Here is a 288,358-nt window from a genome sequence, read left to right on the forward strand (position 1 = left end):
AATGAGAACAAATCTGTTCATTGTTCATTAAAAAGTATCAATGCGGTTTAAATATGGCTAGCTGTGGAACAAGCAATATTCAATTAGTTCAAATTTAATTTTTAAATTTCAATTAGTTTAGATTTATTGATGATAAATATAAACTTTTGCGCATTTAAAACACATTCAGTTTGTTTATGTGTGAGTGGCAAATATGCATCACATTAAGTTTATTAGTTTATATTAAAACTGTGTAATCCAAATTAATGGAAATTTTAAATGCAATTCAAATTCCTAAATCAAATTATTTATATTGAGTGAGTGATTTTATGCATACATGGTTCTGGAAGCTTCCAGCTAGATCAAGCAACTTCATTAAGCTGGAAAAAGCTATTCTTTGTATTTGTGTGCAATTGTACTATTTTACATGTTGGTGCTATGAAGAAAAACTGACTTGTCAAGTCACCTTTATTTACTGTATATAGCGCTATATACAGATTGTTTCAAAGCAGCTTTACATGGATAAACATAGGAAAATAATGATTCAGTGATTCAAACAGAATTCAATTTTGCTGTAAAGCAGCTCTAAAAGACAATAGTAAGTCATTATTCGGTTGAAATCAGTACAGTGTTGATTCATTTCAGTTCAATAGCTGTGTAAAGTTCAATAATGAATTGAGTTCAATTCATCTATAAAGCAGCTCTGGAGATGATGTCTTCATCCAGCTCTCATCCAATAGTGTCAGAGCATTCAAGTCAATAATACTGCAGAATATTAAGTGTCTGCCTTCGCCAAAGGGAGACAGTGGCAAGGAACGCACCTCCATTAGGTGACAAAAATAGAGGGAAAACAAACATGATGTGGTCTGCATCTCAAGTCAGATTGTGGATTGACATCATTCAGAATATGTCATCCAGCTCCTTCTGCTTGAAGATCGGGATACAGTTCATTATTTGCCAGCATGTGGTGGGAGGGAGTTGAATCTGGCCATAGGGTCTGTGTCGAGGACTTGTCTGGTTCTGGTGGTCTTCGCTGAGGATACGTGTCTCTAGGGCTCGTCTAGTGATCTTTAAAGTAAACCATTTGTGATTTGCTTAAAAAGAAAGGAAGACAATCTATTCCTGCTTGACAATTCCAAATTCTTCAAAGTCTTCATTGTAATTCCATGTGATTGTATCTTTTCAATCACAGTTTGAAACAAAACACCCCCATCCAATCACCAGCACGGGCTACTCGACATTCCCTGGCAGATTCCCACACGCTTGCATTTCCATATAGATGGAGCGCAACATTAAACTGCATTGTATTGTCCATTTATCCTATCACCGTTTGTTCCAGATATTCTTTTTTAATATTCTTCATCTTCCCCGCCCTTCCCTGGCACATCCACAATCGTCTTTTTATTATGTGTGTGATTGGTTTCATCTGCCCAAGTGAATGCGCTGTGCTGTAACCTCGGCTAAATGGTTATAGGGCACCGAGAACTCAAGGTTGCAGTGTGGAATAGCTCCATTGACCCTGAGACCGGATGGTCCGCTGTCAAGGCTGAGGTGGACAGAGAATCCCTTAAGCTCCGCTGCCAGGGAAATGAGAATTAAAATGCAAGGGAAACAGTCAGATAGTCTTTCCCGAGAGTCACGGAAGAGAAGGGCAAAGCCAACTCCACACTTGTATTGTACACATTTGCCGGTCTAGATTTGCATGGCACTGCCCAGGGGAACCTTTTATTGCTCAGAGGTTGCAGGATACTTAATAGAGATCTCAGTTGTGTTTTATTTATGTGTCAACTTTGCCTGTTGTGAGATTTCTCCAGAAATTCCTTTGGGGAAATCATTGCAATTGAGACAATCATTGACATGCTGTAAGTGTATTGAGCTAAAAAAAAAATTAATTTGGATTGGTCTAGTGAGAATTTGATGAGAAATGTGTGAGATCATATTGAGAACACTGACTTTTAATTGCAGACTTTGGGATCTTGCAAACATAGACACAGTTTGAGGTGTTTTTGCTCTTCAGATAGAAACAGGTTAAATTACTGTAAATAGTCAAGTCAAGTCAAGTCAAGTTTATTTGTATAGCGCTTTTCACAATACAGATTGCATCAAAGCAGCTTCACAGTATTAAATTAAAATAATACAACAAAGTTTGTTTCAAGAGGAATTTATTGATTGATAAAATTAAATTAAATATCCCCAAAATATCCCCAACTGAGCAAGCCAAAGGCAACAGTGGCAAGGAACCGAAAAACTCCATCAAGTGACCTAATGGCACAATAGTGGCAACCTAAATTATTGTAGGCTAAAACCAGGAAACGGGTTAGCATTTTAGCACTGAAGTCAATTGGTTTTTTGAATGGGTTTTTGGTTAAATGCTTGAAATAAGGTCTGGGGTGAACACAATCTCAATATATTTTCATGTTTTATTCTACGATATAAAATACATCAGTATTACCCTCTTGTTATTTTACTGTGCTTACTGTTCTTGTCTTGAAAAAGATGGTTGCTAATTGGGACTATATACAGAGGTTGTGCAAACTATTATAACTTGAGCTTTCACAGAAACTGTTTCTAAACAAAGACTGAAATAGTTGTCGGAAGCTTAGTGGTGACCTTCAAGTCATGTGACTGTGGTGTAGTTCATTCATAGCCTACGTTTAGCTTTTGACTTCTGCCGATTGTATTTACGCTTCAAAATTCATAAATGTTGTGTTCATCATTATCATGATGAACAAAACATGTAAGAATCATAAGCTTTCGTGAGTCACAGCCCTTACTTTCTGCAAAAGGGTTTTTGGCGAGGGAACCAGGCTGATGCTAACTTCAGGGTTGGCCTATAAACATGTCATATCTGCGCCACTCTATTTCTAATTTACTGTAACCCAATATTCAGGTTGATTCAGTCGTCAAATGATATTTTTGACTTCAGTCAGACCAGTTCGTTTAGATGTTACCATGCATATGAGTGTATTTATTTAACATCTGAGGTGACTTAAACGCTCTTAAAATAAAGGTTCTTTACTGGCATCTATGGTTCCATAAAGAACCTTAAAATTCAATTCCCATTCAAATCTGAAATGGGATTCCATATGTTCTGTGGAACACAAAAGACGATATTGAACAACATTGGTCCTAAAATTTAACTCCTTTGACTTTCATTGTATAGACAAAAACACTGAGATATTTCACACAATACCTTCTTTTGGTTTAGAAAGACATAAGGGTGAGTAAATGATTACAGAATTTTTATTTTGGGGTAGACGATCCCTTTAAGCAATAGTCTCCATTTGATCTCCAACTAATATAATTGCTGCATCTTAAAAATAAAGGTTCTTTATTGACATCTATGGCTAACATTTAACATTTATGGAACCTTTCTACTGCACCAAAGGTTCTCTGGATAAAGGTTCTTTAGATTATATATATATAAAAAAGTCTTTACACTAAGACAAATTTTTATATTTTAAGAACTGAAAGGTTCTTTATAACCAAAAATGGTTCTTCTATTGCATCGCTGCAAAACCCCCCTTTTGGAATCTTTATTTTTAAGGTGAAACATGGGATATCTTGTATGTGATTTTTCTTTCCTACGTGTGAAATCGGCAGCATTATTTTCCATGCAGAATCAAAATGCTGCACAACGGCTTTGATGGCGATCAGGCCAGTACATATTCAGCTGTCCCACCACTCTTTATATTTCTTCACTGACAGACAGTATACAGTATTTAAGACCAAAGTCAGTCAGCGTAGATGGATGGTGAAGAGAGAATGCTTCAGTGCGTGATACAGTATTGACAGGTCAGCCACGGCAGTCCTGCCAGATCCCTCTGCACCCTGGGGAACTCCGCTGTCTGTTTTGGGCCCCCTCCCCCTCTGCCGACAATCCCAACCCCCTTTCATGTGCTCTGGGGGAAGAAGAGCGGCACGCCATGGTACTTTCTGATGAGCCCGCACTCCTACCAGCGATGCGCGTGACAATGACATAGTCATAGTCATCTTGAAAATTGATAGAATACTAGATTAAAGTGCAACCAGAAAATTAACCGAGACACTATATTTTATCTGACCAATCATGTAATAATTGAAAAATAATGGAAGTTGAAGCTTGCAGCACTGGGAGAAAATTACATGGATGCATTCTGACTGCATGCATAAAGCTTTGCAGCGCTGAAGAGTAAATTGGAAATTAATTTCTGATGTTATCGCATTTCTCTCTTAAGGCTTGTTGTGTGGAAAATCTTGATTATCATTAAGTAAAGCAACATTGCTCTTGAAAAGAATGCATATTTAACTTCTTCGAAAATGTATTTTCTGTCAAATCGCATGCAGTTTTTTGATAACAGCTCATTAGGATACCAGAACTTAATGAGCTCCCACTGAGCTGAGATAGAATGCCTGTAGGCCCCTCTTAACATTTTCTAATACCCTTCCAGTCCTCGACCAATCCTCTTCCATGACCCTTTATAGCGGGATAAATGAGACGCTTGGTTGGGCAATGGAGACTACACTTATAGTCTGGCACACACTGCGCTCTCTCTCTCTCTCTCTCTCTCTCTCTCTCTCTCTTTCAATCCCTTTCTTTCTTTAGCGCTTTGGTGCCTGGCACTCGATAAGTGGAACCCCTATTTTGGGTGTTCTGTGAATGAGTTTCCATACATGGAAAAGCTCTGCAACAATCACAGTTTAAGATCTCTTTGAGAGGTTTCCATCCAGTCAACTGTCTTTTGCTGCCAATCGGAGAGCTCTTGACATGGTTAAGGTCATTGTCATTATCATGAGCTGTGTCTGTATTCCTGTGCATGCACTGAATTTGATAAACTGACTTCTCGACTCAGAGAATGCAGGTGTGTATTCCTGGAAATACTGCATCCGCCATGTTAGTATTGTTCTTTAGCCTTATGGTGCTTTGACCTGTGACGAATGAAAATAATTTACTAAGGCTTTGTTAAACAAGAGAACAAAAGTGTCCATTTTAAACAAGAGAACAAAAGTGTCCATTTTAGTTGAGAATATAAATTAATATAATCTCAGTACGTCGTCTCAAAATAGTTACTGTTTCATACAAATCCAGATATACTAATTTGACAGACTGCTTTTTGAATAAGCTATACTTTACTGCTCTTGAATAATAGGTAAGGTAAATATGCATATTCAGATATAGGGACGCATTATAACTTTAAATGATAACACAAAGAATTCTGGTCCAACTTACATGAAGTTGAACAGATGTAGCCTATCTGAGAGAATGAAAATTGAGTCTGACCAAAAAAATTACAACACTGAATTTGTTGGATAAAAGTGTGCAGCTCCGAATATGTGTTTTAGATTCTTCTGCAGCAGTATACTGTAAATTGAAGATTATTACGCCATGCTGTTGACTAAATGAGTTGAATATTGAAAGTGACAGCAGGAAGTTGTGGCTACTGATTTATTTTAATGCTGTGCATGCTGGACTAAGATTGCAGGCTTACTGTGATTTTATAGGGTTCAGTCAAGAGAACAAAGCCATGTTATTAGAAATTATAATTCATTTACCTGTCGTCGATGTTCACATTACAGCAGGTGTAGAGCAACCAGTCTCTGTCATTAATATATTCAATCATTTTCCACTCTCTGTTTCTACGGCAGCAGGGTGTGTTTCTCTGAAGAGAAATGCAGCGCGACGATCAATTTCTCTTCGTCAAAACACACCTTTTTGCTCAAAAATTGTGCAACATGGTGTGTTTTTGTGTTAATATTGCAATTTGTGTGTAAAAAAATGTAATAAACCCGCAAAAACACGATATATTTGCCCTTTCTTTTTCATGGCCATATATGGAGCTGAGATTGGCTGTTGACGCTTCAACCTCATTTTAACCCTTTAGTTGCTGAATTTTATTCGCTGGTAAAAATAATAATAATACAGATAAAGATGTTAATTAATGTACTTTAGATATTACGTTTCAAGGAATGTAATTTAAAATCCACAGCTGCTAAATGTTGCCTCATATTTCCGCTTTATATACAGTTTTAGGCAATAAAACTGCATACATTAGTTGTAGACTAAAAAAAATAGGTGTTAATGCCTTCAGCTAATGTAGCCTACATGCTGGTCGTGAAAGAGTGGTTATTTTCCTACTGGTGTTAAACTGAGGTGCCTTTAATAGAATATAGCTCGTTTAGAGGTGTATATTTGTTTTTTGTCGCTATATTTGGCTACTGTGTGCGTTTTGCATGGTAAATAAAGAAGCAAAAGTAAAGTGTATTTTGGCGTGGCATTCCTTGAGGGGGGTCCCAACCCGTCTAAAAATGTAGGCTATATACAACCCTTATTGCTTCAAGTATAGTGCATTGCAGATGATCAGTAGCTACAACATGTTTCTAAGGCTGTTATAGATCGAAAATAGCCTACACAAGTTTTTGGTTAAAAAATGCATGACACCTAAATGTGATTGTGGGACTTTGGCGTTGGATAGATAGATAGATAGATAGATAGATAGATAGATAGATAGATAGATTAAAAGTGGCTAGTGAGATTTTTTAACCAAAGCAAGCTTGTCAGTATTCATGCATATTTCCAGGTTCTTAATTACAGCAAGCAAACAGCGTTTAAACACACTACTGCTTTATATTCGGCACAGTTCTTGTCAACCCCCTCCTCGCGTGACGTCACGCGCCTGCCTTGGCTTATTATTGCATGAACTATTTTCTGTAGTAGCAGCAGCACTGAGCTTTTCCAGTGCCCGCCGCTTAACGTCAAGACAAATACGAGAGAGCGAGAGAGAGAGAGAGGGAAAGAGGAGGGGTGAGGGACAAATTAATCTTGGGCCACAGCGGTGGCAGAACGCGAGACAGTAAAGCGTTGCAGTGAAGATTTTATTTAGCTCGTTCGCCTCAAACGGGCGGAAGAGAGACGGAATGGATCTACCTGCCGTCGGGGAGCACGTCTTCGCGGTGGAGGGCATCGAAAAGAAGCGCCTACGGAAGGTAAAACTGCCGCGAACTGGAACTACCGTAAATGGTGCAGAGGATATATTTGTTGTTCCTGTGCAGTACCCAACACATTTTCATCGTTTTTCAGGGCAGAATCGAGTATCTGGTGAAGTGGCGAGGATGGTCAGCCAAGTAAGTGTTTAATTGGTTTATAGGCGTTATTTTTTTTAGACATATTAACAGAAAATGCCGCGCGATGTTGGTCTTGTTCGTCCGGTACCCCACATCGCTCGCGCGCTGGGCTGTTTAGTATGGATTCCATCACAAAATTTACGCGAGCGAATATCGTTCTGCCATCGTACTGACATTTTACTTTATATATGTAGTAAAATCGTATATTTATGGCTCGTATGTTTACATTTTCAGCAGGCTACAAATGTATTTTGTTCGCGCACTGATCTGCTCAACATGTTACGATAGCTAAATTTGATTGCAACATGCGTTGAATTTAACATGTGATTTATTACAATATCATATTTTCCCGTCAATGTTGCAGATATAACACATGGGAACCCGAGGAAAACATTCTGGATCCGCGCCTTCTTGTCGCTTTCCAAAACAGGTGAGATGGAGGACGAATAACTGAACTTGTGGTGATGCCCATATATGGTCACGGGAGGCGGGGCCAACTCCCTGCACTGTGTAGCTGAAGATTAATGGTAGCCCCATGGGTCAGGTCTGCCTGCTACAAAGACTCTCTTGATGCTTGCCTTTTATCCAGTTTTGGAAACACTCCATTGTTATTACCAGTGCAAGTCGTACAAAATGAACGTGCCATTGTATATTGACCAATCAAGATTGAATTTTCTTCCTGTCAGTTCCAGGGCAGTGGTTCTCAAAACAGGGGGCCATAACCCTCTGGGAGCCTTATTAAACTTGTCACTGCACGATGACTTATATTTATTTTTAATTAATAATTTAAATAACTGTATAAATGTGAATGCAAATTCTTGTTCCCTTAACAACTGTTGTTTTTTATTCAAGAACTCAGTTATAATAACTTTTGTGATCACTAAATTAATTGCACATTTTAATTTTAATATACAGACATTCCTAATTTTTGAGAACAGAGGACTTTTAATATAAGTCAAAAAGTTTGAGAAGCACTGTTCTTTGAAACAAGTTTGAGAAGAACTGTTCTTTGGAAGACAAATTTGAGAAGCACTGTTCTTTGGAACAAATTTGAGAAGCACTGTTCTTTGGAACAGCGCAACAACTTTTGTTTTGGAACAGCTTATGTCAAATTAATTCATACATACATACATTGCATATATGAAAAATACATCAGTAGCTGTGTTCTCACAAGTGGACACTCATGCCTATGATCTAATCTGCTGTGTCAAAGGGCTTGTGATGTTCACACACCCTTCTGAGTCCACTGTTCTGTTCTTAAGATAAAAGTAGAATGGGTATCAAAGCATTCCAGACACTAAAGGAAAAGAATTGTTAGGTTTAGATAGCAGTTTTCGCAAGAAATGTGGTGAGTTTCACTCTGGTTTAGCTGCGCTAGAAGTGTGAGAGTGTCGTGTTACCCGTTGTGCGCTTGTTTTGTGTTGTAACCTGGTGATCAAAGAGATTGTCTGTGGCTTGAGATCTGAATCTTGCGCTACTGTTGAGAAGAACACTCTTAAAAATAAAGGTTCCAAAAGTGGGTTTTAACAATAGAAGAACCATTTTTGGTTCCCCAAAGAACCTTTCAATTAACAGTTCTTAAAAGAACCACTTTTTTTCTTAGTGTGAAGAACATTTTAATAATCTCAAAAACCTTTACCACTATAAAGAAACTTTTGTGCATTGGAAAGCTTCCATTGATGTTAAAGATTCTTCGTGGAACCATCAATGCCAATAAAGAACCTTTATTTATAAGAGTGAAAAAGAATAATGGTTCTGTTTCACATAAACGGATGAATGAATGTTCCTTTAAGCATTTTAACATTGTAGCTTTAGTTTTTCTTATAAACCAACAGTTTTGAGAATGTTAAATATGTTGTGTTGAAAACTGTTTATATATATTTTTTGCGCTGTTTTCAGAGAAAGGCAGGAGCAAATGGTGGGATATCGAAAAAGAGGGCCTAAACCCAAACATCCCCTGGTCCAGGTACATCAGCTTTTACGTTGACAGCATGTGTTATTCCAAATGCAGTTTTTATCTTCCAGTCAGTGCATAAGTTGGTGATATTTTTGCAAAAGGTTATTCCTGTGCACAATCTGAATAAAAATTCCATTTCATTATGAATCAATAAAAGGCTCCTTTCTGTCTGCATGCATCTTAATGTACTGAGGTCCTATATGACTTCAATTAGCTTCAGCAGTTGATTTTACCGTTAAAATATTCATGAGAATGGCGTTTGCAAGCTCAAAACATAAATTCACATAATAAGACTGCCTACACTATTAAAATAAAGGTTCCAAAAGGGAATTATTCCTCTGTAATGAACCATTTTGGGTTCTCTAAAATAAGAACCTTTCAGTGAACAGTTCTTAAAAGAACCATTTTTTTCTTAGCTTGAAGAACATTTTAATAATCTGAAGAATTTTTTCCACTATAAAGAACTTTTTGTGGAATGGAAAGATTCCATGGTTCCAAAGGTTCCATCAATGCCAATCAAGAACCTTTATGAAAACCCCTAGAGTAAAGCTAAATGTGTTGTAATATAAATAACATATGATGAACTTCCAGTTCATTTGAGATGTCAATAAATATTCTCTCTTTGTCCCCAGCTTCCTGCGTTTGCTCGTAGATCAAGCATCCTGGGTGGTCTTCAGGACACATCGCTGGATGAGGAGAACCAGCCCAAAGTGGATACCCTCCAGATCCGCTCGCGGCCGCAGCACTACCAGCTGAACAGTAAAAAACACCATCAGTACCAGCCCAGCTGCAAGGAGATATCCTTAGAACAGCATTTGAGCGGGAAAAAGAAACACTTCTACCAGCTGAACAGCAAGAAACATCATCACTACCAGCCGGACCCCAAGATGTATGATACGCCACTCACGGGACCCAAAGAGGTCACGGGTCAAGACCCTTCCAACAAAGGCTGGAACCTCCCTCCAGCCTTGCAACAGAAGTGGATTCGGAACAAAGACACTGGCTGCCTGAGTAAAGTGAAAGATCTGTCTATCGAGCTCAAGGGTCTGCCGGATGATGCTAGCAGAGCGGGGCGGGCACTCAAAACCAGTGCCAAAGAGTTTGCCCTTCCTAATGGCATCAGCAGCAAGATGAAAATAATCAAGAACAAAAACAAAAACGGCCGAATTGTCATTGTAATGAGCAAATACATGGACAAAGGTGTGCATTCCTCCAAAGTAAAAAACAGGGATGTTTCTGACGTGGAAGCGCGACATAATGAGGAATCTACACTGATTAATACGGACAATCTGTCTGATGGGGAAACGGCAGATCAAGGAGAAGGCGGTGAGAATGGTTCTATTGAGAAAAATAGGAATCTTTCCTCAGCTAGCGAACGTGTTCCCGAAAAGCCCCTCGAAAATATTGAACTTCCAAAAGACAAGCCTACAGAGACTGAACCAAAAGTGACGGATATATGCGACCAGCCGAACTCCTCGCCCACGGCAGCAGAGAAAGCTGTCCCGTCGAACACTGACACCAGAACGAGTCCCCTTAAGAGGAAGCTGTCAGAACCCAGTGAGGACGTGAGGAACTGTAAGCAGTTCTTCTGCTACAGGAGCATCAGTGCACCAAACACAGTGCTTTCTTCCCCTCAGAGAGAACCCATAAACCTGCATTACAGAGGCAGTCACGTCGCCAGAACGTATAGTTATGACTTCAGCGACACCATTCCTGAAGAGCCTATTGATTTAAGCTGTGGTCCAACCAAAACGCTAAAACAGTTTCCTACCGGGGAGAAGACTTCAGAAAGCTCAGTGCAAGTGGAGAAAACAGACAGCCATTTGAAACCGTTTGTGGGTAACGTTATAATCACAGACATCACTACGAACTGCTTAACTGTGACCTTTAAGGAGTACGTGCAAGGAGAATGACAACAGTGCGTTGGGACTGTCATTTATTCATTAGATGATTCATTTCAGATGCACTGATCATAGCCATTCCTGAAGATATATTTACACATTTATTTAAACACATAATCCATATATAGAAACACCATATATATGTAGGGTTTGTTTGTTTAGATACCGGTTGTATGTTTTTTAATACATTAAATTGGGATTTCGCAGCTGTTGAAATAGAATTTAAAATCCCGTAACTGTGTAAAACTGTTTATAAAACTTTGGATAATGAATTTTTCTACCTGACAAAATGTCTGCCAATTGGAGTAAGCACACTGGTGGATTTGGAAGAATTCATTGAAGATTGATGTTAAATGCACTTACACCTTTCAATGTTCATGTCCATCGTGGACCACGTTTTTTCTTTCTTTCTTCCAATGTTGGGGATTTAAGATTTTTTTTCCAGATGTACATATAATTGAGATCTATACATTTTGAGTTGCTTGGAAAGGTGTCATCCTAATGTACATGAATGTACCTTAAAAAAAGTATTTTTGGATATTAGCGTAACTGATTTTGTTTCGCTGAAACATTTTACTTGACTGGATTTCCAGATGCTGTTGGCCTGTGAGGTCTAACCGTGCAATGCTAGAAAAAACAACAACTGGATTGTTTGATGTTCCCTATCCGTAAGACGTTTAAGCTGCACTTTATCATCTCCTGGATCTCTTTTGGTAATTAATTCAATAATAATAATAAATCCTTAATGCAGATCAATTCTGTAACAGCAGTGTAACTATGGCCAGAGATCATCAGAACATGCAAACTGTTACATATGACCAGAAAGTAAATGTACGATTGATGCTTACATTGGACAGTTTAATGCTAGATTTTGTATGTATTGGGATCAATTTACAGTCGATGCAATGAGATGTACAGTATGTAATGTCCAAGTTACACAATAATGCCATCAAGGTTCAGGCCATTTATATGCATAACGGCATGTTTTATGCACACACTGAAGAGTCCGTTTGAAAATGCTTCTCAAATCAATATTAAACTCTGTTCAATAATAAAAACGAATGATTTGTTTTATAATGTGTCAGTCTGTGTTCAGTTATTTTTTATAATGATTTTTATTAGGTCATATTGTCTAACTGACTGCATACATAGACTTAATAATCGGCAAATTTACATTTTTGCTATGCAATGCGTCCGAAATCGAATACTTCCCTATCCCTACTATAGTATAAGAAAAACTACGCCAACAGAGTAGTATGTCCGAATACATATTTGGAAAACAGAAGGCAAAAGAGAGTTTGGAGTGCGCATTCGATGGACACTTTATTATCCCATGAGGCCAAGGGAGAAGCTTTATGAATGACAGTGAAGTGACGCAACTGACGCTGGTAGGTCACGTGACAGTAACAACGTGGCAGATGTAGTAGCCTACGTCCAGATTACATTCATTCTACCCATAGAACGTACCAATAGGGACTTTTTTACCGTTTTAATGGTCCAGAAGTAAGCTCAAATTCAAATGTTGTTGGTTTCCTACTCAGTGTGGGATTTCAAGCGCAGCAAGAGGCTCTAATAAATTAGCATTTTTCTTCTTTTATGTTCACACTGTTTTATTTGGTGGAAAATTGTACAGGGTCTAATAAGATTTCCAGAGCTGTGATTAATGAAATTTTGCAGTGCTGCCTCCTAGGTGCAGTACCATGTTCATAAAGCACTTCAATGTCTGTATGACCTTATACACAATCACAGCAGCGCCATTGATATTTAACGGGAATGAATCACGTGAGGCTGTAAGTGAAATGCATATAGGCTACGTCTCTTCAGTGGGTTGTACTGATATTTAATGTGTTTTTGGGTTGTTCTGCTGACGAAACACTGCAAAAATAGGCTCCAAGAGAATTCAGTAGGCAAAAAACTCCAGCCAACACAAGCTGTGGAAAATTATAAGTGGGTTACCATTGAAAACACGGTAAGTGTAGTATCCCTCATTCTATTCTATTCTATTCTATTCTATTCTATTCTATTCTATTCTATTCTATTACTAGGCCTTGTCAACTGTTTCCGACAAACATCGAATGAGTTGCAAAATAAAATCTATGCTAAAAGCAACAAAATATACAAATTAAATGACAAACAAATGAAAATTATTTTCCTCCGAACCTCTCTCTTTGTTTGAGATTTAATTTATTAGGCTATAAAATAAAAAAATGTATTAAAAAATGTATAATATGATAATTAGATTAAAAATAATAATTATAATAAGGACTGTTTAAGATCTGTGGAATTAACCACAACGCAAGCAATTAACGCTTTAATTTAGCTATTCAGTTTCGTTGTTTATTTTTCGTGTTATATTTTACAGGATGAAATCCAGTTATTTCCCGTTGTTTGTATCTCTGTTTAAAGACGGTAAAAAAAAAAAAAAAGCTAATTTACCATTACATTTAATTTGACACATTGTCTCTCTTTTAGCCTGAATTTAGAAGAATTCTTGTCATTATTGTCATTATAACTAATAATAGAATATTTCTGTTTTTTCGATATTTTAAGAAGTCTTTTTAAAAAAAAATAGAATTGATAGTGGGAGTTCTTAGTCCTATTTAAATGCGTAGCCTAATACATATTATTATTATTAGGCTATTATTATTATTATTATTATTATTATTTAAGGATGTTTTTTTCCGATTAATTTGAATTCATCGAATCGAAACAAATAAAAAGAAAACATAGAGAAAACGGAAAACAATCTAATCTAATACATTTATTATCCGTTGCATCGAAAGAATCGGATTAAAATCGAATGAATCTTTAAAATCAATAAAAGATTAGTTGCCGTTTATCAGATCGCAGATCATTTCCACTTTAACAATTAGGCTTTAAATGTCACGTGTGTCAAATATAATTTAATATTTTTATTAAAAAATGGCTTAATAGTCAAACGACTGGCTTAAAATAAAACTAGTAAGTCTATTGTTTGTCCGAAACAGTCAAGTTTATTGTTTTAAAATAATTCTAATTATTTATTCAAATTATTTTATTACAAAGAAAGAAAGAAAGAAAGAAAGAAAGAAAGAAAGAAAGAAAGAAAGAAAGAAAGAAAGAAAGCTACACGTTTGTAATTTCCAAATTCGACTGAAGCCAAGCTTTATATCAGGCTATAGCCTATTATTGATTTGAAATCATTTTTAAAATCTTAAAATCGTTTAATAAGGCTGAGAGCCCTGTTTTTTGTTTTGTTTTGTTTTGTTTTTTTCATTGTTTTTACAATAGGCTATATCAAAATTAGGCTATCTGCCAGCAACCCGAATATATATGGACAAAGTGACCTAGGCTATTTATATTTTCTTGCCTGCAGATTCGGAGCGCGCGGGTAAAATATCGATACGCCGCAGTCCCGCAGCACGCTATATGGATTTATACTTGGCTAAAACTGTTATGCATTTACTTAGCTATTTTATTCTGTTTTTTTATTTCGTTATTTGTATTGTTTTTAAACGTTTTTTTCTACTGTTATTTGACAGGGGATGGCATGACATGGCGGGGAATATGAAGCACAGATTCGATTAGCCTTTTTGCGTTTCGTCCGTGTGCGTTTAAAATGAAGAACGAGCGTGCGCATGTGCAGATTTCAGTCCTATTAAATAAATAAAAAATATAGCCTAAATAAAACTCAACAATATAGACTCGCAGCACCTGTTGTTTTGACATCGCAAACAAGAAACCTGCCGTGTAGATGCCCTTTCTGTTAAATAAATATGCGTAAATATGCGACTAATAGGGGACTTGTCAAAAAAGCCCTGACTCCGGTTAGTCTAGACTAGTATACGAAATAAACACGACGTATTTGCTTTCAAAACAACACTCATAAATGACATTTTATCCGTGCTCGCCTCGTCCTGTAGTGAGCTCCACGATCACATGACTCCTCCTCCCCGAGCGGCAGCTCCACTCACACAGCAGAGCCGTCCTGCAGTGCCATGGTAACAGTTTAGAACGTGATGACGTCTCTTCGGATAGAGTATTATGGGCTGCCTATCGGGGATTATTCAGGCTGAGGCGAGAAAAATAGCTGCGAGGTTGAAGTAAACATGGAGCTCTCAGCCGTCGGGGAGCGGGTCTTCGCCGCCGAATCCATCATTAAACGGCGCATAAGGAGAGTAAGTGTCATTACCAGCCTGCTCGTCGGGGCTTCGGCTTTGTTATAGAGACGCCTGGTTATTTGTTTATGTCCGCCGAAGTGACATTTTAAACGCGATAGGTTAGCTTAGCAGCGTTAGCTTGCTAATCTGAATGTCCCTGTGCTTTTACCCGCAGGGCCGGATGGAGTATCTGGTCAAATGGAAAGGCTGGTCTCAAAAGTGAGTGGTAATGACACGTTAACGGCAGCTGTTGTAACGGAGGGAGCGGTTTCAGGCTCCCCGAGCTCGCTGAGCGTTAGCACGGCTGCAGCACGGACTGTGTAACGGGGCTCATGAGAACGTTAGCTGACAAGGCCAGTGATGGGAGACAGTCAAGATGCAAGCTTTATTGGCTGGTTAAAACGGTTCATATTGGGAAAATCACGGATAACATATGTTTATGTAACAATACGTTTATATACGAATCAAGAAATATTATGCATGCACAGTAAAAAATAATAATCTCATGAAGTGATAAAAAAAATGCACTGATTAGTAATAAATGTTTTAAAAAATGCACTTTGAATTGTTTTTGGTCGTTATGATTTGCGAATAATTAAACATTCAATTATTGGTGCAGATACAGCACCTGGGAACCAGAGGAGAATATTTTGGATGAGCGTCTTTTCGCTGCTTTTGAAGAAAGGTAATTAAATTTTCCCGTTGATTCTGTCATTCCAGTAGACAAATTAATTGTTTTGGATGTTTTACAATAGCATTTCTCTGATTTCTTTATTTTATTTTATTTCAGAGAGCGTGAAAGGGAGATGTATGGTCCAAAAAAGAGGGGACCCAAACCAGAAACATTTTTAATGAAGGTGAATTATTATTATTATCACCCAAAATTTTCTTTGACTTTCTTTGTTTTTTCTTGGCTTTCTGTTTAATGAAGTGTCTAACTTTTTAATGTTATTGCATTTTTTTAAATGTGCATACATTTTTTTTTTTTTACATTTGAACATTTTTATAGGCAAAAGCTAAAGAAAAAGGCAAAAACTACGAGTTCAGACGAGAGATGTCTAGAGGAATACAGGTGTCTTTCCCGGTAGCAGAACCGGTTGTGACTCCCAGAGCCCGTGAGGGACTGCGGACTGTTGTGCCAACGATTTTCCCACCGAGCACCGTCAACAGAGGCGAAAGTGTTCGTGTGCATCCACCAGACCCCGAGAGAGACCCACTGATGCCAGTTCACCACCCGCTGGATTTTGCCAGCTCACCAAAAAAGCGAGGACCAAAGCCAAAGTTGCGTCCAGCTGGTGGTTCATCCAATGAAGGCGTCAAAAGAAAGGCAGATGAACCGTTATCTTATCGGCCTTCCAAAACCGAGAGATCAGGAGAGACCTCTAACTGTGATGTCATCCGTTTAACCCAGAAGTTCCCAGCAGAATCCAGCCTCGTTCATAAGCAGATGGGAAGCAGGTCAAGTGATGTGAAATTTACACATGGCGGCACCATCTTAAAAGCTGGGCTTGGTGTTTTGGGACATCGACGGAAGGAAAGCTCAAGTGGTGCCATAAACCAACAACCCAAGATGAAGCATCCTCCCAAAAACAATGTATTTCGATCCACCGATCAAACCAGAGAGCAACTGTCTCTGAGTTTTGTAGATGAAACAGACCAGTCCTGGTTGCCTTGTTTGAAGAATATGGAGAAAGTTGTTGTTACCGACGTAACAAGTAACTCCTTGACTGTAACCATAAAAGAGAGTTCAACGGACAAAGGTTTCTTTAAAGAAAACAGATGATGTGATTTTAGTCTGTGTGTGTGTATGTCTGAAATATTGTAATCAAACTAGAAACGACCTACATTTCTATATCATTTGTAGTCTATAAATGTAAAGTCTTGAAATCATGTACATAATGCAACAACAAAAAAAAAAATATATATAGAGTCTATCTTTAGCCTACATTTCCATTCACGTTTTCTATGAAAATGAAGCTTATTTTTCTATTTCCCAGATTTTTATGTAACGTACACCAGTTGGTTTCTTCTTTTGGTTGCCTTCTTCAGCTTTATTATGAATGTAGGCATAGATGCTGTTAACACACATTAACGTTTCAACTTAATGCACCTTTTTAAGGGACGCATCGTTTAAGTCCCTCTTTTATGAACTTTGTATTATTTTCTGGTTAGATTTTGTATATATTTTAAGGTCCAAAAAGTAAAGCACACCATTTAAAAAGAGAGAAGGGAAATAAGCTATACATATAATTACGCCAATTTTAGGCCTAAATGTTTAAGGCACAAATAATTCAGGCTTTAGAATCGTATTTCGTTATTTTTCGTTTTTCTGTTGAATATATATAATTGATGTGTCTGTTCTGTGTCTTAATATTTCATTATAATGCTGTTTTTAGGCCCCGTCAGAATCGAAAGATTGTTTGATTGGTACAAATCATTTCTAAATTGCTCAAGTAAGTGGTTTAACTGGTGAAATTAAAAAATAAAATAAATTACAATTATATGATGTAAACTTGTTTAACGGGTTAGTTCAGCCTTTTTGCAGAGAGGACAATGTGTATCAGAGCTCAAAATTCGAAAATAAAAATGTAATTTAGCTGTGTCTAGGAGCCTTTTCCATTATTGATTTGAAACATTTTTCGCGCACAGTAAATCCGTGTAGACTGTTTTTATCTAGCTTTATATTAATTTAATTAATTAACACATAATGTTATAAAAACGGAAAGCTCTACGTCGGGGTTTTCATTACAGCCTATGTGCCTGTAAATAAAGACTAGGCCTACCTTATAAATAGTGAACTGATAAATGATAGCTTAAACAGCAGTCGGCCTATTTCGTCATGATTAGATCATATTTACCGAGAACCTCGTGCGCTTTTAACGACTTTTAAAAACATTAAACATTGTTTAAGTTATAAGTAAAAAAAAAACTAAAAAAAAACTGGCGACTGGTCAAAACTTATCATGTTCATTAGTCGTAAGCTCACATTATCTATTCTGAAACTCCGTTTCAGCCTTATTTCTATTATATTATAATTGATGTTATCTTAAACAATACAAATGTATTTGTTTTATTTTAGGAATTGTATTATTAAGAATAAAATGCCACCGCACTGCCACACGAGTGTCGCGTTAACAAAACATTTGTAACTTCTGGATTTATTGTAAAGATCTGAAGAAATTCTTTCTAAAATAGGCCTATAATGGATTAGTGCTCAATGTCAGGCAACAAACGACATTATTATTAGGCCTATATTTCCAATACTGTCACACACAAACAATCACAAACGCTAAAACGGATTTAATTAGCGAGATTATTTTAAATTTAAACGATAATAAACGCTTGTTGAGGAAATTCAGTCCACCAAAAGCCACAAGATGTCGCCATGAATGAGCTTGATCCAGCAATCCTCTCACTGATATTGTGATTTTTTGCGTCAGAATTAAATGTTCAAGAATAGCCTACACTGATATATAACAGTCACAGATGTTCAATGTGTCAAAAGTCGCCGTGTTTGTAGGCCTATATACTGTGTATTTTCATTGGTTTAATTTTGGACTGTCAGTGTTTTGTGTTTTATAGTTCAAATGTAAAAAAATAAATAAAACGCTTCTGAGGCATGAGGATTCCGCAGTCAATATAACACTGGAATGAATGTTAAAGTAGGCCTAACTCGAATGTTTTGAGTTTTTAAATGAACATTTGTAGGCTACTTGTTTTGTTTGGGGTTTTTTAAAGATTTTTTTATTTTATTTATTTTTTTACTGCAATGAATAACTTTTAAATTTGACAATATCTTTGCACTTTACGGCCCCTCCACCAATTGATTTTTCTTATCATCTTATGTATTGACAATCAGACATTTTAAGCGCAGCTTATTTTGCCGCTTCTATTGTCGAGAATTTCAATAATAAAATCACCGCTATATTCTCCCAAATCAGAATTTCAGAAGGGCAATAATATTAAGATTATATGTCGGTATTTAGTTTTTTCGACCACGTTTATAAGTTGTAGCCTACGTTATTTCATTCTTAGGCCTATGGGACCGCAGAGCGCAATTAATGTGCGCGCACTCGTTTGATACTCGTTTTCTTATTAGCTTTCAATACGAAATTCAAATTTTTTATATTATTAAAATAGTATTAATGTAAGCTGACCTTATAGATTATAAATCTATATTTATATTTGAATATATATATATATATATATATATATATATATATATATATTGTATACGTTGTTAATAGGGCCTTTATATTTTGAAATTGATGTTTTATGTACACAGTCTTTTGCATTATTTTATTTTGTAGGAAACTTAAAGTGTTACTCCACATACTCCACGTCCAACTCATTTACTCAGCTGATGACTAACCTAACTAACTAACTAACAGACAGAAATGACAGGGTCATCACCTTTGACATGGTGCTTTTGAAAGGTTCCCAAAATGTGTTCATGTATAACCTGTTTTAAATCCATGTTAACAGGCTCAAACACGTACCACTACTTTTGGTAAATAGGTTTTTATAAATGTATGGGACTTTTTTAAAATATATTTAGTAAGAACCTTTTGAGCTCTCCAAATATGTGAAATCTGTAAAAGAGACATTTGTGTTGAAGCGATTTATTTAATTAGCTATACTGATTAATTTCAACACATGGATAGAGAAAAGCATACAAAATAATGTGCATGTATGACATAAAGTAATAGAGTGTGTAAATTAAAGTGTGAATATCATTTATTTTATTATATTAGAATTAACACTGCACATACATTTTCAATTTAAAATGTAAAATTCTAAATATTAATACCTGAACATCCTTTCCACATATTTCTATCTTCTCAGAGCAGGATTTACAAATGACTATTAGGCCTATATCTGATAAAGAAATGTGAATTAAAAATTAGTTACATTCTTAAAAGAGGAGAATTAAATGTAAGGTCTGTTTGAAAGATGTACTGAATGTTACTTCATCAGTAGGCGGGTATTGTTGTCTCCAAGCAACAACCTGAAAGAAAAAAAAAGTGGCTTAATAAAATCCCTTAATTCAGTCAAAATGGAACAATATGGGAAATGTCTGCTGTTAATGAGGATTTCAGTTCTTTCTAGGGAAATGCTTAGTAATCTCACCTGACTAATGCAGCAGCAATAAGGCCTCCAGTAAGGGGTCCCACCCAGTAGATCCAGTGGTGAGTCCAATAGTTGGTCAGCACTGCAGGACCAAGCACTCTTGCAGGATTCAGACACGCACCAGAAACATCACCCCTGAAGCCCACAGAGGATGTTAATCTCCAGACCACACACAGGAAATGATGTATCACATAAACAATGTACTCACCCCGCGAGCACGTTAATAATGACTGTGCAGCCCACCAAAAATGGAACCAAAGGACTCTTGCTCTTGGCATTAACTGCACCCAGTAAGACCACCAAGGCAACTAGACACGTCATGGCAATCTCTCCAAACAATGCCTTCACGATATGGTCATCAGCCTTGAGAACCGTGAACGCCGCACCTTGAGCTTTTGCATATTTCTCATTTGAGGTCATTCCCTAAAAAGAAATCCAAATCCATTTAAGTGTGACTGGATAATTTAATGTTGCATGCAGGAATGGCTCAATGACACATGTATCTCACCTTGGCCATGACTGCACCGAGTAAACCTCCGCTAAGCTGAGAGATCAGGTACAGTGCCACCATTTTCAGCTCCATTCCACCACAGAAGTAGACGGCTACGGTGAATGATGGATTGAAATGAGAACCACTGTGTCAGGGGAAAAGATCATTGCATTATTCATCAATAAGCAGATGCTTTTTATCCAGAGCAAATCCCAGGACATGCTTCAGTACTGGCAGAAACCCCCTGGAGCAAACGGACCTGACTACATCAGTCAAGACACATCAACCCAAATGTGCAGGGTTTTCAAAGAGGGTCCCTGGTGGTACTGCAGTGGGTCCGTGGAATCATATTTATTATATATATATATATATGCAATGCTTTAATGTGTGTTTGTGTGTATATATATACACACACACACATTAAAGTATTACATTCGTAATTATAAATATATCAATTTTATATAATTTTTTTTTATATATACAGATATATATATACACATACTCACATTCAATTGCATATAAAATATAATTTTATTCAATATAATTCAATATAATTTAAATCTAAATACTTTAATGTATATAATATATACATATATATATATATACAATTACATATACAATATATATATATATAAAATATTGTATATGTAATTGTATGTGTGTGTGTGAATATATATATATATATATATTGTACACATTAAAGTATTACATTTCGTTAGCCTCATAGCATAATTGCCAAAGTCATTTTGTGTTTTTTCTTGTTTTCCAAAGACATTGAAATATGACTTAGGCAATTATGCTATGAGGCTATAAATAGGCTATAATATCAATTTAATATAAAAAAAAAGTATATATACACACACATATATATATATATATATATATATATATATATATATATATATATATATATATATATATATATACACACATACAATTACATATACAATATTATATAGGCATATATATATATATATATATATATATATATATATATTACATTTATTATTTATTGAAATTGGAACATACATTTAATAAAAATGTAAAATATATATAAAAATATTTTTATATATACAATTAATATAAAAAATATAATTAGTAAATTATGTATTTTTAATCATTTATATGTGTTTTGTAATAGATTGTTATATTAGTAATAGTAAAATATATTTGGAATGTTCTACATGAAGAGCATGGATGAAATGTTCATAGGCTAATGATTAGCTTTGTTTTAATCTAAATCCACTTAAGTCTATCCAACATACATCCACGAGTACAAAAATGCATTTCTTCTCACCTGATCTCTGCCATACATGCAATCAGTACCGCCACCGCGAGCCCATGAGCCAGCGCAGGCTGGAGTCTACCGGCATCCTCCACGTTTTCAATCACAGACACACATCCGATGAACACAAAGAAGGTGGTCCCCACCAGCTCAGCTACACACGGCTGAAAGACTCGCTCAAATAGGTTCTGCTCTCTCGCGGTTTGTGGTCCCACCTTATCCACCAGAGCTTTCTCCATGTTGTAAAGTTCCACTTTGTCTTCAGCCATTCTTTCCGAGGCACGTCTGTCTCTGAGAGTTGTGTCCTAATATCTTAGAGGCCGTCTACTCATCGTTTAAATGTGAGTGTCAGAAAGCTATAGCATTAAATTGCTCAATGAACTTGAGGGCAATTGATGATTGAAAAGACTAATAATAAATGTAAAATGCTGACCAGTGGTAAAGAAAATAATACTGAACGAGATTAAAATGTAACATGCTTCTGCACTCAGCTAATTTAGACGGACCTGGAACTATTTAAACGCCAGAAAGTTTAACCTGTGCTGCAGCATGTCCTGGTTACATGGATTACAATGGAAACTAGCTCAGGTTTAGATAATTACCTGACACAGTAACTTAATAACGGAACTGTATTTTCCCACCAAAAATAAAAATTAAAAGTTAAAGGTTAACCAAATAGAGTCAGTTACATTTACATTTGTAACTACTACTATTTTAGGTAAATAAATCCAAAGCTTACTCTGTAACAAAGAGTATAAACATAAACTAATAGATCATATTTCATTGTGGCAAGAATATATATATTGTGTGTATATATATATATATATATATATATATACACACACAATATATATATTCTTATATATATATATATATATATATATATATATATATATATATATATATATATATATATATATATATATTGTTTAGAACACAATTCGCTTGTTTATAAAATGTATATATATTTTTACATGAAAAACCCTGAAAAGGCTAAAGGCCACTCAGCAGCATAAAAGTCTAATCAGTGGTTCCACTAATTCCAGTGCACTGAAACATTTGCTCCCTAAAATGTCCCACAATGCACAATAAAAACCAGGGAGCATCGGTGATCACTATGGTTGCATCCGAAATCGCATACTTCTCTACTATAGTAGGCAAAAAACAGTATGTGACAAAAGAAGTAGGCAATGTCTGAATTCACAGTAGCCTACTCATAAAAGAGTAGGCAAAAAGTCCCCGGATGATCTACTACTTCCAGTGAGATTCTGAAGTGTGCATACGATGGACACTTTACTATCCCATGAGGCCACAGGAGAGGATTTATGAATGACAGTGAAGCGACGTATACCTGACGTTGGTGGGTCATGTGATAATGACAACATGGCGAATGTAGAACGGCATACTAGACACATTCATACTATATAGAACATACTTTTGTAGTCGGTTAGTAATGACTTACTAAGGATAAGTACATACTCAAGAGAGTATGCGATTTCGGACGCAGCGCCCGCGAGTGTTTAGCGTGTCATTTGGGACAGGGCCTCCAACAGACAGAAAAGTGAATCCATATCATATATTATCACATATATCATCATATCATATATTTTAAAGGCATCTTTTAAAGACATTTAAAAACATTTTCCCAAGAATCAACACAGACATTAGAAGTTGGGGTATTGACAAGAGAGAGTGCCTTTAGTTGGAGTGGATTTATTATTGCAGATATTTTCCTTAAATAAGCCTCATTAAGTGAATTATCAGATGTGCAACCCACATTTAATATTTTATTATTATGATACTTTGTTTCTGCGGCCTGAACAGAATACAGAACGAACTTTAAATAGCTGAAAGTGAATGTGGACCCCAAACAACAGAAAATAAAATGGCATGCATTGGACTATGAGATCTCATAGCATATCTCATTTATTTCCACATATAAACTTTTTTCTAAACCATGTCTAGATTTTATGCTCAATCTGCTCCATTGGTTTTAAAAAATGGCTCAACTTTTAAAGATTTAATATTGTGTTTTTAGTGCGTTTAAATTAAAATTTTAAATGTGACCATGTGCTACGTATATTTATGAGAACAACTGCAAATGTGAAACTTATTAGCTTTGTCAGCTATTCCGCTTTGGACTGAGGATGGCGCTATTACAGAGGAAAATAATGTGACTTCATTAATGCATGTCTTTAAAGGGCGTGAATAAGCCTATTATTTGCATTTTACAATTACACTTTTTTGTGCAATAAACAAATTCAAGTTATCATTAATCTTAGCCTATAACATGATTATCATTTGGTTATTTGAACCAGAGTTTTAACCATCCAGTTTAGTCAGACTCCTTCAGTCAAGAAGGTGTCATGTGTCACTGTGCTCCACAATAGGGAAGTGACCTGCACTTCCTATTTCCTCAGTGTTACTGCAGCCCACTGACTAAACCAGAAATTGAGAGGATGAGAAACGAAAGGAACACGCTTGACGCACGGTTTATAAATGAATACGAGCAGTAAATGACACAAACTCTCAACTTTCGGATCCAGTTGAGCGCGCGCAATGGGAGCGTCGCGCGAGCGGGCGTCAGTTTGAAATAAACAGCGACATAAAAGTTGTATATGTTGGTGGATGAAGAAGAATCAAGATGAAGAAGCAGTTCAACCGCATGAAACAGCTCGCCAACCAGACTGTTGGGAGGTTAGTGTGTTATATATGGATTATTTTGAACATTTCTACTCTGATTCGTGTTAAAATGCACACTAAAGTTGGGAGTGTCCCTGAATGTATGCGCGTGCACAGAGCAAAAGGAAGGTCTGATGTGGTCAAAGTTATAAACTACACATGCTGTTTGGTCATACATTTTATTTTTCATTGATTTGACAGTTTGACGTTATGTGTAGAAGTTTGGATTGTCTCACATGTACAGTATAGCCTACATTGCAGAACTGAGATTGAAACATTTTGGGCTTCTGTATTTTAGGGGCATATCTCTATTGGGACCATCAAACATCTATTTGACTGAAACAATACATGCAAATATATGAATTGTATAAATTAACTTCATTTCGGCGGTTCGATAATTCTGTATACCCCTGTAGCAGTTATTAAGGGACATTTTAGTAGGCTAATGTACCTACTATGAATTAGTAGGCTACTGTGATTTTGCTCATTCAGCAATTAGGGATGCACCATTATATTAAAAAACTTACAGATAATTATTTTCATTCTATGGACAATATATAAATACTAGGCTATTTTGTCGCTCGCTTTATTCCTTTTCTTTGTCAATTTCAAAATAATGTTATGCTTAAGTGAATTAAGGCATCACAGCATAATGTACAGTATAAAATATGGATTTAAAATGAGTAGATGATAAAAAAGTTAAGATTGAGAAGGTTCCTGTGGTACAGGTTGGGACCATTATTATAGGCATTCGCTCTTAAAGTCACCATGTAATCAAAATGACAGTTGTTTATTTATGGAATATAGCATTATTTATTATAAATGATTTATCCGTGCATGCCATTATTTATTTTTGAATTCATGTGCCCTCATAACCTTTAGTCAAAAATAACTTTTCCCTCCCTCCATCTCTCCTCTGATGATGTGTTTACTGGCGCGAGGGCGGGATCAACCTGTCACTCACACAAAATCAACCAATAGCAAACCATAAACATCCAATCAATTCACAATGGACAAAATCAAGCCCCACCCTACATTTGTTCTTGTTTGAGAAGCCGTGATATACTTCACAATAGGGAACTTCCATTTCATGCCGACTTTACATTAACTTAAAAAAAAAAAATCTAATATCAAAAAGTAGTTGGAAATGAGTGCTCTTAATCAAATTAAATATAATAAATGATCAGCTGATAACCATATTAGCCTTTCCACCGTTGTGCCAAACCGTTGTCTTTGCTTAACCGCTCCGTTCCGTGCCGATTCGGTCCAGCCAGTCCGGATATGGTTTCATTTTCCACTGTGGGACTGATAACGGAGCTCTTTCAAATGTAATACAAATGTGTCAGTCGTTGTCTTAGTACCACAAGAGTTTACTGACGATATGAGTTGTAAGTTTTGACCGCGCTATAGAGGACGATTAGATATTTATTTTAATTTTATTATTAATTTGTGTTTACATCGCTCAAATAGCGAGCTTGGCCAGGTATGGAGTAACTGGCAGCCAGGCAACAGGCAAGTGACCAATCCTGGGGTGCGACATCACTACATGCATTATACCAGCACTGTTCGCCAACCGTGCAGAGATTTCAGGGCCGAGCTCAAGTGGAAACGTAACTGGAACCGTTCTTAGAACTGTTCAGCCTGACGGTGGAAAAGCAGCTATTGATAACCAGTGCTTTATATATGTTGTGCATCCCTAGCAATAATAAATAATTAAATATAAGAGTTTTACATTTTCATGTTGAAAGTAGTTGCCAGGGCATTTTGATGTGGTTCCTAAGGGTTTCTGCTATGTGTTGCTACATGGTTACTTACTGTTGCTTGCCTTTTTACTGCATACAGAAGCATTCTGTTGATCTCGGCAGAAATCAAGAGACAAACTCACTCAAACTCCGAGAGGAACTTTGAGTTGGATTGACTGGTTTCCCTGCAGAGATGTTTCAAGGTCCTGTCAGAGAATGACCGAAGTTGCCTTCCCTTGCATATTTACTTGTTAGTTGTTAGTTCAAAATATCTTAGAGGCTTTTCATTATGTTCATATTGAGCTTTTTTTTTTTTGCGTAAACATTTACATATTGTTTTTGCCAAGACATTGTTTTTACAATGTCTTTATTTAGATTCACTCTTCATCTCAGAGTTAAACATCCCAGGCAGCTGGTAGATTCATCACTCGCTTGTCACAATCTATCAGAGCGTCTGATGCAGAATGCAGATCCGGCGTAATCCAGAGTCGGAGGTATAATAGTCGGGCCAGCTTTCATGGCGGCTTTCCAGGCCAGAGAGACGCCACGTTTCGATACAGTCGGTTAGGTTACGGCTCCAGTTAGTTTGGCCTCTGCTGCAAAGAATACACTGTCAGAGATTTTACAATGCTTGAAATGTATTGGAATTGCTCTGTTTTCTGTGATTTATATAAAGTTTCTGATATTTATTTGAACTCTGAGAACTTTTAGTCATTGTTATAGTAGGAGATATCCTGCGTCTTTAGTGAGACTTGAGCACAAACTGATTTGTACTGAAGTTTTAAACTGTGGTGCGTAACTTGCAAAATGCAAAAATCTAGTTGTAAAAATGTAATTGAAATGGCTTAAAAATACACAACTGCATCCTAAACATTGTACTCTGAAAAACAAAAACAAATGTTGGTGCAGAGCAGACAGCAAGGCTCTCTACTCATCAAAACGGTCCATTTAGATACAGGATACTTTTAAACATGCTGATGAACATTGAATTTCCTTCTTTTCCTGAAACCAAAAACAGATGTTCAATGAGCTGGTCGGATGAAAATCATGGCAAGAGTCACTCTGTCTAAAGCTTTATTATATGTCATTGAACAGTCGTTTAAAGCTTTCTGGTCTTTAATGTTCTCAAAACGTTATTTATACCATATTCATGGAAAAATCGAATCTAACGTTTTTTAAATGTTACTACTCGTTTTTCGCGTAAAACCGCTGTATTGCTCATGCATGCAAGGCCAGTAGTTGGCGAGGTCACTTTGTAAAGAAACACTTGACTGAACATGCATGCGCATGACGTCACCGTTTTCACAAATCCACGTTTTTGTAGTTTACACGGAGACGATAACGGTATCGTTTTCAAAAACGTGCACTTTGAAACCAGTTTTCAGGCCCCCAAAACGCTTTTGTTGTGTAAATGAACGGCCAAAACACATTAAAAGTTCGTGTAAATGACCCCCGAGAATATTTTTTGTCAGCTGGGAGTGTCTCCTCTGAGCGCTGGAGTTCTGGAGATTCTAGTGCAAGCGGTTTTTAGTTTTGTTGGGTGACCAAGTACCAACTAACAGAGATTTTAATCTTTTCAATTAAGCGTATTGCTTATTAAACCTCTTGTTTTGTTTGGCCAAAAGCTGCAACGGTCTGTTAGGGATAATGTAGAGCACCGTTTTGCAAGATTTCAGCTCCAGTGCAGTTGATCAGATGCTGTATTTACATTTAAGGTTTCAGATTCTGCTTCACTATGATCACAGAATAGAATACATTACTTATTATGATTCAGTTCGCCTTGTACGAATCAGATTAATTGGAGATATTTACGGACTTCCAAGATCCCAGACGTTTTGATGGGATAAAGCTTAGATCTTCATAGATCTTTATAATAATAGTGTCTAAAGATGTTAGTTGGGTGCCGGTCTGCTGTATTGTCAACTTTGAATGTGTGTGAAACGTTAGCCGGGGTATTTCTGGAGGTTGATACCCAACCCGATATGCATTGGCTGAACACAAGATCAATGCTAATTCAGTATTGATGGAAATCTAAAAATTCTCCCCCTCATAATGTGAGGTCATTCTCAGCCAGTGTAACGGGATCTTAGGGATTTTTTCTCTTGTTACATGACCAGTTTTGTGGCTTTTATCTAAGTTTTCTGTGCTGAATGTGGTTTGCTCTCTTTTAGAAATAAAATGGTGTCTGTGACATTTAAAATTGATCTATTGAACCAAAAAAATCACCATGGTGCCCTTGAGAAAAGGTCCTTATACCCTGATGGATCGCTTGTGTGTCAGTTGGTGCCATCACATGAAAGTTGTAGACATAAATAACAGTTGCGCTGGTTCTGTGGTGTTAAAGATTCTATGCTATAAAAAAGATTAATGTTTGTTTTTTTTACTCTAGTTCTGACTGATCTTCAATGCTGGCTCAGCAGTTTTAGCACATGGGGAAAAAACACTCAGCCTTACAGCCAGTTTCTGAAGCAATACTATCTGCTACTAGTTTTTGAAGGCTAGCCATATGTACACCTTATTAACAGACAATTATTAATATGAATAGTATTATAATTCAAGAAAGGAATCTAAAACAAAAACTTTTACTTGTTGAAATCAACTCAGCAACTTTAACTGAAATAAAATAAAATATTTAAAATATATATTTGATATTTCCCATCTTCATTTAGTTTAACTTGATTTACTAAAAAACTAAACTGAAGTAAAACATTTGTTCAAACTATAAATACATTATAAAAATGATAAAAACACACTACAAAATTATTAAAACTTTAACTGAAGTTAAAATGCAAAATATAAACATAAAATATAATTCAAAAGATCAACAAAAACTATATTACCTCAGTGAAAGTCAAATAAACTGATAATAATAAAATGCTTATTATTATTTAAATTAACTTGTGAGAAGCCAAAATGCAAAAATATGATCAAATAAACTGATAATAATAAAATGCTTATTATTATTTAAATTAACTTGTGAGAAGCCAAAATGCAAAAATATTATCTTATAATACAATAAGACATTATCTTTTTCTTTTTTTTTTTTTCTTGTAAAATAAAATTTGAGCAAATGTTTGAGCAAAAAACAAATTTTTGATGCGATGCTACTTTTCTTATTTTAAGGATGTTTAGATATTTTTTCCTGGAATTAAAGATTAAAGGCCTGTTCACCCCAAGACCGATAACTATAACAATATTCGCATCCACATCAGCAGACAATATTGTTCTGTTTTATTATTAGGGCGCACTGCAGTTTTGTCGTCTGCCGCTTTAAATGCCTTTCTTTAAAGCAGGATGGGTTCTGATTGGCTGTCAGTGTTTTTATTGTTCCTCAACTGGAGACAATCGTTCTGAAAGGGATTCCAATGATATAGTTTCTCTGTAGTTACAATTATAGTTGTGATCTCTGCTATTCTTTTAAAGGTGAACTAAGTAACTTTTTTTTACCTTAAAGCCACACCGTGGACTTTGTGACCTAAAGAGTTGACGCATACAAGTTATTTCAAATGATTCCTCAGGCCAATATACAGCGTTTGACACTATTAATGCTCCGAGCGGGGCTGCCCTCTTGAAATACCGCCTATGTAAGTTTGGAGAAGACGGACCGTCGTTGGCCAGGTCATGTGACCTGGAGAACGTATCGCTTTACGGCCATCACGTGACCATAGGCTCTGATATACTCATGGAGCAGACTTTTGCGACAGTGCTGCGGCGCTTGTGGCCTCTAGGGGCGCTAGACGTGAAAGTTACAGGTCTAGCGCCCCTAGCGCCCGCAAAAGTTCCGCGGTGTGGCTTTAACTGAACAGCTTCGGAGTCATTGGAATGGTTATATTACTTATTTTGGGTTGAATGGTGGTCGTTTCGCACCCCCCTGGTGCCCGTGAGCGGAAAATCCGCACTTGCAACTTTGAGCCGGCGGGCCGCCGGCCGCTGCATCAGGAAGTATCGCGTGATATCAGGTCTCGCGATGTAAACAATTGCTTTACGGCCAAAAGAAATCTGCTAAAATGCTGTCATTAGTGCGCTCCTTCACACTGTCCGAACCCGAATGAAGAAGACGTTTTAAAGAATGTCCCATCTGCTTTGATGTCGTTGATCTATAGCCTCTGGTGTCTGAGAATCACCAACGAGTTTTTACGACAGTGTTGTCAAATATCTATTCCGAAGCTGTGGGGGGAGCTCTAGAGAGAAACCTGCGAGAATACAGCGAAGAAATCCCGAAGCTACTGAGTGCTGCTTTAAATTTAGAATAATTTTTAGATCTATATCTCTATCGTTATCGTCCTTGGTGTGAACAAGCATTATCACTTTTTTTCAGTGTAAAGGGCATTTTCTTTTTTTAGCTGTGTTCAAAATAACACGCATCACTGTTACACATAACTTCCATATAAATAAATGGAAATGCTATCACAGATCATGCCATGTGAACGTTCAGATTGTACAATGTCAAACGTGGCATAATGTGTAATAGTTTTATGGTCTCTGGTCAAAGGGAGTTCCATGAAGCTCCGCCCTCTTCTGCTGTCAAGAGTGTGTGAACCCTCAGAAGCCCCGCCCCCTTTTACTGCTGTTGCCATAACAAACAATGTGGAATGCAGAAAGCAGGAAGTGGATTTTTTTTCTTTTTCTCGTGAAAGTGTGCCAAATCAACCGTTTGTTGACACAGTTGGAAAAATAAATGATTTTCCATTTAGAATATTGAACTGCAATGGGTGTTTCGGATAATTTGTGTTTTTGCATGTGGAGTGAAGGCCTCAAGGCTTATTCTTGTTTTGATTTTTTGGTTTGGCATCTTTTAATAGTGATACTGGCCTAACCTGCTTTCACAGTCAAGCTGAAGACCTTAAAAAAAGCATTGCTCGTTATGTAGTCTGTCCTTATAACCAAACACTTTTTCCTTTCTTTTGTCCACAGAGCAGAGAAGACAGAAGTACTGAGTGACGACCTGCTTATGGTGACTATTTTCTCCCTCCATGACTTTATCACAACCATGAAAGGCTGCATAAATCATCTAGCATTCCAGTGTGATTTGACCATTATTTGTATTTCATTATTTCATTTTATTAATATTTTAAATTAGCTTTTATTTTTACATTTTCAGCTTCCATTTGAATTCCAAATACATTTTTAGTAATGTTACGTGCATTTGCCACTATTTAGTTGCTGTTTTTTAAATGTCACTTTTTACGTTCAATTTATTTTAATAAAATTTTTAGTTTTAGTTGGTAATTCAGTCAGAAAACATTTTTAAATGTCACTTAATGTTTCGTCTAACATATATATTTTATTGTATTTCAGCTTTATTTCAAATAACAAAAAAGTTTTTAATAGTTTTTAATTAACGATAATAATCCTGGAAGCAACTACATTATTACTTTGGCCAAATGTAGACACTAAGCATTACTTTAGAAAGTAATAATTTGGGTATCATGTTTTATTTTACGGCTCTCTTGAATACCTGATTCTGATTGGTCAATCAAATATTGGCCGGTCAAATATTTTTGTATACTACTGTATATAATGGTGTTTATATAATTAACCATTGTCTCTAGCACATGTCATTTGATGTCTCTCATGTTACTCCTCAGACTTTTTTCTCACATATAATCTCAAATCAATATTTATGTATTGGTATTTTAATATTTATATCCATTTATTCGGTGAGTAGTTGTGTACTCAACCAGTCATTTATGGCAAAACAAATGCTTTTGGAGTGAAACAAGACTATATTTTGTGATATAGACCATCTGACTGTACATTATCCCTTACATATCTTCTGTATGTATTCATATGATATCAATATTGAACGTATATGAATGAATATTAAGACAGATATTGTGCTCTAGCATGACACATAGGGATTCCCGGGTGTGTGTCTTTTGCTTTCAGTAATAGAAATACTATCTGAGTTGAACTTTGATCCTTAACATTCATCATCTTCTTTCCCACAATCTCTCGTCCTTCACACCCCTCCCACTCCTTTTTTTTTCCTGGCATCTTGCAGATAGCAGAAAAGCAACTGACTCTCTGAGACTAATTGATCTTATTTAGGCATTTCTGACGTCACAAGGGCCATGTTTGCACGAGTATGCACGCAGCTACGGCTGTTATGAACAAAAAGTAGCCTGAAATAGCTTGAAAAGCACCAAGCGCTAGCAGCTTTGTGATAGCGTATGTAGACGCGGGGTCGTTATGATTTTAATTTCAATATACTGCATGACAGCCGTAATCTTCCAAAGCAAACACTCTAAAAACAAAACAAATCAGTCTAATCTGTCACTACCTCATTGTTGAAAAAGCCTCTCATGTTCAGACGTGTCTGTGCACAACTGAAAGGGAAATCATTGAGACTCGACGGACTCTCGCCAGAGCTTTAAATGCTGCTCCTTCACCTTCATTCATGCATTCCATGTCCAAGGGTCAAAGTTTAACTGCCTGGTTGCTCTGCGTCTTGCAGGAGGGAAAAGGAACATGATAATGGGCCATAAACTCCCTCTTGAAATGACTCAGACGGAGTGGTTTGGAATGTTTCCTGGGTTTTGAAGGTCTGCCAGATTAAAAGGCAGTGGTATTGGCAGACGGCCCTGTTAGAGCTGGTTTCCCTGGTCGTGGTTGGAGTTCTTGAGATCCAGTGTTGGGGAGTAACACTCTGTATTTTTCAGTTGCTGGTTTCAAAACAAAAATGAGCTGCTGTTTTCGACCAAAGTTAGAAGTGTAGCTTCACTAAACGCTGTTTTTATGACACATTGTATTGCATAAACAGCTCTACAACGGATAGTACTGAAGCAATAATCACACACTCACCTAAAATATATTTTCTCTCTTATATAGTATTGGAATGTCCCCTTTCATTTTAGTTTGGATGGTTCATGCAAATGAACTGGTCAAAAAAAGATTCATAGATTAATTCCATTACGTCTCTACTTTGCATTTTATGTCTTGTTTTGTAGCAAAATGTTTTAAAAGTCCCCTTTACACGTTTATATGTTTGTTTATGGGGTCTACTACTACTAGAATAAGTTTACATCATTTAATGTTCAAAAAACGTATTATTTTTCTTATAATTTACATTGTTGCAGCACCTGTTTTCACCCTTTGACTGAACGCTCTGTTTTAGTTTCGATTTCTTTAAAACCCTTTTATTTTTCTTAAAAAAAAATACAATTTCTGTATTGTTTCTTTATAATAAAAATCAAGTGCAGTCTGCTCTGATTGGTCAGCCAGCCCCAGTCTGTTGTGATTGGTCTGCCGCTTAGAGCGTGTGGGAAATGTAACACCCCTTACCATAACCTGCGAGTATCATCTTTGGAAGCTTCCTGAGGCGCTGTAAACACTATAACTACGCTAAATATGGCGTCAGTTTTGTCGTATGAGTCCGAGTCCGATAATGACAGTCAGGAAGAACGAGCTGATAAATCCAGAACCACCTTCGCAAGCACAACATTGTAATGTAAAAAAGCATAATGGGTTCTCTTTAAAATACTGTGTTTTTTAGTATGCAGTTTCACACTGCACTTTCCGTTTTTCTCAAACAGCGACCCCTAGAGTCGTTGTGAAGTACTTGTATTTAACGTTACTGTCGTATACCACTCACGCTGAGCCGTCTCTGCACTCTTCCGACCGCGCTTTCTTCGCTTTCTCCGTCGACCCTGCCATGATTCACGTCTGAAATGCGTGCTAGTGTCTTCCATAGAGGCTGCTTCATATGTTGTTGATGTATGTGACATCGTGCCGTAAAGCAAGTCGTGATCCTCGCGAGATCCTCAAACTTGCATTGCTGGTTTTGCCAGCGGCGTCCTCCCCCCCCTGCTTTGCTATCGGGATGATTCGCCCTACTACGAGTTCATTTACCATAAAAATTATTTCGAAGCTGTTATATTAAAGGAACCGTATGTAAGATTGTGGCCAAAACTGGTACTGCAATCACTTTCAAATTACTTTAGAGCGGTGTATCCCCTCCCCCTCCCCCCTGACTCAAGGTTGCCAGTTAGGCTGCAGGATCCAGCAGGAACGTAGGCTGCTACAAGGAGCTTCCAATGGCAAGTAACGAGTCCTACACAGTTTTTTTTTCGGACTTTGTCACGACGTATTTCGGATTCATAACGAGGTCTTTTAGGTTTCGTAACGTTAGACATTTTTTATCCGACACGTTTGTAGCTGCAGCTGTGGTAACTAGAGCAGAGCTGGCAACCCGGATGCAGAAACACTACTGACTTCGTGATTGGTAGATAGGTGGAGGGTGGAGCATCAGGCCAAAACACAACATGACAACATCAACATCAGTTGAGGGCTGCAACTTCACTTTTAAATGACAATATCCTGGCCGGACTACTGTTGTCAGTGATACAAGTATTTGAAATAAACATGATTTCTTAATGTCTAGTGACATATCAGGGCCATTTTATGATTAATTGAAATACATTTCTTACATACGGCTCCTTTAAGGTACAAATCTTGCATAGTGTGCCTTTAAATCTAAAGTGTCATCCATTATTGCAAAAAATAAGAGATCATTTATATCTGATTAAATATCATCTATTATGTATGTTAGTGATAGGCCTATACATTGTCCCCCCTTAAATTAGTAGGTTGCAGTGTATCCGACTACTCATTTAACCGAATAGCTTGACTGTAGTTTAAATTATGAGCAGCTTGACTAACGGCAGTTTCAAAGTCTTTGAGGTCTTGAGTCACTCTTAGTAAGTGTGTTTCGACCCCTGCTGGATGAGTTGCGGCCACAGGTCGGTGTGGCCTCGTCATCATTTCCTGTTTGTCTCGTTTGCTTTGCTTGGAACTGTGGGGCTCTGATCTGAACATCTGTACTGCAGCTCTTTTCCTCTTCGTTCTTCCTTTTTCCTCATTCCATTTACAAATCTGTATCTGAACACTGATAACTGGTTGATGGAAAATGAGTGGAATGTTACATTTAATATGCAATTTTTAGCAGGAACCATTTTTAAGGTGTGTGTGTGTGTATGCCAAGACTGTTTATTTGATCAAAAATACCGAACAAACTTTAATTTATTAAAATATTATTACAATTTACTATTAAATAATGGTTTTCCATTGTAATATATTAAAATATTATTTATTTCTGACTGTGATGGTAAAGCTGAATTTTCAGCATCATTACTCCAGTCTTCAGTGTCACATGATCCTTCAGAAATCCTTTTTAACATTTCTTATTATTACCGATTTTAAAAATGGCTATGCTGCTTAATATTTTAATATTTGTTGAAACAGATAATTTAATTAATTAAATTCTAAGTATTAAGTATTACTGACCCCCAAAGTTTTTACCTATGTATATGCGTGTGTGTGTGTGTGTATATATAACATGCCTTTTTTGTGACTTTTGCACAGTACTGTATATATTAAATTGAGACCATTTTTTTCGAACATATTAAGAATAGTTAATGCAATAGACATCATATTTTTTACAGCATTTATTTCTCTAGGTTGTTCTCATAAATATTCTATTGTTAATCGTTTTTAATTATTGTTAATTCAGAATGCATTCAATTAAATAGTTAAATTAAATGTTAGTTTATGCTAGCGTATAATAGTGTGTGATGAGGTAGAGATTAGCTAATGTTAACTTGTAGAACCTTATTGTAAAGTGTTACCAGATCGTTGTTGTTTTCCTTGTTCTGCACTGTTGCAAGTGGCCCTTACAAACTGACGTGATTGTGAAAACAGCTTTAATTCGTTGCCCATGTTTGCAGCATAATATGATTGGCATGATTCCTTTAGTGAATGAGACGCTAAAACAACACAGGCAGTGTGTGCAAAATAAACGGTGCGATGCTAGGTCTAAATGAAGGTTGCATATATCGGTTATTTTCTATGCAGAGAGACTTCTGAATCGGGTGTCTTTGTGGTGAGCTTTTATAGAAATGGGTCTGAGTCGCAAACAGAAGCAGCGTGACTGAAATGCTGAAAGGAGCAGTCATCTCACACGAAGGGTTTCAGTTCCACCCCGACTGTCTGAAGTTATTTAAGGGACCATCAGGCACACTTTGACGATTCGCCTCTTTATACACGTGAGAATGAGAGAAGAGAGAAAGTCTCTGCAAGAAAACCAGTTTGGCAGCTTTCTGTTCCCGAGAGAAGAGAAGAGAGATGTCTCTGCAAGAGGGAGGGGAAGTTGCTTTGATTAAAGATTGTGAGGGCACAAATAAAAAAGAAAGAAAGAATGATGTGCATGGATAAATCACTTATAATAAATACTGCAATTTCCATAAAAACAAACAAGAATTGTCCGGTTTGATTTTATGGTGAATTTAAAGGTGTTGGTTAAAATGTTTTTTTTTTCCAAATAGGTTTCCCCACAACTTCAATGGTTGGACAAACAGACTTATGCCATTGGTTGAGCTGACATTGCTGTATGGGGCTGATAGGGATGCTCAGATATTTTAATAGTGGCAGAGTTTTTAATTTTTTTAGGAAATTCAACGTACAATTGGCTGACTTATAGTTGTCTCTTATAGTTAAGATTTAAATAAACACATCACCTCTGCACACAGAGCTCAGGGTTTGAGGGAGAAAATAACCAGATCAGTTAGAGAGTAGGAGGTGTGAACTGAAAATACATTTGACAGAGTTTTTCTCATATTGAAAGATGTAGGTAAACAGCCAGCTGGTCTCTAAGCTCCTGCCATTTGTATGTGCTAAAGTGCACACTTTGCTGGCGCAGTGCAGACATTTTTTCTTGCCTGGTTCCTCATGTTCACTGTAACTTTAATTCTTTAACCATATTGTCCACTTTAAACGCTTTTCCAGTCCAGGCTCCGCTGTAGCCACTGTTTATGACTGCAGGTCAAAAACATAAACCGATGGCCAACTCAGTGAAGAAACAACTAGAAAGCACTGTTTTTCTGGAGATGACCATACTTTTCATAATAGATGCACAAAAGATTTTTGTTAAGTGCCCCTATTATGCTATTTTTAAAGTTTCTAATTGGTCTGCTACAATAGGTTTAAATGCTTTAAAGGTAAAAAAACACTTTGATTTGATTAGATTTTTGATTGCATTTTCCATTATATACATTGCGGCATCATCTCTTTTCTCACAGTGTCTGAAATGGTTTGATAAAGGATTTAGTCTCTCTAAACCCCTCTGTCCCAAGAGCCTACCCTGCTCTGATTGGTCAGATCTGTTGCACAGTCTGTTGTGATTGGTCTACTCTGCTCTGATTGGTCAGATCTGTTTCCCAGTCTGTTGTGATTGGTCTACTCTGCTCTGATTGGTCAGATGACGCAGTCTGTTGTGATTGGTCTACTCTGCTCTGATTGGTCAGATGGTCCAGTCTGTTGTGATTGGTCTACTCTGCTCTGATTGGTCAGATGACCCAGTCTGTTGTGATTGGTCTACTCTGCTCTGATTGGTCAGATGGTCCAGTCTGTTGTGATTGGTCTACTCTGCTCTGATTGGTCAGATGAACCCAGTCTGTTGTGATTGGTCTACTCTGCTCTGATTGGTCAGATGGTCCAGTCTGTTGTGATTGGTCTACTCTGCTCTGATTGGTCAGATGACCCAGTCTGTTGTGATTGGTCTCCTCTGCTCTGATTGGTCAGATCTGTTGTGATTGGTCTACTGCTTACAGCACGTGTTGGAAACGAAATGCTGATTACCATATCTGAATTTCAATTCAGGATCTTCCTCAGCACTTGATACATAGTGATATGAACAGTGACAATGGTTTCGTTTTTATTATATCAGTTTGAGTGCGGGTCCTCATCCTTTGGAAGTACAGCATAGTGGACTTGCTTTTGAAGAAATCAGCGTCTTCTCGACATGTCGACCACACAAACCAAACTCTTTCAGGCCTCAGCTACAACTACAGTGTTTGAGGGTCAAAGTAGGCATTGTTTGCGGGCACCCAATGAAGACCATATGGCTGGCATTATCTATTTTGTTAAGCAGAAACTGAAACTGGAATGACTGATGACTCATTTTCAGGTAGTTCAGATTCAGTTCTATCTTTTGGGAGAAAATAACTCCATTTATCGTGCAGTTTGATCTTTGAAACTTTGCAGACCTTTTACATTCACAAACAGCTACAGTATATTACACAACTACATGAAAGGTAATATCTGAAAAGCATAACAGGGCACTTAAAAATAATTAATACTTGTATTCAACAAGGGTGCATGAAATCAATTAAAAGTGACACTAAAGACATATATAATATTACTAAAGATTCCGTTCTTTCTATTAATCGAATCCTGAGGAAAATATTAAGCAGAACAACTGCTTTCAAAATTGATAATAGTCAGAAATGTTTCTTGAGCATCAAATCCTCATATTAGAATGATTTCTGAAGGATCATGTGAAGGCTGGAGTAATGATGCTGAAAATTCAGCTCTGACATCACCGCTTTGCCAGAATCACAGTCCAGATGAAATGACTGAACAGGCTTTTTGCACATTTATAAGAACAGGAAACTGAAGGGTGGTGGTGTACAAGACCCACAATACTTTGCAAAGACTCGAGTGGTAAGCATTACAGGAAATGCAGAACAGGTGTGCATGCAACTATGATAATGGAACATTGTTGAATGGAACTTTTGATGATGGAACTGGGAGCTACTGAAGTCCCAATACATTTTTAATTTGAATCAAATGTGTGCATTAATACAGATTGAGCGGCGCCTGGAAAATATGCGATTGGTCTCCCATAATGCACACAAGAAGATGACCATGTGTCTGCAGGGTAACATGGGCACAGATGCGGAGAAGAGACATGTAAGTAACAGCTGCTTTTATATTTTCAAATGCCTCCTTAGTACACACTTCTGAATTGTTTTGTTTTTTTCCTCTTAGAAAAAGCTTCCTCTTACGGCCCTTTCACAATCCATGGTGGATGGAGGGAATCAGCTCGGAGACGAGTCTTTTATTGGGTGAGTTTATGAATTCTTTGACTGACAAAACCATCCGCCTGATCTGTGATTCATACTCATAATGAGAAAACTTTGAATGTGGCCAAACATCCCTGAGTCATCTGTTTTTTCAGGCAGGCGGTTCATTTATGGTCATGATCTGTGAAAATACAGAGTGGAAGCATCAACAATATTTGTTATCCCAGTAAAATGCATAATAGTCTGGTGTAAAATGCTAAATTATTATTGTTCATGATGGAAAATGTGACCTCATGCTGCTTGACTATGATTGGTTCATCATACTGTTTTTAGCAAGAGTAAATTGTTTTTGAATTATGCTAGGTTTGTTTGATATTATTTTAAGGAATGTCTTACAACCAAGGTATTTTTCCCTGGGGGGGGGATGATATTTTTGTCCATATCGCCCAGCCCTATTATTTAGCATCGGTTAATCCAAGCAACCAGGCAGCGTGATGTTAAGCATGTTTGTCTCTACAGGAAGATGATGGAAGTCTGTGGAGAAGCTGAAAACAAACTAGCTTTTGAGCAGAGCCAACATGAAGTTCTGCTGGAGAGAGATATTCTAGACCCTCTCAACCAGCTAGCAGAGGTACGTAACGCCAAAGACCTGCAAATAACCTGATTTTTGAACAGGCAATGTAGGTTATATCTCTATTTTTGTGCTTGAAGGTGGATATTCCTAACATCCTGAAGCAGAGGAAACATTTAGCCAAGCTTGTGTTGGATTTTGATTCTGCGAAAGCCAGGTGTGTATATATACTACTGTTCAAAAGTTTGGGTTCAGTTTTTGTTTTGATTTGTTTTTTTTCCGGAAAGAAATGAACACTTTTATTCAGCATGGATGCATTAAATTTATCAAAAGTGACAGTAAAGACATGTATAATGGTATAAAATATTTCTATTTAAAAAAAATGCTGTTCTTTCATGTCATGAGTTATGAAAAATTGTAACACAAAATAATATTAAGCATTGATATTGATAATAGTGCTGTTGGGTTCTGGAAGTAATAAGGAAATAGATTTTGAACAATAACTTATAAACCTTTAAAAACAGCCTTACTGTGAGCTACGAGGTTGTTAGTCGATGGTATTTGCTTCTGTTGAAGCCGCCAGCACGCATTATTTCAACTTAGTTTTAATCGTGTTTAATGTTGAGCACCATGAGTTCATGGTGAAAAACTACATTACTCATGATGCTGTACAGAAAATTACACCAATCAAAGAGTCTTTTCATCAGATTTTCAAATATGTTTTTGCTTCAAATCAAAGTTTGTTGTGTTGTAAATCACCTTGTAGCTGATTGGCTTGGTTCATGGTTTATGTAAGGGTTAATGCCCGACGAGGTGTCCATTGTCAGGTATTAATGGACGTGCCTCCGCCGAAGTCCATTAATACCTGACAATGGACACCTCGAAGGGCATTAACCCGCTTATACCATGGTCACTTGCCAAATAACACATTTTTAAAACATTAGTTTATATTTTAATTAGTTTTACAATCGAAATCTAAAGTTTTTACAAATAATAACTTGGTTTCCCTGGTTACGCCTGACGGTTTATTTAGCAACCGGAGATATTTATAGTCCGCTCAGCTCGTAGAACCCTTCAGTTTACTGCCTGTTGCTATGGTTACTCACAGCTGATGTAGCCAGCGCATTTATTTATTAATTTCGAACGGTAAACAGTCAGTTTTACCAGAACTCCTTTACTAGGTGTCCTCTATCACTTTTTAATGGACACCCTGCAGCCAATCAGAATCGAGTATTCACCCAGACCATGGTATAAAACGCTTTAATGAAGACTTTTTAAAAATCAAAATGAATGGAAGAAATACTTCCGGAACCAACGCCACAGAAAAGGGGGATAGGCGCTAATGCAAACTTCTGCAAACAATGCCGGAACAAATGTCACTGTAGTAAAAAACAAATCTTGAGCATCACATATTAGAATGATTTTCTGAAGGATCATGTGACATTGAAGACTGGAGTAATGACGCCAAAAATACAGCTTTGATCACAGGAATAAATTACATTTTAAAATATATTAAATGTAAATTTTAAATTGTAATAATATTACTGTTTTTACTGTAGTTTTTATCAAATTAATGCAGCCTTGGTGAGCAAAAGACTCCTTTGAATAACATAAAAAAAAATCTTACCGACCCCAAACTTTTGAATGGTTGTGTAAATGAATGACACTATAACCACACCAGCCTCTGCTGATTATCTTCCGGTGCTTTGAGACATTTGATGAAATTGCAATGCAAATTGCTTGGAATAATAGAGAAGACACTTTAAACTCCTGTAATACAGGTATCACCAGGCCTCAAAGGCATTTCCATCAGCTGCAAATACTCAAGCAATGGCTGCCAAAATTGACACACTTAAGGAGGAGATGGATGAAGCTCAGAACAAAATGGAAATATGCAAGGTATGAGTCAGATTTTATTGAGGTTTCTGGGTGACCTTAGGTAGCACATTGAACCTAGTCTGATCTTGTTTTGTCTTTAGGATCAACTAGCAGCTGAAATGTACAACTTTTCCTCCAAGGAAGGAGAATATGCACGCTATTATGTGTTGGTAAGTCATTTCTATGAGCTTTACGGGGGCTTGAACCACACAAGAAAAATTATGTCTGATAAAGATCGAATTTATACAGGAATATTAAATTTAACTTGCAAATTTATCAGTAAGAAACTGGTCAAAGTTCAGTGGTATCAAATACTTTAGATTAAAAAAGACATCGAGAGGCGTTTCAAAGATGGCCGCCGACTGAAATGACTTGCCTGAAAGGGTTTTTTGTGTTATTCATAGATCTTCTTACTGTATGCTAGTAGTTAGCATGTCTAACCAGTGGAGTCTATTTAACTGTACAATATTTTACAGTATATACCCAGTTAGTAGATTAAAGGTAATTTAATCACAAACTTTTCTTCTCTCAAAACTAAAAAGGAAAAGTGAGGCTTGTTTTTGTCTTGACAGTTGTTAGAAGCTCAAGCTGAATACCACAGAAGAGCCTTGGCGTCCATCGAGAGCGTCCTGCCCACCATACAGTCACAGCAAGGTGTGATATTTACTCTTCACTTCCTGGACAGAGCATCGACTGGATAAATGTTTCATATGAATCACTCACAGCACTTATGAAATCATGGCCTTATTAAAGGGTTAGTTCACCCATAAATACAAATTCTGTCATTAATTATTCACCCTCATGTCGTTCCAAACGCGTAAGACTTTCGTTCATCTTCAGAACGCAAATTAAGATCTTTTTTAGTGAAAAATTTGAGAGATTTCTTTCTCTCCATTGACAGCCTACGCAACTACCGATTTCAAGCCTCAGAAAGGTTGTAAAGACATCATGGAATTAATCCATGTGACTCCAGTGGTTTAACCGTAATTTTATGAAGCGGCGTGAGTGCTTTGTTTGCACAAAAAAAACATAATTTACTACTTAATTTACAAAATATTAATCTCCAACGTGCGTTCACAAGAGCACCACCACGCATACGTGTTGTGTTGACACGAGAGCAGACGTGAACGTGCGTTGGGTGAACTAACCCTTTAATTACAATTAAACACAGAGTGTATTATGGAGTGATGTGTGTGCTGAAACAGAGTCAACATTTATCTGATCTCTATTATGTTCAAACTTTCACAACTTATAAACTAAAAGGGTGAATCTCACAAAATGTTTGCCTCATTAAAAATAACAAAATAACCTCATTAAAATAAAACATGCAGTAAAATATATATAAATAATGCTTAAAATGATGCATAATATATCATTATATTGTAAATTAATATTCATTTATTATATTGTCAATTTATTAGTATATATATTTTTCACATCACAGTAATTGAATAAAAGCTTGATTTTATTTATTTACAATATCAGTCATATTCACTCTAATATAGCCTATATTGTCTAAATAAAGTAAGCTTTTTTGCATTTGTGACATTTATTTTCATGACAATTCCCCCCAAATTCTTATTGTCATTTGTTTAGACATTTTACTTTTGATTTTATTTATTTTTTGTTGTCATTTTTCACAATGATTATTGTCATTACAGTATATATTCTCATAATGAAAAATAATCTGCTTTAACTGCACTGGCAGTACTTTCTTGAAATGCTGTGTATTTAATTTATAATTAGAATTATTCATATTTTTTTCACATTACAATAATGCGATTCAAATTCAGACAGACAGATAGATAGACAGACAGACAGATTTTCTTTTGATTTTGGGGTGAAATATGACCCAGACATGTTCTTGACTGGTTTTATGATATGCACCCAACGATCTGGCTAGTCATCAAGATATGAATCATTCTTTCTCTTTCAAAGCTTCCTGTTGGCCGGCACTGTAATGTATCCTGTTTCACTCGGCAAATCATCCTGTCTAACAGAATCAGTGTTACACACACACCTGGTGATGATTCTTAAATGTATCCTGCCATAACTCAAACTATTCTCACTTTGTCTCGTGATCTGGCATAGATAAATGGATAGAGAAGCCAGCGTTTGGCACAGCTCTGGAGGAACATCTGAAGCGCACTAGCAGAGAGATCGCTCTGCCCATAGAGGCCTGCGTCATGATGCTCCTGGAGACCGGCATGCAGGAAGAGGTATCTCACACTGTCAAACAACACATGGGAACCGACAGATCAGATGACATGACGGGGAAGTTGATGCACATTACTGCATACACAGTGGCAGAGACTGGTCATTTTCAGGGAAGGGCTTAATCTTTCTGCCTTTCAAATATTTTGCAAAGGGCACTTTATACAGAACCAGTTTTAAAAGGATGAATGACATTTATTTGACATGCAAAAAATAAAGTTGCACAGTATACAAATGAATGAGGGTTGCAAATTTAGAGAGAGAGAGAGATAGCAGTATATCCGTGTTACAGACGTCTACTTGTTCACTTCTCCTTCTTGGCCAAACCCAGACTAATAATAGCAGTGAAAGGAGACAATCGTTTCCCTGCGAAACCATCACTGACACATCCGAAAACTGTGTTTTCAGTCATTTTAACACACAAGCAAATCAGTTTATGTTTTACTGCTCGCTGCAAAGGTCTTGTGCGTTTACAACATTTGCTTTTGTGCCAGGGTTTGTTCCGTATCGCTGCTGGAGCCTCTAAACTGAAGAAGTTAAAGGCGGCACTGGACTGTTCCACTTCCCAACTGGAGGAGTTTTACTCTGACCCTCACGCTGTCGCTGGTACATGCCGTTTTTCATAAATTGAGTTGTTGAGGTACAGCTAGCTGCAGAGCTAAAATGTCATTTCTGCATTTAGAAGGACTTCCCAAAATTAAAACAAGACTTGATTTGTTTTGTTTTATTTTAAACCATGCTTGGTTGTGTAGCTGATTATAAAAACAGGATATTGGCACTGAGCTATTTTGAAAACTGAAACCTTTCATTTCTGTCACCAGTGTTAAGAGTACCACAACTAGAGCCATCTTTTTAACTCTTCACAAGTCATGTTCAAACACAATCGAGGGCTTGCAAATGCATTTTATGTTGGGTTTCTTTTCTCATGATTATTTAGGAGCCCTCAAATCTTACCTGAGGGAGCTGCCTGAACCTCTGATGACCTACCAGCTGTATGAAGAGTGGATTCAAGCCTCAAAGTAAAGCACATTCACATACACCAATGTCCATGACTTCAGACGAAAATTTGGGTTTTTAAGTCAATCTCTCCCAGTTTTTGAAATCCCATTCTTTGAATGCACCAATATTCCAAGTGTGGTGTCCACTAACCTAACAGAAGTCAACATTAAAGTTCAAGGATCATAAATAGGTGACATGATATAATCATTTATATTCGTACCTCAGAAAATGAGGTAGAGGGGGTGCGTCAATTAGGGTAGAGAGTGGACGTCAGCAGTCATAAGCTCATGTGTTTCGATTTGTCCTTTCAACTGGAAGACGATTGCTTAACAATCCATATCAGAAAGCCTTTGAGTTGCAAAGTGGAATGGAATTATCTTGGAAGTGTCTCGGTGCTTCAAAGATTGACATCAAAGTTTTTCAAAGGGTGTCAGGCTTGAAATATGCCCAAATGAATGTGCCCAGTTCTTGTGAAATTCAATTCTAACTCTAAATCCTAAATAAAACGTCTATGAAAAATTACACTCATGCTAATGTGATACTGATTAAACAGTATGGGAATTTTAGAGTATTAGAAATAATATTGATGAAGGTGTTTCAGATTTGAAACGTAGTTTTTATTGTGTATATTCTCTCTTGTTTTTCTCTCGTCTGCAGTATTTCTGACTCTGATAAGAGGCTTCAGGCGCTGTGGGTGGTGTGTGACATGTTACCAAAGCCCAACAAAAACAATTTTAGGTCTGCTTGTCACTACATCGAACTAACTTTTAGCATTGACCTTTAACAAACTATTATGATGGTAACATGCTAATCCATGTCTGTGAAGGTACCTGGTGAAGTTTCTTGCCAAGCTTGCTCTGGAAAGCGACGTCAACAAGATGACCGCGAGCAACATCTCCATCGTACTGGGCCCCAATTTGCTGTGGGCCAAAATGGAGGGGTGAGATTCGCACGCAATGCTTTGACAAATTGCATTGTTTATATACAATTGTTGGGATTAAATGACCTTTTTGATGCTTCTTGTGGAGCAGCTTGACATGTTACAGTTTTGTTCTTCTCCTTGAAGCCTCTCTGAAATGGCAGCCACTACTTCCGTCCATGTCGTGTCAATAATAGAACTGATGATCAACCATTCAAGCTGGTTCTTTCCAGAAGGTAAGACTACCATTGACTGTAGCTCTGCTCTAAACCTAGTGAGTGTCAAATTTTGTCTTAGCTATGGGGGCCTAGAAGTCAGAAAGGTTGAGGACTGCTAGAATTTTTATGCAGTTATTGAACTGACTTCAGCTGATTTTTATTTAGAATTTAAATTTGGTGAATGAAGTTTGTGTCAGTGATTGTTAATTTCATGTTTATTATTGTGAAGCTGCTCTGAAGCAATCTGTATTGTATAAAGAGCTAAATAAATAAAGGTGACCTAACTTGACTAGATAGGCAGGCGCCTTACAAGACAACATCTTAACTTGAGATCTAACCTCATAAGAAACGCACTTCAGACTTGACTAATGCTCACAGTTGTTTCCGATTTCTGCTGCATTCCATTTCTGGCTTTTCCAGCTCGGAAATTTCAAACCAGGAATTTCCTGCTTCCTACTTGAAACCTAAAGTGACACTTAAAGTTGGATTTCCAACTTTGAAATTTTCTAACCCGACTGTAAATTATTATGTAAATGATCATATACCTGTAAAACAAATTCAGCGAAGTAAAATTTTGCAGCAACGGTCTAATATGAGCATTGATCTCTCATGCATGATCTAGCATGTGTCTAAACTAATGACTTGATGAGTTCATAAATATTACATTTAATTAGAACTATTTTATCAATACTTTTCAAAACTGAATGAATAATAATCCGATAACCGATAATCAACCAATGCTTCACCACTTCATTCTCTTCATCTTGGATAGAATGAAGATCATGATTTTTGATGAGATTATTATTATTATTATAGTATTCATTCATATTTTGAATCAACTTTTAGTTTTATACATTTACATTTATGCATTTAGCAGATGCTTTTATCCAAAGCAATTTACAAAAGATGAAGAAAAGCAATTTGTAAAATAGCCAATATTTGTAATATACAGTACCAGGTTTATCAGATAATTTTTGATTAGTTTTTTTAATATTTAATATATCTTTAGTTTTGGCAATTTCAGAGTTTAAGTTGTTCATCTAATATTTTATTTTATGTCTGCTTCATTGTTTAAATTACCAAAAATGTTTTAATTTGTAGTTCCAGTTAGTTATAACAATGCATTATCCATAAAACCTTCAAGCAATACTTGCTTAAAAAATTGTCAAAACAAGGCAGCATATTTTCCCTGGCTAATTTCTGCCTAAAATGTCTAAAAATGTTGCCAAAATATACAGCTCACTAGGGTTTGGAACTGAGCTTGTCCTCTTTAGGAACTCCTTACTTTCACTCAGTCATGGCTGTTTATTCATAGCCTTTGCTCTTTTGCTCTTCAGATGTGGACTTCAACGTTTCAGGCATGTTTTCCATGCCTGGGTGCCCGGGTACCCCTGACTCCGAAGCCGGATCCATAGACAGGAGGCGCCCAGGCAGCCAGGGCTCGTTCGATTCTGACACTCCCCGCAAAGACAGGTACAAGTCTTACCCTCGCGTTTACAGACATGACTCCAGCCACACAGTAGTGTCCGCGTCATATGTAGTGGCCAGTGAGTCCGTCACAGTCCAAGCAGAGCTGGGGGCTGTTTAGACCTGTTCATTTCAAATGACACATGCAACTTTTTCTGTGTTTTTTTCCTCATTTTTTTGTTTTGCTTTGCTTTTCTTTTGTTTTAGTTTTTTTGTCAACCGTTGCTTATTTGTATGCTTTCTGAAATAAATAAAATGTATGCTTATAGCTATGTATAAACGCATTATTGATATATTTCATGATCATGAACTTGGTGCCAAAGTCAGAGGGAAAAAAAGTCAAGTTTTTGATGTGGTTTCCAAAACACTAATTCAGCATCTGTCGGAATAAAAGGTTATTATTTGTATTTCAGTTATTCCAATTCTAGTTATCCAGTGAGTGTATGAGCAGAAAGTGTTCAGACCCGCTCTTATAAGCTTGGTATGTTCAGAATTAGTCAAACAGCTCCTGTCTTGTCCCGCAGGCGATCATGCCAAAAAAATTCTGAGCTTGAAAATGTGAATGTTCTTGTGCTTCAGGTACAGGACAGTCCTTTCAGGGGAATGTCACAGCCTCTCTAAAAGAGATTTGACTGCTTCATTAATAAACTAAATTAATGTCAGTGTTATTTAAGGATTATTTATATACTAATATAGCACTTCATATTTTGAATTTAGCTTTTCTGTTTTACTTAGTTTAATTTTTAGTCATTTTGCTATGCACTACTTAGTTACATTTTTAGTCAATTTGCTATGCGCTTTTGTCATTTTTATTGTTTTGTTTATTAAATTTCAGCTTTATTTAAAAAAAAGTTAACAATAACAAAATTGATTAATGCTCCATTAATGAATGACTGCTTCATTTTTGCACTATGGTATAAATCTTAGCATGCAAAAAAAAATTAAGCTCGGTTTTGAAATTAAATTTCGTGGAAAAATACTTAAATGTGTCAAAGTTTGTGTCATTTACTAACGTAAATATACCTTATTCATACAGTTTTTGGTAACACTTTACAAAAAGCTTCATTAGTTAATGTATTTACTAACATGACCTAACAATGAGCAATACGTTTGTTACAGTATTTATTAATCTTTGTTAATGTTAGTTAATAAAAATGCATCTGTTCATTGTTTGTTAATGTTAGTTCACAGTGCATTAACTAATGTTAACAAATACAACCTTTGATTTTAATGACATATTAGTACATTTTGAAATTAATATTAACTAAAATTAATAAATGCTGAAGTATTGCTCATTCTTAGTTCATGTTAACTTAAGTAGTTAACTAATGAACCTTGTAAAGGGTTACACTTACCCTGTTTTTTATTTTATTTAAGGATACAACATTCCATTGCATAGTGTGTATTGTACTATATATTGGCTATTTTTGTTCTGTCAACAAAAGTAGTTCCACATGAAATCAACCATTGTGGGTCTCCGGGAAACACAAAGTAGTGGCGATCCTAAATGAATCCCCGTTTTTGAACTAATTGGTTGAGTGAATGATTCAAATGACCTACTCATAGTCCTACTTAAAAACTAAACTATGCAACTCATATGTATAATGAATTAATTTGATATACTTTTGAAAAATGAATATGTTGAAAATGCGCTAAATTCTAAAAACAATTTAAAATCTCAACCATTCCCAATATCTCTCTCTGGTTGCTGTCCCAGTGGTCAGGTGGTGGTCCTGTCCTTCTCCTCCTTCCCTTCTGTGGAGACTAATACCCCACTGTCCCTCTCTAGTGTGAGTGTTTCATACTGTCTCCCCTCTTCCCTGTAGCCCTGCTAACAAACAGCCGGAAATCATCCCTCGTAGAGCTGGCACAATATTTAAAAAGCAGCACTCCACTCCTAACTTCCAGCCCCCTCTCCCCCCCATTGACGCCGGGGGGGTTCCCGTGTTTGAGCCCTCCCCTCAGTCGCCCAGTGGCGGGGGTCTGGAGGCTGGGCAGGCGGGAGCTGTGGTGTCTCAGATGCAGCAGCCTTTAGTTCAGCAGAACCCTGCTGCGGAGAACAGGTAAGGATTGGTGCGACCGTAAAGTCCCTCTACCTCACCATGCCATCCGCTGCCAGATGTCAGGAGCCGCCCGCCAAAATCTGTGTGTTGTGTGCACATCGTTGTGTGCCGCTGACTTGATTATTGCTTCAAAACGCTGCTTTAAAATGAATTGAATTGCCATCAATTGGGTACAATCACAGAAGAAGGTTTGCAAACATTTCAAGATACCTGGGTTGGCAATAATCAAATGCCGTCATTTGTTTCTGTGTTCATGCACATTGACTCTTTGTGAAATTCTCATGTTTCTTTATTTGAAACGCTTTAAAAAATCTGAAAATGATCACTGTTACAGCTATAAACTATTAGTCTGGCTATCACCAGATCAAACTCAGTCTTTTAAGATTGAACATTGGTCTGGGGAGTCTGCTCTGTATTTTCTCCTGCACAAGAGGCGTGATCAACGGGCATAGTTCAAATGACTCTGTACTCAATTGGATAGTCCTTCAACCAATCAGACCAACGATCCAGGTGACGTACTTTGCTGAACGACGTGAAAACTCCTGGCAGGAAACTCGTCAACAAACGTGTTGGTTTGGAGCATTGATCAGCGGTTTGCAGAAGCATCAGTGGCATAGAGCGATTTTTGCAGGTTATGCAAAAAAACAACATGAAAGTTAGTGGTATTTACACCCACTCGAGCGATTTGTTTGCTAAAAAGAAGCCATTGAGCATCGTCGAGAGGTTAAAAGGAATTGGATTGGATTCAACCAACCAATAGCGTGCCAGGTGGATAAGCCAGTTTGTGATTTTTATTCTGCTTTCTAAAGACTGGTTGGAATTCATGTGATTAATCAGTTATTATTGGTTATAATTTATTATTGTTTCCCCCCCAATATTTTATCCATAATACTTTTAAAAGAAGAGTTTCCTCAACCTATATTGGAAGGATTCAAACAAACGACTCTCAAAATGCAAGTCAAGGATGATTCTTCAAACGATCATGCTGTCCTAGTATTTCATCCTGGTCAGGGCAAAAATCCTTCTAGTCTTTCTCTCCATATCTTTTCTGTAGAATATCCTCTGTTGCTCGAGTTTGTGTGTCCTGCCTTGTCTTTCTCAATGGCTTATTCTTTCTATTGTGGAAAAGATGCACTGCATGCAGAAAAAAACACTTTTAATTATGCTAACAGTTTTTCTTTATGGCATCAGTATTAACTTTTCCATGCAAGTCATTAACTCAACTTGGACCACTACATGTTAATTCCCTGCATGTTAACTGATCTGTAGTGTAATCCCATGATATGAGTTCCCTGCTTTTCTTCCCTCCCCAGTAACATGACCCGAGAACCTGCGACCACACCTCCAGCCTTGAGGAACGGACCGGGAGGTTCGAGTGGGATACCCGCTCAGCTGAATGTGGGGACCCCTACCTCAGGTCCCAAGGGCCCCAGTCCATTCATGGGGCGCAGAGGTGAGTCTTAATCGCCCTTATCCCAGATGGCAAACGTTTTGATCACGACGTGGCCTTCTTCAGCGCCCGAGGTCATGTTGTGAGCGAAACATTTCCCGTTTCTCAGTAAAGCTGTGGTTTTTATCTCACATTTGCTTTTTGTGTGGAAAGTAATTCAAATGAACTAAAATGCATGTTGTTATTGTTGACAAAATCTGTCATTTCTTTGTTTCAGGTACAAAGAAACAAGCTCCTGCACCTCCCAAACAGACCACGTCTGCCACACCTCAGAGCGTAAAGCCGGTTCCTAACCAGCCCACGCCAGGCCAGCCCTCTGTCCCGAGCATCGCACCCCGTCGCAACAACCAGACCCCCATCCAGGCCCCCAGTCACCCTCCTCCTCAACCTCCTCCCCAGCCTTCTCCCCAGAGCACTGAAGAACCAGACCCGTCCCCTCCCAGAACCCCCACCCCACCCGGTACACCGCCCCACGACAGCTCCCAGACCCCCCTCACTACCTACCCCTCCGGCTCCCTGCAGCGCCCCAGACCCACCCCTCGCACGCGCCCCAAACCCTCCGGCCCGCCACCACCCCAACCAGTGAGCGACGGGCCCAATGGTGTCTGTGTTTCTGGATCCAAGATCATTTCGGGTAAGAATAGGCACTTTTATTTGGCACTATATCAAATATCTGCTTTTGGATCTGTATTATTATTATTATTATTACTATTACTATTATTATTTGTGTTTTCTAAGGCATGGTTTATTATTGCTCATACTTGAAGTTAGTTAAACAAACGTATTAAGAGCATTAAACTTTGGAGTTTTCCACAGGCTGGCAAATAATAATAATAATAGTAAAAAATAATAATACTAAATAACAATGGAAATACTTAAATTATGTTATAAATAATATTAAATAATGTTTATAATTAAGAATTTGAATTCATTATATTTAAATATAAATATTTAATTTAGTTTTATTTATATTTTTATTTAGTTGTATTTATATTAAATATGACAAAAATGCTGTACATTGTATCGCTAATATAATTATAATAAATAATAATTGAAATAATAAAATACATTTATGAATAAAAATAATAAATTATTTTATTTTTTATTTATAAAATAATTATTTCATTTTATTTCTAGAAAACAAAAACACAGCAAATGACCAAAATATTGTACATCGTATAACTAATATAATTATAATAAATAGTAATGAAAATAAATAAAAATGATAAATAATTTTATAATTTCATTCTATATTATATATGTACCAGAGATAACTTTATCCTTTTCCTGAGGGCAAATGCACACGACTACAAAACAAAAAAATATTCGACATGTCCGTGCAAGTGTTATGGGAATGTCAAGCGCTCAATGGATGCCGCTTACTCACTTTATGACATCTCAATCAGCTACAACTAGAGTGTGTGTATAAAACCACAGGTGTCCAGTGTCTGTATATAATGTCCCGCATTAAAAGCTCATTATTGGGCAGGAAGCCCAACGCTAGCCCCTGCCAAACAGCTGCCCTGAGGGTTTCCCTCCATTAGGATCGTTTCACATGACGAAAGAACTTCGTCTTCAGACAACAGTGTCCATGCCAGGTCATTATAGACGAGAGCTGCAGGTTTTAAACAACCCCAGATCCAGAGTTAACAAGCTGTATTTTCACTAGTAGGTCCGAGTACAGAGTGTTCAACAGTACAAAACTTGAATACAGGCCAAAAAAAGTATTTGTTTTATGCGTTATATACTGTATAGTTGTGTCTAGTTTATATTTAATATTTACATTTAAATATGCAATGCAAAGGATGCGGAATTATTTGAATGTTCCATGTTAAATAGAAGTTAAACTCTATAGGCAGCATCCATGGCATGTAGAACATAATATACAAATATTAATAAAATAAAATATAAAACATTGGTAAAAACAAGTAAAAATCTTGCACTTAAAATGGAAGTTTCTAAAGTCAGTTATTAAAGATATTATAGATATAAACACGATTTCTGCTGATTGAGGAATGTCGGAATGATTTTCTGTGATGATCAACAGAATGTCAGATGTTGCTTATTGAGCTGAACTTGTGCTGACCAATAAGCATTCCTTTAATGTCATGTGATCGAATATTTTACATATGAATCTCAGATGATCTCTTCTTTTGTTCATCTTCCTGACACAGAACATTTCTGGAAATCAAACACAATTGTATCCAAAGAAATCAAAGCAGGGACAGGGAGAAAGAATCTTGAGTTCTGTTCCTTTAAAACGGAATGTTCCGTGACAGTCAGTGATCATCACTCGTCATGCCTTCAGCTCCTTTGTGATGTTTAATTATCCATCTATTTCAGCTCACAAATCTTTCTTTTTTGTGTTTAATAATGATATTTACTGAACCCTCTTTCAGTCACACACACACACACACACACACACACACACATCTCCATATCTGGATTTCACATTTATCCCTTATAACAACAGATGTCATCATTGGCCTCTCTGTAGGATGCGTCGTGTGTAATAATCTTAGTCGTAAGTTTGGGTCAGTGAAACCACATGCTGCGATAGATGAACCGTTTCCAGTGGTTGTGGAAATATCAGCAGCTGCCCAGAGTCTTTCACAGTTTGGCGTGAGGTTCAGGATCTCCTGGTTTATAAAGCATTGCTTCTGCTGCCACGTTCACGGCGGACGCTTCAGTGACATTCCCACCAGCGTGAATCATGCATCAGCACTGTTTAAAGAAATCACCACTTCTAGTGTTTAATGACACACTTTCTGATGGTTCATCGGCATCGGACCTTCATCCGAAAAGTCAACATGAAGTCAAAATGCAGCCTGTTTACTTTCCTAATACATGTTCCTGGTCTTAATTAGCACGTTGCACTACAGGTCAAAAGTTTGGATTTTTTCAAAAATAGAGTAAAAACAGCAATATTGTGAAATATTAGTACCATTTAAAATAACAGTTTTCTATTTTAATATACTTTAAAACAGGGTTTCTCAAACTCGGTCCTGGAGGGCCACTGTCCTGCACAGTTTAGCTCCAACCCTGATCAAACACACCTAGCTGTGAGTTTCTAGTGATCCTGAAGACATTGATTAGCTTGCTCAGCTGTGTTTGATCAGGGTTGGAGCTAAACTGTGCAGGACAGTGGCCCTCCAGGACCGAGTTGGAGAAACCCTGCTTTAAAATGTCATGGTAAAGCTGTATTTTCAGCATAATTACTCCTTCGGTGTCACATGATCCTTTAGAAGTCAGTCTAATATGATGATTTGATGCTTAAGAAACATATTATCGTCGGCGCCAATGGCCTCGTGGTCAGTGCGCCGACACATAACGCCTTTGCGCTCGGGCGTCCCGGCTCGTGGACCTTTCCCGATCCCATCCCCCGTCTCTCTCCCACCTCGTTTCCTGTATTCTCTCTACTGTCCTGTTACAATAAAAGGAAAATCACCTTAAAAAAAAAAAGAAAAAAGAAACATTATCAGTGTGTTATTACTGATTTATTTAACATTTATTTATTAACATAAAGAATGTTCATTCTTTTTTGCGAAAACAATGACGCTCTGTCCAAAATTTGAGGTACAATTTTTATACTTTTATTCAGCAGGGATGCACTAAATTACTCAAAAATGACAGTAAAGAAATGTACAATGTTACAAAATATTTCTATTTCAAATAAAGGCTGTTTATTGAACTTTCTCTTCATTAAAGAATCCTGACGAATGTATCACGGTTTCCACAAAAATATGAAGCAGCACAACTGTTTTCTATGGAAGCTTGTTTCTGCCACAGAATAAAATTTGCCATTTTTTATCTCACAATGAGCAACTCTTGAGCATCAAACCATCATATTATAATGATTTCTGAAGGATCATGTGACACTGAAGACTGGAGTAATGATGCTAAAAATTCAGCTTTGACATCACAGGAATAAATTATATTTTCAAAATATTAAAATAGTTACTGTAAATTTTAATAATATTTCACAATATTGCTGTTTTTACTGTATTTTAATTTGCATTCCATGTCGGAATGTCTGTTTTTGCTTTGGTCTGTGGGATCGTCCACACCCCAGGTTGCCAGATGGATGAAAACACAGCATAAAAACAAACTGGGTCAGAGATCGCAGACTCCACCCGACCTAAAAACTCTCGGCATCCATCTAAAAATCTCTATATACGGAGCGGATAAATCAACTCATCAACTTGCCTGCCTTCCATTGTTCGTTGTGCTTGGCGTGTCCTCAATCTGGCAACCCGCGTTGAATCTGAGGATATTGTGAATTTGCACTGCAGTACCCATTTCAACCGCTAGCTGGCAATATTACACTCTGCACCTTTATTTATTCCAAACTTTTGAAGTGTACAGTATATTTGCAACTTTACATAATCCACTTATTTTGACTGAAGTAAAATGAGTTGCAGACCCATTCATGTTGACTTTGAAAGGTCACTAGATTGCGATTGATTGTGTGTATGGAAGTTCACAGCCGTCTGAATGATGATTGGCTTCACTTTGCTGGTGGTTGGTCATCATCAGTGATTGACTGACCATGTTGTGACGTTGTTGCACTGTTACAGATGTGTGATCTTCTGCCTGTGAGGTGTGGTTTGAGTGACAGGCGATGGTAAGAACGCTGGGCGTATCCGTCGATGTTTTCTGAGCTCAGTCTGTGTGTCTGAACGCTTTCTGCACAGCGGCAGCCGTCCTGGTGGCTGTTTAACCCGACTAACAGCAAGTTAATGCATGACAACCTGCCTAACCAGTGTGCTTTCTGCAACTAAACATAAACCTCGGCTGCTTCTGCAGGGTGAATGTTAACTGTGCCATAGATACTGTTATTTAACATTATTTAAGTTTTTGTTGTTGTTTGGGGTCAGTTTTATTTATTTTTCTGCTGAAAGAAATACCTTTTATTCAGCAAGGACAAATTTAATTGATCAAAATTGACTAAACTCTTTGTGATGCAAGAATACAAAATATATATATTTTTCAATCAAATGCTTATAAATTCTTTTGAACCTTCTATTCATCAAAGAATCCTGAAAAAAATGTATTACGGTTTACACACACAAATATTGAATATAACTTTTCAACATTGATAATAAAAATAAATGTTTCTTGAGCAGCAAATCAGCATAGCAGAAGATTATGTGACACTGAAGACTGGAGTAATGATGCTGGAAATTCAGCTTTGATCACAGGAATAAATTATATTTTACAATATATTCAAATACAAATTTTAGATGGTAATAATATTTCAGTTTCTACAGTGTTTTTGTTAAAATAAATGCAGCCTTGGCGAGCATGAGACGTTAAAAATCTTACTGACCCCAAACTTTTGAACAGTAGTGGATATTTGATTATGTTTGGATATTAAAGATGTATAATATTAGTATTGTAGTTGGTTAAATATAAATGGGCTGTATCACAACTAAAAACATTATTTTCATAACGTTATCATTCAATAAAATAATATTAATATTGATGTTAGTGATTATAACATGCATTTTGACATCCAAAATACATTCAAGTGCTTCTTGTTCAATTATACATTCTTGGTTTCACAAATATTGCTTATTTTCCCTGAAGGGCAGGTTTTATGAAATTTAGTTTTGATGGAAAGATGATCAAATATTGTATTTAAAAAAACTTAAACTATGCATTATGATTGCACAGATGGAGATGGAGAGGAGAGATCTTTTACGGGACCAGGGCTGGATCTTGTCCCGGAGCTTGAGGAGAATGAATCCATGGAAAAACTCTCAGAGGATGAACACCAATCAGAAAACACCGCCCTGTGAGGTGGGCGGAGTCAAGTCTTCACACAGCCAATCGAAAGCTATGTTCGTAATGGAATACTAGCATACTGCACCGTATAATCCTACCGTTTTTTAAGGATGTGAACGTATCCAACATGAGACAAACATTGTCACATGACCTCTTTATATACCGGTTACCTCATGAATAAATAGTTAAGCATTCTTCAAGTAAAACATGTCTTAACTTTTGGAAGCGTGATCAAATAATGAGTCATAACACAGTTCTAGTCCAAACGACACTGGAAATGGAAGGTCAAGTTGATGCATTGCATTATGGGATACGGCACCCAGCACAGTGTGCATATATAGTAGGTCATCTGGGTATATTGTAAGCATACAGAAAGTATGCGAAGTACACATACTACATACAGTAAAAGTAGTATAGTAGTATGCTATTCCGAACATAGCCACTTTAACCTTTAGCCCCTGCAGAAACACTTACACAAAATACATGAAACAAAAACAGTCTAGAAGCTTCCTGGAGTCTCTCTGTCCTCACAATGCTGGCTCATTGTAACCGTAAGCCGGGAAGAAATCAGTACGCACATATTAACATGCTCTACGATCTTGATTTCACTCACAAATGGCATAAATCTGATTTGGGTTCAAATATCAAATATGAATGTATTTGAGTTTTGTGTAACAAGCGACATATATGTGCAAATCACTGAGTTTGTGTGGCTGATCTTCCACACTTCATGTTTATGTTGGTTATCATGGTGAATGTCATTTATTCACATTTATTTTGTTCCTTTTCTCTTTTAATACTTGTGTGAAACAAAAGAAATAGAAAATTTGGATTGAAATGAGGTTGACGTAATGAAAAATAATGATTATGCAGATACAATTCATTTGATACGTGTGATTTGTATTTTTAAGTATTTGTCCTGGGGTGCAATACTGACTGTATTATGGCATTATAGTCAGTTTTCTATTAGATTATTTGTGTTAAAAAAATAGTAATTGTGTTTCACAAGGTTTATTTTTTGTGGAGGATACCAATATCAATTTATCAGATTCATCTACCCCACAGTTTTTGATCCACTAAAATAAACCAATATTATGAAATAGTTCATTGTCAAAATGACCAAAGACGCTCTTTAAAAAAGATCCTGTGTCAGAGCTTTAGGGGTTTGTTTCATCATGTGGTGTGCAATGCACAAACAGCACTGACAACATTAATGTGAACGAGTGAATGAAAGGATTTATGGATCTGTCAAGCTCAGGAACCGTCAGCTAGAAAGCCAAAAGTCATTCATTCCTTTATGCATTTTATTTCTGTGGTTATGTTCTCTTTAATGTGCTTTCTTAATTGTACATATTGATTTTTTTTCTTTCTTTGTTTATCCCCCTTTTGTATATCTGTGTGCACATTTCCTGCCTCTGAATTCTTGTTCTTCACATTCTCCAGTGCCTCAGATGAACAAATGTTGTAAAAATTCTTTTTTTTTCCAACACAAACTTTTTTTCTGATGATATATCTAATAAAATGCTTGATTACAAGAAGCAAATTTGATCTCAAAAGTTGTTTTTTTAAACACTGTTTAATTTACAGAAACATCAAAGGACAAAATAGTTTTCATATTAGTTAAAGCTAGGGTACGCAATGTTTTTCATAAACACTTTTCACATCCTGATAGCAATCAATAATAGAAGTGGTCTAAATATTAAATGTAGATTAATGTACATCCAATCATTGTGCTTTGAGACATGAGGTAAATTAACGGCGTCTCTTGTGATGCTTTGCAGACTCTGCTCTGACCCAGACAGCAACATAGTGTTGGCCCAGATCCGGGCCACATCTGGTACATGTGGATCCCAGGTGTACCAGATGTGGGCCGGATCTGGGCGACACTATGGCGTGGCTTTGGAGACGCTTTTAAGGGAGGGGTGGGATCTCATGCTTTCAAAGCTAGCCTCTCAGAAATTGCCTTCCCTACCTTTAAACTGTCATTTAATGTCTTTATCAAACAAGTAAAAACTGACTGATAAATAAATAAGCATACCGGTCAATTAATTACATACTCAGTGAAGATTTACTTTAACACCAGTCACACTAAACAATCCATGATAAAGGACAAGTGACTATGCCCAGTAGGCGATGAGAAACACAGCCAGTGACATACAGACGATGAGGTTGGCGTTTACCAGGTGTTTCATACAGGGATCTTCCTCGAGGGAACACATCGGGGTCTCTGGAGGAGGAGACATGGGCTTCTCTTCTTTCTGCTTCTCCATTCCACAGATCCAGAGCAGAGCAGATTTGAGTTTAGAGGAACCCGCTTCACTGGACACAGACCTACAGGAGTCTGGGGAGAAACACGGCGCTCAGAATTACATGTAAACAGATTCAAACTAAACATTTCTTAAGTGCATGAATATACATGATGTATTAAGTGGATTTTATATTGCCTGCCAAATGCATTTAGAAACTTGCATTGCCCCAAAAAATGGTCCAACGCCATTTGTTTGCAGATGCCACTTTTGTGATTTCTATGTAATGCAATGACGTTCAAATATTAAGTGTAATGTCAATGTTTTTTGGAGTTAAAAGAATGACAAAAAGTAAAAAATTATGAGATAGAAAGTTAACTGAGACAAAAAGTTGAAATTATGACATAAAAGTCCAAATTATGACAATTATGAGATAAAGTTAAAATTATGACAAATTAGATTGTCGAAATTGACAAATTACTTTTTGTCATAATTTAGACTCTCTCAAACTTATGACTTAGTATGTCATAATTGTAACTTATCTCATAATTATAACTTATATTATGATTTAACGAGATTATGATCAGATATTAAGTGTGATGTCAATGTTTTTTGGTTTCATATGCTTATATTTCACATTCAAATTTTTCACATATCACTCAGATTTTTGTTATATCCTCCCCTCATTTAAACACTTTAAATATCAATGACTTTGTCTCCCTCTTCTGGATAACTGGACTATTAAAGTCAAAGAATTAAGAATAAATCAGGATAAACTTGACAATTTACAACACCTTGGCAAACCATTGCATGTATGTATTATGTATCCTAAAGCATACTGAGACTTATCTGTCCCTGTTTAATTAAAATCACAAAATAATGCATGTGAACTGGAAAAAGTACCTTCTTTCATTTGATAGGCATCATTTTCCATGTCTTTTGTGTTCTGTGTGGCGCCTTCGATCGTGTAGAGATCCGAAGCCACAACCTCTTCGCTTTCTTTCACAGGATCAAAGCGCGTGTACCACGTCAAACGACTGATCTGCAAAATAACAAGCCCTTTATACCGGACGTGTGTGTGTGTGTTCTCAAGGTTTATGAAAAGACATTTCTGAGTAAAAAAAAGTATGTTTTTTTGTGAAATTGCAAACTGTGTGTGTGTGTTTGTGTGTGTCTTTACCTGCTCTGGTTTGGGCTTCTCTGTAGCCAGACTAACACACACCACCACGATGAGTGTGAGGAGAGTGAGGATGATGGAGAAGTACAGGAAGTGAACATATTTGATGATGTCAGGCCTGGTGTCGCTCTCATAGCACAGCGGTGTAGGATAGACGAAATCCAGGATCATCCTTATACAGCCCACCAACATGCCCACTATCAGACCCCAGAACGCACCCTACACCAACGTCACAGGAGAAAAGAAATCAGTTCATGTGTTTATTATTTATTGATAATATATATTAATAAAATACCTCAGAAACTAATTAGGAATGCACTGTATATAAAGTGCTGTATGAGTGTGTGTGTGACCTTCTAAAGTTCATATACTAGACAGAAGAGTACATTATGGATTATCATAATTATGAGGTTAAAAGGTCAAAAATAACATAAGCAGAAATTATGAGACACTAAGTGAAAATTATGAGATAAAAATTTGACATGACATGCTGTCATAATTATAGGATAAAAAGTCATAATTATGAGATAAGTTGACATGACAAATAAAGCAGAAATTATGAGATAAAGAGTCTAAATTGTGACTGTCATAATTATGAGATTAAAAAGTTGACATTGTGACAATGTAATTATGAGAAGTTAATTATGAGATAAAAAGTTGACGACATGCTGTCATAATTATAAGATAAAAGCAGAAATTACGAGAGAGTCTAAATTGTGAGTCATAATTATGAGATTAAAAAGTCAACATTGTGACAGTGTTGTAATTATGAGATAAGATCGTTATGAGATAAAAAGTTAACGACATTCTGTCATAATTATAAGATAAAAGCAGAAATTATGAAATAAAGAGTCTAAATTGTGACATTGTTATAATTATGAGATTAAAAAGTTGACATTGACTGATTGATTATGAGATATACCGCCGGTTTAACAGACAAGGCTTAATATAGTTCCAGAATAAAATGCATGTTTGAGCTGTTTTAACTGAAAGAGACTTGCACTGACAAATCTTAAAATATGTCACTGCCATTGTTTTGTCTCAAGATTCACAGCAGTTTTATGTTGTTTTTTTTCTTCAAAAGGGACTTTTGTCCTATTTGAACTAAGGCCTAGTCCTGGCTTAATCTAAACCCTCTCTGTGAAACCAGGCCAAAAAGTCATAATTATGACAAAAAGTCAAAATGATGACAGTCGATTATGAGATGATGAAAATGAAAATTTAAATTATGAGACAAGTCAATTAAAAAAAATTATGTCAGACTTTTTGTCATTTCGCTTTTATAATTATGATTTAGTATGTCATAATTTTAATCATAATTATAACCGTTAACTATATTTATGATTTTCCAAAGCATATTACACATTACATTGTATAACTTCATAGTGTATAGTAGGTCATTTGAGACACAACTACCATCTATATGAGTGAGTCATTATATATTCATTCACTCAACCGACTGTTCAAACATTTATTAATTCAGGAACTCACTCCTGTCTGTTGCGCAGCACAACACTTCTGCTGTAGCTTTGCTTTTGAACTATTTTTGTTGGTGGAGCAAAAATAGACAAAGCAAACGGCAAAATATCTTTAATACCTTACACTATCAATCGTGTTGTTGGCCTTGATATCCACTGTGATTACTATGGCAAAATCTCAGCCAACAGTGCTTGTGATATTACTTTATTTAGAATTTAACCCATGATATGAGTGTGAATTTACATAAATTACTAATGAATACTTTTCAAAATCTGATGAAAACATAAAAAAAAAATAAAAAAAAAATAAAAAAAAATATCAATGCTTGATCGGTTTTGTACCTTCTCATTGGTCCGTTTCCAGAAGCATCCCGCAAGGAAGACGACCGTTATGGGGGGCTGCAGGTACATACTGATGGATTGGATGTAGATGAAGAGCTGCCCACCCTGACTGGCCTGAACTAGAGGAATCCACAGCACTGACACCACCACTAACACCAACACAAACACTCTGACATGGAAACACACACACATACACATCAGCTGAAACAGCTGACTTTACCAGAGAGCTAAATGTATTAAGAATTTGTAGAATGACAATACTAGATTAGTTTGCCAAAAGCAGAAGCTCGACCAAAAGATAATTTTACAGGTTAACAGCTTCTAACTATCCAATGGGCCACCAACATTATAAGACGTTAAAATTTGGTTTAAGTTAAGTTCTGTTCAATATCAATTTGACAAAGAATACAGACACAGCTGACATTGGTTTTAAGTGTTATTAACTCTTTTCCCGCCATTAACAGAAACTTCCGGCTTTCCGTGTTGCTTTTTTTATGAAACCTACCCACATTTAAGTGTTGATAAAAAAGATTTGCCTTGCCTTGCCTTAACTGATGTCAAACACAGACAGTCATGAGGTATATTAATCAAAACCAAACGTCTGCTAAATATCATAATGTTAACGTCCACACAACATTAAATTATAACATGAGTAGATGCTGATATTTCATTGGCGTCAAGCCAACGTTGGGTTTGGGCATCAACACAATTTTCATTTCCAAATAAAATTCAACATCTGTCCAATGCTGGATGTTGACGTCAAGCCAAACATTGGGTTTTGGCATCAGTTTTCAATTTCGACCAAATTTTAATGACTGTCTAATGAAAGTTGGAGTCTTTCTGACGGCCAATTACTTTTAAATACAAATAGGCTCTTTACAGGCTGAAGAAATTGATGAATTTGCCTTTAAAATCTAATGTGTGTATAACAGCCTGTTGATGTCACACCTCCCCACAATCATGAGCTCCCACTCGGAGGCAGTGCGGCGGATGTTTCTCCACAGGTCCATGGTGAAAATGGTGCTGGAACTGTTGAATATGGAGGTCAAAGAGGACATGAGAGCAGCCAACATCACAGCCATCATTAAACCCCTCAAACCTGGACAAACACACACAAGAAAATTAGTTAGCTTAGCCAGCAGATCTAGAAACTGAAATACAACCAACATACGTAAACAAATCAAAGAATCTCACTGATACCTGCGGGAAGGAGCTCCATCACCAGTTTGGCATAAGCAATGTCCGAGCAGCCCACAGGATTCCCACAAACCTGTTTGCACACATCTGGGTCTCCACAGCCCACCTCGTCTACAGTTCTCACACACGCACACACACACGATAATATGCATTTCAATACAACAAACTGTACATTTAGAGGCCTTAAACTTTGGTGTTTGTTTCAGTGGTGCACCTGGGTAAAGTATCCTGCTGATCATGCCTGGAATCACCATCATGAAGAAGGGCAGAACTTTGAGGTAAGCGGCGAGCAGAGATCCTCCTTTAGCATGCAGAATGTTCTTGGAAGCAAGTGAACGCTGCACTATCACCTGCACACAGGAACAACAACAAAATATAATCAACAACCTAAATATAAGCAATAATCAACAGAAGTAACAATCTATAAAAATAATCAACAGCAGCATTAATCATCAACAGCAATAATCATCAACAGCAGCAGCAGAGTTGTCATGATAAAAATATTATGTTTGGAAGGTATGTTGTTGCTAGGCAGTTGCTAAGATCTTATGGATGATAACAAGGTAGTTGCTAAAGAAGAGTTCTAAAGGGTTGTTCTAAACTAGATGGAAACTAGTTTAGAACAACCCCTGTTAAAAAAGAAGTATGCTTTATCTACATTTAAGAGTAATGTGCACATTCAATATGATTAAGTGCACTATATTTTCACAAGCTAGATAGAAAGAACTAGAACTTCTAGACAGATCAAGAACTTCAGTCTAGCAATCTAGAACTTCAACTCTAGCTGGATCTAGACCTTCTAATCTAAAGCAAGAACTTAGAGATAGATCAATATAAATATATAGAAGCCATTATGGGTAATGCGTCTTAAATAAGTTCAATCAACACTACTGGTCGCTCACCTGGTCAGAACACCAGTACCACATGGAGGGCATGGACATGCCCAGGATTACTCCCGGCCACGGCAGGTCAGAGGTCACAGGGTGACGGAATATGTGAAAGGCATCATCACGAGGGATTCCGCAGGTGGTGTTGGGCACTCGGATGGAGGGAATAGCTTGAGGATACTTGTCCAGGACAGCCTGAAATCCCCCAACCTCTGCAAAACCTGACATAAACATTTTTTTTTAAAAGTATATTATTATTGCATAAAAGCTTTAGAATTTCCGTGAACATTATTGTGGTAGTCACTCACTGAAGCCCATGAGGATCAAGGCTCCGACCACCATGATGACAGTCTGAACCGCATCGGTGTAGATCACTGCTGCCAGACCACCTGTGAACAATCAGTCAAGATATGGTTTAGAAGATTACAAGACTTCCTCATTTCTAGGATTAAAGGGCCGTTCACTACAAGATAGATAACCAGAACTAGTGATGGCCACTTTCAAGACACTGCTTCATGAACCTTCGAAACGTTTGCAAATCAATTGTTTAGATCCAGTGATTCAGAGCATGTTTCAAACTGCCAAAGCCACATGATTTCAGTATATAAGGCTTTGTTTAGTCGTAACTATTTCGAAACCTTTTGAGATGTAGATAGACAGAACTAGAACATCATTCTATGTAGTTAGAACTTGAACTCTAGGTATATATAGACCTTCTAAAGCGAGAAGTTAGAGATAGATACTATAATTTCTTAATAGATGGATTGATCTAGATACTAGAACATCAATATAGATAGATAGTCCATATACAGTAATATAGATAGGTTCAAGTTTTGAAATGTCGATCTCTGTGAACCCATGAACCAGTGTTCATAGTTTTTAAACATTTAATGACACATTTGTATAATAAAAACGAAAAGTTTTGATTTACCAAACCCTCCATAAACCAAACAAAACAAGTCCTACAATTGAATAAAATAGCATATTATACACTACAGACACTTCATATTCCATGGTATAAGACGATTTGAGACTATACTTTCAATAAAACATTTGCAATTGGTTTGTAAAAGGTGTTTTTATGCATGTTTGGGCTGAGTTTTCATCGCAATGCATATACGTTTCTGGGGTGTGTTTCCCAAAGTAAACTATGGTTGCAAATTCCTCGGTACCAACACAATTCAACAGAACTTGCGACCATAGTTGACTGGTGATGCTTTTGGGGAACGCACCCCTGATCGGCAGGCATCACCAGCGTGTGGCATTTCGAGCTTTTCGAAACAGTAAATCAGTTTGAGAAGAAACTGGTTCAACATTTGAAGTTTCGAAAAGCTTCGTTTCTCCAATCACTAACTATAAATAATCATTCTAATTCCATTAGAATAGAGATATCCAAACCATAACGATAACTACACGAGGGAACGATATCGTTGGTTTCACTTTCAGAACTGAGCGATAAAAACACTGACAGCCAATCAGAATCCAACTAATTTAAAGAGATTAAAAGGGTTAGTTCACCCCAAAACGAAAATCATCCCATAATGTACTCACCCTCAAGCCATCCTAGGTGTATAGGACTTCTTTTGAAGCCCAAAAAAGCACATCCATCCATCATAAAAGTAATCCATACGGCTCCAGGGGGTTAATAAAGGCCTTCTGAAGTGAAACGATGCGTTTGTATCAGAAAAATATCCATATTTATGATTTTAAAAAACTAAAATCACTGGCTTCCGGCAACGGCCGTACGCGAGTCGAGTTCTGGCATAAGAGTGACCTCTGACCTTTGAGAAGGCCTTTAATAACACCCTTTAAAGCGGTAGATGGCGTCTTTATGTTGTCGTGCTTTGGTGTGGGCGCTATAACACAGTTATGGTTCTTGGTGTGAACAGCCCTTGAGAGTAACAAAATATCTGACCTGCGATGGTGTACAGAGCCGTAATGCCGAGAAGCAGAACCACAGCGAGGTAGATGTTCCACTGCAGAGCCTGCTGGATGAACACAGCTCCTGCATACATGTCCACCTGCACACAGACACTCAAGGCTGATCTATTCAAAGCTGATTACCAAATCAGAGTCAAGTTTACTTATCATACTTACTGATATTTTGGTGAAGATGTAGATGAATAGATATAAGACACAAAGAAATAACTGTATTCTTATGCCACCAAATCTTTTCTGTAAATACTCAGGCATTGTTGTGACCTGAAAAGAAATGGAAAATAATCCTAATTTATATAATTTGTATTTAATTCACACTAAGTGCAAAAACAACTAGATAAAGACAGTTGCATATGTGTGTGTGTGTGTGTACTTCACATGGTACTTCAGTACAAAATTATGGGGTCAGTAAATAAAATGTTTAAAAGACATTATTCAGTAAGGCTGCATTCAATTGGTTGAAAGTGTCAATAAAGGCATTAACAATTTGTTACAAAAGATTTCTGTTTTAATTAAATTAATTTTCTTTTCATCAAAGAATCATCATAGTTTCCACAAAAAAATATGAAGCGGCACAGCTGTTTTTAACATTGATAATGATCTTAAGCATCAAATCATCATATAAGAATGATTTCTGAAGGATCATGTGACACTGAAGACTGGAGTAATGATGCTGAAAATTCAGCTTTGATCACAGGAATAAATTACATTTTAAAATGTATTCAAATAGAAAACAGTTATTTTAAATGGTAATAATATTTCACAATATTACTGTTTTTACGGTATTGTTGACCAAATAAATGCAGCCTTGGTGAGCAGAAGAGACTTCTTCAAAACATGAAAAAAATTGTACCGACCCCAAACGTTTTACGGTTTTAAATTGAAAAAACATCCAATCTGTTGCTTGAGATCTGTTTGCTACATTATCTGTTACCTAAATGTATGTAATACTGTATCAAATCTGTTGTTTACTCACCCTTGATGCAATATAGATGGGTAAAAACAGCCAGCCCAAGAGCAGCACCATCAGCATGCCCTGCAAATGAACATGAGACATTCACTTTTTCCACCTTTGCCTTTTCCCATAATGCATTCTATAATGTGGTATATTCAGCAAATCAATGTACTCTCTATCTCTTAAATTGTATAGTGTGTGCTCACGTTCCATTCATAAGCAGTGGCACCGATACCAGCTGCCGCCCCAGAGCCTGCGAGCCCAATGAAGTGCCCACTGCCCACATTACTGGCAAACAGAGAGGCGCCCACCTGCACATGATAGAAGATGGAGAAGATGTGAGCTGGAAATTACTTTTGATCTGTGAGGGGCCGTTTACACCACAACTAAACACAAAACTTTTTATGCGTTTTTTTTGGGCCGTTCATTTATACGACAATGGCGTTTTGAAAACCTAAAAGCCAAAAAACACAAACTTCTGAAAACGGGTTTCAAAGTACAAGTTTTTAAAAATGATGCAGTTATCGTCATCTTTTTATCTAACAAAAAAGTATTTTATAACATGAATCTCTCCAGATCCCCAGAAAAAAAATTAAGAAATTTAATTTTGTACATAGAAAGCTATAACAGAACTGTTCTGGGGACCTAATATTTGTCTCATTGTGACATTTTCATGACAATTTTAAGACATTACTAACTGACAAAGTCTTCTTATCATAATGCCAGGGTTATTATCATTAACTAACACTAAAACCATACAAATATTTTAAGCTAGTTGCCAATGCAACATTTCAAATTTTAGTTCAGTTTAAATTGAATTACTAAAATAATTAAAACTAAATAAACTAAAACAAATAAATAATTTATAAAAAAACTATTTAAAAACGAATACAAAATAACAAAAATACAATAATTTTACTAATATTTTATTTATTTAAGTGAAATATTTTTAAACAGAATATATACAAACACAATGATAAATATATTAAATGTAAATGATTCATATATTTTGTATTACAGTAATGAGAACTGATGGGAGAATCATGCCTAATTTTCATGAAAATAATATTCCTAAAAATAGGCTTAATTTTTTTATGCAAAATGTAATTGCTTGTTATTTTGTTGTTTTCTTTTGGAGACACCATCACTTTTTTAACTCACCGGCCACCAAGTCATGGTTTTTCCGGCAAGAAAATATCCATCCACTGTGCTCCTCTTGGTCTTCCACATGGACTGTTGGGTGAGCAAAGGTTATAAATATGCCATATACAAGATGTTAAGCCATAAATGTGATAAGTAACACATTTACTGGAGTAACATTTTGTCACTGAAATGATATAGTAGTGCATTTTGTCGTTTTAGAAAACTTACCCACAAGCCCACAGCCAGAACCAAGAGGAAGTAGATAACAAGCACCACTATATCTGTGGTGGCCAGGGTGGTCGGCGGAGATGTGACCTCAGCGGTGGGGGAAGGGGACACATTGGGATGCTCGGTGGCAGCCATGAGGTCAAAGGTCAAGGAGTTTCTCAGGTGGGTCACTTTTAAACAACAGATGGTGGATAATCTCCCTCACATACACACATTCAATGGAATGATGTCCAGACGTGACTTTATGTCTTTACTGATTATACATTCTGTATTCGCATGTTAATGCTTTTCTGTCATTTAATAAGATACTGGGTATGTTACAACAGAGGAATGTCAAATGTTTTCCTACAGAATATAAAACTGAAAAGTTAACTTTTTAACAATTTTTATGAACATTACAGTTCATAATATTGAAAAAGGAAAGATAAATGAGATTGCAGTTACCCATTCTAATCTAATCAATATCCAAGTATTCATACTAAATAACAACATATGTATATATTATACTGGATTTAGACAGTTTTACTCTAAATAGAAGAGTAAACATGCAAATGACAGCCGCCTGAATTAAACCTGAAAACATCTAGAAATACTGAAGCCTGATAATGCCATTGTAACACAACCGCCAATGACGTTCAAGTGCACAAAATAGGGGCTTGGCACTTATGAAGCCATCAGAGAATAACTGTAGCTGGACACCGCTTTTCAGCCTAGAAAAAAATGATAATAAAGCAGCGAATCTCTGCGCTTATGAAGTAGCAGAACTGAGGCTGAACTGTGCCGTTCAGGCGACCCGTCCGGCCGCTGCAGCGATGTGATTGTGAAGCAGTGGATCTCACCGTTTAAAGGGCCAGCAACCAGTCTGGGGTGGCACATAAATCTTAATTATTTTATCATAAAAAATAATTTGACTACACTGTCAGAAATAGGGATACAGTAGGAGTCCATTTCTGTCCCCCAAGGTACAGTCTACACTAACGTACCCCAAAGGGCTTATTATTGGACCTCAAGGTACATGCACCTTTTTAAGGGTCAAAAAGCATTAAAAAGTACATATATGTACCGTTTCTTTTAAAGGTTAAGGAACAATATTGTACCCTTGAGGGTACAGCCCCAGTGACAAGCCATTGTACCCCTAAAGGTACAATTATGTCAGCCTACTTATTTTCTAAGAGTGTATAATGTATTGGACTGTTTTAGTGCCTGCACAACTGAATAAAGTTAATTTGTACTTAATTGTAATTGAGATAGTAGTGAATTAGGAATCATGGAATACTGAGGGAATTTTATATTTTTTTATTATTACCCAACACCTCATATTCAAAAAAGTTAGTGAGTTTTACTGACATTTAGCATGACAACATCTCATCTTACCGAAGATAGCCAACTGAATAAGGACAACGCCCTTTTCTCAGCATCTGACAGAAGTGTCACAAGCTTTCAGTCACATCTTCTAAAATAAAAGTAGCATCAGAAAAAAAGAGAATTATGTTTGTTGTTGACTGCACACTATTCGACTTACTCAAAACGGTCTTGCAACCCAACAGTTGAGAAAGATTGACTCTATATTTACTATGTGCATAATCACTGTCTGATGTTCTGCTGAAACTCATTCGGCACTTGCACATTTCCGCACTCCAGGTGAAGTTGGAGTGTGCGTCTGAAAAGTCTCACGTTTTTTGTGGTCTTAAAGAGACAGTTCAGCGTTTTAAAAAATTCACTTTTTGTCAATAAAAAAAAGAGACAGAAAGGGTGACAGTTGTGATAGCCGAGGGGTGGCCAAGCTTAGACCAAGGGTGGCCACGGCAACCCCTGGCCACCCCCTAGCTCCGCCAGTGCCTGTAGTCAATCATTTTAGCCCTTAAAACTCATTTTTGATCACCAAAATTACATATTTAAACCTGTTTTTCCTCAAAAAAAATTCTTCACGCCTTAAAATAGCTTGAATGTGAAGCCCAATTTATACTTCTGCGTCGAACTTACGCCGTAGCTACGTCATAGGCTGTGTGTTGCCTATGACATACCTTGACGTGCACCTCTCCAAAAATGTAATAACGCGTCAATTCTATGCGAACCGCAAGCATGTGATTGGTCTGCTAGAACCCCTCCCTCGGGTTTCACATGCTCCCTCTGCACGTCAACACGGACAACAATGCAGAAGTATAAATGAAAACCAATGTGTAGCCTAAAGCGTAGAGGCTCCTGCGTAGGTATAAATAAACAACTCAGAAGTATAAATCAGCCTTAACTCTACACCCTTGCCTCATTTAGTATTCGCAGTTCTATGAATATGCAAATTAGGCCCGTCTCCACTCACTCACACCAGCTCAGAGATCCACTTTTTGAGGATCATACGTTGATGTGATTGATTACAAGGTAATTTGTGACATCAGAAACACCAGCGATTCCAAACCGCGGTTTTGAGACTGTCTTTGGTTCACTACAGTTTTAAGGAGAAAATACTCAGCAATGGTGTTGACTTATGAATTTTCACATAGCTTACCTTAAAGCATTTTAAAAACACCACGTAGACATATAAACAACATTAAAAGCTTGATTTTCACCACAGGGGGACTTTAATCACTGAAGTCAAATAACGCTTGTTCAAACGGCATATCAAGCCGCTGTATCTACAGTGACATGGAAGCAGTGAATCCCAGATTGCTAACACAGAATCAACTGCAGTTGCAGGGGCCTAAACCTAAACCACTGCAGCGACAATGAAGTAAATATGAGGATAACATAACATCAGATGTCCCTGCTGTTTCAGAAGTTTTACTTATCAGCCCTGCAATGACGAAAAAGCCTCGTGAACCTGGTTGAAACACTATGCCCAAAGAGAAGGGGCTGTGCTTATCCGTCCGCCGCAAGCACGTTCTAAGATGATAATAACATGAACACTTATGAAGTAGCAGAAATAAACAGCTGCTGACAAAACAGTACTTTTGGGCTTCCTACCATAAAACTAGCTTTCCTGCACTGACAGGATCCGAGAAGCTAGCGAAGAATCGTCAGATTATAGAATCTGTAGAGTGGGCTCGAACACCTATAGGGCATTCCATGTTCTGTGAACTGTAAGCCAAAGCCATCGCATCCACAATTCAATGGGATAGACTCTGCTTTTAAACCGACAAACCTTTAGTGCAACTCCAGCAGCAGGTTCACATAACCTGAGCTCTGAACAGTGTTGAGAGCACCTTAGGACCATAACCTTTTCTTGGTTTGAGAGGAACTCTACAGTGACCTCGGGCCAAAAAAACATGCAGGACTCGCTGACTGAAAGAGCACATTTTCACAAACACGCTTAACTCATGCGAGTGCAAGCGAAAGCACTGTCTTGAAAGAGAGCACTTTCAGCAATGCCGACTGGAGAGGCTCGAATGGAGAACATGTAAAGGCTTTCAGAACTAAAGCCAAATCCCAAAATGGGCTAGATGGGCAAGGAGGGTTTAGCTGACGTGAGAGACAGGCACAACAGAGCGGACAGTCTTGCTGTCGTCGTCATGAGTGGATGAGAGCAAAGTGGTAGCACAGTAATGCTGAGTTACCGGATCTGGTTTGACACCACGCCTGAATGACAGGAAAGCAACTGCAGTGTTGGTGCTTTATAAATCACATGACATCAACATAATGCCCAAATATCAATAAGGCGGCAATCATGCCAAGAGTAATTATAAATCGGGAGTGCTCCAGTGAAAGGTGGGCTCACATCAAAATAAAGCCCAGTTCCACTCCCTGGAGCAAGTAGCCTGGTTAAAACCAGACCATTCTCAGTAGTAACTGAGTTATGGTCTGGCAAAGCTTCATTAATAACTCATTTCCAAAGGGACGTTACCAACGGATGTCGCTCAAATGCCTTTGGGCGCAATTGGATAGACCTAAAACCAATCAGAGCGATCGTCATCGTGTAAAGCCATATGCTGCGTCCCAATTCGCCTAAATTACACTACGCCATAAAAGTATGTACTCTTTTTGTGAAGAAAAGATATTTACTTTTGAATGTGTAGCAAAAAAGTAGGCAAGCTTTGGGACATACTACTTCGTCATCTTTATCGGACGGATCTGTCGCGTGCATCCTGTCACGTAAACTGCCCAGTCAATCATCTTGTCACAGTTAAAATCCTCTATTAAATCTAATTTCATTTCCTACCGTTTCGGAGAGAAATGTAGTAGCACGTTCATCTGCCAGTGGGTCTTTCATGGAGACTGTCCTCATGTGTTTGCAATTTTAATATAATAATGCATTTAAAAGTTGAACGGACGCCGCTCAAATGCCTTTTGGGCGCAATTGGATAGACCTAAAACCAATCAGAGCGATCGTCATCGTGTAAAGCCCGCCTCAACGTTTCTGATTGGTGCCGCGATTTCGAGGTTTTAGAAATGGGCTTGAATGAGCTCTTTGCCAGACTACTTGCAGAGCAAATCTAAATTTGCTGGAAGTTGTCTGGGTTTTCCCAGGCTAAGGGGCAAGCACACAGTGGAACAATCATAGCACAAAGACAACTAGGGATCTCAGCTTAGATTGTGCAAATGAGTGACTGGAGCATTTTGCGCTTATACAAGCTGTTTGTATACAGGGCCTGAGGTGGTTGGAGGGGGCTGCGTATATCTGTAGTGAGCTCTGAACACGGCAGACCACTGCTCTGAGACGGGGACATCTTATATCGTGTGAATGAGCAAACCAATGGGATATTTTTTGCTTTATACAGGGCAGATTGTCGCTTCGAGGTGGGGGGCGGTGTACATGGACTCCTAAGGTTCACCGCAGGTCATAGTCATCATCATCTGACATGCTAAAAGAGAACAGGCCGTGGGCTCCATAACAGGGGCGGAGACTGTCCCTGGTGAAAATCACAAATAGTTCAGGTGGAAGCGAGGCACACGGATACTGACTTGGCGTGAGCTCGTCCCCTGACTGTCCTGTCTCAGCTGCTGCTGCGTCTTGCTCTGTGGCTCTTGGGTGGTGGAGGGCGGAAGCAGGAGGCCAGTTTATCATCAAAGATGATGATACAGAGATGAAGGATCCTGACACTCATCACTTCACAGTGAGGATAGCCATGTCCTTCCAAAGCTGAAAGAAAATGCCGGAACGCATGCAGGGGAGCAGCAATCCAGGTGCCGTCCACTGGTTGGAGTAAATCTCATTGGCAAGTAGTAATTGGCTTCTTAAATACAGAACAGCTGTCTGAAGGAGAGATATTGCCGCCTTAGGGAGCTTTCGCGTCCCTATTTCACACGCTTGTACGTCATTGGCCGTTGTGTTACAATGCTGTTATTCCAATGAGGCTTCAGTATTTCTAGGAGGAAGGTTTTCTCCCCATAGGGTCAGCTCTGACACAACGTTGAGACCGAATTGAAAGGGAATTGTATTGAGAAGTGTAAAGTTGCAAATAAAGTCTGCAAACTTGTTATGAAAGGTGTTTGCAAAAATATAATTTTAAAATGAAAGTTACAGCATTAGTAGTAACCCATTACTAATTATTCTGACTAACACTAATATCCATTAATGCTCATAAATATAAATATAAATATAATGAACCCTCACCAAAAATAATACAAACAAGCATACTAACAATCAAAAGTGCTTTTCAAAAGTTCAGCCTAAAGAATTGAACAAAGCTGAATCAAAGACTTCAAATACTTTTTCAAGGGGAGTACATTTACTTGTACACATATGGCCATTACTACATAAATACAAATAAATAAATGAACAAAACTAACCTGAATAACGGGTCAGAAACAGTCAGAGGTCTCAATCCTAGTCAAGGGTCCATTCAAACAGGAATTTACAGGGTCTCCAGTGAACGAACCCAGAGTTTCTCTCAGTACTGTACTCTCAGATGATCCCTCTCCGATCAAAGGGGGTCAAACTCCACTTGCCTTCATGTAACACTACACGCTGGTTAAAATGTAAGGGCGTTTTATTACCAAAACAGTAATGACAACAGAACGATGTTGCAACATCACTTATACAGAGTTACTTAGTAGAGGGAGGCACCAACATTTATTATACATGATACATTACAAAAGAAAGGAAAACAAACTCTGAAATAGCCATCATGTAATTTCTCAAATGAATAAACAATAGAAAAAAGTGCTGTACTGCCCTGTAAATGATCATAAGTTTGTATATTTCTTGCATTTATCACCACCAACCATTTATTCGCCTTCCATGGCACTTTAAAGACGAAGGGCCCTATCATACACCCGGAGCAATGCAGCGGAGAGCGTGACGCAAGTGTTTTTTGCTAGTTTCAGCCTGACGCAGTTATCATTTTCACATCCTGCGCCACGTTGTTTAAATAGCAAATGCATTTGCGCTCATTTGTGCGCCCATGGGCTGCTGGTCTGAAAACGAGGTGTGTTCTGGCGCATTGTTGGCGCGTTGCTATTTTGAGCCAACTGAAATAGACTGCGCCATTGACCAAACCAACTGAAACCTGGTCTAAAGTCAATGGCGCAGTATTTATTTTGTCATTTAAAGAGCGCGTTAGTAATGTGCGCCTATAGGCGGGTCCACAACGCGCGAACACTCTGCTTATTACACACACGCAGCAGCACACAAACATGCCAAATATTACAAATAAAAGGATTACAATGTAAAAGATGAATATTGTGTACATAAAGATATGGTGGAATCTGGCTTGTCCCGTAGATGGTCTGCTCACACGCTTTAACCTAGCGCACAAGCAGATCCGTTTGCACTCTGGAGACGCTCTTGCAAATTCCACCATGTAAATAGCAACCCGCCATGGCACGAGCGCAACTGGCTTTTATAGGGAATGGGAGATGAGCCTCTGATTGGTTTATTGCATGTTATGCCCAAAACACACCCATTACTCATTAAGGGGATAGGGACAACCCTTTTGGACCATGCGTCCCACGCGCCGACCATTTTTCCCATCGTTAAACTAGCAAAAGTGGATTCGGACACGCCCTAAGTGCACTTGCGCCCTGCACTTTAGACCATGCGCTTAGATCGTTAAAATAGGGCCCGAAGTCGATCAAACCTAAAATGATTCTTTGGGCCGTCCTATCCATGATGAGAGCATGAAAATTAGCTATTAACACTGTGAAACAAGCCCTAAAATAAAAATTCTAAGCATGTAGGAAACTTTACATTATTACAATAAATAACAGTAATAAATAAAAGCTATGAAATGTGCTTTGATCATATGGTAAAAATATTTTCCTCACATTTAGTTTCATTTCAACCATGATGCAATTAAAATGAATTCTCATGATAAATATTATATAGATATTTGTACATCTGGGAAACCAGTCAACACTTAGATGAAGGCTCAACCACGTGTGATATTTTCACAATTGTTTTTACAATCGGACAGTTTAATACAAATCAAGTCCAGTTTAATGTTTTCGAACATTCAGAATAGCACTTAAAAGAATGATACAAGAACAATATGATTCACTATGGTAATAAGGAATTAAAGCAGATATAAAGCAGCACAAAGGTTAATTTTTAATAAAAAGTTAATATTTAAAAATAGCAATTGCATATAGTGAAATCATAATCTAGCTCAGCATTGTTTCTGTAACTAGTAAAGCAATAGGCCTATATCAACTACAGTAACTGCCTCTCGTAAAATAAAATCTCTCAATCAATGCAGTTTTTGTTGTTGAAAGAAATCATCATCAATAATTCATAATATATTGCACTTAAACATTCTGCATACCAGGAATTACTTTTTATCAGTTAAGACATTAGTTTAACAAAATACCTGCTTTACAGTACAATGACCAAGAAACAACTCCGCACCAAGTTGTTTAAATACATTTAAGCAGAATTAAGACACATTGTTAAAGCACTTTTCTCCTAAACAACACTTTTATTAATATATCAAGTCAGTCAAATATGACGCTCACAGTCCTAATTAAACTTTACATTAAATATATCTCATCTAAATGCACTTATTAATGTTTACAAATCCACTGCAAAAAGTTTGGTGGCAATTCTTGCACCAACTTTTGGCTCGTCCATTTACAAGAGGCAAAAACGTCCTGGTGTTTGAGTACCAAGAACAATCAAACAGTCCATCCTGTAAATAACATCCTAGAGCAAATGTTTTTAAGCCATTTATGATCTTTCCCCTGCACTATTTGCTCTACAACAGAACTTTCCTGTCCGATCTGTGCCCGAGAGTTCACCTGTACAACTCACCAGGACTCATTATATTGTTACTGTACACGTGTCCTTGAATTACCGTAAGGCTATCACTAAATCAGACTGGACAGGTATAGGAGTGTATGTAAGTGAGCGTTTATGTACTGTAAGTCTGTGTTGCCTCATGTTGGGTGGTTTCGTCACCAGGCTACAGGAGAGGCTGTGCGAGGGCTCCTGGGGCTGCGCGGAGGGTTTTCTGTGGTCTGGATATCACTCAAAGCCCTCTAAAAACAACAACAACAAACATATTGAAATACACATATAATACCGATAAAATATAAACTCCTCATCCAGACTCATGGTACATAAGAAATATCGTAAAATCAAATCATTTTCACTACTAAGTCAAGATACTGCAGGCAAAAAGATTGTTTTGTCAAGCATTGGTCAATTTTGGAATTTTGGGCTATTTGGCTTTTCATAAAGTGTTGTTTCAGATTAGTGGAAATAAAACATTCAAAATACACTTTTAAGTGTCAATGTTTATAGCACTTTATTTGCATGTGTAGATTTTAATTAAAAGTACATATATCTTATCTCCAGAGCTGTGCCAGAAATTTCTATTTCAGTGCATATTGTACAGTGTCTTAATGTACATTGTAGATACACCAAACTTTACCGTTTTATTCCTATCTATTCTGAAGGATTTTACAGAGGGGTCTGTTCATATGTCATTTATCAGATTTTATGCAACATTTTTTTTATTATAAATTTTTTTCCCCCATTGAGTGTATTTTCTAATTTATGATAGAGTTACCCAAAAAGCCCACCGAAAAAAAAAACTTTAACTCTAATATGTCGGATTTTTTTGGAAATTTAGTGTTTATTTAAATAGATAATGCCTCATTTGCATATTTCAAAAATGTGTAATTAAATTTTTTTGTTGCATTTCTTAATCTCAGTCAACCGGGGAAGTATGGTGATATCTTTTAGTAACATTTTTACGCGATTCATCTTGGGTCTCTTTAATAAATATCAGTTGTTAAAATATTTGACAACAAAATTCATGCTTTTGTTTATTGTAAATATTGCAACTTATAATTCTTTGGTTTTTGACCGTGCATCAGTGGCATTCTTTGTGTTAGTCTTGTAAACAGACATTGTTAATGTTTGGTAAAACATTAGCGAGTACAGAATGTCTAAAAACAGCTCTCGAGTGAGCTCTGATGAGGGAAGGATGAGTGACCTATTTTTCCACCTGTCTGTGCTAAAAGCCTCAATGCATTTCTTTGCTAGCATTCACCTCATTTACTAGATTGACATGCAAATTGAAAGATAAATATCCATCAGGTTGTCTAATACAAAGCTTACCTCAAATTTGGCAATGAACTCAGCGAAGATACCAAAGAAACTCTCAGTGGCGGTGGTCTTTCCATCCTCCCCGAAGAATGAAGCGACTTTGCAGAACTCTTCCATCGCCAGCTGCTGCAGAGACTCCAGAGACTGCACTGCAGGGTGACTGTTTTCCAGAAATCCCTACATGCAAGTGGTTAAGGTGGTTTGTGATGAATTTGGCAAATAAAAAGCATATTCCATGGTCGAAATGTTCATATAATCTTGTCCTGCTTGGTATCTGACCTGGATCTGCTTGGAAAAGTTTTATACAAAGTGTCACTATTCCATTTTTGCAACTATAAGATATTCTAAAAGTGCATTCTCTATGCAGAAACATCTACTGATGCTACTAGACACATCTTCAGTGATGTTCCTGGAGTCATTGGGTGTTTAAACATCATACACCCTCATCCAGGCGACCCAGCTGTGGCTGATCAGACCCCAGCTTGTGTCCATTTGGCAAATCAAGCTACCCTGCCCCCATGGATCTCCTCTCTTGAGCCATTGCCATCTTGAGGCTTTCTCTGCCACTTCAGTGATATTGCAGATGGCTCTTCTCCTCCTCACTCCTTCAATGTCTAACAGACTGAAGGCTCTGGACAGGGATTGGGCTCCAAAGCCACTGCATCCTACCTCTATTGGGAGACACCTTGCTCTCCATCCGGCTTGTCGACACTCGCTGACCAGTCCCTCGTACTTGGCAAGCTTCCTCTCAAAGGCCTCTTCCAGGCGGTCTTCCCAAGGGACTGTAAGCTCCTACAGAACCACTTGGTTGGTGGACTCAGACAAGAGAACGACATCTGGTCTTAAGGTGGTTGTTGAGACCAGACCTTAAACTTGAGTTGCCGCTCAAACTCCACCAACAGCTGCCAGTCCCATGCAGTGGCCAGGACGCCTGCAGATGTTTTTGCAGCTGGTCTTGGCTGCTCTCCAGCTCTGACGAAGCTTGCTTGGAGGGGCGGGAGCGCTTGGCCTACTTGACTCCTGTAATAAATAGCTTCAGCGATGGCCTTCAACACCTGGTCATGCCTCCACCTATACCTTCCCTTTCCCAGTGCCTTTGAGCAGCAACTCATAATGTGCTCTAGGGTTCCACGCTTGGAGCACAGTGGGCATGCTGGTGACTCCACCTTGCCTCATATGTGAAGGTTTGATGGGCTGGGAAGGTACATCGTATTCCGCCTGGATGAGAAACTTGATCCGCCGTGGCTCTGCCTTCCACAGCTCCGCCCATGTCACCTTCCTCTCGATCGCGTTCTCCCATCGTGTCCAGGCACCCTGTTGCCACATTCCTACTGTCCTGCAGGTTCTCTCCTCCTCAACCACTGCTCTCACCTCCTTCTGGACTAGGCAGCGCTTTTCCTTCCCTTTGGGTCCAAAGGTCCATGTGGGGAGTTGAAAAGGAACCCAGTCCACCCCTGCTTCTTGTAACCACCCCCACCAGCCTTTTGTGGTGTAATTTTGCCACTGCTTGTCGAACAGCCTCCTCAGCCTTCTACTTCCGACCACCAGTCCTCACTTCAATTCCAGCCGTTGCCACCTTTGGATCACTTGAGTCTCTGTAAAGCAACACTTCCCTAGCTCTCGTTACCTTGAACTCCTCTTCCAAGGACTTTGGTGGAAACCTAGAGTTTCCACATGTCAGAGAGAAAACATGTTGCATCTAATAGATATATACTGTATAATAATGCTGCAGCTGTATTAATTGTAAATTTGTTCAAATTAAGGATTTTTTTTTAAATTTACATCAAAGTTGCATGTACAATACCATAAAATACCATAGTATTGTACAATTTACATTAACATTTATAACAATTCTATATACATTCACCTTCATAAATTGAATAATAACACACCCAATGTACATTATCATCATTTTGTGGATGTTGTATAAAAATCTAGCTAAATTCTAGTTGAAAAAGGTACATCATTATTTCCGACCAAAGTTTTATTTTGACGTCATAATTATGACTTCCCAACTGGTAAAAATTAACTTCCCATGTGGACTTGAATGCACCATAAGACCATATCTAGCCATTTTAGATATTTTAATGGAGGATACGCTCATAACAACAGCAAATCGATCCTCAGCGGCGGCTGGCATCTGCTGGCAGGCTAACCGAATGTCCTGGATTGTGGCATGTAGGTCGTCAAAGTCAGAGGTGATGTTTCTCTGATTCACTGTGGAGAACAAATCAATGGCAAATATTAAAGAGATCTGCAGCACCCTCTATGGAAACCAACATTAAATGGGAATGATGATCCATGTCTTAGACATAACTTGATGAGGAGCACCATGGATTTTGTAATCAGTGTTTGAATGAGTCTTTAGCCTTCATCCATGAAACATCACTAAAAAACCGAATGAATTCGGACTGCATAAGAGAAACGTCCTGAGGAACTAGACTCAAGCAGATGTTCACCTTTGGCTGCTTGTGGCACCGTCATAAGCTCCTTCCTAAAGTCCAGAACCTCTGGAAAGTGCTGGCACAATGATTTCACCAGGATATGAAGAAATGTTGACTTTCCATCCACTGTTTTGGTGGTACTGAGCTTTAAGCAGAAAAATTTACATTTTTAGTTATATAATGTTAAAATGAATGCTTTAAATAAACTTTTACGAATGAAACCTAATGATGAACCTCATGAATTCATCTGCAAAAGATGCATATACAGCGACAAGGCTTACTTCAGTGAGAAAATTTATCTTAAATCCAGTCGTTTTATTGGTCTTTGGTTGGCCGTTATTCAGATAATTCCCCATAGCCAGCACAAACTGGAAAAAAACAAACAAATAAGTTAATCTACATGTCATGATAAGAAGGTCATTTTTATCCAACAGTATTCAGTGTGTATTATGAACAGCCTGCCTTAAGAACATGTCAACAGTCTTTTATCTGTGAATGATTTTCTTTGTTTGATTGCGTGACCATGCATGTATGATCATGCATGCCTGGGGAGAAACTAAATGACAGAAGGAATTATACCTCCAGAATCTTGGCCAGTTTTTTGCTATTCTTGAGCTCCATTGAAGCTTGGAAAATACAGTCGTAGGCCCCTCTCATCTCCTCTGTTTTCTCTTGCAAGGTAGTCTTAAAATGCAGGCTTTTCAAGCGGGTCTTATACTCGGGCACCGAAAGCATCTGAATATATACAAAAGCACAAATTGTTAAAATTATACACACACAAAAAAAAATACAATAAAACATACTTTAACATATAATCATGGTATTTGGTGCAACAAAAAAATCGTAATGATAAATATCCTGCTAAAACAAAATAATCATCATTTATTTATCAAACTCTATCATTACACCTCTTATTCATCATGTACCTGTAGGACAAACTGATCAGGCTCGCTGAGTTTGTTTGGGTCATCACTGTACTGCTCGTACTTTCTGACCTCATCATCATCTGGTGCATACAGGAGTAGTTGTTTAATATGTGGGGACTCCAAGCGTTCGCTTGACATCGTCATCAGCACCTGGTGTAGCTCGCCCGGCGACAGCTTCAGATGGGCAATCAAGATTGCTATAAAAATGATAGAAGAGACGATAAAGTGTGCAAGGACCATGTGCTTGCATGCTAATGGCTAAAAGCTAAGATGCTCATCGTCTAACAGTTGGGATGGTAAGCGAAAAGAGCATGCTGTTATCAAGTCTAATTTAAAACCAAAAATACTGTGACGAAGCAAGACAAAAAAGGACACAGTCATATATAAGTATTTGGGGGAAGCACACATTAACATCATCTAAACATTTACAAGTAAACTCTGCAGTACATTACAGCCCGAAAAAGGAAAACGAGAAAAATTCCCTGACTTCAATCATTGTTTGTTACTCACAAGCATTGTAGGCTTTCTTACGGGAGAGAATCTCCACTACATCTTTCTTCTTGAAAGTCTCCACCTGAGGAGAGAACTCTGGAAGAGAGACTGAGACATGAATTGTACCGTGAGTGAAAAGAACTTATGAGGGTAAACACTGATTCAATTGGTAAAAAAGAATAGTCATGTCCTATAGTGCCTTCAAGTCCTCTCGGGGAGTTCCTACATATGAGCTTGTTAGTGAAATTGGTTGGAAATGATAGGAAAAAAGTTGTCACACAAGCCTGCCTCCTCATAGACTGGAGAAGAACTTTCTGGCAAGTTTTACCACCATTCTTCATACACAGTAAACAAAAAAATAATTTGTACAGCCAACATTTACAATTAAAACTTAATTATGACCAATCCCATTTCACACTGCAAGTCTGGGCGTGAAGACATTTACCACTGGCACCACAACATTGTGGTGGTGTTCATCTTTCTGGCATAACTTGAGATGCTCAAAAGATTAAAGGAATAATTTCCCCTGCATATTTCTTTATTGGGTTTCATATAAAATAAAATAAACAAAAAAACAAAAACAAATCAAAAGCCACTTTTCCATTGGCGGGCATGGATTAAAATGATTGGTAATCCTGCTGTGCCGAACCAAGCTCAAGTGGAAATACAACAAGAACCGTTCCTTACCGCTCTAAGAACCATTCGGCTCAGCGATGGAAAAGCGGCTAAATGTTTTATGGATTTATATTAAAGGTCAATGACAAACAGCTCATTGGCCCAGAAGTTCAATTTTCCATCATATAAGACCTTAGAATCTCCCTCTATGTCTTTTTGTCTTCCACAAGATGTGCTATAAAGAGATTTTCTCAAGGTCTCTCAAGGTGAGAGTTCCCCCTCCCCATTTTTTTCTTGCAACCCTTCAGTTCGAGCTAGATTCATGATATGTGCAAGCTATTGTTGTCTCAGTCAAGGAGGACTGTAACTCCTTAAAAGCTGCCGTAGGCATCTTAGTGTCCTCTTTTACTATGGCTCTTGTTGGCTGAACACTTGGTTTTCAAGGACAGCCAGTTCTGGGCAGAATAACAGGTGTTCCTCATTTTCTCACTTTAAATGATGGACTTTACTGTACTTTTAAGTATTAAAAGACACAGAAATATTCCATTATCTTTGTTAATTCAAAATGGAGTTCAGTACACTCTATAAACAACAAATGTTGCCTACTACCTATTCACCGCACTGTATCTTTCTCTTTTAAAGCAATTGGTGATTGCTGGTCAGAAGCTGGTCAGCAGCTTGTTTGCATCAGCTTGGAAATGAGTAATACATATAACTTTTCTCAAACTTTACTCACCAGGGCTCTTTTGTGTTCCAAAATGAAGCTCCAAGTCTAGGTATTTCACCATGTCACTCAGCTTGTCATAATCAGAGTCTTCTTCCAACTGCAGTGAGAAAACACATCTGTCCTTACACACTTCATTCTAATGGAATAAGACAAACACATGACAATGGACCTCATGAAATATTCCCCATTACTACAGACCTCAATATATGTCTCAAATGGTATACTACTTCCTTTCAAGGTCTCCTCCAAATATTAGAGATTTGTCAGTTGTGAGTGGTTTATGCTCTTTTACCGGTTTGAAACCGCAAATATAATAAACAACCACTTGAATCAGATATCCTTAAAGCTTACCAGAACTGCTACCAGAACTGATGTGGAACATTGTCTAAATTTATTGAGTCAAGAGTAAATGCTGTAAATCTCTAATAACAGCTATTTGAGACATAAGCAATTCTTAACCACACAAACACTCAGCTTTTCAGGCTGGTTTCAAGACAAACTACTTTACCTGTCCCCAAATGGTTCCCTCAGAATTTTCCACCTGTTCCCAGCGTAGCCTCTTTACACTCATATGACTGGAATCCGATATTTGCTGTGAGGCCTTTGGTAGAGGAGGAGGCACGCAAGGTGGGGGTAAAGGTGGTGGAGGAGGTGGCTCCACAGTGGACCCTTCAGTGCAGTGGTGAGTTTGAGATTGGGGCGTACTTGGTGGTTGTGTTTGGGACTGGGCTTCATGGTGGCTATGATGGTGGTGGTGATGACGATATTCGTGATACATGGGTTGAGGGCTCTGCCTGGCCTGTGCAATGGGGGGAATCTGAGGGGTTGAGCGATGCTGTTGCTGTTGCTGAATCTGTTGTTGCTGCTGAATTTGCTGTTGCTGAAGCTGTTGCTGCTGCTGAAGCTGTTGCTGTTGCTGAAGCTGTTGTTGCTGCTGAAGCTGTTGTTGCTGCTGAAGCTGTTGTTGCTGTTGAATCTGTTGTTGCTGCTGAATCTGCTGCTGCTGTTGAATCTGCTGCTGCTGAAGTTGTTGTTGCTGCTGCATCTGTTGCTGCTGAAGCTGCTGTGGCTGTTGCGGCTGTTGTGAAGGATGAGGTTGGAAGGTCGACAGAATCTGTTGGTTCTGGTGAGTTTGGTGGGGCTGGTGGATCTGGTGGTACTGAGGAGCCGACTGGATGGGCTGAACCTGGTGTATGTGTTCGATCTGGGGAATGTGGCGGCTTGGCGGAGGAGGCTGGGTGGGTGGGTAGGCTTGATGAGCTTGATTCATCTGTTGGATGTACTGTTGCTGAGTCTGCTGAGATGGTTGAATAGCTTGAGAAACGGCTTGAGCCATGTGTGCTCTGTGCATTTGTCTATCAGCCCTTTCCAATCTCTCAATTCGCTCCAAATTCTCCAAGCGTTCCATGCGCTGGATGTGCTCCAATCGGTCAAGTCTATCCATAGAGCTTGAGAGGTGGGCCTGATGACTCTGATGCATCTGATAAGCATGTTGTATTTGTTGATCTGAATGCAAGGGTTGGGGATGCATCTCATAGATATGTCTATCCGAGCGTTCTTTTCTTTCAATCCTATCAAGCCTATCCATAGAACTAGAGAGTTGAGTCTGAACAGTCTGGTGTGAGTGACGGTTTTGATGCACTTTGATAGACTGAGATTGGCGACTTGGTTTATTTTGATACATTGGATGCATCTGGTGATCCTGTTCCATCTGGTGGTGTTGATGAACCTGGTGAGCTGGATTAACCTGATGGTGTGTCTCGTACATTGCATGACTGGGGATGGATGACTGGTTTATTTCTGGAGAAAGCATAGGGGGCAGAGATTGGTGCATCTGCTGCTGAAATTGCTGAGGGTGGCCAGCTGTTGGTTGAACTGGAAGTGAGTGGTGCTCCTGAAGGACTTGGTGCTGAGTCATCTGCTCATCACGTGTGGGCAACACCTTGTGAATGGACTGTCGTTTTGGAGGTGGGTTAGCCCTTGGCGGAGGCGGAGGAGGTGGTCCAGGGTGGCGACGGATGGTCAGCTGTCGAGGTGTGTGGTCAGGGGTGAATCTAGCAGGTGTAGGCTGGTCGTTGAATTGGACAGGGGGAGGGGGAGGAGGAGTCAGAGGGTGTGGAGGAATGTGCTCAGAGCTGGAGGAGTAGGTGAGAGAGCTGGCATCATCGCTGCTACTATGCACTTCGCTTGGACTGCTTAACTCGGGAGGCATGTACTCTTCCTCCTCCTCTTCTTCCTCCTCCTCCTCCTCCTCCTCCTCTTCCTCTACCTCCTCTTCCTCATCCTGGAAAGTCATCTGGACAACATCCTGGTTTTATTTTTGAAGCAAAACATACAAATGGCATTTAAGATTAGCCACTGTACTTGTCAAGCCAATGAAGTATTGTCACAACAATAATAAGCAAATATCAAAGCAATTAACCATTCTAATATACAAACCTCTTCATAGTCATTCTCTGGTGACAGGAAGTCATCCACAGATAACTGCTGTCCTAGCTGTTCACTCAGAGCCTCCATGAACAGATCTGTGTCTGGGGTACGGGGTGGACGCGAGAAGGTATAGCGCTTTTTGCGAATGGGTGGACTAGGAGGGTAGTCGGGAGGAGAGGGTGGAGAGAGAGGTGGGCTGTCTAAACTGATGTAAGGGTTGGACTCAGCACTTGTTTGAGAGGGAAGACCTGGAGGGTAACAGGGGCACTGAGGACTGAGGGGAGGCTCCTGCATCCAAGAGTCAGGCTGTGGAGGAGGTGGTGGAGGAGGAGGTACAGGCTGCGCTGATGCAGATTTGCGGCTACCTGAGAGATGAAGATGAAAAACCAATGGTTAGGAAGATAAAATGTCTCTGACATTAGACTCAGCCTCAAATGAAATGTCCACCTATTACACAGAGAAATGACAAGGACATTCTAGAAAATCAGAAGCTACAATGCACAATGTACCTGAAGTGGCCCGAACAGATGGAGAGGAAGAGTGTGCCCTGACAGACTGTGAGGAAGCGTGCGGGAAGACATCCACGCTAACCAGAGAGTCAGGAGCAGGAGGAGCTCGAGTCTTCAGGGATTTGGATCTCTTCCCGGCATAGACATTCTCCAGCTCGGCATACACAGCTGACAGCTAGACAGAGCACAGGGACTGGGTTGTTAATATAAAGACAGTGCATTTGTGTAATTTCTCAACCGTTTCAGTGTTTGCAAACCTGTACAAATCAAAGAAGAGCGCTCACATTAGTCAGATTGTTGGGTGTCTCTGGTAAGGATGTTCCATCCCCTGATTGTCTCTCTCCAGGAGTTAGTCTCATAGGCGCCATTTCCACTGGCTCAGTGCAAATTCCTTGTGACGAAAGAAAACAGCCCATCAACTATTTTGGTTTGCTAAGAAAGCTGATGAGAAATTAATTTTGCTTTGTATTTCTTTAGGGCTGTCAAAGGTAAACGAAATGTTTAACAGCAATTTTTCAAACATACTTACCAATTTTCTTTTGTTAGACGGAAATCATGAGATTAAACCACTATTTTGACTATAGACAGTCCTAGTTTTTAACAGCAAGATAAATCATATTTGGGGGGCATTAGCATACAAAAGATTTTGAAAACCACTGTCCTATGCTATATGATGCAGTGTAATACAACATAGTGTTTGAAGACAGCCTACCCATGCCCAGGTGAGTGCCGATAACCAGATCATCTGAGCTACGTCCCCTCACACTGCTCCTGTAGGTGGTTCCAGTCACTTTCATAGAGCTGCTGCGACGGTGAGGCTCATGGGCTGGAGGTTCGGGATCTGCTGTTGGCACCATCAATAATAAGTACATGCATATATACAAATATTCTGTACAGACTGAAGAGGAATGACCAGAAAGTAGTGCTCACGTGTAACTTTATAGCCAAGGAAGCGGGAGATCTTGTTCTGGCAGTGTTCCTGCTCCTCATAGGTCAGCAACTGGTAAACGAACTGCCAGATCACCTGTTTTGCTGGAGTATCCAACACAGGGAAGACGTCCACAATCAAAGTGTCTACATTTCTGATGGCACGGAAGAAAAAGTGAATCAAATCAGGTTTCACACAAATGTTCTCAGAGAAGCAACGTAACATTTCCATCTGAGAATACATTTTCTTTCACTTAATATTATGGGCATGTCCTTCACCTGTGCTGGAAGAAGGCCTCTAGGGCCTTGCAAATGGTGTATCTCTCCTGAAGCGTGAGAAGGTGCTCGAGCTGCTGGCTGAAGGTGCGGCCCTGTACGCGGATACTGGGAGGCAGGATCTCAGCGACCCACTGTAGGGAGCTGAGCACAGGAGCACGGGAGCGGGGAGAAATCTCCACCTGCTCTGGTTCAGTCATGGTGAAGGCTGGCGGGCCATCTTCAACCACCAGGCTTGGCATTGCCCCACTCCCCTGCAGCATAGACACCACCTTCTCATGTGAACAGCTCCTGAGAAAATTAACAAATACACAACACACATACAGTGTTATCTTACAGGATTATAAACATGCAAAGAAGATTCAATGTGATCACAAAGGGTATTTATATATTAGTGGAACTTGACCAGATCTATTCTAACCAATAACCAATGTATCAAAGAGAACTGAATCATCAAGTACTGCGATGATACTGTGTTGTGCATTGCTGCCATGGCACTGCTAGGTGGATGCTAAGGAGTTCTGATTGTTAGTTATTGTGCTCCTATGGGGTTGGTAGAATGTTCTGGGTGTCACTAGGGGGTTGTAAATGGATACTAACTGGTCAACAGACCCCACCCACCCCATATTCTGGTCTCTATGGGACTATTTTGAGTTGTTTTTGTTTTTTTATCCACCAAGTCTGATGGCTTTGAGAAGTACCAACACACCTATTGAGTATATCAATTTATTTTCAAAATGATGTAGAAAGTTTAATACTTATGTTTAGGGGTTTGTTCAAATCTCTAACCCACCCTATGCATAAAAATAATAGTGATGCTTGCTTTAAACTCTATTGCAGTTCCACATTAGGATAAAAGCAATCTATTCCAATGCAACCCAACCACAAGCCTCACCTCATGTCCAACCCATTGAGAAACAGGATGCGATCTCCAGGTTTGAGACCCGCCTTCTCAGCAGGGCTGCCTGGAGAAGGAATGGCAACAGACCAAGCAGAAAGTAACTACTGACAGCAGATCATGTGTGCTCCAACTGAGATTAAGCTGTGTTCAAGATGCCCTTTGAAATGACGTGAGATCTATAAGTCAACACACTGCAGCTTGGGTGTTTGTCACATCCTGCTCAAGCATGGATGCCTCTTTTTGGCTTTTGAGTGCTGGTTGTGGGAAAAGTGTGAATCTAAAAGGATTTGTGCTAGATAAAAACAGAGCTCTACCACCTGTGCCCCTCTGAATCAGCCTATGGAGAGTCTGCTGTTGTGTCTTCTCGTTTCTCTTTCTCTCGTCTCCTGCTGTTCTTGCACACTGCCAGCTTCTGCCGCCTAACTTTTTAATGGCCGCCATGAGTCAGAAATGACAGAACTTCGGCATTCATGTCATCTGCTTCAGTAATATGTCTAATAATTGACTCCCCTTCACTTGTTTCATGTCCAAAATATTTTTTTTATATGACTAAAATAGACTTGTTTTGTTGTAGGATGTCAACTAAAATAAATGCACCACAAGACACAAGCCCTTCCCTTATAAAGACGAAAGTTCAACGTTTGAAAATAATACTCTGTGAATAATTTTGAAGAGCAACAATAATATTGCTGTCATACAACAATTGTAAAAATGAAGCTCTCTTTTTCATTTATAAAATCCAAGTAGTTTATATTTACATTTATTCATTTAGCAGACACATTAATCCAAAGTGACTTACAAATGAGAACAATAGAAGCAGTTAAACTAACAATAGGACAACAATATGCAAGTGCTATGACCCTTCCCAGTTTAATCTAACGCAGTACGTGTACTTTTAAATTAAATTTTTATATACATAGAGTAGAAGATAAAGTGTTAGTATTAATGGATCAAGTTTTGCCGTTTAGAGAAAAACAAAGGGCACATATATATATATATGATATATGATCTTACATACATACAGTACATACAGTATATATATATATATATATATATATATATATATATATATATATATATATATAAAAAACAGTGAAACCTTTAAATATTAAGGATTAATCAAATGTTTTAACATTGGCACAGGACACTTTACTTATAACCATAACCATTTTTGTTCATTTCATACCTGGTATTACAGAGTCAATCCAGACTGGAGCATGGCCACGCAGAGTAAACCCGAAACTCTGGTTCCCTTTGTACACTCGTACTGTCCTAATGAAACACAATGGGGAGAAGAAATAGAAAATATCTTTAAAAAACAAGATGCCTAAGTAGAATATCTTTATTATTTATATAATGCAGGCTGACATGTTTATTAAAATAATATGAGTTTTATATTTCTGGAAAATATTATATAGATATTACACACACACATATGTACACAGTGTCTATCTATCTATCTATCTATCTCTATATCTATCTCTATCTCTATCTATATATATGTTTTGTGTTTGTTCAGTCTTGAGCCACACAGAGAAAGCAAATGAATACGGATACAATCTGCTCATATGCCACATATATTATTCTGATTGTTGTTTTCTTTAAAGGTAGTGCTATTAATAGATATAGTCAAATAATCTCTTAGAATTTTTCCCACTACAGTCATATACTCAAGATTACTGTTGCATATAAAGAGCTCTTCTTCTACAGACTTCATTTGCTTTCCCTGTGTGGCTCAAGGAATCTCCATTATGTATATGCTGTCATTATGTAAATACGTAGCTAGCAATTCTCCAGTGAAACCACCCATTCAGTCTTACCCACGTTATTAAAGAGAAACTACACCTGCATTCCCTGCGACATATCATTAAGTGTGTATTGTACTAGTGACTGACAGGATTTCACATCCTCCCACCTTTTGCTATTTATGCATCAGACACAAAATTAAGAGATAATTAATTCATACTTACGAAATACACTTGTGTAGTAAAGTTTAAAGCATAATATTGGGGACGAATCTTAGTTATGTGTCATATTTACTCTCTCACACATACGCAGGTGTCAAATAATATGACTAAAAATAACATGAATTATAGCAGTGAAATATTGCAGTGACATAAAATCTCCAGCATTTACAGGCTACAACAGTTGTGAAAATTGGAAATCCAACAAGAAGGATTTTTCTTCCTTCCTTTTCAGAAGTTACTGTATCTCTCTCTCTCTCTCTCTCTCTCTCTCTCTCTCTCTCTCTCTCTCTCTCTCGGTCCATCCATCCATCCATCCATCATCCATCCATCTATCTATCTGTTCATCCATCATCCAATCCATCCATCCATCCATCCATCCATCCTTTCATATATCCATCCATCCATCCATCCATCCATCCATCCATCCATCCATCCATCCATCCATATATCCATCCATCCATCCATCCATCACTCAGCATTATATTTACATGAACCTAATAATGTAACAAATTACAACTATTTTCTAACAAAAACAAATAAAAAATAAAACAAATATAGCTAAATAAAATAAAATAAAAGCATGAAATAAAACTCATAAATAAAAATTAAAAAGCATAAAAGTAAAATAAATGTTAAAGGAAATCTAACTGATTTATTGGAATCTGAAACATTCCAAAAAACAAAAGCAAATGCCAATTAAAATTTCTACCACATCAACAATAAACCACAGAAGAAAAAGAAAAGTTTCTTTAATTCTTCCGAGAGTGACACTTTCACTGACCTGCGGGTAGAGAAGGAGCTGGAATGGCCTGCGATGAGAGAGGTGGTCTTGCGGAGGCCGCGGGCAGGAGGCATGCCCACATCCTCAGTTGAGGTCCGGGGCACAGAACTGGCTCTAGTGGACACAGACAGCAGTCGATCGGGGTGGTCTTCGCTCCGGCTGCGCCGTAGGCGGTTGTTCCTGTGCTCGCTGAAGCTTCGGCCCCTCAACCGACTGATCAAACTCTGAGAGACCATCTCATCAAAACGCTGCCTGTGCTTCTTAGGGATGAAGATCCTGACAAACATGACACACACACAACAGACGGAGTCACAGAGGAGAAACTGTTCAGGCTTGTGAACACTTCCATGCCTACTGAGACAGACACTGGATAGACAAACAGGCAAAGATGGAGGAGGAGGGACAGCTATGAGAAAGAGTCTGCTATAATTACACCAGATTATGGAGATGTTTGTGACCTGCTATGAAAAAAAAAGGAGGGCTCATGTGATGCAATGAAGCGTTTCATTTATTTATTTATTTTACTCTCCTGTGAAGAGGTGCAGGTAAAAATATCCTGTTTGATCAACTTCAAAAGCTAAGCAGGTAAGCAGGTGACTTCTGAAAGATGTCTGATGGGTATTTTGAAGTTCTGGGAGGATAAATAATTAAAGTGAAAAAGAAAGTGCTTTTTATCCCTCTATGATACAAGCCGTCTCTGAATGTTTAATTCTCACCATCCTTTAAAACCAAGTCATCCTCATTAGCTTCTACCAACCCTAGATACACAAAAATAAAGCTGTGCCTTGATAGATATACACATATGTATATATGCCTGGGTCATATTTTTCATCTCAAAATGAATAAAACTCAAAAAAGAAAAAATTGCAAAAAGAAAATTGCGCCTATACTATGGCTATTAACATTTTTGCTTTGTTTTTATTTTTTTATTCTCATTATTCTTAATGATTATTGTCATTTCATTCTCATTTTTGTTATTACCATTATTATCAGCAATAATCATTTTAATCAGTAATTGAATTTACTTTCTGCAATATATAATTTCTCTTTTTATCATTTATTAATTTAATTATTCCTCATTTGGGTGAAAAATATGATCTGTTAATATAGCAATTGTGAGTTTGACTTAATTATAACAATTCAACCACAAATAATACATATTTTGCGTGCTGCCTGTCAACATGTCATCAGCAATATATATATATATATATATGTGTGTGTGTGTTCCCATCATGCACTGAGGAATAATTCATATGGTTGCAATTTTCACTGTTTTACAGCTGTATCTACGCTGTTTTATCATTGCTTTTGTTGTTAGGTTTAGTTACTTGCTGTTTTGTGACATTTGGAGTTAATTTTCTACTCAAAAAGACACATTCATACTCAAAAATTATCCATTGAATGTTACCGTTATTGTGTATTGTGTACCAAGTATTAAGATCTCAGTGTTTGGATGGGTACCACATTACTTCTATTACACAGTCATGTTGACTACAAGACAATGATTTAATTACATACACTTTAAAAGCATGGCTTAATTCAGTGTTATATTGTTTGAGAATTTGTACTTTACACAGAATATTGCAAAGTAAACTTATTAAAGTAGATATTACTCAACAAACTTTAACTGGCCAAATTAAAGTTTCTTATTTTCTTTGTTAATTTTACTTAACTTAGTTAAGTAGATATTACATAATTCCATATATTTAATTGACTTAAAAAATATGCATGCGAAAACTTGCGAAAGGAAAATTTAGTATATTTTACTTATTGTTTTTTTCAGTGCACTAAATATGCATTACCCACTGGACTATTTTGACTAATCAGAAAGCCAAAGATATTGCATAAAACTGAACGAACCCATGCATCATCAAGGACACTATCACAATTCACAGCCCAGAACCAGCTTTAGTCTGGGTTAATCCTCCAGATGCACTCATCTCAAACACTGCTTCAAAACTAGTTTAGCTGCAGGACACAGATTCTACTTTGGGCAACAAGTGGAGAAACAACACCATACCAAAACTGTGTACAGTGAAAAAGTAAACATAAGGTCCTTAAAATAAAATAAAACTATGAAATTGATTAATATTATCATGAACAGCATAGACCAAACAATCAGTAAGATTTTAAGTAATAATTTTAGTCACCAAGTATGCATTAAATAGATCAAAAGTGACAGTAAAGACATTTATAATGTTACAATTTATAATGTTATTGTCAAGGATATGTTCATTTGGTCTGTTTCTGTAGTACTTCCAGTTAGTTTGTCCCTGTCGTTCATTGTTTTGAGTTGTTATCCTGTTATTTGGTTTACTGTGCACTGTTTCTAGATTTACCTTGTTTCTTGCCTGTGCTTGCCCTGTGTCTATACAGCCCTCAGGTTGTTCAGTTCTTTGTCTTGTGTTGTTTATGCTGCCACGTGTTTTCCTGTGATCTTTTTCGTTGTAGATTATCTTTTTTTGTAGTGATGGTGAAATTAAGCTTTGCAAAGCACCGAGGCTTTCCCCTCAACTGTATCGTAAAAATGGTTCGACATCTTGTGGTCAAAAGGTGGAAAAGGCTGCCTTTGCGTCCCAGGCTTTGCCTTCAGGAGATACACTTTACTTCAGTACATTTAATATGCATTGTGGATGACTGGATCTCCCCTTACAGTTGAGGAGCCTAAGGAAGACGCTCACTCCACACATGCTATGCTCATTCCAGCCATGACAGTCCATTGTTACTCCCACCCAGACTCCCTTTGCCGCCTCCTCTACCCAAGCAGGCCAGTCCTTCGGCCCCACCTCTGCCCGCTCCTCAATTGATGCTGCCTTGCAACTCGGATCCGCCTCGAGTCTTCCAGTCTCCAGCTCTGCCTTTGCAAGTGGATCTCCTTGGCTTTACCTTGGCCCGTCGACCATTTGGCTCCACCTAGGCTCCTCGTCCCCTTTGCTCGACCTGGAACCGTCGTCCTTACCGCTCCAATGAGCCACCTCGTCCCTCCGGCTCTGCCTTGGTCAATCACCGCTCTGCCTCCACCACAGATTTCACCTGCGCTTCGTCTCTCCACCCCTTTGGCTCCGTCAGGCTTCGCCTTGGTCGTACCGGCTCCGTCTCATTCCTCCAAGACCCTGGCTCCACCTCGGCAGCTCATCGCTACAGTTCCGGCTTGGCCTGCAGTGTCGTCTTGAGTCGCCATCTCCTCTGCTACGCCTGGGTCTCCAGATCTCCTGGCTCCATCACTGGTGGTTGTACCGCTGACCTGTCGAGGGCCTTCGTCTTGGTTATTATCTGGGTTCCCACCTGGCTCCTCCTGCTTTTATCTCCTCACTGGCTCCTTCAGCCATCATCGCCTCCCTGGCTTCTCCTCTGTCATGGGTTGTCCTATCTGCCAGTACTGCGTCCTCTTCCCAAGCCCTGCCCACCATCCTCTGTTGGACTGTTGTTTTGGTGACAGCGTGAAAACGCGCCTTCCCGGGGATTTGTAATGTCAGGGATAATGTTTAGTTTGTCTGTGTTTCTGTAGTACTTTGAGTTGATTTGTCTCTGTCGTTGTTCATTGTTTTCCAGTAAGTTGATCTGCACTGTTTCTAGATCAGTTTCCTTTGTCTGTGTTTATTAGTTACCATGGTTTTTGATTTCCTGGCAGTGTAAATATCAAATACTATTAAGGGATTTTAATAATAACAATAATGCACAGACCTCAACAATAAAGGATATTAGAAGAATTTTGTCTTCTGTAAAAGTTGATAAGCCTGTTTATTTATTCATTTGATTATTTTATTACTTGCATTTAGCATCATCTGATCAGAACAGATCTGCAACCTGTATTTGTAGAAACTGAATCGTTCCTTGTCCTGTATATAATCACAATAGTACTGAGGTGAAGATTAGATTATAAACTGCAATTGCCGCAATTGTAACTGCAATTGTACATATAAATAATAGCCTCATGTACATACATGCTTTCACTCTACATTACATTATCCCTGTTTGTATAAAGTTGTTGTCTTCCATATACAGATATGCTGTTCTTCTAGCCTCTGAAAGCTTCAGAGCCCAGCAATTGTGAGACATTACGTTCCAAGCAAAAACAAAACTAATACTAACTTAAAACTAATATTTTTTAAGATTCATGTCATTCATTCACACTTACAGTACCCAAGTACAATTGTGCAACAGAACTCTCTTCAGTGCATTCCTTCTTAAAAGTTTCCCCAAAAACTCTTAATGCAACTGAAATCCACATTTCTCTCAAAGTTAACTTTTATTTAGTTCAAGATGCCCTCAATTAGAAGGAGGTCACACTAAATCTAAAATTAAGCCAGAGTCAGAGAGGGGAGGGAACGCAGATCAAGGACACACTTTTCAAAATGAATGAAGGTGGGAATGAAGAACGTATTAAAGAGTCTCTATTATAAAAGACATCTATTAACAACACATGTGAACTCTAAACCCATTTCAAACTGTTTTAATTCCTCTTTGTATAGTTATAATCGACATAAAGCATGCCATGCACTTTACAAACTGATGAAAAAGCTTTAATATTTATTTTCTACTTGCTCTCTAGATCTATGAGTCGAATAATGCTTGAAATGGCATAACTGATTAAAGAGTAAATTAAAAAGAGTCTAGAAAATGAATCAAACCCCCCAACTTCTGAAACTAGTTTCTCTGAGCATGAGAAGGTTCTCCTTACCGAAAACGCCTGAGTCCCATCTCTCCTTCACATTACGTCTCAAAGAAACAATGAGATGTTCTTGATCTCAGTGCAGGATTCTTCATAGAGCTGAAATAATCATTCACTGCATAAAACAGGATAGTTGGAAAAGCCATTATGTCCAGTAGCCAGAGGAGGAGATGCTTATTAGCGCCAACTTGAGGAGCGATGACGTTGCATGTATGAAGAAGGAAACTTCAGTTCACGTCATCATCGAGTCAGCTTTGGCAAGATCGCCTACACTGCCATGCTGGGTTGCCTTTGGGAGTTTAACGTTAGAAAGGAGTCTACATCCAGAACTGTAGACCAGATGCCTTCAACTGCAGACGACAGGCAAAGTTGCAGCTGCTTCAAAGGTGAAGAGAGAGAATAGAATAAAAGAGTGCAGCAAGATCAGAGAGAGAGAGAGAGAGAGAGAGAGAGAGAGAGAGAGAGAGAGAGAGAATAGAATAAAAGAGTGCAGCAAGATCAGAGAGAGAGAGAGAGAGAGAGAGAGAGAGAGAGAGAGAGAGAGAATAGATACTCTGTCCCACTGGATATCTAAGGCAGGTCATCATGTAGGAGAGAGTTATTCAATCCGATCCACATAATGTATGAGTTAAGATCCTTGAAGTATCCAGGTTCCCAAGGACAAAAGCAGAAAACTCTTGAGTTTGCACAACCGACACCAACCAGATAAAAAGTCGTAGTTGAACGCAAAACACGAAGCCACAAAGAACTGATTTCTTTTAACATTTAAGGTAAGGTCCCAAAATCTAGTTAGCCGGATCTTCGTACCTCAGCTGTAGTTTAAATCAAGAAAGTTGTTATGTGGATTTTGTTCAAACTTCTGGTGCGTCACGGACCTAAGAGAGATTTATTACAAGAAGTAGGCTGCTTAAAAATAGGGAGGTTCCATGGGGAGAACTGGGCAAATTTTTGCAGGGACGGAGCGCAGCACACAAACTGGTCAGTGCTCGAGTCCACTGAAGGACAGTGAAAATGCAGTGATATCAGTGAGGAAAATTAGCTAAAAATGTCATGCTTTCACTAGTGTCTGAACTATCTGTTCATTCAATTGAAAGTCAAATGTGATCAATATTTAAAACAAACACCAACAATAATATTCTAATACCAAAACTTCTCATAAAGACATGCAGCAATATCCTATAAAAGAGTAACTTCCCTCTGAACAATGGAAAATGACAAGCAAACTGAAGCTTGTGCAAATACAAAAATGTTTCTTACTTTCTAAAAAAGGCTTTCATGGTTCCAGATAATGCAAGGAATGGCTTATCAAGAGTTTAATCAGAACAAGCTGACGAGAAGTGTGAATCCAGGTATCTGGAGCATGCTGTCCTTCTTCATAATTCACTCTTCATGAAGGTAAGAGCACTCCAAAAGAGTTTAAACTTAAAATCATAACATCTTTATATGATAAATACTTGATGAAACAGTATTTTATCTGGTAAACCTCACAGGGATAATTCCTCACTGGTAGCCAGAGGCGGCTGCTGTTAAAACTGCTCTGTTAGTGAAACTAAAAACCTTTCAGCTGTGAGACGAGTCAAATTCTCCTGACAAAAACCCTCATCAGCAAGTTATTACTGCAACAGAACCGACAAACCTAAGAGAAAGACACATTTCTTAGAGAGCATATTTATTTTCACAAAATATAATATTAAATCTAATTATAATAAATAAATGATAATAAACATCTCTATAATATCAAATAATGAATAATAAATCTAATAATAATAATAATAGATTGAATTATATAAAAATTAGGGAGGCACCGACTATTGGCCAATTATTGGTATCAGCCGATATTATTGTCACTATTGGCCATAGGCTAATTGTTTAAAAACAGCCGATGATCAGTCATATCCTGTCAATTAAAAAGAGTTGGAAAAACATGTCAGACTGCAATATGTCTCTTGTGTTGTGTTGAATTAAGGGCTTTTGAAGTTAACATGACAATGATGCATTGAAGCTTAACAGCGCCGTTAAAGCAGGATCTATTCGAATCTATGCAGTTCAAGCCAGGGTTGCCAGGTCCGCGGTATTTCCCTTAAACCAAACATTATTTGTAACACACTTCCTATCCAATAATCGCAAAGAGCTTTGACGCTCTTAAATGTGATGTGACCGATCGCTGTAGCGCCTCAGTTCAAGCGGCGGCGCGGAGCGCGAGTCTTTACTTCTATACACTTCAATACAATAGCACGGAAAACCATGCATGAACATCAGAAGGTATGCTGAAAGATACAGAACAACTTACCAATGTAGTCGCTCAATCAGTATTTCAAGCGTCCATGATGACAACATGGCAAATTTTACATGAATGTTACATAAAGCTGCTCTCTCACTATTTCACTGTACAACAAATTGTTCTGAAATATTTCAATCCACTTTGAAAGAATTATTGCAGCTTTTAAGTCATGGATCGGATCAGGTCAGATGACTCAGAAATCACCAGAAATGTAAAATATACAAAACTGAAGTATAAAACTAACAGGGAGACTCTGAAGCTGAGCATCAGAGGAGAGTGTTATTAAGGAGGTATCTTTTGTACAAGGACGTGGTAAAAAAAAACAGAAGATGCAAAGAAATACAACACTATCAATGGCTTTGATTGAAATACAACAAATAGCTTATAACCACTGCTGCTTATGTGAAAGTGGATTGATCCAAGTTTCCAAGTGCTATAAAGATGGTGTTACTCTCATTTTAATGAAAATTCTGAGAGAAATGATCTCTAATGAATGATTTTTTATCATAATCAGCACCTCCTCTATTATTAGATAGGAAAATACATTATGAGACATTATACAGAACTTTGAAAAATCCAAGAGGAACTAGAAGAGGTACAACATTCAGTTAACAATTTCTTAGCACCATTCATTTCCACTACAGGCGGGACAATTCAGATTCACAAAATAAAACAAAAGCATCGAGTTCATGGCTGTCCTGATGGTCTTGAAGCTCACATTACACAACTTTGGCTGGATTCTGCGGTTACAGAATGATTTCCAAAGTTTGCAACAAAACCCCCCGATAGCGGCCAAATCGGTGCTCTCTGCAGTCGCCGATGTTTGTTAAGTATGAGCAGGTCAGCAACGCGATCGGTGCCCGTCTCGAGGCACTGCGATATTTTCAAATCTTGTAGTGTGTGCAATGCAAGACAAGGTGGAACATATTCAGCCAATAAAATAAAATTCAGCATTGTCTACAATCCAAACACAAAGAGGAAACTTATAATGTAATGAGTTGGAATTGGTAAAAAAAAGAAAAAAGGAGGCGGGTCATATAACAGGGTTCATGAAAGCTCATAGGTACCTGATGCTGTCAATCAGTTGCTGATGCTCCTCGGTGAGCAGTATTTCTGGAAGTGTGGACGCCAGCCCTTCAACATCCCTCTCATTTGCATACTGCTTCAGCAAATCAAACAGCCTCTCTTTCACCTCAGGCTCCTCCCCTAAGATCTCCTCGACCTATACAAATTCAAAACAGACAATTTTACACACACACTTTTTATACTGGGGTTTGAAACGCTGTTGAAAACTTTTGGGGGTTCGAGTTACAGTTGAACCATTTTTACATGCCTTCAGGACTGACCTTCTTGTTGAACTCCAGAGCTTTGTGCTTGCGGTCATGCCTCACGATGTCTCCGCTCTGATAGGTCTCCTTCATGCTGCTGCTGGTGCGCTTCTGCCAGCGGTTAATACGGAGCACGCCGAGACGCAGCGTACGTCCCTGAGAGGCCTTGATCATGGCCGCCGCCGTCTCATGCTGTTTCACTGGAATCCCATTCACCTCCATCACATAGTCCCCCGCCCGCAGTCCACTCCGGCCCGCTGGAGAGTTGGGCGTGCAGTTCTCCACCAGCAGGGGACTGTCTCCCACTATGGTGAAGCCAAAACGACCATCAGGCCCTGGGGCAATGTCCAGCTGTGGTGGTTAGTTTTTGCAAAGGAAAAAGAAGAGAGGTCTGAATTCTCTTTTAGACAACAAGGTTTCCTTCATTCTATCTATCTATCTATCCATCCATCCATCCATCCATCCATCCATCCATCCATCCATCCATCCATCCATCCATCCATCCGTCCATCCATCCGTCTGTCTGTCTATCCGTCCGTCTATCCCTCCACTCATCCATCCATCCGTCCGTCCATCTGTCTATCTATCCGTCCATCTATCCATCCACTCATCCATCCATCCGTCTATCTATCCGTCCATCTATCCATCCATCCATCCATCGATCCATCCATCCATCCATCCATCCATCCATCCATCCATCCATCCATCCATCCATCCGTCCGTCTATCCCTCCACTCATCCATCCATCCATCCATCCATCCATCCATCCATCCATCCATCCGTCCGTCCATCCGTCTATCTATCCGTCCATCTATCCATCCATCCATCCATCCATCCATCCATCTGTCCGTCCGTCCATCTGTCCGTCCATCCGTCTATCTATCCATCCATCCATCCATCCGTCTGTCTATCCGTCCGTCTATCCCTCCACTCATCCATCCATCCGTCCATCTGTCCATCTATCCATCCATCCGTCCGTCTATTCCTCCACTCATCCATCCATCCATCCATCCGTCCATCCGTCCGTCCATCCCTCCACTCATCCATCCATCCATCCATCCATCCATCCATCCATCCATCCATCCGTCTATCCATCCATCTGTCCGTCCGTCCATCTGTCCGTCTATCCATCCTTCAATCTGTCCGCCCGTCCGTCCGTCCGTCCATCTGTCCGTCTATCCGTCCGTCCATCCGTCCATCCGTCCATCCGTCCATCCATCCATCCATCCATCCATCCATCCATCCATCCATCCATCCATCTGTATGTATGCCCGTCTATCCACCCATCTATTTGTCTATCTATCCGTCCGTCCGTCCATCCAGTTATTAACAGTAAAATATAACATCAATAACAAACAAACTGACCTGTTCAATTCTAGACACGACTCCGATGCTGGGCGGCACAGTCTTGAGGGTCTGAGCCAGAGCGACGAGAGCTTTGGTGCTGAGAGAGGAGACGTTCTGCCCATCGATCTCCAGAACCTGGTCACCTGGCTGCAGCCCGGCCATGTAAGCGCTGCTGCCCTCCACCACAGAGAGGATGTAACTGGGTCCATCTCCACCCAGCTTAAAGCCAAAGTCCTCTGGCCAACCCTGGTTATTTGCTGGAAGGCCCAGTTCTGGAAAAAAAGTCAATAAATTAATATATGAATGAAAGAATAATGAGCCCCTGAACAAAGGGGGGAGGGGGTGGTCCATATCAAAAGTAGGAATCAGTGCATCTCATCCTCATGGACCGCAGAAGATCTGCCTGTTCTTGTTGTGAGATGTTACTACACTCTTCCTCCAAGACACCTGCAAGTTCTCATATTCATGGATCAGCTGTCCTTTCTCTCTCCCTGTAACACCGTCTTACATTATGAACATTGCAGTTTATTGCTCTGTTCACATCTGCAGCAGGACTATGGCATATTCAGAGACACTGACAGGTGATCACATGGCAGATGATCAGAGACCCTGGGCATCTTTCTTCTGGTGTTTTTCAAAGTCAGTAAAGGTCTCTTTAGTGTCCTACATTGTAACCGAGTCTTCCGCCTGTTAACTGTTAGTGTCTGATGGACTGTTCCACTGGGGCATGAGCAATAATTGGTTTTTGCTTCATTGTACAAGCATGTAAAACATAATTCAAACCCTTTTAAATAAAGATCTGTAAAGCTCAAAATGACCTTTAAAATACATTATCTTGAAAAGGGGACGTAAACACACACACACACACACACACACACACACACACACACACACAATATACTCAACAATATATCTCAAGTAAAATCTAAAAATACAGAATTCTAACTTTAAAAATATTCACACCAAAAGACATCTGCCCAAAACCCATCCATCCAGATTTAAGTACATGAATAAAATAAAATGTTGGAAGACTGTCAAAATCCACACATCTATTCAAATCAGATATATATAGTTCATTTGATTTGTGTGACCTAATAACAGATGAAAAAAAAAGAAAGAAGGTCAAGCAATTACTTTACGCACCAATATTCAGTGGGAATTCTCTCAGCACGTTAGGGTTTGGGTCTGTGGAAGTGAAGAAACACATACATTTGTGTATATATGCATGCATGTATATGTATACATTATATATTACCATATTATATAAGGATCTACACTCTGGAGAATTTTTTTTACTATTTATTTATATATAAATATACATAATATAGTATATAGTGCATCTAAATTATTTAATAAAACATATGATCTTTAATATAATATCTAAAATACAAGAATATTTTTCTCAGGTAATGACTCAAAGGTAATGACTATGCAGTCACCGCCTTACAGAGCTCCATGTTTTGCTTTAGGAACTTACAGAAATCTTTGGAGGCACTGCGGGATCCCGATCGGCTTTGGCGAAGAGAGAAACGGCCCTTCTGGCTCTTCAAAAATCTTCTCATCATGGTTTCTGGGTCTTCTGAATGGTATTGAAGTCAAGCTCTACGAGGTCACCTCAGGTCAGGTCATCGCCCTCCTCAACAAGTCACTGCTCCATTTTTTACCAAAAAAACCTTCAGTGAAGGAACTGATCCAGCAGGTTTAGCCTCCATCGATGAAGAAATCAGTCCAGTGTAGATCAAGAGAGCGCTGTCAAGCTCTCTGCAGCCGTGGCTCTACATCTCCACTAAGTTGGTCCAGTCCTAACTCTCATGCAGAGCATCGAGCAGAAATCTGGGACAAGCTAGCTGGGTCTTTTAATGATTCTTTTGCAAGAAAAAGGTACAGTGAAGCCCCATTTTTCTATAAATACCTCCCTCTCCCTCTCTCTCTCTCTCTCAGTGTGATGCTGGTGGTTTGGGCCCTCTCTCAGGGCTGAGGAGGACTGACCCAGAAACTGCCTGTCAGAGCAGCAAAGGATGGCGCTCCGATTAGAGATCCTCAGAGATGCTGTGGTACAGTTAGATATAGTCTGGTACATTTAACTCCAATTCCCAGTCTAAGAATCTGATCCATTCTTCCAACTGTTCCTTATGCAGCACAAAAAACGGTCTCAGAACAGCAGGAATGGTTAACCTCCAACACTGCAGTGAGAGGTATGATTTAATATGATATTAATAGCATTTACAGCATGACGTCAGAAAGTAATGAGGAGATCTGTGGCACTCAGGGCTGGTAACCAGAAGGTTGCTGGTTTGACCTCAGCTAAGAAAAAGCAACAGCACATCACAATTGTGCCCTTAACCTCAGGTTGTAGGGAAGTAATTAAAGTGCAGTGAAGTACTTTGTTTACTTTCATGTAAATAAATATACTCCAATTGCCTTTGAATAAAAGGATGAATCTCCCAAAACATTTCTACAAAACAACAAATATTTAAAATAAAAAATAAAAAACAAAAAAACAATATAATATTACATATATATTAATATTACATATATACTGTATATATATATATATATATATATATATATATATATTACATATGTATATATATAAACAAAATTTATGCAAAACAAAAAATTCTTTAAAAATAAATCAAATAAACAAATATATAAAATTAACAAAACAAAAAATAAATAAAAGTAAAATAAAATGAACAAAACAAAAGCAAAGTAAATTCAAAACAAAAGAATTAAATATATAAATTTTAAACTAAAAATAATATATAAAACTAAAAACAAAACAAAAAGAAACAAAAAATAAAATTAATAAAACTAAAAAATAAATAACACAAAACTAAAAGCCAAGTAAAATACCTAAATATATACATTTTAAACAAAACAAAAATAGTTTAGAAAAAAAAGAAAAGAAACAAATCTATTAAATGTAAACAAAACTAAAATTAACAAAACTAAACTAAAATGAACAAGTCAAGTAAAATCAAGACAAATAAATATATACATTTTTAACAAAACAAAAAGAAACAAAAAATGTAATAAAAAACCTAAAAATAAATAAACAAAACTAAAATAAACAATACAAAAGCCAAGTAAAATCAAAACAAAATAACTAAATATATAAAACTTAAATAAAACAAATATATAAAACAAAAATAAATAAATTATAAAATGTAAACAAAAGAATAAATAAATAAATAAAACTAAAATAAACAAAACAAAAGTCAAGAAAAATCTAATCAACCAAATACATCAATTTTAAACAAAACTAAAATAATATATAAAACTAAAAGAAAAATAAATCTACAAGTTAATTAAATCAAAACAAAAAAACAAAAATTCTAAATGTAAACAAAACAAAACTAAATTAATTAAAACAAGTAAAATTAAAAATTAAATTAAAATATCGTATTACAACAACAAGAATGTACAAGATATTGTGCTTAAATTGTCAACAAAAAAAAAGATATATATTAACGTTTATATATATATCTGTATATATATATATATATATAAAATACCATCTTGTTTGTATGTTTTGATTGTGGGGTGAAATGTGACCTGAATATTTATAAACGTCCAGTGAGATCATTTAACAAAAGGAATACTTGCTGGCTTTAATGGAAAGATAACAGTAATATAATGTGTGTTAAAAGGCAAATGATGTTAAAAGATGACCCTTGATAACCCTATTTAATATCACGCTGAAACATGTCAAGCCAGAGGGCTTTTCAACGGATCAGTAGCAAGTCAGGTCAGGATTCAATTATAGCTGGAAATAAAAGACAGATGTCATAATATATGGGCATATGTGAAGGCCTGGAGGGGCAAAGCACTGCGCATGTGCAATGATGAGCTGATGGGAAGGAGGACAAGCAGAGTCAAGGTGACCAAAGCTTCATCATGCACCCGATCTGCCAGAATAAAGCGTCTACTGCTACATCTATCTATCGCTTAATGAAAGAACAGAGTGGATGTGAAAAATACACCAACCTCATGACGACAGAAGCCATGCGGGCTTGTAGACTGAAATATATCAATCAGTCAGTCACAAGTTCAATGTTTTGAGCTTTCTATTCATAAAAGGAACAATGTATCCACAAAAATATGATGCAGCACAACTGTTTTTATTTTGATCAAATAAATGCAGCATTGGTGAGCGGAAGAGATCTCTTTCAAAAACATATAAAAAATCTTACAGATGCAAACTTTTGAATGGTGGTGTACTAAGTTTGTAAACATTTAGTTCACAATATTGGGTATTAGGACTGGACAGATGTATGTTTATAGCCGAATTGCGTCATTTCTCTTCCACAAGCATCGTGAACGTCTTCCACTGGTCAAACAGATCCCATCCCAAACTCACGTCATTGCCAATGTGGCTGTGTCCGGCTGGTCAGACAGATAAAGTGATGTTTCGTAAGCATCACAGAGACAGTCTTTCCTCACAGTTCTCTCTGCATCTGATCTGACCTGGAAAAGAAGAAAGTATTTTAACATTGAATAATGACACACTTTGCGACAGCTGCCATTGGGCATTCCTTATTCTTGAGCCCCGCCCTCTGCTGAATTAAAAGAGGTAACTTTCCTCCGCCTGGCCTATAAGCAAGGACTAAAAAAAAGCAGTTCAATGTGAATTAAGATTGATTCTGGAATATTTTAAAAAATCTATTTAAAAATAATAATTAAAAAATATTAATAGGTGAATCGATTTTTCCCCAGCCCTAATGGACATCCATTTAGTCCATCAGTTTGTTTAAATAAGCAAAAAATTACAGTAATGCACTTATTATGAGCATTAACATTAAAATATACCTTCAGCCACTTATTATACAAATTATTAAACATGTTAACATTACCACTGTGTTTTAAAAAGAAAGAAAAAGAAGCTTACTAACCTTGACTGGCCAAAACCATATCCAATTTTTCCACTCCTGTCTGGATTATGAACTTTGAGATAGCAGAAAGGCACTGTCTCCATGTGCAGGTATTAAGTCAGAAAACCGAACGTTTATTGAAAACTCCTATTGAAAAAGAACATATTTAGACATATTTAGCTCTTTTCTGATTTTAAACACTCCAGAAAGCCTTGTCCCATAGGCATTTTATAATGTTTTTAATCAACCGGGGGATGAAATATTATGCCAGAGATGCTTTCAATAAAGCTTAACATGCTTCTTGTGCACAGAATATTCCTTTTAGGAGGCGACTGTGCAAATTGTGCATTATTAAACATGCAGAAATGAGAACTGATCAATGACTGAAAAAATACAGAGGTGCATAAAAATATATTTCATATTTTGTACTTTCACTCCCTGCCAGTTGTTGTATTGGTGGAAAGATGTTACAATACACATTCATGATGAGTAGATGATAGTCGTATATGATTACGTGCCATTCAGCAGGACAGAAATGTTGGTATGGCGGCATCACTGCAATGAAAGCTGTACAATAAATCTTGGGTTGTAATATCTGTTATCAAATGAATAGAACAGAAACATGGTTTTACAGTCCATTGAAAATGCCGTAGTTCATTAGTGGAACCAGCAGCTCGAAAGTGATCCGTTTAAAACCCGAACACAAAGTTTTTGAATCCATCAGGCCTTCCACATGCAGTGCAAAACATGTGGAATAAAGCCTCACAGAGAAAGGAAATGCAACACCACCGCTGTTAAAAGATACGAACTTAGACCACCACCACAGTCTGGATTTCCACTTCGTCAGGTGAAGCAATGACATACTGCTCCTCTTGCTCGATTGGCTCAATGTTCTCGGCCGTTACCATTGTAACTGTGGTGTGGGGCGCCTCCATGGCGCCCTCTGTTGTCGCGGTAAGGAGGGTGCCATCGCTAATGGCATTTGCAAGTGTCATTGCCACCTGTTCGGTCAAACTCTCTGGTGTGGCGATTGTGATGGTGTCTCCGCAGTCCGAGATGCCAGGCGTTTCGTCGGCGGCCACGTTACGCACGATGATCTGGTGTCCTCCGTGTGATTGGCTGACGATTTGCTGCACCACCTTCATGATGTGACTGTCCATCTGAAGTCAGACACATTGAGCAAAGTGGTTAACTCTATTTGGTTCATAAAGTCCTTTTTACCTTGCTAATATTTGCTTTAAGTTGACATTGACAAAAGTGAAAAATGACCTGCTGCTGACTGTCTTGAATTATTGCCAGTTCCTCCCCTTGAGCTCCTTCCTCACCTGGTGCCTGCAAAAACATCAGACAAAATCTGTATTTTTAACAAAATCATAGTGCTTATATTGCAACAACTAATCTCTCAATGGATAAGTTTTTAGATAAATACTTGGCCATCCATTTTATTGATTATAAAAATATTATTAAACATACACTACCGTTAGAAGGTTTGAGGCCAGTATGATTTAAAAAATAAATAATAATAATAATAATAATAATAGTTTATTCAGCAAGGACGCATTAAACTGAAGATTTATCAAAGGTGACAGTAATGTGACATAATTTCTATTTCAAATACATGCTGTTCTTTTGAAGTGTCTATTCATCAAAAGAATACTTAAAAATAAAAATATGAAGCAGCACAACTGTTTTCAACATTGATAATAATGATAATAACAATAATAATAATAATAAATGTTTCTTGAGCATCAACTCATCATATCAGAATTATTTATGAATGATCATGTGACACTGAAGACTGGAGTAATGATGCTGAAAATTCAGCTTTGCCATCACAGAAATAAATTATATTTTAAAACATATGTAAATAGAAAACAGTTGTTTTAAATTGAAATAATATTTCACAATATTACAGTTTTTTACTGTATTTTTGATCAAACAAATGTAGTCTTAGTGAGAATAAGAGACTTCTTTCAAAAACATTTTTTAAATCTTACAGACTCCAAACTTTTGTTGTGTACATAATGGTGAAAATCATATATATTGCCGGTATACACGTAATGACATGAAAATATACGAAAACTAATTCAAATTAAAACAAAAGACATCAAATTGGTTGGATTTTCATCAAAATCCCATGTCACATCGCACGCATACAGTAACACAAGTGACGCATTTACCCCTATGATGTATTCCTGAGTGTCGGCCACTACTGAGGAGAACTCCACCAGCACAGCATGAGGGTCGTCTGATACGATAGTGGTGGAGACGTTCTCAGCCGTCACCTCCTGCTCATCAGAGCTCCCTGCGTGTTCAGAGTCCTTCTGCTGCGTAGCGAAACAGCCTCCTGACCACACGCACACAAACATACAGTCATCACCAATGACAACTGTAAAGGGCCTTTCACACCAAGAATGATAACACTCTGTTTATTATAAGCACACGCTTTAGTTTTGTCATCTGGTGCTTTAAATGCTCTTTAAAGCAGGATGGGCTCTGATTGGCTGTCAATGTTTTGATCATTTATCAGCCGGAAAAAAATTGCTTTGATAGTGATTTTAACAATGTCGTTCCTCTGTGTCGTTATCGTTGAGGTGTGAACTAATTTTAAAACGATATCTTTAGTTATTATCCTTGGTGTGACTGTGAATGGGTCTTAATGATGTCTATAAATAGCTTAAACGACTCTCTCAAGTGTCCTCACGTTTTAGAGAAAAGTTCAAGCTTTTTTTCATCTCATCAGCCTCTGATAAGTCTTAAAGGCACAGTAAGTGATTTCTGACAAAAACTGTTGATATTTGTAATCGACCCAAACAAACACGCCCCTCCCTTCATTTCTCTGTCCCCAAAATGCTCGAACACACAATGCAAGAGTGGATGTCTCTCTATCATAGCTGTAGTGAAAAGGAAGAACAAAAAATGAACACACAGTACACAAGAGTAAATACAAGCAAGAGTTGGTTGTTTGTCACCAGCAGCTCTAGAAACAATGACTACGTTTACATGCAGCCAATAACCCGTTCAAAACCGGGATATTAGCAATAACCCGGTCGCGCACGGCCATGTAAACACCGGCAAAAACCCGGATATGCTCATATCCCGGTTTTTAAAAACCCGGATATTATCCCTGGGGTACCCCTTTTCTAACCCGAATATTTGGTCATGTAAACGCGTATCGGCATATCCCCATCAAAAGGAACATTGATTTGTGTTCTGCGCATGTTCTATTCGCAAGGAATCTTGGTATTTTGAGTAGAGACGGCGCATACAAAAACCCGCGTGCAGTATACCGGAAGTAAACAAGAAGTAGAGGTAAACATGGCGAGACGCAGCACAGCACCAGACTTTTGGAGCGAGGAGGAAATCGCAAACAAAGGCGATCGCTATCTGCCCCGAACTATTCATTACCCGCGTGCTGCTGCTGTTGTTGTTGCCTTTGGATACAGGAAGAATAATCGGAAATGACGCACATTGCGTCTTAACGTTGTCCGTACGTCCAGACGCTAACCGTGCGTCGCCGTTTACATCGGGATATTGCCAATTGATTACAAATTCCATTTATACAGGAGTAACTCTCTCTACTCACGCATGTAAACGGGTTATTCCGAATGTTTCAGAAACCCAAATAGTGACCTTAACCCGACCATAACCCGATATTTGACAGCATGTAAACGTAGTCACTGACACTCAAAACTGTCCTGTTACTAACATTACAAGAGCTAACATTACAACAGCAGCATATCTTGGTCCTGTGAAACATAGCAAAAACAATGTTACTCACGTATAGAGCAGAAACAACGCAACCTCTGCGTCTGTTTTCAGGCCTTCCTGCTTCAGTCTCTCCAGCGCTCGAAAGCTTTTCTAATATTAACGCGGGTCCTAAAGCTCTTGTCTGATCATAACCCTTCTTTGCCACTGATATTCCTCTGACCTTTTCTCTTTTGTAATGTCTCTCAGCCATCTCTCTTTCTACAGTCTTTCTTCAAATCTCCCTCTTGCTCACTCTCTCTCCTCCCCCATCATGAGTGGGCACGCCCCCTACTGCTGATTGGCTCATTCTCCTCCCCAATCATGAGTAGACATGCCCCCTACTGCTGATTGGCTCATTCTCCTCCCCCATCATGAGTGGGCACGCCTCCTACTGCTGATTGGCTCTCTCTCTCCTCCCCCATCATGAGTGGACACGCCCCCTACTGCTGATTGACTACAAATGTGTTGTGCTGCACGGTCCAATCCACTTTCAACAGCGTTTCTCAGAAATCACTTACTGCACCTTTAACAAAATACAAATATGTGGCTCAAAAGGGCTTGCAATCCATATCCATATCAGACATGTCATTTCAAGACATGAGTAAAAAAAAAAAAAAGGTTTAATTCAATACAAAATATCAATATAAACACTTATCCATATAGACAATCTGCCCCTAAGAAATATTTATAGATTTTGTAGCTTATATTTAGGACTTTTAATAGGCCAGAAAACATGTTATATTTACGCTGACCTTGTTTACTAGTTGTCGTCGAACATTCACTTCAGTATTGGTGTGTTTTAATTCATTTGAATGGTTAATTAATAACAATTTTACATATTTACAAACCTTTAGCTCGCAGGTGGCGGTTCAGCGTTCCATGCTCAGCAAAACCCCGCCCACATTTCGAGCACTTGAAGGGTTTTTCTCCCGTATGATGTCGGATGTGACGTACTAAAGCGCTTTTTTCCCGGAAGCCACGGGAGCAGTGCGTACACACGTAAGGCTTGTCGTCTGCATGAGTGCGATGGTGGACCTGCAGGGCATTCTGGAACACAACGGATACAAGTCGGCATGAAACCAAAGTTGTAATAGTCTTTTCTTCAGAACTTAATTTTGTCCAACAGGAATTTATTGGATGCTTGTTTTTTGCTATTTCTGTGATCTCATGTGAGTGACAGGTTGTCCTGCCACCGCGCCAAAAAATCATTCATAATAAATACTGCAATATTGCATATAAAAAAAAGAATGATCAATTAAAATTTTCATGATGACTGTACGGATGACACTAGCTATGTTTCCATCCACCACCTATTTTTATGTGCATTTTGGATATAGCATAAAAAACACTGGATGGAAATTCCAAGATTGAGGCAGATATATTTTTTTATCCGATAAGACATGAACATAAACTAAGATAGAAACACATTTACAGAATAAATCCCTCTCTATGCACAACAGAAATCTCATGTGACTTTGCCTCAACAGTGGATGTGATTGGATAACTGGACTTAGCAGCGACTAATTTCATTGCACAGCACCGATTGTTCGATCATTCTGAAACGTCTCAGCCAAAGTCTGTCATCAGAATTATTTGGTTTAATTCCCTCCCAGAAGCGTATCAAACACCAGAATTCGAACACAAAGTACAAAAATTTAATAATTTTATGATGTACTAAAAAAAGAGCCAAAGTTTCTTCCCCGATTGCAGCAACTTCCATTTTTATTACAGATATTTTGTGCCAATTTCCCAGGAAGTGACTTATTTTGTTCTGGAAACGCTGCTTTAATCGCAAATTTTTTATACGACATCCTAATTTTGCACAAGTTAAACTCTGGATGGAAACATATCTACTGTATAAACCCAAGGATTTTTTTTGCATATTGTTCTTCTGTGGTGTCTCACCTTGGTCTTGTAACTTTTGTCACAGAAGCTGCAATGGTACGGCCTATCGTCCGAATGAGCTCTCATGTGTTCCCGCACGTGTCCGATGGCTTTAAACTGTTTGCCGCACTCTCCGCATTTGTACCGCCGCTCGCTGACGTGCGTCTCCATGTGTTTCTTCAGCACGTAGCCTGTCAGAAACTCCTTCTGACATGTTAAGCACTTAAAAGGCTTATAACCTGTGGAGGGAAAAAATACACCTTTGAAAAAGTTTTCATAATTAGGTCCCACTTTATATTAAAGGGATAGTTCACCCAAAATTTAAAATTAGCCCATAATTTACTCACCCTCAAGCCATCCTAGGTGAATATAACTTTCTTCTTTCAGACGAATACAATCAGAGTTATATAAAAAAAAAAATGTCCTGGCTCTTACAAGCTTTATAATGGGAGTGAATGGCTGGAGAAAATTTGAAGCCCAAAAAAGTGCATCCATCCATCATTAAAGTAATCCATATGGCTCCGGGGGGTTAATTTGTGTTTGTGTAAGGAAAATACCCATATTTAAAATTGTATAAAATATAATCACTAGCTTCCGACAGACGGCCGTACGCATCGATTTACGGTGGAAGAGTGACCCCTGACCCAAGGCACAATGAATTAGCAAAAGCACTGGCCGCGAATTAGCCATTTTGAAGAGAAATGTCGGAGGATTTCTATATGATAGAAGAGGAGCTTCAGTTTGTTGCACAGCCCTATTTGTTTAAACCACGAGAGGCTTCTAAGCTTATGATACTCCTTGCTTGTTGCATGTAAGAGTTGGGTTACTCTTGTGGCGCAAGTCGACTTGCATAGTATCCGTACGGTCGTCTGGTGGAAGCTAGTTATTTTAGATTATAAAGTTATAAATATAGGTGTTTTTTCTCATGAAAACCCATGGCTTCGCTTTAGAAGGCCTTTATTAACCCCCCGGAGCCGTGTGGAGTATTTTTATCATGGATGGATGCACTTTTTTGGCTTCAGATTTTCTCCAGCCATTCACACCCATTATAAAGCATGGATTAGCCAGAACATTTTTTAATATAACTCCGGATGTATTCGTCTGAAAGAAGAATGTCATGTACACCTAGGATGGCTTGAGGGTGAGTAAATCATGGGGTAATATACATTTTTGGGTGAACTAACCCTTTAAGTGTCTTTAACTACTATGCACTAAGATTTAGATTAATCAATTGATATACCGGTAATGCACAAATTGTGCAGATACATGTTGTCCTCATATTTAATTTCTGTAATTACATCCATAATTATAATGTAGAGCCTTCCCTTACTTCTTAACCCACCCTTAAACCTAACCATGCCACCAACCATGTCCCTAACCTTACCTGTATCCCACCTCAATGGCAGTAAAAGTGTTTGGCAAAATAAAATGTAAACATAGTAGTTAAAGACACCAAATATAAAGTGTGACTCATACTTACATAATTAATACATTTAACATTTAATAAGTAGGTTTGTGGGAAATTTATAAAATGCTTTTAAATGGGGCCTACCAACATGCCCTTTGACATGGACCCTCAGGTAGGCCAATGTCTTGAACATGCGCTCACAGTGAGGACATTTGTATAATTTTGACTCAACAGGTTCTCCTTCCTTCACAGGTGAATCCTACCATGGATAAAAAGAGTTTGAAGTCTCATTTGTGTTGCTCTGCAATTTTATTGTAATAAAACGTGCCACCACGACCTTATTAACTCACCTGCGCGTCTTCGGACACGGTCTCCACACACTCTTCTGTCACCTGGATGTCAGTGAGTCTGGTCTCGGCCTCAGGAGACTGCAGGATGGCTTTAGGTGATCGGGCCTCTGCCTGCTCAGCTGCCTCTGTGGCTTCGGTCTCCAGCGCGATGCCAGAGTTGATGATGGCCTGGCAGATTAGATTGTCGGCTTCAACCACAGACGCAGTTTGAGGCTGAGACACCACCTGTTACGGACAGAGCAGAGAACGGCCTTAAAGGGATACTCCACTTTTTTTGGAAATAGGCTCATTTTACAACTCCCCCAGAGTTAAACAGTTGAGTTTTACCGTTTTCGAATCCATTCAGCCGATCTCCGGGTCTGGCGGTACCACTTTTAGCATAGCTTAGCATAGATCATTGAATCGGACAAGACCGTTAGCATCTCTCTCAAAAAAAATTACCAAAGAGTTTCGATATTTTTCCTATTTAAAACTTGACTCTTCTGTAGTTACATCGTGTACTAAGACCGACGGAAAATGAAAAGGCTTTTTCTAGGCTGATATGGCTAGGAACTATACTCTCATTCCTGCGTAATAATCAAGAAACTTTGCTGCCCTACCATGAGTCCAGCAGGCGTAATGATATGACGCAGCGCCTGAAAATAGTCCCCAGCTCGGTAACTTCCAACGTGACCGGGACTAAGTTTGTCTAACCTATTCGACCTATTTTCAGGCGCTGCGTCATATCATTACGCCTGCTGGACTCATGGTACATGAGATTTCAGCATCACATGATTCTTCCGAAATGCGTCCCATGATTCTTTGATGAATAGAAAGTTCAGAACAGCATTTATTTGAGAGCATTTTTTGTAACATAAAAAAATGTCTTTACTGTCACTTTTAATCTATTTAATGTTTCCTTGCTGAATAAAAGTCCTACTTTTTTACTGACCCACCCTTTTAAACACGTGAATCTCATTTTTTTAGGATAAATACAAACACTGTACTTTTTTTAGTGAGTTCCTTCTTTGAAAAATTATGTTTTTTCTTTGTTAAACCTATAAAGTATATAAAGGTATTTTGGGTTTTAGTTTAAAAACAAATCATTGTAATAATGTCCATTTTAATGATGTAACACTTTACAATAGGGTTAACTTTGTTAATATGCATTAAATACTGGTTAACATTAGTTAATGATTTAGGCATCATTAACAAACAATAATAATAAAAAAGATCTCAAGATAAATGCTAATTTATAAATATACTATTTGTTCTTTGATTATTTATATTTGCTCATAATACATTAATTTAAAATGCTAAACATGTGTATGTAGAAATTAACATTAACCTAGATTAAAAATGCGTTAAGTGTATTTCTTATTGTTAGTTTGTGAAATCTAACACATTAAGTAATGTTTTCAAATTGTATAATGTTTAGCTATTATAGTAAATTTTCCATGTAAAGAAAACTTAATTGTTGAAACTATGGATAATGAAATGTAAAAATATTAAATAATCAATGTAAAAAAAAATCAAAATTTACATCATATGAAACATTAAAATGATCAATATATGTTTAAAAATGGCAAGGGGAAAACCAACCAAGCAAACAGACAACCAAGCAAAATCTTTAACGTAGACCCTTGTCATATGCTTAAATATAAAACGTAAAATTGCAGCCCCCCAAACAAAATGTTTTTGTTTCAATTAGTGCAATTCAACATGCTGTTTTTGCATAACATACTATGTCTGTTAGTCTCAGACCTGTTGCACTTGTCCTAGCACCTCGATCTGGATGATCTCCTGGCCAGCTTCCACCACTCTCACAACAGGAATTTGCTCCTTCTCAGCTTCAGGATGTGACGGCTGAACTTCTAGAACGATACCCAACAGTGGCAGAATCAGAAAACCTCCCTTTTACAACAGTCGTCACATTAAAAACAAAACACTATTGAGACACGAACAAATCAGCAAAAAATGTTGGCCAACAAAAACCATGTCCTACGGATATTTTCAAACGACACCCTTCTATCACTGAAAAGGTCACTATGAAAAGCCATCGTGAGATACGAATTACCTTTCTGAACTCCATCTTTGCTGACGAGTATCTCTTTACACTGACTGTAGCGAATCTTCTCAGTGCAAGGCGTGAGAGACTTCAGGTGTCTGGTGAGAGCTCCGGACTCTCTGAACGCAAGTCCACACTGATTGCAGCGGTATGGACGCTCATCTGCAGAAGAAAATTACATCATGATTTGATTCCTCAAAAGGAAACCTATTATCCTTTACATTTTCAACTCTCTTTAGTGTGAAATGTCTCTGTTTGAGCATGAAAATCAGTATATATCAGTGTGTACCGTTTCTGAACTCCCTGAAACGCCTCTATTATAGTCGTGAGTTTTCTTCCATCACAGTGTCCCTCATTTTAAATAATTCCTGCCCAAGGCATATGCAAATTAAAGGGGTGGGGCCTGGTTGAGTTAGTAGGTAGTGTTGAAACTCGTGGTTATGATAAGGGGTGTGACATTTCCCAAACACACTAAAAGTGGTTGACCAATTACAACACACTGATCCAGCCTACCAATCAGAGCGCATTGTGCTTTTCAGAAGGAGGAGCTTCATAGAGACAGGAACTAAACATAGCGTTTCTGACAGACAGGGAAGAGAGGGTGCAGCAAAATTCAAGAATGAAAGCCTATTCTAGTAGACCACAAAAACAAAATCAAGACTTTGAAAAAGGGCGTAATATGGCCTCTTTAAACAGGCGCTATATAACTTTCACTACCTAGTATAGTCCTTGCCACTGTTGCCTTTGGCTTGCTCAGTTGGGGATATTTAATTTAATTTTATCAATCAATAAATTCCACTAGAAACAAACCTTGTTGTATTATTTTAATTTAATACTGTGAAGCTGCTTTGATACAATCTGTCTGTATTGTGAAAAGCGCTATACAAATATACTTGACTTGACTTGACTATAGATTTACCTGTGTGTCGACGCTTGTGTCGGATCAACGAACCCTTGGTCCTAAACGCAGTCTCACATATTTCACACTTAAAATCCTTCTGATCGGTGTGCGTGAACATGTGGGTTCTCAGAATATTTGTCTAAGGGACATAGAAATGGATACATTTTAAAACTGAAGTGAGTTTTAGTTGCATATTCACAAATATGACACATAGCAGTATTTAAATGCATAAAAATTGAACAAATACTGTACCGTTTTAAAGGTCTTATCACATATCTCACAGATGTATCGTCCCTCTGTGTTTAACTTCCAAACCACTTTTGCAGGACTGGGACTGTCATCCTCGCTTGCAGAGCATCTTCTCTTTTTTCCTCCAGCTGACGCCTTTTTATCCGTCTTGTCTAAAAGGACAAAGCAACTTCATTTAGTACCCAAACAAAGACAGATGGACTGGTAAATTACGTTAAATTCACCCCCAAATGATCCCATTGTAATCATACTGTATATAACTATGGAGAGCAGATGTCTTGTTTGGCTTTGGACGACCCTGTATTTAAGACAAATTCAAATAAGTTGGGACATCATGAAAAGGTCCTGTCCCATTAAAATTGGGCTTCTGGCCCCCCCATGACAATGATATTTTAATTACTTTAACAACAAAAAGTGCAGTACCTGCACTGGACGTTCCTGCTTCATCAGATGAAGAGTCATTTTCACTTATTTTCACCTCAATGGAAGCACCTTCATTAGGGACAACATTTGTCTGAGGGAGGAGACAGACAGATATTTCCCACAATGACCTCAAGGTACATTTTTACATTTACAGATGGTCGAGTCTTGGATTACTTTTCAAAATATAGGGTCAGTAAGATTTTTTTTTAAATGTTTTAGAAAGAAGTCTCTTCTGTTCACCAAGGCTGCATTTATTTGACCAAAAACAAAGTAAAAACTGGAATATTGTGAAACATTATTAACATTTAAAAGAACTGTTTTCTATTTAAATGTTTTTCAAATGTATTTAATGGCTAAGCTGAATTGTCTTCACATGATCCTTCAGAAATAATTTTTATATGATGATTAGATGCTCAAGAAACATTTCTGATTATGTTGAAAACAGTTGTGTTGCTTAAAGTGACCCCTATTATAATATTAGTATTTTAGGTTCATCGTGTTTAAGTTTACATGCATCCAAGGTGAAAAAAATAACAAATAAACTTTGATTTTCTCATAATATGAATTGCAGCGTCACCTCTTTTCTCACAGTGTCTGAAACAGTTCGATAAAGGATTCTGTCTCTCTAACCCTCTGTCCTGAGAGCTACTCTGCTCTGATAGGTCAGATCTGTTGCCCAGTCTGTTGTGATTGGTCTACTCTGCTCTGATAGGTCAGATCTGTTGCCCAGTCTGTTGTGATTGGTCTACTCTGCTCTGATAGGTCAGATCTGTTGCCCAGTCTGTTGTGATTGGTCTACTCTGCTCTGATAGGTCAGATCTGTTGCCCAGTCTGTTGTGATTGGTCTACTCTGCTCTGATAGGTCAGATCTGTTGCCCAGTCTGTTGTGATTGGTCTACTCTGCTCTGATAGGTCAGATCTGTTGCCCAGTCTGTTGTGATTGGTCTACTCTGCTCTGATAGGTCAGATCTGTTGCCCAGTCTGTTGTGATTGGTCTACTCTGCTCTGATTTGTCAGATGTGTTGCCCAGTCTGTTGTGATTGGTCTACTCTGCTCTGATTGGTCAGATCTGTTGCCCAGTCTGTTGTGATTGGTCTACTCTGCACTGGTTAAGGTAATATCTGAAAAAGCATAATAGGGGCACTTTAATATTTTTTTAAGATCCGTAATACATTTTTAAGGATTTTTTGAAGAATAGAAAATTTGAAAGAACAGCAGTTATTTGAAATATAAATCTTTGTAATATTATGTCTTTACTGTCACTTTGAACAAATATGTCTGCTGAAGAGTAAAAGTAGTCATTTCTTTCAAAAATAAAATCTAACTGATCCCAAACTTTGAACGTGTATGTGAATCAATGTGAATACAAACATTTATTTTAGGTGAAATGATTTTAAAGTAAAAGATAATAACATGGCATGTTTGGCTGTACAGTTTGCTTTGCATGCATTTAATGTACAGTACGTTGATGAATAAAAGTCACAAAGCTTCCCAGAAATTACTACTCATTTTGCTGGTTTATATGGTTAATCTCAGGGAGATTTTCCACAACAAGAAATATGTACAATAAAGTCACTCTGGATGTGAAAGTATCCGCTCAATAAGGAACGATAACAATAACACACAAACCTGATGGTCTTGCAGAGGACGCCTGCAGTTCCTGTTGAGTTTATGTTGGATGAAAGCATCCAGAGCAGAAAACTCCTCCAGACATCTGCCACATTTATGAATATCCTCATCTGACAGGGAACACAAACATACTGACCTAACTTCAATTTGACAGATCATGCACATTGTGAAATGATCTGTGCAAAAATGAAATAAACAATTATTTACTGATCTAAAATAAATCACATTTTCACACAGTCGTGGCATCATTTTTTGCATCTAAAAAAGTTATTAAAGGCAAAATAAATATATTAATAAGATAGCCTATACATTTAATAGTAAATAATTAAATATAATTTATTAATTGTGCATTTAGGACATAAACTGCTAGCAAGAAAGACAAAGCTATTTTATTCCATGAATATTTAAAATGTAATTTCCATCACAGAAAGCTATTCAACAAAATGCATAATTTAAGGTGCAACTGACTTTGTTGTGGAAATGGCCATTGTGTTTTTTTCTTTTTTTAATAAAAATCTACATGATCAAAAGTGTTTGTCAGTCTTTACTGATGCAGCAAGAACATGGATGAGCTGTTAGATCTTCTTCATCTAATACAGTACGATGCTAAGCAGCATTAGCAGCCTAAACATACTGCTCAAAAATAACATTGCAGCTAATGGAGACTTTGCTAGCGTGACTGAACGACCCAAAGTCAGGCCCACACATTTAATCGCGTTTTTACTATGTGATTGTGTCCCGTAACACTGGCTCTACCTTCGTCTCCAAGAGTGGTTTGGATGGTGATGATGTTGCTATGCTCCGTTTGGTCGGTAACTGTTGCTGCCGTATTATTATTTTCTTCAGTCATGTCGTTCCAGACCTCCGTCTCTGTCGCAACGCTTCAGCAAGGAAAACATGGCGGATTTACGACCTCGTAGTCATAACAACAAAAGGGCGGCGAGTTGAGTCAATGTAAATTCAAAATAAAGGCGCGCTCCGCTCACTCATATTCTCCAGTCAAAGCGGTTCTTTCGATAACCGGTCAAGGTTCAGCGATTGGCAACATTATAACATATCGCTGTTTATTAAGTATTTCATTTATAATATATATATACGTATGTTAATCGTAATTTCATGTGTCCAATCCCAGGCATTATAGTACATTTATTTTTGGACTTTTTCTGCCTTAAAGGGATAGTTCATAGTTTGTCATAATTCACTCACCCTCTTGTTGTTCTGTATGAATTTATTTCCTCTGTTGAAGTAAAAATATATTTTCAAGAATGTTGGTAACCTTAAACCAGACAGTTGACCCTGGCACCCATTGACTTCCATAGTAGTTTTCTTTTTCCTACTATGGAAGTCAATGGGTGTTGTCAACTGTCTGGTCACCAACATTCTTCAAAATATCTTCTTTTGTGTTCAACAGAGGAAAGAAACTCATACAGGTTTGGAACAACATGAGGGTGAGTAAATGATGACACATTTTTCATTTTTGGGTGAACTATCCCTTTAGTGACCCAAGTTACTATCAGCTAGCTTTCAGTTCTCTGTCTCGGGTCAATTGACAATACCTGACTCAAAAATAACAATTTGTTCACGTATAGGACATCGCCCACAAACAAAGTCATTTCATTACAATGTTCGGTCCAAACCCAAAAACACAACAGTAAATTTGTATAAGGCAAGGCAAGTTAAGTTTATTTATATAGAACATTTCATACACTATGGCAATTCAAAGTGCTTTACATAGAAAGGAATAAAAATAATCACAAAATATAGCCTATTAAGTAAATATTCTTATTGAACAGTAAATTGTCTTAAGGATTATGATTATCTATATTAAATATCTGTCACAAACCAGTGTCATATTTGTGGTTAAACTTGAGAACTTTGAAAATAGAAGTGAAATATTCGTTTCCTTCATACTTTAACATGATCACAGAGATAAGTAACACCGCAATGCTACAGCATATTTTCTTAAATGATTATCATACATGTTTACGCTGACTTTCATTCACAACTCTCAGACAGAGACATATTTTATAACTAGCCCTATATTCACTGTGGAATGTATAGTGTCTGCTGAACACTGGAAGCATAGGAACTATTCAATCTTAAATGTTGTTTAGATTTTGCATTAATAAGCAATGAAACAAAATACCTTTAACCATTTTTTATTCTACATTGTCAACCCCTCAAAACACAGAAATGAAACAATTTCAAGAAAATCATGTTGATGCAAATCATGTTGTAGTATTATAATGCAATATAAGTATTATAATGCAGTATTATAATGCAAAATAAGCTCAAAGACCAGCAGGTTTTCAGGTTTAATGCTTTTTTATGGAACTGTGGCGAGCAGGACGAGGCCGAGAGCCGTGGGAGAACGGAGCGAGGCCGGTGGCGTGATTGCTGATGAGCGACACCTGTGAGACGCACCGGTCTCGTAACTCTCACGGAGGAGCAGACACTTGACTTGACTTGACGAGGAGTGAAATGTTACAATTCACCCCATAGTCTGGGTTAGTTGTAACATACCCTGGGGTGAGATGTAATATTGTGAGATCCACCGGGGTGATATGTACCATAATGAATTGCAGTCAACACTGACTTTTCAATATAACTGATGTGTGTGTCTGTGTGAGTGTGTGTGTCACTCTCAGTCATAGTAACTGACCATAATAAATAGAAATTGAAGACTTGAACACTTGTGTTTGTGTAAGCAAGTTTGTTACTGTCAGTTATAGACAGTATTGGCCATAATAAAATTTTAATTGAATGTGTGTGTGTCTTCTTGTTACAACTAACCCAGAGTAATGTATTCATGAACTAGCTCACCTTACAGCTAACAGGCAAAACATTACTAACAACTTGCATGAAAAATATCTACACAGACACACAATAAACATCATTTAAAGGAGAACTTGGTAACTTTTTTAACTTAATAAAACTGTCTAGAAATCATTTGGATGGTTAAACAACCTGTTCTGGTGATATTGGTGACTTTCCCCGCTCCCCCCAGCGTTCCCAGGCGGAAAACCAACCTTGCAACTTGCGCACTGCCGTCCCGGCAAAGTGAAATTGGAAGTCTCGTGAGAAGCGAGAACTAGAACGAGAACGAGCGCGAAACACAAATTGCTTTACGGCAATTCGACATAAACACACACGCATGTATGATGTATTACCAGATTACCCACCTCGGTAGACATAGCTCCACGCGATACAGTTGGCTTGCTCCGATCAAAACAAACGCACATGAGCAGCGGTAGAGAGGGGGAGGAGGCCGCCGCAAGTGAGTTTTTTACGACTGTGTTGTGAAATATACGCCCCCCACAGCTGTAGGGGGAGCTCGTGGGGAAAACATGCGACAACAAAAGGGAAAATCAGCGAAGAAGTGACTAGAGTTCGCTAGAGTTACAGAGTTCTCCTTTAAATGTGATGAGTTTAACTATAAAGCAGAAATTCCCATAACAAAAAGAAAGTAAAAAAAAGTTACTTTCATACCTCAAAATTGGTTTTTCCACTCTAACATCTGCTGTGTTTGCCACAGGGCTCTACTTTATTACATGTGGAATAAGGACTAAATTGAGCATGTGCAAAGTGAATCAGGGTAACTAGTTCCTGATTGAACAGATTGGAATTGTTAAAACTGACCCGTGTTACAACCATCCCTGGTCTCCCCAAGTGTAATTACAGTACTTTTTTAGAGTACTACTTTTAATGTTATTACCACTACCAGCGAAGCCTTCGGGAAATAAGCAGGATCCCTGAGGTAGAAAAAAAAACACCTGTTACTGAGAGCACGACAGGTTTGAAAGTCACATTTTGGAATATACTCCCTGTTGGTCCGCTTGTCCGTTTCACCTAGTTAACAAGGCTTACAGCCTTTGGCTGTCCATTGAGTTGAATGATTCGTTCTACGTCAACCACCATTTGATTAAGTCTTTCTATGTGTTCGTTGACATTCTCTTCCAACCACTCTTCTAATGTGTCTGGGTAGAAGATAGCATCCATAACTTGCTGGAAAGTTATTAAAAAGGAATCCCATTCATTCATCAATCTGACAAGGAAGAAAAGCAAAATATTCAGGTTATTGTAAATATGTTTCCCTTTACACAGCATGAACAAGCTTTACTAGATCAACTCTTTGAACCAGAATTTTTAGTTTATGGTTTATAATAATCTCCTACACCTGATAGCAAACATACACTGTGACAAATACATTCATGAGTGTTGCATGACCTCTCCTGTTGTAATTACTGGAGAAGGATTAAACAAATTGATACAGACCGATTCATTAATGACCATCATTTGTGAACCGTTTCTGAGAACTTCAGTGAAAAAAAACATCTAAAAAAATCTTACTTTTTCAGTTCATCTTTGAAAAATGCAAGATTCCGAGGGTTTGCAAAGTTGCGTTTGCGATGATAAGAACTAAATGATCCCCTGAAATGGCTGCACAACACAAGACCAACAAAACAACCAAGTGAAAGAGAATTATTATTAGCTTATGCGCTGAGTGAATGTCATTTGAGCTCATATTTTTCTGATCACTCACTAGCTTTTCATGATCTTTATGACTGAACTCTCAAGGCTGTCGCTGATCTTCTTCACCATTTCATAAACATCTGAGCCAGGAAAGGATACACCCTTACTGCAGAAAATTCAAGAACAGATCTGTTACAAACAGTGTGTGTGTGTGTGTGTGTGTGTGTGTGTGTGTGTGTGTGTGTGTGTGTGTGTGTGTGTGTGTGTGTGTGTGTGTGTGGTGTGTGTGTGTGTGTGTGTGTGAACATTTTCATACCACTCATTTTTGCTCAGCTGAATTTCACAGCCAAGAATACGTTGTACTTCACTCTGTGCCTTGGCATCAAATGAACCTAACGCACACAAAACACATGACAGCATGATACCGTTGCAATACCTCACGTATGATTTTATTCCCATACTTAACCATTCCTGAAATAAAATGTGTTGGTCAGCATAATCCATATATACACCATATATCCATATACATGGATTTCATAAATACTCACCATATTTTAGTGTCTGAAGACAGACAGCCAGAGAAGGGATGGCCACCGGGAGAAGCTCACACAACACAGTGTGATGCTCATACCTTAAACACACATTTTCAGTTTTTCATTAACCATAGTAATAATCTACTGTTGTTGATACGCAATGCTTATTTACAACAGTGGTTCCCGAACTGGGGTACGTAAACAAAATGCAGTGTTTTGCCGTTCATTTAATTCTACACCACCTTAAAACAACATTAAAACCGAGCATGCATTTCTGAAAGGCAAAATGCCGTAAAAGGTCAAATACATGAGATCCAATCAAATTACCTTATCTTTTGTGATCAAAACTGACTGCATCCACACAAGCAGCGTGCATTTGATAGGTTGCGTGCAGTCTATTATTAAATTAGCATATTTACATACCTTTGTAAAAGTGAAGATTAAACACTTTCTAGCACGGAGAACAAATATAGACACATTCCTAAAACTTTTCTACCTTTTACAGTTTGCGTTATTGCACGTTTAATGGCACAAAATATTTGAAGAAACAATCGAGTTACACTGCAAGCGTACCTCTGCCAGCCAGTCAGCGCAATGCCTTGGAATCTCACAGACTTGTACTGCGGCATGGATGTAATCACTTTCTGCCACTGTAGGTGGTTTTTTAAATGGTGATTGATTGGAGTCCATATCTGGTCAATTCCAGAGGCTCCTTTAAAAGCACTAGCAAACCACACGCCCTGAAATCCAGCCTCCTCATACTTAGAGATATAGTTACCTATAAACAATAAGTAAATATTGTTTGAGAAAATGTTTGAGAATTTTTTTGACAAATTTCAAAAGTTTTGGGTGGGAAAGATTATTCATTGTTTCATAAAGAAGGTGAATCGTTTCAAATGTGAATTTTTAACGTTTTTATAAAAGACTACAAAGAGAATTTTTTCTTCTTCTGAATAATATGCATAGATGAATCATTGACAATAAGGAATATGTTTTAAGCGAATAAATTGGGGCAATATTTTCATGTTGACTTGAGATGGCCTCACCAATCTCCTCCACGTTCAAGTTTTCGGTGTACTCCCATATCATTGGCGATGCAAGATCTTGCAAACCTGACTCTAAAAATCAGAACCAAAAATATTACACAATAATTTGGATACATTGAATTTATCAAAATTGACACCTGCAATTTAAACGAATAATGAATTTAAAGGCTTGCATTAAACCTTTGATAGATTTGGAGCTGAGCTTCCTAAACATGTCATCCCACAAGATCAGCTTGATTCCTCGCTTCAGTTTGGTCATACATTTCCCCACTGCGGTCACATGATTGAGGAACAGCCTTCCCATGTCTCCATTGTTGGCCTCCAACCAGCGCTTTGAATCTTCGCTTTCGCCCAGGCCACGCACCTAAATGTATTATATCAAAAGTGGACAGCGCTGGGGGTTATGCATTACAAGTAACATGAGTTTAGGGTTACACTTTATTTTAAGGTGTCATTGTTACAGTGTAATTATATATTTAAGTACTGAGTAATATTAAGCAAACTACATGTACTTACTACAGGGTTAGGGTAGGATTAGGATTTGGTTGAGGGTTAGTTACATGTAATTATGCATAATTTACTGTTAATTACTACGGTAATTACATGTTACATATGTAACAAGGACATGTAATTAATAATACTTGTAATCAGATTACTTTTTTCATGTAAAAAATAGTAAAGCAATGCATTACTTTTAAATTTACAAGAAAATATCTGAAATACTTTTTCAAATATGCTCAATTACACAATTATACTTTATGCATTTAATCTCACTTTATTAACCAATTTGCGAAAAATACGGTTTTCGGGAAACAGTCGTGACTAGCAAGTTGATTTCTTCAACAATGCATCGATCGCACTATGGTAGTTATGCTAAGCAGCGAGTTACGTCGTTGTATGGGAAACGCAGTTCAGAATGGCAGAACATTTCTGAACATTTCAGGTTTAAATACACAGGCGAACAAGCTAAACAAGATAACAAGGGGGCGTGGTTAAACAGCCCAGCTCAGCCCAACCCAACCCAACCCAGATGAGAAAAAGTAATAAAGCTTTAGGGAGTAACAATGCATTACTTTTAAAAGTAACTTCCCCAACACTGACAGTGGATAAAAATCATTCACTCAAAAATGAAAACAATCTCATCATGCCTTTCAGTTATTTTTCTTTCTTTCATGAAACGACCGTTTTTTTAACTGATCCATAAAGAATCCACCGACCTCGTCAGCTCCAATGTGGAACCACCGTGCTTCCCGGTGCTTCTTCATAACTTGAGTTAACATGTCCTGAACAAGTTCCATGCTTTCTGGGGCCAGAGGGTTTAGGCTATTGGGAAATGTTTCCACTTCTCTCAATTTGAAATACTTCTTGTGTTTTAACACAAACTGAAATGTGAACAGAAAGACCGGTTAAGTGTAAGCAGGAGTGTTAGGCATGCTAATAAAGTCAAGTAAAATCACAATGCATCTACGGCATTTGAATGATTTTTGCCTCCAAACATATACAAAATGTAAAGGTGCCTTTAGCGCTTTACTGAAGTATATGTAGTGAGCACATGTTTGAGACACATATAGTTTTATGATAATTAGCTTCTTCTGTACTTGCCTCCATGTGTCCGAACACCTGCACAAGAGGAATTAGTTCAAGCTCGTGCTGTTTGGCAAGTGACTTTATTTCCTCTATATCTTCCGGACTTTACCGTAAAAAAATAAAGACAAACAAGTGGGGAAAATACGTGTAAATAGAGATTAAGAGAAAGCAATTAAGAGAAAGAGGAACAAATCATGAGATTATGATCACTGAATATATTATAACAACAGTTCACCCAAAAATGTTATGGAAAAGTGCTGCATACAGTAGCTATTCTTCAGGATACCTAATTTTGCATTCCACAAAAAATAGCCGCACACAGCTTTGGAATGAAATGAGAGTGAATAAATAATGGAATTTCAATTTTTGAGTCAAATTAAGTCAAGTTCAGCTCATCAGAAGCTCAGAATCAGTAACACACCTGTACGCAAAGCTTGATTTGAGAATTGCGAGCTCCCCCTCATAGGGAAACATATCCTCATATTCCAGCAATATCCCATTAGCACCCAGAGATGCCAGTAGAGGGAATATCTGTTAAAGAACACGAAGGGAAACTTTAAAAAGGACACTGTTCATACACACACGTTTGAAACACATTCCAGTTTGCATACATTGATTCCCACCTCTTTGAGGTATGTGACTTTGGGTGCTGCACCTTTCAGATCCAAGTGTACAATCTTTAGTGGATCTGTCTGTGTATTGTCAGAAACATCTGGCTCAAACTCCTCTTGGTTTGATTGGATCGTGTTTTTTCCCACTGGCTGAACCACTGGGCCGTCTGTATGTTCGTTTTTCTCAGGATCTTCCTGATTTTCATCCAAATTCAGCTGCTGGTCAGCCCAGAATTTACTAACTTGTATGGTTTGGTGTGTCTTTCCACTTGTGCCTTTGCTTGAGCTATAAATAGAGGGTAAATAAACTGCAATTACGAGCTTGTTTGAGACAACGAAGCCTGGTTTGAAAGATGCAAGGATGCACGTGTGTACATGGAGACCTTTGAGACCTACAATCCTCACCTTTGGCTAAAGATACATTTCCAAATGGTAACAATCACCAACCCGCTGATGATTAACCTCAGTAACTTTTGACTGATCATGTTAGTGTCTCTGCAGGTGGATGGGATAAACCATAAAATGTAAGGCAGGCTTTAAACTCAGGTGACCTTTAAAATACAAAATTTGCATTGGAAATCACAACACATAATGGCAAGCTAAAACGTTTTACCTGTTAGTGTTTATAATATCAATGGAAAAATACTCCTCTTCTAAATACGTATTTATTATTAAATATATGTATTTATAGTAATAATCATAATCATCATCATCATCATCATAAAACACTTTGAAAGCACTTTACAAATGCAAATTAGCAAATGGTCTGGTTTAAAAAAATGAAAATACACCAATAAGCAACGTAGATCAAAAATACAGTATGCATTTTATTTATTTTCCCACAATTCTGACTTACAGGAGAAATGTTTTCCTTACATAGAGGCTTTATAAATGGATGCATCTTGCTATTACTCTAGAAATATCGAAACGTCTACTTACTTTGTAAAAGATCATCAATTCTATAGGGAAAATAAATCCTTTTTGAAGCAGGAAAGCAGACATACATTTACTTCCGTAAGTAGTTTCTTGTGCTGCAAGTGCATTTGTGCTCTTGACATATAGACAATTTCAACCCTTGCTCAACCTGTTTAAGTTTAACCACGTGACGTTCTCACGGCAGCTTGTTTGCATCGGCAATTTATGATAACAGATGGTTGGTTGGCAAACTCACTTGACCAGAAGCGAACACCTGACAGTGAAAGTAAGAGTGCGCGTCACATCGACACTTTACGACGTGTGTTATTCCGATAGGCGATCGTAATATGTCTTATACATGCGCATATAAATAATACCAGTTACTACAGTACAACATACATTTTGTACAGTACGTCACAGTACAACATACATGACTTACCGCTGTTCAAAAAAACAAACAAACAAAACAAACAAGTTGACAGTTACATTACGTCAAGAACGTACAACATCGGAGCCCTGCTATATTAGGCTACATGATATACAATACAATACAATAATGGTTGTATACTCCAGCTAAAGCATTATCTAAATATTATTTTTAAGACAAAAACTATCTAAATATATACAAATATTTTTTGCCAGTTAGCCTATATTTTAGAAAGTCCGAATCTGAGAGCACTAGTGAAATTTGTATTTTGCATTGTTTTAATGTAGCTAGTATTACATGCTTATAAATTGCATAATCAGCATTAAGATAAATAGTTTAATCTCAATGCTTTTAGAAAAAACAATAAGATGTTTGCCTTAAATGAAAATAATATGTCAAATGCAAAAACGTTGAATGAATACACCAGTGTGACATATGACAAAGGCTATAAGACCTTATGTAGCCCCGCCCCTTTTCAGCGCTGCGCTTCCGGTCTGTATTTTCACAGCGATTCTGCGTGTTTATTAATGAACGGCTCGTTTTAAAATATTCCCGGTCGACTGACATTTGTTAAGTCATCTGCTTTAAACATCACAGTCCTCATGATAACTTTCGTTAACTTTACATTACGTAAATCCACTTCGAAAGCTAATTACTCCTGGACAGCAATGCCATAGAAATATATAGAGCGACCGCAAAAACGGAAGTTAAAAGACAATATTCTAAAGATGGCTGCGCCCTCGTTTCTCTGGCGCCTAAGGTCTACTACAGTTGACCTGTAGTCATATCAGCTGGTTTCTTTTAAGTCCCGCCCTTATCCTCTTACTGTTTGCTTTGATTGGGCAGAGCCTCTATTAAGCGGTCTACGATTGGAAAGTTTAGAAGTCATTCTCAGAGCCCTACCAACCACAGCACAGGCATACGGGTCGCAGTAAAAAACAATGTCGTCGCATTTCAGCGGTGTGCTTCAGCTCACGGATTTGGATGATTTTATCACTCCGTCTCAGGTTGAATTGTTGTTTCTGTCCGTAACATTAAAAGCAGACACATTTATGTTAATTTAAAGCATTTACATTTAATCAGCTTAATATGTTGGGCAAAAAAATGGTCCGCTGATCAAAAGATAAATGGATGTAACATTGTATACAGATAACGATACCGTTTCTAAGAGTGACACATGTTTCTGACAGGTCTTGTTTTTAGTCTTGTAAATACGGTAAATGCTTATTATCAATAACATTTGCTTAGTTCGAGCTCCTAAGGTTGGGCACACATTATTTGCTTTGTCAGATACAGAAAGGGACTGTCTAAAACATAATGATCTGCCAGACTGCCAACTACTGTATATCAAATTAATGTACAGTGGTCCTAAAAAATTTTTGTACACTTCAGGCACACTTAAATGTCACTGCATTAGATAAATATATCCAACCAAGTGTTTTATTTGTAAGAAAAACAGTGCAAACATAACTTTAAAACAAAACAGATGACAAACACAAGTTTGTTGGATATTATATTCTATTCAAAATGTATTTTGACAGTTTGTCATGCACTGAAATTTACTGCTACACCATTTAATACAAAATTATTGCCGATAACACTTGGTTTGATATTTTGACATATCATATATTTGTCATCTAAAGCAGTAGCAGTTGTACATTTTTAACTATGACCTAAGTGTCTAAAAATTTGGGGTCAGGAATGAGTTTGAAATGACTCTCTTCTGCTCACCAAGGCTGCATTTAGTTGATCAAAAATATAGTAAAAACCATAATATTGTAAAATATATTATTACAATTTAAAATGACTGTGTTTTCTATTTGATTATATTTTAAAATGTACTTTATTCCCGTTTTGTCATTATCAATGTTGAAAACAGTTGTGCTGCTTAATATTTTATGTGTAAACCATGATTCTTTTTTTCAGAATTCTTTGAATAGAAAGTTGAAAAGAAAAGCATTTATTTTTTACATACATTATAAATATCTTTACTGACACGTTTGGTCAATTTTATGCACCCTTGCTGATTAAAAGTAAATTAATTTCTTAAAACATTTAAACGGTAATGTATACCAGGATATAATTTCACCACTGTTAATTTGCCCAATTTATCAGGAATGTGTAAAGCCTGTAAAGGTGGAAAAGAAACAAGGCAGATCTGTGGCTAAAATCCAGATAGAAGATGATGGCAGTTATTTTCAGGTCCATCAGGTGAGTACAAATTATGCGACTTTTATTTTGAGCCATTATTGTGGTGTTGTGTCTTGTTTCATTTGATAGCAAAAAGCAAAGAATGTTTTTGAATTTGCAACCTTAGATAGATATGTTGAATATTCTTATTTCCCAGGATGGTCAAAAGGAAAAGTTGGAGAAAGCGAAGATTACGCTGAACGACTGTCTCGCTTGCAGTGGCTGCATCACGTCTGCGGAAAGCGTCCTTATCACCCAACAGAGTCATGAGGAACTGTTCCGTGTGCTACGTCATAATAAAGTGTGCAGTACTTTACAGTCATCAAACTGCATTTAACTTTTTGCTCCAAATGAATAGTTCACCTAAAAACACGTTTGTGTCTCTGAGCAGCAGGTTAGCAGTAGCGAGCAGAAGGTGGTGGTGGTGTCTGTATCGCCTCAGTCAAGAGCCTCTCTAGCTGCACACTACGGTCTCAAAAGCAGTGAGGTGGCCCACAGACTCACCAGATTCCTGAAAAATTTGGGTGAGTTGGAGTCCGCAATTCATCTGATCAGTCAAAGACATCCTCCTATGGAAGCTTATTTCCGCCATGAAATTAAAAATACACTTAAAAAAGGTAATAGCGACTTTTTTCTTCAAATAATTTTTTTCTGGAGAATTGTATAAACTCAGAATGGCGAGACAAAATTTGCAAATACCATTTTTATTTTTTAGTCCGTGGCAGGAAAAAAAAGAATTGCAAGTTTAGAATTTCGAAGGAAAAAGAATTATGAGATGAAAACTCCGAATTAGGAAGGGAAAAATCAGAATTGCGAATTGTAAACTAAGAATTACAAGGAAAAATGTCAAAATTACGAGATGTAAACTCGGAATTACAAGAAAAAAATTCAGAATTATAATATGTAAACTTAGAATTACAAGGAAAAATGTCAGAATTATGAGATGTTGACTCAGATCTCCAAGAAAAAAATCTCAGAAATACAAGATGTAAACTCGGAATTACAAGAAAAATGTCAGAAATATGAATGTAAACTTAGAATTACAAGGAAAAGTCAGACTCAGAATAATGAGATGTTGACTCAGATTTACAAGAAAAAATCGCAGAATTACGAGATGTAAACTCAGAATTAGGAAGGAAAAAAGTCCGAATTATGAGATGAAAACTCGGAATTACAAGAAAAATTTAAGAAATCTGAAATGTCAACTTAGAATTACAAGAAAAAGTCCGAATTATGAGATGTTGACTCGGAATTACAAGAAAAATTTCAGAAATATGATATGTAAACTTAGAATTACAAGGAAAAAGTCAGAATTATGAGATGTTGACTCAGATTTACAAGAAAAAATCTCAGAATTACGAGATGTAAACTCAGAATTACAAGGAAAAAAGTCATAATTGCGAGATGTAAACTCAGAATTAGGAGATAAAGTCAAAAGAGTGAGATGTAAACTCAGAATTAGGAGTTTATAACTTACATTTGTGAGCTATTTTCGGAATTGTGACAAATTACTAAATGGCTTTCCGTATGCTCCTCTGTGTATTGAGATCATGAAAGTGCTCTTTCACACTGATCTTTCAGGTGTCCATCATGTGTTTGAGACCGGCTTCAGTCGCTCTTTCAGCCTGTTAGAAAGCCAGAAGGAGTTTCTGGAGCGATTCAGTCGGAAGGAAGTGGACAAGAAGGCCCTACCGATGCTGGCGTCTGCCTGTCCAGGTAGTCTTTTCTCAATCTGTATTTTTATTTTCTGAAATATTCATGGTGGTGTGCCTTATTATGGGTCCAACATGGATTTATTCTCTGTATTTCATCCAGGGTGGATTTGCTATGCTGAGAAGACTCATGGTGAATTCGTCCTCCCGTACATCAGCACAACGCGCTCGCCCCAGCAGATCATGGGTTCTCTAGTCAAGGACTATTTTGCCTCTCAGGAGGTACTAAACAATTAATTTCTGTTCACAGAAGGAGGAACTGCACACAATGCTTTGTGCCAAATACAAAGTCCCTCATTTAAAAACCTGTATTGTTTCATTGTAGTTGAACTATATTGTACATTATTTTCTTATGTAAAGTGAATATAAACTTTGCTTTGGTCTCTGCACATGTAAAGCCTTTTGTTTTGCAGCTTTCACAAGAGTCCGTACCACAGAAAAGGCTAATCTATGGAACACACACACAACTATTGAACACATACCTTTATTTACATTGGGTATTAACATAAGTAGTAATGAGAACAGGCGCGCTCAACTCCCAAACCGTTTATGGGTGCGAGTTATAAAGAAGTTATCAAATAAAGATGAAAAAACGCACTCTCTAGTTCATAAATATATGAGATATAACTAGAGAGTGCGGTTTTTCATCTTTATTTATTAACATAAGTAAACATAGTAAATAAAATGACAGGCAGCCTTTAAATATTTCTCAGTTAAGTTAACAGTGAGTCATATATATATATGTCTCACCTATTTTAATCAAGGTGAAAAGGCATTTAATCTCCATCATTTGCTTTGATAGGGTATTTTACCACAGAAGATCTACCATGTGACTGTGATGCCCTGCTATGATAAGAAACTAGAGGCTTCCAGACCAGACTTTTACCTTAACGAGTTTGAGACCAGAGAGGTGGACTGTGTTATCACTTCAGGTGAGTGAATCTAACAACATTAAAAGATGAACAGGTGTACAACAACGAGGCTCAGGCCCTCATCTCGTATGCGTTTGGTTCACAGGAGAAGTTCTGAAGATGTTGGAGGAGGAGAATGTGTCCTTGAGAGATGTGGAGTTGGCTCCTTTAGACACGATGTGAGTTCTTCATGTTTGCCAAACCAATAGTATTAATACATAATAGGAATTGTGTCATGCATGAATGTGTGTTTTTAGGTTCAGTAACGTCTGTGGGGAGGAGCTGCTGCGTCACGCAGGAAGTGGATCTGGAGGATATCTTCATCACATCTACAAACATGCCGCAAAACAGCTGTTTGGGGTTGAAGTAGATGAACTCACTTACAAGACAGTGAAGTATGTCTGAACACAGCAATACTGTTACAAAGATCCCAGAACTGGGTTATATGTACACTACCGGTCAAAAGGTTGGGGGTCAGTCTTTTTTTGTTGTTGTTAAAGAAATTAATACTTTAATTAATAAAGGATGCATTAAATTTGATCAAAAGTGTTACAAAAGATTTTAAAATTAAAATAAATGTTGTCCTTTTAAACTATGAATCTCTTTAAAAATGTATCGGTTTCCACAAAAGTATTAAGCAGCAAAAGATTTTAACATTGAATATTAAGAAATGTTTCTTGATCAAATCATCATATTAGAATGATTTCTGAAGGATCATGTGACACTGAAGACTGGAGTAATGATGCTGAAAATACAGCTTTGATCACAGGAATAAATGACATTTTAAAATATATTCAAATAGAAAAAAGTTCTTTCAAATTGTAATAATATTTCACAATTATTTTTTTTATCAAATACAGCAGAAGAGACTTCTTTCAAAAACATAACAAAATGTTACCAACCCAAACTTTTGAATGGTAGTGTATACACTTTATTGATATTTTAATAAATATTACCTAAATAATGAATATTCATTTTAAGGTTGAGATAGTTTGGAATTAATAAATGTTAAATGGTTCCATTAGGGTTTTCCGCAGACCAGGAAAACCTAGAAATATGAGAGAATTTTTAAAAGTGTGATTTTTTTCAGGTCTGGAAAAGTCCAAATTATTAATAATAATAACCTTAGATCATGGTAATATCATGGACTTTTCTATAGCCAGTAGTTACACCCAGTTCTTTTAAAAGTTCTAATTTGACTAGAAATTAATATAAAGAAATCACCCAGTAATTTCTAATTTACTGATTACAAATTTAATCTAATTTCTGTATAAAATGATTTTAAAAAATAACTATTTAAAACTATTTTATAACTGGAAATTGGTCAGAAATTGGAGTTACCATTTAATATCATGGTATTATTTGAAGTGCACTGGAGCACAGTGTAAATATCTTTGTATATGAATATGATAATCATTCAGTTCCATGGTATGTATCAAAGTGCCTAACAAGATACCCTGATACCTTTACCATGGTATTACCACAGCACTGTTTTGTTAAGGAATAATATGCTTGTCGCATTTGATTTATTTATGAAGACTGTTCTGAACAAGTGTTTGTTCTTCAAATAAAACTTCCAAAAGTTGTGAATCGTGGTAGTGCCTCAGTACTTTTTTCGTAAGGTACATTTTATTTGTCTCTCTTTTTGTTCAAACAGAAACAAGGACTTCCAGGAAGTCACTCTGGAGAAGGATGGTCAAGTTCTGCTGCGTTTTGCTGCCGCCTACGGCTTCAGGAACATTCAGAACCTGGTGCAGAAGCTGAAAAGAGGGAAGTCACCGTACCACTTTGTAGAAGTGATGGCATGTCCGTCAGGTAGGAGATTACGCCACTAGTTCTGTTCTCTTGAATAATCTCTGTTCTAAACTTGCATAACCTGTTAGGGCCCTATCATAACACCAGGCAAGTGTTTTTTCAAAGTATCTTTATTTGTCTCCCCAAGGAGAAATTTGTTTTGGATGTGAAGAGATTGCTACAAAACGATTAAAACAGAGACAAAACACAGATACAGGGTTAAAACAGTTAAAAGACAAAAAGTACATAAAACATTAAGGCTACTGTGCAAATTGCAAATCACCATTTTCTAAAGTCTGCTTGTGCAAAAGTAATATCATATCATGTCCATACATAATTTTTTTTTGCCAGTTTCAGCCTGACGCAGTTATCATTTTCACGTCCTGCTCCACGTTGTTTAAATGGCAAATGCATTTGCGCCCATGGGTGTGTTCAGGCGCATTGTTGGCGCGTTGCTATTTTGAGGCAACTGAAATATATTTTTTTGTTAAAGAGCGCGTTAGTAATGTGCGCCTGTAGGCGGGTCCACAATGCACGTACACTCTGCTTATTACACACACAGAGAGACGCAGCAGCACACAAAAATTTAATAAAAGGATTACAATGTAAAAGATTATTATTGTGTACATAAAGATATGGAGGAATCCGGCTTGTCCCGTAGATGGTCTGCTCACACGCTTTAACTTCGCGCGCGAGCAGATCCGTTTGCACTATGGAGAAGCGGTCGGTCTTTCCGCTTGCAAATTCCGCCATGTAAATAGCGAATCCGCCATGGCGCGAGCACAACTGGCTTTTATAGGGAAAGGGAGAAGAGCCTCTGATTGGTTTATTGCACGTTACGCCCAAAACACACCCATTACTCATTAAGAGAATAGGGACAACCCTTTTAGACCATGCGCCGGGTGCGCCGAACATTTTTCCCGTCGTTAAACTAGCAAAAGTGGATTCGGAAACGCCCTAAATGGACTTGAGCTTTAGATCGTTAAAATAGGGCCCTTAATGTTAGTCAGTGTTGTTTAGTAGCGTTTTAAAATAAGGTCTGATTCACAAACGCGTTTAATTGAACTCCACAGGGTGTCTTAACGGCGGCGGTCAGCTCAAACCTTCATCAGATCAATCCAACAAAGAGTTGCTGCAGCAGGTGGAGGAGTCTTACAACGGTGAACGTACCGCAGTGCCAGAGGAGGACTCGCGAGTGGCTGAACTCTATCAGCGCTGGGTGGAGAGCGTGGGAGAGGAGAAAGCCCGACAGTTGCTGCACACGCAGTATCACGCCGTAGAGAAAAACAACAGTGGCCTCACTATAAAGTGGTGAGGAGCGGCCCAGACACTGAGCAACCAACTACATTGTTAGTGCTTTTCCTTTCTGTGTGCGTTAAGGCAATATCTAACACACAGTAGACACTACACCAGCTATACGTGTTATTACGTTTGAATGGACAGATGAAGTAATATTTCCTGCAAATATGCGTCTATCAGATATCTGCTGAAGAACTTTGAGTTCAGATTACATGTCAAACCGGCCTTTATGTATTTTACACTTGTCCATGAATGTTGCCTTGTTTTATTTTCTCTCATTTATCCATGAATTTGTTTGTTTTTTGAAAGCGTTGAATGCTTCTGTGAATTCATTGTTACTATGCACTGAAAACAGTCCTTTTTGAGAATACATTTTGATTCATGATGACAATAAAAATGATAACGTTGCCCTGTATATAATCAGTCCATGAATGTAATTATATTTATTGAGGAAATAAACTATACATATATTTTACTCAATAAATTTGTGTGCATTTGTGATTTTTTTATATTTATTTTTTATCAGGCATTTTGATTCAGGGCATTTTCATTTATCCTTTTTTTTTTCTCTCTCCAAAATGCAACAACAACAAACATTTGTATTAAAATTGGTCCTGCACAGTACATTATTTTCATTTGTGTAACATGGTATTTAAAACGGGATTATAAACCTTGAATTATGGTATAATTTTATTAAAATTTTATACCATGATGAAGTTGATCCAGGACTGTTTGGTGTTAAAATATTGCAACATAATTAGCATTTTACATTAGTACTTAATATTGTTTCACACAAAGCAGGTAATAAACTGCATCATTAAGAAAATCTGTGTGGCTGCGTTTCAAAAAAACAAAACAGCGGTGTACATTTATATTAAAACTTTATTCAGTTTGAATGATTATAATTAAATCTTCTCTTTGTTACTTCTGATGACTAGTGCAAGATTGGCTGAAATGAGACGAAAAGCTAAAAACAAGTATGCAGTGTTCAATATTTTCTACATTCAAAATCATTCAGAAACATCAAAATAAATGCAGTTCAATCAAATGCAATTTTCTTATGGACATTAAAACGCATCAAATTAAATTTAGCTGGAAACACCTCGCTTTGTCAACATCTCAAAAATAATTCTTTTTGATTTACAAAAAAACATTGCACATTAAGACGAAACATTCTGAAAATAAAACTATAATTTAACCACACAACATTGGTTCAGACATGGCCTGGATCCTTCCAAAAATAAAACTTACGCAAGTTTACGTAAATAAAAGCTTGGCCTACAGCACAGACCTAGTACATTTGGATTTTTTTGAAATGCAAATCGACGGCATTAATGTATTTTTTAACAACATTATCTGTTTTTGTTTGATCTATTTCTTGTAACAATGATTTAAATACATTGTTTTGCAGGTTAACATTCCTGTGTATTGCTCATTGAAGATGATACGCTGCCCAAAAATTGTGCTTTTGATATAAATTAAGCATGTGTAAAAAAAAAGCAAGAGTTTATGCATGTGCCTCATGTCCTGCTATTGTTAGTGAAACGATGAGCGTAGTGGCGATGACCATCGCAAAGACAAGCCTAAACACTCAGTTCTTCGGGACTCTAAAGCTGTCCTTCTCCTTACGGATACTTTTCATGGCTTCAATCGGGTCACTGGTCCCAGCATGCTCCTGTACCGACTTCTCTCTGAAGTGCAAACACAAAGATGTGAAAAAAAAAAAAAAAAATCTTAACATTTTCCAATGTCTGATTTGTTAACATTAGTTATTAATGCATTAAGCAACATATTTGTACAGGATTTATTAACCTTTGTTAATATTAGCTAAAAAAACAGAGTCCATGTTCATTTTAGTTCACAGTGCATAAACTAATGTTAATAGACAACTCTTTATATAAATGTATTAGTAAATGTTGAGATTATCATTAACAAAGACTAATAAATGCTGTAAAATTAATTGTTAGTTCATGTTAACTAATGTAGTTTACTAATGAAAACTTATTTAATACGAAATTACATTTTAAATAATGTCCTTAAGCATTTTAACATAGATTTAAAAACAATACTTTTTATAATTCAATTTTTTATAATAAAAAATACTTTTTTCTATTTTATTTCTATTATTATTATTATTTTATTTTTTCTCTTAATGTTTTTAAATAAGTTCAAACCAATGCTTAAATTTTAAAGTTAACTCGTATGTCCAGATAATGTGAAATGCCCCCCAAAAAAGTGAAGTTCAAGACAGTCTATATATGTTGTACAGTACTGTGCAAAAGTCTTAAGGACGTTAGTATTTTCATCCCAAAAAAATGGTTTTAAGTGAGTTACTTCTATCTTTTGCTGTAGATATAAATAACTGTATATTTAGTGTATATTTGGGAATGATTTGACATACCTCACTCTCATGAAGGGGTTAAATGTGAACTCATCAGCCACCGTAGAAGGAATGGTCGGCTCTCCGTTATCGTATTTTTCCTAATCAATGTAAGACAAGGTTATTCAAACACATGTACTATGATAGTATTTGCAACACAAGTAAATGAATGTTAGAGAAGAGTTAAACACCTTAGCCCATGCCAACTTTGTCCGGACGGCCTCGTTTTTTGGTTCGACGTGCCGTGCAAATTTCAGATTATTGATCGTGTACTCGTGCCCACAGTACACGCGCTGAAACCAGAGGAAATTGTGAGTTTTAGAACATGCGACTTATATGAAAATGATGTCATTAATGACTCACCCTCATGTCATTCCAAGCCCGTAAGACCTCCGTTCATCTTCGGAAAACAGTTTAAAATATTTTAGATTTAGTCCGAGAGCTTTCTGTCCCTCCATTGAAAATGTACGGTATACTGTCCATGTCCAGAAAGGCAATAAAGACATCATCAAAGTAGTCCATGTGACATCAGTGGGTTAGTTAGAATTTTTTGAAGCATCGAAAATACTTTTTGGTCCAAAAATAACAAAAACTACGACTTTATTCAGCATTGTATTCTCTTCCGGGTCTGTTGTCAATCCGCGTTCACGACTCTGCAGTGACGCCTGATGTAAGACGCGTTATCTGGTGCGCCCGAGTCTGAGGGAGACGCACGCTGTAAACAAAACAATCTTCGCAAACATGTCTAAGGATTTCGACACAGAGGAAGACTTGCATTTTTTTCGTCAGTGTTTTTTTTGCAGTTTCAGCGTCTTACGTCAGCAGCGTCACTGCGGAGTCGTGAACGCGGATTGACAACAGACCCGAGAATAGAGAATACAATGCTGAATAAAGTTGTAGTTTTTGTTATTTTTGGACCAAAATGTATTCGATGCTTCAAAAAAATTCTAACTAACCCACTGATGTCACATGGACTACTTTGATGATGTCGTTAATACCTTTCTGGACATGGACAGTATACCGTACATACATTTTCAATGGAGGGACAGAAAGCTCTCGGACTAAATCTAAAATATTTTAAACTGTGTTCCGAAGATGAACGGAGGTCTTACGGGCTTGTAACGACATGAGGGTGAGTCATTAATGACATAATTTTCATTTTTGGGTGAACTAACCCTTTAAAGGGTAACTCTCGCCAAAATGCAACCTAGGGTCTTTTTGTTAATCTCCCCGAATCAAACATTCGTGTAAAAGCATAATTAGAATGGAAACGCCACTTTTAAGATTGACCGTATTTTCGTTTTCGGCCTTTTGAATGGGAGTGCTTGGGGCACGACTATGATAGCATCAAAAATCGCTATTTTTAAAACACTAAGAAGGCTCGACACAACATGAAACTTTGCTCGAAGTATCACCAGGGGGTCTACACATGAACTCGAGCGTTGAGAACATTGTTTGTGTACACAGAGTTAACTAAAAAGAAAGGTTTTAAAAAGAAATACTTCAAGCAAAGTTTCATTCACTCCCATTCAAAAGGCAATTTGACCGAAAACAAAAATGCGGTCAATCTTAAAAGTGGCGTTTCCATTCTAATTATGCTATTAAACGAAAGTTTGCCTCGGGGAGATTAACAAAAAGACCCTAGGTTGCATTTTGGCGAGAGTTACCCTTTACTTAAAACGTGTTTTTGTTTTGTTTTGTTTTTACAGTAAGAGTTTAACAGCATTTATTGCTTTAAAATTAAATGTTCAGTGATATTTTACAGCACAAAGACAGAGATTTGAGTTTAGAGTTTAGGGGAATTGTTACCGTCTCTGGAGGAAGACGGCCTAAAACCTCGATCAGGGCTTTGTACATCTCATCAGCGGTACCCTCAAAAAACTTCCCGCAGCCGGCCACGAACAGAGTATCTCCTATTCAGAATGTGAAAGTAATAAGAAAAGAAAAAAACTGCTTGTCAATACAGCTCTACAAAGTGTGCATATGTCAGACTGGCAGAATAGTTTTTGTAGTCTCTGCTCAAGTTTTTTTTTAAATTGTTAAATCGTTAAAGAATTATTATTTACTAAGTGTACACTACCGTTCAAAAGTTTGGGGTCAGTATGAATTATTTTTATTTTTAAAGAAATTAATATTTTTATCCATCATGGATACATTAATTTGATAAAAAGTGACAGTAAAGACATTTTTAATGTTACAAAAAGTATACATGCTGATCTTTTGCACTTTCTATTAATCAAAGAACAACATTCTTAGGACGTCAATCAATCAGAAGTGTTTCTTGAGCATCAAATCATCGTATTAGAATGATTTCTGAAGGATCATGTGACACTGAAGACAGGAGTAATGATGCTGAAAATTCAGCTTTGATCACAGGAATACATTACATTCTAAAATATATTAAAGTAGAAAACAGTTATTTTAGATTGTAATAATATTTCACAATATTACTGTATTTTTTATCAATTAAATGCAGCATTGGTGAGCAAAACAGACTTCTTTCAAAAACTTTTTTTTAAAAAAAGTCTTACTGAACCCAAACTTTTGAACGGTAGTGTATGAAAATGTGTCTTACCCGTAAACACAGCTGGTGGTTCGGTGCTGTTTTCTTTTGTTACAAAATAGCAGATGTGGCCGGTGGTGTGACACGGCGTAAACAAACACTTTACATTCAGAGAGCCCACCTGGAACGATCAAACAGTCTGAAATGTGTCCAGCGGTATGAAGCGCATGGTCCTGATTGGCTAAGCTGCTTTCAAAGCCAATCTGTGCCATTCAAAAGTTTGGGGTCAATAAGATTTATTAATATTTTGTAAGAAATCTCTTCTGCTCACTAAGGCTGCATTTACTTAATCAAAAACAGTAATATTGTGAAATATTATTACAATTTAAAATAACCGTTTTCTATGTTTATCTGTTTTAAATTGTATATTCCTGTGATGTCAAAGCTGAATTTTCAACATCATGTCACATGATCCTTCAGTAATCATTCTAATATGATGATTTGATGCTCAAGAAACATTTATTACCATTATCAATGTTGAAAACAGTTGTGCTGATTAATCATTTTTTGAAAACCTTTTTTACAGGATTCTTTGAGATCTTTAATGTCACTTTTGATCAATTTATCACATAAAACGATTAAATTCTGTAAAAAATAAATAAATCTTACTGACCCCAAACGTTAGAACAGTAGTATATATTATATAAACCAGACTTACTTTGAAAGTGTTGTAGTGTGTGACTTTCTGAGTTAAAGCTCCCACTCGGTCATCTCCTCCGTACACTGTCAGTCCCGGCATGAGCTTCACCAGCTTCTCATTTCCTCCAGCGTGATCCCTGGAAGTTATGAAACATCACCTCTAATTCCACAATCAAACTGTCATATTAGTGTGCATGGGCTGCATACATACCACAGAATGATTGGAGTTTATTACAGGTCTGACTTACCAGTGATGATGTGTGGTCAGGACAGTTTTGAGCTTCACGCCATGCTTTTTGACCGCATCTACAACCTGAGACAGATGACAATTATGAATCCATGCGATGCAGAATGTGTAATATAAACAATGAGATATTCTTACTTTCTGGGGCTCTACTGGATCGACGATGGCTGCCTCCTTGGTGTCTTCATCGATGAGGAGGTACATGTAGTTGTCGGTGAGCGCAGGAAGCAGTTCGACCTTCATATCTGACTGTTCCACCAGAGATGATTTCCTAAGAACGGAGTGAAACCAGGCTGTAGGAACTTCAAAACAGAGATTCGGGATCAGGAAATGTTCTCGCTTGTAGAACATACATGTATATTCATAATTTAAAAACGTGAAAAAAAAAGTACCATGGCTACATAACATAGTTGTTACCAAAATACCAGTTACTACAATTTGAGATAATGTAGAATACATTTTACATCATTTCTACCTGAGAAATTTGGTCATTTATGCTCATAAGTTCCTGGTAGTCGACCTTGTCTAAGTTTCTGCGGAACTGGTTAGGCTCATTATCCACGTAACAGAAGTGCTTCACCAGCTTGACTACAGTAAACTGGTTCGACCTGTTTTTCCAATGTTAAAATGCAATTAATCCAAATGACAAAAAAAAAAAAAAAAAACATAATTCTGAAACTTCTCATTCAGTTTGAAGGAGTTCCTACATTCTTATATTATGATTATACAGTTATGGTAACAATTACTACAGTAACTGTAGTATTTCGGTGGAAACTACAGTTAATTGTATTGGTAGTAATATTGTGAAACATTATTGCAATTTGAAATTCTATTTGAGCTGAATTTTCAGCAACATTACTCCAGTCTTCAGTGTCACATGATCATTCAGAAATCAGTCTAATATGATGATTTGATGATCAATAAACATTTATTATTATTATCATCAACGCTTTTTTTCATGGCTCTTCGATTAATAGAAAGTTCAAAAGAACAGCATTTATTTAAAACAGAAATTAAGTTTATTTACTGTCATTTTTGATCAATTTAAGTTTGAGACCTTACCATTATAAAAATGTAGGTAATTAAACACTTCTCTATAATTTATGGAAAATGCGTATATATTGTGAGAAAATTGTTTAATGTTTTGATGCTGGTTTAGTCATTTTCTCCCAATTGCTTCTAATGCAATACTGTAAAATATAATGCAAGGCGTATTATATAATTGCAATACGGGTCAGTTAACACCAAAGTGCGAATTAAGAAATCTTTGATAAATGGTTTTACAACTTTTAATTGCACAACGCAGAACAAACATAAAGCACGAAGTGTTTACACTTACGTCACTCCACACGCACGACATGGAAAGTGTTGCATTTTGCCTTTTACATGAACACTAATCAAGAATGCGTTATATCTATTCATGCCACATGTCATGCTCGATGACATACGTCAACAGCCAAGATGATGTAACTCCGCACTGTTTAGGGAACACTTCTTTTACTAGATCAAAACACTGACTGCCATTACACCAACGGTTCTGTGACAGCACTGACATATGGATGCATATGCATTTCGATAAATAAGGCATTCTTTCTGCTCATGCGCGAAGGAAGATCCTCGTGTAAACATACCGAGTTTATGCGCGACAACAGCTCCGAGAGCACCGAGAGTGCAGGCACTCGCCGCCAGTGTCCTGAACCGCATATCAGGACTTCAGCTGTCTGATATTACAGCCAGCACAGGGAGGAGGAAGTAGAAGGTCTGGTTTAAAGTGCAAAACAGCCCACTTTTTAACTTTGACCCCTCGATTAACCAATCCAATACGAGGGAGTGTCGCGCGCTCAGTAAATCCACGCTGTTTTAGAGGTTATTTACGAATCCTACTATAGTGAAGGCTTGGCCGTTTAATCAGGACTCATGTCACATGACCTAATTAATATTCAAAAACAGCCATAACAATACAATACAATACAATACAACGTACTTAAGTAAGCCTCTATATAAAAAGATAAAACAATTAGAAAATAAAAACATTTAAATTAGAACAAAAGACAAAATTTTTATATTTTATTTACAAATATTATGAGGGATGGAACATCAAACAGTGACACTTTTAATGCAATTAATTCAAATATATATTAATAATATCCATAAATATAAATCCATAATCCATAAATCCATATCCGTTTTGTTGATGCAAACAATAGAAATGCAAAAAAGTTTATGCAAGCAATAGAAAACAATACAAAAATAGCTAAAGACTTGGGAATGTCACTCGAGCTTTTGTCATTGGATGGCCAAACTAGGAGCGTCAGCAAAACCTAATTAATATTCAATAACGCAGCTTTCGCCATTGGACAGATTTCAAGAACTCTTTCTCAGACTCAATTAATATTCATAAGGTAAGCCTTTGCCGTAGTAGGATTATTGATATCGCTTTTCGGGCTTCGTGATTGTGATGGACTTCTTCAAGGCAAATAATGTTTCTTGGACTTAACTCCAGACAATCGTATCGGTTTCTTGATTGTTCTATTTGCACTAGATGTAAGTTACATATTTCGTAATGTACTACTAACGCGTCTCATCGCCCTCCGTTATCAAGCGACCAAAGGTCATTTTATTTCCGGCTGCAGGACAAAATGAGCACGAGGAATATTGTTCGCTTTTGGGAATGGGGAAAGAAAATAATATGCGTCGGGAGAAACTATGCAGATCACGCCATCGAACTCAAAAATGCAATTCCCAGCGAGCCTGTGCTCTTCCTGAAGCCACCGTCTGCTTACATTAGGGAAGGGTCTCCTATTCTGGTCCCCTTCTACACCAGCAATCTCCACCATGAAGTTGAGCTCGGGGTGGTCATTGGTAAAGGAGGAACTGCTATTCCTCAGTCTTCAGCCATGGACCATGTGGCTGGATATGTGTTATGCCTGGACATGACAGCTCGAGACATTCAGGACGAATGCAAGTCCAAAGGTCTTCCATGGACCCTGGCCAAAGCTTTCAACACCTCATGCCCCATTAGTGACTTCATCCCCAAGGAGAAGATCCCAGACCCTGGGAGCATCAATCTGTGGTTGAAGGTGAACGATATCCTGAAACAGAGTGGAAGCACATCCCAGATGATCTTTTCCATCCCATTTCTCATAAACTACATCAGTGAGATCATCTCTTTGGAAGAAGGCGATCTCATTCTCACTGGGACCCCTAAAGGAGTGTCAAGCGTCCAGGAACATGATGAACTTCAAGCTGGGATTGATGGCATTGTGACTATGACATTTAAAGTTGATAGAAAAAGTTGATTTGATCATCGAGAATTAACATTCTTGAGTCGCAAATTGCTGCAAAGCACAAGCATTTTGATTTGTTTTAAATGTGAATACAGTGTCTGACAATGACACATTCTCTGAATGGGAAACGTTGTATAATGTTTAATCTTTTCTAAATAAAAAAGATCTGACTGTATACATCATATTTTGTGGTCATCTCATGCTATTTTCATTCTGCAAAATGACCTGTGGCTGATTTGCTTTCTCACTTTCAAGACCCCTGGCCTTTGGAAGTTACAATGTGTACTATTTAACGGGACAACATGTACTTTAATCAGAGAAGCTTTGTTTTTCAAATTGACTAATTATTGCATACTGTAGATCAGTTACATCAATAAACATGAAAAACAGCAGCTCAACCACACATGTAGGAAAATCTATTCTCAAATGTCACCTTTCAGTAGCCATTTAAGTTGATGCTGACACCAGAAAATTGATATGGTGCATAGTTACACACACACACACACACACACACACACACACACACACACACACACACACACACACACTGCTACAAAGACTGTAAATTTGTCTTTATAGGTTCAAAGTATCAAGTTCTATATTCATTCCCATAAACAATTTATTTACTAATCCTGTTTTTTAAAGATGTTTAAGGGGGATTTTAAACATCTCCTGGGCTTTTCATCAATATGTAACAACAGAAGCAGGTTAAACATCAAACAAGTTTAATGATTGAAATCTTTTCTAGTGAGCACATAAGCAGTGATATACAGAAACAGCAGGACGTTTCCAAAAGTTGATCTTATGGCATTGTTCTAAACATGTAAATTATTTAAAGTGGTAAACATTTTAAAGCTGATCTCCACATGACCAAGTGAGTCTGCAGAAATGATCATGTCAGTATTTAGGATCCTTGTTATCAAGTCACCAAGAAATACACATTAAAAGTAACTATTGATCTATAACAGGCAAACTTAAGATAAAATGTGCACTAGCATTCAAAAGTTAGAACTCGAGTCAGTATACGGTTATTATTATTATTATTATGAAATAAAGAACTTACTTTTAAATAAAGAATGTTAATGATTTCTGAAAGATTATGTGACGCTGAAGACTGGAGTAATAGATTACACTTTAACATATTTAAATAGAAAACAGTTCTTTTAAATTATAATGATCAAATAAATACAGCATTGGTGAGCAGAAGAGAATTTTATTTTAAAAAAATGTAAAAAATCTTAATGACCCCTAAACTTTTGAACGGTAGTGTATATTGTGCAGAGTACAAAAGATTTGATCTGGCATAGTTGTGCGTATTGATTGATTGGTAGTAGCAGTTATTGGGAGAAAGCTTCTTCATGTTTCCCATGAGGCTGTTTTACACATCATCACTCTGAACGTTCCTCTGTGGGCTTTTCATCAGAGTGTTTCATTCACCATCCACACGGTAAACACATCCAAGCTTCTCCATATGCTCTTACTGAAACATCCTTCCATGCCTATCCAACCATCTGGCTCTACTGCTGCTCATTCTTGACTGTGGAAGAAACAACTGTATTAATAAAAGACATACTGTACATAGATAGAAGCAGCTTACTTGAAGAAATACAGCATATTAGTATGTATTGAGATCATTTTAACCATTAGTTTACAAATTCAGATCACATTCACACATTACAAATTCTATCACAGTGGCACATTAGATATTTTATTTTAGAATTATTATGGCACATTATTTAATAATAATATACATCTAAATACAGTCAACATTTGAAGTGGATCAAAACCTTTCATCAAAGTTATAGATGAATTTTGAACGATACCCGTTCTTGTCTTAGGACAACTTTGATGAACTTTTTTTGATCCACTTCAAATGTTGACTACTGTATAATAATACAGCCTACTTGTATTGTTTGTTGTAAAAGTGTATACCTTTAGGAATGAACTTCAGAGAGCTGCTGAATATTCAGAAGCGCGAGAGGCCGCGCTTGGGTCCGTCGTCCACAAACTCGTGGCCAAGACCATTTCCACACTTACCACATTTAACCTGTAAAAGATGTCACATGATTCATTGTTCACATTCTTCAGATAAGAGATTCAAGGCCTGTTCACACCAAGAAGGATATCTATAAAGATAACTATATTAGCATTCACACTAATGCACGATATCATTCTTTTTATTATAAGCGCGCTCTGCAGTTTTGTCGTCTACCCCTTTAAATGCTCCAGGATGGATTCTGATTGGCTGTCAATGTTTTTATCGTTCATCAGCTGGGAAAAAAATTGTTCTGAAAGTGATTTCAACGATATTGTTTCTCTGTGTCGTTATCATTACAGTTGTGTTGTGGACTCTGCTATTCTTCTATATTTAGAACTACATTTTTATCATTATCTTCATAGTTATCATTCTTGGTGTGTGAACGGGCCTTAAAGGGAAAGTTCGCGCAAAAATGAAAATTCTGTCATCAATTAGTACGTTTACAATCACAATGTCTCCAACTACAATTAGTAGTCACCCTCAAGTACGGTTGAGCTTCTGTTTACCATATTTGTGTGCTCTATATACGTCCACTGATCAATGTTTATATGTGAATAAAAGCCTAAATTAAATCTGTTCATTATAAAGCAATTGTGTCTTGTAAGAACTCTTGAGAAGAGCTTTGGGTGAATAGTCTTTCAATGGAGGGGCAATTTTTATAAAATTGTATAAAAATATCTTCTTTTGAGTTTCGAAGACGAACAAAAGTCTTAGGGGTTTGGAATGATATGAGGCTTAGTAAATTATTTTAAAAAAATCATTTTTGGGTGAACTATCCCTTTAACAACTTTATGCTGCCTTCACATGCTATCAGAAAGCTCCTACTTCCCACTTCTGATGTCGTGATTACGAGCTTGTCGCATTCAAGTGATTTGTTGTCGGAAAGAACAGGAATCTTGTAGGACACCAGGTTTATTCTTGCCTATTTATTGGGACATTCTTATTAAAGCCAAAAGGATATTTAGCGTCCCATTCAATGACAACCATATAAACACTCACCGTGCTCATCTATAGTCATCTTGCTGACGATTCTGGAATTTAGGTCAAATACAGCCTATTTGAGCTGTGTATAAAACATACAATATGCTTCAAATGATTACTCAAGATGTAAATACACACGACTTTAAAAGCCCCCTGAAATCAAAATTTTTGTTTTTTTAGCTCTTAGGATGATTATGTTAGCCTTAATGTTATAAATAAGCTGGTGTGTTCAAAAGCAATGACAGAATTCGCATTTAGGAGATATAAGCACTTAAAGGGATACTCCACTTTTTGGTACCATTGACTTCTATAGTATATATTTTTTCCTACTATGGAAGTCAATGGTACCAGAAACTGTCTGGTTACTGACATTCTTCTAAATATCTTCCTTTCTGTTCAGCAGAAGAAAGAAATTCATACAGGTTTGAAACAACATGAGGGTGAGTATATGATGACAGAATTTTCATTTTAAAGTGGAGTATCCCTTTAAGATATTAACTAAGGGTTATAAGAGATATCTCTCACTTCTGCTAAAATGGATCACGGATTTTTATGACATCACCGAGGACTTCAGCTTCTCATCACATCTTCTGTCCAATCAAATGCCACAGGCACGTCTGAAAGCGAGTAACTTTATAAAACTGGATTCAGTTCGATTTGGTGAACTGGTTCGACCGTTTCACAAAAAAAGAACCGGTTCAAAAGAACGATTTGTTCACGAACTGTAAATAGCTAGAATTAATTCGCACCTCTAACGTTACTATTGAATCCAACGTATCAGCGCTCGGAATCGTTTCCATGGTGCTGTCAAGTACGAATAAACGCTATTGGCTATTTGAAAAGGGGGAGGAGCCATTCAAATATGTCCCACCTTAGCTTCCTGTTTCAGTGGAAATTACGTCAACGCATCATACAAAGCTGTGCGTTTAAAGGCACTTCAGTGGGCCTTTATGGCTCGCCCAACTCGGGAACTTGGGTATCAAAATTATCCCCAAACTTCCCAGAGTTGTAAATACAACTTGAGCTTTTAACTAGGAAACACCTATTCCCATAGCACGTAAAGGCAGCATTAAATGCTCAATGAAATCGTGATGCACTGCAGGAGTTCTTCTACAGACTGGAAACCACTTTAACTTTTACCTTGTAAGCGCCCCGTCTCTCCAAATGTTTTGACACACTGTTTTCATGGATGGTTTCTGTGAAGGCTGGCCAGGGTGATGAATGCTCATATTTGGATCTGCTGGAGAACAGCTCATATCCACATTCAGCACAAACATACATGCCTGCAGGATAAAAAAAACACACACGCAAGCGGTTGGAATAAGATTCAGATGATCTTCCTTAATAACCCACTATAAAGTTACTGACCCACTATTCACTAATAAGACTATTCAAAAACATTGTCTTGTAGTAAAAAAAAGATACACTGATGAACCAAAACATTATGAGCAGTCACGGGTGAAGCGAATATCGTTGATCATCTCCTAACAAGGACACATATTAAGATCTGGGTAGATTACATAGAAAGCAAACAATCAGTTCTTGTAATCAACATGTTGGATGCAGGAGAAATGGGCAGGAATAAAGATCTGAGCGACTTTGACACGGGCAAAATTGTTCTGGCAAGGCGACTGGGTGAGGATGAGTGCACGTCTCATCAGTGCACGAGGGCATTGGGGAATGAACGCTGTCCCGTCTGGTCTGAGCCAACAGAAGGTGTACAGTGGCACACAACATTTTAATGATGGTCATGGGAGGAATGTGTCACAACACACCGTACATCACACTCTGCTGCGTATGGGGCTGCGTAGACACTGACCAATCAGAGAGATGATGACCCCTGTCCACCGGCGAAAGTGCCTATATGTGTCTGCAAGTGTCTGAACTGGACCTGGACCTTAAAGCAGTGGAAGAAGTTCGCCTGGTCCGACGAGTCCTGTTTTCTTTTACATCATGTGGATGGTCTCAATAAATCCAGTTTAGTCTGGTACGTGTGCAGCATTTACCTGGGGAAGTGATGCATTGTGGGATGACGACGGTGGAGGGAGTGTGACGCTCTGGACAATGTTCTGCTGGGAAACCCTGAGTCCGGCCATTCATGTGGACGTAAATTTGACACGTGTCATATACCTAAACATTGTAGCAGACCAGGTACACCCCATCATAACACTGGTGTTCCCTGGTGGACGTGGCTCTTTCAGCAGGATAATGCACAATGCCACACTGCACACATTGTTCAGGAATGGTTTGAGGAACATGATGAAGAGTTCAAGGTGTTGCCCTGGCCTCCAAATTCCCCAGATCCCAGTCCAATTGCACATCTGTGAGATGTGCTGGACCAACAAGTTTGATCCACAGCGACTCAACATTGCAATCTACAGGACTTAAATGATCTGGTGCTAACGCCTTGGTGCCAGAGACCACAGCACCCCTTTAGGGCTCTTGTAGAGCCCACCTCGGCTGGGTCGGTGCTGTTTTGGCAGCCCGCAGTGGGCCAACAGCATATTAGGCAGGTGTTCATAATGTTTTTGCTTATCAGTGTATTGCTCACTTCTAGTTCATGTTAGCTAATACATTAATTAATGTTAAAAATTTGACTTTAATGTAAAGTGTTACCGATTAAACTGATCACTGAGACTTAAAGATGAAGAAAAGCAACTTGCATAAACATAAATTAACCTTTAATGTTACATTTTTATTGATGCTTGACAATTTTAAATGTAAAAATAAACTTGTCAAAAATAGTCGAGAACCAAGCATACAAGCACCATGTATGATAACTTTAAAACAAGACATTCCCATAGTTTTACTAATCACATAACACAAGTTACATATGCGCTTACATAAGTTGCCTTGTTTACACATGTTATACAGTAGCTACATCGGGGTCAACTTACCAGTCTCAAAATGATCTTTATAAAACTCCCCTCCGGAGAACGAACAGAAAGACATGACTACGCAGACTGTGGTGAAGTTAAAACGAAGGACGGTAACTTGTGTATCAACTGGTGCTTTGGTTCAGTGTTAAATGGAAGAAGCGTGTCTGTACCACGTGATCACACAATCGCGACTGCACACTTGTGTCAAACAATCACATGGTGGCAGAATTATTTATTTATTTATTTTTTATATCACAAATGAGCCACGATATTATTGCAAAATAATAGTTTCTCAACCATAAGAACCAACTACTACACAATAGACATCAGCTATAGTCTAGACCACATACATAACAAAACCACACAAACATCTATTCTGTGTAACATAACTACACAAATTACATCCTACTTAAACTTATTAAACCTATTTTAGGTGATTTTGTAAATATAGACGAGTAATTGCTGAGATTTTTTTTTATGAGTAAGAACATAGATATCATGAGTAAGAATGCCAGATTTAATGGGAAGCCTTAAAATTACTTTATAAAACCCTTTTTTTTTTTCTTTTTTTTTTTACATATTGTAATTGACTTTGTTGTAGTTTTATAATTGAGAACTTTATGTATTAATGTCTCAATGCATTTTTTTGAATTAAAAATATATATTGTACAGTAGTAGAACGACGACATCTATTGGTAGAAAATAATATTTACGTGTATAACCTTTCACCTTCAACCTGGCAGTTAATAAATTAAACGAGGAGAAAAAAAAGGCAATTTCATACAGATTAATAGCATTAGTTTCATGTTTTTAAATAGAAATTATAAAAAAATGTTTAAAAGTTATTTCCATTCAGTTTATTAATCGTAGCCGATCGTAGCTCGGTGACCTTTCTCGCCATGTTTTGTGAACCGCGCATGCGCACTGAGAGACGGGAGCTTGAGGTCGATTAAAGGGTTTTTGAAATTTCCATTTCAATTAATGGTCGAAAATGCCGGAGGATCACGACAAAGATGTGTATCCACAGCCTCCCCGCCAGACTCCTGTGGTGGATAAACAAACTACCCTGCCGAATCCAGCTTTAATACTGTCTAAGCTCTTCTACTACTCGGTGGATGTGCCAGTGACCAAATTCAGAGGTGACGTGCATTTGAGACTGTTTACATCTTCTTATTCATCCAGTTTCACATATAGTAGCCTTTGTAGTGTGAAAAGCACATTCTGGACATACATTTGTGTATGTTATGGTGAACGTATCTATCTATCTATCTATCTATCTATCTATCTATCTATCTATCTATCTATCTATCTATCTATCTATCTATCTATCTATCTATCTATCTATCTATCTAGTTTAGGGTCCAATTCTCATTAACTAGTTTCTTATTAGCATGCATATTACTAGGATATTGGCTGTTTTTAGTACTTAAAGCACATATTAATGGTTTATTCTGCAGGAACATATTCTACATCTCTTAATCCAACCCAATAAATTACCTAAATTTAGCAACTACCTTACTAACTATTTATAAGCAGGAGTTTATTGAGGCAATAGTCGTAGTTAATAGTGAGAATTGTAATTTAATCTAAAGTGTGACAAAAAAAAAATTGTCGCAAATTATGAATATTATAAAACAGTATTGCAACTATTTTAAACATATAAAAAATAGATATATATTTTTTAACAAATTAAATGCCGAAAAGCACTTATTCTGTGTTATCCTGAAGTTCAAACAATAGAGTATGGTGCTGGCAACACCAATACCATGGGTTCGCTTCCCAGCAATATTAACATGCATGCATGCATGAAGGAAGGAATAATAATGTATTCCTTTAATTCAGTTTATACAAAGCAGTGCAGAATGTAAATATCCTCACTGCGTAGCTTAAAAACGTACATTAAAAAAAAAAGTTGGTTTTTATAATAGCAATGCAATGCATTTTGGTTTCGTTTCAGTTTTGTTTATTGTCATTTCAGTCAAATACAAGTATATATTAGAATATTCTGCAGTGCAAAACTGTATGGAGAAAAAGATTAAAATATCTCTAGTCATCGTTAACAAAACTGTAACAATCAATATCAGAACAATATATTCAAACAAAGGATATGGATTTTGTTACTACCGTAATCACATTTTAGGGCGTTTTCACACTTGGCAGGTTTGGTTGGATTAAAACAAACTCTGGTGCGATTGCTCCTGTTAGTGCGGTTCATTTGAATAAGTGTGACCGCTGCCATCTGAACCCTGGTGCGCACCAAACAAGCGGATCGAGACCCCTGAAAAGATGGGTCCCGCTCTGTTTCCAAACGAACTCTGAACATAACTGAACAACTGAAATATGAACAACACAGACCAAAGACATCGAACCAAAAACAGTAAACGCGTCACAAAATATGACCCTAAAAAGGACCGAATGCACAAGAATACCTGTTTTTTCTCGTCATAGTCGTGATGTTGCCCATTACAGTTCAGTACAGGCATCAGAACAGAAGCAGATCTTCATTTGTGTGTGTGACAAAGGGATTCCTGCCACAGTTTTGACTCCTTTACACACACAGCATTGTTTAGGATGTTCGGTAAGTTGCGTCATGAAATATACGCAATATAAGCCGACCAATCAGGTTGTGAACATATCCCTATGCCTTTAGGTTCAGTGTTAAAATGCCAATGTGAACGCTAAGCGGACCAGGACTACATTTTTTTTTTTTTTTTTGGTCCGAACCAAGCGAACCGAACTACAAGTGTGAACACACCCTAAAATCTACTTTGCTTGTAATTCTTGATCCTTACTTTATTGCCCTCCTGGTTTTTTTTGTTTGTTCTACCAGGTATTATCGAAGGCATCCAGGGCGATAAGAAGTCCCACTACTACCATCAGAAGTTTCGCCGTGTTCCTGAGCTGACTGAATGCCAGGAAGGAGATTATCTGTGCTATTATGAGGCCGAGATGCAGTGGAGGAGAGACTAGTATGTTCATCAAAGTAGCATTGTTCATATATCTCTATTTTTGCACACAATCGTTATCTTTTTCTTTGAATTTTGTCTGCAGTAAGGTGGATCAGGAGATCGTGAAGGTGATCCAGGAGCGTCTTCGGGCCTGCCAGCAGCGCGAGGGTCCCAGTTACAGACAGAACTGTAACACAGAACTGAAGCAGTTTGATCAAGTGTCCAAGGCCTTTCAGTTACGCTGTGAGTATTCTGTCAGGTTGTAATGTCTTATGCGCAATTAGCAGTGGTCAATACATAACACAATGGGACAAGTCCAGTTGTAATAGGTGTTGTCTAAAAACTACTTTTCAGTTGACAATGAAACCAAAGCTATGTTTATATGAATGTACCGGAATTAGTATTCCAGCTGTTAACTTCATTATTTCTTCTAGACGGGGACCTCGGCGCGTACGCCAGCGGACGAAAGTGCTTGATGAAACAGAAGGAGAGGATGATGGCAGAGACACAGAAGGCCTAAACCTCCTGTCCTTCAGCTTTTCTATGTCCGTCTCTCTCTTACCTGTGTATCAAAGTGTAAAATAAAGTTTATTGGAAAGTGACTTCTGAGTAGCTGTTATTTAATAGAATCCTGCCAGTGTCAGAGTTACTTTATAGATTACTATATCATGTACTGTATGTATCGGTGCTTATATGCCATTTGCTGGATAGAGTCGGTGTGAAACGGAGGTTGAAATAGTCAGTGTTGGGGAGGGGATAACACTAATGCGAGTTACATAATCAGATTACTTTTTTAAAGTAGCCAGTAAAGTAAGACATTACTTTAAATTTACAACAAAATATCTTAATTACTTTAAGTAAGCAAGTAAGTAAGATACTGTTTTCCCATGTATTGACTGACAGTGCTTGTGTGAACTCATCTCATTTACTTATCTCTCGCACAAAAACACATTCAGTATTCCTCAAAATGAAGAAAAACAGTGAAATGCAAACACAAACCTGCAATAATTAAATATACACAAATATACTTTGTATTTAATCTCACTTTATTAGCCAATGTCTAATGCCAATTGTCCAATTGCTGCTGACCTTCGATGGTCCAATTCAACCATACTAATAACCCAAATTACTTTAAATAAACAGCACAGTTGTGTTAATTTTATTACTGAAGTAAGTGTATTAAAACTCCAGCATCCTAGTCTTCTTTAATCCAGAATGGCAGCACAGCTGAAAGGTTTGTTTGAACTGCTTTACTGTACAGGCATGAATTAATATTTCCTTCAGCCTGAGGCTTATTCATATCACATTTAGTTTGATAGGGTCTTTACATTTGGCAAAATATAACTTTAAAAAAAATAATTAAAAAAAAAACAAGCAAGCCCAGGTGAGGCTAAGTAACGGAGCACATTACTTTCCATAACAAGTAACTAACCCAATTAGTTTTTTAGAGAGTAGTGCAAATTGCAATATTGTATTCAATTACTTTTAAAAGTTACTTTCCCTAACACTGGCAATAGTCGTCTTTTCTTTATTAATAATAATAATAATAATTATATATTAATAATAAAAATAATGCGCACAAATAAATCACTTATAAATACTGTAATAATTAAAATAAGAAATTTGATTTTATGGCGATTTCAAAATCTGTCAATACACTTATCTATAAAGATATATATAACAGATCAAATGTTGGCATTAAAAAGGTTTGGGGGGGGGGGGGGGGGGGGGACGTTTTCGAAAGAAATGTAATACTTCTATTCAACAAGGCTGCATTAAATTGATCAACAGTGACTCGAGGGGCAATTGAAAATTGAATGTCCTTCAAGATGGCATCCTTTGATCGGTTTACAGTGTAGTCCTAAATTCTGTGACCCTAGTAGGCGCTGTAGTGAGAGTAGAGTTAGCTCAATACAGCTCCTTCTAGGGTCACAGGCTGGACAACAGAGCGAGTAAACAAGCATCAATGAGTATTGATAAACACCCTATATGGCAACAGCATGACCTAGTGCACAGCACTGATTTATGCCAACTAGTATAAAATTAGTTTTGCATATCAAGGACTATTATATTCTAGGAATTTAATGAATTTAGCTTAATGAAAATATTTCCCCAGTGTTTGTAGTAATTAAAAGTCAAAAGGCAAAGTTGCTTTGTGTCATTAGACAGTAGGGCGCTTAAAGCCCCTTTAGCCATTAAGATCACAATATAGCATGCATATTTAATTTTAAACTAGGGATGCATGATATATCAGCCAACATACGTCAGACGCTATTTGTTAATTTTTAATGTTATTGGTCCGATAAGAAAACTGGCAGATATATTAAAGCCAGGCTATATAATCAGGCTCTCAAATTATATAAAAACTTGCATTTAGATTTATCGACCAATATATCAGGTATCGGCTTTCAATTATAAAGAATTATCGGTCAATTTTCATATGGGTGTATCCCTATTTTAAACCACCTAAATATATTACCTGAGCAATGTAACTTGCCCATTTTGTTGGGAGCTTTTGGTATGCAGATCAGATACAATCCAGCAACTTTGTTACTGCTATTACACAACTTTAATGTCAAACAGAACACAGACTCAAAAGATGTTTACTTTCTGGACTTTTATTTCAATCCATTGTACAAAATTTAGGAGGGTGCCGGAATAGCTCCCTGAGTCCTCTGAACAGAGACCCTGGTGTGAGTCTTGGCCAGATGATCAGTGAATTCCTGAAACAAAGGAGATACTTTAGTTTCAAACGACAATGCATTTGTGAAAAAGAATAACGTCTGGAAGTGCGTGCATTACCTGGTAAGGAGACTTGGCAAACACGGTTTCCTTCCAGAGATCAGGGGTCAGGTAGCTGTAAGTCTTCGAGATCGCATCGAAGGTGGCCTTGGCTGCAATGAAAGACAGCAGTTTTTAACACTGATACACCCAAGCATGGACCATTGTATCCTGAAACGGTTTTCAAAACAAGCCCCTCACCAAAGTTGCCCAGAGTGGCGGTGCAGCCCCTGGCAGATGTGTAGCAGTCATCGATACCAGCCATCATCAGCAGTTTCTTGGGCACGGGAGCAGACACAATGCCGGTACCACGGGGAGCGGGAATGAGACGCACCAGGACTGAACCACAGCGACCGGTCACCTAACCAAACACATTCAGTCAATAAACATGCTCCAATTCAAACCAAGCCAAATAAAACCCAACAACCTTTGAAGTCTCACCTTGCACGGCACTGTATGTGGTTTTCCGATCTTGTTACCCCAGTATCCTCTTCTGACGGGAATGATGGACAGTTTGGCCAGGATGATGGCTCCACGGATAGCTGTGGCTACCTCTTTGGAGCACTTCACTCCTAGACCAACGTGGCCATTGTAGTCACCAATAGCGACAAAGGCCTAAAGATTGAGAATCATGAGCGATTATGAACCAGCTGTAAGAAGTGAAGAACCAGATGAACATTGAACACTCCGGCAGAAGGAAGTCACCTTAAACCTGGTGCGCTGACCAGCCCTGGTCTGTTTCTGGACAGGCATGATCTTCAGAACTTCATCTTTCAGTGCTGAGCCCAGGAAGAAGTCAATGATCTCAGACTCCTACAGAAGAGAAGAGTATCAAGTTTAGCAAAAAGCTAAGCATTTTTATGTCACTTAATGAAGGTCTTTATAACTTAAGTCATGAAACTAAAGCAGCAACATCTCTTTTCTTCCATACTGTGATGTACATCAGAGTATATAATGGATTGAAAAACACATGGTGGGATTGGTTCTACACAATTGCTTGTAATTAAATATTTGTAAAGAAATCTCAGTCCCTCCATTGAAAGTCTGTTCACCCAAAACATTCAAAATCTCTTCATTTGTGTTTCAAAGATGAACAGAAGTGATACGGATTTGAACAATTTTCATTGTTGGGTAAACTCTAGTTATGATATTGATTAAACTTTACATGCTTATTTAAAAATAAAATAAAAAGGAACGCATGTGTAGATGAATTGTTCACTTCAAGATCCATAACACGACTTTTGAAAATAAGTTTCACTTTCATGTCAATTTTAGTACCTTGATTGGCAGAGAATACAGATAGATTTCCTCCAGGGTCTTGATCTTCATATCCTTCACCAGACGACCAAGTTTGGTCACAGGAACCCACTATATGAAACAAATTATTATTCATAAGAATATAGAAACGGAAGCTACAGATAGGCTATACAACACTGACATATACTGGCATGAGAAATACAGACCATGTGGTACAGCTTAAATAAACAACCGAAAAGTACAGGAAGCATGCATTCAAAAATACCTTTAGCAAAACATTTATACATGCCAATTCATAACAGTCAAGGGAGTAGCAGTAAGGCCATGCTTTACCTCTTTATCCTCAGATTTGCCTCCCCGGGCACCGCGGCCTCTTCCACGGCCTCTGCCGCGACCACGACCGCGACCCCGGCCGCCAGCGCCGAAACCTCCGCGAAAACCTCCTCTACCACCGGCGTCGTCCGCCATTTGCTAAAAACAATAAAAAATAACATCTCCATTATAAAAGTGACGCTTAAAGCCACACCGTGGACTTTGTGACCTAAAGAGTTGACGCATACAAGTTATTTTAAATGATTCCTCAGGCCAATATACAGCGTTTGACACTATTAATGCTCCGAGCGGGGCTGCCCTCTTGAAATACCGCCTATGTAAGTTTGGAGAAGACGGACCGTCGTTGGCCAGGTCATGTGACCTGGAGAACGTATCGCTTTACGGCCATCACGTGACCATAGGCTCTGATATACTCATGGAGCAGACTTTTGCGACAGTGCTGCGGCGCTTGTGGCCTCTAGGGGCGCTAGACGTGAAAGTTACAGGTCTAGCGCCCCTAGCGCCCGCAAAAGTTCCGCGGTGTGGCTTTAATGTGAGAGACACATGTCAAGCATAAATGCACATGCATTACAATCAACTTGTTTGCAAATATATGAGCCATTATAGCCATAGTCAATAATTGTGTAATTAACAGGAATGATGAGGAATCATATAATACAAGAACGCATATTAAGACTAAATGACTATCTACACCAGTTCTCCGCCATTTTGAGACCGTCTAATATTAACTGCTCTAAAATAATATTTCTGTTCAATTCATAAGACTCATTTTGGTATCGCATTGTAAGCAAACCGTACAGATATATTTTATATACAAATGTAAAGTTTTTATTTTACGATTGCGGAGATAAAAGCAGATTCTGTTAAGCAGCGACGTGCACCCGTATCTACTTACGTGATGTGTATTCAGGAAGAAGAAGGCCGCACGAGAGTTCGAGGAGGATTTATTCAAGTGGAGTCCTCGCGAGATTTCATGTTGGCCACTTGCAGTTGAGAGATCTGTCAAGAGATGGTCGCTCGAGCAAATAGCATAGGCTAGGTACAAGTAATGCCCATAAAGATTATGAGAAAGAAATATGTTCTGAATTAGATTGTAAATTGTTGGTAAAAGTAAGCAGAAAATTAAATCCTGATTTGTGCAAAACGTATTGTGCCAATGTTTATCTCCAGAATTCTCCACTTCAGTGGCTATATATAACTTTTCAGTTTCATTCTCATCTATATTCTGAAAGTTTTGGGGTTTGTTTGCCAGGTTTTATAGCCTATATCATTTTATTCATAAACACATGGTGAAAATGTATTTTTGTATGGCTGTTGACAGTATTTTCTAATTTACTGAGTGATAAAAAGAGAGCCTACACCCACTGTAAAAACCTTTAACTTCAATGTCAACCAAATAAAACATGAATTTTGAGCCTAGTGCATATTTAATTAGACATTGCCTCATTTGCAAATTTAAACAACATTCCAGAAAACTTGTTATATAAATGTTTTTATTATTTAAATGTTTACTCAATTCACATGGTGTCTTGCTGTAAATGTAGTCACTAGTATACATTAATACAGTTTACAGTGTAATTGACATAGGAAGAGGGCTCACATTAAATGCAAAACATGAAGAAAGTCATCAAAACTTCACAATTCTGGGTCTCCGCAACCACTTTCCCTAAAATAGCTTGCAGGTTTGCAGGAAGCTGCAGGTTTTAGATCAGGATCAGCAGGACATTAGGCATTTGTTTTCTTTTACTCATCAAGATTTTGGTAAACATCTTCACTATGGTTTATATTTTGAAGACCTTTAGACTGTGGGGAAGATTGAAAATAAATGTTAGGCTATAACAAGATGTTTTGGTACAGTAATATGACAGTCTTAAAACTCCACAAGGAGAGTGTTAGCTACAAATGAATATTAATTTGCTTAAAAATATGCATGTGTGTTGTAAAAGAATAGCCTGAAGTGAAAACCTTGTCTTGGGAAACTTCGTAGCGCGCCTGAAATTTGTCACCACTTAAGTTCCTCTTGCACAGTTCTTGCACCACTCCACTGAAAATCACTTGTCTAGCAGAGTCCTCCTGAAAACATCCACACTTTTGACAATAACATACTGTACGCTACCGTTCAAAAGTTTGGGGTTGGTAAGATTTCTTTTTTTATGGTTTCCACAAAAATATGACAATTTTTTATAATGGTAAGGTCTCAAACATATATATTTTTAAAGAAATGACTAGTTTTATTCAGCTTGGGCGCATTAAATTGATCAAAAATGACAGTAAAGAAACTTCATTTCTGTTTTTAATAAATGCTGTTCTTTTGAACTTTCTATTAATCGAAGAGCCCTGAAAAAAAAGCATTGGTGATGATAATAATAAATGTTTCTTGAGCATCAGATCATCATATTAGAATAATTTCTGAAGGATCATGTGACACTAAAGACCGGATTGGTTTCGAATTAGCAAATGTAGCTGCCGAGTAAACAGACTTAAAAGGGACTTTGGTTTTTACTCTATTTGATCAAATAAATGCAGCCTTGGTGAGCATAAGAGACTTCTTTCAAAAGCATTAAAAAATTATTCCCGCCCCCAAAATTTTAAGTTGTACTGTATGTTTCGCTATTGTGTATAAATAGGGTCAAACAATACCTTTTTATTAGTTTTACTCCATCTTCTTTTAAAAACTGAGTCGAATTGTCCAGTCTATCGATTAAAAAACAAACATTTTTTAATTATTTAAATTGCATTATGAAAAAGTACTTTGAGAATGTAGTAAAATTCTGAGCATTAAAATGCTTGTTTAACAGCATTATAACTGCATTACTTTCTGTAACTTTAAAAGTGCACCTTAATGCAGATGAGGATGCCCAGGACGAGAAGGCTGTAGACACTCAGCAGGACAAGCAGTGTCAAAAGCAGTGTTTGAGGGACGTTTAAGCCCCTCTCTGGACACAAAACAAGAATGATATGTGTAACACAATAGAAGGGTCTAATGGGGTCGTGCTGAATCTTCTGCTAGTGCTTACCTGACACTTTCAAAGTGGTTCCCTGTCCGATTGCCTGCCCCCGACTTTGAGTCACTATCAGCAGAGCCGCTGCACAGTAATACACCCCACAGTCTGCTTTTGACAAAGAGCTGATTTCCAGATCATGTTGCTCCAGTTGGTACTTCTGAGGCTGGTTTGACAAATCAATCTGGTAGTGAAAGTCTTTCCGGAACACATACCAAGAGATTTGAGGTGTGAGTTGACAGGATACATTGACAGAGCAGGGAATAGAGACAGACTGTTGCTCTTTTTTTCTCATGAGCATCGTTGGCTGTTGGACATCTACCACACATCCTCTGACTGTAAAAATTCAGAATATTGTTTTATTAAATTGAATACATTTAATTGCTGATAGTTCATATTATTAATATTTCATAGCCCAACTAATCAAGTATTTTTTTTATTTTTTTTTATGTATTCTAAGTATACACTCTTAAAAGGTTAGGCTATTTATCGGCATCAATGGTTCACCTTTAACATCCATGGGAACTTGCATTGCACTAAAGGTACTTTAGAGTGGAGAAAATTCCTTTACTAAAATGTTCTTCACACTAAGAAAAAAAAAATGTGTTCTTTAAAAAAAAAAAAGAAGAAGCATTTTAAAAACCCAAAATTGAATCGCGGCTTCTATGGCATCACTGTGGAAAACCCCTTTCGGAACGTTTCTTTAAGAGTGTACGTATATCATTGATAAATTCAATCTCTGCTCACCTAATCTCAAAACAAGAATTGCGATGGTGAAGAGGAAACCAAAGTTCATGTTGATGTCACAGTTGTTTGTGGCTCCTGTATCTCTCTGATTGTCTTTCAATTTGTTAGTCATCCGAACAAAGGTCTCACGCTTAACTGAGAAATAAAACCAGAACTGACTTGTAGAAATGAGAAGTAACAGACCCATCCCCTCGGTTCTTCCTTCCTTGTGTAAGACTTTGTCACCACATCTTATAGTGACATGTGAGTAATTGTCACGTTCTGTTGTGTTCGAACTTTTACCCCCGGTTTCACCGACTAGGCTAAGTCTAGTCCCGGACTAAAATGCATGTTTGAGCTATTTCAACCAAAGCGACTTACCTATCTTATAATATGTCACTGCCATTGTTTTGTCTCAAGATGCACCAGTAATGTTTTTTTTCTAAGGCACGTTTGAACTAAATTCTAAGCCCTGTCTGCATGTGAAATGGGGTATTAGGCCTATAATATGCCTAGTTCAGACTACACGACTTTAAAAGTCAGCAGATCGCTGTGCTGTTCTACGGAGACCCTGTCTGGAAAAGTCTAAAGGGTGGTGGAAAAAATATGTGGATGGGAGGAACAAATATTTTTCAAAGCTTTTGCGTTCTCTTGCAAAGATATTTGCGTTCTCTAGCCTATATGCAAAACCTGTTGTGAGTTCACACAAACACTTCCTATTTAATGGCAATGTTTCATATGTTTTCAATTTGGACTGAAAGTAATAAGGTCAGAGTAAACGACTAAAGTGATGCATTACATTATAAATTTGCACATTAATATTTAAGTAATGCACGGTACTTTTCATTTAAATTAATTTGCTAAAATTCTCTCTCTTCTCCATTACATCATTTACACTATAGCGCTCTCATGTGTGCACAGGAACAAAGAAAAAAGTAACATTAAACTCCAAAAAAGAGAAAGTTGTTCATAGGTAATTTAACCTGTAATATTAAGAGATCTTTTGTATGGCATTCAGCTATAGGGTTAGGAAATATTTTATGCTCAGAATAGAATTTATTAGTGTTTTTAAAAGAAAAGGAAGGTTTATATATGCTGTGTTGTTGAATGCATTACTGCTCTATCTATCTATCTATCTATCTATCTATCTATCTATCTATCTATCTATCTATCTATCTATCTATCTATCTATCTATCTATCTATCTATCTATCTATCTATCTATCTATCTATCTATCTATCTATCTATCTATCTATCTATCTATCTATCTATCTATCTATCTATCTATCTATCTATCTATCTATCTATCTATCTACAGCACAGAACAAAATCATACACAAAAAATCAGAAATCTTTTTTCACAAAAAACCCCCAGAAATGAAATGACAGAAATGTTCTTGCATGTCAGAAAGATATCCCAAATATTATGATTGATAATAATAATAATAATACAGTTTTTCTCAGTCGCTTTGGTGCATTTCTCAGATCAGAAATGAAATTCTCAAAACTACTTGTTCAACCTCCACAGCAAGTCATTTGTGCACATCATAAAAGCAGTTTCTCATTCTTTTGAACAAGTTGCGATTGCTTTGGTGCATTCATGCAACTGATTATGTACAATTGTCTGCGGTTTCCTACATTATCAGTTGCTAATGCCATGTTGCTCAAAATGTATTAAATAGTTCTCTGTGCAATAGTCTTACCCCTCAAAACATCTAGTCATTAGTTCATCGTATAAGTCATTAAATGCAAAATGGTTGATCTAGTTGTCATAGACTGTCAAGCATATACACATTTCTATTAGACTTTTTGTAAATGTGCCATGAATTGATGAATTGTGCAGGCGAATCTTGACTTTCACCAATGAAGAGAATGTAGATCAACCAATTAGAAACCAGTTCTCTGAAATAGCTCAAAGTTGCATCTCAGGGACCTTCAATTGGCAAGAATATATACAGTGCTGCATGCAAAAGCAAAGTTCTGACTAAGGGGTCTTTCTTGTGTTTGCCTTTCTAATGTTGTATTTTCGCCTTTGTGCCCCTATTTCTTTTTCTTTTCTATATCACAATAATATTGTACATTTTGTAATGTTTTGTTTTTTTGTCAGACCACTAGTAAAGTTGTAACTGTGAATCCTATCCAGTCTCTTTCAATCAATAACTCACGTACAGTAGTGTGTACATTTGTACTTTTACATCAGGTAATACTAACAGAGTGCAGTGTTATATTGACAACATGACTAAGCATTTTGACTGTCTTATCCGTACACAATGACACAAGGACTTGTCATTCTGATGGCAATGACATGTTCATTGACACAGACATTTACTTTAGAGAGATTAACTAAAGATTTTGAGCAAGAGACTGGCTTTTGCAGGTAATCCATGGTGTTTTGCTATTTACGAATTGTTTTGAGAAATGCACTTTCTGTTTTGCAAATGTCGAGGATGATTCGAGAAATGTACCAAAGCGACAGAGGAAAAATGTAATTTATGGAAGGGAGCCTGGGGCGTGGTTAGGGTTTTAGACTCGTGGAGTTCGCGGCTGCATGAACTACTACTCCCAGCATTCATTGCGATTTCGCTGTGGCCACGTCACGTCCACCGGCCACGTCGCCCCTCATTCGCCATATTTCGTGGAGGAATGCTCTTCTGGAGATCGGCACTCAGCCGGTTCGCAATTACTTCACTCACCCTGAGCTCTCTTTAACGCCACTAAAACCAGCCAGAGAGGTAAAATCACCATGAATATCTTTAGGCTGACTGGAGATCTGTCTCATCTAGCTGCCATCATCATCCTGCTACTCAAGATATGGAAGACCAGGTCCTGCGCAGGTGAGCTAAACTCACACGAAATATACTTTTCTCATTCATTTCAGACTTAAAACGCGTGTTTAGCAAAGATAGGAAAGACTTTAAACTGGGTTGAGCTGCCCGGAAAAGTCTTTATGATTTAATATTAAAGCATGAAGCATAAAATGAAGTAATTTGTGTAGCATGCAAGCTAGTGGTTTAGCTTAACTTGAAAGCAACTGGTCTAGAGTTTTTTGTTGAATTAAAATGCAATTTGGGTTTGAATGGGCAGATCTGTATGTATACAACATGTTGTGACGCAAATGTTTGCATATATATATTTGAAGGTACAGGCTAACAGTTACATGACAGCCTTGATCTCAGTAAAGTGGCTAAATTAGCTGAATTTAAGGCCTACTTACTAACTAACTAACTGCTGTTTAATATTAGATTTCCTGGTTTATATATATATTCACACATACCGTTTTACCACGTAGAGGACAAATTGCATCTTCATATCTTGAATTGTGAGAATCAATTAAGTGCTTTTTATATAGTTGAAGTCATACATCTTAATTCACACCATTTTTTTATTTATATAAATACCATTTATAACCATACATCCATTTATTTGCCTTACATTCCTGAAGTGCATTGCATTCCTTGCCTTGACGTGGCAGTGCATATGGTTTTGTGTGGGCTTTGCAAGGATGGGTCACCTGGGTAGTCTATATGGTCTTCTTTCTTTTGGTCCCTAGATGCAACCCTTTTGAAGTGTTTATGAGCTCAGTATTCAGTAAATACCGCTGTTGTGTGTTCTTATTTGTTTTTAAGTGGTTGTCTGAGTGTAAGTGTTTTAATCCCCAGGTATCTCTGGGAAGAGCCAGATACTCTTCGCCTTGGTGTTCACCACACGATACCTGGATCTCCTGACATCCTTCATTTCTCTTTACAACTCTTGCATGAAGGTAAATGCATAGAGTGAACCTTTACATGCACACATCAATACATTCGCCAATCTTAAATTGCCACATCCAAGTAACCAGTTGAGTGTGTTTATATGTGCACTGTTAATCAGTTGTGTGCTTCTGTTCTGTTGAAACAGATCATCTACGTTGGCTGTGCCTATGCCACTGTCTACCTGATCTATGCAAAATTCAGGGCGACCTATGATGGAAACCATGACACTTTCAGAGTGGAGTTTCTAGTGGTTCCAGTGGGAGGTCTCGCCTTTCTGGTCAACCACGACTTCTCTCCGTTGGAGGTGATTATTAGACTCTTCACTGCACATTTGCAGATAATGAACCAATCATTATCATGCAATCACAATAATGAATACAAAAATAAGACTAGTCTTGTTATAGACTACTTGTCTTACTTGAAATATAATAAATATTGAAATAAAAGCTAATTATAAACAGATTAAAGGTGCATTGTGTAATATTTAGGATGATCTGTTGACAGAAATGCAATATCATATACATTTTCAGTGGTGAATAAAGACCTTTTTTGTAAATAAAACTTACCTGTGCTCAAAATATCTTCATGACAGATTCTGTGGACCTTTTCCATCTACCTGGAGTCGGTGGCCATCCTGCCTCAGCTCTTTATGATTAGCAAGACGGGCGAGGCGGAGACCATCACTACCCACTATCTGTTCTGTCTGGGGGTCTATCGCGCCCTCTACCTCTTCAACTGGATCTGGAGGTTCTACTTCGAGGGCTTCTTTGACATGATTGCCATCGTGGCTGGGGTCGTCCAGACTATTCTCTATTGTGACTTCTTCTACCTTTACGTCACAAAAGGTCAGTTTGTATGCACTCTCACCTATGTTGGGGTTGTGAAATGACATTATGCTTGGGTGGACATTAAAGTCAGGATAATATCAACTTTTTATAAACACATGTATAGGGCACTAGGGTTAGGATTAGATTAGTTGCCTGTAATTATGCATAATTTATAGTTATTACATAACTACATGTGTCATGTAACAAGGACACTGTAAAATAACCCTCTATTGACAGATAATTAATTCATGCATGCATTAATTACAGTTTAAGCACTTGTTTGGCTTTTATCTGTAGATTTTGGCTTGTTTTAGGATGAAAAGCCCTTTTTTATGCTTTATTTTTTTGAATCTTTTGTCTTCGCCACAGTGCTGAAAGGGAAGAAGCTGAGTCTACCAGCCTAAGTGCCAAAGAACAGAGAGCTGTGTCTCCGTCAGACTTATAGAGGGGCACAAGCCAATGATAACACCGCAAGATGCCCAAGACAAAGAACACATAACGCCAGTTCAATCACTGATTTATTTCTCTGCGCCTGGACACCAACCATCCCCTTACAGAAACGAGGACGTTTTCTTCGGTCTTTAGCATCTTGCGATACCTTTTTTTTATTGCTATTAAAAAGAAAAAGAAGAAAAAACTTTTCTATATGCAAGGTGTATTGAAATATTGAATATTGAACAGTGCATTGTACACACTAAATGCGTCATTGTAAATTTGTCCATGATTGGAAAATGGTTCCCAGAGTGTCAAATAAGTTCTTTCCTGATTTAAGAGGGACAATGAAATGTGTGTCCCAACAATTCAAGTTATTGTATCCCATTCTTTTTTTTTTTCTTCTTCTCCCCCACAGTGTAAATGTGGTAAAATCACACTTTACTTAAATGAGAGGTTTAGCCACCACTGAAAATTGAGGTTTCATCTTTTCACATAAATGCCTTATTCGTCTTTCGGTTTATGTACATAAGCATTTGTGCTGATGGCCCCAATAGCAACGAGTCAACTGTAAATAATATGTTTCATATTTCATTCGGCACAATTCTCCTTGTGTGACCCCATATCGTTTTATTTAGGATGTCAACATTTATCAATGATATGTGATGTTAAAGCAAGGTTGTTTAAATATTCAGTTATTTCCTGCAAACATCAGCTTGTTGAAATGCAGTAATTTATGGTAAGACCATTAAATCTAGTGGTGTGGATACTGTCAAAGCACATATTGGAGTGAATATAAGTTTTGTAACTTAGTATTTTTTGTTTCTTTGTTCAACATCCCCATTGTTTTCCCCTCTCTCATCATTCCTCTAGAGTTTACAGTTGTTTTTTTTTCTAGTTTTTACATGTCTCCAATAAATATTTTAAGGGACACGATTTTGTGTGTTATTACTTGGTGGTTTTTAAAGTCAGTTGTCTAATTTCTGTTGACAATTTTACTTGGTATATTCCACTGTTTTACAGTTATTATAAGATGCAGAATAGAATAGAAATGTTTTGCAATACAAAAATTAAACCATATCAGTGTTGATGGTGCTTATGACAAATTTTTCTAAATTTTTATACACAATTTTGTTTTCGCTAGCTCAATTTAAATGGTCCTGTGGTGTGATACATTTTTTAAAAGTTATGTTCCATGTAATTTCTCAATAATCATGCATGCAGATTTAATTATAAAAGAATGAGCAAAAGAAAGAGTAACATATAACATCACATCACAGTTTTGGCACATGTATTCAAATTAAATGCATGAATAAAATGCTTAATTGGGGAATTTTATTTTGAATATATATGCCAAAACTGTGATGCAATGTATTTCTTTTGGTCATTCTTTTATAATAACTACCGTATGCATGCAGTATTTTAGTTATTTATTTCACATTGGTAACTGAACACTAGTTCTATATGGATATGTGAGTGTACAGCAGTGAAAACCAATGAATAATTAGTGATCCATTGATCCCTTAGTGAACAAGCATTCAAATATTTACCACTGATTTTCTCAACAGTGCATATCTAATCATCAGCTCCTGACGAACACATTAATTATTACTTGAATTAAAACTCAGTGGGTCATTTAAAGTCTTTTTTTTATTTTAAACACATTAAAATATACAAATGCACGTTATTTATATTGTAAATGATTGTTTTTATTTTAAAATTATTTATATGAATTTTTTATTTTTTATGATTCAATTACTCACGAACCCCAGTCTGGGAAACCCTGACGCAATGTAATATTCAAAGCACTTCATGGTGTAACAAATAATGGAATACATTTTCTCTCTCTTTATATATTTTTATGTCAATATGGTACGGATTATCCTACTCAAATCAATGTGATTAACGAGTAAGGTAAAAAGTGATAAAAAATGTAATCAAAAAGTAGTCAGAATACATCAAATGATTAGAGATTACATTACTTTACAACCATTTTTGTCATGTAATTTGAAATTAGTAACCGACCTTCTTACTAGTATACTCACTCTAAAAATGCCGGGTTGTTTCAACCCATGCTTGTGTCAAATATGGACAAACTTAAACAAATAAAAATAATAATCAAAACATTTAAATAAGTTTTGTTAAAAATGTAAACCAACGGTTGGGTTTGTCCATATTTGACCCAAACATGGATTAAAAAGCAACCCAGCATTTTTTTTTCTGATCGCGACTATTTACCGTTTTTAAATGTATTTATTAATTTAATGTATTTATTAAAAATATTTAATATTAACACCTTTTTACAGTTTATGATTAAGACACTGTAATTCGCACTCTGCAATCTTGTCAAGAACCCTCTAATTATGGAAATGATCGTGCTCAATTATGATAAACTGATTAATTCCGCTGTGGAAATGTTGTGATTTTAAAAACTAACGGCAGGTATAATGTAATGGGACAGGGTTTATTACGATATATGGAGCGTGACGTCACCGCGCGACTGTCTAGTCAACAACTGAACTCGACTGTTGTCGGTCGACCGCGGGAAAATATTCCACGTAATACATCGGCCGGTTAGTTCCAGGGAGGGAGGGACTCCGGACTTACGTGGGATCCTTGTGGCAGTGTGTCGGAGAATATAACGGGAATATATATATATCCGCATTTGTTCTCAAAATATCTCAGGGCACGTTGGTTGGAATAGCGGCGGTTTAAATCTAGGACATTCAAAGAAGAGGAAGGAAAATGGAGTTGGATGACGGAGTTGTGTACCAGGACGACCCGGGGACATCGGCGATCATGTCGGAGAGAGTCTCGGGCCTCGCCAACTCCATCTACCGCGAATTCGAGAGGCTTATTCGCAAATACGACGAGGACGTGGTGAAAGAGCTGATGCCGCTGGTCGTGGCGGTGCTGGAGAACCTCGACACCGTGTTCGCCGAGAACCAGGAGCACGAAGTGGAGCTGGAGCTCCTGAAGGAGGACAACGAGCAGCTGATCACACAGTACGAGCGCGAGAAAGCGCTGAGGAAACACGCAGAGGAGGTGAGTGAGTGAGTGAGTGAAGGAGATCCATCAGTTGACATCAGCAGGGAAAGCTTGGCATCTTTGTTTTGTTGCAGCATCACAGCAGCTGCACGTGCACGAACGGCTTTGTCATCTCATCATGCCTTGTTTACTAGGCAGTGCCCTTCGACGATGAGTCAGTCTCGGGCCTCAAGAAATCAATCAATAAAAAGCATTATCATCTATGCATGTTTGTTTAAACAGTCATCACCGTGTCCTTGTCCTGGCTGATGGGGAGAACTTAATGTACGAGCTTAGATGGCACCACAATGTTGTTTTTGCACGCTTATTAATTAAGGCCAGAGATGGAAAACAACATGACATCTATGCATAAAACAAACAACATGCAATCTGCTTGTTTGCTTACCATGCAAACTACAGAGATGCTTGCCTCAGTGCCATATGGGAGAGACTGGGGCAAGTTGTCACAATGGCTTGCTGTAACTGTAAGGGTTTTTAAATCACATTTATGCATTTACTTAGCAGACACTTTTACTCAAAGCGACTTACAAAATAGGAACGAAAAGCAATTTGTCAAAGAGACAATATTTGTAATACACAATACCAGGTTTTTTAGACAAATATAATAGATTAGGACAAGCTTTGAGTCAAAAGTCCAATTTCTTTCTTTAGAAATGTTCAAAATATGTCAAGTTAGGCAAGTTGTCATGTGTTGCAAAGGTTATAGGCCTACTTTATTTGTCTAATTTAGCTAATAAGCCTATATTATGTTATTTAATTACGGTTTTCACTGTGACAACTTACCCCATGTATGTAGTGTGACAGCATGTCAGGTGTTTTTCCTTCTTTTTTCTGGGCAATAATGGTTGGGATGTTTAATGGCTTTTGTTTTGTAACCAAAACTTTAACCCCCGGTGTCACAGACAAGCTAGCCTAAGCTAGTCTCAGACTAAAATGCATGTTTGAGCCGTTTCAACTGATGCAACTTGTACTTAAAAATCTTAAAATATGTCACTTGTTTCATTCAAGATGCACCAGTAATGTTTTTAAGGCACGTTTATAAAAGCTACTTAAAGTCTAAATTCTAATCCTGGCTTAATCTAATCTAATATATATATTTTTTTATAATATAATATATTTCAAAATATAATCTTAGCTACCCTGGCAAATATTCACGATGAGTCAAAAGTTTGCCAGCTATTCCAATTTAAGTCTCCCATATGTTTCTGGATTTTGATGCAACAGTCTGTCGACATGCATGGAAAGTATTTTTAAAGTCTTTTCCCACATTAAACCTTGCATGTGTCATTCGTGTTAAATTATGTAATGATATGAACCTTTCATAGTTGATTACATGAGTAAATTCTTTGATGTGACTCTAATCTGTTTTGGAAATAAGATTACACTGCATTGTACAGTTCTCAACGTGTGTAAGCCTGACTTTGGACAGATTAAGGCTGCTCAATGGCTTCATGTGTTCCTGAGACAGTGACAGTTAACTGGGATTATGAGCAATATGCCGGGGCACATTCTCCAACCAAAACACAAATGAGCCATGATGAGCTCCATTAATCCCTGTGTGAACTGATACGGGATCTAGGTTACATCCTATTATGACAGACTGGTTTCACTTCCAGAAGAGTGACATACGGTTGTTGTGATCAATATTCAGTGGTGAACATTGATCTTTTACTCGCCTTTCATCTCACAGAAATACCAGAGAAACTGTTTAGGTTTTTCATTTTCATACTGTTTGATATTTTCTTACTGAAAAATAGTAGGCATGTGTTGTACCACTGTGCTGTCTTAATCCAGTGTGCTGATTAAGTATTATTTATACACTGTTATGCTGAATTAGCCTTAGATTTTCTGTTTTCATTAGAATTATTTTGTTTTAGTAATTCAAAAAAAAAAATTCTATTTGATTTTAATTTCAGTTTGAATTATTTTAGTATTTCAACTTACACTTAATTTTCATTGACATTTTTCTAGTTTTTATCTAATATTTATATTTTAGTTAATTTCAGCTTTTATTTCGATTAGCGAAAATATTTGAGTTTTAATTACTGATAACAACAGTGTCAATCATGCCTGCAAATTCAATATGAGACCAACATTTAAACTATACGTACTCTCACGGTTTCACAGACAAGGCTTATGCTAGTCCCGGACTAAAATGCATATTTGAGCTGGTTTAACTGAAGCAACTTGCATTGACAATGCACTCAAATATGTCAGTGCCATTGTTTTGTCTCAAGTTTTATCCAAGGTACGTTTATAAAAGCTACTTAAATGTCCTAATTGAACTAAGGCCTAATTCTGGCTTAATCTAAGCCCTGTCTGTGAAACCGGGCCACTATATACTAGTACACTACTCGGATGAGCCAAAACATTATGATATGAACACCTGCCTAATATGTTGTTGGTCCTCCGTATGCTGCCAAAATAGCGCTGACTGTAGGTCGCAAAGTCCAGCTTGGTCCAGGACATTTTACAGATGTTTAATTGAATTGGCCTTCAAAGATTTGAAGGCCGGGGCAACACCTTGAACTCTTCATCATGTGCATTATCCTGCTGAAAGAGCCACTTCCACCAGGGAACACCAGTGTCATGAAGGGGTGTACCTGGTCTGCTACAATGTTTAGGTATATGACACGTGTCAAATTTACGTACACATGAATGGCCGGACTCAGGGTTTCCCAGCAGAACATTGTCCAGAGCGTCACACTCCCTCCATTGTCGTCGTCCCACAATGCATCACTTCCCCAGGTAAACGCTGCACACGTACCAGACTAAACTGGATTTATTGAGACCATCCACATGATGTAAAAGAAAACAGGACTCGTCGGATCAGGCGAACTTCTTCCACTGCTTTAAGGTCCAGGTCCAGTTCAGACACTTGCAGACACTTTCGCCGGTGGACAGGGGTCATCATCTCTCTGATTGGTCAGTGTCTACGCAGCCCCATACGCAGCAGAGTGTGATGTACTGTGTGTTGTGACACATTCCTCCCATGACCATCATTAAAATGTTGTGTGCCACTGTACACCTTCTGTTGGCTCAGACCAGACGGGACAGCGTTCACTGCCCTCGTGCACTGATGAGTCTTGGGCGTCTAACACCCTGTCACTGGTTTGAGGTTCGTCCCTCGTCGAACTCTGCTGATAAACCCTCATCACTGCTGACCGAGAACAACACACAAGCCTCTCCGTTTCAGAGATACTCTGAGCCAATCGCCTCGCCAGAACAATTTGGCCCGTGTCAAAGTCACTCAGATCTTTATTCCTGCCCATTTCTCCTGCATCAAACATGTTGATTACGAGAACTGATTGTTTGCTCTCTATCTAATCTACCCAGATCTTAATATGTGTGCTTGTTAGGAGATGATCAACGATATTCGCTTCACCCGTGACTGCTCATGTTTTGGCTCATCATCAGTGTATATTTTGTATTTGTTAATTAGTTTTTTTCCATGGCAGATGCTGATATTTTTGATCTCTAGAGAGCATAATGTCTCATATAATGCATATTTATCATATATTGATTTGAGATGACATGGCCCCTTGTTTCTCAGAATATTTACTCAGAAAACAGAACCTGTAATTTATCATGTCTGTTTAGTGTATGTTTTATCTTAAACTGCCTTAACTTTACATGTTTGTGCGAGTGCTGTGCCGCACTGGAAATGATTGGGAATTGAATGAGACTTGAACCATATGTTTGTTGATCTCCGTGCTCGGGGGGGATGGAGTGCTGAATGAGTTTTGTGTGCCAGTGTGACGGGAACCTAAAGTGACACTGAAACAGCTCCTCTTTATCAGATGCTCACACTGCACCAGGCTCTCCAGGAGACCCCTGTACTCCAGACATGTTCTGTAGGAGAGAGATTATAATTAGGGAAAATATTAGAGATATTACTTCCAGGTCAAGGACCCTTTGCTGTGACCATGCTGAAAAACTCTTGCTGCTGGATTCAAACTTCATAGTCAAATACAAATAGTATTACAATTTCTATATCAAATAAATGCTGTTCTTTCTATTAATCAAAGAATACTGAAAAAAAAACATCACAGTCTCCTACGTTTTAGTGAATTTGGTGAGTAAATATTGTGAAAAGCACATTTTTGTACATTCGGCAGTGTTGTTAATTTGCTGTCATTAAATCATTTATCGGCATTCTTTCATTGACTGTGCTTTCTAGATATCAGCAGCATTGACTATTGAGAAAAGCTTCAGTCACATCGGTCAACCAGTTATCGACATTTCACATCATAGATTTGGTTACATATGTATTTGTACAAACAAATTGGATATACTTGATTAAATTAAATCCTTGGAAAACTTTTCTGCCTTTCAGTCTTGATAGATTTGACATTTTAAACTTGTTCCTTAGCCTGTAAAAAGGCATAAAGATCTGTACAAACACTATTCATCTATTCTTCTACTTAGTAGAAATCATTAATGTTTTTTTTTCCTGCTTGAAGTTTTGTAGCTTTTAGTCTAAGGGTACAATCAATATGCTAGCTAACTGAAGTTTATTTTAGCAGATATATGCATATTTAATAAGACCAAAAATATTGATGATTCATGAAAATGTACAAGAATGAAAATGTCCCCTTACTTTAAATTAAAAATACCACCTAGCGTTGACTAGCAAGAGCAAGTAGCAAATCATGGTCTATTCATGATGTAGGAATTAAATCCTGTAATGCCTGTTGGCTATTCCAAAAATAAATGTATTATGCAATGTTTAATTTTTTCTTTTGTGTTTTCTGTGAGCAGAGGTTCATTGAATTGGAAGATTCCCAGGAGCAAGAGAAGAAGGACTTGCAGAACCATCTGGAAAGCCTGGGATCACATTCCCGTCAGCTGGAGCTGAAGATCAAGAACTATGCTGACCAGAGTAAGAATCACCTGCTTTTGTTTCCTGTTCTCGTTTGCTCTTACACTTCCATGATCTGACAATATTTAGAACCTTCATACATACGTCTTCTAGATGTTTAATGTCCATGTATCTGCTCAAAAAGTCCTTCTGTTTTAAAGTCTAACTTCGCTGCTTTGAATTCTTGCAGCTGGGAACAATACAAGTCGACACCATAATAACTAAAAATTTGCTTAGAAGTATATCCTACTAAAGCAAGGTGATATTTGTCTCTGGTTAAGCGTATCCATAGCAGACTGGTGGGAGTGGCTTTGGATGGCAACATGCCTAATGCATTGTGGGTGTTGAAGTTTTCCTACCTAATTGGCAAAAGGAAAGACAACAGCCTTTTTTCACTGTTTTCTCTAGTCAGGTAGCACTGATTTAAAAAATTGTTTCACCTTTCTACTTTATAGGCCGACATGTTATATAGAACGCCCATTTTGCCTTGGCCGAAATAATCCTTTAATATCACGGTCACACATGGTCCATATAATAGAGTAGCGTCCCATCATTCAATTTGCTCTCTCTTCTCAACCCATTCTACTGATCCCATTAATGGATCAGTGATAATGTAAAGTGGCCCATTTGCACAGGAAAGAGTTGAAATTTTCTTTGGCTTCAATATATAGCTGTTTGATTCCTCATGGACTGTGAGTCATTAATGTGAAAAGATTTGAAATCTGAATTGAAATCGTAAGAGCAAATATTTGCACCACTAGTAGTCTGGCTTTGTGTAAGAGACGGGGTTCGTACAAGGTGCTTAAAGTGCTTTAAATACTTGAATTTGACTTTTTGAAATTTAAGTCCTGGAAAACATCCATATTTTTTGAAGAGGTACTTAAAAGGTGATTCAATTATTTAAATACGATATATATGTGAGATTAATTTCATTGAAAAAAATGGATTGTCAATGGATTTATCTCTATGAAGTGAAACGTCAGAGATCTGACATCTGTAATTTGAGTACAAACAAACAAATAAAATAAATAAAAATAATAAAGATATTGTTTGATAAGTGCTGATTGTAGTCCTTGAAATCCAAAAAAGGAGTGCTTGAAAAGTCCTTAAAAAGTCCAGGAATCTGTATGAAGCTTGAAGAGAGTTTAGTCTGGTTTTGGTCTTATTAAGTGCAGTGTTTTCTGTGGCCCTGAATGCCATTAAGTCAAGTCAAGTCAAGTTTATTTGTATAGCGCTTTTCACAATACAGATTGTATCAAAGCAGCTTCACAGTATTAAATTAAAATAATACAACAAAGTTTTTTTTTTCAAGAGGAATTTATTGATTGATAAAATTAAATTAAATATCCCCAAAATATCCCCATTACTCATGTATTGTTGTTCAAAAACATCTGTAAAAAAAATAAAAGGAGACGCTAAAACAGGGTCAGTTCAGACCGAGTGTGTGCTAGAATTGGCCTGTGCTCCACAAGATGCCCGTGGGTGATAATGAAATTAGTCAAGCACCAATACATGCTAATCATGGATGTCTGCTGTTTTAATCTGGCACTAATGAATTAATTCTGGCATTAATTAATAGTGAATTGCCAGCAAACCCTTGTCTGAGATTTGAACTGGATATCAGTTCTACTTGAAATCACTGTGCTGAAATTAAGTATGTAGTTGACAGTGAATTACTGTAGGCGGGATGGATTGGGCAGTTCTGCTGCAGGCTCAGATTTAAACCTGACGGCTAAAAGTGGATTATGTCTTTGTGTCACCTCTTAAATCAGGCCTGTTTTATATCCTGTGTGAATATCCTCTACAGAACTGCAAGTGTTTTTTTATAGGCCTCACTCGGCCTATATAAAATCTGGTTTCAGGCTAGTTTAAAGGTGCAATAGGTGATCAGGGAAATGCTAACTTTAGCCTGCTAGCATTGAAAGCATACGATCCCACCCTCCCTGCAAATCGTGTCCAAAACCACGCCTCCTCCGAAACACATGAACGCGCACAGACCACAAGAGAGACGACCAGAGACAACGTTATTGGATTACATCATGTGTCATTCACTGGCATGAAAACTTAGTACAGTGAGCGGAGAAAGAGAAGCACTTGCTTGCATATATAAGTATGTGATTGTGAAATGACTCCAGTTCAGAAGGTGACCTGTTGACATTAAGGAAAGAATGCACTGTATTTCGGCTTTATTCATATGCGATTTCAGGACAACACAATCGAATCTCACTGAATTTTCTGCATAGGGCAAAGTCTGCGGTACATAGAACTGTACAGTTAAACCTGAAATGTACTTGCCACTTGTTGTCAGTTCAGAAGGAAAGTTAGGTTGTTTGCATGCCATTCTCGCTCTGTCTGCACAGCGTACATGAACGTGCTGATGGTGTATGATGTCTGTGTGAACAGTGGTGTACTAACACACATTGACTGATAGATTCACCAGGGGCTCTACACATGAACTCGAGCATTGACAACATTGTTTGTGTACACAAAGTTTACTAAAATGAAAGGTTTTGTATGACTCAGTGTTTCTGGTGGCTGGAATTTTGTCAGTCAAAAGTAGTCGATCTCCTAATGCAAAGTAACATGAGGAGAGTAAAGATGGAAAGATTTATGTTCTCAATGCTCGAGTTCATGTGTAGAGCCCCTGGTGATACTTAGAGCAAAGTTTCATGTTGTGTCGAGCCTTCTTAGTGTTTTAAAAATAGCGGTTTTTGATGCTATCACTGTAGTGCCCCAAGCACTCCCATTCAAAAGGCAATTTGACCGAAAACGAAAATACGGTCAATCTTAAAAGTGGCGTTTCCATTCTAATTATGCTTTTACACGAATGTTTGATTCGGGGAGATTAACAAAAAGACCCTAGGTTGCAATTTCAGACCTGCCAACCTGTATGCATTTTGCGTAGCGGATACGCATTTTGACTTCAAAGTACGCTGGTACGATTTGTCACTCTAAACTAGAGGTCGACCGATATGGGTTTTTTCAGGCCGATGCCGATGCCGATCTTTTGAAATCCGGGTCGGCCGATGGCCGATTAATGCTGCCAATTTATTTTGGCCGATTATGTGCTTGTTTTTAACCTCTATTTGAAAGATAAAATATAACACAAATAATTACTTAAGATAGACAAGATTTTTATTGAACACTTGACCAATCTGCACTTGTTGTGACCTTGAGATATGTTTGGTAATTGTACCTGAATGAATTAAATTAATTTGCTACATTTCAGATTAATATATTTGTTTTCCTTAAAATTGTAATTAACAGTAACTTAAACACTTTGCAGTTTGAATGATGTCTTGTAAACAAAATGACGGAGTATGTTTTTATGTTTCCACTGTTCGATCGCATCCGCGCCTCACACACACACACACACACACACACACACACACACAAATATAAGTAAACACTTTGCGACTTTAAACACACGCGACTTTTCGATCGCGCCCGCGCCCCTCTCTCCCTCTCCCGAGTCTCCCTCTCCCTCTCTCTCTTCCACACACACACACACCATACTCCAGCATTGCAATCTTTACATCGCAGCCTGCTTCAGAGCTAAGGCGGGGCTACAGATTAGGTGTCCCCAAAGAACCCGCGTATCTAACAGTAGTTCCGCATTACATGAATTCATTTGCACGCGAGTTTTATTTATTTTTATACCATGTATTCTCCGTGTAAATGTATACACCGAACCATGACGCCCGTACCGTTTCGGTTCAATACGAATACATGTTCCACCCCTAGTCTACAGTGAAATACAGTCACACATTACACTGTTTGGCCAGCATTTTAACCGTGTTTAATCCAGCTACTAGCTAACAGTATGCTAAAGTTAACTGCTGACTAGCGTCACGTTTCTAACGTCCGTTTTCAGAGCATCCAAGAGAAGCACAGAAATACGCATTGATATTCGGTCTGGTAAATAACGGTCGTTAAGGCACCAGTGCCGTATTAGCACCGGGTCTGTCTGTAGCTACCCAACCCTAGCGACGACGCTAGCAAAGCAAAGCCAGTCCTTCACTAACCTATGGTCACTTTTTTATTACTTATTTCTCTGCATTGAGTGACAACCCTCTCAAATATAAGACACACAAAACAGAACAAATAAAAGTATCAGATTCTCTGTCTGTAATTGCAAAATTCTTGCTTACTTATTGTTGTGACATGATAGCAACCCTTCTGCTGTGCTAATGCAACCTCAACTACGCTATCAATATCCACCGAACGTCATGTCGCCTATTCATATTTTTTCTCGAAGTTGGCAGTAACATATCAAAAGGTTTTAATTAAATATAAAGGAGTTTTCTCCAAGGAACTTAGCTCCTTCCTTAGGCACTGGATGAGGTCTGCTCACTCTGCTGGAGAATGACTCTAGGCTCAGCATGCGTCCACAACAACAACACAAGGCTGCCCACAGATGCGCCCGCCTAATAATCGGCTTGATATACTGGATATTGGCCGATGCCGATTATGTAAAAAAATGCAAAAAATCGGCCGATTAATCGTCCGACCGATTAATCGGTCGACCCCTACTCTAAACTACGCAAAAACCTGGTAACGCCTCTGTGCACAGTGCACGCGCTGTCCTCAAATCAAGCTACAGCAAAAGAAGAAAAGTTCGACCAATCATAGCGCTGGGTTCATTCCCCAAATAGCAAGCGGGGATGATTGACAGATGCGTAAGGCCTGTCATTAAAAAGAGACTGAAAATCGACACCAATAAAGATTCCCGCTCGATCCCCCTTCCACTCCCGCGGCCGCCGACCGCCGTCTGACTGATGTCATAAGCGAGGACAGTACAGTTCTCCCGTCGTCGATACGCAAAAAAAAATTGCAAGGTTGGTAGGTCTGCAATTTGGCAAGAGTTGCCCTTTAACATTGTGATTGCTATCAGGATATGAGGAGACTTTCAACCAGCATTACAAAAGAATTCTGTTGAGAATCACCTATTGTACCTTTAAAGTGCCAAGCTCTCTCACATGGTTTTACAGTAAAACGGTGAGCGGCGGGTCGTCTTTGGTCATTTGGGACATTTTAACCTGTGTTATGATGAAGACTGGAATAAATTACCCTCGTTTCTCTGTCCTCATTTAGGTCTAGGCTCTTCTTCAGAGCTTCTATGTGGAATGTAACGTGTTTATATAAGACACTGCAAACGTTGCATGTTTGCATGCAAAGAGATGACAAGCCTAAATATTCTCTTTCAAAGTGTTTTAAAAGCAGTTGATTGTAAAAAAGAAAGAGACTTGTAAGTACTTGTGAACTGAACTACAACTCTAAAATCTTTGCAAAGCACTCTTGTACTGCTGAACTAATCATGCTTCATTTAATCTATCTTTCTCAGTAAGTCGATTAGAGGAGCGAGAGGCTGAGCTCAAGCGAGAGTATAATTCCCTTCACCTGCGGCACACAGAGGTAAGAAAGAGAGCAAATGCAACACCATGTCAATGACATTGGCCATGTACATAGTGAAACTGAGAGTGACAACCGCATTTTAATGTCGGCATGACACGGAAGTTGTGATCCCCTTTTGGTATTTATAAAAAATAATGATGTGCACAGATAAATCATTTATAATAAATACTGCAATATTCCATTAAAAAAACAAGAACTTTAATGCACTCAATTTAAATTAAAATATACTGTTCAAAAGTTTGGGGTTAGTAATTTTTTCTTAAAAAAAAATAGAAAATCAATCATTTTCTTTTAACAATTGTGACCCTGGACCACATAACCAGTCACATGTCGCACATAGTCTATTAAGTAAAGATCATGTTCCATGAAGATATGTTTGTAAATTTCCTACCGTGTATATATATATATATAAAACATTTATTTTTGTGATATATCCAGATTTTCACATAGTTGTATCTCGGCCAAATTTTGTCCAATCCTAACAAACCATACATCAATGGAAAGCTTATTTATTCAGCTCATTATTATTTATTCAGATTACAAAAAAATGTACCCTTGTGACTGGTTTTGTGGTCCAGTGTCACAATTTATAATGTTACAGAAGATTTCTGTTCCAAATATATGCTGTTCTTTTGAACTTCATATTCATCAAAGGATCCTGAAAAGAAAATGTATCAAGGTTTCCACAAAAATATTAAGCAGCACAACTTTTGTCTCATATTTATATCATATGATATAGTTAAGCAATATCACACGAATAACGAGCGCAATTTCACACGTGTGCTGTTTTTGTCTCGAATAGCGCGAGTGCGAACGTGATATTGATTTTATACAACAGTTCAATAAATAAAAAGTTAATATTGTGTTATATTTTAGACACATTTTTGTCTGTTTTTGCTCAATTTTGCCAACAAAAATATTACCTCTAAAGCCAGAGCAGAACTGTGTGTCTCCAATCAACATGGTGTTTCGTGTCTGATTGAACCCGCATTTTGAGGGAATCAATCAGGTGAACCTATGATTCGGTGGCCTGTTCATAAAGGCTATGTCCCAATTCAAAGGCTGCATCCTTCGAAGGACTCAGACTTCAAAGCTCACGCCTTCGAAGGCTACAAAGGTCAGACTGAGTGTTGTTAAATGGGACGGTCTAGCCTACAGAGGACTGTTCTTGTCGCCTAGCAACTGTGACGACTGCCGTTGACAGCTAAAAACAAAAACAGGGTTCGCAACCTGTCTAAATATGTTCACCTTGGTCCATTTAGGTACATAATAAAGAGTATGAATAATATAAAATTGCATCTTGGTAAGATATGCCAACATTTGAATATCATTAGATACATTAGATTATTCGAGTAAGTTGAAAGCCAATACTTACATTTAAAAGTGTAATCTGGTCATTTCTCCCCCAAAAAATCCTGTCATCACCGGCGAGCAATTCATTCTGGGGTTGACAAAGCTGTGAAGGATCCATCTGTTGTATCCTTCATTTAGTGGGAAATAGGGCTGTCAACGAATATTCTAAATTCGAATATATATTCGAATAGTTTTAAAAAACAGAAATTCGAACGTGAAAATAAATATTCGAATGTGAATTTCGAATATGGAAAAACACGCCTGCGGAAGCAGAGGCGCGCGGCTGTCTGCGAGTGGGCGCGCGCGCTGCCTGAGGGACAGGTCACACGAGTCGCACTGTCTAGCGTCACTGCTGAAAGTTGACAGTGCACTAAAAGACAATGGAATAAATTGCAGTCAGTTTTTCCTTTTTTAATACAAGCATCAATAATGTAAGTAGCCTTTTTCTTTTTTAATAGCACTTTATTTTTGATGAACCTCAGGGTAAAAGTTCTTTGTTGTCACATTTCTCGGAATTGTGTGCCTCATTTTATTTAACGTTAAACAGAAAAGTTCCATGTTTACCACAGCTCGCTCGGAGCTTTCAATGTCGGTTCTATACTGTAAAACTTCAATTAATGTTAATACATTTGTTTCAATCACTGAATGAAGCCTGCTATATTTGGGACAAGAGTCGCGACCTTAAATTGCTTGCACAAAACTCTTGATCAGCACTCAACATGTGCTTATTGTTGTTCATTTAAACCGTTATGCGCAGAGAGAGCGTGAGCGCGAGGGAGATAGAGAGAGAGAGAGAGAGAGAGTGCCTGCGAGTGAGCGAGAGTGAGGTCTGCGGTCTTGGCCATTAGTTTATTTACTTGGTTTTGTGTTGGTAATACATTGTCAAATATGTTTAAACTTAAATTAACTACCTATACAAGTAGTTATGTATGTCTCTTTGTATTAATTTGTCCTGTTATTGACGTAATGCAGGATGCGTAATGCGCATTGACAAAATGCGCAACCAGATGTTCGAATAGTTCGAATATTCGTGTGGTTTTTAGAGGGAATATTCGAACGTCATTTTTGAGCAATTTTGACAGCCCTAGTGGGAAATGAAGGACGCATTTTGACGGCGCATTTGATGGAGCCTTCGAATTGGTACAGCCTTCGTCGGGCCACTGTGACGCAATTGGCGTTCAAAAATGGCCTTGAAAGGATGCAGACTCTGAATTGGGACACAGCAAAAGAGCCATTTATTGAATTCCTGAATGAATCAGCTGTTTGAATGAATCAAATGAATGAATGACTCAATGACTTACTCATTTAGTTTCTTATTTAGAGCATCATTTCATTAAAAATATTTTATATATCCATATTAATAAAAAACTCATTAAAGGTATAGTTCACCCAAAAATGAAAATTCTGTCATCATTTACTCACCCTCATAACCTCATGGCAGTTGTAGCCCTAAAAGGTTATGTGTTGTAGTAAATTCTATGTAAAAAACAATAAAGTATTATTTAACACAATAAAGACTTTAAATTATCTTTTGGGGGTCATTTTGGACCGCTTAAATCTTACCAACCCATACAAAAACTGAATTGATCATTTTGGAGATAATTTACTACCACATTCAAAGCTCTAGTGTCTACCTGCAGCTCTTCATTTAATCCCCATGATTTTTGTTCATTGTTCTTCAGATGATCCACAACTACATGGAACATGTGGAACGGATCAGGCTGCAGCAGACGGGAGGAGAGGCCTCTGACATGGGGACACTGGGCCGAGTTCGGTAAGACGGACATGATCCCCATATCTGTGCTAGAAAGAAATGTCATGTAGTTGACTGAGAACTGGCAAACCCATTCAGAAGCAGATTGAAATCAAATTAGAACAATGGCTAATTGCATTACACATTTATCTGAAAATATGATGCAGGTTTGCTTATATCAGGATTTTTTATCCTCTTTTTCCCCCTTTTTGAACAGGAAAGAGCGGCCCCTGTCCTTGGGAATTTTTCCCATGTCTGGCGGGACCGCTTCACTGACGCCTGATGTCCAGGGCAAAGCCGAGACTCCTGGGCTGGAAGGCTGGAGGTTCAACAATCTCAGTCACCAGCGCTCTAACGCCAGCCTCAAGGTACAATAACGGCCCACATCATTTTCTACTGACACTCTAAGGGCCCTTTCACACCTACCTTGTTTGGTCCGGATTTTCGAATCAAAACTACAGGTGTGAAACCTCCCCCGGACCACGGTCCGGACCAAACAGACGAAATTTGGTCAGACGAAAAGAGGTAGTCTCGGTCCGGATCAAACTGACCAAAGATTTGGTTCGTTTCTAGTGTGAAAGCATTTTCTGTATGGTTCAGACTTTCAGACCATTTACAGGAAGTTCCGGTGGTTCCAGCGAAGCCTAATCAACCGAAGAAGAATATTTATGTGCAGATCTGTCAGTCCTGCCCACAGCGTTTCTTCCAGCTGATACACACACACACACACACATTTGTCCTGCGTCTGCCGGCGACGATAAAATGTTCGCACAACTAATACGTTCATTTGGCGAATAAGAACTAGCCTCGCACGTCTGTTTACAAACCAATCAATATCAAGATGCAGCCCACATAGATGATGATGACAGGACGCAAGTAAAGTTCTTAAGTGCGCTCACATAATTGCAATGAGAAACCAAACCAAAACTAACTGAATTTATACAATGTATCAAAACATGACCTTTGGTTCGGACCTTGGTGCGGACTTTCAGGTGTGAAAACGCCCTAAGACAAATGTCGAGGGAATTTACATCAAGCCACGACAAGCATTTCGAATTGTTTACTAGAGCCATTTTTCTTCACGTGAACTGATGCTTCGACATCCACGTTCACCTCCATGAAACATGGCAAGATTAAGAATTCGAAGCTCTCTTGAATGAATCGCTGCTTTAAATGTTCCCATGCTCAATAATCTTATGTCAGAGTTGTGTTGCCCACAGCACATACACAAACACATGTGAGCACTATTGTGTTTTGTGTTGTGTCAGTGTTGCAAACAAATATAAGATGCCACGTCCCAATTTTCTTGTCCAAGCAGTTGGAGGCGGAGGACTCTCCAAAGAACAGGGAGGGTAAGGATGTTCTGGAAGCTTGGGATTCGCTGGCAAACGACTGCAAGGTAGCAAGGCTCCGTGCCGGCGGACAGTGTGTAGTGCAAATCACTGTTGTCCTTTTAATAGTCGGAAAGTTTATTCACAGAACCATGTCTGGTTATTTAGCTGTATGCAACTAGAAAGATGTAAAAAATTCTAGATGAATAATAAATGCTTATTAAAAAGAGCATGTTAAAATGATTGATAAGTTATCAATAATCTAGGTCTAGGATATAGTTGCATACAGCTAACGCATGCTGTTGTTTTCGATTTCACCGCATGCCATTTCAGATTTAACTCTTCATTCACACTGTTCTTACATTGTGTTTTTTAATCATAATAGTAGCTGATAGTATCGCTTGTCTTTAGTTTTTTTTTTAACACATATTGTAACTATTATTTAGTTTTAACCTGTGTTGGGGAATGTTACTTTTAAAAGAAATGCATTACTTTTGCATTATTTTTTAAAACATAAAAAATTTAGCAGTAAAAGTTGTCAATTTTAATAGGTTACATTCATTTTACAGTGTAATTTATTTGTTGCTTCCTTTACATTACTTTTAAAGTCACCGTGAACTGGAAGTTACTTCAATATTGTGACGTGTTTTCTGAGGGAAACAGAATATTGAATGAGAGGGTCAACTTTAACATGCTATACCCCCAACACTTGGCTTTAATGTAGTTTTTCTTTTCTATAAATCACGTCATTAATTTCAGTTGTGTTGCATTCACAGCAATAAAATACTTACTTCATCATTCATTGATTTGCTTTGTTGTTTGGGGTGTGTTGTGTAAATGGTAAATATCTGCGTGTTGCAATGTGTTTTTGTAATAGTTTTTTTTTTGTAGAGATTGACCGATAATTGGTTTAGGTGATTAAAATCATATTTTTTTCAGTTATCAGTTCTTTAAAGGGATACTTCACCGTTTTTTCATATTAAACTATGTTATTCCCTTAACTAAGACGAGTTGATACATACCTCTATCGTCTCAGTGCGTGCACTAAATCCCTCTGTCTTGCGGCGAAACTTTGTTAGCCCAGTTCATTTAATATGGGCCAAGCAGAGAAGCTACCAAACACCTCCACGTTTTCCCTATTTAAATACAGTTACTCGCGAAGTGTAACTCGACCTAGGACGGTGACACAAAACAAAACGTTGCGCTTTTCTAAGCGTGTAAAATGGATAACTATTTTGTATGGCGGAATACCATAGCAAGTGCTTGTAAGCACTTCGACTTGGCGCAGTAATATCTTCACTAGAGGGAGCGGGGACCGGTGAGAGGATTTTTCACGAGTGAAGATATTACTGCGCCAAGTCGAAGTGCTTACAAGCACTTGCTATGGTATTCCGCCATACAAAATAGTTATCCATTTTACACGCTTAGAAAAGCGCAACGTTTTGTTTTGTGTCACCGTCCTAGGTCGAGTTACACTTCGCGAGTAACTGTATTTAAATAGGGAAAACGTGGAGGTGTTTGGTATCTTCTCTGCTTGGCCCATATTAAATGAACTGGGCTAACAAAGTTTCGCCGCAAGACAGAGGGATTTAGTGCACGCACTGAGACGATAGAGGTATGTATCAACTCGTCTTAGTTAAGGGAATAACATAGTTTAATATGAAAAAACGGTGAAGTATCCCTTTAACATTGGTGGTAATTCACAGATAAATCACTTATTTCATGAATTGTTTGGATAAAATTATAATCTTGTATACACATTTTTTAAATGTGTATCCTTAAGGGTCCTTAAACACTGAGTGTGAAATTTTCGCACGTAAAAAAATAAATACGACCTCATGTTTTGTCAATCACGCTTGCACACTGCCTCCGAAACTTTTGTTCGTTATAAAAACTATTCGGATCGGGTTAAATTTTCTGCAATTTATGCAACAATAATGCTTTATTATTGTGTCAAAAAGCAGAAATTAAACAATATTTCAAGCATGTGTATAATGGCATAATATTATTATATATACTTTTTAAATATATTTTTTAATAATTGTACTTTTTTTATTATTGTGTCAAAAAGCAGAAACTAAACAATATTTGAAATTGGTTCTGGATATCAGAAAAAATAATCTCTATCGATCAATCTCAATTTTGTTGATTTTTTTTGGTGTTCTAAGCACAGTTCTCTGTTGTTGTGTTATCTGTGTATCTTCATGTAAGCTTTCTTACAGTAGCATCAGTGAGCTGTCAAGTGTTTCTCTTGTTTTTACAATCTTATTCTATTTTCATACCTTTGTTCTGTATCCTGAACTGACACTGATTTATCTAGTTATTATTTGACACCAATTTCAGAATCCCCCTTTCAAATAAGTTTGATGATGTTTAGCAGTCCCAGCAGTTATGAATATTATTCATTATATTTTTTTCATTGTGTCTGTCCTGTGTTTGCTCTGCTCGTTGGTGTCACCTCAGGTTGTTAAATGTGCTGGGATAAAGTGATATCCCTACCCCTCTATGCTTTCATGTTGTTCATGCTCTCCTCTGTCCTTGAGCTGTGACCTCTGACCTTGTCGTAATGATCATTGTGCGTTGAATGATTTCAGGATGAGCTGTCTGACCTCAGCCAGGGGGGCTCAAAGTCTGTCACTCCCATGTCCACCACGGCCTCCGACCTGGCCCTGGACTCCCATCGAGAGGATGGAGATGGATTCTGGAAGAACACAGATGTTCAGGCTGTTCCCGGGACCAGGAGCGTCTCTGCAGGTTAGACACTCTTTTACTGGGGATGGAAAGCATCAGTACAAGCTTAAATAACTCTAAAATAGCAGAATGTTATGCAAAAGTTTGGGGTTGGGAAGACTTTTTGTTTTAGAAGATGTTCTTCTGCTCACCAAGGCTGCATTTATTTGATCAAATGTACAGTAAAAACAGTAATAATGTGAGATGTACCATTTCAAATAACTGTTTTCTATGTTAATCTGTTTTAAAATGTAATTTATTCCTGTGATGCAAAGCAGAATTTTCAGCATTATTACTCCAGTCTTCAGTGTCACATGATCCTCCAGAAATCATTCTAATATGATGATTTGGTGCTTAAGAAACATTTATTATTGTGTCTATTTACACTAAGTGCAACAGCCCGCCTTGTTGACAGAGGCTATTTACACTAACTCCGCCCACTGACGTTTGGTTGGGACAGACAAAAAAAAAAAGGTGCCTGGCAGAAAGTTTTGACACAAATCGACCCGTTTTCGAATCCATCTTTTGCCGAACTCGCTCTTCTCCCTTTTCCCATCACATATCACGATGGAAAGGCATTTATTTTCAATAAAAATTACGAAAATATTCGAAAATTGGTAATGAAATGTCTAACGTGTGTTTAATAATAAAGTGTTTATCGGTTAGGGTTAGGGGTAGGTGTAGGGACGGCTTTATTGTCCCAATAAGCCAGCATCCATTTAATAATTTTGACTGTTATTATTGCATACAGGCTCATGTACAACAACACTGAGGTGCAAATAGTATCTGCCACTATTTATAAGTAAAATTGCTTTTTTCACTTTGAGTAAATATAATCTAAATTGCTATTTAAACTTAGTGTAAATAGCAGCTATCATTATTTGTACTCTGTGTAAATAGCATCTTAAACTCTAGCAACCATGTAATATGATACAAGCATGCTTACATATTGCAGATCACATGTTAAATGCATTGAGTCCCCAGAGCAAATATGTAATTATTCATTCTGATTATTCAGGTCTGGCTGATAATGAGGAGAAGTCAGATGTTCAGGCCATTATTGAGTCCACCCCAGAGCTGGACATGGACCTCGGATATAAAGGTGCAAGGTAACCAACCAGAATCAAACACTGTGTCTGAAACAACCTTTGAATGTGTCAGTGATGCCCAAAAAATGCTGTTTAGGTAGGCAGTGTACTAGGTTTTAAAAGAGATGACCAGTGTTGGAGTAACGCATTGCATTACGTAATCGCATAGCTCTAGAGGTAAGGAAATATTCTAAAGTAATATTGTACATGTGTTTTTAAAAGAAAAGGAAGCTGTATGTTATATAGGTTGTGTTGTTGAACGCATTACTGCTTTAAACACTTGCGAAAAATAACTTCTCAGTAAAAAAAACACATGCAAAGCCTGGAAGAGAGCGAGCCCCAGCCAGGTCAGATAAAGAAACTCAAAAGTAACGTAATGCATTCCACAAAAAGTACCTAAGTACTTTTTAAAGGGAGTTACGCAATATTGTAATGCATTACATTTAAAAGTAACTTTTCTAACAATGGAGATTATACCTTAAAACCTCAGTTCAATAGGATTCTCTAAACTGAGCTGAGTAACTGCTGTGTTGTTACCCTCTCAGAATAAATCCAATGCTGGCATATATTTGAATGATGTAACATGCCTGTTGCTGATGTGTTGAAGTACCCCGACCCAAGGGATAGAGAACATGGCATTTGACCGGAATACGGACTCTCTCTTTGAAGAAGTGTCATCAGCAGGCACAGGTTTGATTGGAGACGTGGATGAAGGAGCAGATCTGTTAGGTGGGTTTATTGCTGTTCATTTTCAGATATTATGAAGAGTATTACACAAACATATGACATTTTTACCTGTGCTTGATTTTTATAAACATTAAATGTGTGTCATTTTCCATCATTATGAGATGAGCTCTGAGATATAGTGGCACAGTCCCATGATGCTCTGTTCTGCATGTTGAACTGACCCAGATTTCTCTCTCCATGCCCTGTTGTCCTGCTCTTCCCTCTAACCGCAGTGGAGTACTCCGGTGTGTATGACATCCTTGCTTCTTTATGTCAGAGAATCAGCATCCTCTGTTTCACTTAGCATCTTTCTTAGCATCTTAATCTTCCATTCTTACTTCTTCATACTTTCCACTTTAACTAAATCATACAACAAATAAATAGTGCCAGCCATATGGTTTTGGACTAAAGCAGCAACATGATATGAAAATGTTTACCTACTGTCCTTATTTTTAACTAGATGTAGCACATAATATAGTTCTAGTGTTATTCCCAAGGCCACACAGAATCTGCCGACGTTTTCACATTTTCTGCAGTAATTATTATAGAAATCTGCAAAGTTCTGCGTATTGACATGTGATTAGAGTCTGTTAAACATATTGCCTTCAGAAGCTGCCTGCTAAGGCCAGCTGAACTGATAGCAAGCGGCCACTAGCTGCCAGAACCCAGTGTCACTGGGAGACCACTTACAAGGAGGCCTGGTGAGGCCTACTACCTGAAAACCAGAGGGATGGCTACCTAGTGCCCGTATTTGGGAATTCGCCTTTAGGGAGGCCTAGTGAGGCTTACTACCTGGCAGCCAGTACAGCTAGCTGTGCAGTTGCCCAACTTTGGGACTTTGCCTTCAGAGAGGCCTGATGAGGCCTACTACCTGCCTTCAGGGAGGCCTGGAGAGGCCTACTACCTGATAGCTAGCATCCGTGGGAACTCGCCTTCAGGGAGGCCTGGAGAGGCCTACTACCTGCCTTCAGAGAGGCCTGATGAGGCCTACTACCTGCCTTCAGGGAGGCCTGGAGAGGCCTACTACCTGATAGCTAGCATCCGTGGGAACTCGCCTTCAGGGAGGCCTGATGAGGCCTACTACCTGCCTTCAGGGAGGCCTGGAGAGGCCTACTACCTGATAGCTAGCATCCATGGGAACTCGCCTTCAGGGAGGCCTGGAGAGGCCTACTACCTGCCTTCAAGGGGGCCTGGAGAGGCCTACTACCCGATAGCAAGCTAAAACTGGTTATTGCTATGAACCCTGATTCCGGGTGTCAGTCCCAGGGCGGCTTGCTAAGGCCTGCCAGTCTTGGGGCTCAGTCTTGGAGCGGCCTGTTAAAGCTGGTCGTCTGAAAGTTTTCTTTAGGTAAGAAACGGACTGCCATGGCCGTAAGGTTGGGGTCCGAGCTACATGGTGGCCTGATAAGGCCAACCGCCTGACAGTGGTCAATCCTATTCGGCTGATCATAATCGGGGTTAGCCTCCAGAGAGGCCCACTGAAGCCAATTGTCTGATTGGCCAACGAATTAACAGTCGAGCACCCCATGATGGGGCTCAGGGTCAGGGAGGCCTTGCTAAGGTCAAGACCATAAACACCACTGTTTGTATACCCCGTCACTCAAGACTCACTTAGAAGATTGAGAGGCCTACTAGGCCTGAAGAAAGTCAGTGCTGTCAGCCAAAATCATACTGCCGGGGACTCGCCATCAGTGAGGCCTGGTTGGGCCTACTACCTGATAGCCAATTAATTCTTCTACACACATATACCGTTGGGAACCATACTACACCAACACAAATATTGACGCCACCCACTGGAGGCCTAATAAGGCTAGCTACCTGGTCGCAGCTATAATGTATGTCCCACAACGTTAGGACGTTGATTCTATGATGAATAAAAAAGTAAAAAAACAGCATTTATTTTAAAATAGAAATATTTTGTAACATTATTAATGTCTTTAATGCCGATTAATGCCAAATTGATTTTGATCAATTTAATGTGTCCTTGCTGAATAAAGTATTAATTTCTTTCAAAAAAAATCGTACAAACCCCCGACTTTTGAATGGTAGTGTATTATATTTATTTTAAATGGTATAAATTAAATATTTTTTACCAGAAAATATTGATCATCTTTATGAGTCAAGAACAGTTTTCAACCACATACTTAAATGAAATAATGTGCATTACATGTTTTAATGATTTAATCTTCCAGTTTAGTCATAAAGGCATTGGAACTTAGAAATCTTGAGCATCCCCAAAATAATTTTTAAAGCTCAAAAAAACAAAAAACCCCCCACAATTTTGATACCCCCAAAATTACTTTAATTGCCCAAGTTTTTGTTAAACCCCACACTACAATCTTTGTTCGTCACTGTCTTGTTGGACAAACCAGCCGTAATATTAAATAATCTTGGCATGGATTCAGTGTGGGCCTGGATAAATAGCTCATCTAAATGTGGTTGAATAGTCGTGCTGATCTGTCAGTGGACTCTCCACTCTTTCCAGCATCTCTCTTGGTTTTTCTGTGACCTGTTAACTCTCACCTCACAGCTGTCCATTCCTGTTTCACTCTCCATGTGTCTGTCTCTCTGTCGAAACACATGCAGTGCATGCGCTTTCACATCCGAGTCTTTCCGGTAAGACCATTCATATGGCCTGTCCAACCTAAAAACACAGGGCACATAAAACTCATCTCAAACGTTTAGAATTTTTGAACAGTGTGTTTATTATTGGATCATTGCAGTTGTCATCCATTTGCCTTGGTTTTGCTCTAATCATTTTGTGCTGTATTTTGCAGGCATGAGTCGTGAGGTGGAGAATCTTATTCAGGAAAATGTGCAATTGCTGGAGACAAAGTGAGTCAATTTTTAGTTGCTTTTTACAGTTTATTTGCTGTTTTATGTGGCTTTGTTGTTGACACCATAGTGTTTGTGTGCACAGAAATGCATTGAACGTGGTGAAGAATGATTTGATCGCTCGTGTGGACGAGCTGTCCTGTGAGAGAGAGGTTCTTCAAGGGGAGATGGATGCGGTTTTGCAGGCCAAAACCAAACTAGAAGAGAAAAACAAGGAGCTGGAGGAGGAACTCAAAAAGTGAGTCATTTTTGTGTCCAAATAAAAAGCCAAAGGGGGGCATTTATATGCAGTTTTCAGGGTCTAGTTATCATGCAGTAGTAGAATAAATCAAACATGGCATATTCAGGTTAGCAGCCACAGGTAATGTTTATCACATTAATGTGCGACTTTTTCACAACATGCTACTTGGACTATGTAATTACATGTTTAATTAGACTGTACAATTGCACTGAAAATTAGGGACTCATAAGAATATTTTATAACAGAGTGAAAGCGGAGACAGAGGTGGCCAAACAGAACAATAATAAAGACGAAGATGAGGTGAGTGGTATTATTACAAGAATTATACACCACCGTTCACAAGTTTTGGGTCAGTGACATTTTTATTTTGCAAAGAAATGAATTTCTTCATCAGCAAGGATGCGTTACAATGATCAAAAGGGACAGTAAAGACATTCATAATGTTACAAAAGATTTCCATTTCAAATAAATGCTGTTAAATGAGCGTAAGAGAGTTCTTTCAAAAACATTAATAAATGCTTACTGACCCCAAACTTTTGAACAGTTGTGTATATTTCAGGTCTTCTGAAGCCATATGATAGTTTTGTGTAAATTATAACTTGTCACATAAATTGTTGCTCTTGCTCTCCAATGCATAATATTCATTCTACATTTTAGCTTACTTGTTCCATTGCTAGTTTAGTTTGGCATGTTATATTATTATATTTAAAACAATAAATGACAGCTAAAACATGTTAAAATAATAATATCTAGGCCCATATGTGTGTGTAATTTTTTTGTGTAATTTTCCTCTTTCATTGGGTTTCCACAGAGCGATGTGCCCACAGCTCAGAGGAGAAGGTTCACACGGGTGGAGATGGCTCGAGTCCTGATGGAGCGAAATCAGTACAAGGAGAGACTGATGGAGCTGCAGGAGGCCGTCAGGTGGACAGAAATGATCCGGTAAGCATTTCACTGTAACACAGTACTGTAAAGAAAGGGTATTTTTTCTTTAAAGTGCCCCTATTATGCTTTTTTTAAATATTACCTTACAAATAGTGTGTAATATAGATGTTTGTGAATGTAAAAGGTCTGCAAAGATTCAAAGATCAAAGTGCACAACAAGTGAAGTTATTGGGCCCTATCTTGCACCCAGCGCAATTGACTTTGTACACCGACGCATGTATCATTCCTATTTTGCACAACGGACTTTTCCCTCCACAGACGCACGTCGGTAAATTTGGAAATTAACTTGCGCTCCCAGGGGCGGTTCAGTGCAAAGAAGAGGCGTGTTCCGGCGCAAATGTTCCCTGGTGCTATTTTGCAGGTTTAGAAAACAATTCCGCCACTGACCAGGAAAAACCTAGTCTAAAGTCAGTGGTGCATGTTATTCAGATGCTATTTTAAGGGCGCATGCTTGGCCATAACCAATGTAGCGTGTGCACAACGCGCATGCACTTTGCTTATCTCATCTACACACAGACGCAGCAGTTCTCATTTTTAGAAAACCATACATTATTACAAGGAACAATATTAACACACGAGGGAAATCATTGTTGTGTCCTTGAAGATGTGAAAAAATAGGCATAAATCTAGCTTAAACATTTACCCACATTTTTATACGCCTGTTTAACCGAAGCTGATTTTTGTGGGTTTCTCCCATCCCCATACAATGTCACTTCTCTGTGTTTTACGGCCCTGACGAGAACGTTGGTCTCCTCGGCTGTGAACCGCTCCTGGCGTGCGCCTGGCAAATCCGCCGTTATAATAGCAAACCACCATGGAACAAGCGTGCCTGCTCTTAAAGGGAATGTGAGATGTCGCTCTGATTGGTTTATTTCACGTTACGCCCAAACCACACCTATGAATAATGAAGCTACTTCAGACCAACCCATTTTAGATTTGCGTCGGGGGCAAGAGTCATTTATCCCGCCGGTATAATAGCAACAGCGCCCAAGACCCGCCCACAAAGTTACTTGCATTTCGCGCTTGATACTTGCGTTTCAGACCGTTAAAATAGGGCCCAATGTCTCTTAAACAAAAGAACCGATTCTGAACTGCCTGAAACGAATTGTCAGTAATTCCAGTCTTACCTGCCCAAACCTACGTAGGTTTGTAACAAATCAGAGCAGAGTAGACCAATCACAACTGACTGGGTCATCTGACCAATCAGAGCAAAGTAGACCAATCGCAACAGACTGGGCAACAGATGTGACCAATAAGAGCAGAGTAGACCAATCACAACAGACTGGACAACAGATCTGACCAATCAGAGCAGAGTAGGCCAATCACAGTAGACTGGGTCATCTGACCAATTAGAGCAGAGTTGACCAATCACAACAGACTCGGCCATCTGACCAATCAGAGCAAAGTAGATCAATCACAACAGACTGGGCAACAGATCTGACCAATCAGAGCAGAGTAGGCCAATCACAACAGACTCGGGCATCTGACCAATCAGAGCAAAGTAGATCACTCACAACAGACTGGGCAACAGACCAGTCTGAATCCTTTATCAAACTGTTTCCGACACTGTGAGAAAAGAGGTGATGCTGCAATGTATATTATGAGAAAATTAAAGTGTTTTTTGACCTTGTTGTCACAGGCCTCCACGACAAAATTAGAAATATAAAAAAATGTATAATAGGGGGAACTTTATTGTCCAAAATGAAACATGAAAGCTCTTTTCCTGTCCTTTTTAATAATTTTTTTGTTTTGTCCAAAATTATAATAAATTTGTTAGCACAGCAGCCAAGCAAATGATATGCTACTTATGATGCTACTGTTTTGTTGTCTGTTTGTAAACGGTTTGTTTATTTCTGATGTCTTTAGTGTCTGACAAGACCATCTTTTTTACGCTCAGCTTGAGCTCTGTTCTCATACTAATTGTCCAAGAAAGTAGGCCAGTTTTTCTGGTTAATGAGCAAAAACCCCACACCGCCACATGGAGACACGTCTGGTTGCTCACGGCTCTCCTACAGTGATGTCTTGTTTTTCCACAGAGCTTCAAGGGAAAACTCTGAAGTTGCAGAGAAGAAGAGGTCAAGCATCAGGCAATTGTAAGACCTTTTATCTTAACGGCTCCTGAAAATTCATCCACATGCATGCTAATCATAAAGATCACAAATGTGAGTTCGACGTGTTCACATCCATCTCTCCATGTTCTGTTCCAGCTTCAGTCGCCTTTTCAGTTCCTCCAGTTCCTCCAGTTCCTCAACATCCAGCAACACAGCGAGAGGTTTACCATCCAACGTCAAGTACAACCCACCCAGCATCATGAAAAAGAGCAACACCTTCTCCCAGTTCCCCAGAGAAAAGTCCAAAGCATTCGACTTCCTTAAAGAAGAGTAACTTATACCTTGTCAAACATATAAAAAATGTTATGGCTGTTGAGAACCATTTAGATCTATAAACCTCATATGAAGATGTTCCTGTCTGGCATGACCCAGCACATCAAACTCAATTCATCATGCTCTGATCCTCTCCTCCCTTGTTGTTGTTTCTCTGTTTTTCTCATAAGGGTGGACTCAAGTGGTTCTCTGTCCCGCCAGGAGCAGAAGCGGGCTCAGTACCAGCATGTGAGAGCCCACATGCAGAAAGAGGATGGCAGGGTGATCGCACATGGCTGGAGTCTCCCGGGCAAATGCAAGGCAAGAGTTATACGTCTTGATAGTATATTGTCACAAAAAAGCAGTGACTATTTTAGTTTATTTTTTATTTTTTTTATTTTAATTACATATTTTCTACTTATATTTTTTGTAAAATATCTATTATTGTACTGTTATCTTGTTCTTAAAGGGGATTCATAATTTTGTTTATGGGGTCTACTAGATTGGAATACATACATCATTTAATGTTCAAAAAAAAATGTTTTCTTATAATTTACATTTGTCTTATTTATAATTGCAGCACCTAGAGTTGTCAAAAAGTACTGACATTTAAAATCAGAGGTGTTTAAGAATCCGTTCAACAGCGCTCAAAATGCTAGAGGGAAATGCTGTTGAACGGATTCTTAAACACCTCTGATTGGCCATTATGTTGACGCGCTCAACATATATGTCTGTGATTGGCTACAATGATCAACAATGACATCTTTGACGCTCTTCACCGAGTGCTTGCACAGATATACACGGGAGCGTTTAAAATCCCGGATTCGCTGATAGACGCCGCTTTCAAACGCTCCCGTGTGTATCTGTGTTAGCGCTCCGCGTAGTACGACATGTTTTTTTAAGCGATGATCATTGTAGCCAATCACAGACGTATTAGGGGTGTAACGACGATACATACACGTATTCGTATTGAACCGTTCGGTACGAGGCTTTCGGTTCCAAAATTTGCCGACCAAAATTTCGTTATTTCAAATGTAGGCGCGTTGCGCGTGGCAAGCGCACTCATAATGTAAGAGACGCCGGCGCGACCACAACATTGCCCAACATCAAATGGCAAACGTAATGCAAGCGGAACGAAACTGCTCGTTATTGTGTGGTTGAAGGACCGTTTATGAGTTTGGACCAGTACAGCGCGAGCCGATCATGATCATGCGACACTGTTATTACACAGCGCTAAGAGATCCAGTAAAGAAAGCATTTGAATTCGCCACTGAAGTAATAACATCACTGCGAGATCTAGTGAGAAACATTCACATTTCTCCGTTATTAACGGATCAAACAGCACGTGGAAACCTGGAAGAAACATTGTGCCATGAATGAACTATCCAGTGTCCACAGATCAGCAACATTCACCATGGATTTACTGTAGTAACACTAACTGCAACCATAGAAGTTTGGCAGGAATAGTAGGCTATAATGCCTTCAAGTAACATTTCGTCGGTTTTATTTTGACATTATGATTACAATTGCTGCCCTCAAATGTTAATCTGAACTAAAATAAACCTTTGTTTATAACTACTACAATATTACATTTCGTTTTTTCCAAGGAGCTGTTTTGTTTTATATGCTCCTAAGAAGAGTCAATTATAGCTCCAGAACTGCTCAAAGTAAAAAAAATATCATACTTTATGATGTTAGTTTTAATAAAAAAAAAAATAAAGGACATTTCTCTGGCATTTCTTTCTTTTTGCTGTATTAATGTACCGAACCGAACCGTGACACAAGTGTATCGTATCGAACCGAACCATGAATTTTGTGAACCGTTACACCCCTAAGACCAATGGCCAATGAGAGACGCATATGTTGAGCGCATCAACACAGTGGCCAATCAGAGACATATATGTTGAGCGCGTCAACACAATGGCCAATCAGAGACATATGTTGAGTCCGTCAACACAATGGCCAATCACAGACATATATGTTGAGTGTCTCAACACAGTGGCCAATCAGAGGTGTTTAAGAATCCGTTCAACAGCGCTCAAAATGCTAGAGGGAAATGCTGGTATCAACACATTGTTAAAATTTCAGTACTAACCTGGTACCCAAGTCTGTACTTTTGACAACTCTTGCAGCACCTGTTTTCACCCTCTGTCTGAACGATCTGTTTTAGCTTTGTTTTCTAACCCTCCTTCTGAAATGCGCAGTCTGCAATGATTGGTCAGCCATCCCCAGTCTGTTGTGATTGGTCTACCGCTTAGAGCGTGTGTCAGAAATGTAACCTACAAGTATCCCCTCCGGGAATCTGAGGATTATTTAAATTAGGAATATTGTAACATCTATTTTCCCTGAAGAAAACTCAAAACTAACAAGATATTTTTATGTATTTTTTGTTTTATCACGGTTCGCATGGTCATTAAAAACCTGGAGAAGCCATGCAATTTTAAAATTGCAATTTCCAGGCCTCGAAAAGTTTTGGACAAATAAATAAACCCAGAAAGTTTGGGAAAAGTCATAGAAATTTGTTTCACTGTATAGTGAATATCTAAATATCTGTATAGTGAAATATATGTTTAATTTCTGCACGGTATTGAGGGGTATAGATATCAGTTATAGGGGTATCAGTCATTTAAAAACAGCACACTGCGATACGAGACTTTCGCTCGCGTTTTGAGACAGCTGTCAAAATTGTTGGACAGAATTTGACAGAAAGGCCTATGTTGCATCGTCACAAAAGTTTATCATTTGCAGATCTTTTTAAGTATTTTTAAACTGTTTGGTACTTGCGTATTCTCTGAATGCACGCACATAAAGCAGCCTCGCAAACAGCTCACGAGTACCAGATTTCTTCATGGCTTATTGCATTTAAATGGCCAAATACACACAAAAGTTATGTCAAAATGCCCACCTTGGCAAGTATCATCATGAACACAATCAGGTTAGTCTTAAGTGAACGTAAACAGTTGAGAAAGAAAACGTGTGTATCAGTATATCGGATCCATGCATTAGGTCTTAAAGTGACATCAGCCTAATAAACCTGCTGCCGTCTGTCATTTAATGTTAATCAAGCAACAAAAGAAAAAGAAATTCACTCACTGATCTTGACTGAATAACATTTGTAGCATTTAATTTGAAGGATAAATCTGTTTTTAATTTACAGTGAATTTACTTTCTTTTTTTTTTTCTTTTTTTTTGTTCAGTGTCTGTATTATTCCTGTACCTGAATATTACTGTTAGACGTACCTGAAGCCTACCTTTAATTTGTTTCTTTATTCTGTTGTATTTATTTGTGCTACTGCTTTTATTTTTAAATTTTTTTACTGACTTAGTAGGGGTGCAACGGATCACAGTTGATCCGTGATCCGTAGGGATCAGGCCCCACGATTCGGCACGCATATGATTCGCGGATTAACTGCTAAATTTAATCATCATAGAGTGAAAGTTTATAATTTGGACATGTTTTGTCTTGCCAATTTACACATTCAAACAATTTTAAATGCGGAAGAAGAGGTGAAAGTCGGGACTCGCGCGTTATGTGTGCACACAGCCACATGCACCCGAAGCGCGCGCAGAGAGAGAGAGAGAGAGAGAGAGAGAGGGGTGCGTTTCAGACAGCGCTCAAACACCGAATTGATTCCTCTTTTGCGTTTCCTTGCACTTGAACGGACACACAAACCCACATTATGTCTGAATATCTGTCTCTTGTTTATGTCATAAGTGAATTATAATATAAGTCATGATTATTTGCTTCAAAAGTCATGGAAATTTATAGGAAAACATGTAACAGGGTTCCTGTTTTATATGATTTATTTAAACTTTTTTTATGCTATGTTTTATTTCGTTTTTATCTTGCTCTTAAGTACTATTTAAAAGCACTGCAACATTTGATTTTATTAATTCCATATTTTTCCACATTTCTACATCTATAATTGTGCTGCTATCCTTTTTTGTATAGGTTGCCAATGGTGGCCATGCAGAGAACAAAATGAACCTACCTGTTCCTGTGTGTCTCAAGCCCCTGGAGCAGAAAGATGCTTCTATGAAGGTGAGGACTAGAAGGAAGGTTAATTTAGTGAGGAAAGATGAAGTATGAATGGATTGAAAATTACCTGAAATATGAAAATAATAAAAATCAGACCATACTGCTTTTTCAGTCTTCCTGTGCAAATTTCTCATTCCATTTTGCTTCAGTAGTTTTGTCTTTTGAGGGAAATATAAGTGCACCTACATGTATGCAGACTTATTCGGGTTCACCAGACCTTACTCTGCTGATATGAACTCCTGCTGTCAGCCTCTAATAGATCTATTTTTCTGATTGCCCCTGTGTAGCTCTTGTGTGCAGCTGGAGTGAACCTCTCAGGTGGACGGTCATGTGAGGGAGGCTCTGGCGTTTCTGGTGAAGAGTCTATGGTGGAAGCTGACGCCTCCAAACAGAGGAAAGGCTCTCAGAGCAGCCTAGATCAGCTGGAGCAGGAACCTAAAGTAAAATATTTCAATTAACTTTTAAAGGGGCCTTATCATGGAAAACATGGGCTTGTTTGAAGTGAAAGAGCTTGATGTAGAAATTAGACAAAGCTTGTTCAGAAATCATCATGGTCACGGCATCAAAAGTATGAGCTCATTAGCATAAGGCCGTTCACTTTTACATAACATGTTTGGTATCTAGACTCTTGGTGAGGGTATTGTTACTTATATTTGAAATGCGAAGAGGCTAGCCAATCATGATAAACATCATTTATATATATGCCTTATTTAGCCCCGCCCCTTTTCAGCATTGCGCTCGTTGTGTTCTGTCTTCTGGTTTGTATTTCCACAGCATGAAAGTAAGATCTTACGGATTTATGAATGAACCGCTCGTTTAAAAATCTTCCCAGTCTACTGGCATTTGTTATGACATCCGCTTCAAACATCACAATGCTCATGATAACTTTCGTTTACTCTACAATAAGTAAATCTACTTCACCATATAATTGCTCTTCGACAGCGATGCCCTAGAAATATACAGGGCTACTGCAAAAACGGAAGTTCAAAGACAAAATTCTAAAGATTTCTCTGGTGCATAAGGTCTATAGAAGCCCTATACATAGAAAGGCAGAGTGGCACAAACCTATAAATCAGAGATTTCATTCTTAAAACAATATAAAATATCTGCCAGTGGGGTAAGAAAAATAAACATGATTTAAAGGGATAGAAAGCTTATTGTGCTTAGCCCATTGGCAGACATTTTTGCCGGTTTTAAGCGTAAAGTCACTTTTATATTTTTCAGAAAACACTCATTTAGCTTTTTAAGTCATTTTTTCTTGATTTAAGGATGTTTAAATGTTTGTACTTGAAAACAAGACAAAATACAGGGGGGTAAATATGTTTTTGCAGTATAATATATTTACAGTATTAGTTCTCAATGCAGTGCTATTCCGTGTGTTGACAGGAGCAGGAACGGGAGCAGGCGGTGCATGTGGAGATGTCCAGTCGTGTTTGGATCTGTACGAGCACTCACTCCTCCACAAAGGTGATGGTCATAGATGTGACGCGGCCCGACGACCTGCTGGACAGCTTCTACGTCTGCAACTCATGTGTGCTGTGTATCGCCAGTGTGCCAGGTCAGAATTGTACATAACGCATCATTATTTGTACACATCATCTTTTGTACACCTTTGTTGTCATGTTTCTTTCAATCATAGGCATAAATAGTTTATCATTATATCTTGATAAACAAATACAAAATGTAAATGGTATCGTTGTACTAGGGCTGCGTGATTTGGCCAACAAATTATATTGTTATTTAAGACATCTAGGAGATGTTCTAGGAGAACACACACTGATACGAGTAGAAATAGGTACTTTTTAAGCGTGACTTCTTTACAGGAAACCAACTCAGACCCTTTTCAGTATTCAAACTTAAAAAGAGTGCATTGAGTTTGTACCTTTACTTTGAAATTGTGCTCAAAACTCATTTTAGTCTACAAAACACTAATTATTGAGCTATAAATCTGTGCATGTCTAGTTTTGTTTCTTGGAATTCTGCAGATAATTGAATTAATAATTCAATAATTGTCAGATGAAAAAGGGAGTGGAGAAATAATTCACATAATTCACACAATTAAATGGCAATTAACAGTGTCATTTTAAATATGAATAAAAAGCAATAATGTTGTTTTTGTAATATGATTTCCAGGAGTCTTGGAGACAGACTATCCCGCAGGGGAGGAGATTCCTCAGGATTTGGAGGCGGGACCAGACGTTTTATTGGCCAGTAGCAGCTCTCAGGGCAGTGAGGGTGTGTTGAGTGACGTGTCAGCGGTGGGCTGCAGTGTTGAAGAGTCCAGCACAGGATCTCAGACGGGCAGCACAGGAGTCAACGAACAGTCAGCAGAACAGAGTCCTGCCAGAGGAAGTGGTAGGAACCGTTTGTAGCTCAGTGCAGAATTCATGTCATTTTGGCAACTTTAATAGAACCATTAGTTCAGACTCTAAATTTTTTTTTTTTTTTTTTTTTTTTTTTAAGCTTAAAAGGAAAGTCCTGGCTTACCTGGCACTTGGAAGTAGTGATTTTTAAAATACGACTTCATGAAACTTCGAAACATTTATAAATCTTTTGTTTCGAATCAGTGGTTCGGAGCTTGTTTCAGATTTGCCAAGTCACATGATTTCAGCAAACAAGGCTTCATACCGTTTGGAACCTTGGTTTCGAAACATTTAAGAATTCAGAAGGTTTGTGGCGGAGATTTCGTGAACCCATGAACAAGTTTCTAACGGTTAACTGATCTCGGGTCAGTTTTGTAATGTAGGTTAATTTATTATTAATTTAATGAATTTCAATACTTATGTGTTTATAATACAAAAAGGTTCATTATATTTATTGCTTCTACACAAAACAAGCACTACAAATAATATAAGAACGCAAATCTTACTGAAACTTCATATTTAATGATATTTAATTATTTGTAGATTACATTTATTAGATGACACTTTCATGAAACGTGCAACTAGAGGTGTTTGGGCTGAATTTTTGATGCATGTACAATGTCCGTTGCATTGTCTAGCCAACCTGTGGTGTTTCGAGCTCTTCAAAACAGCGACTCATTTTGTCAAACAGTTTGTCAGAGTTTCGAAAAGCTTTGTATCTCCCATCACTACTTGTAAGTCTCTCTGTTGTAGATCTCTCCAGAGCTCCCAGTGAAGACGCGGTCCCTGCAGCAGAGGAGGCCACGGAGGCCACTGAGGAAGACCAGGAGAGCCCAGGACAGGACACCAGTCAGCCAGGAATCTACACAGAGCATGTGTTTACAGACCCACTCGGAACAGAGTCTTCTGGGGCGTCAGCAGGCAATGATAACCAAAGGTGAGTCAGACCCAGTGTCTTATCGTTGTTGATTTACATCCAGATTTGGATGGGAACTCATCCTTGGTTGGCTTCCTCTCCAGGGAGTCAGATCAAGACAGGGAAGATGCGGTCTCAGCAGGTGGAAAAGTGGATCAGGCAAAAGAAGAGACCCAGCGGATGAGCAGCGCATTGCCCACCATGTGGCTGGGGGCTCAGAATGGCTGGTGAGATGCAAGCAACACAAAAAAACATCATCTGGCCTCAAGCACCATATACATTTCCATTATGGCAAGCAACAGACTTTATTAAACACCAACATAATAAAGATTTTAAACACTCAATACTGAAAATGTTCAAAAAATGTCAGAAGTTTAAATATGTAGAGAGAAATAATTTTAAATAAATAGGCTAGGCAAAATTTTTTTATATAGGAGTTTATATAAGTATGAGTTTGTATATGAGTATATACACTACTGTTCAAAAGTTTGGGGTCAGTAAGTTTGTTTATTTTAAAGAAATTAATACTTTATTCAGCAACGACTCACTAAATTGATCGAAAGTGACAGTAATGATCTTTATAATGTTACAAATAAATGTAAAAAAAAAAATGCTGTTTGTTTGAACTTTTTGTTAATCAAAGAATCCTGAAACAAAATATGAATACATGAAGTAGCACAATTTTTTCAACATTGATAATAATAAGTAATGTTAAATGTTACTTGAGCAAATAGAAAACAATTACTTAAAATTTTAATAATATTTCACAATATTACGGTTACTGTATTTTTGATCAAATAAATGCAGCCTATTTCAAAACATTAAAAAAATGGATCCATGGTCATGACATGGATTTTTTATGAGAGTGTTTAGAAAACATTATCCATATAAAACCCTCATTTACACACTAAGCATTATGAAATCATTTACTTACGGTTTGTGATGCAGCTGCTGTCAAATCCAATACAGTCGGCTGCTTTATCTTTCAACAAAAGGTTCTTTGCAAACTCTCCATTTCTCGCTGACAAAACAAAATTCTCCAAACAAACATACAATCCTTCAACGTGATCCAGAATGGCATTAAAATAAACCATCTACTTGTTCCTGATGCTGTGTGTAAACCTTTTGAAGTCTGTACAGAGACGCAAATCAGCTGTTTAAACTGGATGCGTCAAAACGAACGTTCCTTAATTTTGCTGCCATACTTCTTTGGATCTCACTTTTACAATCCGCATCTGTACTATTTTTGTCCACTTGAAATTTGTGAAAAATTATACTTTAAATGTTTTGTCAGCTGAACAATCAACACTTAAGTACTCAAAAGTATGACACTGCCTGCCTTGTTTTCATTCATGCCAAACCAGTGTTGTGTCTCCTTTGACTAAGATCTACAGTATAGCAACTGCACTGCACTGAAAAAAATATTTAGAGAGCTGTTTAATGTACACTCTATCAGATCATCATCGATTTGTTATATTGCACCATTGAAAAACAATCTGACAAATTTGCAAATGTCTTTCATGTAGTTTATACGTGCACTCATCAGTCGCTCGATGGAGGAAGTGTCTTCATGCTGTCAAGCTGAAGGATTCCATCTTGAACATAGTGTAAGTGGAAAGTAAACTTACAAATTCAGAAAGGTAATATAACAACTTTTGGAATATTGTTTATTTTATATTTGAGTGGAATTCCAATGTAAGCAGCCTGATGAAAAAAAAAAAAAGCAATTTGCTTTTTAGCTCTACTTTAATTGCACTTTTATGCAATCTTGAGCTGCGATCAAAAGAAAACACTGAGTGCTAATGATATTTTATATTGTTTCTCGACATAGACATGTGAAAGGCCGTGTTTTGGTGGCTCTGGCTGATGGTACACTGGCCGTCTTCCACAGAGGTCTTGGTAAGACACTGTCAGTTTGCTAATAATTCAGAAAGTTATCTTAACTTTGACATTTACTTGTAAAAACAAAACAAAAAACAAAACATCTTGCTTCTACTTTTACAGACAGCCAGTGGGATTTGACCAACTACCACCTCTTGGACCTCGGCCGGCCACATCACTCAATCCGCTGCATGACCGTTGTGCATGATAAAGTGTGGTGCGGCTACAAGAACAAGATCTATGTCATTCAGCCCAAAGCAATGAAAATAGAGGTTCAGGATTATGTCTTTACTCTATTAGCTTTTGCATTTTTGAAAAATGTGTTGCATGCTTATTAGTATTTGTTAAATCCATTTTGCCAGCGGTGAAGTTCTCCTTTAACTTGCTTAAGCAGGATGTTTTTACAATAAGTTGTGATGCATTTCTCATTGGACATTTATGAAACAGAAGTCTTTTGATGCCCACCCGCGTAAGGAGAGTCAGGTGCGTCAGCTGGCCTGGGTGGGTGATGGGATTTGGGTGTCCATCCGGCTAGACTCCACCCTCCGCCTCTTCCACGCTCACACCTTCCAGCATCTCCAGGATGTGGACATTGAGCCTTATGTCAGCAAAATGTTAGGTGAGAATACTGTGAAAATTCATGGTCACCTTTTATTATTCTGCTTAATATTGTGAAATATATTACAATTTAAAATTCTCTATTGTAATATATAGTAAACTGTCATTTATTCCTGTGATCAAAGCTGTATTTTCAGCATCATTACTCCAGTCTTCAGTGTCACATGATCCTTCAGAAATCATTCTAATATGATGATTTGATGCTCAAAAACATTTCTGATTATTATCAATGTTGAAATAAACTGCTTCATGTTTTTGTGGAAACTGTGATACATTTAGTTTTTCAGGATTTTTTGATGAATAGAAAGTTCAAAAGTATTTATTTGTGAAATATTGTGTTAACATTTAAATGTCTTTAGTGTCCCTTTTGATCAATTCAGTATCCTTGCAGTGCATCATGTAGCTTTTGGGCCTCTAGTGGTTAAACAAAACTGAATGCATTTTGCAGAAGAACATTGTTTTGGTTGTGCTTCGGCTCTGCCTGACTGTGTGGATGAATATGGTTATTTCTCATAACTAAAAAAAAGATTATCCTGCTGCTCATCATAAAACATTCACTACTAGGCTTAAGAGATATAACCAGAGATTAGATGGAAAGATCTCAAGCTGACTAGCTGAAGACGTTACTGTAGCTTTACCCATTAGACCCTGTCCTTTGAAAATAAATTCCAGCGCAGCGCTACAACCATACTGAAATGACCCTTCACAACAGCTTTACAATGAACTCTGTTAAAGAGCTACATATGGCAATTTATGGTCAATAAAATACCTCACTCACCTGTTGAGTAATAAAAACACTATCTCTACGTTGCTTTTACAAATTTTTACAACGAATGAATATCAACTTATTGTTTATTGAACTGTTGTATTACATTTGCAATTGTGCTGATATTCGGGAAAACGGCATTTTTCCTCGTGTGATATTGCTTAACTATATGATATAAAAAACAATCTCCTTAAATTTATATCTTGAATTTTGCGAGCATTTAATTCATTTTGTGGGCATTTCCTACCCTGCACAATGCTATTTCATGTCAACTCCTGACTCCTGAGGGTTACAGTTATCGAAACCAGATTCGCCTGACAGCGAAGACCTGTTGTCTCTTTAAAAAAATCTGTCTGTCTGACTGACCCAAAACTTTTGAATGGGATTGTGCATCTGAAAAACACATGAAAAGACAAGATTTGAGCTCTTTTATAATATGCTTTGGAATAAATACACAATAATCGGACTTCCACTTGTCTTTAACAGGAACAGGGAAACTGGGCTTCTCTTTTGTGAGGATTACGGCTCTAATGGTTTCCTGTAACCGGCTGTGGGTGGGAACAGGAAATGGTGTCATTATCTCCATCCCGTTATCAGACTGTAAGCCAACATCACAGCACACATAAACATATGTACATCAGTATTTGATGTGGAAGGCAGCTTTAGTTTCAGTCTCTTTGGCCACTTCTCTCTGTTCTCTCTCGTCTCTGTAGCTGTAGGTCAGTGTGGATATCTAGGTCAGAGGGGTGAGTGGGAAACACATTGTTGACAGCTGATTAATTCTGAAACAAAGCTGTCTTGCTTGGCTTGTTTGCTTTTATGCTCAGCTGTGTTCAATATTTCATAATCAAGTTCTTTGTTCTTAGTTCCTCTTAGATCGTCCTCTCTCTCCAACCAACTTCATCTTTCTGAGCTTATCAACAGTGAATCTGCATCTATAGTCCAGTCATTTTAAGCCAAAATGGGGGTCAACCTTGAACAAATTGCAACAGAAGCAAACTCAACTGATTTTATATCCTCAATATGTCCTGAGTAAGGAAAAAAAAAAACCCAGAAGAATCCCATTAGGGGAAAGTTTCGAAAAAGACCCAAATACAGCCTATTCATTCTTTTTCTTACGTGAATAGGGTGAAAATGTTTACCTTTAGATATCACCGTGAAAATTACTGAGTTGATTACTTACATCAAGACAAACAAAAAATGTATTACAAGTTTTTTTTTATTGTTTGTTAACATGGACAAACGGTGCATAAACTAATTATGTATGTGCTAATTTGCATAAAAACCACAACAGATCTAAACATGGGGTATAGCCAGGTGAAAATGTCTTGTTGAATCTTGTTGACACATAACAGTAAAATACTTTAGGGCCCTATTTTAACGATCTGAAACGCAAGTATCAAGCGCGAAACGCAAGTAACTTTGTGGGCGGGTCTTGGGCGCTGTTGCTATTATACCGACGGGATAAATGGCTCTTGCGCCCGACGCAAATCTAAAATGGGTTGGTCTGAAGTAGCTTCATTATTCATAGGTGTGGTTTGGGCGTAACGTAAGCAATCAGAGCGTCATCTCACATTCCCTTTAAGAGCAGGCGCGCTTGTTCTATAGCGGATTCCTATTATAACGGCGGATTTGCCAGACACACGCCAGGAGCGGTTCACAGCCGAGGAGACCGACGTTCTCGTCAGGGCCGTAAAACACAGAGAAGTGACATTGGGGATGGAGAAACACACCCAAATTAACTTCGGTTAAACAGGCGTATGATAATTGGGGTAAATGTGTAAGCTAGATGTATGCTTTTATAATAAACTATCTATCTATATATCTATGGTAATAATAAACTATCTATCTATATATCTATGGTAATAATGTATGATTTGCAAAAATGAAAACTGCTGCTGTAGAGAGAATCAAAGTGTATGCGCGTTGTGCACACGCTACATTGATTATGGCCAAGCATGCGCCCTTAAAATAGCAAATGAATAACATGCACAACGCGCCACAGACTTTAAACTAGATTTTTTCGGTCAGTGGCGGAATTGTTTTCTAAACCTGCAAAATAGCACCAGGGAACGTTTGCGCCGGAACACGCCTCCTCTTTGCGCTGAACCGCCCCGGGGAGCACAAGTGTATTTCTTAGTTAACCGACGTGCGTCTGTGGAGGGAAAAGTCTGCTGTGCGCGGGTGCAAAATAGGAATGATACATGCGTCGCTGTACAAAGTCAATTGCGCTGGGTGCAAGATAGGGCCCTTAATGTTAAGCTCTGAATGGAACCCATTTAGGCTACCCATGAGCATTAATACATAGAGGCAGGAAGAAGTACTTTAAACCAGCCTTTATTCATTATTATTGCAGAGATGGGGTTTGGGGCTGGGTCCGTGGGACTGTTTCTGGGGATTCACTTTTTATTTTACCTACCTTTTGTCTTCTGCATTCCCCTTACCATTGTCTCCTGTTCGTCCCTCAGACTCGTCCCCCCAGAAACAGTCCCACGGTCCCAGCCTGTTTGTCCATGTTAACGAACAATACAAAAAAAACTTGTAATACATTTTTTGTTTGTCTTGATGTAAGTAATCAACTCAGTAATTTTCATGGTGATATCTAAAGGTTAAAATGTTTACCCTATTCACGTGAGATTAAGAATGAATACGCGTATGAATAGGCTATATTCGGGTCTTTTTCGAAACTTTCCCCTAATGGGATTCTTCTGGGCTTTTTTCCCCTTACTCAGGATATATTGAGGATACAAAAATCAGTTGAGTTCGCTTCTGTTGCAATTTGTTCAACCTTTTTTCATAAAATGACTGGACTACTAGTCGAAATTTGCTTTTAATGCTTTAATATTATTGGCTGTATCCCAGTAATTTCGCAACGAAAGGCTGTGCTTTGAATTTGACAGGCATCTTCTCTGCAAGATACTAACTGCTAACATTAGATGCTTTAGACACTTGTGTTTACACACTTTTCCCCTAGCAGCTAATAAGACGGTGGGAGCGATCGCCTGTCGTCCAGGTGGGGCGGTGCGAGTGTACGGTGATGACACCGTGGTCGGTGCTGTGACTGGCTCGTACGTACCGTACTGCTCCATGGCACACGCTCAGCTCTGCTTCCATGGCCACAGAGACGCTGTTAAATTCTTTGCTACAGTTCCAGGTATAACATCATAACATTAGCCACCTTATATTGAAACACGGAAGCAAGCTATTTTCTGTGAATGTGCAAGACTTCCTATTCATTATACATCTATAGGGAAATAACTAGAAGAATACATTAAATGGTAGATGGCAATTTACAAATGCTCTTACATTCAAAATAAGATGGATATGGACCGCTGTGAAGCCTCATGTTTGAAGAAGTCAACTCCAGTCAATTAAGTGCCTGATTATTGAAAGTTTCATGATAACATCATGATAAGATTAATATTACGACAGTAACATTAAGGAGGACCGTTTTGGGAGCATGTTGAGGATATGTGGCTCAATCTCACAAATAAAATGACCATGTTTTAGCTCAAAATAAAAAGAAGAATATTACAATAATGTATTATGAATAATAATATCGTAATAACAACATATTACAATAATACATGCATAAATAAATAAACAAAAACAGATTTTGAAATGGTCAACCCTATATAACATAAATCAATACTTTTATATTAAAATGGTATATTAACAGTAAATGTAGCACAATAAATACTAAATACTACTATGATGTAAAGTGTATATGTATGTATATTTTTGCAATGTAAATAAATATATTGTATATTGTACTGTATATTGTAGGGCTGGGCGATAAAACGGTATCGGTATTTACCGACGGTATACCATTGTCGGTAACATATACAATTTTTCCAATATAGTGCTCGATATTTTCATTAAGAATTATGTTTGCTAAATATACATATAAAATCAGATAGAAGACGGGGTAACACTTCATTTTGATGGTCCCTTTTTAACATTCTGTTACTATAAGTAACTTTGCAACTACATCAGTAGACTGTCAGCTTAATATATGTGGACTCTTTATTGTGATGGTCCTCCAATAGACATTCTACTGACTAACATGTACTTTGCAAATACATGTCAACTTATTCTAACCCGAACCCTACCAGTCTACTAATACTCTATAGAGTTAGTAGAGATTTAGGTGCAACGTTACTTATTGTCAACAGAACGTGTTAAAGGTACCATCAAAATAAAGTGAAACCTTAAATGGTGAAAAATATGCTGTATGTGCAAAATAAATTTGGTTATGCATTTTACTAGATGAAAGAACGTTTTCAGCATATTGTTTTAAATCTGTGATGATATATATATATATATATATATATATATAATGACTGGTGGAGTGCAAATGTGTTAATGCTATGTTTCAGGTCAGGTTATTGTGCCAGGAGCTGAAGGCACGCCTGACAACTCAGACTCTTCAGCCCCAGACGGCAAGAGCATGCTTATCATGAGCGGAGGAGAGGGATACATCGACTTCAGAATCGGTAAGAGCTTCAGTACCAGTGTCTCCAGGAAATGTGCACATTCTGCTCTGCTGACATTATAAAAGCATCTCTTTTTTTGTTCTCTCAGGTGATGAGGATGGTGGTTTGGGACGAGATGAAGATGAAGAATCAGCCGAACCTACGTTGAAACTGCAGTCGGCTCCTGCCAAGCCGGAGCGCAGTTATGTTATAGTCTGGCAGGTTGCGCAGTGAGTGACTGATGAATCACTGCTTCGGGTTAAACGGAGAACTCTAGATCAAACCCACACGGACATACTTTTCTTCTTATTGATACGGATATTGTCATTATTAATAATAATAGTGTTGTTCTTAATCCCTACATCACAATGAGTTATTTAATATTTTTTGCTTAGATGTTTATTTAATTTTATTGTTTTATATAAATCTGGCATTGACAGAAGAGATCAGTGTTGAAATGAAGGAACAAAACGACAACTTTAAGTCCGTCCACAACTATATTGCAACTATATGAAAATCCTGTGCTAAAAGTCTTAAAGGTTTACATGTAACTTTAGGGAACTATTATAATGTTAGCTGCTTGAGATGATTTTTGTAGTTTTTTTTATGTTGTTCACAGAATTGATCAGAGGTTTCTCTGTGCACTATGGCAGTGGTAGCATTGTGTAGTTCATGTATATAGAAACTCAGAGAGCTATTTTTGCTATATGTCCGCCGTAGATCTCGTGAGCGGTGTGTCTCGGCACCTTACAGCATGGTGTGCGTGTCTGTATGTGTGTATTTCTCGCTTGCATGAGTCCTGTATCATTCCTATACGGAGCCCCGGAGCTCTAGAAATTCGGGCTTCTTTCACGCTAGAGCTTGCTGACACTTTAAAGACAGTACCGAACAAACATAATCTCCGGAAAGAGCAACATATGGAAGAGCTGCATGATTCAAATTGAAAAAAATAAATAAATAATTATTTCAAATAGAGATCACAATTCTCAGATGATTCTGAACAGACAACTGAACAAAATAATATCTAATTTATTAGAGGTTCTGACAAAATGTTAAATGCTACAGTCTATATACATTTTTTTTATTCGAAATCTTTTTTTTTTTTTATCGGTTTGAACGAATGATTCAATGACTCACTTAAATACTTCTTGTTTCATTACGGAATGAATCAGTGTTTTTGATCAAATCTCTTGAATGAATGATTCGATGGCAAATACGTATTTTTAACAGTCACTTGTCGCCACCTACTGGTGTAACGATGTAATTGATACAATCATTATTTGAAGCGCCACATTACTTTTTAAAAGGTGATTTGCTCTGTTTTTTTATTGCTACCGTAGACATCAGTGTTTATATCCAGATTCCAAACTATAAACTTTTATCCCAGTACTTCTGTAATAATTTGAATTATTGTAAGACAGAAACAACCATACTGTGTGGTTGAAAAGGCAGCACTTATGCAGATTTGAATGTTTCGGTGTGCTTTTGGTTTAATAGCCAGGCGAATCATTGTCATTTAGGAATAAAGCTGCGTTCACACTGCCAATTTCATTTCAATGGAGAGCTTTCAATTTCCGTCGTCACGAGTGACAGTGACCGTTGGCGACAGAATCGTGTGGGTGTTTGAGTCGAGATTGCAATCTCTTAACGATTAATTGTGCAGCTCTAATACGCGGTAGTGTTTATTGCAGTAGAGATTGTTTACCCTTTTACCAAAGGATGAAACGTAGAACAAATAACACGTACAGTAACTAAACAGCCTAATTTTCAAATATTTTGCATTGCCAAGGCTTTTTGATGTTCTGTGACTCTCTTGAATGGACAAACAACGGACAAAATAATGTTAATAAAAAATTGACAGGGATTGTATAATAAATGATTTGTATTTCTTGTGTTGGATTTAGTTTTGTTTGCTTCAGCACTAAGCATACCAGATAATTAATATGGGTTTTGTCTGTATTGTATGTCCCAGGCCTCGTTTCGAGTGTGTTATATTTTCTAATTCTGAGTTTTGCGCTCCTTTTGTATCTGCTCTGTTCGACACTTTTATTGTACCTTGATGTCTGTTGAAACAAATGCAACAGGATATTTGACTTTTTATGTGTAAATGGGGAAATGGCTAGGTTTTGGGCTTTTTGTTTCTTTTAAATTCTGACACATAAAGGGAATCTTTATATCCTCATCAACACCATTCCAAGTATTTATTTTTCATAATGAACTTTGTGGTTCAGAATGTAACTTTTTACATGTTTGTGAACAAGGACGTTATTGTTTTGCTTTACGTCAGACACAGATGTTGTCATGTTGAACGAACTGACTAATAATTTTGACAGTATTAGACGGCGTATGACGTATAACCTCCATGGATCGTTCGGAAATCAACATGATTATTGTACTGAGCTATGCATGTTTTTTTTAAAGTATACTGCAGTTTGTTTGTTCATGTTCGTTTATCGCCACCTTTTTGGGTGGTTGTGTGTATATGTGTGAGTGTGTGGAGATGATTGAGAAATATTACTGCATTTGGTTGTGGATGAGTGTGTGTGTGTGTGTGTGTGTAGTCGCTGTATCCCTTAACTCTTACTGGACTTGCTGTGTGTGCCACGGCTTGTCATCACTGTTTTTCTTGTCAAAAGTTTGCTAAAACTGCATCATAGCCTTATTTTTAAATTCTATTAAACTCGATTTCATGGGGAATTCACTTTCTGTCTTGGTTTTATTCACTAATGTGTTCATATGTTATAAAATAGTCAAACCTCTCCGGTTACTCCCGTAACCTTGGTTCCCTGAAATGAGGGAACGAGTCATTGTGTTTACTAACCCCCTTCCTCCAAATACTACTAAAGCCTTATTAAATCATGCCAGTAACACTGGCCAATGGCGTTCAAGCGTACAAGATAGGGGTGAGCTTCCCTGCCATATATAAGGCAGTGCTGAATGTCTTTCATTCAGAATCTTGACTGAAGCAACCTGATATTGCAAGATCCTGAGCTAGGTAATAAAGCAGTTTATGCAATACCCCCTCATCTCAGGGAACCGAGGTTACGGGAATAACTGGAGACGTTCCCTTTCGATTTTGTTTCTCAACATTGCATTTGCTAATACTATGGGGAATGTGTAAAATCATGCTGTGTTAACTATAAAGATGTCACATTCACCCCAGGGGCGGGGCGGAGTTAGCACAGGCCAAGACCGTACATGTGAAGCAAGTGACAACACATCTAAGTTATAAAACCGCACAAAAGTATTGGGTGACAACCAGCCTGCCGCCATGCAGATGTTCTGAATAGATATGCCATTGTTCCAAGCTCACAACGAAGCCATTCCCTTGGTGGAGTGGACTCGTACTCTTATAGGACATTCCACGTTTTAGAGCCATAAGCCAGGGTGATCGCATAGACAATCCAGTGGGACAGTCTTTGCTTAGACACAGGCAGGCCTTTTGTGCGTCCGCCAAAGCAGACAAATAGCTACTTTGTGCTCTTAGAGCCTGAACTGTCTAGAGCGCTCGATATAACATGTAACGCGGGGCACAGCAAGGGTGTATTAAGCTGTCCTGTCCTGGCCGGTTCCTTTGGAAAGTTGATAGTGCTATGATCTGCGCTTTAAGCGGGGTCGAAAGCACTTTCAGTACATAACTTTTCCTAGGTTTTAAAGTCACTCTGCAATCACCTGGCCCAAATTCAATACACGAGTTGTCAATTGATATCGCTTGTAGATCCCCAACTTGCTTAACAAAGGCCAACGCAAGCAGTAACTGCCTTGAGAGAGAGCTCATGCAAGTTCGCTGATTGCAATGGCTTGAACGGCGATCCCATAAGAGCTTCCAGCACAAGTGCCAAGTCCCAAGTGCGCAGGGTGGAAGGGCGAGGGGGTTCAGCCTTCTAGCTCCATTTAAGAATCGCATCACTTGATCATTTCTGCTGTTACAGCGGAAGGAGCCCTGGCCTCTTGAGATATAGTGTTCAGCACTCACTGAGAAAGCGCGTCTGTCGCTGGCGAGCTCCGTCGAGCGTCCAGACATGAAGATTCCAGAACTCCGAGTTGGGGTGCCATATCGTTCTCTGTGCTTGAGAGAGGAGGTCTCTCCTCAGCGGGATTGTCTACGGAGGGGCTCCCAGCATATCCACCAGTTCTGGGAACCATGGCTGGTTGGGCCATTTCGGCACCACTAACAGAACTGATTCCCTCTTCTTTCTAATTTCGAAAAGCATGCAAGGCAGAAGAAGTTTTACTGGAGGAAAGGCGTACTTGTGCATTTTCGGCCAGCTGTGTGTGAGTGCATCCACACCCAGGGAGACTGCGTTAGTGAATAAAACAGTGGGCAGTGAGCGTTCACTGTGGATGAGAAGAGATCCACCTCTGCCATGCCGAATACACTCCAAATCATATTGACAGTTAGAGGTGTAATCTCCACTCTCCGTGGATCACCCCGCCTCTCTATAGCATGTCCGTATCGCAATTCAGATGTCCGGGGACATGTGCTGGCTGAATAGAGAGGAGATGTTGATTTGACCACAGAAAGAGGTCTCTCAGTATAGCCACAGGAGGGGCCGCAAACTCACACCTCCCTGGGTGGTTTATAAATGCTACCACTGTTGTGTTGTCTGTCCTGAAGAGAACATGACGGTGAAGAATGTCTGGGAGAAAGCACTCGATGAAGAGCACGAAGCTCTAGGCAGCTGATGTGCCACGACTTCTCTACTTCTGACCATTTCCTGAAGGCTGGTCTGCCATTGCATATGGCTTCCCAGACCATGCCCAACTCATCCGTCGTAACCGTCTTTTTCCTGATCACCTGTCCAATAGGGAAGCTAAGCTCTGAAGATGAGTGAGAAGTCTGAGGCCCCGTCCACACTACTGCGTTTTCGTTTAGAAACGGAGAATTAAAACGAATACGATCTCCGTCCACACCAGCGTTTTAGCTGCGTATTAGAATTGATCTCCGTCCACACTAAAACGCCCTCCGGAGATTCAAAACGAAAAACGGGTCGGCAGTGTTTCTAAACTTCTCCGTTTTGGGTCTCCGTTTTTGCCGTTTTAGTGTGGACGGGAGGTGCAAACGTAGCAAAAGGTCTCCGTTTTTAAACGAAAACGCAGTAGTGTGGACGGGGCCTGAGCCTGTCGCTGAGCAGTGCTCTCTCTGATTGGGCTAAAACCAGCCAGTCGTCCATATAGTTCAAGATGTGCATTCCACTCTGCTTCAGAGGGCAGAGAGACACATTATACATTTTGTGAACGTATTCATGGCCAATGATAACCCGAAAGGAAGGACCTTGAATTGATATTCTATCCCCTCGATTGCAAATCTCAGGAAGCTCCTGTGACGAGGGGCTACCTGAATGTGAAAATAAACATCCTTTAAATCCACAGAGAGAAACCAATCTCCCGGCCTGATAATGAGAGAGGATTTACCTCAGCATTCATTTTGAACAGGCGCTTTGATAGCGTGCAATTCAATGGTCTCAAATCCAAGATTGGGTGGAGTCTGCCATCTTTCTTTCTGACTGAGTACTTTATCTCAGTAAGAGTGAGCCACAGGTGACGATCTAACACCACCAGATTTCCCATGTTGCTGCCGATCGACCGAGCCGTCACTTTTGTTGCTCTGAGGACCAGATTCGTGGCACACTAGAGCTCTTTAAAATCTTCTGGGTCCGGCCCACCCTCATCCACAGACTTGAGCAGCTTGGCCTGATAGACCTGGAGGATTGCCATCATATGCAGTGGTGAAGCTGCTTGGCCCTCCGTGGAGAATGCCTTGCCAGTAAAGTTTGTGGTGGCGCAGCAAGGTTTAGAAGTGAGATATGCGTTTTCTCACTCTCCATCTCGTCGCTGCTGCAGGGCAGAGATGGGTTCTTCTATTGGGGATTGTCTTCATACTGGACTCGAATGTGCACTCGAGTCATGAACGACCCTTTCCCAGACTTTGATATCTCACTGTGCACCTCTGGGAAAAGGGAGAGGGCCTCCTCACGTTGTCATTTTGGCCACGGTTCGACTGGAGGAACCACTTGTCCAGGCAGCTCCTGGCTGGCTTGGCAGGAGGTGCCCACTCCAAACCGAGCTCATCAAACGCCTTGGACAGAACGCGTAGGAGTTTGACATCTTCACTATGATGGAGGTCCCCTACGTTGCTGACGTGGGGCGCGGTATAATCCTGCGGGCTGTTGGATCACTCATCCCACTCAGTGCCCACCATATCTTGTGGGTCGGGGCGGAGATCAGCAGTTATGAAGTGCACTGGAAGGGAGCCTGCAGCGGGGGGTGGGGGGCGTGGTGTGAGGCGCGTGGGCATCGAGCAGGCGCAAGCTCATCACCTGACCCTGACAGGACCACATCAGAAGCTTGCGGCACCTTCCTCCTCTGCTTGCAAGAGGAAGAGCGCGGCAGGGCTTGTTGGGTTAGTTCATCACCTTGGATGATGTTCACACGGAGCCTGAAGGCGGGAGCACACCGGACGAGTGTACACACACTCGTCCGGACATGTTTTCTATGAGTGTACACACACCGGCAGCGCCATTCGGCGTCTGTCCGCGGCGCCCAGCCACGGCTCAGGACAACAGAGCGCCATTTACATAGTTTTATAATCAATTTACATTATATTTGTCTCAAATCGTCGTTAATGTACACATTAGTTTTACATTTTACATTTACAGAAATCAGCTGCGTGGATGAAAAGATGAAAGGTGAGATTCTCAATTAATTCAGTTAACATACGCCCTGAAGTAAAGTGTTCAGACTGCCGACCTATATCTGAAGCATATCTGTGCATATCTCCACAGTGGGAGCAGTCAGACTACCCAAGCGCTGGCTCTCTGTTGGCACGACCCAGGCAGAAGGCACAAGTCTCGTGGCCATCAGAAGGTCCTATTAGCTCTGTGCGGGGAGAGCCAATCGTGAGAGGTCATCCTTATTGAAGGCTCACCGGAAAACAGCAGGGGATGAGAAGGTGTTGTCCGCTGCAGAGTGTAGATCATGGTGTGTAAGTCTTGATTGCTAATAGGCTTCTTGCAGTAGGTTGACTGAAGGAAAAGATTTTGAATGAATGATGTTCAGAGTCGCCTTTTATGGCGGGGAAGCCCGCTCAAATTTTGCACGCTTGAACGCCATTGGTCAGTGTTACTGGCGTAATTCAATGAGGCTTCAGTAGTATTTGTAGGAAGGGGTTTCTTTTTGAACCAATCCAAATGAGTCTTTCCTGTTATGCAGTATATTCATTTTATATCCCCAATTTGTCTTAATGGGGAAAATATTAAATTCAAACTTTTGAAAATCAGTTAATTTTCTAGTTGGTTTCCTAACTGGAACTCAACTTTTAAAATGACAACTGGCAGTTTATTTAAAAAATATTCCATGTTAAAAGATTTATTGTAAACCAAACATGTATTATCAGAATTAACAATATTAATATTGTTTAAATTGGTAATCATTTAATAGACTTTCCTTTATTATCAGTGTACACTGAGATCCTTTTCATATGACAATAATAATAAAATAAACAAATTATCAATTTAATATTTCAAGCATAAAATACATTTCCTTTACCTTTTAAATGGACAAAACGATAAATTACCATTTTAAATTATTATTTTAAATTGAAAATAAATAGACATTTATAACGGAATATTTAAGTGAATTACATTTTATTTCCATCCTGTCATTATATCAATATATATATTTTTCTGTTAATATTGTTATATCCCTTTAACTGACAAAAGATGACATCATCCGCCAGGAAGTGACATCATTTTGGAGGAAAATCAACAGAACGCACACCTGTAAGTATTGGCAATTAATCTGATTTGTTTTGTGGTATTAGGTGGTTTGTCTCAATCTAAAACATCAGTCCTGTTTGACATAATTACAAAAATCCTTTTTAATAATATCGACAGCTGAAAGAAAAAGAAAAAAGAAAAAAAAAAAGAAACATCTGTTAACATCCTCATGTAAGCTCTCAATATTGTCGAGATTATGCCGTTCAAAGTAATTTATAGACTATAGATTCCTTTCGATGTTTGATATTAATTACATTTATTTACTTTATATCATGGTTAACTTTGGTAGTGTGTTTATGTCGCCACTTCAGGTCCAAATTAAAAAAGGGATCTTTAAAACGAATAGAGTTGAGAACCGCGTTCGCCAGCAGGTGGCAGCACTGCACTGTTCCCGCAGGCCCATAGCAACACGATGGATATTACACATGCTGCTGATGAGTGTGTGTGTGTGTGTGTATGTGTGTGTGTGTGTGTGTGTGTGTGTGTGTGTGAGAGAGAGAGAGAAACAGAGCTACAGCACTTACATAAGAGAGCCAGCTGCTCTCATAAGCTGTGTGTGTGTTTGTTTGTGTTTGCTCACCTACCCGTTCACATACTTTGAGGACATAGTGGAATCCTACACCTCCATATTTTTTTGCTATTGTAAATTTAGCTGTTCATGTCGCTTGCAAAAAACATAAAAATACAATTTTGAACACCATGTACCATAGTAATGTCATGTTTTTTTTTTTTGCTCTTTGGAAGACCATGGTGTGCCATATTCCATATTTGACACAGTATGTATATGGTAATCATTCAGGCCCTTGCTTTTACCATCCATACCATGTTAGGTAACAAACTGTGATAAATTGTGTCTTCAGGTCTTTCAGCAACTACACTGTTATTTAACCTCTTTGAAATGCTTAAGCTCAAGGTTGGAAAGTACGAAGTGTGTGCGTGAGTATTCCAATCTTGTAATGTGATTTAGACTGTGCCGTTACAGAGCGTGCTAAAAACATTCTCTAACGTGTAGGACACAGGTCGAAGGGCAGCGGCAACATGGCCGGCGTCCAGGCAAATGTCAGGGTTTCCCTGCGGCTGAATCAGGAATTATGAATCACAGGAGCTGGGCAAGACGAGACTGTGTGAATGCGACAAACTGTTCATGCGAGGTTTAGTATCACGAGGGTTACATGGGGTGACGTCCTTCCCCTGGCCGTTCTCTCTAAACATAGAAGCACTGCGACTGACCATGTGCTTGTGTGATGTATATTTTGGTGAGGTGTTAGTGTGTCTGGCCAGTATTGTGAGGGAGAAGAGTGTGAAAGGTTTGTTCATTTCATTGGTATCTCTATATTTACACACACACACACACACACACACACACACACACACACACACACACACACACACACACATAAAAGAGCTCAAGTGTCTGGCAGTGCTTTGTTTATCATCGGTTGCACGGCTGTCCATTTGTTGCCCATTACAGCTTTTGGTTTTTCTCATTATTATTTTTTAATTTTAACTTCATTTAAAGGCACCACCTCAAAACAACATCAATTTTAGTTTTTTTTCCCATTTAAATACCAGCTGTTTCTTTAGGAGGTTACTTAAAACCACATTGTCACATTGCTCTTAAATGTCATTCACCCTTCTGCATATTGAAAATAGGCATGTTGTGTTTGCTTTATACAACTCGTGAGAACAGATCTGGCATTGACGTCAAATCTGGTGTGCTTATGTTTGAATATGCACATGTGGAAATGACATTCGAGAGCTACTGCATTAATAGTGAATAATGGTTTCATTTGGGGTCTTTTCATCACATTAAGCTTTTGTAAGACTCTAAAAGACTTGAAATATAGTGCACGAGGACTGCTTTTTATACTTGATAGCCCCTGGTCACCAGGCATGTGCACAGATAGACCCCAAGTAGGCCTATCTGATATTTTGCCCTTTAAACCACTATTAAAACATCTCAATACAGCCAGCCTAACTTAAGCAATAGCCCTCCATTAAGCTTAACAACAAGCAAGCTAGTCTGGTGTTAACTTAGCGTCATGCAAGGTCTGAAATGCCACCAAAATGAATACAAATGCCCCAAATATCAAGATATGATTTGCCCTTGTATAAGTACTTTCTGTTTATAACATATTATATTACTACTACTGTTGAATGCTTGAATCTGATTGGTTGACGAACGTTCTAATGTGTGCAACTGTTGTCAGGGAAACGCAAGGCTAAAGTAGTTCCGGGCGGTTCTTGACCACATTACAGTTCAATGTCACTTCGCCAAATGATTTCAGTTATTTTAAACAGCAAAAGAACCAAAACCAACAACGACACTGACCCAGCAAATAAATATAGTAAACAATAGGATAAAAATGGCAACTTATTTCCATGTTTTTCCCACAAAATTACGTTTTATTATGTACGGAAAAGCATACTCTTTTTCTCCCGATCTCTCTCCCATTCAAACACATACAGTACAGACACACACTCGCACAGAAACGTGTTGTCAGTGCTGTTCTAATGAATTTATCCCTAAAATAGTTTAACAACTTGACGGCTACATGACATTTCTCACTAGCGAGGTAATAAACGGTGCTGTTCTTGAAGCAGATAAATGTACAGTTTCGCTAGTAGTAGAGACTCTGCAGTCGAACACTGTTGAGAGACGCACAGACTGACTCAGGTAATTCACTTACGATTAATCTCTCTCTCTCTCTCTCTCTCTCTCTCTCTCTCTCTCTCTCTCTCTCTCTCTCTCTCTCGCTCGCTCTAAAATGACGTTTTGGTATTAGCAACAGAGACTTGGGATTAAATATGTAAGAAATTAGTCCTACACATAAGAGTGTTTTAAAGGACAAAAACCTGACAAATGTCTTGAAATACATCATCTGAACAATGTTTTGAGGTTTGTTAACCGTAGTATAAGTGGCGTCGCATCGTGGCCGCATTACCACCTCGGGTGTGCATTATTTTTCAATAATTTAACTGCCCGGAGTCAATTATTCATTACATATAGTTAAACAATATCACATGAGCAAGAGTGCTTTTTTTGTCGAAAATCAGCACGATTGCAAAATGTGATATTCATTTAAATTTATTCAACAGTTCAATAAACAATAAGATGATTAAATTAATTGACACAACATTGTCAATTTGGACTGTTTTTGCTCTATTTTACCAACAAAAATACAAAGCAGAAAAGTTGCGTCTCCCAGCAACAAAGCGGATGTTTCGTTCTTGAATGATTCACCGTTTTTGAATGAATCGGGTGAGTCAATGATTCAATGACCCATTCATAAAGTCTGTAGACACTTGCTTCTTTCATGAATGAATCAGCCAGTTTGAACGAATCGGTTGAATGAATGATTCTATGATTCACTTATTACGAATTGCCGTCAACTACTGAAGGTTTTAGTTTCATATAATAGTATCATTTAATTTTTTCCAATATTGCATATTTCAGTAACACTTTACAACAAGGTTCCATTAGTTAATGTTAGGTAATGCATTAACTAACAATGAACAATACATTTATTACAGTATTTATTGATCTTTGTTTGTTAATTAACAAAAATACAACTGTTCATTGTTAGTTCACGTTAGCTCAGGTCCATTAAATAATGTGAACAGATGCATCTTTTGATTTTAAATGCTGAAATTAACGTTAACTAACATTAATAAATGCTTTAGAAGTATTTTTCATTGATAGTTCATGTTAAAGGCAGGGTAGGTAGGATTTTTCAAAAAAAAAAAAAACATTCCAAATTTGTTTAAACTGTCTTTATATACCAATACATAATTAAAATGTAAGTACTCTGAAAAAGAGAGTATAAAAATCGAGTGTCTGTAGACCTCTCACGACTGTTGTAAACACAGCTAATTATTTCCATTCACTCCACCCCCTCCCTTCTGAGCTCCTTCCAAAGCCACGCCCCCAAAACACATGAACGCGCGATGCCAAACGCTCAGGCTCAGCTGGAAGTCGCATTTATTTACTTACTTATTTATTTACCTGAGACAAGTGGAGAGGAAGGAGCGCAGTGCATGCAGTGACATCATGTCAGAATCACATGTAATAAAATACCTAACTTTATCACTATAAATATAAACAAATAAGATGGCTTTTAGTACTCACTATCAAGCTAGCATATCGATACTGGTAAAGTTTAAAATATATTTTGTTTGATTCGGTAACAAACTATATTTAGGCTATAAGGCTATATTGTATTATTTTAATTTAATACTGTGAAGCTGCTTTGATACAATCTGTATTGTGAAAAGCGCTATACAAATATACTTGACTTGACTTGACTATAGGTAACGAGCTATATTTATAAGGCAAAGCTAAAAACAGGTTGCATTGATACACGTTTTTCCATTACCATCAGTTACACTGTGATGAAGGTGAATTTCGTGTAAGATTCATAACATATACGGTGTTTTGCATGTAAGAGTTTCCATGATGAAAACATTGTTGACTCTGATGAGGACTAACGTTACACTCCGGTGGCAAGTACCGCATCGTCGGTTCGAGGACAGGTCCGGGGTCGGGGGCGAAGCAGAGGAGGTCGTTCAAGAGTGCGGGCAACCAGGGTCCGAGGAAGTAGTTTTTGCCATGTTTGCCTTCGCTGACTGCATATGCAGGTGCTTTGAATTTTGAATGCTCTTTCTCTGCCATAATTTTACTCTTCGTACTAGGTTCCGCGCCTCTCTTGCACTCTTCAAATCAAACGGGTGCGCGCGCATATGGGCAGATCTTGTAGCAACAGGGGTGGTAGCCATGGTTGCGAGAGAGAGTGACAGTCGCCCAAACCAATCAATTGTTTCGTCCCGGATGGAAATAATGAGCTGTGTTTATTGCAGATTAAAAGGTCTACAGTCACTCGATTTTTATACTCTCTTTTTCAGAGCACTTATATTTTAATTATGTATTGGTATATAAAGACAGTTTAAACAAATTTGAAAAAAAGTTTTTTTATAAAAATCCTACCTACCCTACCTTTAACTAATATTGTTAACCAATCTTAACAAATGGAACGTTATTGTAAAGTGTTACCCATATTATCAAAAAAAATGTTATATTAAAAAGTTAATCTCTTAACATTATTTAGGCAATCGTAATTGCAGTGTATTGCAGTATGATGAATAGTAAGATGGATTTTGTTGATACTGATTTCATTCAATTGGTATCAAAACCCTTATAGTGTATAGAGTTAAAAAGTGTAATTAATTAAAAATGATCTGTACATGGCATCAGTAATGATGCTGAGAATTCAGCATTGCATCACAGGAATAAATTACATTTGACAATATATTTAAATAGAAAGCCATTATTTTAACAACATTTCACAATATTACTGTTTTTACTGTATTTTGTATCAAATAAATGCAGCCTTGGTGAGCATGAGAGACATTTAAAGGATCTTAGCACCTTCAACCTTCTGAACTCTAGCATTTTCTTGAATGAAAGATAACAGCTTGGACATTCTTCAAAACATTTCCTTTAATGTTCCACAAACTCGTACGGGTTCAGAATGACGTGAGCTATTCCTTTAACACAACAGGGTATAAACCGGTTTCTGTGGGTGGTTTCAGTGGGTTGCTAATGAAGTAAAAGTGAGTTTGTCGTCAGTTTGTTATCCCTCTCATTACTGCCCATCCGTTGACCTATCATCCCTGTGATGTGTCTGTAATTTATCAAGTTCTCTGAAGGCTGTAATGATTCAGGCTTTTTAATATCCCTGCACTGCAGTCCTCCAAATTTAGAGGTAGAAAGAGAGAGTGTGTGTGTGTGTGTACTCAGCATGTTTTTTTTCGCTCGGCTCACAAAGTCGCCCCTAAATTTATCCTGACAGTCTCTGGGGAAATGCCTGGAGAACAGTGCTTATTACCACAAAGGGGCTTGCAGAGCACAAAACTAGAGCAAGAGCAGCCGAGGCATTTCTCTAGAACAAAACCTGTCACGGGACGCTAAAGTTTGAGCAGCTCCGCTCCGTGGTTTTGACGGGTCAAAAGTAGAGAATAGTTCCTTAAGAGAAGTATGACAACTAAGATAACAATATAGGAAGGTAGTTTGATGTTGCTATTGCTAAGGATTTCTGAGTAAACTTTAGGGCATTGCTTGGTGGATTCTTAGTGACCCAAGTCTCTATGAAATTCTGGTGTCTAGATATGGCTCGGGTTGGTTCTGGAATGTCAGTTTATGGGATTGTTTTTGGAAAGTGCAACTTGCAAGGTACAGAATGTGCTCCTTAGAGTAAAACGTGTCAAAACATGCATTAGACTCTAAAACCATTCACATGTTCCTAACGTCCTCAATAAACCTCTAGTATTTTACCCTGGAGGAGAATGCAGTTCTCAACAACAGTAACAGTAACAACAGCACTATTGGTACACTTTTGTCCCGATGCGTTTTAGAGCGGTCCTGAGTATAAGAGATTCCATCAGGTTCAGCAATCCTTGTAGATCCACCACTGGTGAAACTGTAGTTGTGTTGACGTTATAGTTAGCCCAACATGTGTGATAGAGCAGTCAGGACTGTCACTGAACTGCATTATAAAACTATTTGGATGCTTGTTTTTGGTAGACAGTATACTGACAGGGACAAATAAGTGTTGCACCCCCATTTTAGTGTAGAGATGGAGGAACGTAACAGAATAAAACGTGATGTGTGGAGGCAGCAAGGTTCAGTTCTCAACCCCAGTGCTTTCACAATAACCTAAAACAACTTTTATTTTATAAATGTGGAAGGATTGCAAGGCTTCAAGATGGGACATGGCCAAAGAAACCAAACATAAACCCTTTACCTAGCAGGGAGATTAACTAACTAAGCTTCAAAAGAAACGACAGCAAAAGAACGATGAAAATACACTAACTCCCTAACTAGCTTCAACAGGACAAAACAAAATCAAAAGGAAATGGCACCCACCTACTAATCCCTTCCCAAAGAATTAACAATAAACTTATCAAAATCATAGAACGTAAGAGAATGTGCAAACAATACAAATTAGTAAGTCTTTCTTGCCATAAGCACCAATTACAACAAGAAGAGTTGCACAACAGTACAAAAGAAAAACCAAAACAAAAGGCACAATCAATGAACAGCTTCTGGTTTGAGAAGAGAAGCCACACACACACACACACACACACACACACACACACACACACACACACACACACACACACACACACACACACACACACACACACACACACACACACACACACACACTTTGTTTCGGACTTTCCTTAGGCAATGGTTTTTATACTGTACAAACTGTATATTCTGTCCCCCGACACCAACCCATCAGATCCTTCAGAAATCAATCTAATATGATATGTTTGCTCCCCAAGATTTTTTACTATTATCAATGTTGAAAACAGTTCTGCTTGCTAATATTTTTTGTGGAAACCTTAATTTTGAAATATAACTTTCATTGAAATATAACTTTTTTTTTACTGTCACTTTTGATCAATTTAACATGTCCTTTCTAAATAAAAGTATTTCTTTCTTTCGTTAAAAAATCTTAGTGTATGCTATTAAAACAAAAGCTTAGCCAGCAGTTTTGGAGATTTAAGTCTTTCCTCCTTCAAGTGTTGCAAAAATGACCGCCAACTGAACCGATATGGCATTCAGAATCCATTTTACTTTAGTAATGTGACGTGTTTTCAAGTGAAATGGTTAATCAATGAGAATGAAATGAAGGGCAGCACTTATTTCGAATTGATTGGATTGTAAAAAGTGGTGTATGTGTTTGAAGGGCAGGAATTGAAAAGTAAGATTTATGATAAGTATAGAATCTATTTTATTTTTTATTTATTGAAGTTTATTTGAATAGGGACAAGTATGTTACATAAGCTCATGTTACATACTACAACATTTTAGCCGAAGCTAATTCTCAATGTTCGTCCCTAGTGGGCCTTTACATAAAATTAAACAATACATAGTTAAAATAATAATACAGTATAACCCAATATAAACGCAACAGACAGTCAGTGGTCACATTTCTGACCTCTGATTAAAGAGTCTTTAAGTTTGTGTTTGAAAAGGACCCAGTTTGACTCTCCTTTCAGTTCAGTGGGTAAACAATTCCAGGCTTTAGTGCCTTGTACAGAAAAAGCTGATTGTCCAAATGAAGTTTTACATTTCGGGATCTGACAGTTCCCGTTCTGAGCTCCTCTAGTCCTTGAACCCACAGCCCTGAGAGCAACTATGCACTCACTTAAGACCTGTGGGGCTTGCTGATTTAAACATTTATGCATCAGCTTCAACAGAGAAAATTTAGTGAAATTTGCAAAAGATAAAATGTTTAAATTCCTCAGACTAACACAATGATGTGACCTAATGGGCTTCCTATCTAGGATTTAGAACTATTTAGAACTTTTATTCAAATTGTAAATGGGTTATAAACAGAAAGCGAGCAAAGAGCGTTCCCTTTATAATCATTAGCTGTGTTTCCATTACCCCTCAAATTGCGTAAATTAAAATTTCGAATTGAAAATACGGCCACGAATCTCGTATTTACATCGGTTTACACTGTGTTGGTAATAATAAAAACGTTGAACCGAGCATGCAGAACGTTTCAGTGTTTCAGAAGCACACGGTGAATGATATCGCTTGTGTTTTGAGTAGTGTTGATCGTATTCTGGCTAATTTAAACATCTCTGATTGGCCATTGCATTCATGTGCTCAAAAGATTTGTCTGTGATTGGCTACAATGATCAACTGGAAACCTTTGACGCTCTTCACAGAGCGCTTACACAGATACACATTGGAGCATTTGAAAATTGAAAGCAGCCGCCTATCAGGTATTATCGGTACTGCAGAAATGCTGGTATCTTTGCATTTTTTAAATCCCCCTGTAGTCAATAATTTTATCCCTTAAAACTCATATTTGATCACCAAAATTACATATTTAAACGTTTTTCCCTCGAAAAAAAATTCTGCATGCCTTAAAATAGCTTGAATGTAACTCTACACCCTTAGTATACATGGTTCTATGAATATGTAAATTATCCCCGCCTCCACCCACTCGTTAAGGATCACATGTTTACGTGATTGGTTACAAGGTGGTTTGTGACGTCAGAAACACCAGCGATTTCAAACCGCGTTTTTGAGACTGTCTTTGGTTCGCCACAGTTTTAAGGAGAAAATACTCAGCAATGGTGATGACTAATGAAATTACACATGGTTTGTCTTAAAACATATTAAAAAAGCCCACATAGAAATATAAACAACATTAAAAGGCAATAAAGGCCTTCTGAAGCGAAGTGATGCATTTGTGTAAGAAAAATATTCATATTTAACATGTTACAAAGTAAAATTCTAGCTTCTGGCCAAACGGCCATACGCCGTCTACTTACGCCTAAAGCGCTTTTTAGGATTGAGGGACAGGTGCTTTAGGAATCGTGTTTAATTTATCACTTTGACTCAGCACATGTGCGCTCTGTATCCTGTATCATGGATCACAGTGTTGGCTTTCACAGCATCTCTCTCTTTCTCTTTCCTATTCCCATTTGTCTCCTCCTCCTCATTCCATCAGCACCATCTTGCTCTCTCTCTTTCTAATGTGCGTCACAGGCTGGGTAAACACGTTTGCTGCGAGGCCTGCTGCTCACCTGCTTTGAATTTTACATAGAGAGTGGGCTAGAAGCTGAGATAGACCTTGTGTGTGTGTGTGTGTGTGTGTGTTTTAAATGAACTCCTCTGATCTCAGAGGCATGAAGACACATGCTTCATTAGCCATGTGTCAGAGACAGACCTTCAGAGATCACTGACCACTGCAGCTCAACACTATCAGCATCTGTTTGCACATTTCAGGTTTCATTTTATATGGCACAAGTTTATTTGGATCTCATAAGCCTGCTGGAAACTGTAGCAGAGCCCCATTAAATGAGTAATTCAGCTGGAAAATTCGGTCATTATTTGCTCACCCTCATGTTAATCCAGACCTGTATACATTTACCTGAGGAAAACAAAGAGGGTTTTTGAAGACCACATGAAATATAATGCAGTTATAAGTCATATTGACTACTTTTATGGTGCTCTTTGATTTTGTATTTAATTTTATATTTTTTTATATATATATATATACCGGTATAAACTGTTTTTGTATGGAAAAGACTGGTGTGAAGATTCATAAAATTTTCTTTTTGTGCCTCACAGAAAACAAAATGACCACTAATGAGTTTGGAATGAATGTAAAAAAAAAGAATGATACTCCCTGAAATATTTTTTTTAACTTTTAGTCCATATAATTAAGTTTTCAGCCATCTGTATGCTAGTGCATGTCTAAAAGTAAAAAAAAAAATGTAGGTGTATTTTTTTTTTTTAAATAAATGAATAATTTTATTCAGCAAGAATGCAATGCAATTAATCGAAAGTGACAATTAAGACATTTATGTTGCAAAAAATGCTGTTCTTTTTCTATGAAAGGATCCTGAAAAAACATTTAAAAAAATTAAGATATAACATTAATATAACAACTATTGATAATCAGCAAATCATGATATTAGAATGTGACTGAAGACTGGAGTAATGATGCTATATACATACATACATACATACATACATACAAATATATCAGACTACTATAGGCTAAGTTATGCTGGAAATAAGCACATATTTCCATCTGAGTTAGTATCACGCGTGATGGTGAGCTTTCTTTGTCTACGTCAGCATTCATCGCTTGTGTTTTCAGCACCTTGGACAGTGGCCAAACAGAAGCATCTCGCTGAGTAAGTGCAAGAGATTCTCCTGTCGGTGTGCTGTGATTGGTCAGATTTTGAGAGCTTCTGTGACTCATAATGATGCCAGAAGGCAGCGACAGAGTGATGAGCTCAACCATGACTGAACTGGGCCTCTCGACAGAGAGTCCGACCAGCACCTGCCACTGTCCCAAAACAACAAAACCACGCAAAAGTTTTGCTAGTGAACGCAATGTTTCTCTGAGAATGCTACATTTTTGCCAGGGAACACAAAGTTTCTTGGGGAACAAAAGTTGTGCTAGTGAACACAAAGTTTATTCAAAAATGCTAAAGTTTTGCGAGAAAACGCAACGTTTCTTGGGGAACAAAAGTTTCTTGGGGAACAAAAGTTTCTTGGGGAACAAAAGTTTTGCTAGTGAACAAAGTTTATTTGAAGATGCTAAAGTTTTGCGTGAAAACGCAACGTTTCTTGGGGAACAAAAGTTTCTTGGGGAACAAAAGTTTTGCTAGTGAACAAAGTTTATTTGAAGATGCTAAAGTTTTGCGAGAAAACGCAAAGATTCTTGGAGAATGCTATAGTTTTGCAGGGGAACGCAAAGTTTAGCACAAAGCACAAAGTTTCTTAGGTAATGCTAAAGTTTTGCGAAGGAACGCAAAGTTTCTTAGGTAATGCTATCGTTTTGTGAAGGAGCACAAAGTTTCTCAGGTAATGCTAAAGTTTTGCGAGGGAACAAAGTTTCTCAGGTAATGCTAAAGTTTTGCGAGGGAACACAAAGTTTCTCAGGTAATGCTAAAGTTTTGCGAAGGAACGCAAAGTTTCTTAGGTAATGCTAAAGTTTTGTAAAGGAGCACAAAGTTTCTTAGGTAATGCTAAAGTTTTGCGAAGGAACGCAAAGTTTCTCAGGTAATGCTAAAGTTTTGTGAAGGAGCACAAAGTTTCTTAGGTAATGCTATCGTTTTGTGAAGGAGCACAAAGTTTCTTAGGTAATGCTAAAGTTTTGTAAAGGAGCACAAAGTTTCTTAGGTAATGCTAAAGTTTTGCGTGAAAACGCAACGTTTCTTGGGGAACAAAAGTTTCTTGGGGAACAAAAGTTTTGCTAGTTAACAAAGTTTATTTGAAGATGCTAAAGTTTTGCGTGAAAACGCAACGTTTCTTGGGGAACAAAAGTTTCTTGGGGAACAAAAGTTTTGCTAGTGAACAAAGTTTATTTGAAGATGCTAAAGTTTTGCGAGAAAACGCAAAGATTCTTGGAGAATGCTATAGTTTTGCAGGGGAACGCAAAGTTTAGCACAAAGCACAAAGTTTCTTAGGTAATGCTAAAGTTTTGCGAAGGAACGCAAAGTTTCTTAGGTAATGCTATCGTTTTGTGAAGGAGCACAAAGTTTCTCAGGTAATGCTAAAGTTTTGCGAGGGAACAAAGTTTCTCAGGTAATGCTAAAGTTTTGCGAAGGAACGCAAAGTTTCTTAGGTAATGCTAAAGTTTTGTAAAGGAGCACAAAGTTTCTTAGGTAATGCTAAAGTTTTGCGAAGGAACGCAAAGTTTCTCAGGTAATGCTAAAGTTTTGTGAAGGAGCACAAAGTTTCTTAGGTAATGCTATCGTTTTGTGAAGGAGCACAAAGTTTCTTAGGTAATGCTATCGTTTTGTGAAGGAACGCAAAGTTTCTCAGGTAATGCTAAAGTTTTGTGAAGGAGCACAAAGTTTCTTAGGTAATGCTAAAGTTTTGTGAAGGAGCACAAAGTTTCTTAGGTAATGCTATCGTTTTGTGAAGGAACGCAAAGTTTCTCAGGTAATGCTAAAGTTTTGCGAAGGAACGCAAAGTTTCTTAGGTAATGCTATCGTTTTGTGAAGGAGCACAAAGTTTCTTAGGTAAGGCTAAAGTTTTGCGAAGGAACGCAAAGTTTCTCAGGTAATGCTAAAGTTTTGCGAAGTTTTGCAAGGGAACGGAAAGTTTCTCTGGTAATGCTAAAGTTTTGCGGGTAATACCAAAGTTTTACTAGGGAACGCAAAGTTTCTTGGGGAATGCCAAAGTTTTACGAGGGAATAAACGTTTTCTCTGAGAATGCTAAAGTTTTGCGAGAAAACGCAAAGATTCTTGGAGAACGCTGAAGTTTTGCGGGGGAGAGCAAAGTTTCTCGAGGAACGCAAAAGTTTTACGAGGAAATACAAAGATTCTTAGAGAATGCAAAAGTTTTGCGAGGGAACGCAAAGTTTCTCTGGGAATGCTAAAGTTTTACTTGTGAACGCAAAGATTCTTGGGGACGCAAACGTTTTCCTCCCATCTAATTTTTTTCCATCACTGTGTCAGTGGCGGTTCTAGACCACAGTAACTGGGGGGGCCAGGCAGGGGCCACTTGTGCTTTTAGGGGGCACACCTTTAACATTCATCTTAACCTATTTTCAGTATTATTTCAAGTCATTTTTCACCATGTCATGTATGACTGCAATCTCTAGAAAAAGCTAATAAATTATATTAGCTAAGCTAATAAAACAATTTCAATTCAAATGAATGTTTCATTATGTTTAATTGTAGTGTGATATAATGATCAATAATAACACATTTTTAGCATCTAAGCACATCTAGACAATAATATCATATGACGATTTTTTTTTTCAGGAAAATCACGATTTTATCACGATTCTTTTTTCATGTTGGTTTTACTATTTTGCAAGTGACTGAGCATTACAGCCAAACTAATTTCCCTATTTTAAAAACAAAGCCTTATAGGTAACAAAATATAAAATAAAAAAGAATGGCAGACATTTAAGCCAAAGGCGAAGATAAAAATCTTTGTCATTATTTTCTTTGTTATTAAAAATTAAGAACAGAGATACATATTACACATACACAACTTAATATACAAATGAAATAAACTGCTTTATTTTTTCAGCTATAGGTGTATTTAACAGTATGAGAAAGTAATTAAATGAACAAATATGAAAATAAAACACAACAGACTTAAAGTTCTCAGTCAAGAGCAGTGAATGATTTCCTCTGTGTGTTTTGTTGTTTTATTAACATTAAAGGGATAGTTCTCCCCCAAAAAAGTCATATTTACTCTCTTAAGTTGTTTGAATGTGAGTAACCACAACAGTTGATGTACCCTTGTGACTTCCATAGTATTTTTTTTCCTACTATGTATGGAAGTCAATGGGGACCAGCAACTGTTTGTTTTTGGGTGAACTATCTCTTTAAGGACAAGCGGCAGCATGTTTATTATTAGGGCTACTGTCTCTTTAAGAACTGCACGCGACGCGTCTAACACGCATATGACAAGCAGATTTTTATAAATTTTCTCTGTTTGCTTTCACTTTAGACATAACCAACTTTGTAAACATTGTCTGTATTTGACAGTATTAGCGCAATATAAGACTCAAAAGATAACTTAGTCCAGTAACAGGCTTTTAGTGCATGTGCGCGTCGAGTGTACGCGCTCAGTAAAGCGCATATTTGAACAGCGCATCAGCAGCGAATGACATGTTTAACCGGCAAGGCTTTAAAGCACATGCAAATAATGAACTTTTGTGAACTGCAGTGTCACGTTCCTCTGCGTTAACATTTGATGTGAATATACGTCGTGCTGCAGTGTAGCCTAGATGAAGGCGCCGCAACTGAATAAATGCACAGTTGTTTGGTGTGATTTTACGATTGCAAATTTAGGGGGGCCAGAGGGGGGGCCAAGCTTGTTGACACGGGGGCACTGGCCCCCCCGCCCCCCCCTAGAACGCAGCTCTTTAAAAATGATATCTTATGCAGAATCTCTAAGCAACATTAATTAATAAAATGCATGCTAACTAATAGTCAAGCTCCAAAATGCACTGTAAAATTTTCATTCACTCAAGACCAGGAACAACAGGCAATAATGTAAAATTTGCTTTCATGTCAACTTTAATTTGCGGTGAACCTAGGATGGTTTAAAAGATTGGACAACATAAAAAATGGTTTGTCCTGATTTCCTTGCAACAATCCTTCACTTGCTAATTTACATACAAAAAAAAAAAAGCATCAAAATGAGCCTCCGAATGATTAATTTCCCAATTACACACACATTATTCTTCTGAGCTGTTTTCTTATTAGTTCTTATTAGCAGTTCTTTTATATTTTCCCTGTTCTGTAATTTGTCACAATGACCAAAATAGTAAATGCAGTTGTGCTTTTTGAAGTGTTGGTGTGATGACTCACACTTGAGGCGTACAGTGTGGGATTTGTGTTTTAGTTCCGTGTGTTTGATTTGACGACTATAAACAGATGTGTTTTTCTGAGGTCGCAAGAGCTCAAAGGAGGCAAGAAGTGTGACAAAAATATAAAAGATCGCTGTGTGATTGCAAGACATCCGATTCGTCTGTCACCCCCCCTTCCTTTGTCTTACCGACAGATCTGAAGTGGCTTTAAATGCTGGTTGCTTTTCCATAATCAGACAACAAAATGAAATCCTGCCATTTGACACGTGGAGGGGAATCAGACCCCATGGGAGGGAAGCAGGCTTTGAATTGCAGGATGATTGTGTGTGTGTGTGTGTGTGTGTGTGTGTGTGTGTGTGTGTGTGTGTGTGTGTGTGTGTGTGTGTGTGTGCCTGTCTGTGTGGGCGTATATGACTATGGCTCATATTTCCTGGAGCTTTAGATTTGTCAGCAGACAGGCCTGACTCTTCCTTGAGGTCGCTCTGAATTAAATATGAGGAGCATTGTGGAAAAGTTTCTGCAGGACAAGCAGTTGTCAGGAGTTGTCTCAGCTGGTAATTTACTTTTACCTGTTTGACTTTAATTGATTCTGTTTGTGACAGTTGCAGATAATAGTGTAATTTGTTACACATTCTTTAGCAATAGTGAATTTCTATCCGTATTTGATTTAAATTTAAATTAGGTATAAATGACTCTACAGTACAGCAGTTTGCCAGCCTTACATATACATACTGCTGACTCTTGCTGTGAAGTGAGATAGTTTGCATTTTCAGACACACGGGATATATTAAGAACAGAGTGTTAGCTTACTTATTACTGTACTGTGCTGTAAATACTACATGCCTCCTCCTATTTTTTAAGGCCGCAGCTATTTGCACTAAATAACAACAAGAAGTATTTTCTTTGCACTAAGTGCAAATAGTAGTTGGATGCTATTTATACTTAGTGCAAAAAGCGGCAGATACTAATTATACCTCAGTGTATTGTAGTACATTATAAAACAGTATAACAACATATTCAGTATATATGATTATATGTATTAAAATCATAATGAATGCTGCTTTATTAGTTGTCCTAATAAAGGATAATAACCCCTCCCCCAACCCTCCCGATAAACACTTTATTCCCAGTATTAAATGCCCATTAGCCACGTTATTTCCACTTTCCAGATATTTTCTTAATTTTTATTTAAGATAGACTTAAATAGTTCTTCAAACTAATATGTGATGGGAAAATGGAGAAGAATGAGTTTGGAAAAGGGAGATTCAAATTCGGGTTGGTCGCGTCAAAAGCTAACACCACCCGCCCTACTCTCCGTGCCACTGCTCCTGTTTTCAGAAGGGTCATTTCTTTTGTCATTTTGTCTAGCTCAATCAGACAATGACAATTTATCAAGTCACAGTAAAGACATTAATAATGTTACAAAAATGTCTATTTTAAATAAATGCTGTTCTTTCTATCCATCAAAGGATCCTAATTTTTTTTTTTATTGTGGTTACCACAAAAATATTAAGCAACACAACTGTTTTCAACATTGATAATAATCAGAAATGTTTCTTGAGCATCAAATCATCATATTAGAATGATTTCTGTTCTGATTACTGGAGTAATGATGCTGAAAATTCAACCTTTACCATCACAGGAATAATTTACATTTTAGAAAACAGTTATTTTAAATGAATAATATTTCACAATATTACTACTTTTTTTTTTCTTTTTTTCTTTTTTTACAATTTTTGATCAAATAAATGCAGCATTGGTGAGCAAAAGAGACTTCTTTCCTAAAGTGTCAATTTAATTGAATGCACTATATATGCACTGCCCTACTATATATACACATTCAGATACAGCCTGTGTCTGTATATTTAGACCTGAAAATATATACAATATCCAAAAAGCAGTATGTTAAATTGTGCATACATCAATGCATGACAAAACGATGTATGGCAGAAATAGCATTACACTAGTATGCTATTCTGAATTTACTCAAAATAACCTTTCACTCATATACTCTTCTTCTTACACATTACATGTAGCTTTGCAAGTGCTTAATCGACCTTACACTCTTAACAATAAAGGTTCTTTATTGGCATTGATGGTTCCATAAATCCCTTCAACATCCATGGAATCTTTCCATTCCGCATAAGGTTCTTTTAGATTTTAAAAATGCTCTTCGCTTGAAGAAAAACAATGGTTCTTTTCAGAACTGTTCACTGAAAGGTTCTTTGTGGAATCCAGAATGGTTCTTCTGTGGCATCACTGTGAAAACAACCTTTTGAAACTTTTATTTGAAAGAGAGTGTACAACCCAAGATGTGTAGTGAATGTGTTGCTTAAATTTGTTTTCAGAGTCAATTGTTCTTGATTTATAGATTTCCTTTTCTGAATTAAGTTAGAGTGTTTAAAAAAATGTAGAAGTGAAAGTGAGTGTTACCTCTTGAAAAGCAGTAGAGTAGAGTAAACTTTATTATGGCCTGTTGTGTTGAAGAGTTAATGAACTCATTGGGGAGTCGACAACTACTACTACTCAACTCTTGCATGGTGAGCAGGGAAGACTTTCTGCTTCTGTGCTGAGAGCTGATGTCGACTCTCAGGTTCCCTGTGGTGTGCGGCGCTCCTGAGGGTTCAGTCGTTCTGGATCTCCTCATGTTCTCTGGCCTGTGCTCTTGCTCTCTGCTAATGAACTCCCATGACATCCAAATATACAACAAAATAACAGCTGAGAGAGGAAGAACAGTGTCTCCATTTTAAACTGGAGAACTCATAGGTATCGGCTAGCGTGTTTAGCGCTTGGAACACCTTGCGGTTTCTTCAGAATAATCTGTTATTGACATTCATTGTCCTCACGAACATACTCCCATACAATTAGTAAGCATTCTATTCTAGCTGGGTTGCAGAGGTTAACAGGATGAGCCGTGCGGATTTATGAACACAGGTAGGCGGAGCCTAAGGATTTGGAACTATATAAATAGTAGTTCTAATCAAAGGAAATCTATAAGCACTGAGAACAAGTGAATAAGAGCCACATGAAAAGGAGATTGTCCATTCTGACACACAGACATGGTATAGTAAAGGATTAGGGTCAGCTTTCCTCTACGACACAACCTAAGTATGGTAATGTGCTATGCAGTGCTTATGTGGTCTGTGTACTGGACACTAATAGTGAATAATGAGTTTAGCTTAAGCTTTAGTGTTCATTTATGCTATTTTTTTTGCGGTCTGAGAGATTTGTCTGTGATAATTTGACCATGAGCTGGGAGCTACAGGACATTTTTTAAATTTGGAATTGTGCACATTGAGATCCTATAAGACAATTGTTTTATATTGATATTTTGAGAGAATAGTGTTTTTGAGAAGCTTTTAGTGTGACGCTTACCAACTAATATTTCAGTATTTATTATAAATGATTTATCTGTGCACATCATTATGTTTTTTAAGTCATGTGCCCTCATAATGTTTAATCAGAATAACTTCCCCTCCCTCTTGCAGCAGCATCTCTTCTCTTCCCTGATGATGTGTTTACTGGCGCGAGGGCGGGATCAACCTGTCACTCACATGAGATCCACCAATAGCAAACCACAATCATCCAATTAATTCCCCATGGACAAAATCAAGTCCTACCCAAAAAATGTTCTTGTTCCTGAAGCTGTTTCACTCGGATATGTCACAATAGTGAAGATACTTGGTTCAGGCCAACTGAAGATTTTCCAAAAATTGCTACTTATTTTGCTGCTCTATGACTGGACGGAATGACAAAAAAAAAGAATGATAAAACGTACCAATAAGCACAAGAATGATATAAAATACCAATATCCCTAGCACTTTCTGTTGCTAAAACAGCTTCATGTCTTTGTTGGTGAGAAACAGTGAAAAATATTATATTTATATATTATATAAACATTCAATATATGGATATATATAGTTTATATATATATATATATATATATATATAGTTTATATATATATATATATATATATATATTACATATAATAATAATGAATAATATAATAAATCATTAATTATTTTATATTAAATTAAATTAGTATGCTTTTTCCCCCACAGAAATTGTTAGAATGCAGTTCACTTTGTACAATTTCCAAACTAGTATGTAGCAACTTCAATCTCAGGGCCCGTTTACACAACACCGTTTTTAACTAAAAATGGGATTATTGTGTTTTGGGCATTCATTTACTCTACATCAACATTTTGGGGGCCTGAAAATGCAAACTTTTGAAAACGGGTTTCAAAGTGCACGTTTTTTAAAAACGATACCGTTATCGTCTCCATGTAAACTACAAAAACGTGAATCTGCATGGTGATGTCATGTACATCGTATTACGTGTTCAGTCTATAGGCACGTACTGTAGTGTTTCTTTACAAAGTGATATTGCCACCTACTGGCCTGGCATGAATAATACAGCAGTTTTCCGTGTTAATGGGGATCATTTCAACAACGTTGTCGTCTGCACACACAAAAAAAAGGCAAAGAAAAAACGTTTCCATTTTTAGTTCATCGTTAACCTGTAAACGTACCCTCAGTCAGAGCTCCAAAGGACCAAGCATGACCAAATAGACAAAACTACCATCATGTTGGTGTCATATCAGGATGTTTATTCTTTGTTTATTGACTGTGGGGATTCCAAAGCAAAGAGATGGTGCAATGGTTTAAAATATACTACCTACACTACTTTTATTAATGTTTTGTTTGCATTTTAGTTTTCATGACTTATTACTATGATATAACACAAATGGCAGTCTGTGAATGATGTAGTGACCAAAATAATGTTAAAGAAATTATAATTTTATATTTGAGCTTCTTTTTCTTTGTCTAGATTGGAGCTTTGCAGAGTATTTCACATTTTAAAGTATTCAGCCATTTAGAGTTTGAGAAATAAACTTAAGAGTCTCTGAACTTTTGACACGTAGGGTACTCCTGCTGGTCAACCCGTTTAACCTTGTTGTACTTTCACTGAGTATTTTTAACCGGTGTTTACAGTGCAAGTAGGGAAGTTCACAGGACAAACTCTTAATTCATCCAATTATCTAAGCCGACTGAAGTACAGGAGCTGGTTTGAATTCTAAATGTCTCAAAGCCTTAGTGACATTTATTTTCTGTGCAAAAACCCTTGTGACCAACAGTGCAGTGTTGCATTGTGTTTTTGTATTGTCCGTGGCTTGATGTGTTTTACACCAGAATTTATCAGTCACAACACTTTATGACAATATTGCACTTATTAAATTGTTCTTTGGACACATTTACCCAAATAATCTAATGTGTGCACTATCAACCGATTACTGACTGTGTACAAACCACCTGACAGAACTTTTTAAATATCAATGTTCTGTTATGATGATGAAAATCAAAGCAATGGCATAACTAAACATACCTCAAATGCTCACTTTAATTCAAAATGGATGTTTATGTATGTATGTACAGTATGTATTATGTATATTTGTGTGTATATTAGAGCTGTAAAATTAATCATTGAAAAATCGCGATCTCAATTCAAACACCCACTCAGTCCGGCTATACAGTATAAACCGTTGACAAGTAGTACGATCATAGCGAACATTCAAATCTGTGTTGGCGCTGGCGCGATGAGCCAGATAGAGCAGTTTTCATGTATAGATATGAAAGAGCTTCACAAATAATATTTTCAACCACACAGTATTTCTGTCTAACAATAATTCAAATTATCACAGAAGTACTGGGATAAAAGTTTAAAGTTCGGATATAAAAACTGATTTAATAATAATAATAAGTTTAATTTATATAGCGCCTTTCCCAAGCTCAAGGACGCTTCACAATGACAGTAAATAACAAGCAATTTACAAATAAACGGACAATGGACATTTGCCCAGTCCAAGTAATGGGCGATTGCAGTTGCAAATCGCATTACATTTGCAATACAAACATAAAACAGAGACAGCATGGTGGGCAGTTGGAGTAAAGATGCAATAGATTATTGGTACCTAGGTTAACATTGTGACTGTGTTATGTCAAATTAACCTTTTCATGACTGATAATACTGATTAAACAAATGGGTTTTGAGTTTATGCTTAAATTCATGCAACGTGGTTGTTGTCCTGAGAGCCAACGGAAGAGAGTTCCATAGCTTAGGGGCTATAACAGAGAAAGACCTGCCACCCATAGACGACAGACGAAATCTCCGCTCACATAGGAGTTCACAGCCAGAAGATCGGAGAGTTCGAGGGGGAATATAAGGAGAAAGTAAGTCAGAGAGATAGGCTGGAGCAAGACCATTGAGTGACTTAAAGGTAAGCAGAAGAATTTTATAAGTGATCCGGGATGACACGGGTAGCCAGTGCAGTTTAAACAGAATTGGAGTGATATGGGCAGTTTTTTTAGTGTAAGTTAGTAGTCTTCTAGATTTCTATGGTATAGCGTGTCGAAAGGTCTTTACAATTGGTCACGAAAGCTGCCTGTTCCACAAAAAGGCGGGCAGTAAGCTTAAATGCCATTGGCCTACAGATTAAATCCAACATAGACAATAAGTGTGTACATTGTAGTCATAATCCTATAAGCCCAATTCCATTTTTTCACTTTAAAAATGGTGATAATGATATTAAAAATATAAAAGCATCTATGGAACTGCATGGCCGCGGGTTTGTTTAGGTCTTATAGTGTATCGATAATCAATATAAATAATCAAATAATGAAAAACAAATTGCAGTTATTATTATGATCATAAAATATTCACCACAGAATTATAAAAAAGTAGATTGCTGTTTGTATACAAGTAAAAACTGTTTAGTAACCATTTTTTAAGTGGCATTAACCAATTTAGCAAACACACAATTTTATCCAATATAACATTTATTTGGTTGTCAAGGGCTTGTATTCACATCATTTTCCCCCAAAATAAAAAAATAGAAATAAAGAAAGAGGAAAAACCCATTCCATCCATCCAACCAACCAACCACCGACCGACCGAGGTTGTTATGTATGAGTCATTGAATTGTTCATTCATTAAAAAAAGCATTCAAATAAATTAAATATATATTTTTGAATAGACTGCAGCACTTACAACATTTTATGTATGTATTCATAATATTCTATTATTAAGTTTTAATAATAATATTAAAATATTGAAGAATTTAAGTAAATACATTTTTTTATATATTTATTCATTTTTAAATGTATTTTTATTTGGATAAATGTAAATGTAGTATGTGCATGAGGGCCTAGTTTAAAGTTAACATTTACAGTGATCCTTTTAACAGACTGTTTCCTTACTAGTATCTATATACAATACGCAAAAAGCAGTATGTTAAATTGTGCATGCATCAATGTATGACAAAATGATGTATGGCAGAAATAGTATTACAGTGTTGAGTATCTGCAGCAACAGTTCAGTAACTTCACAAACTTGCATTTTTATATTTTTTTTTTCATGCTGATACGAACACAGATTTTTGCTGCTTTCTGATTCAAGTGCTAAAACAGTCCAGGTTCTTGAGAAGCACTGCACTGCTGAAATATTTTGGAAAAGAAAAGCCATGTCCTCTAAAAGTGCTGCATCATTCTTTGGACACACTGTCGTTTTAGTTCTCTGGTTTTGCTGGCAACTCCAGCCACTGAGCCTCTGACTGCAATATCAACACCACTCCCGCTGGGGAGTCATCGCTGCAGTGCGTGTGTGTGATTTCATTCTCAGGAGTGTGTCAGGTCTCCTGTCTCAACTAATTCTGCTTCCCTGTGTCTCATCTGTCTGCGCTGACAGTGCTGCTTTTCATGATGCTGCCCTGGTTTACCTTTTACCTGCATGTAAAACAACTAATCGGCTTTCTTTCACCTTCCTTGATTTAGCATGCTTCGACAACCATATATTGTAAGCCGCCATGAAATCATAATCCATAATAGGTCCTATAATGCCCCTTTCACAAAAATGTAAAATAAGTATCTGATGTCCCCGGAGTGTGTATGTGAAGTTTTAGCTCAAAATACCCCACAGATATTTTTTATAGCATGTTAAAATTGTCACTTTTTGAGGGTGAGCAAAAACTTGCCGGTTTTGTGTGTGTCCCTTTAAATGCAAATGAGCTGCTGCTCCCGGTACAGAGGGCGGAGCTTCGAGAGCTCCTGTGTGTTAGCAGCTCCGATTACCTCACACAGACACTCACTGAAAATTGTATGTTCAAACCGGAGTCGGACAAAGATGGAGAGACTCAAGAAGAAGTGACAACATGTAGAATGCAACAGGACATTTCTGAATGGTTAGTTGATGAATTTATGTAGTAGCTGATATGGAGTTAACTATCTTCTAGTCATTGATTAGCATATTCTGTCATGATAATCTATAAATCACGTTCCCGGGAGCGGGGTTTTTGTCAATTTTAGGGTTACCCGTGAAGAAGCTCATTGTAGTCCCTACCAGCCGTTTGTTGTAGTCCTTAAAAAGCGATTTCAGTCAAAGAAAATATCGCCCTTTGCTTTGAACTTTGAGCGTCGTAACTTTGCAGATGCTGTTTATGCTCAAACAGCAACATTACACACTAACTAACATTACACTAACTTCCGTTTCATGTCGACATTAATTATGATTTATAACATCTGCTCCTAGAAGAGTAAAGAACTTATATATGTGAGGACACAAGGAGAAACTAGACATCTATTCACCTTGATGTAATGAAATTCTAATAAATCTGTAAAACATGATTTGGTATGCCAGTACAGTCTCAAGAAGCAGCAGCAGCAACAACATGACCAAGGTCAAAGCTGCAGGCCAGTTTGCAGTTTCCATCAAAATATTTCTTCTTCTTTTTTACTCCAGGTATCTTTTTTGTTAATTAATTAATTGTCAAACGCACTTGTGTGTAGAACTTGTGTGAAGTGTGTAATTTCTGCGCCATTACCTTTCAGACGGGTTTGCTGAACACTCTTACATTGGTCGTGTCCCAAACTCACAAAATTGCTACACCAACATTCAGGCTTATTGGCATGCTCAAAAATAGCTTTTGTTTTGATAATGCTTTTCTGAGATATCACGCTTGGATAAGAGAAAGTATTTTAACATGGAACAAATTGCACATTTCACCTTTAAACAAGGGTAGTGAGAGTGCTGTGCCTATTATGTGTCACTAGGGGGCTAAAAGAAGCTGTTTCTAAAGCAGTCAAGCAAGACCAAAGATAGATCAACACTCAGAGTAATTACCTTGTTCTTTTTGGCCAATTCCACAGAGCTGTGCTATTCAATGAAAGCCCTGGTACCTGCTACAGGCTCTTTAAACAAGCCGATTAAGGTACAAGTCAGCTAAGGTGACCAGATTTCTGAACTGGAAACCTGTTCAGTGGTCTAAATGTAATTGAAGTCTCTCTTGTTATCATCTATGAATTAAAAAATGGGGACAATACAATTTTTGTATGTCTTTATTTTTTAATTGTTGTGAATATACTGTTATTATAATTAATAATTAAGATGTTTGCGGGTCAAACAGATGTTCATGCATGTTTTTTCGTGATATGACGTGTATTGAAGTGTACTTAAGAAAAGACTTGCGCTGCCTCTACAGCGATCTGTCACGTCACATTTAAGAGCGTCAAAACGCCATTTATTGTTAAATTTTGTGATAAAATCGACTGAATTTGAAAGCTGAGACTTTGTCTTATCAAAAGTAACAAAGCACAAAGCTCTTTGCAATTATGGGATAGGAAGTGCGCTACAAATAATGTTTGGTTCTGGACCTGGCAACCCTGGCTTGAACTATGGTGATTCATACATCCGACCTCTTTTGATTGACAGGATAATCTACCCTGATTGGCTGTTTTTAAACAAATTATTGCTTTTTACTGATACCGATTACTGGCTGACATAAGCGCATCGCAAATTTTTCTCAGGGTGAAAAGACTATTTAGCCTACATGGCAACAAAATAACCAAATTCTACATAAAAGATTTTCAAAATTATTTTTGGGTCAATTCCTACTTAGAAGAGTCAGATGTTTTGATTTTGAAGAGAATAAAAAGTCAGCTAATTTAGTCTTTTCTCCTGGTGGGTGGCAGAAAAAAAAAATCACTTGCAGGCTAGTGCCTGTAGGCTACATGCTAAAATTACCTCACATCCTCATGTGCAGCAGTTACTCTCTGAATAGGCCTATAAACGTGTTCTGTGTGTTGATTAATCACTGAAATCTCCATATCTAACAAGACTTCTTCAATAGCAGCCATCTGTTTACTGGAACATGACTGCAGTCTGCTAGCTTACATGTTTGGCTGCGTTTACACAGTTGGCATTAACATGCGACCTGCATCCGGATGTTGTCCACATACACATTGAAAAGACAAGTGTAAACGTATGGAGTCAATATAATGCCACATAGTTTTGCAAAATAATAAAGTATCGCAAAAGAAAATAAAGTTTTGCGAAACAAAAATAAAGTATTGAGCAAAAAAAAAAAAATGTTTTACCTTGACGGAAACCCATATCTCTGCACTGACTGATGGAAAAAACCAAGGGCAGTTGATGCTTTGTTATCTGTTACAGCTTCAAGGAACATGATCTGAGGTAAATTATTAAATGTTATATTTATGTCAGGGGTTCAGAAATCAGTTCCTGGAAAGCTATGGCCCTCCAGGAACTGAGCTATGCACCCCTGATCTATGTATTCCATCATTAATTTAATATATACTTTTAAAGGCAAACAATACATTAGTGAAGAGATTAATAAAAAAAAAAGACCTTTCTGGAGTATCCATCAATGGCACCATATTATAACAAGGCCATATCTGGAAAAATATTATATATATATATGCATGCATGCTGTAACTAAGGGTTTTTGCACAGCACCAATATCGTTTCATCAATGATTATAAAACCCTATGGCCCTGTGTGTGTGTGTTTGTATAATATATATGTTAAAAGATATTTGCAACCTTACTATTGAATTAATTGCGAGATGTATGATGTATGAATCAGACCTTATGAGCTTGTGATTGGCGTCTATGTGAACAAGAAGCAGTGGGCCCTGGACAGAATAAGTCCTTCTGACGACACATCTCAACTGCGTAATTCTTGCAAGTATTCCAGCAGAGTCCACTCGATGCATGAATCCCACACCCTTGTCCATGGCACACGGTGACCCAGTGCTTGCAACTGTCCTTTCATTATTCTGTGGCCTAGGTGTGGACTTTCAGCCTTTACTGAACTGACAAGGTTGTCAAGCTCCTCATCTGAGATCTTTATATATGTGTCTCTTACAGAAATGCCAAACTCATTGAGACGGCGATTAATAGTCCTTGTTGACACACCAAGAAGCTGGGCAATACATGGAACAGACAGCTGCATACTCGCAAGATTCTGAAGATGCTCTATGGAAATAAGAAACTTTGGAGGTCCCTTGCACTTCAAGGGCATTATGGGTACACTGTTGTTTTCCACTTGCCTCTCCACTGTGTTTTTTTAAAGTTGGATAGTTCATTAAGGAGTCCGCCTGGGATTGTAATTTGATTATGAATGGATGTAATGAAAAGAAGTTCATGACTGCATATAAATTGCAAGTAATCTAAGTCCAGCGGCTGGCGACTCACTGCACACTGGATTTTGAAGAGCAGTCTCTCCATTATCATTCGCCCCAATTCAACTCTGGTGGCATCATTGTTCCCACAGACCTACAAAATAACAGTGTCTTCAATTAGTTATGAAATGTATATGTGGCGATACAAGGAGGGATTCAAGATTGACAGCTAGCGACTACGCCACCCTGGAATTTTGCCAGGGACAATACAAAATTAATGTACTATTAAGGCAACACAGGTTAGTTCACAGTGAATCAGCGGGAGACGTGGATACAGAAAAATATAAATGTTATTGAAGGGGTCATATAATGGTACATGCACTTTTACAAGTTGATTGTACTGAAATGTGTGTTGGCAGTGCCTGTACACAACCATCATATAATGATAAAAATCCATCCAGTGGTCTTTTTCTCTTTATATCTCCTTATACGTTTTCCCCCGTCTCAAATCGAGCCGTCTGACCGTGTGACGTCACACGGTGGGACGCCCCTCCCACGATTGTTAATTGACAGCAGCGTTTCAAAACAGGCCCGCCCTGAGCGAGCTGTCATTATAGTCCGCGCGGACATTGTTGATACGCTGGAGCAGAACGGTGTCTAAGCGATTGTGGTGTTCTGTTCTTGGGTGTAATAAGGAACACAGCAGTCATGTTGATGTTCCTACATCCGAACCGCTGAAGACGCAGTGGCTGAGTTTTGTTTTCGAAGGGAATATTCCCCACGATCAACGTCAATGCTTTCATGTTTGCGCGAATCATTTCACACCAGACTGCTTTATAAAGGAGGGTCAGTATAAAGCTGGTTTTGATAAGAAGCTGCTCCTGAAAAAAGGATCGGTACCAACTATTCGTGTTCCTGCTGCACCTCCAGAAGAAGTAAGTGTAACGTTTTATTAACCTTTGCAAATCGCTTGCACGCTTCACGATGAATGCAGCTAAGGTTTATCCTCAGGGTACATTACGCCATGTTTTCTATGTACAACGTTCTCAATATAATTCATAATCCCAAGTTTATAATGAACAACGCGTTATGGTTATTGTGTTATTACAAACTGTGTACGCACAGAACAGAGGGGCGGGGTGAGCAAAGCATATTATCATTTAAAGACACATGCACTCAAACGGCGTGCTGAAAACAGAGCTGTTTTTGACCAGGTAAAATGGGTGTTTTCTTACAATACTAATGAGAATTTTTAACTAAAGTGTATTACAAACTTTTCATTTAGACCCTAAAGAATCATAATAACTTGTACAAAAATGGCATTATATGACCCCTTTAAAGATAAGAAGAGACTTTACAAAAGCTCAAAGAACAACCCATCAATACCATTTAATGTAGACAACAACAATTACACCATTTAACAAAATACACAAAGAGCGACCTGAGTAGTCAGCGGCCTCTGAGTTCAGGATAAAGGAGCCGAGGCGTGACAGCAGGGAATAAAGGGCACAATAAGGACTCCACGGCAAGTCACCATTCCCGTACACCTGTGCTACCCTGGAAATCCAGAGTTCTCGCAAGAGCACAATTTGAATTTGCTCAGCGAGTTACTCTGGCATTGAGTAATGATGCTCATTAACTATGCCCTTGTGTCCGAGCTGCACCAATCACATCGGGTTATCTGATATAGGCGGGACAGAGGCGAGCTAAACAGATGATGACAGCGCTGTGACGTCGAAGTCATTAGTAAACATTGCAAGATGGCTATGGATGAACACCAGTTGGTTGAAACGGCTTTGGCCGCTACATTGAACGAGTTAGACTTGGCTTTTTTTCTAAAAGAGTAACATATGACGGCGCTCAAATCGTTCCTTTGCAAGACCGGATACGGCAAGAGTCTAATCTACCAGTTAGCTCCGCTGGTAGCTAAGCTAAGGATATGTCACCCCGTGTATTGTTGTGATTGGTCGTAGTGTTATCCAATTGTGTGCAGTGAGATTTTCAAATGCATGCTTGGTGCCGCCCCTCAAGTTTTTTTATTACTCAATGCCAGACCCTTAATCTTTCGGATTTGGGTCTGGATTTCCAGGCTAACACCTGTGCATCAACACTCACGCACACGTACACACACCACTCATGACACAGCACTCGTGATGAAAAGACCGCCACCAGCAATTAAACTTTGGCAAACGCCGTTAATACTAATCTCATTTAGTTAAAAAAACAAAACAATGCACATTTTAATGTTAGTGAAATAAAGGTAAACAATCAACTGTACATACCTAGAATCCACCTGCATGCCTCTGCTCTGCCATGGTGACTTGAACTGTTGCGATCTGCGTCTCCTGCTGATGACGCAACAATTGTTTTCTCTCAATACTTTTTTTTCCCCTTTGCCATTCTTTATTTTTGTGAGCAAAACATTATTTTATTTTTTTTGCTCAATACTTTATTTTTGTTTAGCAAAACTTTATTTTCTTTTGTGATACTTTATTCTTTTGCTAAACTATGTGGCATTATATTGACTCCATATAAATTATATTGACTCCATATAAACGTGCTTCTGATCAGAATGTTATCCGATCAGAATGTTATCCGATCAGAATGTTATCCGATCAGAATGTTATCCGATCAGAATGTTATCCGATCAGAATGTTATCCGATCAGCGTGTCCAGGTTTGGAGGTAGTCAAGGACGCATTGTGATCGGATCTCAGTGTAATCAGAAGTGCGTTTATATGGAGTCAATATAATTTATATGGAGTCATATAAGTTCCATCATATAAAAGTCATCTGGTTCCATATGAGGGCGCTCACAGGACGAGTGCAGAATGAATGGAGGTCTATGGCGCTATACCCCCCAAAATCCACTTTTCTCAGGATATAATTTTTTGTCTAGTAATTTGAATGTTGTATTCGAAAGAAGATGCAAAGAAATTACACATTGCTGGGTGTTCGATTTTTTAGAGTCACTTATTTGCTTTAAAAAGTCTTTTAAAATGTCAATGACGTCATACACATCGTACGACCAGAGATACTGCTTTACAGCAATCCTTCAGTCACTTTGGTGCTTTAGTGCTCTGCACTTTCTTTTCTCTCGAGGCATCGACAACACAGCTGACACAGGTAAACACACGTGCTAGAAGAGTTTTTGTTTTGTTTGTTTTTGGTCCCGCTTCGGATGCCACGATGCCATCAACCGGTATCTCTGGTCGTAGTCACTCCTTCACTGACCAATCAGTGTTCATTAGCAGAATGCTTGCCTGTTATGGGCAACAACAACTCAACCTGTAAGAAATCGAAAGGACATAAGTACTCGTTCATTCAACTTTCAACCTATAACCTATAATTCAAAATGTTGAACTTGCAAAACCTACATTCAAATCTGAGATTTCTTAACGGCAATCGGGTGAAAGAGACAAATTTAGCCGTCTAGCCCCATAGACTCCCATTCATTTTGCACTCATGGGCGATCGCCCCCAGTGGAACTCTGGTGGAACTACAACCAAATTTCGGTACAATAGGACTTAATAGGGAGTGGGCAGGCTGTCCGTAGATGGGCTCTGGTGTAATGCAGAGCCATAGAGAGAAAGAGTTGCGACACTCTTTGATGTCGCCGCTATGGCTGTCACGTGGTTCATGTAAGCCCCAATAGTTCCAAAACATACGCTGGCTGTCATGTTCTTCTATGGGACAGACAGCAGCGATTGCATTATTGAACGGTAAATATAAAATAAAACACACACCCAAGTACTTTTTCAGCTGTTAATGCATTATTGCATTATGTTAATGTCAGTTTTGCATTTGGAGATACGTTTTAGGCTATATTTTTGGAGGGAAAAGCTTAGTGTTCATGTTCGCATGGGTAGTAGCACTGGCTTTAGTGGCTCTAACTTAACTTTTCCATATCATTCATCTGATGATGGACGTCTCATGATATTTATTTTAGCACAACTGGGCTGTATTAGGCTATTGATTCCCGTGATTTTGCTTATAAATTCCGATTCAGCCATTATTAGCCTACCTTCGTGATCATGCAGAGAGATCTGCCGTGGCCCGTGGCGGTCCGTTCAGAATTCGCTTAGAAGCTAGCTCACTTCTTCTGATGAAAGTGGCCACCCCCAGGACCACCACGTGAAACATGATCATGTTAAGACTAAGAATATGATTTTAAGATTAAGCCATACACATATTATCAAAACTATAACAGATTAAAAACGAATTTATGCTTTTATGTTTGGGTCTATAGGTAAGTGCAGAGTTAAGATTTTTCTCTATGGCACTGGGTTAGTGTACAGAGTAGGCTAAGAGTAAGGGTAGCAAGTAACTTAAGCAATTAACTAACAAAACACTTGAAGACAAATGAAGGTTTTCAAATAAAGTATTTTTTATTAAACAATGGCAGACAACAAAAATGTGTGCTTGTGTGAGTGTGTGTGTGAACAAGAAAAACAAAAACCAGGGGCAGGTGATCCATGAAACAGACAGGACTGGTGATGGCCATAACAATCCTAGAGGTCCAGCATTGTTCTCACAAGCCGCTTCACTCAAGACAACAAAACATAATGAAAAGTTAGTATATCCCAAAAAATGTAATTAAATAAAAGTTGTTATAAAGGTGGTAGCGACTCATTACCGAACTCTTAGGCCACATCCACACGAAGCCAGAGCTTTCCCTATCTGATATTTTTTTTCCCCGTTCAAATTTTTTTTTCCGTAAACACGGCGTCGTCTCAAGAAATATCTGCGTACACACGAAACCACTGAAACCGACTCAAATGTAGTATTTGATGTAGTATACATGCCAGACCAGTATGTGGCGCTGTAATTCTGCCACAGACATACACTAAAAACGGAAGACTTAAAGCATGCGCATAAACCTTGCGCGCTGTACAACAATAATATTAGGCAGTAGCTTCTTTTTTTCTTTACTTTTTTCTTTTTTAATCAAGAACTTTGTTGAACAATATGAAAAACCATAAATGTAGTTGCTGTGACTTATCGGTGTCTGACTAGTTGACACTTGGTGTGATGACATCATCGTTTCACAAAATGTACGGATTGGCCATACACACGAAAACGCAAGGGCGGCGTTTTCAGATTTATCCACTTTGGGACCCGGTTTCAAAAAATAGCGGTTTCAGTCTCCGAAAACGCCGGATCCGTGTGGACGAAACGCCAATACGATAAAAAATTTATACGTATACAGCGAAACGCGTCTCCGTGTGGACGGGCCCTTACTGTCACAGCTGACGAAGTCGCGCTAGCTAGCAGGCAGTGCTTGAAAATTGGTTGAAACAACCAACATAAAATATAAATAATTACGCTGTGCATGTACAAATGAAGACCAGTATAAGCATCGCAAAGGGCCTCTGATACAATATAGACAGTTGACAATTCAAAAGAGGTCGATATTTCAGCAACTTACCTCTGGAACAACTCGACGCGCAGCAATGTAAGTGAATGGTGTCCAATGCCCAAATGACAGTGTTTGGAACTATTCCGATCTTCATATCCCGGAAGTAGGCGGTTAAAAGCGCCGCCATTTTTTACAACGGAGGTCTATGGGAGTGTCGCAACTCTTTCTCTCTATGGCTCTGGTGTAATGTAAACGCAATCCAGCCATCCTGTCTGCATTCACAGATGGACGTCACACAAAACGCCGCCCACTGTCATTATTCCCCCTCCTCTCTCCAGAACTGAGAGCTGTGTGGTTTTGCGATACAGTCGAGTGCGAAGTACATGTAGGCTACATCGCAAATATACTGAAATGTTTGCCTTTGCAGTTCGCACCCGAAAGTTGCAGAAGCATTCATTTTCTGTAAAGAACGCACATTTTTCCCGCCACAACTGGCAACGTTCTCGGACCCATACGTTTCTATGTACCGTTTCCATTACGGCATCTATCCACATTATTAGTAGCCTACTTGCAGCCTCTTCATCCTCCTCATTTTGCAAGATTTGTAAAATGTCCCCCTACTGAAAACTGTTTTTCAAATAAAAGCCGGAGCCGGTGTATTTTTTGTTGCGGGAATGTGAGATCCGATCTGTTATCCAGATACAGAAGATACTTGATGTGGACAGGTGTAAATGCACCATGTCCTGATTGGCTTACGGTGATCGCATGTTGCTGCCAAGTGTAAACGCTGCCTCGAAAAGCATGTGTGTTGATTCACCTTGAGAGGGCTTTTGGACTGTTGAGGAGGAGACTTAAACATATGGCTTGTTAGTGCTGGACTGTTACCGCAGTAAAGCAAGCACTAGGAGGCAGAATCCTTGATTTACCCTGATTATAACTTATATTTATCTAACTTATATTTATGCTAAATTTAGCTTTAGCTATTAAGCTGTGAGCCATCCATCCATGAAATACTTTTTTTCCTTCTCAGGCTTTTCCATTTAAACCTGCCCACAAACTTGCCTGCGGGGCTGGTAAAAAACATTGTGACTATCAAGTGTTTATGCTACACCCGTCTTACAAGACACGCATCTGACATGCTAATTGCACTCCAAATGCCCTGTAAATACAAGTATCTCAAGTCCTTTTTGGCTACAGTCTAGTAAATGATTGCCAGTGACCTGAATCCTGAGGGGTCAGAAGCACACCATGCTCCGACTGTTTGCATTGCAAATATCTGATAGGCCTTATCCAACTCCTGTTGATTTTTCCCCCTGTACATCTCCATAATTATCCTTGTACCGCCTGTGAGTAGCAACAGATGGATGGACTGGAGCGAAGGGGTGGGGGAAGGATTTGAAGGATGCACATGCACATGGTTTACATGGAGAGCACTGTGAATGACCCTCTGTTGAACAGCTTCATGTTTTGCTGGCTGTGATAAGATAGTGGAAACCTTTTTGGTTTATTCATTGCATACTTCGACCTTTAACTGATTAGAGAATGACTTTAATTTCCTTGTTCGCCATTTAACAACCATTTCTCACCTTTCTGACACCGAATAGTGTTAAATGTGACATTAAACGAATAGTTCACCAAAAAATTCATGTTCTGTCATGTTTTTCTCAACCTTATGTTGTTCCAGTCCCATCTTTTTGGTACTTTTTGGTAATTTTAAAGCTTGATTAGACTTTAATTATATGAAAATATATAGATCAGGATATTCTTTAAAAATGAATCACGGAAGAATGAAAGTCAGACGGGTTCGGAACATCATGATGGTGAGTAAATAATGTGTAGGCCTAATCCTCATGTCAGCTTTAATTTACTGTCAGACGTGTGTTTGTTCAGCAGTCTTTATTTTACAGAAGTTCATGTTTGCTGCTGTTTGTTTGTCATGTACTGATGATCTGGAAGCAAGGTTGGGAGTACACATGTGTTTTAACAGGTCTGCCAAGAGAGAGAGAGACTTTGATATGGTGTGTACTACTGTATGGACTTTTACCTCAGGAGATATACTTGAGCTTTCGCATAATATGTTTATCATTGCAAAGAGACGTTTAAACTGCCATATTTGTAAACAAGTTTAATTCATGAAAATGTTATTAATTCTTAGTAAAATAGTATAGATGTGAGTTAATGTTTATCTTTTTGTGTGTGTGTGTGTGTTGCTAACTTTGGCATGCATCATTATTAGTATTGCTTATTCTTAGTTAGGGTCATGAAATTGAATGAACCCCTGAATTTGGCTGTGTAACTCATTTTATCTGGCAAATTAAGAAAATCCACTGAAAGTGAGACAAGAAAATCATCGAGACTGGGGTTAGTAAGCAACAACTTAGCAGAATAGCATCATAGCAACATTGCGCATAGCAAATTCAGAAAACAATCAGAACCATAGGCCTTATTCAAGAAAGTCTGTGAGGGATAGACTTACTGTGTTTTCAATAGCATCTGCTGTATAAAGCTGTATAAATCACTTTAAATAAGGTCAATAGCAACGTGATGAAAATCACTCAGAATACCTATGCAACTGCTTAGCAACTCTTCAGGTAACACACACAACATCATAGCAGCCGGATGGCAATGTGCTGAAAATCACTCAAAACACCTTTGCAACCTCACAGCAATACCCCCACAACCACCCACAATGCCATTTAAATCACATAGCAACACCTCGGTAACCACCTACAACAAAATAGCAACATAGCAATGTGCAAAAATCACTAAAAACACCTTTTCAACTGCATAGCAGCACCTCTGCAACCACCTACAACATAATAGCAACCACATAGCAACATGCTAAAAATCACTCAGAAGACATTTACAACTGCATAGCAACACTTCAGCAACCACCTAAAACATCATAGCAATGTGCTAAAAATCACTTAAAACACCTATGCAACCGCATAGCAACACCTCAGCAACCACCTAAAACATAATAGCAACCACATAGCAACATGCCAAAAATCACTCAGCACACATTTGCAACAGCATAGCAACACCTCGGCAACCACATAGCAATGTGATAAAAACGACTCAGAAAACCTTTGCAACCGCATAACAACACCTCAGCAACCACCTACAACATCATAGCAACCACATAGCAATGTGCTAAAAATCACTCCAGACACCTTTGCAACCACATAGCAACACCTCGGCAACCACCCACAACACCGTCTGGTAGCCTATTGACTGAAAAAATAAAACTCCATTGTTGGCCTTATTTTTTTTTCTCTGCATGTTTCTGAAATCCTGCTACGTTAAAAGTGTGGTTCACTGCCAATACATACTGACCTCTGCAAGTAGAGATGCCAAAATGGCCTCAATAATTCATTTCTCACTGTGCTCTCAGCTGTTTACCCATCCATACCAGCCGGCAGCCCTCACTGCTTCACAATCTTGGATTTGTAATGTCTGGTGAGCTGTGCAAAGTAAACATGGTGCATTTCTTGGGAACGGTTGGTGAACTCACAGCATCAACAACCTGACTGGCCTCTCAACATAAAGTACATTTCTGATGCATTTATTCCAAATGGTTTACATGGCATACAGTATGTGAATCAGTCACGTGTGTGTAGTACAGTAGTATACCATCTGTGTTACATTGAGTGCATTTACATGCATTATCTTACATCAATTACACTTATAACCTATCAGTGGGTAAAGGACATAAACTGTAACTTCACTGTGATTTTTTTTTTTTTTTTTTTACAGATTTTTGATAGTAGCCTATTGTTGTGCATGTAAACACTCACTGTTTGCATGCAAAGCAGTGTGCCTTGTTTGAAACCTCTGCTATATGACTTGAAGTTCAATTAATATTATTTCACAACACCTACATAATACAGTTACTGTAATTATTCAGAGCATCTGTTCATGTGTCGCAGATTTCTTCAGGCATTATGTCTGACTACTAAACATTGTGTTTCCCACTGATAAATGGGAACATTTATCAGTGGGACACGTAGCTGCACACGTAGCTTATGTAATCAACTTTTTCAAGCATTATGGGCATTACGTGACTGCTCACACTGTGCTGGCAATATACTTTCTAATGGCTTTTCCAACTAATTCTCTACTTAACCGAGAACTATTGCAACAACCCTAGAAAATAAAAATAATCAGCATTACCCTAACAGCTTTATTTGACTCTTACTTATGAGGAAATGGAAAAACCTATGAAAGCTTGTTTCCACCACTGAAAAAAAAAAAGTAAAAAAGATAATTGCGACTTTTTATCTCACAATTCTGACTTTTTCCCAATTGCATGATATAAATTCAGAATTGTGATTTCGCAATTCTGTGAAAAAAGTCAGTCTTTTTCCCTTCAGTATTTGCGATTGCGAGTTTATATCTCACAATTCTGAGAAAAAAGTAACTTTTTTCCTCAGATTTGAGAACTGCGAGGACTTCGCAATTGCGAGAAAAAAGTCAGAATTGCGAGAAAACAGTCAGAATCGCGAAATATAAACTCATAATTGCTAGAAAAAAAGTCTGAATTGCGAGGAAAAAGAGTCAAGAAATTGCAAGATATAAACTTGCAATTACAAAGAAAACAGTCCAATTTGTAAGAAAAAAAGTCAGAATTGCAATTAATAAATTCAGACTTGTGAGAAAAAAGACAGAATTGCAAGAAATAAACTCGTAACTGAGAGAAAAAAAGTCAGACTTGCGTGAAAAAAGTCAGAATTGCAAGAACAAAGTCAGACTTGCGAAGAAAAGTCTGAATTGCGAGAAAAAAAGTCTGTCAATGGTGAGATATAATTTCGCAATTGCGAGGAAAAAAAGTGAGATTTGCGAGAAAAAAAGTCAGAATTGTAAGATATAAATTCGTATTTGCAAGGAAAAAAGTCAGATTTGCAAGAAAAAAAGTCAGAATTGCAAAAGATAAATGCGTAATTGCGAGGAGAAAGGTCAGAATTTCAAGTTTATGTCACAATTCTGACTTTATTTCTCAAAATTGCAAGTTTAAATCTCGGTTTAAAAAACCGAATTGTGAGATGTACATTCACAATTATGAGATAAAAAGTCGCAATTATCTTTAAAATTTTATTCCGTGGTGGAAACAAGCTTCTATACCTGACAGTAATTGTGACCTTCCTCTTAATTGGGCATCAGAATTTTTTATTTAATTTTTTTTTTTTTTTTTTGAATAAAAGTTCTTATAATTATTTATATAATTATATTAATATATTTCAATATAGTTTTAAATCTGGGTCATATATATATATATATATATATATATATATATGACCCATATATATACATATACACAAGCTATATTATTTAGTACATTTTATTGATTTATTATATTTTGTTATTTATTATAATTTACATTATTACATTAAATTAAGAATTTTATAATGGTAAAAGTGAGTCCTCTTGCATTCATTTCATTTGGTCCTGTCTTATTTTGTCTTGGGCACCAATAGAGTCTGGACTGGAAAACTTTACACCCTGACCATACAGTACGCCTGCGTGGCCTTTACGTTTCTCAACAGCTGTTGAATTGACACAGGATGCAACCGTCTCTCCCTGACAGTACGAGGATACACTAATGATTATAGCAAATAACACCGACTGACAAGTTCCTTCGTCACGTCATCTGCGTCCTGATTCAAGAGCTTTGAGTGGGGCGGGGCTTCAAGTGACAGCCAAATAGTGACAGCCAATCAGATGGAGGGGAGGAGATTCTTTACCCAGCAACAGCTAAGTGTCATTACACATTGCTCCACAACTCTCAGGTGGCCGTGTCCATCCCCCAGGGTACGGCACACTGTGGCATGTTTTCTTGTCCTCTTGATCTCAATGCATGACTTACAATGGCTTTTATGAGTTGAGTGGAGGTAATGACGAGGCCTGAAGGTGAAGTGGCGACACAAGGTTGTTAGTTTGTTCTCTGAATCAAGAACTGAAAAGTTCTGCACCCATTGAGTGAAGCATTTTCCTCCAGGTTGCTTCAAATTAGTGGACTGAAAGTCAGTTTGGTTGAAAATAGGTTGTTGAGTTGCAAGTTTAAGCATCTGTAAATAAAGATTATTCCGTTTTTTTTGTTTTTTATACCATTTTTAAATTTACTTTTAAGTTTTATTTAGTTGATGCAGAAAAACATTCTACAAGCTGCAAGTTATAAAGACGCATTGAAATCTATACGGTCCTGTAACATTCTTATACACGGTCTACAAAACGCTGAATCTTGCATGATGTTTTCTGTTACTACAGCTCTGGTTGTAGTAACTATAGATAGTCCCTTGATATACACTATCTTGGTGTCAATCTAACATGTACACACAGTAGACAAACTGCAGTTAACCGTATAAAACATCCAGCACAATTTGCAGCCCATATAGTCTGTATTATTAGACAGATCTCTAGAATATCTGATTCTGATTGGCCAGTCACTGCATTCTGCAGTTAAAGATTTGCATAATATCCGATAGAATGCATAATTGTCCCTAGCAACTGATTTCTTTCATGTCCGTACAAAAGTCTGCGGTCAGTGAGATTTTTTTTCTTTTGTCAAAAAGTGACTGTAAAGACATTTATAGCCAAATAAGATTTCCATTTCAAATGAATGCTGTTTATTTGAACTTTCTAAACAATCCTGACGAAAGTATAGCACAGTTTACAACAACTGTTGTCATCATGGATTGGATCATGGAGCACTTGCTGCGTTCACGCCATGTCATCAATACCGTAATTTCGAGGTGACAACCTATGACGTTCTACCCGGAGCAGTTCACATCCTCTGACTCAGAGTTATGTGTTTATGTGGCAACACTATCAACGGCAAAATTAATCTGCAGTGGTCAGGTCACATGGTACAAGTCAGAGTTCTCAGAAAATTCTGAGTTTACACGGACATCTGGTAATTACAGTCATTCCTACATGGTGCGAATCAAAATAAACGCACCCTTATTGAGCAGGCTACGTCTACATTAATCCGGATACATTTGAAAAAAAGCGTTTTCATTTCAAAACACTAGCGTTTTCAAGCGTTTTCCTAAAATTGCTCATCCACATTGAAACATCTTCCGCATGCGTAAAACATACAAAAAGTTCACAAGATGATACAGAGAGAGCAGACATTATAAAGTTATCATGCTATTCTTCTGGCACGAACATTTTATTAGCAAAGTCTCACACCACACTACCAGTGTTGCGTCCAGGTTGCACTCAATGTCGCATGGTCTAAAACCCAATTATCATGTTTTGCCGCAGGACAGCAATTGCGAATATGTTCTTTGCAGGAATGTACAAGGGAGCATTTCTCTTTAGCAACACTGAAAGTATATAGCAGACACAACAATGCCGGTATAACCATAGATATCTGTGTAGCCTATACAATGGGCCTATACGTCACATGACTAAACATCGTTTTATCGGTTTCATCGTTTTCGCATTTTACAGTCCACACTACAACGCAAAAACGGCATTTTGAAATTTATCCACTTGGAGACCGTTTTCAAAAAGCTCCATCTCTGTTGACAAAAACGCAATCTCAATGTGGACGGAAGGCCAAACCGGAGAGAAAAAGATGCGTTTTCAAACAAAACCGTATTAGTGTGGACAAGGCCTACAAGACTTCTTTCAAAAACATTGAAAAATTGAACGTTTTTAACGGTAGTGTAGCTGTTTCTCTTTCTTTTCATAAATTAAAGGGATACTCCACTTTAAAATGAAAATTCTGTCATCATATACTCACCCTCATGTTGTTTCAAACCTGTATGAATTTCTTTCTTCTGCTGAACAGAAAGGAAGATATTTAGAAGAATGTCAGTAACCAGACAGTTTCTGGTACCATTGACTTCCATAGTATATATTTTTTTCCTACTATGGAAGTCAATGGTACCAGAAACTGTCTGGTTACTGACATTCTTCTAAATATCTTCCTTTCTGTTCAGCAGAAGAAAGAAATTCATACAGGTTTGAAACAACATGAGGGTGAGTATATGATGACAGAATTTTCATTTTAAAGTGGAGTATCCCTTTAAATGAAATTTGAACTCAAAACAATATTCCATGTCCATTCATTTTGTTTTGTTTTGGCAAATAGCCATGTAATAGGCGTTATAAGTTAACTTACATTTATTATCACAAATGAAACCTGATACAAGACCCCTCTGACTGAAAAGGATCCCTTACATAACATGCATCCAGCTATTAGAGGTCTGAAATATAAGGCCGCTTCTTTTACTGCCGCTCGTGTTGAGAGTGTACACAGGCTGAGCTCTTAAGTACAGAGTCTCAGCCCCGCCGGAATGAATAGATACTAAACAGACTCTATTAGCCGTGGGTGTGTTAGCCGGGCACCTCTCCCTCTAGTCTAACAAAAACGCTGTGCGCTAGCCCTGTGCTCTGATTATTATTAGGACGCCGAGCATTTCTCTCAGCAGGAAGTGGCTGCTGGTGCTTCCAAAATGCTCGGCTGAAGTTAAACAGACACTGCTTATTTCTGAGCGCCGTGTTTACGTAAGGGGTGCAGGTGCTGGATCAAATACACACAGATGGTCTGTTTTTGTTGTGTCTTGACAGACACAGAGCGTCAGGTTGGTGCATTGCTCAAGTGTGTGTTGTGCATGTCAAGTCAAGTCACCTTTATTTATACAGCGCTTTATACAATACAGATTGTTTCAAAGCAGCTTTACAGTGATAAACAAGAAAATAATGATTCAGTGTTGTAAACAGACTTCAATTCTGCTGTAAAGCAGCTCTAAAAAGACAATATTAAACAGTCAAGTATGTCTGTGCAGTGTGCAATTGTGACATTTATGATAAATGTGAGTTGCATTTCGCAAGACAGATGTGAAACAGGAAGTATAAGGTCCTTTTATAGTGACCAGGGGTAAATGAGAGGTGACACTGACCCTCTCTGGGAGGTAAACATGTGGGTTTGATGTCCTGGTAGATTGGTCATCTGTTCCTCTCAGTCCACTGAAACTCACAAAGCAGAAATGATCTTTAAAGACATTGCAGTGCTTTTAAAGGGAAGTTCAGCCAAAAATGAAAAATCGATCTATCTCCCTCCATTTCCAAACCTGCAACAGATAAGATGGGGGTGGTGGTGGCGCAATGGATAAGACACATGCCTTTGGTGTGAGAGACCCGGGTTCGAATCCACTGTGAGACACCAATGTGTCCCTGAGCAAGACACTTAACCCCTAGTTGCTCCAGAGGCGTGCAACCTCTGACATATATAGCAATTGTAAGTCGCTTTGGATAAAAAGCGTCAGCTAAATGAAAAAAAAAATATATAAAAAAAAAAAAAAAAAAAAAAAAAAAAAAAAATAAGATAAAACTCATCCAGATATCCATCCTGAATACTATATTCATCAGTTTCTCACCGGCTTCCATCCTTGCGATCACATACTTCTGCAAATAAACCTGTTGATTACTTTAGCTGTGTGAATCCTTCTGTTTCATGACACTATCATCTAACTGTAAAATGTAATAAGTTGACTTTACTCTGCTTTACTACTTAATTTCTAAGTACTGTATTAATTTTTAGTTGGCAAAACTTAATTTAGTAAAGAGAACTTGTTGGTTAAGTACTGTTAACACAAAATGATTAGTTGTGTGAACTTATTATTATTCACATAATATAATAATAGGTGTTCACATTACTAGGAAAAGCTTAGGAAACCGATTGCCTTAACATTCAAGTAAGCTGAACTAAAAAAAAATTATAAACATTCAAAACATTTTTCATTAATGTAACAATATGCATTACAACAAATCATGACTGATGAATAAACAAAGAACACTGACAATCTTTTGACAATTAATGGAGGATCAGAAACCTCTCTGGTTTTCTGAGTGACAAACTGACAGAATTTACATTTTTAGGTGAACTATAGCTTTAACACAAGCTCAAACAGCCTTCGCTTACATCAACAGAAGGTTTTTAAGTGAATGTAGTTTTGGTTTTAGAGATTTGTGTCCAAGGGAAAGAAAAACTCAGAAGTTAGTGAATAAATCAGCCTAACCAGCACATGGCACCTGGAAAGTTTTCAAGATCGTCCATGACTATGGCTCCGTCTAGAATAATGCTGTGCAAGAAGACTCCAAATAGTGCTTGTGGAGGGAGAATCCTGGCTGTCTTCCCTCGTCACGGTCAGAATCCTGATGAAAGAAATCTTGGGTGTCAATCACAGTCCTAATAAAAACAAGAACAGCAATATTAAAATTCTGGTTACATTACAAATGAAAATCAATATCCAAAATACATGTAACAAAGTATCAGGTCTACGTACAACTAGCAGAGATTAATTATAGTTGTTTAAGAATTGTCTGAAACATAAAAAAAAAATAAAAAAAAACAGTACGAACTTGCATTCGACAAAATGTTGGATTAAAAAAAAGAAAATAAATGAAACAAATGCTTTCAGAGTTTGCATGTCTGATCCAAGATAAGAGAGTTGAATGAAGCATATTGAATGCCTATATGTAATGTATGTGTGGGGAATCAAATTTTATAATTAAATATACAGAGAAAGTTACCTGTAAACATTTGTAAAAAAAAGGTTTCTTCTCCAAGAATGAGAGGAAGGCCCTGAAGAACTGTGCACGTAGCAGTGATGACAGTGCTCTGAAAAAAAAAAGAAGTTGTTTAAAATGGAATATTAAATTAGCAAAAAATTCTATTAACAAAAGAATTCAATATTGTTTCAACAGATATCTATTACGAAATCCATTGATTAATGTAATGCATCTGCTTTTGTATCATGGTAACACTTCCTTGTGTTATCTCTCGTCCTCTCTTCTGCTTTCCTCTCCTCACCTTCAGTGCTTTAAAAATAAACAGTCTTTCTTGTTTTTTAGAAATAGCTTGACATCTTGGCAGACCATGTTCTTAGTTATTCCTGTGTTTCTGTTTGTGCAGCTGCGATGGACACATGTGACGTCAGAGGAGCAGGAGAAGCACGGGGCCGCTCCGAGAACAAACGCTGATTAATGCGGATTAAACAACGGCTGACATTAAAATACACCAACGGAAAGACAAGCCAGACGAGGTGGTGAAACAGGTTCTGACAGGTGCTTTTACATTTATTTACCCCACAATCTTCATGTCCTAAACTTGAATGCATTGTGCATCATTGTACACATTTAAGTGCAGTGAAACTGTGCAGACAGCAAAAAATAACACTAATACAAACAAGAAATAAAATTATAGCAAATAACATGCAAAACAAAAGCAATGCATAAGTATGCCAAAATATGCAAAAAAAATTAAACCAAGTACTTTGAATGAATATGAATATGAAATTTTACATATTAAATGCAAATTAGAGACATTCTCTAAGCGAGCACATCATTATTTTCATGTAGCTAATTTGTTTCACTTTCATATATAACAAATGTGTGCTTAGCTTAACTCACTGCATTTAAAACTTTAACTATTTCTGTCGGACCATAAGTTAGGTGCACATTAACCTCTGCAATATGACATCATTGTGTCTGCAACCTCATTGAAAGTGGGGAATACAAAGGTAAACCAATAATTGCAAAGGGTGATTATTTACAAAGACCCTAGTTTCCAAAAGACAAACTGCAAAACTACAATGGTTTGTGAAAGTGTGTGCATATTTGCTTTTCTGTTAGATAATTAGGTCAAATTATGTAGACCAGCATCCTCAACTGTATTGTGGCACATGCAAGAGTATTGTGGGTAGGGGAACATCATTATGTGATTCACTGAAAACTGATTAAAGCATAAACCAGACCAACTCTCTCTTCTTCATCTGACACTCTGCATCGTTGTGATTCCCATTCAAGGTTCTTGCCCTGTAGGTGACGACTGTGCATGTCTAATTCTCTCCTCTTTCTCCTGATTGTTATTTTGGCCAAACGACCGAGTATGTCTGCATTGTCTAGCATCTCTGCGCTATTATCTTCCATCAGACGTAATGGGAGCCGCAGAGGAATTTCTTATGCACAAAGACTCATTTCCAGGGCCGTGGCTTTTAACAAGGCACACATTTTAACCAGTTTCCCATTCAATCAGCCATGATCAAAGACAAAAGCAGCCCAACACGCTACCCTCACATAGTAATTACAGTACGGACACAAAAGAGTCCAATACTTTTAATGATGGACTAGATTTAATGGATTTATTGGCGGGAGCAGTTTAGAGATTATGCAAGGATCTCATCTACTGAGTTTTTCAGGGAAGTCTGGACAAAAGATAAGGATTTCTTTTTGTCCCATACACTGATCATTGCTACATGCGTCATGTCTCCCATTTGTACTTTTAGATTTAGTTTGCATTTTGCCCTGTTCTGATCCTGTGTCTAGTTTTGTAATCCTTTTGTAGTTCTTTTGGTTCCCCTAGTTTCTCCCTGATCATTTGCATCTGAGTCTAGTTTGTCTTGTTATCCCCTGTGTATTTGAGCCCCAGTGTTTGCTATGATAGTTGGTCAGTTGTTCTGTTACAAGGAAGGGCAAGGAAGGAAGGCAGCTTATTTAACAAAACAAAACAGGGAACACGAGAATCAAGGATCAACCAAAAACACGAGAACACGAGAAACAAGAATCCACCAAAAACAATTGACCAACAAACATAGCAAACATTGGGGCTTAAATACATAGGGGATAACAAGAGTAACTAGACATAGGTGCAAATAATCAGGGAGAAATGAGGGGAACCAGAAGAACTATAAATGGACTACAAAACTAGATTTAGAAAACAGGAACAGAACAGGACAAAATGCAAACTAATGTCCAAATGGGGGACATGACAGAACGCTTCCACATGCTCCACAAATTATTTATTTTTTTAAAGCAAAGGAAAAGTCCAGGAGGGTTGTGGAGTGGAGGCGGACAAGGGGGATGGATGGAAGACCAGACCCGTGGAAGTGGGCCTTTGGTGGAGCATCGGACAACCAGGATGGAGCAGCAAGCCAGGGTAGAGCGCTGAGACCACCGAACTTGGGACCATTGGACTTGGGAGTGCAGAGACAACCAGACTTGGAAGCACTGAGACCATCGGACTTGGGACCACCAGACTTGGAAGCACGGAGACCACCTGATTTGAGACCACTGGACTTGGGACCACCAGACTTGGAAGCGCGGAGACCACCAGACTTGGGACCACCAGACTTGGAAGCACGGAGACCACCAGATTTGGAAGCATAGAGACCACCAGACTTGGAAACACGGAGACCACCAGACTTGGGACCACCAGACTTGGAAACACGGAGACCACCAGACTTGGAAGCATGGAGACCACCAGACGTGGGACCACCAGACTTGAAAACACGGAGACCACCAGATTTGGAAGCATGGAGACCACCAGACTTGGCACCACTGGACTTGGAAACACTGAGACCACCGGACTTGGGACCACCAGAAGCAAAAAGACCATCGGACTTGGGAGCTTTGGGACCACTGGGCTTAAGAGGAGCTGTGGCGGACACTAGTGTTGAGTCGTTCATGAACGATCCGTTCATTGTGTCTGTCACGTGACAAATGAAAGAAAGACTCGGAAGGTAAAGTAATTATTTATATTCCCTGTAAATTATTTTTGACTGCATTATAATGATTTCTTAATTCAGAATATGATCGAGATTGCGTAGATGGATGTGTTCGGGGGAATTTACCTGTTAAAAGTAAACCTTTTAAAGCCCCTTAAATGAACGAAGTGACTCGAAAAAAGATTTGTTCATTTTGATGAACGAGATCGAACAAGAGAGTCAGTAAAATGATCCGAACTTCCCATCACTAGTGGACACTGCCGCCTCAGGCACAAGAGCTAGAAAACAAGTATCTACCAAACAGAAGACTAACTAGACACAGGTGCAAATGATCAGGGAGAAACGAGAGGAACCACAATTACTATAAAAGGACTACAAATCTAGAAACAGGAAACAGGAACAGAACAGGACAAAATGGAAACTAAACATAAAAGTCCAAATGGGAAACATGATGAAGTGTGTCAATTCAATATTTTTAACTCATTTTTTTAATTACTTTCATGCAGGATGATGTAGCGAGCGGACTCTTTTGACCTGGACCAGTTAGCAAACACCTATTAACCACCCAGAACACTCTAGCAACCACATAGCAATGTGCTAAAACCACTCAGGACACCTTAGAAACTGCATAGCAACACCCTTGACAACCACTAACAACAACAGTCATGGTGAGTTTTGCACTGCACACTATTCATATTTTTGTCAACAAATATACAAATCTAATTTAAATATTGTGCTGTACTAGTATTTTTTACTATTTACTATTACTATTATAGAATGTATGAATATTTTGAATTAGTAAAATTTTTTATATTTTTAGTTTTCATTTTGAATTTTAAGTCTAAGTTTAAGTTTTAGTAATTTTCTATTGTGCTTTTGTCATTTTTATTAGTTTTTTTTGTCTTTTCGTTTTATGTTTGTCACTTTAGTACTTACACTTGCATTTATTTTATTTTAAGTTTTTGGAAGTTTTTATATTTTATTCAAGCTTTGTTTCACTTAAGAAAAACTAATTTGAAAAGTTTTAGTTAGCAAAAACAACTGTAGGCTATACATGAGGGAAACAATATTTATAAGAAATGCTATTTTGTTATTATATACTCCATTAGGCTTAATATAAATGCTTCCTTGAGCACATCAAATACTTTATTGTGTTATAAGATGCTTTTTCTAATCAAGATTTTTATAGAAAGAGCACCAGCTTTATTAAGAGCCATTTAATTCATCTTAAATGCACCCTGCCTAGACTGACATTTCTACTTCTCTATCATCTCCATCTCCCTCAATCTCCCTCAGTGCCCTCCCTCTTTTCATCTCTAGTTCCTCTTCTATCTGTAATCTTACTTTCTCAGAAGCTTCTCTTTTCACAAACATAAGAGAGGGAAAAATCAATTTAGGCATGAGCAGCTTCCGGACACCATTAATTAATAAATGACGGAAGCGCAGTGCCTGTAAAAGCCTGGATTTTAGTTTGACCTCTAAATCGGATGCATTATGCATCGTACTGTTTAAATGATCCCACACTTCTAGATTTGACGATAACGGCAACGTACAAACTAGATTTGCATTACTGTGTAAATCAAAATACTGCGTCATTTTTTCTTTCAGCTGTTAATGAAAATCAACACAATGTGACGCTGACTTTGCAATGCATTTAAGGTGAAATGTGTCTTTTCTGTTTTCATACAGGTTTCCTAAACTCCCCCTCATCTGCAGGTGGTCAGTCAAACCGATATTAGTTGAGAAAATGTGTCGCTCTGGTCTGCAATAAGTACAGTGCGTATTCACATCTTATCTAATGATGTTGCATAGTTAGATGCAAGAAAGAAAAGACCAATCACAGATCAGTATGCAAATATTAATACATCATTGCGGTTGGTTACATTTTGAATGCTGAACATTCAAAAAAAAAATCGTAAATAAGTGGAAGATTTTCAAGCTTGAATTGTAAAGTCTCTTATTTTCACCAATGCTGCATTTATTTGATCAAAACTACAGTATAATAGCCTAAGTAATATTGTGAAATATTGTTACAATTTAAAATACCTGTTGTCTATTTTAATGTTTTAAAATGTAATTTATTTCTGTCACATCACGCATCTGCAGCGCTTCTGAAAATATGTATATATATATATATATATATATATATATATATATATATATGTGTGTGTGTGTGTATATATATATGTATATGTATATGTATGTATGTATGTATACACACTAAAAAAAAATGGTTCTTCAGCGGTTCTTTGCGGTGGTTAAGGTGCTATATAGCACCACTACCATAAGAACCTGTTAAGCCCAGTTTGGTTCTTCAGCGGTTCTTTAGCGGTTCTTTGGGGTGGTTAAGGTGCTATATGGCACCTCTTATGGTTCTACATAGTACCATTTGACAAAGGTAGGTGCTATATGGCACTTAAAGTGGTTCCCCTATGATTACAAGCCAATGAACCACTTTTAGTGCTATTTAGCACCATTTTTGTTTAGAGTGTAAGGAATAAATAGGCCTATACGCTATTTCACTATATAGACCTAAATAAAAATGAAAGAAAAAAGTGTGCGACAAGTAGTAGCCTAGCCTATTTCAATTCATTTTTGTGACGCTCTCCACAAACTTCATGAAAAGGAAACTGGGATGGCTTTTATTTATTTTACAAAAGCACAATGTTATTGTGAGTGTACAAACATCAAAATAGACCCTTTATGGTTTTGAATGATGTCTTGCATGATGGCACATTTTCTCCTTCTCGCTCATCTTTCTGTGATTTCATGAAAAAACGCAATATTGAACTTTGTGCATCCGCCATTGTCACTTGTCATTGTCGCATGCTAATGAACTCTCACGTGCAAATACAACAGCGTTGGCTACACACAACAAGTTTATCAAACCAAATAAGTTTGAAAACAGCCATAAGTGTGTGCATGTTACTTGTGCGTGCAGTTCTTCGTAGTGGTTATAAATATTAATATAAGGTGTAAATAAATACGCATGCAATAAGGCCCTGGGAATATCATTACACTGGATCCCAGCAATCACAGTTCAACAATGTATTGCGTTTTAACTTTACCACCAGACTGTATTTGGCCAGGTGGTTTGTAAAGAACAGATGTGGACCTCAGAGGCTATGTTTACTGATCTGAGGATTAAAAAAGAGATTTGATGACATGCTTTAGTGGATTATACTTTTCTCAAGACTCAAGCATTTAATGATCCAAGAGCACCGGCAGCATCATCGTCATCCATTATCCTGAGATGTGCGGGTGTTGTTAATTCGTCATGGAGTCTGCGCTCTATAAATAGCCATCGTGTTGCGTAATACGCATGTCGGTGGCGAATCAATAGAGGATCTCCCGACAATCACTGGGGTTGCGTGTGTTGCATATGCAAAAGCTTTAAGGGCTGACGCTGGCTGCATTGTTGTGGATGATGATATAATCATGAGCACAGAATGTGGCATGAAAATGCCTTTGAGCTGTTTGTGGGATTCAGAAATGCTGGTGTAAAACAAAACATTAAACTGCTTTTGCCTGTTGTTTTATTCATCTGATAAACACAGTCGTGAAAGAATGTACTAGATGAACCCAATAAACCCAGTATTGGAAAAAAAAGCACTAATGCTCTGTTCCAAAACCTTGTGAGCTGCCCACGGAGGCAGCATTTTAATGCGTCGTAGGCGAGCTAGAGATGCTATTCCTTAAGGTAGACTGCCTTGTTTAGGTAAGATACTTTGTTTTAGTGAAATCATAAGACATGTATTCTTCGCAGAGAAGGCAATCCCACAATGCACAGTAAGAAATATTTACTATTAATGGTGTGGTTCAGTCATGCAGGGGTGACTTAAGATAACAAGAGGCCCTTGGGCTACAGAATTACTACAGAATTAGGCCCCCTACCTAGTCTGGCAGACCAAACCCAATCTTTTAAGATTGAACATTGGTCTGGGGAGTCTGCTATGTATTTTCTCCTGCACAAGAGGCGTGATCAACGGGCATAGTTCAAATGACTCTGTACGCAATTGGATAGTCCTTCAACCAATCAGACCAACAGATCGGTGACGTACTTTGCAGAGCGACGCGAAAACTCTAGACAGGAAATGTGTAACCAAACATGTTGATCACCGGTTTGCAGAAGCAGCAATGGAATCGAGCGATTTTAGCAGGTTGTGCAAAAAAAATTAATAAATATGAAAGTTAGTGGTATTTACAACCACTCAAGAGATTTGTTTGCTAAAAAGAAGCCATTGAGCATTGTCGACAGGTTAAAAGGAATTGGACAGAGCTGTAATGGCTCATGAATTGGATTGGATTAAACCCGGCAATAGCGCGCCAGGTGGATAAGCCAGTTTGTGATTGGTTCCTGCAAATTTGTAAAGGAAGCAGCAGAGATAAATGTACAGGTTTCCAGCCTGAGCTGCAGGGCAAAATCAAATCGCCGGCAGATCAGGCTGGGTTTACCCAGTCTACCCCCTACCCCCAATAATCAATGTCAATATAGGCAATTAGTCAATACATAGACGTTTAAATTTGTACTTATAAATTCAAATGACATAACTTTAGAAACTTTTTTTCCTTGGTTTTCTATCTGAAAAGTCCTTGATAACCTCAGTTAAATCCAATTTTTGGAGAATTTTTGAAATTCTCTAACACCGACATTTTTTGTTTGTTTGTTTGTTTTGCCAAGGCCAGTTTTGAAAATGATTTGAGAATTTGAGTGTCGAAATTTCCTATTCACACAGCAGCTTACAATAGACCTTAGTCAGGGTAGCGGCATATTTAATGTTTGACAGGAATGAAAATGAGGCTGTGAGAGATAGAAGTACAGTGCGTTCAACAGATTGTACTGTCGTTTAACAACCGATTGTTCAGCTGACCAAAACGTATTTTCAGAAAAAAAAAAAAAATTCAGTTGACAAAAACTCCATAAAACTATTTTAAATGTTGTGAGTTGTGAAAATTATGTGATCTAAGAGCTTTATACAGTGTGTGCTATTGTAAAGACTGTAAGTCTATCTCTCAAAGCCTCGTTTTCATCTGGGTTAAATTCAATATGGCGTCTAACCTGACTAAAGTAGCGTCTCGAATACTGTGAACGTGCAATGGGATATATCAATTGTAACCAGTTCAGTGTCAATGACTAAAGTAATATCAAAGATATAAAAATAAAACCTGAAAGACTTATTACATTTAAAATGACAAAAGTCAAGGTCAAATTAATTTTCATTCGTCAAATTAACCGACATCAGCTTTAATACCTGAATGAGAGCAGGGCACTTTAGTCGTGCACAGACCCTAAAACGGACTGGAGGAAGACAGTGACTGGATTTAAAAACTTCAGATGACCAGCACATTACATCCACACTTTTGTAAGCCAATGAGTGGCTCTCTCACACTGTGAGATGTTACAGAAAACGAGCTGTCCAGTCCAGTTCCGTTCACAGCGTGGCTTCACTGAAAATGCAGATGTGAGTCCTGAAGATTTACGGATCTTAGTTTGGTTACAGAATGCTGTTGTCAATGCTGTAAACTCCCACTTATCTAGTTCAGTCATGAATTTCTAGAGGGCACAGGCTGATAGGTCCTTTACATGCAATCTGCAAACAATCACATCATTATCGTATGGCACAAGCTGATTGGTCTCTGTTGATCCTGCAGCCAATGAGATTGCTTTCTCAACATTTAAATAGTCGGGCTCAATGTTTTGCTGTAAGCTAGTCCTGCAGAGCGCTATCATAGATCCTCTGAAACCCTCCACCTCCCCCAGCTCCACCTGCCTAGATCTGGACATGGATACGGATACAGATTTTATGCACGTCTATTCATGCTCACAGCAGTGTGTCTGTGTATCTATTAGCAGTAGCGTAGCAGATCTAGTCTGCCAAGACCAAATATATTTAACATTGCCATATTCAGTGACATCAAGCAACATTCATATGTGTACATTGTCATATCTGTTGCTAACAAGTTGGTATTTAAAGATTATTTTCCCAAGCATGTAAACTCACAGCCTTGTGGTAGTTGTAGTCCTTATTTAGCAGCTTGCTAACAAATAATATGCATAAAAATGCATTTACTGATAAAAATGCATTTGCTGAGGCAACTATGCTATTTTAGCTTGTTTTACAAGTATTTGAGCTGTTTATCGAGTCTCATGACTCGTGTTTCATGTGACTCGTACCTAAGCGCACCTAGAAGTGCAATGCTGTATCGGGTGAGCTACCGAGCAAGTTTATCAGAAAAGCCAAGCATATAGAGCTGGTTATGTGATGCAAATTAAAAATGTATTAGTTTACAAATGCACAATGGTAAAAGTGTTTTGGGTTATAACAGTATTGTGCAAGGAACTGCATGAAAACAAGTCTTTACTTGATAATATACCCTGTAGGAATATATATATATATAAAAAAGGATTTTACTGCCAATAGTGTTCATTCCAGCTGGAAACAGCAGTGAATTGTATGTATAGGCAAGTTTTTGTAAATAATATAGGCAGAGGCATGCTTTCCCAATGAGCTGATTTCACAGTTAGCTGACATTATCATGAAGTTGTAGAAAGCTAGGCAACCCACTAGGTTTTGGAACAGAGCTTAAAGGCATGAGTCAGATGTTGTTTTGACAAAGCGTATCTGGCATCTGGCTATGCAAATAGGCAATATCACATCTACATTTCCACTTTCGCTCTTCCTCATCTAAACATATTTTTCTGCTGATTTTAGGTCATTTTAAAATCCGATAGAATTATTAATACTGCAGTGTGAACCGGTTGGCTGATGTCTTGTAAAGAAAGAAAGGCTGTCTGCATTGTCTTGCTGAAAGTCTTTGAATTTGTATGTATTGCTCATACTCTTTGAGCCATCATCTATTACCATGGCAATCGCACTCATCCGTTTCAATCATGTCTTGTCTCTCGGCTCCTGCTCATTGTATTTCCATTAATCAGCTGTACAGCAGGGAACTAAGAGGTTGTTTAAAGGGAAACTTCATCCAAAAATGAACATTGTGGCATAATTTGCTTACTGTTCCAAACCTTAATGACCATCGATCCTCCTGAGAGTTTAGCAGAATGCCCAAGCTACTCTACTTTTCATTATTAACTTAAATAGTATAGAAAAGAGCAGTATGACCAGCTAACAAAAATATGTTCTAAGAATATTTTGCTAATGTTCTGAAAACGTGATTTCTCTAAACCTTCAGTATTTTAAACGTTTAAATGTTCTTGGCAATGCACGTTTCTGGTTATCATTTTAGGAACTTTATTTTTGAACGTTCTTTAAATGTTCTGAAAAAAGTAGTAAAATAGTAACATTTAAAAAACATTAGCCGAATATCCGATTAAAAAATTTCAGAAAAAAACTTCCATTGAATGATGAATAAATACAAATTTTGTGCTAACATTTTGAGAATGCAAAGAACAGATAACTCTGAACAAATGTTCTTTTAATGTTACTGGAAGAACGTTTGTTCACAACTTTGAGAACCTTGCCAGAACGTTCTTCGGAGAACGTTCCCTGTTAGCTAGGTGGATACTTGTTATCTACTTTTGTGTTCCATGCAGAAAGTCAGTCGGGTTTGGAACGACATGAGGGTGAGTAAGTGATGACAGAATATTCATTTTTGGCTGAACTGTTTTATTAATTCCTCACTGAAGGTCCAGTGATTCTGCATTAAAAGGAGTTCCATAAGTGCTCCGGGATACAAAGAATGGCAGAAATGAGTGAGTGACAAAGTCACAATGGTCATTCAAATCCCACAAACACACCTCCTGACCTTGCTGTCTTCTTGCATTCGGTGTGCTGCAAAAGGTCAGGTTATTCCCCTTCTGTGTCCTTAGCATCGGAGCATTGATGCCCAGAGCATTGTGACGAACAGATATTACACTTGAATGTCACATGGACAAAGCGAAGAGACATCATTTGTAAGAGCAGTTGCCATGGTGACTTTGACATCACTGCTTCCAAACAGGATTGGAGTTTTCTGGCCGGAATTTGTGTTTGTGCTGATGATAGAGCCTGCACTTTAGACAAACAGGAAATAGCCTTGTAGAAAGACTGACACGGATGGGACGTCTCCTGTGACGCTGGTAGACTTTAGAATCAAACATTAACAAATAAACTCGTCATTGAGAGTGCATGACCTTAATGTCTTTAAACTTTAGCCTGTTTAAAGCCAAACTATTAAAAATCTTGGCCATATTTTTTTGTAGCCTACACTGTAAAAAAGAATATGATCAATAAGTTCTGACAACATGTTTTTGTTTTGTTTTGTTTTTTTACATTGCTTTAACTCATCAAAATAAGTACTACAGTTTTCAACCTTTTTTTATGTTATACAAGATTCAACTCATCTTTTTAAGTCAGTTTTAATGTAATTTAAGTTGAAATGACTTAAACATCCAAGTTGATTGTACTTAAAAATGTAAGGCAACAACTTTTTTTTTTTTTACAGTGTACTCCCTGTATAAAAATAAAAAAAATTCCTGAAAGTTCACTTTTCATGCAATCAGAATATTTAACCAAAATGATTACTTCCTCACAAGAAGGAACATTTAGTCAATTCCTTGCAGCATAGACTGATCTGTGCTGTTTTGAATCATCATAGAAAGCCTATGCTCCAACTTTGAGTTCTGTTATGGTGGAGTGATTTCATTTACACACGAGAAATTCTCTTGAAATGGGAACCTCCCTGTTTAGGGGAAACGCTGCTTGTTTAACATTAATTCTGTGATTTTGCTGGCGTGACGGTTATTTGGTTGTTTGGAGGGCCTTTGGTAGGGATGATTGAGCAATGGTCTTCTAACATGATTGACAGGAGAACTGAAAAAGGCATGTTGACTGGTCTTTGGGGTCAAGGTGACCGGGCATCCCCAGCTGCTAATGTCACCCGCCCTGGTGACCACACACAGACAGCAGAATTCAGCCTCTACTCATCAGCATTCACTACAACAGCCCTATGTGACCCTGTAGCACATTTCAGAGAATCCTGAGGCCGCTTTGTATTGTAAATATAATCATGGATAAAGGTGTTGCATGCACTCCGCTGGATATTGTGCCTTTGATTCTGACCATTTTCACATTATAGTACAGCCTCTGGTACATCGTTGCTGAACTGCATCAAACATGCTTCATCTATGTTGAACCGAGTCCTTAAGCTACAGTGTCGCTAGATAACTGTATTCATAATATGGATTGAGTTACTCTGGAGTACTCAGTGTACTGTGAGTTGAGATTGTTATTCAATATTTTGCTTCATAAATGTCTGTAAGGATTGAATAATTGTCTGGTAACGTCTTGAGAAATATCCACAGCTTTCACAATAGGAGACATATGGAAGAGAAATAAAGGATAGAAATCCCATCCACCCGTCCGTCCATCCATCCATCCATCCATCGATCCATCGGACATGCATACATGCATACATACATACATGCATACATTAATTAATTAATTTGGGTGCTAACAGCAGGGAAGAGCAGCAAAGGTCGCTGTTTCGAAGGAGACTGAGGTGTTTGTGCTTTAAGAGTTGGAATAATGAGAAGGGGCCGGGGAGATTTCATGTTAATCTGACCTCGGAACAGTGGGGAAATTTGTGAGAATGCCAGGTAGGCTTGTTATGAGGTGTAAATGTCTTGCAACCGGTATGCTCTGACACAATAAATGTCAGGGCAAGGTATGTGTCCTCTTTGGCAACATCAAAGCATGCATCTGAAAGTAAAGCAACAGTCTTTCTTTCACAACCTTTTTACACAACTGTTTTTAGCTTATTGGTTATAGTGGTTGCTAGCACATTAAAGCTAATATATGCAACAGCCACAATGCACCAAGATGCACCAAACTGAAAAACAGGCCAAAACCTCTGTGTATACAAGACAAGAAACCGTTGTTGAGAAATGTTACACACATACTGTAAAGTTTGGCAAGACTCTCTTCCAGTAAACATCTAACGCAGCTTAGCATGCTAGCACCCCACGCCATTTCATCTCAGGCCAAGCTCAAACAGATACTGGCGAACTTTGTAGCAGGAAATGAAAGAGGTGGGTAAGTTTAGGTGCACCTGGTTTCAATGGATTGTCCTTCTGCCATGAATACTGATTTCATTTCAGTGCTGAGAAAGTTAATTTCAAACTGAAAATGCTCCCTTCCGGTCTGTGTTGTTTCTGTGTTTCTCTCTCGAGGGCTGTTGTCTTCAATTCCAGCTCTAATTTTTCTGAGCTTTTTCCTTCCAGTAAGGTCAGTCAGACCTTTTCTTAACTGCTTCCATGAGTTACTTTGAGAGGTTTTGCACTATTAACTTTTTTTTTTCTCCTCAAATGGTGCAGGTAACAGAGCTGGTGCTTGACCGAACCTCTTTCAGCATTAGCCCAAACAATTGCATATTACTGTACGCAACCTGCCAAAAAAAAAAGAAAAAAAAAGGAAGAAAACAAAAAGTTGCATCACGTTCTTAGTGTGCAAGTCTTACGAGTCCTAGTTTTGAAAACTTGAGTAATGTAGTTCAGCAACTTTATGGCATTACAAACTAGCTTTGATGTAATGGTCTTAAGTTATTCAAATACAATCCACTCACACACAATATCTGTATATAAAAATTATTTTAGTGGCAGCAGCACAACAAATGGGTATTTTCAAAAAGACACACTTCACCTTTAATCCAGTTTTTTTCAGCCATTTTTTTAAATTTTAAATTCAAATTTGCGTAATATGGCCAGATATTGGGTAAAGTTTTATTATTTAAAAGTAATTTATGATCCTCTCCCAGTTTTCTTTCATCTCCTGACTTCATAAAGTATAACACTGGCAAATACATGATCTGGCTTAAACTCTGAGCTGGTGTCCCGTGCTGATTTGAGACATGTGTGGATGGAATGCAGCAGAATGTGGTGTGCTTTCCTCTCTAAGCTCAGCCGGTCCAGAAAACCTTCGAGCCGTATGACCGGGCCTGGCCTCTACTGCCGTCTGATTTGAGTCAACTGTCTCCTTTTTACCTCACACCCTTTCCTTTTTTTCCTTCTCTGCCCCCTTCACACTGTAACTTCCTAACCGAGCCGCTCTCTTGACACTTCCGAGTTTTTTTGTTTGTTTTTTTTTTTGGTGTGTGTGACTGGACTGATGTCTCAGCATGTCATTTCTTCCTCTTTCCTTGTAACACAGGGGAAAGGGATAGTTGTTTGATCTTCAGAGGCCATTTCCACATCTTACAGCTCTTTCTCAACTTCAAATGGCAGTGCCTCGGGGCGAGCAACTGCAACTGAAACTGCAGTAAAGACAAAGCCACATGGCAGATTGCAGTCATAGATGACGTGTCAACAAGGACACATTTCTGTTGCATCTCTTATTCAGGAAGCACTTGGAAATAAATCAAGATGTTCTTCCAAGACAGAATTCCAGATTCAAAGTTCAAAACCCCACCTGTTACCAGGAAAACTGAAAATGCTCATTTCAGATGGAATGTGTATACTTACCTGATTATTTTAAGTCAAAGTCACCTTTGACTTTAATTGTACAGAAAACAGCAGTGCAAACATTCCAACCTCTCTTTTAATTTTGTTAATATATTAAAGGTGCTCTAAGTGATGCCGGGAGTGTTGACATTCGAATTGTTGTCAAACAAAACGGAGGCTAGCTAGACCCTCCCTCCTCCTCATCCCGTCTCCTCCCTCCTCCCCTCCCTTCCGGCATAAAGGAAAGTCAAAGTAGTCACTAAAAACAAAGTTAAGTTTTACTGATACTTCATTCAATGTGTAATGTCACCAAGTTAGATAAATGCTTTTATATATTGCAGAACAGAATGCAGAAAAAGAGAAACATTGACTTAAAATCGTTTCGCCACCTGAGGTTATAACTATAACTATAGCTCCCCTACAAGGACGCAATAATAGCAAGATAACGTTAGCTTCGCGTTTCCCAGTGAGCATTAACAACGGCGGCGGCGTAAACAAATTTAGTCAAAGTTGTCAATAGCCTATAAATGAACATTCAAATCCATAACAAACAGTGGGTGAAAACAATCATTCACACAAATTGTCGCCCTACTGTGAATTTGCTTGACCATTTACAATAGAGATTGATCGCTAGCTGAAACATATATGTTGTCACCAAAGTTAACGCTGACTGCATAGTTCTAGCTAATTACACCCTTGTGTTGGTTTGGCAAACATGAACGTCAATTTAGAAAGAAAAATGGATTTACCTGTTCTGCAAAAACAGAGCAACTGAATGTCGGATTGGAAGCCCTTCTGCTGGCGGAGTTCTCGCCACATTTCGAGGGTTTTTCCGATGTAAATTCGGGACTTCGCGCGTTCCTTATCCTTGTCCCTTATCCTTGTCCCTCTTCTTTGCAATTTGTTCATCGGAACGTCGTCTCTTTAGTCGTGTGTCGCCAATAATTCAAACTTCCCTCTTCATGCTTCTCTCTCCTCCACACCCCCTTCATGTGCACGCACACTAACCCCCAAACCACACCCCTCAAATACTTCTTGTCGGTGATTGGCTGGAGCACTGTTTGTTGTGTTTCGTGGTGCGGGTGAGCCCAGTTTGTTTTTGTTGCCGTTTGTGGAGCCTGTGGTGTCTACAGAGACCGCGTTTTTTTACAGTGTGTTCAGGGGACAGGCAGCTAGCGGATAGTGAGGAGATGTTTGCTGTATGTGACAAAAAATTTTTTGGCCTAAAAAACGCGTGACATCACTTAGAGCACCTTTAAGTCATATGGATTGGAGCAACATGAGTGCGAGTAAATTATTTTTCATTTTTGGATGAACTATTCCGTTACTGATTGAGGATTCCTCTTTCTTATTGTCAAGATAAGATAAAATACTGTATTTCAGCCTACACAATGGTAAGGGCGACATGTCTTGACATGTCACACCCTCAGTGTGAGAGTGTTTTTATTGCATCTTATGACAGTTCCTCCAACACAAGGGCAGTTGACCAGTTGAATTGTCAGTCTGGTCTGATTAAACTGTAGCCAAGACTGCAATTTGTATTGTTGAGACATCATTTACTACTGGAAACGAGAGATGTTACACAGCATGCATCTTTTATCCAAACAAATTGATACCTTTATGATTTTAGACTGTAATCAAAGGCATGATAATGCATTTTTCATAAAATGGCGCGGTAGTGTAAAAAGATAGCAACTCAAAAGACTCATATACAGGTGGCCAATAAGGTATATTTTAGACATTAAATGTATGTATAGAAAAATATTTGTTGTAATATGATAGCAGTTTTATTTTACACCACAATACCATATCTTCTAGGCTGACTGCAGTGGAAATACATTGTGGCATGTTGTGTAAACGCTACTGTTTTGGTAAATACTACTGGTTTTGAAGGTGTGTTTGTCTATAACATATACACAGTGCTGACACATGCTAACCTAAATGAGCTGTTCATGGAGAACATATCCTGAGCTGTATTTTGCACTTGTGATGTGGGTGGTTTAATGAATAACTAAATCACATAGCTGAAGTGGAGAAACTAGGGAAACTATTATTTAGTTTATGCAATAGATCTATTCGGGGTAATTGGCCAAGCGTTCGTGAAATGTCATAATACAAATTGTCTGAAGTGACAGCAAATGGCACGTCCATTTTCTCACTGTTAGGCTCTTTTACATAATTTATAATGCACCCGAATGGAGTTGTACATTGGTTCGGTTGACAGCCTGTGTAATTTAGCTTCCACCCATCGTCTCTGGATCAGCGAGCCGGCGTTGTAACTGTGACTCAAAGCCTATTTAAAGAGAAGATAAGGTCAGTGTAACAGGTCACTGTCAGCTTTGTAATCCTAAAAGAAATGCCAAGGCAATACACAGTTCAAAACAACTCAGATGAATTCTTAATGGTATACAACTAATCAAAAGAATTTTGTGTCGGGCAAGGTTATGGTGAATACAAACCTGTGTTTGTGCTAAGAAATATAATAGATTTTTTTTCCAAACGCTGCATGATGATTAGAGTTCTGACACCTTCCTCCTACTTCTTTTTAGCGTTCCCATTTTTTGCCACCCCCTCACTGCAGCTGACATCAAAGAACATCTGTTTGTTGTGCAAACCCGCCTCTGAACTCCATGTTAAGTTGTAGCACTCGGCAATGTCAAAAGTTCTTCATTTGAGATCAGTAGCTTAGAGAGAGAGAGAGAGAGAGAGAGAGAGAGAGAGAGAGAGAGAGAGAGAGAGAGAGAGAGAGAGAGAGAGAGAGAGAGAGAGAGAGAGAGAGAGAGAGAGAGAGAGAGAGAGAGAGAGAGAGAGAGAGAGAGAGAGAGAGAGAGAGAGAGAGAGAGAGAGAGAGAGAGAGAGAGAGAGAGAGAGAGAGAGAGAGAGAGAGAGAGAGTTGAGGTTAGACAGGCATACTCTATGCTTTCTGTGTGTGTGTGTATGTTTAGGCATGACTCTCATATGAAGAACCAGCAGTGCATCCAATCAGGGAACAGAATTCAGCTTTGCTTTTCCCTGGAAATTAGGCTGCTTTTCCCCTTGCTGCAATGGGGCAGAAAAATCACAGGCCATTAGGCACAGAAACACATGAGCCCTCTTCTTATTATGCTACAGTGTACAGTTCCACGTCAGAGACATGCCCTCTCGTAATAATAAAACCGGATTTATTGCGTATAAAGGGGCAGGTAGAAGATTAAAAGCGTAACATTCCCTGATCTATAACAAGACACACAAAACAGGAATAACAGCCTGGTGTTTCATAGGATGTGCTGGTGTAAAGAGGAATACATGTGCGTTCTTTCTCATGGGATAGATAGATAGATAGATAGATAGATAGATAGATAGACATGATATATAGATAGGCAGACATGATAGATGATAGATAGGCAGATAGATAGATAGATAGATAGATAGATAGATAGATAGATAGATAGATAGATAGATAGATAGATAGATAGATAGATAGATAGATAGGCAGACATGATAGATAGATAGATAGATAGATAGATAGATAGGCAGACAGGCATGAAAGATAGATAGATAGATAGATAGATAGATAGATATACAGACAGACATGATAGATAGATAGATAGATAGATAGATAGACAGACAGACAGACATGATAGATAGATAGATAGATAGACAGACATGACAGACAGATAGATAGACATGATAGATAGATAGATAGATAGATAGATAGATAGATAGATAGATAGATAGATAGATAGATAGGCAGGCAGACAGACATGATAGATAGATAGATAGATAGATAGATAGATAGACATGATAGATAGGCAGACAGACATGAAAGATAGATAGATAGATAGATAGATAGATAGATAGATAGATAGATAGATAGATAGATATACAGACATGATAGATAGATAGATACATAGATAGATAGATAGATAGACAGACAGACATGATAGATAGATAGATAGACAGACATGACAGACAGATAGATAGATAGACATGATAGATAGATAGATAGATAGATAGATAGATAGATAGATAGATAGATAGATAGATAGATAGGCAGGCAGACAGACATGATAGATAGATAGATAGATAGACATGATAGATAGGCAGACAGACATGATAGATAGATAGATAGATAGATAGATAGATAGATAGATAGATAGACATGATAGATAGATAGATAGATAGATAGATAGATAGGCAGACAGACAGACATTATCGATAGATAGATAGATAGATAGATAGATAGATAGGCAGACAGACAGACATGATCGATAGATAGACATGATAGTTAGATAGATAGATAGGCAGACAGACATGATAGATAGATAGATAGATAGATAGAAAGATAGATATATAGATTTGCTTTTATTCGATCATAAATACAGCAAATTTTATTTAAGAAGCAATATTTAAGATAGATTACAGAAGAAGTAATATAGATGCAATTTCTTTAAATAAATATAAATCACTCTTTGCACCTGTAGAAACCGTATCTTAAAAGTTAATCTCATATATATATAGAAAGGTAGTAGAATATAACTGAATGAACAGTAGCTCTAACAGACATTACAAAGAGTGAAGAAGACAAGTGTTTTTTTCACTGAGGCAGTTGTGAACTAATTTACATATCATTTGAAGTCTGAAGCCATTTGCTGTGGAAGGTATAGCTTCTAACACTCAAAGTACAATAAAACAGTGACGGGCACATGTGAAGCTTTATCTCCGTGGCCTTTCATACTACAATCCTCTGGCCAGACAAATACATGACTGGCTTTTGGTAGGTTGTTTGCTGTATAAATATCAGGGAGTGCACTGTCAAAGCGATGTCTAACTGAGTCATACCCCAGGTCCATTCTTGTCCCATCATATCCCCATCATTAAGGCTGGTTGCCCGGGCAGATAATAACGTGATGTGTGATCCTTATTTGAGCTAACGGTGACGTCAACCAAATTAGTTACACTGCATTAAAAGGCCCACAGATAGAAAAGCATTAAAATGACCGAAAGTAATCAGAACTAATTGATCATTAATAATAGGAATGACAATATTTGTTATTAAAGGATCTACATTTAGATAATTGGTTTTCAACCAGGGATGCATCAAGATAACTTATTTCAAGTAAGTTATATTAAAATAATTTAACACTAAATGCTGCCTGATTCTGCTTATGTTTGGTCTGCAATCCTACCCTGGCAATTATATCCCCTGGCATTTGGCATAAACCAAAAAAAAATTTTTTTTTTTTTTTTTTAATGACCAGTGGTGTATAGTTATCTGTATTAATAGACTATTTGGTTGTCTATATTTTATGCTTAAATTAAATTAATCATTTTAATCTTAATTTATTGTACACATTATTAGTTTAAATTAGTTTAAAGGGATAGTTCACTCAATTTAAATTTGATCATCATTTACTCACCCTCATCTGGTTCCAAACCTGTATGAGTTTCTTTCTTCTGTTGAACACTATAGTAGATATTTTGAAGAATGTTGGTAACCAGACAATTTATGGCATGACCCATTGACTTGATTATTTTTTTCCTACTATGGTCAATGGGGGTTGTCAACTGTCTGGTTACCAACATTGTTCAACAATATCTTCATTTGTGTTCAGCAGAAGAAATAAACTCATACATGTATGTTTGGAAAAACTTGACAGGCCCAAGTAATCACAAAATGTTCATTTTGGGTGAACTATCCCTTTAAATCCACTGACGTAAATGACGAAATCAGCACCATACGCCATTCACGTGGACCTCCTGTCTGTTCTGCAGCCAATAAAAAACGAGAGATTTTATTCTCTTGCTACCAGTGACAAAATCATTACCACGTTGATTTTGTATTGTTTTATTAACCAGTTTCTTGTTTGACATTCATTTTTGTAATACTATCTATTTGCGTGTGCTATCTATATGCGTCTAACAAAACATTGCTAACGTGGAAATGTATTCACATGCAGGTTTATATTGGTAAAGGAAACCTCGCCTTGATCGTGCTTCTTTACTTCAAAACACATACTTTTTCTGTAGTCACTCATGAAATTCAATTTCGAATGCAATTTCCCCCTCGACAATAGAAGCCTTTCCCCGTTTATTCATACAAATAGTGATAAACAAATTAGCTAAGGTTGTATCAAAGCTATGCTCTACTGCCATGTCAGCTCACTACTTTGCCTTTATATTTATTCAGTCATTTGATCTACTTAGGGGCATAAATGTCTCTTTAACAGTCATGTTTGCGAAATATGAACATGGAAATGAAATACGATACCTCCATGAATAGCCTGTCTTTTTTGTGGTACTAGGTAACGCGTGACGTCAAAGAGCCTTTATGACGGGCTCAACGTAAGTGCATTAAATCTACCCCTTTTTTGATTGATGGTAAAATGAGCCAATGGGCTTGAGGGGCGTTAGAGCAAGAGCCCGCCTCTCGCTCAAGCCTGACCAATCACATGCGTGGATTCGATGTTCGTATTGTTGTGACCTTTGGAACCGCATCACCGCCCACCGCGTGCCCGTGGCGGAGGAAAACTATATATAGAGGCGGATGACAGCAGTAGGGGACGAAATTGTAAAACACCCAGATAGAGGGGGTGGAGATGAGCTTATTGGGAAGGTGAAACTGCAAATACCTTACAGAAAATTGGGAGCAAGATAAGAAGAAAAAATAAAAAACATTTCAGAAGTCAACCAACTGGAATACCTTTATGTTTAACTTAATGTGAAGAAAGTATTTATATCAGAATTTTTCTATTTTGCACTAGTTAAATCTACTGCAACTACTGAAAACCGTCATTTTGTAAACTCAAGTAAGTGTTTCATTTATTGCATTACTATGTTTGTGATTTGTCCTGTGTTCACTAATAGTGTTGAGCATTGCAAAAGCGTTTAATGTAATATAGTTTAGTGAAACCTTAAGAGAATTTAAATGAAGGCAGCTTGCTGCGTCAGTCGTGGGCTGTAGACTTAGCTGGGAGGGATTGCCAACTATGGCAAAACATCGTCTTACACCAGAAGATATACGATATTTGCATAGAAATGCAAACGAACAAACGCCATATAATATGACATAGGCTTCATTCAATTTGCCAGCATATCTAGTTCGTATTTCACAGAATATAGCATATACTGCTGTCTTGTCTTAGATGTATACCTTGAATGATGCCTTTTAATGCATTACTGATATATCTGTTTTCAAACTGTACATTATGTCCTCGCTGTCGCTTTAGTCTGTGAACTGGGTGGGAGCGACGATATACGATCTCTGACGGCTTATACTCGATTTAAATATACAAACGAAACATATTGTAATCTTATATTTGGTAACTAACGTTTAATATGAACATTTTATTCGTTCGATTGAAGATTCGAGCTCATTCATCCCCTTATTTGCTTAATCGACGGTCGTGCGCTTATGTGCGCGTGCTGACTGGTTTATATTTCTCCTCGTGACACACGTTCAGGTTTAATAATTAAAGTCTCGCATTCTTGTGTCTGATTTCCTCACGACACAGTCAATTTTACAAACACGGATGGCATGCTAAAGATAAAGTTCGATTATGACGACAGCAGTGGATTGATTGGTTACAGTTGTGCAGGGTCTAGTCAGGGCAAGTTAGATAGGCTATTACATAACACTATCAGCTCCGCGAGTCCCAGTGCATCCTTCCTATAATGATAAACTGCATTTATAGGATTACCTTAGTGTACCTTACATAATTTGGTGTCTTGAATTCAACCAGTGCATTGAAGCGTGGTTTTAGGGATTGTTTGTGTATACATGCATATGCAAAATCTAATCTTTGCTTGTGAACCCATGAATGCGCAAGCTGTTTGTTCAAAACATTCAAGCTATTTTAATGAACTCTTTATTAAGAAAACTGACAGATAGAACCATGTTCCAATGTATTATTTCCAGCTGAGAATAACAAGCCGGGGTTATTCACGCTAGTTGTTTTTTTTTGCTTCCCTCTAGGAATCGGATCAGACGTTTGTAGACCGAGACGTTCCCTCTGCAACAGCACTTTGTTTTGAACCGTTTTCCCCCAAGTTTCTGTTTATTTGCCTGGCTCCAGCTGAGCCTTGCCCTCTGGTGGCTTACAACACAATAAGAGAATTCAAACAGCCAACGGTGATACTCCAGGGCGGTGCAGCAGCTATGCAGCTTGAAATCCAAGTAGCACTCAACTTCATCATTTCTTACTTGTACAATAAGCTGCCCAGACGACGCGTCAACATCTTCGGCGAGGAGTTGGAGCGACAGCTGAAACAGAAATATGAGGGACACTGGTACCCGGACAAGCCATACAAAGGGTCTGGATTCAGGTGTATACATGTCGGGGAGAAAGTGGACCCAGTTGTAGAGAAAGCAGCCAAAGAAAGTGGGTTGGACATTGAGGATGTCCGCAACAACCTGCCTCAGGACCTCAGTGTCTGGATTGATCCTTTCGAGGTGTCTTATCAGATTGGGGAGAAGGGACCCGTCAAGGTGCTCTATGTGGATGACAGTAATGAGAACGGACTGGAGTTGGACAAGGAGATCAAGAACAGCTTTAACCCAGAGGCCCAGGTCTTTATGCCCATTAGTGAGCCTGTAGGCATGTCCCCAACCTCCAGTTCCCCGTCCCCACCGTTCGGCCAGTCGGCGGCGGTCAGCCCCACCTTCATGCGCCGTTCCACGCAACCATTAACCTTTACCACTGCCACCTTCGCCGCCACCAAGTTCGGCTCCACGAAAATGAAAAGCAACGGGCGGAATGCCAACAAGGTGGCCCGCAACTCCCCCACCAACCTGGGCCTGAATGTAAACAACCTCCTGAAGCAGAAAGTCATGTCCACATCGATGCATTCTCTCTACGGCGTCGGCTTGGGCGGTCAAGCGCAGAAGCCCTCTGCCCTGTCTCCGAACGCCAAGGAGTTTGTGTTCCCCAATCTCCAGGGTCAGGGCAGCCCAAGTGCAATGTTCCCCGGGGAAACGTCCCTCAATCTCAGCCCTCTCCCGTTCAATAATGCCTTCGATGTGTTTGCAGCCTATGGGGGCCTTAATGAGAAGTCCCTCATGGACAGTCTGAATTTCAACTTGAGCAACATGCAGTATTCTAACCAGCAATTCCAGCCAGTGATGGCCAACTAGAAAACGAGAATACTACTAACGACCAGAGATATGTGATGGGGCGGCGGGAAGCAGGTGTTCACGTTTGGAAAATCGAAAAAAAGAAATAAAAAAAATCGAAAAAAAGAAAATCGAAAAGCAACACTTCAACTGTAAAGTACCAGTGAATAAGTCAAAAACGACGAGCCCGAGGGTGAACAATGTTGTTCCCTTGAGTATTTTTGTCATCCTTTTTACGATTAAGCTTGTTGTACAATCAAGCTTAGTTATCTAAACTCATACTGTTTTTTTAAGTTGTTTTCTTTTGCCAACCAAGCACAAAATTATTTTTACTGACTGTTTTAAGATATCTTTATGAAGAAGAAAACTACAAATCAAGGCCTCTAATAGTATTCAAGGTAGAGCTACACAGCCAATTTTCCAAGGATTGGCCTGAATGCTGAATGAGGGATTTCTTGGTCTTTTTTCTAACTGTATAATTAATTTAGTAGAAAGTTTGTAAAATATCAGAGTATATATTGTTTCTACGACATATTGCATTTATATCTTTTTACTACTCCAGTGATCTGTGATGGCTGCAGCAGCTTTTGTTATATTTTCTTTTATTGAAATTGTAAAATGAAATCCATCTTTAAAAACATCAACTATTCTAAAGAATGTGTACAGAATATTCCATTGTGTTGGGATTTAAAAATATTTGCTTTTGTTGGGGAGGGGGAGGGAGAGTAAAAACAAGAGTTGTATTTTCTGTTAAGAGTTCAAAGATTTTTGCTATACTATGGACAAAATGTAATCGTATATTAATTTTGTACCAACATTGTGCAATACTTGACAAAAACAAATAGTATAACAAAGTATTTGGAGTCAGTGTCTTACATGTAAAGAGGGACTGATAGTTTATTAAGTTTGTATTAAAATGCTTGAAATGATACTCATGGTCTTAAGCTTTTTATTCAAGTCTTCATTTTACACATTTACTATTTTTCTACTCTCATTACCAATTGAATATTAGGCTCTAAACTACAGGTCTACATTTATTTTCCTCTCTTAAAAAAAGAATGGTCTTTTCGTTTTCACTGCTCAAGAAAATGTAAAATGAGTATAATTCCATAAATGGGTTTCCATAATCTAAATAGCTGTGACTCATACAGTGTAGCAGTCAGATCAGCATTTATTCTTCTAGTCACGAATCGTAAGTTACACATTTATTCATATGTCAGACGCTCTTATCCAAAGCAATTTGCAATGCATTCAATGTATGCATTATATCAGTATATGATTGGGAATTGAACTGTGACTCGTGCCATGATCTTTCAGGAGAACAGAGGAGCTTTTAATGGAATTATTAGAGGTTTATATTTAAACAGGCTTTTCTCTTTTCTAGCAGTCAGTTCCAGATTTACTAATAGTTTCCCCCTAAACCACAAGCATTCACTAAACCTCCATAAAGAGAACGCCTAATCTTGACGAGTCGAGGTATTTTGAATCTTTTGAAGGTGAACGTGAATTTTGTTCTGTTTTGGATTCTCCCATAATGCTTCAGCAGAAATATGTAAAGGTCGAGATAAGTTTTGCAGTATTGTTGTTGCTGAGGCTCAGCATAAAAACAGGTGCTGCTGGACTCAGAATGAACGGCTGTTAGATCGATGTCTAAGCATGTTACAGCTCCTCTGAATCCAGTGAGCAACATGGATCTATATTTAGTGCTCTAATTAAGTTAGTTGATTGAGCAAAGTGAATTGAGGAGGGAATTTGCAGATGAGTTCACCCACAACCTCGCTTTCGCCAGTATATTTTGTCACCCTCCCTTTCCCTGCATAATGTTGTGAGTGTCTAATAGAGCGAGTTTCTGCGTCTTACAGCTAAATGAACTAAAAAACACAGTGAGGCTCCCTGTGAAAGACATAATCAGGACAAAACAGCATTTTTATTCATTTATTTATGATAATTGCTTTTGCAACATAACAAATACTTCCTAAACATATGACTGAAGTGATTGGATTACAAAACATTGCTTGCGAGATGCTAATACCAAGTGTAAATGCGGCCTCTTGCTCTCACCTGTTTGTCAGAGCTACCACCTTATAGCCTCAAAGTGCAGAACAAACAAGGGTGGTTCCCAGGTGTAATTGTCTAAGAGGAGGTCAGGAAAATAAAGGCCTCGGAGGGCATCTTCATCTGCCGCCGTGGCTTCGCGGTTGTGTGTGTCAAGCTTGGCAGCTCCCTTTCTGTGCAGCTCTGAACTTTGCCAACTCGGTGAGTCAGAGATGAGTCGCAGCACATTGAAACAGGTGCAGGCTTCAGGGTGGCAGCAGAAGATACCATTACGTCCACTGTTTATCACCAAATGCTGCGTGGGGGAAGAGGATAGCAACAGACTGGGAATACCTCAGCCTCTGTCCTTGAAGGAGGTGGAGGGCTGACAGGTTGTGGGGGATGAAACAGTGCATGGAGGATGATGGGAAGTGCTTAGTCACTGAAGGGGATCACATAGATTTTCATTGTTAATGAAACAAGTCTCTTATTATGGTCACCAAGCTTGAATGTGTTAGCTAAAAAACGTGAAACATTACAATTTAAATGAACTGTTTTCTATTTGAATATACAGTAACGTGATTCCTGTGATCAAAGCTGAATTTTCAGCATCATTACTCCAGTCTTCAGTGTCACATGATCCTTCAGAAATCATTCTAATATGATGATTTGATGTTCAAGAAACATTTCTTAATACTGTCAGTGTTGGAAACAGTTACAAATCTACAAATCTTTTGTAACATATAATTGCTTTTACTGTCAGATTAATTTAATGCATCCTTGCTAAATAAAATTATTTATTTATTTAACCCAGATAATATAATTATCTAAATATGTCGCGATAATATAATACTTCTGATATTAGCGTAACAATTACAGAAAAATAAAATAAAGCATATTTTGATACCTTTTGGAGTTTGGAAGGGTTCAGTTTGAGCAGATGTTTTATATCATCATCACTGTCCTCGTCAGAGCTCATTTCAGCACATTCAGCATCTGGATCATATTCGCCATCTCAAACATATTCTCAAAACTATCGTTTTCAACATCTTCAAAATCAATATTTTGACAGCTTCTTCATCAGATCCACCATCAAGTGACAGTGACACTAATATTTGATTGCGTTCAGTTCTTGCTCTGCAGTAAATCTCTGAGCCATTTCAAGTTTTGCTGATGATACTTCCTATTCTTTTGTTTTCTGCCTGTGGAAACTATGAGTGAAACGTCATTTCATCATTGTGTATCAGACATTGCCACCTTGTGGAATAAATGTGACTTTCACTTATTCAGTCATCATAGAATTCAATTGTTGCTGAAAAAATTTACTTACACTGTTACAAACACGGGTCGTTAGCAACCCTATACAATTTACTGACCACAAACTTTTGAATAGTATAGTGTATATATTACTGTAGATATTTAAATTATGAAAAATACTATTCTATTTACTATTTAAACTATTATATGCTTTTGTCTCGCATAACTAGATTAACAGCATATAAATTCTACATTTTGCTTTTTCCAGCCAAGAAGTGCCCACTTAGACAGGAAGAAACTGTCTGAGCAACATGTACAGCGACCAACCACAGTTTGTATCATTTTTACACGGCGTAGCTATTTCTATAACAATCTGAATCCAAAACAGTTGTCAGACGTGCAATATTAGAGAGTGAATCCTTCCACATGCTTTCTCTTTTAATAATTTACTTTGAAATACCTTTGCGACATCAAACTGGCCTGGTTTCAGTAATGCAGAGGCTCAGATAGCAGCAGTATTTTTGTGACAGTGATACCGTGGCAGTGTGTTGTGTGAAGACTTCCACTTATGTGGTGCAGATGGGAGACGTTCCCAATATCACAAGAACGAAACACAGCACTGCTGCAACCAGCTTGCTGACACACTCTTTTAATTTTTTCAAGGAAGGAAGGGCTTTGACTTTAGGCCTCTCACAGGTTTATCTGCAAAGATAAGATTCACTGCTGTATTTAATTAATGAACCTCATTAGACTGACCAGATGTCCGTTTCATGATCAGACTTTTTTCTCCCCATACATTTTCCTTGAATTTCAGAAGTTTCAAAGAAGTCAGAGTAGAAGAACAGAGAGGACATCTCATCACCCTATCAACCAGGTTTCTTTGAAGCCTTTTGTGAAGTTTCTGACCTGTTTTTTTTTTTTGCTACATGAGTAGGCAGAAAGTGAGAAAACTGTCTGTTAAAATCTTTCAATGTATGTATGTATGCATGTACAGTATGTATGCATGCATCTATCTATCTATCTATCTATTAGGGGTGTAACGGTTCACAAAATTCACGGTTCGGTTCGATACGATACACTTGTGTCACGGTTCGGTTCGGTACGTTTTTGATACAGCAAAAAGAAAGAAATGCCAGAGAATTTCCTTGATTTAAATTTTTTTTTTTTATTAAAACTAA

The 288,358-nt window shown here is 38.0% G+C and overlaps 18 protein-coding genes and 1 long non-coding RNA gene across 40 annotated transcripts; 9 read left to right on the plus strand and 10 right to left on the minus strand.

Moving 5' to 3' along the window:
• The first annotated feature begins 6,659 nt into the window (after positions 1–6,659).
• Positions 6,660–12,015, plus strand: cbx4 (chromobox homolog 4 (Pc class homolog, Drosophila)). Its single transcript, XM_082163361.1, has 5 exons — positions 6,660–6,942; positions 7,037–7,080; positions 7,445–7,510; positions 8,980–9,046; positions 9,670–12,015. Exons 1-5 carry the CDS (start codon positions 6,874–6,876, stop codon positions 10,948–10,950), a joined length of 1,527 nt encoding a protein of 508 aa, XP_082019487.1. The 5' UTR covers positions 6,660–6,873; the 3' UTR covers positions 10,951–12,015.
• A 2,927-nt stretch (positions 12,016–14,942) lies between these two features.
• Positions 14,943–17,836, plus strand: cbx8a (chromobox homolog 8a (Pc class homolog, Drosophila)). Its single transcript, XM_082163396.1, has 5 exons — positions 14,943–15,095; positions 15,253–15,296; positions 15,697–15,762; positions 15,868–15,934; positions 16,087–17,836. The coding sequence occupies exons 1-5, from the start codon at positions 15,027–15,029 to the stop codon at positions 16,858–16,860; spliced, it is 1,020 nt and encodes a 339-aa protein (XP_082019522.1). The 5' UTR covers positions 14,943–15,026; the 3' UTR covers positions 16,861–17,836.
• Positions 17,837–19,940: 2,104 nt separating this feature from the next.
• On the minus strand, positions 19,941–22,322 carry aqp8b (aquaporin 8b). The gene is made up of 5 exons (XM_082163438.1): positions 21,995–22,322; positions 20,716–20,842; positions 20,416–20,630; positions 20,208–20,342; positions 19,941–20,085 (listed from the first exon to the last, which is right to left on the minus strand). The coding sequence occupies exons 1-5, from the start codon at positions 22,249–22,251 to the stop codon at positions 20,043–20,045; spliced, it is 777 nt and encodes a 258-aa protein (XP_082019564.1). The 5' UTR covers positions 22,252–22,322; the 3' UTR covers positions 19,941–20,042.
• Positions 22,323–24,388: 2,066 nt separating this feature from the next.
• On the plus strand, positions 24,389–58,375 carry arhgap17b (Rho GTPase activating protein 17b). 3 transcript variants are annotated; one of them, XM_082163283.1, is made up of 21 exons: positions 24,389–24,679; positions 31,321–31,360; positions 39,049–39,153; positions 39,232–39,308; positions 39,786–39,897; positions 39,978–40,054; positions 41,619–41,736; positions 41,817–41,885; positions 42,288–42,369; positions 43,807–43,934; positions 44,424–44,535; positions 44,867–44,948; positions 45,586–45,666; positions 45,755–45,868; positions 45,995–46,083; positions 47,403–47,538; positions 49,359–49,595; positions 50,909–51,048; positions 51,263–51,679; positions 55,623–55,669; positions 56,722–58,375. In XM_082163283.1, exons 1-20 carry the CDS (start codon positions 24,627–24,629, stop codon positions 55,628–55,630), a joined length of 2,277 nt encoding a protein of 758 aa, XP_082019409.1. In that variant the 5' UTR covers positions 24,389–24,626; the 3' UTR covers positions 55,631–55,669; positions 56,722–58,375. The 3 variants fall into 3 exon arrangements, with proteins under 3 accessions (XP_082019409.1, XP_082019408.1, XP_082019410.1); XM_082163282.1 differs by lacking the exon at positions 55,623–55,669 and having other exon boundaries at positions 56,722–58,305; XM_082163284.1 differs by lacking the exons at positions 49,359–49,595; positions 55,623–55,669 and having other exon boundaries at positions 24,390–24,679; positions 56,722–58,305.
• Positions 58,376–58,389: 14 nt separating this feature from the next.
• On the minus strand, positions 58,390–74,321 carry slc5a11 (solute carrier family 5 member 11). Its single transcript, XM_082163329.1, has 16 exons — positions 74,145–74,321; positions 68,424–68,593; positions 68,214–68,285; positions 67,259–67,363; positions 67,074–67,133; positions 66,257–66,361; positions 66,075–66,180; positions 64,468–64,548; positions 64,175–64,380; positions 63,487–63,622; positions 63,276–63,383; positions 63,024–63,174; positions 62,076–62,244; positions 60,259–60,474; positions 59,982–60,120; positions 58,390–59,173 (listed from the first exon to the last, which is right to left on the minus strand). Exons 2-16 carry the CDS (start codon positions 68,556–68,558, stop codon positions 58,950–58,952), a joined length of 2,013 nt encoding a protein of 670 aa, XP_082019455.1. The 5' UTR covers positions 68,559–68,593; positions 74,145–74,321; the 3' UTR covers positions 58,390–58,949.
• Positions 74,322–75,717: 1,396 nt separating this feature from the next.
• On the minus strand, positions 75,718–103,082 carry grid2ipa (glutamate receptor, ionotropic, delta 2 (Grid2) interacting protein, a). Of its 6 annotated transcripts, none has more exons than XM_082163183.1 (24): positions 102,005–103,082; positions 101,671–101,712; positions 100,546–100,799; positions 99,199–99,531; positions 98,920–99,074; positions 90,900–91,175; positions 89,338–89,423; positions 88,146–88,215; positions 87,254–87,541; positions 86,978–87,129; positions 86,760–86,888; positions 86,332–86,438; positions 86,048–86,222; positions 85,548–85,903; positions 83,617–85,416; positions 83,118–83,205; positions 81,785–81,874; positions 81,275–81,471; positions 80,928–81,083; positions 80,630–80,716; positions 80,364–80,493; positions 80,003–80,121; positions 77,917–78,081; positions 75,718–76,829 (listed from the first exon to the last, which is right to left on the minus strand). In XM_082163183.1, the coding sequence occupies exons 1-24, from the start codon at positions 102,090–102,092 to the stop codon at positions 76,746–76,748; spliced, it is 5,427 nt and encodes a 1,808-aa protein (XP_082019309.1). In that variant the 5' UTR covers positions 102,093–103,082; the 3' UTR covers positions 75,718–76,745. The 6 variants fall into 6 exon arrangements, with proteins under 6 accessions (XP_082019309.1, XP_082019305.1, XP_082019306.1 ...); XM_082163179.1 differs by having other exon boundaries at positions 83,118–83,244; XM_082163180.1 differs by having other exon boundaries at positions 86,760–86,891.
• Positions 103,083–104,632: 1,550 nt separating this feature from the next.
• Positions 104,633–118,958, minus strand: e4f1 (E4F transcription factor 1). 2 transcript variants are annotated; one of them, XM_082163300.1, is made up of 15 exons: positions 118,799–118,958; positions 118,043–118,152; positions 116,414–116,504; positions 115,994–116,142; positions 115,760–115,880; positions 114,850–115,002; positions 114,537–114,646; positions 112,794–113,018; positions 112,588–112,702; positions 111,057–111,274; positions 110,000–110,198; positions 107,582–107,748; positions 106,671–106,733; positions 105,423–106,561; positions 104,633–104,997 (listed from the first exon to the last, which is right to left on the minus strand). In XM_082163300.1, exons 1-14 carry the CDS (start codon positions 118,890–118,892, stop codon positions 106,211–106,213), a joined length of 2,166 nt encoding a protein of 721 aa, XP_082019426.1. In that variant the 5' UTR covers positions 118,893–118,958; the 3' UTR covers positions 104,633–104,997; positions 105,423–106,210. The 2 variants fall into 2 exon arrangements, with proteins under 2 accessions (XP_082019426.1, XP_082019425.1); XM_082163299.1 differs by having other exon boundaries at positions 118,043–118,173; positions 118,799–118,933.
• A 751-nt stretch (positions 118,959–119,709) lies between these two features.
• LOC309494125 (hexosaminidase D) lies at positions 119,710–128,336 on the minus strand. 2 transcript variants are annotated; one of them, XM_082163339.1, is made up of 14 exons: positions 127,232–128,336; positions 126,698–126,787; positions 126,305–126,578; positions 126,103–126,212; positions 125,697–125,784; positions 125,312–125,476; positions 124,275–124,458; positions 124,095–124,166; positions 123,622–123,826; positions 123,064–123,146; positions 122,832–122,907; positions 122,586–122,681; positions 122,393–122,482; positions 119,710–122,087 (listed from the first exon to the last, which is right to left on the minus strand). In XM_082163339.1, the coding sequence occupies exons 2-14, from the start codon at positions 126,775–126,777 to the stop codon at positions 121,892–121,894; spliced, it is 1,719 nt and encodes a 572-aa protein (XP_082019465.1). In that variant the 5' UTR covers positions 126,778–126,787; positions 127,232–128,336; the 3' UTR covers positions 119,710–121,891. The 2 variants fall into 2 exon arrangements, with proteins under 2 accessions (XP_082019465.1, XP_082019464.1); XM_082163338.1 differs by having other exon boundaries at positions 126,698–126,843.
• A 150-nt stretch (positions 128,337–128,486) lies between these two features.
• On the plus strand, positions 128,487–136,396 carry narfl (nuclear prelamin A recognition factor-like). The gene is made up of 11 exons (XM_082163383.1): positions 128,487–128,641; positions 129,750–129,845; positions 129,982–130,125; positions 130,216–130,348; positions 131,406–131,540; positions 131,640–131,758; positions 132,339–132,468; positions 132,554–132,626; positions 132,705–132,842; positions 134,105–134,262; positions 135,315–136,396. Exons 1-11 carry the CDS (start codon positions 128,576–128,578, stop codon positions 135,554–135,556), a joined length of 1,434 nt encoding a protein of 477 aa, XP_082019509.1. The 5' UTR covers positions 128,487–128,575; the 3' UTR covers positions 135,557–136,396.
• An 8-nt stretch (positions 136,397–136,404) lies between these two features.
• On the minus strand, positions 136,405–144,287 carry hagh (hydroxyacylglutathione hydrolase). Of its 4 annotated transcripts, XM_082163410.1 has the most exons (10): positions 142,998–143,014; positions 141,842–141,974; positions 141,505–141,668; positions 141,371–141,435; positions 141,142–141,259; positions 140,496–140,604; positions 139,730–139,833; positions 138,112–138,213; positions 137,942–138,021; positions 136,405–137,231 (listed from the first exon to the last, which is right to left on the minus strand). In XM_082163410.1, exons 3-10 carry the CDS (start codon positions 141,607–141,609, stop codon positions 137,132–137,134), a joined length of 783 nt encoding a protein of 260 aa, XP_082019536.1. In that variant the 5' UTR covers positions 141,610–141,668; positions 141,842–141,974; positions 142,998–143,014; the 3' UTR covers positions 136,405–137,131. The 4 variants fall into 4 exon arrangements, with proteins under 4 accessions (XP_082019536.1, XP_082019538.1, XP_082019535.1 ...); XM_082163412.1 differs by lacking the exons at positions 141,842–141,974; positions 142,998–143,014 and adding an exon at positions 144,150–144,287; XM_082163409.1 differs by lacking the exon at positions 141,842–141,974 and having other exon boundaries at positions 142,998–143,156.
• fahd1 (fumarylacetoacetate hydrolase domain containing 1) lies at positions 143,764–144,837 on the plus strand. The gene has a single exon (XM_082163450.1). The coding sequence runs from the start codon at positions 144,006–144,008 to the stop codon at positions 144,663–144,665; it is 660 nt and encodes a 219-aa protein (XP_082019576.1). The 5' UTR covers positions 143,764–144,005; the 3' UTR covers positions 144,666–144,837.
• A 524-nt stretch (positions 144,838–145,361) lies between these two features.
• Positions 145,362–150,726, minus strand: msrb1a (methionine sulfoxide reductase B1a). Its single transcript, XM_082177301.1, has 4 exons — positions 150,570–150,726; positions 148,813–148,955; positions 146,586–146,700; positions 145,362–146,190 (listed from the first exon to the last, which is right to left on the minus strand). Exons 1-4 carry the CDS (start codon positions 150,622–150,624, stop codon positions 146,171–146,173), a joined length of 333 nt encoding a protein of 110 aa, XP_082033427.1. The 5' UTR covers positions 150,625–150,726; the 3' UTR covers positions 145,362–146,170.
• A 733-nt stretch (positions 150,727–151,459) lies between these two features.
• ndufb10 (NADH:ubiquinone oxidoreductase subunit B10) lies at positions 151,460–154,101 on the plus strand. Its single transcript, XM_082164336.1, has 4 exons — positions 151,460–151,690; positions 153,382–153,520; positions 153,603–153,742; positions 153,934–154,101. Exons 1-4 carry the CDS (start codon positions 151,543–151,545, stop codon positions 154,017–154,019), a joined length of 513 nt encoding a protein of 170 aa, XP_082020462.1. The 5' UTR covers positions 151,460–151,542; the 3' UTR covers positions 154,020–154,101.
• Positions 154,102–156,101: 2,000 nt separating this feature from the next.
• Positions 156,102–158,784, minus strand: rps2 (ribosomal protein S2). The gene is made up of 8 exons (XM_082143823.1): positions 158,766–158,784; positions 157,871–158,008; positions 157,559–157,648; positions 156,986–157,093; positions 156,722–156,895; positions 156,482–156,641; positions 156,302–156,393; positions 156,102–156,222 (listed from the first exon to the last, which is right to left on the minus strand). The coding sequence occupies exons 2-8, from the start codon at positions 158,003–158,005 to the stop codon at positions 156,142–156,144; spliced, it is 840 nt and encodes a 279-aa protein (XP_081999949.1). The 5' UTR covers positions 158,006–158,008; positions 158,766–158,784; the 3' UTR covers positions 156,102–156,141.
• Positions 158,785–159,346: 562 nt separating this feature from the next.
• On the minus strand, positions 159,347–161,802 carry LOC309479723 (immunoglobulin superfamily member 6). 2 transcript variants are annotated; one of them, XM_082143918.1, is made up of 6 exons: positions 161,620–161,802; positions 160,888–161,208; positions 160,709–160,806; positions 160,511–160,564; positions 159,836–159,943; positions 159,347–159,673 (listed from the first exon to the last, which is right to left on the minus strand). In XM_082143918.1, the coding sequence occupies exons 1-6, from the start codon at positions 161,729–161,731 to the stop codon at positions 159,614–159,616; spliced, it is 753 nt and encodes a 250-aa protein (XP_082000044.1). In that variant the 5' UTR covers positions 161,732–161,802; the 3' UTR covers positions 159,347–159,613. The 2 variants fall into 2 exon arrangements, with proteins under 2 accessions (XP_082000044.1, XP_082000045.1); XM_082143919.1 differs by having other exon boundaries at positions 159,836–159,982; positions 161,620–161,801.
• Positions 161,803–164,211: 2,409 nt separating this feature from the next.
• On the plus strand, positions 164,212–167,545 carry kdelr2a (KDEL endoplasmic reticulum protein retention receptor 2a). The gene is made up of 5 exons (XM_082179224.1): positions 164,212–164,432; positions 165,258–165,358; positions 165,496–165,654; positions 165,943–166,195; positions 166,547–167,545. The coding sequence occupies exons 1-5, from the start codon at positions 164,342–164,344 to the stop codon at positions 166,579–166,581; spliced, it is 639 nt and encodes a 212-aa protein (XP_082035350.1). The 5' UTR covers positions 164,212–164,341; the 3' UTR covers positions 166,582–167,545.
• Positions 167,546–169,124: 1,579 nt separating this feature from the next.
• Positions 169,125–213,057, plus strand: spag9a (sperm associated antigen 9a). Of its 9 annotated transcripts, none has more exons than XM_082141502.1 (32): positions 169,125–169,654; positions 174,419–174,539; positions 179,863–179,933; positions 182,969–183,060; positions 183,257–183,407; positions 184,358–184,438; positions 186,965–187,124; positions 188,119–188,209; positions 188,796–188,917; positions 189,148–189,159; positions 191,692–191,749; positions 191,835–191,987; positions 192,236–192,290; positions 192,802–192,932; positions 194,972–195,028; positions 195,143–195,316; positions 195,490–195,619; positions 199,251–199,340; positions 199,625–199,777; positions 200,724–200,895; positions 201,471–201,692; positions 202,454–202,637; positions 202,721–202,843; positions 204,143–204,223; positions 204,448–204,515; positions 204,621–204,769; positions 204,945–205,116; positions 206,368–206,481; positions 206,595–206,627; positions 208,856–209,035; positions 210,261–210,377; positions 210,466–213,057. In XM_082141502.1, exons 1-32 carry the CDS (start codon positions 169,355–169,357, stop codon positions 210,588–210,590), a joined length of 3,942 nt encoding a protein of 1,313 aa, XP_081997628.1. In that variant the 5' UTR covers positions 169,125–169,354; the 3' UTR covers positions 210,591–213,057. The 9 variants fall into 9 exon arrangements, with proteins under 9 accessions (XP_081997628.1, XP_081997629.1, XP_081997631.1 ...); XM_082141503.1 differs by having other exon boundaries at positions 208,859–209,035; XM_082141505.1 differs by lacking the exon at positions 206,595–206,627.
• A 61,023-nt stretch (positions 213,058–274,080) lies between these two features.
• On the minus strand, positions 274,081–281,113 carry LOC309506594. The gene is made up of 3 exons (XR_014208868.1): positions 281,049–281,113; positions 277,258–277,482; positions 274,081–277,091 (listed from the first exon to the last, which is right to left on the minus strand). It is a non-coding gene; the product is annotated as an uncharacterized lncRNA (long non-coding RNA).
• Positions 281,114–281,325: 212 nt separating this feature from the next.
• On the plus strand, positions 281,326–284,820 carry tob1a (transducer of ERBB2, 1a). Its single transcript, XM_082162747.1, has 2 exons — positions 281,326–281,586; positions 282,753–284,820. Exon 2 carries the CDS (start codon positions 282,936–282,938, stop codon positions 283,908–283,910), a length of 975 nt encoding a protein of 324 aa, XP_082018873.1. The 5' UTR covers positions 281,326–281,586; positions 282,753–282,935; the 3' UTR covers positions 283,911–284,820.
• The last annotated feature ends 3,538 nt before the right edge of the window (positions 284,821–288,358 follow it).

The sequence above is a fragment of the Leuciscus leuciscus genome (assembly GCF_965113295.1).
Source record: "Leuciscus leuciscus genome assembly, chromosome: 1".
NCBI lineage: Eukaryota > Metazoa > Chordata > Actinopteri > Cypriniformes > Leuciscidae > Leuciscus > Leuciscus leuciscus.

Coding starts and splice junctions, on each gene's coding strand:
- slc5a11 (XM_082163329.1), bottom strand. CDS start 68,558: ATGGCTGCCACCGAGCATCCCAATGTGTCCCCTTCCCCCACCGCTGAG. Junction 67,364..68,213: donor AAACCATGACTTGGTGGCCG/GTGAGTTAAAAA, acceptor TATCATGTGCAG/GTGGGCGCCTCTCTGTTTGC. Junction 60,475..62,075: donor GGAAACGGACCAATGAGAAG/GTACAAAACCGA, acceptor ACGTTGGTGTAG/GGTGCGTTCTGGGGTCTGAT.
- grid2ipa (XM_082163178.1), bottom strand. CDS start 102,092: ATGATGAGAAGATTTTTGAAGAGCCAGAAGGGCCGTTTCTCTCTTCGC. Junction 99,532..100,545: donor TCGTGTCTAGAATTGAACAG/GTCAGTTTGTTT, acceptor TAACCACCACAG/CTGGACATTGCCCCAGGGCC. Junction 86,439..86,759: donor CGGCACTCACCTGGGCATGG/GTAGGCTGTCTT, acceptor TTTCGTCACAAG/GAATTTGCACTGAGCCAGTG.
- kdelr2a (XM_082179224.1), top strand. CDS start 164,342: ATGAATATCTTTAGGCTGACTGGAGATCTGTCTCATCTAGCTGCCATC. Junction 164,433..165,257: donor GAAGACCAGGTCCTGCGCAG/GTGAGCTAAACT, acceptor TTTAATCCCCAG/GTATCTCTGGGAAGAGCCAG. Junction 166,196..166,546: donor CTACCTTTACGTCACAAAAG/GTCAGTTTGTAT, acceptor TCTTCGCCACAG/TGCTGAAAGGGAAGAAGCTG.
- cbx4 (XM_082163361.1), top strand. CDS start 6,874: ATGGATCTACCTGCCGTCGGGGAGCACGTCTTCGCGGTGGAGGGCATC. Junction 6,943..7,036: donor AAAAGAAGCGCCTACGGAAG/GTAAAACTGCCG, acceptor ATCGTTTTTCAG/GGCAGAATCGAGTATCTGGT. Junction 7,081..7,444: donor TGGCGAGGATGGTCAGCCAA/GTAAGTGTTTAA, acceptor TCAATGTTGCAG/ATATAACACATGGGAACCCG.
- rps2 (XM_082143823.1), bottom strand. CDS start 158,005: ATGGCGGACGACGCCGGTGGTAGAGGAGGTTTTCGCGGAGGTTTCGGC. Junction 156,896..156,985: donor GTCAGCGCACCAGGTTTAAG/GTGACTTCCTTC, acceptor CTCAATCTTTAG/GCCTTTGTCGCTATTGGTGA. Junction 156,394..156,481: donor CGCCACTCTGGGCAACTTTG/GTGAGGGGCTTG, acceptor CTTTCATTGCAG/CCAAGGCCACCTTCGATGCG.
- cbx8a (XM_082163396.1), top strand. CDS start 15,027: ATGGAGCTCTCAGCCGTCGGGGAGCGGGTCTTCGCCGCCGAATCCATC. Junction 15,297..15,696: donor TGGAAAGGCTGGTCTCAAAA/GTGAGTGGTAAT, acceptor TTATTGGTGCAG/ATACAGCACCTGGGAACCAG. Junction 15,763..15,867: donor TTCGCTGCTTTTGAAGAAAG/GTAATTAAATTT, acceptor ATTTTATTTCAG/AGAGCGTGAAAGGGAGATGT.
- aqp8b (XM_082163438.1), bottom strand. CDS start 22,251: ATGGCTGAAGACAAAGTGGAACTTTACAACATGGAGAAAGCTCTGGTG. Junction 20,631..20,715: donor TCGGTGCAGTCATGGCCAAG/GTGAGATACATG, acceptor ATTTCTTTTTAG/GGAATGACCTCAAATGAGAA. Junction 20,086..20,207: donor ATTGCTGCTGCATTAGTCAG/GTGAGATTACTA, acceptor TTTTTCTTTCAG/GTTGTTGCTTGGAGACAACA.
- ndufb10 (XM_082164336.1), top strand. CDS start 151,543: ATGCCGGAGGATCACGACAAAGATGTGTATCCACAGCCTCCCCGCCAG. Junction 151,691..153,381: donor GCCAGTGACCAAATTCAGAG/GTGACGTGCATT, acceptor TTGTTCTACCAG/GTATTATCGAAGGCATCCAG. Junction 153,743..153,933: donor CAAGGCCTTTCAGTTACGCT/GTGAGTATTCTG, acceptor TATTTCTTCTAG/ACGGGGACCTCGGCGCGTAC.
- spag9a (XM_082141502.1), top strand. CDS start 169,355: ATGGAGTTGGATGACGGAGTTGTGTACCAGGACGACCCGGGGACATCG. Junction 183,061..183,256: donor GGGACACTGGGCCGAGTTCG/GTAAGACGGACA, acceptor CTTTTTGAACAG/GAAAGAGCGGCCCCTGTCCT. Junction 199,778..200,723: donor AGCTGGAGCAGGAACCTAAA/GTAAAATATTTC, acceptor GTGTGTTGACAG/GAGCAGGAACGGGAGCAGGC.
- e4f1 (XM_082163299.1), bottom strand. CDS start 118,892: ATGACTGAAGAAAATAATAATACGGCAGCAACAGTTACCGACCAAACG. Junction 116,505..118,042: donor GTCCTCTGCAAGACCATCAG/GTTTGTGTGTTA, acceptor CTCCTCCCTCAG/ACAAATGTTGTCCCTAATGA. Junction 106,734..107,581: donor CTCAGGAATACATCATAGGG/GTAAATGCGTCA, acceptor ATGTTTTTGCAG/GCACCAGGTGAGGAAGGAGC.
- LOC309494125 (XM_082163339.1), bottom strand. CDS start 126,777: ATGATCAGTCAAAAGTTACTGAGGTTAATCATCAGCGGGTTGGTGATT. Junction 126,213..126,304: donor AAGTCACATACCTCAAAGAG/GTGGGAATCAAT, acceptor GTTCTTTAACAG/ATATTCCCTCTACTGGCATC. Junction 124,459..125,311: donor TCCACATTGGAGCTGACGAG/GTCGGTGGATTC, acceptor TAATACATTTAG/GTGCGTGGCCTGGGCGAAAG.
- tob1a (XM_082162747.1), top strand. CDS start 282,936: ATGCAGCTTGAAATCCAAGTAGCACTCAACTTCATCATTTCTTACTTG.
- fahd1 (XM_082163450.1), top strand. CDS start 144,006: ATGAGCACGAGGAATATTGTTCGCTTTTGGGAATGGGGAAAGAAAATA.
- LOC309479723 (XM_082143919.1), bottom strand. CDS start 161,731: ATGACTAACAAATTGAAAGACAATCAGAGAGATACAGGAGCCACAAAC. Junction 161,209..161,619: donor AATTCTTGTTTTGAGATTAG/GTGAGCAGAGAT, acceptor GAATTTTTACAG/TCAGAGGATGTGTGGTAGAT. Junction 159,983..160,510: donor GGAGTAAAACTAATAAAAAG/GTATTGTTTGAC, acceptor TTTGAACGGTAG/CGTACAGTATGTTATTGTCA.
- narfl (XM_082163383.1), top strand. CDS start 128,576: ATGTCGTCGCATTTCAGCGGTGTGCTTCAGCTCACGGATTTGGATGAT. Junction 128,642..129,749: donor ATTTTATCACTCCGTCTCAG/GTTGAATTGTTG, acceptor CCAATTTATCAG/GAATGTGTAAAGCCTGTAAA. Junction 132,469..132,553: donor GGACTGTGTTATCACTTCAG/GTGAGTGAATCT, acceptor TTTGGTTCACAG/GAGAAGTTCTGAAGATGTTG.
- hagh (XM_082163409.1), bottom strand. CDS start 143,070: ATGCGGTTCAGGACACTGGCGGCGAGTGCCTGCACTCTCGGTGCTCTC. Junction 141,260..141,370: donor CTGACCACACATCATCACTG/GTAAGTCAGACC, acceptor CATAACTTCCAG/GGATCACGCTGGAGGAAATG. Junction 138,214..139,729: donor GCCGTCTTCCTCCAGAGACG/GTAACAATTCCC, acceptor CTCTGGTTTCAG/CGCGTGTACTGTGGGCACGA.
- arhgap17b (XM_082163282.1), top strand. CDS start 24,627: ATGAAGAAGCAGTTCAACCGCATGAAACAGCTCGCCAACCAGACTGTT. Junction 39,309..39,785: donor GGAGACGAGTCTTTTATTGG/GTGAGTTTATGA, acceptor TTGTCTCTACAG/GAAGATGATGGAAGTCTGTG. Junction 40,055..41,618: donor TTTGATTCTGCGAAAGCCAG/GTGTGTATATAT, acceptor CCTGTAATACAG/GTATCACCAGGCCTCAAAGG.